This window comes from Ranitomeya imitator, chromosome 2 (genome assembly GCF_032444005.1).
Source record: "Ranitomeya imitator isolate aRanImi1 chromosome 2, aRanImi1.pri, whole genome shotgun sequence".
NCBI classification, from domain to species: domain Eukaryota; kingdom Metazoa; phylum Chordata; class Amphibia; order Anura; family Dendrobatidae; genus Ranitomeya; species Ranitomeya imitator.
The window spans coordinates 514,702,904-514,991,261 of record NC_091283.1 but is presented as its reverse complement, the minus strand read 5'-3'; the positions used below and the strand labels follow the sequence as shown (position 1 = coordinate 514,991,261).

General features: G+C 44.8%; 5 protein-coding genes across 12 annotated transcripts; 2 read left to right on the top strand and 3 right to left on the bottom strand.

Moving 5' to 3' along the window:
* Positions 1 to 41,544: 41,544 nt before the first annotated feature.
* CDK5RAP3 (CDK5 regulatory subunit associated protein 3) lies at positions 41,545 to 71,939 on the bottom strand. Of its 2 annotated transcripts, none has more exons than XM_069751735.1 (14): positions 71,757 to 71,939; positions 67,520 to 67,565; positions 66,086 to 66,217; positions 64,892 to 64,992; positions 61,309 to 61,357; positions 59,765 to 59,943; positions 56,847 to 56,983; positions 52,284 to 52,437; positions 52,118 to 52,207; positions 50,316 to 50,394; positions 49,280 to 49,368; positions 47,191 to 47,396; positions 46,874 to 47,045; positions 41,545 to 41,669 (listed from the first exon to the last, which is right to left on the bottom strand). In XM_069751735.1, exons 1-14 carry the CDS (start codon positions 71,760 to 71,762, stop codon positions 41,604 to 41,606), a joined length of 1,506 nt encoding a protein of 501 aa, XP_069607836.1. In that variant the 5' UTR covers positions 71,763 to 71,939; the 3' UTR covers positions 41,545 to 41,603. The 2 variants fall into 2 exon arrangements, with proteins under 2 accessions (XP_069607836.1, XP_069607837.1); XM_069751736.1 differs by lacking the exon at positions 71,757 to 71,939 and adding an exon at positions 71,714 to 71,732.
* Positions 71,940 to 89,910: 17,971 nt separating this feature from the next.
* On the top strand, positions 89,911 to 92,640 carry PRR15L (proline rich 15 like). Its single transcript, XM_069751734.1, has 2 exons — positions 89,911 to 90,049; positions 92,187 to 92,640. The coding sequence occupies exon 2, from the start codon at positions 92,199 to 92,201 to the stop codon at positions 92,487 to 92,489; it is 291 nt and encodes a 96-aa protein (XP_069607835.1). The 5' UTR covers positions 89,911 to 90,049; positions 92,187 to 92,198; the 3' UTR covers positions 92,490 to 92,640.
* Positions 92,641 to 98,372: 5,732 nt separating this feature from the next.
* PNPO (pyridoxamine 5'-phosphate oxidase) lies at positions 98,373 to 162,677 on the bottom strand. 2 transcript variants are annotated; one of them, XM_069751732.1, is made up of 7 exons: positions 162,489 to 162,677; positions 119,917 to 120,041; positions 116,160 to 116,259; positions 115,294 to 115,347; positions 100,722 to 100,850; positions 98,880 to 98,950; positions 98,373 to 98,788 (listed from the first exon to the last, which is right to left on the bottom strand). In XM_069751732.1, the coding sequence occupies exons 1-7, from the start codon at positions 162,660 to 162,662 to the stop codon at positions 98,629 to 98,631; spliced, it is 813 nt and encodes a 270-aa protein (XP_069607833.1). In that variant the 5' UTR covers positions 162,663 to 162,677; the 3' UTR covers positions 98,373 to 98,628. The 2 variants fall into 2 exon arrangements, with proteins under 2 accessions (XP_069607833.1, XP_069607834.1); XM_069751733.1 differs by lacking the exon at positions 162,489 to 162,677 and adding an exon at positions 157,575 to 157,708.
* Positions 162,616 to 212,011, top strand: LOC138664763 (uncharacterized). Of its 2 annotated transcripts, none has more exons than XM_069751731.1 (8): positions 162,616 to 162,742; positions 178,749 to 178,896; positions 178,977 to 179,443; positions 198,875 to 198,945; positions 199,509 to 199,817; positions 199,940 to 200,186; positions 209,791 to 210,065; positions 211,689 to 212,011. In XM_069751731.1, the coding sequence occupies exons 2-7, from the start codon at positions 178,793 to 178,795 to the stop codon at positions 210,042 to 210,044; spliced, it is 1,452 nt and encodes a 483-aa protein (XP_069607832.1). In that variant the 5' UTR covers positions 162,616 to 162,742; positions 178,749 to 178,792; the 3' UTR covers positions 210,045 to 210,065; positions 211,689 to 212,011. The 2 variants fall into 2 exon arrangements, with proteins under 2 accessions (XP_069607832.1, XP_069607830.1); XM_069751729.1 differs by having other exon boundaries at positions 178,977 to 179,455.
* Positions 212,012 to 213,186: 1,175 nt separating this feature from the next.
* SP2 (Sp2 transcription factor) lies at positions 213,187 to 242,290 on the bottom strand. Of its 5 annotated transcripts, none has more exons than XM_069751725.1 (8): positions 242,182 to 242,290; positions 237,167 to 237,329; positions 236,216 to 236,284; positions 231,568 to 232,431; positions 215,045 to 215,327; positions 214,724 to 214,898; positions 214,413 to 214,609; positions 213,187 to 214,318 (listed from the first exon to the last, which is right to left on the bottom strand). In XM_069751725.1, the coding sequence occupies exons 3-8, from the start codon at positions 236,276 to 236,278 to the stop codon at positions 214,218 to 214,220; spliced, it is 1,683 nt and encodes a 560-aa protein (XP_069607826.1). In that variant the 5' UTR covers positions 236,279 to 236,284; positions 237,167 to 237,329; positions 242,182 to 242,290; the 3' UTR covers positions 213,187 to 214,217. The 5 variants fall into 5 exon arrangements, with proteins under 5 accessions (XP_069607826.1, XP_069607828.1, XP_069607825.1 ...); XM_069751727.1 differs by having other exon boundaries at positions 214,413 to 214,606; XM_069751724.1 differs by lacking the exon at positions 242,182 to 242,290 and adding an exon at positions 241,878 to 242,004.
* Positions 242,291 to 288,358: the final 46,068 nt, after the last annotated feature.

Sequence of the window (288,358 nt, the reverse complement as noted above, 5' to 3'; positions counted from 1 at the left end):
CCTTTAGTACCTGGACCACCAGGGAAATGGCAAAAACCCCTCAACCACCCTAGAACCCTAAGGACCATTACACAATGAAATGTCTAAGTGTAATGACAAAACATAAAAAAAGCAATTGATGAATTGGAAAATATGTCTCAAAGCATCTAGATGTGATAGAAATGTGAATTTTATTTCTATTGCTTGTAGTCACATTTTCAATCTGAACAACACGTATTATTTTACAAATCATTTTTTGGCCAAGAGAAAAAAATGGCCACCAGGGGGCGCAGCGTTACCATTCCATACTAAGCATGGAGCCCAAGAAAGACAAAAAGAGAAAACCTTTTTGTACTACTCATAAAGGAGATTGCAATGTAAGTACTTACATGTTATTATTCAAGAGTGAAGCCTTCTTTTCATGATTAACATTTCTCAGCCAAAAAAAGGGAGAAGTTACAAAGTAAGACTCCGGCTCCGAGGACCTACCCTGCCCTGCATTACACAGACACACATACTACACAATTAAAGGGCACTTTGTATTGTTTACAGGGGTATTCCCAAAATCTAACGTTTTCCACCATCCATATCATACTGATTGCTTGTGGTCCCAATGATTCTGAGTACTGCGTCATGTAAAGCCCAGTCTTGAATATAGCAGAAGTTGCAGTCTCCAACTCTTCTCCATTCATTGTCTATAGGACTGCCAGAGAAAGGGGAGATCAGTGTCCTGTTATTTACAGCAGTCCCATAGACTATGAGTGGAGAAAGTGGAACATGTTCACCTCGGCTACATTCAAGACGGGGCTTTGCAGAAACTGGTCCTGAATATCCAGACACCCATTTCTTGGAATTGCTGGGGGCTCCAGTAGATTTTCTGCCAGAAACGAGCGCCGTGGTTTGCCATTGTTCCCCTAATAGGTCCGTGTTAGGCCACATTCACGCGGTCAGTTTTTACCTCAGTATTTGTAAGCCCAAACCAGGAGTGGGTGATAAATACAGAAGTGGTGACGTGTTTCTATTATACTTTTCCTATGATTGTTCCACTCCAGCTACTGATGTAAAATACTGACCAAATACTGAACATGTGAACGTGGCCTTAAACTCACTCAGGATTAAGACTATATATTGCATTGTAATTGTAACAAAAAATAAACAAAATAGTAGAAAAAAAGAAAAAACAATCTCCTGTGCAATGAGGATATTGCCGGCTTATTACATGATATTACGGTAGTACAGGGACATGTTCCTTGGTTAGTGTCTGCCTTGGCTCTGCTGTTCTCTTCTCTGGGCAGTGACATCTCCTCACTGTGATCTGCACCAGATTCTCCCCTTCCACATAACCAGGATAACTGCTGCATCCTGATTGGTAGTTCACACAGTGGCCTCAGCTAATTGGTCAGTGATGTCATAAAGCTGATATGTGATTGGCTGCAGCTTGTGTACAGGTCAGAGACTGGGCTGGTCTGACAAATTGCACAGCACATGAGGATAAACCAAGCTCCTAGGCTGGTGATGTAATGATGGGGGTGAGACTGATCACCCAGCGCCCCATCCATGTCACTCGCCAGGATATATCTCCTGGGTGTATACTAATTCTCAGGGCTGAGCTGGTTCTCACTTCCGCCATGTTTATCAGACAGCTCAGGTATTTTTTAAAACAGAAGACACATTTTTTTTTAAGAAAAGAGCACAATATGTATGTAATGTATTAACCCTTTCATATTTTTTTTTCTTTTCTACTTTTACTTTTTGCTTGTTTCAGTTTTAACCAGCTTGTCTACCACCTACTGAGAAATAGATGTTCCAGACCCTAGATTACCGTGATAATGGTGAGGACCAAACCATCCAAATACAAAAAGCAATTAGATCAGAAAATGAGAAAAAATAGTGTTTTTTTAAGCTTTTGAAATAGAAGTATTACTAGATTATTATTGGTAAATAAAATGGAAAGTGAATGAACCAAAGAGAAATCTAAATCAAGTCAATGTTTGGTATAATCATCCTTTGCCTTCAAAGCAGCAACAAAACATCAGTTCCTCCCTCTACATAGACATTGAAGCAATTCAGCAGGGAGATTATGCCAAACATCTTGGATGAGTAACCACAGATCTTCTGTGTCTGTAGTCCTTCTTGTAATCCCAGAGATACTTATACTGATGTTGAGATCAGGGCTAGGTATTATTATTATTTATTGTTATAGCGCCATTTATTCCATGGCGCTTTACATGTGAGGAGGGGTATACATAATAAAAACAGGTACAATAATCTTAAACAATACAAGTCATAACTGGTACAGGAGGAGAGAGGACCCTGCCCATGAGGGTCACACTTTAAGGCTATGTGCACACGTTCAGGATTTCTCGCAGAAAATTCCTGAGAAAAACCGGACATTTTCTGCAAGAAATCCGCATGCATTTTTGCCGCGATTTTGCCGCGGTTTTCACGCGTTTTTGCCACGGTTTTGACGCGTTTTTGCCGTGTTTTTTTCCGGACACTTCCCAATGCATTTTGTAGTGGGAAACCCGCAAAAAACCCCAAAATTAATGAACATGCTGCGGTTTTTACCGCGATGCGTTTTTTTCCCGCGAAAAAACATGTGCACAAAACATGCGGAATTCATTCTAAATGATGGGATGCTTATTGTATGCGTTTTTTTTGCGGTTTTATAGCATTTTTATCGGGAAAAACCGCGAAAAAACCGCAACGTGTGCACACAACCTAAAAGGGATGGGTGAGGATACAGTAGGTCAGGATAGAGCTGGTCATGCAGCAGTCCGGGATGGGGTAACACACTGGCACTGACTGGAGGGGAGTAGGGAGGGGGCACTGACTTGAGGAGAGTAGGGAGGGGCCAATTTACTGCCGGACTAAGCCTGTCACTGATTGGTCAGGCCAGGTGGGCGTGGTGACATCGCTGTTTCTTCCCCAGCTTTCCGTTGGTGGCGTAGTGGTGTGCGCATGTCCAAGTGCTGAATCCACTGCGCAAAACAATGTCCCAGACGTGCTCGATTGGATTCAGGTCTGGGGAACGGGCCCATCAGTTCATAGCATCAATGCCTTCATCATGCAGGAACTGTTGATACACTTCAGCCACATGAGGCCTAGCATTGTCATACATTAGAAGGAACCCTGGGCCTAGTGCCCCTGCATATGGTCTCACAATAGGCTTGATAATCTCATCCCAGCTGTGTGGCCCTCCAAAGAAATGCCTCCTTACACCATTATTGACCCACTGCCAAAGCGGTCATGCTGGAGGATGTTGAAGGCAGCAGAACGTTCTCCACGGCATCTCCAGACTCTGTCACGTCTGTCAAATGTGCTCAGTGTGAACCTGCTCTTATCCGTGAAGAGCACAGGGCGCCAATGTTGAATCTTTCAATCTTGGTGCTCTCTGGCAAATGCCAATTGCCCTGCATGGTGTTGGTCTGTAAGCACAACACCCAATTGTGGATGTTGGGGCCTCATACAAACCTCATAGAGTCTGTTTCTGACAGTTTGAGCAGACACATAGTTGTTAGTGGCCTGCAGGAGGTCAGTTTGCAGAGCTCTGGCACTGCTCCTCATACACAAAGGAGGTAGTGGTACTGGCCTGTCTCCTGGTATCTTCATGCTCTGGATACTGTGCTGACACAGCTATCCTTCTTGCCACAGCTCACATTGATGTGCCATCCTGGATGAGTTGCACTAACTGAGCAACTTCTGTGGGTTGTAGACATAGCCTCATGCTAATGTACAGTACCTCTAAGGGATGAGAGCAATTACAAAATGCAAAAGTAACCAAAACAACAGCCAAAAAGGATAAGAACAGAGAAATGGTATGTGGTCACCACCTGCATAACCATTCCTTTATAGGCGTTGTCTTGCTAATTTCCTATATTTTTTACCTGTTGTCTGTTCTATTTGCACAACAGCAGGAGAAATTGATAGACAATCAGTGTTGCTTCATAACTGGACAGGTTGTTTTCACAAAAGTGTGATTGACTTGGAGTTACATTGTGTTGTTTAACCCCTTAGCGACCGCCGATACGCCTTTTAACGGCGGCCGCTAAGGGTACTTAAACCACAGCGCCGTTAATTAACGGCGCTGTGGAAAAAGTCCATAATCAATAATTAATTATAATTATAAATAATTATAAATAATTATTTCCACTGGTCTAATGTCTATTCCTTGTGTTCTTTAGCCCAAACAAGTCTCTTCTGCTTGTTGCCTGTCCTTAGCAGTGGTTTCCTAGCAGCTATTTTACCATGAAGGCCTACTGCACAAAGTCTTCTTTTAACAGTTGTTGCAGAGATATGTCTGCTGCTACAGCTTTGTGTGGCATTGACCTGGTCTCTAATCTGAGCTTCTGTTAACCTGCAATTTCTGAGGCTGGTGACTCGGATAAACTTATCCTCAGAAGCAGAGGTGACTCTTGGTTTTCCTTTCCTGGGGCGGTCCTCAGTTTCTTTGTAGCGCTTGATGGTTTTTGCCACTGCACTTGGGGACACTTTCAAAGTTTTCCAAATTTTTTGGACTGACTGACCTTCATTTCTTAACCCCTTAGCGACCGCCGATACGCCTTTTAACGGCGGCTGCTAAGGGTACTTAAACCAAAAGTAAATAGCGCCACCCAGATGCCGATTTTCTCCGGGGTCTCGGCTGCCGAGGGTAGCCGAGACCCCAGAGAACATGATTCGGGGTTTTTTTAACCCACCCCGCATTTGCGATCGCCGGTAATTAACCGTTTACCGGCGATCGCAAAAAAAAAAAAAAATAAAAAAATAAAGCGATCTCTTTTTAATTTCTCTGTCCTCCGATGTGATCGCACATCGGAGGACAGAGAAAAGGGGTCCCAGGTGGCCCCCCAATACTCACCTAGCTCCCCCGATGCTCCTCGTGTCTCCCGGTGGGCGCCGCCATCTTCAAAATGGCGGGCGCATGCGCAGTGCGCCCGCCGGCCGGCACCGGGAGAATCTTTGGGGTCTCGGCTGCCGGGGGTAGCCGAGACCCCAAAGAGCATGATCGGGGTCGGTATTACCGACCCCTGTTTTGCGATCGCCGGTAATTAACTGTTTACCGGCGACCGCAAAAAAAAAAAAAAAAAGTAAAGTAAAGTGTAATTCTCTGTCCTCTGATGTGATCGCACATCAGAGGACAGAGAAATAGGGGGATTCGGGGACCCTACAATACTCACCTAGGTCCCTGGATCCTCTTGCTGCTCCTCCTGGCCGCCGGCAGAAGAACATGGCGGACGCATGCCCAGTGCGCCCGCCATCTGTCTCCATCTGCCGGCCGGCAGGAGAACAGCAGTTGGGGCTAAAATTAGGTTTAGGGTTAGGGTTAGGGGTAGGGTTAGGGTTAGGGTTAGGGGTAGGGTTAGGGGTAGGGTTAGGGTTAGGGGTAGGGTTAGGGTTAGGGGTAGGGTTAGGGTTAGGGTTAGGGGTAGGGTTAGGGGTAGGGTTAGGGGTAGGGTTAGGGTTAGGGGTAGGGTTAGGGGTAGGGTTAGGGCTAGGGTTGGGGCTAAATTTAGGGTTAGGGTTGGGGCTAAATTTAGGGTTAGGGTTGGGGCTAAACTTATGGTTAGGCTTCTTTCACACTTACGTCGGTACAGGGCCGTCGCAATGCGTCGGCCCGACATACCGACGCACGTTGTGAAAATTGTGCACAACGTGGGCAGCAGCTGTAGTTTTTCAACGCATCCGCTGCCCAATCTATGTCCTGGGGAGGAGGGGGCGGAGTTACGGCCACGCATGCGCGGTCAGAAATGGCGGATGCGACGTACAAAAAAACATTTCATTGAACGTTTTTTTTGTGCCGACGCTCCGCCAAAACACAACTGATCCAGTGCACGACGGACGCGACGTGTGGCCATCCGTCACGATCCGTCGGCAATACAAGTCTATGGGCAAAAAACGCATCCTGCGGGCACATTTGCAGGATCCGTTTCTTGTCCAAAACGACGGATTGCGACGGAATGCCAAACGACGCAAGTGTGAAAGTAGCCTTAGGGCTAGGGTTAGGGTTGGGGCTAAAGTTAGGGCTAGGGTTGGGGCTAAAGTTAGGGTTAGAGCTGGGATTAGGGTTAGGGTTTGGATTAGGGTTGGTATTAGGGTTAGGGTTGGCATTAGGGTTACGCTTGGGATTAGGGTTAGGTTTGGGATTAGGGTTAAGGTTAGGGTTGTGATTAGGGGTGTATTGGGATTAGGGTTAGGTTTGAGGTTAGGGTTGAGATTAGGATTAGGGGTGTGTTGGATTTAGGGTTTTGATTAGGGTTATGGTTAGGGTTGACATTAGGGTTGTTTTGGGGTAAGGGTTGTGATTATGGTTAGGGTTAGTGATTAGGATTATGGATCAGGTTGGGATTAGGGTTAGGGGTGTGTTGGGGTTAGGGTTGGAGCTAGAATTGGGGGGTTTCCACTGTTTAGGTACATCAGGGGGTCTCCAAACACGACAGCCAATTTTGCGCTCAAAAGGTCAAATGGTGCTCCCTCCCTTCTGAGCTCTGCCGTGCGCCCAAACAGTGGGTTACCCCCACATATGGGGCATCAGTGTACTCGGGATAAATTGGACAACAACCTCTGGGGTCCAACTTCTCTTGTTACCCTTGTGAAAATAAAAACTTGGGGGCTACAAAATCTTTTTTGTGAAAAAAAAAATATTTTTTATTTTCACGACTCTGCATTCTAAACTTCTGTGAAGCACTTGGGCATTCAAAGTTCTCACCACACATCTAGATAAGTTCCTTGGGGGGTCTAGTTTCCAAAATGGGGTCACTTGTGGGGGGTTACTACAGTTTAGGTACATCAGGGGCTCTGCAATCGCAACATAATGCCCACAGGCCATTCTATCAAAGTCTGCATTCCAAAAAGGCGCTCCTTCCCTTCCGAGCTCTGCCGTGCGCCCAAACAGTGGTTTACCCCCACATACAGGTCCTTCTCAAAAAATTAGCATATAGTGTTAAATTTCATTATTTACCATAATGTAATGATTACAATTAAACTTTCATATATTATAGATTCATTATCCACCAACTGAAATTTGTCAGGTCTTTTATTGTTTTAATACTGATGATTTTGGAATACAACTCCTGATAACCCAAAAAACCTGTCTCAATAAATTAGCATATTTCACCCATCCAATCAAATAAAAGTGTTTTTTAATAACAAACAAAAAAACCATCAAATAATAATGTTCAGTTATGCACTCAATACTTGGTCGGGAATCCTTTGAAGAAATGACTGCTTCAATGCGGCGTGGCATGGAGGCAATCAGCCTGTGACACTGCTGAGATGTTATGGAGGCCCAGGATGCTTCAATAGCGGCCTTAAGCTCATCCAGAGTGTTGGGTCTTGCGTCTCTCAACTTTCTCTTCACAATATCCCACAGATTCTCTATGGGGTTCAGGTCAGGAGAGTTGGCAGGCCAATTGAGCACAGTAATACCATGGTCAGTAAACCATTTACCAGTGGTTTTGGCACTGTGAGCAGGTGCCAGGTCGTGCTGAAAAATGAAATCTTCATCTCCATAAAGCATTTCAGCCGATGGAAGCATGAAGTGCTCCAAAATCTCCTGATAGCTAGCTGCATTGACCCTGCCCTTGATGAAACACAGTGGACCAACACCAGCAGCTGACATGGCACCCCACACCATCACTGACTGTGGGTACTTGACACTGGACTTCAGGCATTTTGGCATTTCCTTCTCCCCAGTCTTCCTCCAGACTCTGGCACCTTGATTTCCGAATGACATGCAAAATTTGCTTTCATCAGAAAAAAGTACTTGGGACCACTTAGCAACAGTCCAGTGCTGCTTCTCTGTAGCTCAAAAGTGGCTTTACCTGGGGAATGCGGCACCTGTAGCCCATTTCCTGCACACGCCTGTGCACGGTGGCTCTGGATGTTTCCACACCAGACTCAGTCCACTGCTTCCTCAGGTTCCCCAAGGTCTGGAATCGGTCCTTCTCCACAATCTTCCTCAGGGTCCGGTCTCCTCTTCTCGTTGTACAGCGTTTTCTGCCACATTGTTTCCTTCCAACACTTACCATTGAGGTGCCTTGATACAGCACTCTGGGAACAGCCTATTTGTTGAGAAATTTCTTTCTGGGTCTTACCCTCTTGCTTGAGGGTGTCAATGATGGCCTTCTTGACATCTGTCAGGTCGCTAGTCTTACCCATGATGGGGGTTTTGAGTAATGAACCAGGCAGGGAGTTTATAAAAGCCTCAGGTATCTTTTGCATGTGTTTAGAGTTAATTAGTTGATTCAGAAGATTAGGGTAATAGGTCGTTTAGAGAACCTTTTCTTGATATGCTAATTTATTGAGACAGGTTTTTTGGGTTATCAGGAGTTGTATGCCAAAATCATCAGTATTAAAACAATAAAAGACCTGACAAATTTCAGTTGGTGGATAATGAATCTATAATATATGAAAGTTTAATTGTAATCATTACATTATGGTAAATAATGAAATTTAACACTATATGCTAATTTTTTGAGAAGGACCTGTATGGCACATCAGCGTACTCGGGATAAATTGGACAACAACTATTGCAGTCCAATTTTTCCTGTTACCCTTGTGAAAATAAAAACTTGGGGGCTACAATATCTTTTTTGTGGAAAAAAAAAATATTTTTTATTTTCACGACTCTGCATTCTAAACTTCTGTTAAGCACTTGGGCATTCAAAGTTCTCACCACACATCTAGATAAGTTCCTTGGGGGGTCTAGTTTCCAAAATGGGGTCACTTGTGGGGGGTTACTACAGTTTAGGTACATCAGGGGCTCTGCAATCGCAACATAATGCCCACAGACCATTCTATCAAAGTCTGCATTCCAAAAAGGCGCTCCTTCCCTTCCGAGCTCTGCCGTGCGCCCAAACAGTGGTTTACCCCCACATATGGCGCATTAGCGTACTCGGGATAAATTGGACAACAACTATTGCAGTCCAATTTCTCCTGTTACCCTTGTGAAAATAAAAACTTGGGGGCTACAATATCTTTTTTGTGGAAAAAAAAAAAAAAAATTTATTTTCACGACTCTGCATTCTAAACTTCTGTTAAGCACTTGGGCATTCAAAGTTCTCACCACACATCTAGATAAGTTCCTTGGGGGGTCTAGTTTCCAAAATGGGGTCACTTGTGGAGGGTTTCTACTGGTTAGGTACATCAGGGGCTCTGCAAACGCAACATAATACCCGCAGACCATTCTATCAAAGTCTGCATTCCAAAACGGCGCTCCTTCCTTCCGAGCTCTGCCGTGCGCCCAAACAGTGGTTTACCCCCACATATAGGGTACAAGCATACTCAGGACAAATTGGACAACAACTTTTGGGGTCCAATTTCTCTTGTTACCCTTGTGAAAATAAAAACTTGGGGGCTAAAAAATCTTTTTTTGTGGAAAAAAAAAATATTTTTTATTTTCACGGCTCTGCATTATAAACTTCTGTGAAGCACTTGGGCATTCAAGGTTCTCACCACACATCTAGATAAGTTCCATGGGGGGACTAGTTTCCAAAATGGGGTCACTTGTGGGGGATTTCTACTGTTTAGGCACATCAGGGGCTCTCCAAACGCGACATGGCATCCGATCTCAATTCCAGCCAATTCTACATTGAAAAAGTAAAACGGCACTCTTTCTCTTCCAAGCTCTGCGGTGCGCCCAAACAGTGGTTTACCCCCACATATTGGGTATCGACGTACTCAGGAGAAATTGCACAACAACTTTAGTGGTCTAATTTCTCCTGTTACCCTTGTGAAAATAAAAATTTGTGGGCAAAAAGATCATTTTTGTAGAAAAAATGCAATTTTTTTTTTCACGGCTCTACGTTATAAACTTCTGTGAAGCACATGGGGGTTCAAAGTGCTCGCTACACATCTAGATAAGTTCCTTAAGGGGTCTAGTTTCCAAAATGGTGTCACTTGTGGGGGGTTTCCACTGTTTAGGCACATCAGGGGCTCTCCAAACGCGACATGGCGTCCAATCTCAATTCCAGCCAATTCTACATTGAAAAAGTAAAACGGCACTCCTTCTCTTCCAAGCTCTGCGGTGCGCCCTAACAGTTGTTTACCCCCACATATTGGGTATCAGCGTACTCAGAAGAAATTGCACAACAACTTTTGTGGTCTAATTTCTCCTGTTACCCTTGTGAAAATAAAAATTTGTGGGCAAAAAGATCATTTTTGTAGAAAAAATGCGATTTTTTTTTTTCACGGCTCTACGTTATAAACTTCTGTGAAGCACATGGGGGTTCAAAGTGCTCGCCACACATCTAGATAAGTTCCTTAAGGGGTCTAGTTTCCAAAATGGTGTCACTTGTGGGGGGTTTCCACTGTTTAGGCACATCAGGGGCTCTCCAAACGCGACATGGCGTCCAATCTCAATTCCAGCCAATTCAACATTGAAAAAGTAAAACGGCGCTCCTTCACTTCCAAGCTTTGCGGTGCGCCCAAACAGTGGTTTACCCTCACATATGGGGTATCGACGTATTCAGGAGAAATCGCACAACAACTTTTGTGGTCTAATTTCTCCTGTTACCCTTGTGAAAATAAGAATTTGTGGGCGAAAAGATCATTTTTGTGTAAACAAAAACGATTTTTTATTTTCACGGCTCTACGTTATAAACTTCTGTGAAGCACTTGGGGGTTCAAAGTGCTCACCACACATCTAGATAAGTTCCTTAAGGGGTCTAGTTTCCAAAATGGTGTCACTTGTGGGGAGTTTCCACTGTTTAGGCACATCAGGGGCTCTCTAAACGTGACATGGCGTCCGATCTCAATTCCAGCCAATTCTGCATTGAAAAAGTCAAACGGCGCTCCTTCACTTCTAAGTTCTGCAGTGCGCCCTAACAGTGGTTTACCCCCACATATGGGGTATCAGCGTATTCAGGAGAAATTGCATAACAAAATTTATGGTTACATTTCTGTTTTTACACTTGTGAAAATAAAAAAAATGGTTCTGAATTAAGATGTTTGCAAAAAAAAGTTAAATGTTCATTTTTTCCTTCCACATTGTTTCAGTTCCTGTGAAGCACGTAAAGGGTTAATAAACTTCTTGAATGTGGTTTTGAGAACCTTGAGGGGTGTAGTTTTTAGAATGGTGTCACACTTCATTATTTTCTATCATATAGACCCCTCAAAATGACTTCAAATGTGATGTGGTCCCTAAAAAAAATGGTGTTGTAAAAATGAGAAATTGCTGGTCAACTTTTAACCCTTATAACTCCCTAACAAAAAAAAATTTTGTTTCCAAAATTGTGCTGATGTAAAGTAGACATGTGGGAAATGTTATTTATTAACTATTTTTCGTGACATATCTCTCTGATTTAAGGGCATAAAAATACAAAGTTTGAAAATTGCAAAATTTTAAAAATTTTCGCCATATTTCCGTTTTTTTTCATAAATGATCGCAAGTAATATCGAAGAAATGTTACCACTAACATGAAGTACAATATGTCACGAAAAAACAATCTCAGAATTAGCGGGATCCGTTGAAGCGTTCCAGAGTTATAACCTCATAAAGTGACAGTGGTCAGAATTGCAAAAATTGGCCTGGTCATTATGTACCAAATTGGCTCTGTCACTAAGGGGTTAAGCGATCCCTTTATTTTTGAGCAGTGTATTTAAATACTGCAGAGTATTTGCTCATTTTCAAGTCATTTCAAAGAAAATATACCTTACTGCAATTGGACAGTCAGAATCTGCTGCATGCTGTTGATTGTTTGGGCAGCGAGAATCGGATGACAGATTCCATTAAATAAAGGCAAGATTACTGTGTAAGGCCTCATTCACATGTCTATGTTTAAACACGTATGTGAGAAAATGATATGAAAGGTTGGTTATGATGGATATGTGATGTATTTGAGAGAATACGTATGTGTAACATGAACATGTGAATCAGGCCTAAGTTCCACGATATGTGTTCTCCGTCTTTAAAAGTTGGAAGATATGACCATCTGTGACTGCACCAGTGGGCCATAAATCTGACTATATATCTAATATATAAAGCTGAATGTGTGTGTGTGTGTGTGTGTGTGTGTGTGTGTGTGTGTGTATGTATGTGTGTATATGTGTATGTGTGTATGTGCGGAATTGGCATCTGCACCGTCGCAGTTACAGCCACAAAATTTTGCACAGTCACACGACTGGACCCAGAGAGCGTCACAGGCTATGTTGTGAGGCGAAATTTTAACCTCGTGCGTTCCAATTCGCCAAACAATTTTGCCCCTATCTACATAATGGGGAAAAAGTGAAAGGAAAAGTGTTGGAGGCAAATTGACAGATGTGAACAAGGAGGACTGAAAGAGTGAGAGCGATGGCGCTAAAGAGTATATACCGTACAGTTGCTAAGGTGGGGCCCCGACATGGGATACTCACCACACACGGGGATATGAACACACACACAAAATGCGTCACACACTACCACGTGCTTGAACTCATATACCACCCTCAGCACACATTTCACCACACATACACCAACCTCGCCACATAAAAGGTGAAACATAAAAGTCGCCGCTCAAAACTCGCCACATGCAAAACTAGGCTCACGCAAAACTCGCCACACGTGCAAAACTCACCTCATGGAAAACTCACCACACGCAAAACTTGCACACACGGAAATTTGCCACATGCACAAGAGTTGCAACACATGCAAAAGTTGCCTCACACAAAACTTGCACATACTCAAAACGCACCACACATAAAACTCGCCATGTGCAAAAGTTGCTGCACACAACTTGCTACACTAACCTGTCACATGCAACTCGACACATAAAAAGTTGCTACACGCATGTCACCACACAAAACTCATCTCACAAAAGTCGCTACATGCATGTCGCCACATGCAACTCAACACACACAACTTGACAAATGAAACTCGCCCTAAAACACACACAAGTCTGGTATTATCCTTCAAAAATAAAAAATCTAATTAATAAGCAGACAAACTACAAGAGCAACAAATGTACCATATAGGAAATACGGCAGCTGTCAGTCACATGACCTGTCTATTATGTGTATGTGTGAGCTAATATATACTGCCAGGGGGGAGGGCTTCCTGTTGGCTGGGGATTTATCAGGCTGCCAATTTAGCCTACAAATACTGAGGTAAAAATACTGACCAGATAACGTGTGAACGCGGTCTAATACAGGAGGAGATGACATACAGATATACAGTGGGGCAAAAAAGTATTTAGTCAGTCAGCAATAGTGCAAGTTCCACCACTTAAAAAGATGAGAGGCGTCTGTAATTTACATCATAGGTAGACCTCAACTATGGGAGACAAACTGAGAAAAAATAATCCAGAAAATCACATTGTCTGTTTTTTTAACATTTTATTTGCATATTATGGTGGAAAATAAGTATTTGGTCAGAAACAAACAATCAAGATTTCAGGCTCTCACAGACCTGTAACTTCTTCTTTAAGAGTCTCCTCTTTCCTCCACTAATTACCTGTAGTAATGGCACCTGTTTAAACTTGTTATCAGTATAAAAAGACACCTGTGCACACCCTCAAACAGTCTGACTCCAAACTCCACTATGGTGAAGACCAAAGAGCTGTCAAAGGACACCAGAAACAAAATTGTAGCCCTGCACCAGGCTGGGAAGACTGGATCTGCAATAGCCAACCAGCTTGGAGTGAAAAAATCAACAGTGGGAGCAATAATTAGAAAATGGAAGACATACAAGACCACTGATAATCTCCCTCGATCTGGGGCTCCACGCCAAATACCACCCCGTGGGGTCAGAATGATCACAAGAACGGTGAGCAAAAATCCCAGAACCACGCGGGGGGACCTAGTGAATGAACTGCAGAGAGCTGGGACCAATGTAACAAGGCCTACCATAAGTAACACACTACGCCACCATGGACTCAGATCCTGCAGTGCTAGACGTGTCCCACTGCTTAAGCCAGTACATGTCCGGGCCCGTCTGAAGTTTGCTAGAGAGCATTTGGATGATCCAGAGGAGTTTTGGGAGAATGTCCTATGGTCTGATGAAACCAAACTGGAACTGTTTGGTAGAAACACAACTTGTCGTGTTTGGAGGAAAAAGAATACTGAGTTGCATCCATCAAACACCATACCTACTGTAAAGCATGGTGGTGGAAACATCATGCTTTGGGGCTGTTTCTCTGCAAAGGGGCCAGGACGACTGATCCGGGTACATTAAAGAATGAATGGGGCCATGTATCGTGAGATTTTGAGTGCAAACCTCCTTCCATCAGCAAGGGCATTGAAGATGAAACGTGGCTGGGTCTTTCAACATGACAATGATCCAAAGCACACCGCCAGGGCAACGAAGGAGTGGCTTCGTAAGAAGCATTTCAAGGTCCTGGAGTGGCCTAGCCAGTCTCCAGATCTCAACCCTATAGAAAACCTTTGGAGGGAGTTGAAAGTCCGTGTTGCCAAGCGAAAAGCCAAAAACATCACTGGTACGATGGACTCCTCGCCAGAGATGGACTACACCTCAACAAACCTGGGAAACACACATTCGCCAGAAGACTCGCTACACTCATCAGGAGGGCGTTAAACTAGAAGAAGAGGGGACGGGAAGAAAAACATTAGACTTGAACAAAGAAGACCCAGGAAAACATACTCAGATGGGAGGTAAGAACATTTCTAAAACAATCCACAGCGAGAAGATTGGAACAAAACAAAATCCTCTAAACTGCATGCTCGCAAACGCCAGAAGCCTGACAAACAAGATGGAAGAATTAGAAGCAGAAATATCTACAGGTAACTTTGACATAGTGGGAATAACCGAGACATGGTTAGATGAAAGCTATGACTGGGCAGTTAACTTACAGGGTTACAGTCTGTTTAGAAAGGATCGTAAAAATCGGAGAGGAGGAGGGGTTTGTCTCTGTAAAGTCTTGTCTAAAGTCCACTTTAAGGGAGGATATTAGCGAAGGAAATGAGGATGTCGAGTCCATATGGGTCGAAATTCATGGAGGGAAAAATGGTAACAAAATTCTCATTGGGGTCTGTTACAAACCCCCAAATATAACAGAAACCATGGAAAGTCTACTTCTAAAGCAGATAGATGAAGCTGCAACCCATAATGAGGTCCTGGTTATGGGGGACTTTAACTACCCGGATATTAACTGGGAAAGTGAAACCTGTGAAACCCATAAAGGCAACAGGTTTCTGCTAATAACCAAGAAAATTATCTTTCACAATTGGTGCAGAATCCAACCAGAGGAGCAGCACTTTTAGACCTAATACTATCTAATAGACCTGACAGAATAACAAATCTGCAGGTGGTCGGGCATCTAGGAAATAGCGACCACAATATTGTACAGTTTCACCTGTCTTTCACTAGGGGGACTTGTCAGGGAGTCACAAAAACACTGAACTTTAGGAAGGCAAAGTTTGACCAGCTTAGAGATGCCCTTAATCTGGTAGACTGGGACAATATCCTCAGAAATAAGAATACAGATAATAAATGGGAAATGTTTAAGAACATCCTAAATAGGCAGTGTAAGAGGTTTATACCTTGTGGGAATAAAAGGACTAGAAATAGGAAAAACCCAATGTGGCTAAACAAAGTAAGACAGGCAATTAACAGTAAAAAGAAAGCATTTGCACTACTAAAGCAGGATGGCACCATTGAAGCTCTAAAAAACTATAGGGAGAAAAATACTTTATCTAAAAAACTAATTAAAGCTGCCAAAAAGGAAACAGAGAAGCACATTGCTAAGGAGAGTAAAACTAATCCCAAACTGTTCTTCAACTATATCAATAGTAAAAGAATAAAAAACTGAAAATGTAGGCCCCTTAAAAAATAGTGAGGAAAGAATGGTTGTAGATGACGAGGAAAAAGCTAACATATTAAACACCTTCTTCTCCACGGTATTCACGGTGGAAAATGAAATGCTAGTTGAAATCCCAAGAAACAATGAAAACCCTATATTAAGGGTCACCAATCTAACCCAAGAAGAGGTGCGAAATCGGCTAAATAAGATTAAAATAGATAAATCTCCGGGTCCGGATGGCATACACCCACGAGTACTAAGGGAACTAAGTAATGTAATAGATAAACCATTATTTCTTATTTTTAGGGACTCTATAGCGACAGGATCTGTTCCGCAGGACTGGCGCATAGCAAATGTGGTGCCAATATTCAAAAAGGGCTCTAAAAGTGAACCTGGAAATTATAGGCCAGTAAGTCTAACCTCTATTGTTGGTAAAATATTTGAAGGGTTTCTGAAGGATGTTATTCTGGATTATCTCAATGAGAATAACTGTTTAACTCCATATCAGCATGGGTTTATGAGAAATCGCTCCTGTCAAACCAATCTAATCAGTTTTTATGAAGAGGTAAGCTATAGGCTGGACCACGGTGAGTAATTGGACGTGGTATATCTCGATTTTTCCAAAGCGTTTGATACCGTGCCGCACAAGAGGTTGGTACACAAAATGAGAATGCTTGGTCTGGGGGAAAATGTGTGTAAATGGGTTAGTAACTGGCTTAGTGATAGAAAGCAGAGGGTGGTTATAAATGGTATAGTCTCTAACTGGGTCGCTGTGACCAGTGGGGTACCGCAGGGGTCAGTATTGGGACCTGTTCTCTTCAACATATTCATTAATGATCTGGTAGAAGGTTTACACAGTAAAATATCGATATTTGCAGATGATACAAAACTATGTAAAGCAGTTAATACAAGAGAAGATAGCATTCTGCTACAGATGGATCTGGATAAGTTGGAAACTTGGGCTGAAAGGTGGCAGATGAGGTTTAACAATGATAAATGTAAGGTTATGCACATGGGAAGAAGGAATCAATATCACCATTACACACTGAATGGGAAACCACTGGGTAAATCTGACAGGGAGAAGGACTTGGGGATCCTAGTTAATGATAAACTTACCTGGAGCAGCCAGTGCCAGGCAGCAGCTGCCAAGGCAAACAGGATCATGGGGTGCATTAAAAGAGGTCTGGATACACATGATGAGAGCATTATACTGCCTGTGTACAAATCCCTAGTTAGACCGCACATGGAGTACTGTGTCCAGTTTTGGGCACCGGTGCTCATGAAGGATATAATGGAACTAGAGAGAGTACAAAGGAGGGCAACAAAATTAATAAAGGGGATGGGAGAACTACAATACCCAGATAGATTAGCGAAATTAGGATTATTTAGTCTAGAAAAAAGATGACTGAGGGGCGATCTAATAACCATGTATAAGTATATAAGGGGACAATACAAATATCTCGCTGAGGATCTGTTTATACCAAGGAAGGTGACGGGCACAAGGGGGCATTCTTTGCGTCTGGAGGAGAGAAGGTTTTTCCACCAACATAGAAGAGGATTCTTTACTGTTAGGGCAGTGAGAATCTGGAATTGCTTGCCTGAGGAGGTGGTGATGGCGAACTCAGTCGAGGGGTTCAAGAGAGGCCTGGATGTCTTCCTGGAGCAGAACAATATTGTATCATACAATTATTAGGTTCTGTAGAAGGACGTAGATCTGGCGATTTTTTATGATGGAATATAGGCTGAACTGGATGGACAAATGTCTTTTTTCGGCCTTACTAACTATGTTACTATGTTACTATGTTACTGCTCTAGAGGAGATCTGCATGGAGAAATGGGCCAACATACCAACAACAGTGTGTGGCAACCTTGTGAAGACTTACAGAAAACGTTTGACCTCTGTCATTGCCAACAAAGGTTATATTACAAAGTATTGAGATGAAATTTTGTTTCTGACCAAATACTTATTTTCCACCATAATATGCAAATAAAATGATAAAAAAACAGACAATGTGATTTTCTGGATTTTTTTTCTCAGTTTGTCTCCCATAGTTGAGGTCTACCTATGATGTAAATTACAGACGCCTCTCATCTTTTTAAGTGGTGGAACTTGCACTATTGCTGACTGACTAAATACTTTTTTGCCCCACTGTATATACTATATACAGGAGGAGATGACATACAGGTATATACTATATACAGGAGGAGATGACACACAGGTATATACTATATACAGGAGGAGATGACATACAGGTATATACTATATACAGGAGGAGATGACATACAGGTATATACTATATATAGGAGGAGATGACATACAGGTATGTAGTATATACAGAAGAGATGACATACAGGTATATACTATACACAGGAGGAGATGACACATAGGTATATACAATATACAGGAGGAGATGACATACAGCAGGTATATACTATTTACAGGGGAGATGACATACAGGTATATACTATATACAGGAGATGACATACAGGTGTATACTATATATAAGGAGATGACAAACGTATATACTGAGGGGAAAATTAGAGGTGTGAGGTGAAAATGAAAAGGTGTGAGTGCAAAATGAGAGGAGTGAGGGAAAATAGTGGAGTGATCAGAAAATGACACATGTGAGGTCGAAATGACAAGTGTTAGGGGGGAATGAGAGGAGTGAGGGGGAAAATAAGAGGAGTGAGGGGGAAAGTGAGAGGTGTAAGGGAGAAAATGAGAGATGTGAGGGGGAAAATGAGAGGCGTGATGGGAAAATAAGAGAAGTGAGGTGCTATAACTAACCACAGACATTTACTATGCCCAGGCAATGCCGGGCTCTTCAGCTAGTTTATATATATATATATATATATATATATATATATATATATATATATATATATATATATATATATATATATCATTTTTTTTTTATTTTGTGGGTGAGGAGACATACATTAGCAATTTTTCTATGGGACCCCATGATTTCTATGTACACGCCTTGTCATGGACCCCCAAGGCTCACTGATGCACATTGAGAATAAAAGCTATCTTGTCTGAACCAATCCAAAATAAGTGATTAGCACAAACAGGAGATAAAGTAACTCTGTCTCTTATAGAAAAGTGTCAGAACACACAATGCACTGCAGCTGACGGTGTATGGAGTTGTGACCCGTACACGATGCCTTGTCTACAATGAGCATGTGAGAACAGGACATTGTAATAGCAGGAGGTCTGGTCTGACGACTCACATTTTCCTTTACATCATTTAGGTGGCCAGGTGTGTGTGTGCATCACTTACCTGGGGCTGATGGCATTATCAGGATGTCCTACAAGAAAAGACTTGCTGGTGGAAGCGGTGTTAAGTTTTCGACAAAGTTTTGGGTAACCTGACATTCGTGTGATTATCACTTTGACATGTACGACTTATCTTACCACTCCATGACCAAGCACACCCGTCATAATACATAGTTGTCAGTAATCCCGATTATTACTGGAAAAATCGCAGGAATCTGAACCTGCCATAGAACGGGTGTTCCTGGTGGTATCGGGTATTCGCAGGGGCAGGGCTTACATTCCTGATTTTGCCCATTTTGGTATTGGTAAGAACATAATAGCAGAAGGATAATGTGTTTTGCTATGCTGCAAAAACTGTTCAGAAGTAGTTTGAGGAAGATGACAAAGAGTTATGGGATTACGGCCTGGGGTTGCTGTGACTGGACAGCCACTTGGTGTGTGCCGATAAATCATCATTGGAGGTCACAGATTAGTGGAGAAATGAATTTGACAGGTTCAAGTTTTCCTGTCCAATCTCATTGACTCCCACAGGTTTCTGGCAGCCACTTACCTCCCCCCTCCATGCCATAGATTTAATAGCTCTGAACTCCTCTCTCAGTGAAACAACCCTGTTTTAACCCCCTGGTGATCAGCAGATTGCTTCAAATCCAGCTCCTGAACCTCCCAGCAGTAACAGGGACACTGTTTTGAAATGTGGCATTTTATGGCAATCATTGAAATGTGTAACTCTCCATGCTAATAGAGGGACCGCTCCTCTCTAAAACACTCTTATACCTTAATAGGGAGTAGTGCTAGAAATTAATTAAGGATGTTTTTTATATAATCATTGCAAAAGACAATTGATTGTATTGATGCTGGCATTATCCCTGTATCTCCATGCACCATGTATATATTTTTAGACTTTGCTTGCTCCTTCAGTGTCTATTATGTAATCTATCTGCTTGGTAAGCTACCATGTCCCCGCTATATCTCTGTAGAATGTACTAATATCACATACATGAACATAAGATAGACAGATGAGCAGACTGAGTCAATAGAGGGGGGTGGAGGGGACAGAGAGGTTTCGCATTCTGTCTGCAGCTCGGTTTTGTTCTTTGTCACTTTCATTGTTCTCTACACATCGCAGTGATTGACTTGCCAACAATCCCCCAATAGGAGAGGTGCCAGCTGTCAGCCCGGGTCAGGAGGCACTGGTGACAGCCATGTCACAGATTCAGATGCTGCTTTGGTTTCATAGAGACTGCAAATGATCAACGTGAGAACTGAACACAAGTGCATACAACAGTAGAGCGGTCATACAGCAGAGGACTAAGAAACCATCCATAAAATCACCTATTGCAATAATATTCAGAAAAATGTGCTAGCACTAAAACATGAGGGTTGCTAAGGCTATGTTCACATGTGTTATAGTTTGTGTTTTTCAAAAAGAAAGCCAATGGCGCCCCATGGACCCTAGTGACTTACAATGGTTCTGTCATATTGATGGGAAGAATAAATCAGCATGCCGCATTATTCTTGCCATCAAATACCAGGACCATGGACAGAGACTCCATAAGGGGCCTGTGATGGCAATGAGACGTCTGAGAATTACAGAAAGCATGATATCTATGTCTACTTGGTCTGTAGGTGTGATACATTGGGGTTTCTCTTCTGGACATTCCATGCTTAGCACTTTGGTATTTTCATATGGGGGGTCATCAATATATGTAGCAATACTTATGGCACTCCATCTTCTTGTATTAGTAATTTTAATATATTTGTTTTCAAGGTTTCTATTTTTCTTGTATTAGTAATTTTAATATATTTGTTTTCAAGGTTTCTATTTTACACATGTACTACATTGGCAATAAAGCTCAGTTTCCAAACTTACAGGACATCCATAGTGCCTCCGAAAACGTCTCCATCTCCAGTCTAATCAGTGAGCTTTGATGCACGATTGGGAAACTTGAATGGTTTTAAGTTCTATTTCTTCTCCAAAAATAAACATTTGGGCATTCTTGTTCATGGGCCGAGCGGCAATATCAGATACAACACATGTGAACAAGGGTGGTACTGAATGAAGTAGAAAAATGTGAAAAAAAAAAAAAAAAAAGTTTTGTTCTTTATTTTTAAATCTTACAACCCAAACTGTCTGCTGCCCTTTCCCCCCTCATATAAACACCCCACTACATGACCACTCTGTATCTGTACTGTCCACAGGTGTCCATTAGTGGCCCAAGATGATTGTGATTAATAAAAAATGTAATGCCCATGCCCGATAGATGCAGATTACTTGTTTGCAGGCAAAAGGTTGGAGATGCTCAAGTGACAAGTCCCTCTGCCCACCCCCTAATCCAACCAAATTAATTAATATCTAAAAGGACAGGCTACATCATCCAATCTTCTGTCCTCAGGACTGGTAGAAATGCCAATTCATTAATGGTAGCTCCCATTCTTTGCATTATAATAAAGATCTGGTTTAGAGTCACTTTTATGACTGTATTTTGCAGCAGCATAATTAATATGATATTAAAAAAAAATTCAGCAATGAAATCTGCAGCAAAGTCCACAACAAAACAGCTCAGATTTTGGAATGGAAAGGCTGCAGATTTGTTACAGCAATGCACAGGTGAAATCTGTAGAGGAAATCCACAGTATAATGTTTTTTTTCAACACAGAGTAAATACACCGTAAAATTCCAATCCAACAGAGTTTTGCTCCAGGATGCGCCTCATAAATCTGAGGCAGAACCTCGAGTTTCAGGTAGGATTTCCCACACTTGGGTTAAGTTCCCACAATGAGTATTTCTTGCATTTTTTACGCTTTGTCTTTTCACTGCCAAAAAGCAGAATCTTACAGCTCAGGCAAAGTGAATCGAAATCTCATGCCCACTGTGCTTTTTCATGCCATGTAAGCTGATCTGAGGCACGTGTTTGAAATTCACATTTTAATTTCTCTTGCGAGTATGCGGAGTTTTCGGATTTTCCTCTTATAATTCCAGTAGGTGCAGAAACACACTAAAAACTCATATAATCTGCACGTGACTGCATCAATAAAGTTTTGTCAAAGCCAAATACCAGGAAATGTTGAAAACAAAGCAGCTTTATTTAAAACATGACATATCAAAATGAGACAAAAAAACACCAATAAAAATGCATGTAAAAAAAACCCAAGTAATTGCAATATCAAAAATTCACCAAATTCTCATTTTTGGAACATCGCTTTAATGGGGTTAATTTGCATTCAGCTACTCATTACATTTTTCAGTGGAATCTGTCAGGAAAGAGTTTTGTTAAAGTGATTTTGGAAAAGCAGATGTATGAACGACAACACAGTTTTTCACAAGTAAAACAATGGAATATATTTTTTAGTCAATATTCCTGCATGCTCTGGCACAGAGTGATGATGGAAAACAACTTGTGTTACAATAAACTGAGGGTATACTGCAAACAGACATGCTGCAGATAGAAAGTCTGCTCTACATGTCCATTTTTCATTGCAGATTTTTTAGGCAGCATGTGGATGAGATTTATGCCACGTTCCCACCTTCAGTATTTGGTCAGTATTTTACCTCAGTATTTGTAAGCCAAAACCAGGAGTGGAACAATCAGAGGAAAAAGTATAATAGAAACACGTCACCACTTTTGTATTTTTGATCCACTCTGGGTTTTGGCTTACAAATACTGAGGTAAAATACTAACCAAATACTGAAGGTGGGAACGTGGCCAGGTGCAGTCAGACGTTCGTATAACACGGCCGACACTCGCATCACAAAGCTCGGACTGGCCAGCGGCTCTCTTCACCTGAGCGTGGCAGCATGTATTTCTATGTAGCTGTCATGCTTGGGTAAGCAGAGCCTCCGGCCAGTTTGAGCACTGCAATGCGAGTAATTTCAGATAAAATAGAAATATTCCTAGTACAATAATAAAAAATGTATGAGCTTTCCCTACGCATTTCAGACTAAAAGTTAAAGTCCTTACAGAATACCAGAGTACTAGGAATGTCCTGTTTTATGTGAAAATACAATACATTTTTTGTACTTTTTATCCAAAAACTTCTAGATTCTCTTTATATTTGTTTTTTTTATTATCATCAATGTTTGATCAGTGACCTTCTCGTATGCAAATAAAAAAAGAGAAATAGAAACTTTCCATCTCATTACAATGTTAAAAATCGGCAGCACAAGAATGGCATTTATGTGCCATCTGTGATAGACTTGTGTGGGTGATTTGAATCTGTAACTTGAATACAAAACGGACATGCCTCTGATTTCTTTTTTACAGACATGCGATCTACAAAAAGCACAGAAATGTTAACTGCTCCAGAAGATTATCATGGGTACGAGTTCTGGCTGTGAAAACCGCATGTCTAAATGAGGCCGTAACCTGGGTTCACATGGGTGTATGGAAGATCATCTGTTTTACATGTGGTAAAAAGTCGTAGTTACTCACCGATAACGGTGTTTCTCGGAGCCCATGACAGCACTACGGAGAGAGGGGATCCGCCCTTCAGGGACAGGAAACCTACAGATAAAAGGGCGGTACCTCTCCCTCGCATCAGTTGGTTTACAGAGCATCGGAGGACCTCCAGGTTAGTTTACAACAGAGAAAAAATCATATTACAACATTTCTTAAAAGAGGAACCCCGTGCCTATACTCAAACTATATACAGTATATAAATTATATGTAATTAAAGGTGCTCACCGCACACGTGATGGGAGGGAATAAGCGAGTGCTGTCATGGGCTCCGAGAAACACCGTTATCGGTGAGTAACTACGACTTTCTCGGTCTCCCATGACAGCACTACGGAGAGAATTGCAGAGACTAAGCTTAGGGAGGGACCACCGCCTCGAGAACCCTTCGTCCGAAGGTTAAGTCAGACACAGAGGCTAGATTTAATCTATAGTGTCTAAAAAAGGTCGATGGTGATGACCAGGTGGCCGCTTTACAGATTTGCTCTATTGATACCTCTGACCTCTCAGCCCATGAGGTAGCTACTGCTCTTGTGGAATGTGCTCTTATACCATCTGGGATCTCATTCCCCGAGGATGAATATGCCAGGACTATCGCCTCCTTTATCCACCTCGCCAAAGTACCCTTGGATGCCCGGAATCCTTTTCTGGGACCCTGAAAACAGACAAACAGAGAGCCTTCCTTCCTATACTCTCTGGTGGAATCTAAATATTGGATTAGGCACCTTCTGACGTCTAGATTATGGAAGTTCTGCTCTTTCTCATTTTTTGGGTTTGGACAAAAGGATGGCAGGGAGACTTCTTGTGACCTATGGAATTTTGATGCCACTTTTGGCAAATAGGCCGGGTCGGGTCTAAGAGTGACTCTATCATCTAATATTTTGGTGAAGGGTGGATTAGAGGATAAGGCTTGAATGTCACTTATTCTGCGTGCGGATGTTAACGCTACCAAGAGAATGGTTTTAAGTGATAGAGTTTTAATGGAAATCGTCTCTATGGGTTCGAATGGAGGACCCGTTAACGCCGAGAGGACTAAATTTAAGTCCCATGAGGGCACTTTCTGAGCGACTAATGGCTTTGATCTTGTCACCGCCTTAACAAATCTAATTATCCATGGGTTGGCCGCAATATTATGGTTATAGAGTGCTCCTAGAGCTGCTATTTGTACTTTAAGAGTACTAACCGACAACCCCTGTTCCAGACCTTTTTGTAGGAACTCCAGTATTTTAGGAATTGAGGGCCCATCTTGGACTTTTACTTTGGAGACGGACAGAAATTTTTTCCAAGTTTTCCCATATATTTTAGTAGTGATGGGTTTTCTACTTTTTAACAACGTGGTAACTAAATTATCCGAGAAACCTCTTTCTTTTAATAGTCTCCGTTCAAAAACCAGGCTGTCAAATGTAAGTTCGATTCCTGTGGGTGGAAGATCGGCCCTTGATGTAGAAGGTCTGGTATATTCGGCAGGACCCATGGGTCCGAGACCGAAAGCATCCTCAGCCAGGAGAACCATGTCCTTTTTGGCCAGAACGGGGCTATGAGGATCATTTTCGTTTTGTCCTCTCTGACTTTCCGAATGACTGCCGGGATCAGAATAGTTGGAGGAAAGGCATACGTTAATTTTTGGGTCCACGGAATCATAAAGGCATCTAGAGCCTGTGGATTCCCTACCGGGTTCAGTGAGCAGAATTTGTTCACTTTTTTGTTTTTGTGATTGGCGAATAGATCTATTGTCGGTGCTCCCCACATTTTTGTGATCTGATCGTAGATGGATTGGTTTAGAGACCATTCGCCTTGTTTTAACTGAGACCGACTCAGGTAATCTGCTCTCTCGTTGTTTGAACCCTGAATGTGTAGCGCAGAGAGGGATAGTAGATTTTCTTCCGCTAGGTTGAAAATTTTGGCTGAAGAACTCATGAGTGCCCGAGACCTTGTTCCTCCCTGGTGGTTTATATACGCTACAGTCACTTTGTTGTCCGAAAAGATTCGGACATGATGTCCCCGAATATAGGTCAGAAAAGAAAGAAGAGCTTGAAGTACTGCCCAAAGTTCTTTTTGGTTTGAGGATGCTGATAGTTCCTGGACTGACCAGGTTCCCTGAGCAACTCTGTCCCCCATGTGAGCCCCCCACCCTGTGGGACTCGCATCGGTTGTTATCACCCGGGATATTTGTGTCAGCCAAGGAACTCCCTTTGATAAGTTTTGGGTTTCCCCCCACCAACGAAGGGAATGAATAACTGAGGAATTCAGGGTGATTTGACCTTCCAAGTTGTCCTTTAGTATTGACTGCCATTTGAGTACGTGCCACTGAAGTTCTCTTGTGTGGAACTGTGCGAAGGGTATCGCTGGTAGGCATGAGGACAGAGAGCCTAGTAGCGACATTGCTCTCCTTAGAGTCATGGAAGGATGGTGAAAAGTTCGCGTTATCATAGCTAATATGCTGTCTTTTTTGGGGTTTGGAAGACGACATTCTTGGACTCGGGAGTCTAATGTCAGACCTAGGAACTCCTGTACTTGACAGGGTTCCAACTTTGATTTTTTTAAGTTTATGAGCCACCCCAAGTCCGTCAAGATAGTCATTACCCGGTCCCTCTGTTCTTTGCAACTTTGGGCCGAGTTGCTTACGATGAGAAAGTCGTCTAGGTAAGGGACTATTAATATATTTTGTTCCCTTATGTGGGCCATCATTTCCGCTATTACCTTCGTGAATATTCGAGGGGCTATAGAGATTCCGAACGGAAGAGCTCTGTACTGAAAAAATCTTAATTGTCCTTTTATGGAAACTGCCAATCTCAGGAATTTTTGAGACTGATTGTAGATGGGCACATGATAATATGCATCGGTTAGGTCTATCACGACCATGTAGCAATTCGGAAACAGGATTTTTATGGTGGACTTTATTGTTTCCATTTTGAATTTGTAATTTTTTACATATTTGTTCAGGTTTTTTAGATTTATAATGGTCCGAAAGGACCCGTCGGGTTTTGGTACTAAAAAAAGAGGGGAGAAAAACCCTTCTCCTACTTCCTGAGGAGGGATTTCTTGAATTACAGATTTTTGCAGTAGGGAAATGATTTCTTTCTCTAAAGCTGCTTGTTCTGCCACTGAAGATCTTATTTTCGTTTCTATGTACTTCCGGGGAGGAAAAGAAATAAAATCTATTTTTAGACCGTACTGTATGATGTTTAGAATCCAGGAATCCAGGTGTTGTTGGATATTTTCTCCCAAGCGGGAAGGAAAGATGTGAGTCTTCCCCCTACCGTAGGCACAATGTCATTTGGCGGGTTTTTTGTCACGAGAGGTGTTGCCAAAGAGGTAACCTCTATCCCTTCTCCTGCCTTCTTCCCATTTATTCTGCTCCCTGGGGGGTCTGCGGCGGAAAAATCTCCGATTCCGAAAGGACTGCCTGAATGGGGCTGGGCCCAAATTTGGAAACCCTTTCTTTTTGTCTCCTGCTTTTTGGAGAATGTCATCCAGGGTCTCTCCAAACAGAAAATTTCCTTCACACGGAATAGAACATAGCTTAAGCTTTGTCTGGAGATCCCCAGGCCAGCTTTTGAGCCATAAGGTTCTTCTGGCTGCATTGGAGAGAGCAGCGGCCTTAGATGTTAACCGTACGGAGTCTGCCGAGGAGTCCGCCAGGAATGCTGCTGCTGCTCTGATTGCAGGGATAGAATCCAGTAATTTATTCCTGGGTAGCCCGTCTCTAATTTGACTCTCTAATTGATCGATCCATACCATCAGAGATCTGGAGGTGCAGGTAGCCGCAACAGTAGGCCTCAAGCTACCACCAGCCGACTCCCATGCCCCTTTAAGAAATGTGTCTGCTTTTTTATCTAAAGGGTCTCTGAGGGTACCCATGTCCTCGAACGGGAGCGCAAATTTTTTCGAGGCTTTTGCCACCGCTACATCCAACTTTGGTGCCTTATCCCAGGAAGTGGATGCGTCATCTTCGAAGGGATACTTTCTTTTAAGCGAGGGTACTGAAGAGTTTCTCCTATCAGGTTTTTCCCATTCTTTTTTAATTAGGGATTGGACATTGGGATTTAAAGGAAAGGTTTTCTGTTTTTTTTGTCCCAAGCCACCAAACATAACATCTTGGGCTGTTTTGTCAGGTTTAGGCTCCTCCACCCCCATAGTAGCCCTAACAGCTCTTACTAAGGCATCCACTTCCTCGAGAGGAAAACAATGTCGGCCTGAATCTTCCTCGGAGGAGGATAGGGAGGAGTCAGAGTCGTCCGAATCTGCGTCATCAGATGAGGATCGGACAGAGTGGGATTGTACTGTTTCCTTTACTTTATCTTTTCCTTTTTTGGAGGAAGATACAGCATTCTGAACCTCAGATCTAATAATATTTTTTAGCTCTGATGCAAAGTCGGGAGTCTCCTCACATAGCACACGCTGGATACAGGATTTACATAGCTTTTTGTCCCAGGCTACTGGTAAAGCTTTGTCACAGATGGGGCAGGATTTGTTTTTCCTTTTCTCCAGCTTCTTCTTTCCCTATTAAGGGAGAAGAGGGAGCCCTATTATAATATATACATTCACGAAGATCACTCACCATTCGGACGTGCAGGCAGGTACCGGTTCTGGAGGGGGCCCTGGGTCTGGAATGGAAGGTTCCCGAGGAGGTGAACTAGTCTTCGCAGCAGACCTGCTGCGCTGTGTAGAACGGCTGCTAGACCCACTCCTAGCGCTCTTAGGGTCTGTCTTCTTGTGGTGCTGCTGCCTAGGCTGCAGCTCCTGTGGATCGCTGTCCTCCATGATTTACAGGGAGATGGTGCGACAACTGTGTGTGCACCATCTCCCTATTTGTATTTGGCGCCACCTCCGGCGTTCCCCCGCACTTCCGGTCCTGCGTCACGTCCAGGGAGAAGAGAAGCTACCGCGCATGCGCGCGGCGATGACCCGGAAGTCCTGCCGCATTTCCGGAGCGGCGGCCATCTTAGTACACCCGGAGCGTGCGCTTGTCGGCACAGAAGCTCCGGGTGATCCAGCGCCCCTTCCTCTCTCAGAGTCGGCGGCGTTCTCCCTCCGCTCACCCTGAAGAACCCCTCGGTTCCAGCGGTGGCGGCTTCGGGAGCCGGACAAGCCGCGGCAGGAGCCTCCTCGCTGCCGGTACTCGACCGCCCGGTCCCGGTCCATCGGTCTTCATACAGGTACCACCGGAAAGAGGTTCCCTGTTCAGGGACAGGAAACCAACTGATGCGAGGGAGAGGTACCGCCCTTTTATCTGTAGGTTTCCTGTCCCTGAAGGGCGGATCCCCTCTCTCCGTAGTGCTGTCATGGGAGACCGAGAAACATGTGATTTTTTCATCTGTATTGTCATCCATAATTTAATAAATAAAGGCCACATACACTTCTTTTTGTTAGTAATAGCAATGGATCCATGAAAAATTCATTAAATTCTAATGGTAAGTCATATGTGATTTTTTTTTACACACCCCTTGACTTATAACGGGTGAGTCTGATCCGAAAAACACATAAAAGTAATTATGCTGTTTTTTTTTTTTTTTAAATGTGGGGACCACTGGTCATTTCGTAAAAATGTCCATGTGAACTACCGCATTGGTCCTTGTGCTGTGGGCTTGCTACACGTTTCACATGTGGACAGTACTTGGACCTTCAATACACTTGTCTGAAAGAGACCTTAATGTATTATGCTGCAAGTTCTGCAGCATATCTGGCCCATGTGGATGTACTTTTAAAGCACTGCAGGACCACAAGCATATACCCAAAAGAACATATGACAAGTAACCTGAGGTACGCATATCTGAGCTTGAGAACCTAATGACATATTACACCCTTCTATGTACAGTGGTAGTCTGGTCTCGATCATGGCTATATAGGCTAATTAACCATGCATTACACCTAAGGGTCAGCTGTAGTGAGAGAATGTCATAGCTTTCTTGCACGGCGGCTCAGTGGTTAGCACTGTTGCTTTGCAGCACCGGACTCCGGGATTCAAATCCCACCAAGGACAACATCTGCATGGAGTTTGTAAGTTCTCCCTGTGTTTGAGTGGGTTTCCTCCGGGTTCTCCGGTTTCCTCCCACATTCCAAAGACATACTGATAGGGAATTTAGATTGTGAGTAGAGTTGAGCGAATTTTTCAAAATTCGGTTCCGATTACGATCGGCAGCGAATATTGTTTTTGCAATATTCGCCAAACACAGCCGAACGTCATTGGAGTCAATGGGAGTAGAAATTATCGAATATGTTCGGAACTGATCAACAAACATAAATTCGGCACGAACAGGTTACCAATATGGCAAATTCAGATTCGGCGACTGAATCTGAACATATTTGCTCAATTTTAATTGTGAGCCCCAATGGGGACAGTGCCGATAAGGTCGGTAAAGTGCTGTGGAATTAATGAGGCTATATAAGTGAGTAATATAAATAATAATAATAATGATAATATTATTAACATCTTCTTAAACTTGGGAATGCCATTGCTCTATTTTATTCTACAGGATTCAGAGAAAATGTTTTTATCCAAAGAATGGCAACAAAACATGGAATTACCTACATACTCAGGATCCACTAGCCACTGAGAGGCTAAATAATATGGAAAAAATATTAATAATCTACTGCTTTTGTTTTTTTTTGTTTTTAAATCCTCACACCTGTAAATTCGATTTCATTGAGATTGGATTGAATGATATAGATGTAAGATATAATGTCATAACTTCAGTTTATATGCCATCCTGATAATCCTTCATTAGCACACGGAATTCAGATTACAGTGGAGACGTGTCAACCCCATAATATCACCCCTAATGTTTGTGCTAGTTTGAAAATGCATAAACATTAATACTGTATCCTCACCCATCCCTTGTATAGTGAGCCCTCGCGGGCAGGGTCCTCTCTCCTACTGTAACCGGCGTGACTTGTATTGCTTAAGATTATTGTACTTGTTTTTTAATGTATACCCCTCCTCACATGTAAAGCGCCATGGAATAAATGCCACTATAATAAATGAATATACAAAATGGGATATAGATATTTTATATCTTACCTACGCTATATTGACAATAGGGACACCTACACATTACATCCACAGGATGAAGAGTAGAATCTAGATTTTCCTGCACCTGGGGCAAATATTCAGTTTGGTGCCCCCTACTACACACAGCTTACGTGCTTCGAGTAGTCGCCATGTGATCACTCATATGCGATTTGCACAATTACAATCACGTGCCGACTAGCTTCTCCCCCAAATATTCTCAATATTTAGTGCAAAACTACAGCCCCTGATTCATTGAGTAACATAGGAATAGAAGCTCGTCACCACGTGACCCATATGAAAATCACATTTTCACAATCACAATGGTAACCAGGGTAAATATCGGGTTACTAAGCGCGGCCCTGCACTTAGTAACCCGATGTTTACCCTGGTTCCCCGGGTGCTGCAGGGGGACTTCGGCATCGTTGAAGAGTTTCAACGATGCCGAAGTCGTTCCCCTGATCGTTGGTCGCTGGAGAGAGCTGTCTGTGTGACAGCTCCCCAGCCACCACACAACGACTTACCAACGATCACGGCCAGGTCGTATTGCTGGTCGTGATCGTTGGTAAGTCGTTTAGTGTAAAGGTACCTTTAGTAGGGAGGTGATATCTGGTCCAGAGATGTAGATCTGTGTGTCATCAGCATAGAGGTGATATTGAAAGTCATAAGATTCTATGAGCTGTCCCAGGCCAAAGGTGTAAATGGAGAAGAGCAGGGGCCCTAGGACTGAACCTTGTGGGACTCCAACAGATAGTGGGCGAGGTGAGGAGGTGGTGTGTGGGTGGGAGACGCTGAATGTCCGGTCTGTTAGGTATGATGAGATCCAGGATAGGGCCAAGTCTGTGATGCCAAGGGATGAGAGGGTCTGTAATAATAGGGAATGGTCCACTGTGTCAAAGGCAGCCGACAGATGCCACCCTGGTGGCTGCACCCAGGTCACATGCCCTCCCTGCACCCCATTCAGATGCGTTGCTTTTTAATGAACTCCTGCTCTATATCTAGACATAAATATGGAGTTGTATTGCACTTGCAACTACAACAGCTTCCCTTCTTCAGTTAAGACTTACTTCAAGATTTTGGAGGTCTGTGGGAGCTTTTGCACATTCATCCAGAAAAGCATTTGTGGGGTCAAACAACAATGTTGGCGCTCTGTGCAGCCATCATGTTCTTCCATGGCAAACTCACCCACCCAAGCTGTTGGGGACCTCGCTTTTTGCACGGTCATGTTTTCCCAAAAGGGGATTTCCACAAACTGCGCAATATTGGAAGCTACAAGCGTCCAAAATGCCTTGGTATGCTGAAGCATTAAGATTTTGCTTCACTGGAGCCAAGGGGCAGATCCTTGAAAACAATCTCATAGCATTATCCCTCCTCCACCAAACTTTACAGTTGCTAGGTAATGTTCTGTCATTTGCCAAACCCAGACTGACCCATCAGACTGTCAAAATAGATAAGCGAATTTCTTTGCTCCACAGGTGCTTTAGACCACTCCATCTGAAACCTGATGTTATGCTTGGTGATGTCTGGGATGCTGCTGCTCAGACATTGAAATCCATGCCATGATGCCCCCGATACACAGCATTGGTGTTGACGTTAGTGCCAGAGGAGTTTTGGACTCTGCAGTTATGGAGTGAGCATAAATATGGAGTTGTTCTGCATTTGCAACTACAACAGCTTCCCGGTTAAGACTTACTACAAGATTTTGGAGAAAGTCTGTGGGAGCTTTTGCACATTCATCCAGAAAAGCATTTGTGGGGTCAGACAACAATGTTGGGGCTCTGTGCAGCCATCATGTTCTTCAAACTCACCCACCCAAGTTGGGCCTCCAGACCCATCCTTGTGGGCATGTCTCAGCCTCAGTTATGGGGACACTTATGTAGCGCCTATCGGATGGCTTTAGGTGCTGATCCCATGTGGTTTGGGTATTTGGAGGGTTACTACACTCCGTTATCCTGCAACTTTTTAGGCACAGACAGGCTCATCTCATGTGGACATATATATTTACATTTTTTTCATTGGTGCTTGATTTGATAACAGTTGTGTCATTTTTGACCATATAGTGCATGGTTTATATATTTGTATAGCCTCATGCTTTTTGATTGTCCATACATACTTATTGGTGTGATGTGCTGTTTGTATCTTGTATCTTTGACCTATTTAGGTCTTTACTATCAGTTTCACTGTGTTATGGGTATTACCCTATTATGGGCAATAACTGTGTTTAGTCACGTGTGACGTTTTTAATTGTGTTGATCTTACGTTTTTGCACTCAATAAAATTTTGATTATCTGTTTGCTGTGTGGTGATCACCCGTTTAGTGGCCTCAGATTCTTCTCTTGTGCACGTGGAGTGAGCAGAACATTGGTGGCCTTCAAGCACAATGCTCCTCAGCACTTGGAGGCCCCTCTTTGTGACTTTACATGATCAGCGCTTCGTGGCTGAGCTGTGGTGCTTTCTAAAAGGGTCTACATTTCAATACTATCACTCACCAGTGAAGGTAGAATATTTAGGAGGGATGACATTTCATGAACTGATATTACAATGACATGGATCACACGGTATTCGTGAGCTCTTCACAACCACCCATTCTTTCAAAAACGTTGGCATACTGCGGGGTTGGATATTATAGATCTGTGACGATGGGAACGAATAATAAACCTGGACTCAGTGATTAAGAGGTTTGTGCCAATACGCTCATCCATATAGGGCATGTAGAGTAGAAAAAAAAAAAGGGGGCAAGAATATACAGTATTAGCAATGTGAGGACATGACGCATATCAGCACAAAGACGCTCTACGCAGTCCATAAAGACATACACACAGGCTGGGGGTCTCTTGCGTGTGTGCTGCTGTTCCGCTAATTGATTGAGCAGCACAGCAGACGTTTAATTAAAGGGAAGGGAAACCCAGTGTCACACAGGAGCAGATGGACTGAGCCCTAATTGGTAATTATCTTGTGTGTGCCAGCTGAGGAGGCACCGCAGCGGGTGCAGAGGGGACACAGACTGTCACCACTGACAGGTGACAAAGTCCAGGAACCAGGAGGCTGGGTACATGGCAGCCACAGGGAAGAGACTGCAGCCTGTCTGTGGGGGATGGGATACAATGCAAAGCAGGGAACACACCCAGAGTGGGATCACAAACAGTAAAGACAACAATTACCCTGGGAAACTAATGTGCAAAAAAGGAAAAAGGCTGGTGATTTACAGTGCACCCGTGAGCGTGCATACTAAAGCCTGAAATCCTGTATTTAGGACAGCGTACATAATGATGGCGAATAGTAGTCACCGTGCACACCAGCCGAGAGCCCATGACGTCATCTATGGCAGCAGAAAGCCTCAGATATGAAACAATGAAGAGAGCGTCTAACATCCGCCTGCATAACGCTAATTACACTGCACCTCTTGGCCAAGTATTGGGAATAATGTATGGAGATGGCGGCATTTAATCACCTAGACCCCAACTATCTGATTCTTTACAAGACAGGTAACAAATAAAAGAAAAGCAGCGTATGCACAAAATACGGCCATATTTTTATTTCTGATATGCTCCGTTAATATTCCTAGAACGCAGATCTTGGAGGTCACTATTTAATTGGGCTTCTCTATATGGACCACTTACAGAACGTGAGATCCTAAGACTTATTAAGATGAGGATACGTCTCCTGTGCGCAGTCTGCCATTAGATATGTGCATGAATGTAGTCATATTCTGCCAGTATGACAAGCCCACAAGGGACCCTATTACTACATTGGTGGATCCTACATAGGTTAGAGGTCATTTACAAAGCAAGCTGGAAACCTTGGGAACACCATTATCAGGAATGTTGGGAATATTTCCTGGCATTACAAATAGGACGATGGGGATTACAAATTATACAATATATTCAGTTACCACAGATGTATGCCTTCAGACTGTACTTTACTCTGATATCAACACTAGTGACTGGGATACGGTGTTATCTGAGCATGCTCAGGTGCTAACCGAGTGTCTTCGGGGTGCTCAAATAATATGTTCGAGTCCCTGCGGCTGTTCGAGACTCAACACATGCAGGGATTTCTTGTTTGTTAGGCAATCTCTGCATGTGTTGGGCTGTCAAACAGCCGCAGGGACTCAAACATATTTTTCCAGCACCCCAAAGACACTCAGTTAGCACCCGAGCATGCTCAGATAACACCTTATCCCAGCACGTTCGCTCATCACTAGTCACCACTAAATCTACTCTATAGCATATTTTTGGGAAATTTGGAAATGGGAATACAAATCTTATTTTGACTTTTCATGGTCACCAATTCTATAAAGTGACTAACATGATGGATTCTTACTGCTGAAACCCCATGATCAGACACAAGTCCTTATATAAACCCTGTATTAATAAATATAAACGCTATATAACTCTATATGCAGTTAGCTAAAGAAATATATTACGCAAAATACAATACGCGTGTTTCCAGCCAGTGTACTGTGGATGTTCACCTAGAGAAGTGTAATAAAATAATTCAGGTCAATCTCCAGTAATATAAAGATCAGCTTAGATTTCTTTCTTTCATGGCATCGACTTTAGACCAGTCAACCTTTACACCCTCAGGACTTGTTAGGAGGAGCGTATTATACAGAAGTGGGCTGACGAGTAAAAATGGGACAGCACACCGACCAATGTCATTCAATTGGGATGTTTAAATGGCAGGGTTTTTGTTGTTTTTTCCACATGGACTGAGTGTGAATGCAAAAAAATAAATAAAAACTAAAAAAAAAATACCGGATTATGTACCGGTAATGCTCTTTTATAGAGCCCACGACAGCACCCACTAGAGAGAGGGGATCCGCCCCTAGGAACAGGAAACCTACAGAGAGATAAAAGGGGCGGCCCCCCCTCGCTCCTCAGTTGTTTTACAGAGAATAGGAGGAACCGCCGCCAAGTTTTAGTTAACAGGTTCAGGTATATACATATATACACATATTTACAACCTCATATTATATCTTTCTAATATTTACACCTCACCAAACAAGCACCATGTGCAACTATATACAGAAAAGGGAGGGATGTGAACGGGTGCTGTCGTGGGCTCTATAAAAGAGCATTACCGGTACGTAATCCGGTATTTTCTATTCGCCACGACAGCACCCACTAGAGAGAATTGCAGAGACTATAGACTGGGTGGGTTTACTGAGTCAAGGACCGATACACCAAAAGTTAGATCAGAAGCAGAGGATAGATCTAATCTATAATGCTTATAGAAGGTATTTGGTGAAGACCAAGTTGCAGCCTTACATATAAGGTCTATTGGCACATTCGCCCTTTCTGCCCAGGAAGTCGACAAGGCTCTTGTAGAGTGCGCTCCCACATGCATTGGAGGATCTTTCCCTCCAGCTTTATACGCCAAGATTATGGCCTCTCTGATCCAGCGAGATAATGTGTTCTTTGTGACTCCGGCACCCTTGGTTTTACCCTGGAAAGACACAAAGAGAGCCCTACTCTTCCTCCAGTCCCTAGTTCTCCCTAAATAGGCCAGGACAGACCTTTTTACATCTAGGGTGTGAAGTCTTTCTTCTTCTGGAGTTGAGTGGTTCTCATAAAAGGTGGGTAACAAGATCTCCTGGGATCTATGAAAGGTAGAAGCCACCTTAGGGAGATAACAAGGATCTGTTTTTAAAAGTATCCTATCTGATGTTACCGTTAAAAAGGGAGGATCTATAGATAATGCATGGAGATCGCTCACTCTTCTGGCAGAGACTAATGCCACTAGCAAAACAGTCTTCAAAGAAATGTTCTTTAGTGAGGCTGTATGGAGAGGCTCAAAAGGTGGTTGTGTTAATGCATTCAAAACTATCGAAAGATCCCACTGAGGAACCCGAGGAATGTTAATTGGTTTTGATCTTTCACAAGCGGATATAAACCGGGATATCCATTTATTTCCTGCAATGTCATGATTAAAAAGAGCTCCTAATGCTGAAACCTGCACCTTCAGAGTGCTCACGGAGAGCCCTAATTCCAGCCCTTTTTGTAGAAATTCTAATATTTGAAATATAGGAATCTCAGAGTAAAATTGTGTAGTATGAAATTGAAGGAATTTCCTCCAAATTCTAACATAAATCCTGGTAGTTGAAGGTTTTCTGCTCTTCATAAGAGTATCGATTAACCCATTAGAAAACCCCCTGAGATTTAGTAACCGCCTCTCAAACTCCAGGCAGTTAAGTTCATGCCCTTTGCCTGAGGATGGAGGAATGGACCCTGAGAGAGCAGGTCCTTGGACTGAGGCAGAATCCATGGATCTGACACTGACATCGCCCTCAGCCATGAGAACCATGGCCTCTTGGGCCAAAATGGGGCTATCAACAGAACTTTTGCGCCCTCCTCCCTTATTTTTCTTATTACTATAGGTAATAGATTCCATGGAGGGAAAGCATAGGCCAGATCGAATGTCCATGGCGTCTGGAGGGCATCGAGTATGTCTGGCTTGTCCTCCCTGTTCAGAGAGGCAAACATCTTGACTTGACGGTTGGCTCTTGTGGCAAACAAGTCTATTTGAGGAACACCCCATCGAGCTGTTATTGCCTTGAAAATCTTCCTGCTCAGCATCCATTCCCCTTGATGAAGAGTATGACGGCTCAGGAAATCGGCACGAAAGTTGTCTGTGCCTCTGATGTGTACTGCCGATAGTGATAGTAGATGACCTTCGGCTAATTCCATGATGTCTGATGCCACCTCCCTGAGTTTGTCCGACCTTGTACCTCCCTGATGGTTCAGATACGCCACCGCAGTGGTGTTGTCGGAGAATACTCTTGTATGAGAGCCGCTGAGCTGGGGAAGAAAGTGGAGAAGGGAGTAATATACCGCCCTCAACTCCTTGACATTCGAGGAATTATTAAGATCTGAGCTGGACCAAAGATCCTGAACCCATTGATCCTGAAAATGTGCCCCCCAGCCTTCAGGACTAGCATCTGTGGTCACAACACTAGAAGGAGTGATTACCCATAGAACCCCCTTTGAAAGATTATTCTGATCCAACCACCACCTAAGGGAGTGTAATACTTCCGATGTTAGAAAAACTGTTCTATCCAGACATCCTCTATTCTTAATGTCCTCCTCCAATACAAATTTTTGTAGCTGCCTAGTATGGAACTGTGCCCACTGTACCACAGGAATGCACGATGTTAGAGAGCCTAGCAATGACATGACCTGTCTTAGTGACATACTACGTCTTTTTATTGCTGAGGACACCTTATCAACTATGGAGAATTTCTTATCCTCAGGCAGTTTACAAATCTGGTCAACGGAATCCAGAAGGAGCCCAAGGAATCTTTGACACGTTACAGGCTGAAGTCTAGATTTTTCCCAATTAACTAGCCAACCCAGGGATTGTAAGGATATGACTACTTCCCGTAATCTCTGCTCACACTGTAGGGGGCTCTTTCCTACAATCAACAGGTCATCTAGATATGGAATGACCAAAGTATCCTTTACCCGTAAAAAGGACATTACTTCTGATAGTAACTTAGTAAAAATCCTTGGGGCCATAGATAACCCGAAGGGCATTGCTCTATATTGTAAATGACGAATTTGCCCCTCTATACAAACTGCTACCCGAAGAAATTGTTGGTGTGAATTATGAATGGGAATATGGTAGTAAGCATCTTTTAGATCCAATACTACCATGTAACAATTTGGAAATAGATTTTTTATAGCTGAACGAATGGATTCCATTTTGAATGTTTTAGGTTTTATAAAGGAATTCAGCTTCCTCAAATTGATTATAGTTCTGAAAGAGCCATCCGGCTTACTAATCAGGAACAAGGGAGAGTAAAAACCTCTCCCTATCTGAGAAGATGGAACCTCTACTAGGACATGTTTGCGTAGGAGGGTTTTAACCTCGGTTTCAAGTGCCTCTTGCTGAGGCTTGGATCTTAAGGTGGTAAGAAGGAAAGAATCCGGAGGAGTTTTAATAAAGTCTAGTGTGAGGCCTGAGGATGTTAATTTAATAGCCCATTGATTAGTTGTTATTTCTTTCCATTGATGACTGAATTGTTTTAGTCTTCCCCCCACCGGAGAAATATCACTGATGGAATTTATCGGTTGGCTTGAAGGGGCGTTTATTAAACAGATTTCCTTTTTGTTTGAAATCCTTATTATTCCACCTGTCTCTGAAGCCTCCCTTTCTTCCGAATGGTGGCTTCCTGAACGCCCTTCTGTAAGACGGAATAAAGGGATTAGGGAATCCTTTCTTCCTCTCGCCCGCCTTAGTGAGAATATCATCAAGGACTGTGCCAAACAGGTACTCACCCTGACAGGGTATGGAACATAATTTGGATCTTGACTGGGCATCCCCCTTCCAGTTTTTTAACCATAAAGCCCGCCGAGCCGTATTAGCGAGATTAGCTGTCCTGGCCGCCAGGCGGAGGGAATCAATTGAGGCATCTGAAATAAAAGCCGCAGCACCTTTAATCAAAGGGATAGATGCCCTTAATTTTTCTCTAGATACGCCACTTTTAATCTTCTGATCCAGCTGATCCAGCCAGACTAGCATTGATCTGCCAGTACATGTGGCTGAAATAGCCGGCTTGAATGCCGTGACACAGGCCTCCCACGATTTTTTAAGGAGTGCGTCTGATTTCCGGTCCATAGGATCTGATAAGGAACCTGCATCCTCTACTGGTAAGGAGAAACGGCGAGATGTAGACGCAACTGCCGCATCGACTTTTGGTATCTTGGCCCAGGTATTCAAATCCTCATCATCAAAGGGGTAGCGCCTCTTACAGGATATTGGGACCAACCCCTTTTGACCTCTACTCCATTCTTTTTTAACGAGATCTTTTATGGCCTGATTTATTGGAAATACGTGGCCTTTCTTCTGAGAAAGACCAGCGAACATAACTTCTTGTGGCGTCTGGGGTTCTTTTGATTCAGACACCCCCATCGTATTTCTCACTGATTTTACTAGGTTGTTTATGCCCTCAGTTGGAAAACAGACGAAGTCCTCTTCCTCTGAGGAATTAGATTGCTGAGAAATATCAGAGTCGACCTCCCCACTCTCCGCTGATGTGTCAGCTCTAGGAGAGGATGTTTTCCTCCTTCGTTTCTCCATATTTACTGAAGAAGTAGAACCACCTCCCAACGACTGGAGTTCTTCCCGAATTATGAGACGTATCTCATTCATTTTAACCGATTCCTCCTGCCGTAAGGTGTTGTCTATACATGCCTGACACAGACTTTTAAGATAGGAGTCAGGCAGGGGTTCGGTACATATGGCACATTGTTTGTGCTTACTCTTCCCCGTCCTCTTTGCCTAGAAATAATATAAGCAAAGGAATCAATATAAGCTTCAGTGAAGCTATATACGCACTCACCCAGCGTAATATTTATACCGGCTGCGGAGATGCCTTAGCTTGGGGTGTGGAACGGGAGGATTTTCTTCCTGATTTATCAGTGGAGTCACTTATTTTAGAGTGTCCACTATTCCTTTTCCTGGCTTCACCACTAGGGACTAATGGCTCTTCCATAGGGTGCACCCTGACCTCCTCTTGGGACGACATAATGGCACACTGACTGCCTTAACTGACTACACTTTATAGTGTAGTAATGTACACACCCCTTGCTTTGTCTCCACTTTTTTTTTTTTTTTTTTTACTTACAGATCCGGCGCTTAGAGTAATGGCACCACAAGGGGGAATCCAATATGGCGGTTCCCCCGGAAATGACCTCCAACACCGTGCCCCGGAAGTTCCTCTCCATTTCCGGGACGCCGACGCTACTGCGCATGCGCCCGCGTCCTGTATGCCGGGAGACGCCGCTGCCTGCTGCATCCCACCATGTCACCTCTTACCTTGGAGGGACAGGAGGGCCTCGTATCGTGGAACCGTCTCACCGCTGCCCAGACGCACACCGGAGGACGTCGCACCAGGTACCCGCACTGTCGGCGTCTCCACAACGGTGTCCCAGCAGGGAGACCGTTGGATAACTTCAGGCTGCCTGTCAGCCGCACCAGATGAGGGGGGAGCCCGCAGGATCATTCCCCCGACTCTGTCTACCTGCTTCTGGAACCCCTGCCGCTCAGCAGAGTCGTACAGGCGGTAGTCCAGGCAGGTCTTCCTCTTCCTATCCATAGAGTCTTCTCTGTGGGTCTCCATCTAGGAACAGGAAACCAACTGAGGAGCGAGGGGGGGCCGCCCCTTTTATCTCTCTGTAGGTTTCCTGTTCCTAGGGGCGGATCCCCTCTCTCTAGTGGGTGCTGTCGTGGCGAATAGAAAAAATATATATATATATATATATATATATATATTCCTTGCAACATACACAGTTCTCTTCTGTATATGTTGGAAGAGACTCACCCATTAATCAAGTCTATGGGTGGCCCCCCAAAAAAAGACAAAAAAAATGAATCCCATACAGACCGTCCGTTTTGCACCCGATTTTTATATATACATTATTATCATAGGAGACTGTATTTTACAATGTTGCAGTATGAATATGGATATCACACAGGCACAATCCATCTAACAAATTATTTTTGGAAACAAGGGCATCCGATTTTTACAAACCTCAGATATATGGGATTTTTTTTGTACACAAATTTCTGCAAGAAACCTGCCGTGTGTAAACATATTGTTAAAATGGCATAACCTACAAAGCAACCCGCTCATGGACCACATTCAATCCAGAGATCCAAGTGCAGGCTCCCATATCTCCTTCACAGCCAAATCCCGCAGCGTCATTTGTAAGAACCCGACAATCCATGGCTCGAGCCCACTGGCAGAGGTGCATGATGTGCTTACAGGTATGGCTCCGTGAGCCTGCTGATTAATAGATGCCATCACTCAGTGTCCAGCTGGAGGGTGCAGCTCCCCCCCCAGGAACCGAGATAACGAGCAGCCAGAATAATGAGCAGTGACAGGTCACTCGTCATTCTGATGGGATGTAATTAGGGAGCCAGAAAGAGGAGAAAGGCTCGCAGGAAGCAGTGTGGTACTGAGAGAGAAGCAAGGAGGGAGATGGAATGTGTCATCCGCAGAATGGTCAGGAAGCAGACAGGTTAGAGATAAGGTGAAGTGTGTCATTGTCATTGCCAAATATTACGTGAAAGGACAGGACGCCGTTAGAACACTTTATAAAGATGATGTTTTAATGTATAAACTGGAGTCGGAGGTCAAGTGATGACTTTCAAAGTCCAGTGCCGATAAGTTTCACCGGGCGGTTATTATATCGCCGAGATATATCTGTTTCGATCTGCAAGAAAAATGAAGAGATAAGTTGTTGGCCCATTATGAACAGGTCCAAAAGTCTGGTTTATTAGAAAGGCTTATGCAATTGAACTGTATTCCATATTAACTTTCAGCCTGAATGCAAGTCTCATGACTTAAAGAAGACTTCTCACAAAATTTTTCATGTTGAACAGGACACACAATGTACTAGGCGCTGCAGAGCAGAATAAAACTTTTTTTTGCCCCTCCATTGCAGAGATATTAGCAATCAACGTATTGGGGAACTGAAGAGTTAATAGATATGTTTTTTTAAAGTCTAAGTGACACCACCAGAGAGATTTCACTGGGGGCGTGTACTTCTGTTTTCTGATGCTGACCAATCATAAGCAGGCAGCAACACACTGGAGAAAGAACACCCATCACAGTAGCTTAGAGCAGGCTAAGCTAGAGACATAATGCCAGTGTCACTTTAGTGATGTAATGTGCTGGAGCACAGCAGACCCGATTGTGATTAAGAAGTGTTGCAGAAGTTTAGTCTCATTACAAACACTTCTAGTAGCTCTAGGGGCCCCAAGAAGTCTGTAAAACTAGTGGAACACATATTGGGACTACTCTGTCCTGACAAATATACAGGGACTTATATAGCTTAGGGTGGTTTCACACTTGCGTTTTTGTCCGCAGCGTTTTTTGCACAAAAAACGCATGCGTTTTTTCCCCCTATATTTAACATCGAAAACGCATGCGTTTTTTGTTGTACGCGTTTGGCCGCGTTTTGAAACGCATGCGTTTTTTTGCTGCATGCGTTCTTTTTCAGAAATGCAACTTGTAGTATTTTTGAGAGGCGTTTTTTTGACACACAAAAACGCATGCGTTTTCATGCGTTTTTTTTGTGTCAAAAAATACATTGGAGTCAATGGAAACGCATGCGTTTTTAAGCACATGCGTTTGTTTGCTTTAAAAACGCATGCGTTTTTATTAAAAAAAACAAACAGAAAACACACTGATATGCCACCCCCCACCATAAAGGTGATAAAGGGATCCTAACCCTAAAGGGATCCTAACCCTAACCCTAAAGGGATCCTAACCCTATCCCTACCCCTAAAGGGATCCTAACCCTAACCCTAAAGGGATCCTAACCCTACCCCTAATCCCTTTAGGGTTAGGATCCCTTTAGGCTTAGGGTTAGGATCCCTTTAGGGTTAAGGTTAGGGTTATTATCCCTACCCCTAACTATTTTTGTTTATAGTGGGTTTTTTACTTTATTTTGATGATTGGCAGCTGTCACACATTTCTCAGCATGCGTTTAAAAAACGCAAACGCATGAAAAAACGCATGTAAACACGTCAAAACGCCGCGTTTTTTTTACCACATGCAAAAACGCATGGTTCAAAAAAACGCAGCGTTTGCACGCGTTTACATGCGTTTTTTCACCATGCGTTTTTTTTTAAACGCATGCGTTTTGAAACGCAAGTGTTAAACCAGCCTTACTTATAACAGCAAATCATAAGCACAGTCCACAAAGCAACCCTTCTTTCTTATACTGCCAAATGCAATTGTTACTGCACACTGGATAGGTGATAACTTGTTGGAAAAACGACACCAAGACCCACACCAACTGGTAAAACAGGGGACCTTTATATCTCGGTTGGAATGACAGTGGCAGTGCGCATTCCCGACAACTGCTCCATTCATTCCCCATGGGGCTTTCGTAAGCTGCGCTCAACTTTTTCCAGCAGCCCCAGAAAAGTCGGCAGCTGTGGTCAACCTTTTCCAGGAGCCCTAAGTATCCCAACGTCGCTCCATCTTGTCACACAGATAAAAGTTCCCCGTTCTGCAGATCTGTCCGCGTCCGAGCAGAGAGACACCCACCAATCAGAAAGTTATCATTACCCTGTGGATTGGTGAATATTTATCTAATATATAAAGCTGAATGTGTGTGTGTATGTGTATATGTCCGGGATTGGCATCTGCACCGTCGCAGCTACAGCCACAAAATTTTGCACAGTCACACGTCTGGACCCCGAGAGCGTCATAGGGTATGTTGTGAGGCAAAATTTTAACCCCGCGCATTCCAATTCACCAAACAATTTTGCCCCTATCTACATAATGGTGAAAAAGTGAAAGGAAAATTGTTGGAGGCAAATTGACAGCTGCCAGATGTGAACAAGGGGGACTTATAGAGTGGGAGAGATGGCGCCAAAGAGTATATACCGTATAGTTGCTAAGGTGGGGCCCCAACATGGGATACTCACCACACACAGGAATATGAACAAACACACAAAATGCGCCACACATTACCACGTGCTTGAACACATATACCACCCTCAGCACAGATTTCACCACACATACACCAACCTCGCCACATAAAAGTCGAAACACAAAAGTCGCCACGCGCAAAACTCGCCACATGCAAAACTAGGCTCACGCAAAACTCGCCACACGTGCAAAACTCACCTCATGGAAAACTCGCCACATGCAAACCTTGCACACGCGGAAAAATTGCCACATGCACAAAAGTTGCAACACATGCAAAAGTTGTCTCACACAAAACTTGCACATACTCAAAACGCACCACACATAAAACTCACCACACGCAAAACTCGCCATGCGCAAAACTTGCTGCACACAACTTGCTACACTAACCTGCCACATGCAACTCGACACCCAAAAAGTTGCTACACGCATGTCGCCACACAAAACTCATTTCACAAAAGTCGCTACATGCATGTTGCCACATGCAACTCAACACACACAACTTGACACATGAAACTCGCCCTAAAACACACACAAGTCTGGTATTATCCTTCAAAAATAAAAATCTGATTAATAAGCAGACAAACTACAAGAGCAACAAATGTACCATATTGGAAATACAGCAGCTGTCAGTCACATGACCTGTCTATTATGTGTATGTGTGAGCTAATATATACTGCCGAGGGGGAGGGCTTCCTGTTGGCTGGGGATTTATCAGGCTGCCAATTTAGCTTACAAATACTGAGGTAAAAATACTGACCGAATAATGTGTGAACGCGGTCTAATACAGGAGGAGATGACGTACAGATATATACTATATACAGGGGAGATGACACACAGGTTTATACTATATACAGGAGGAGATGACACACAGGTATATACTATATACAGGGGAGATGAGACACAGGTATATACTATATACAGGAGGAGATGACTCACAGGTATATACTATATACAGGAGGAGATGACACAGGTATATACTATATACAGGAGATGACACAGGTATATACACTATATACAGGAGATGACACAGGTATGTACTATATACAGGAGGAGATGACACAGGTATATACTATATACAGGAGGAGATGACACAGGTATATACTATATACAGGAGGAGATGACATACAGGTACATATTATATACAGGGGAGATGACACACAGGTATATACTATATACAGGGGAGATGACACAGGTATATACTATATACAGGGGAGATGAGACACAGGTATATACTATATACAGGAGGAGATGACTCACAGGTATATACTATATACAGGAGGAGATGACACAGGTATATACTATATACAGGAGATGACACAGGTATATACACTATATACAGGAGATGACACAGGTATGTACTATATACAGGAGGAGATGACACAGGTATATACTATATACAGGAGGAGATGACAGGTATATACTATATACAGGAGGAGATGACATACAGGTACATACTATATACAGGAGGAGATGACATACAGGTACATACTATATACAGGAGGAGATGACACAGGTATATACTATATACAGGAGCAGATGACACAGGTATATACTATATACAGGAGGAGATGACATACAGGTACATACTATATACAGGAGGAGATGACACAGGTATATACTATATACAGGAGCAGATGACACAGGTATATACTATATACAGGAGGAGATGACTTACAGGTATATTCTATATACAGGAGGAGATGACTTACAGGTATATACTATATACAGGAGATGACACACTGGTATATACAATATACAGGGGAGATGACATACAGGTACATACTATATACAGGGGAGATGACACAGGTATATACTATATACAGGAGAAGATTACACACTGGTATATACTATATACAGGAGGAGATGACACACACATATATACTACATATAGGGGAGATGACACAGGTATATACACTATATACAGGAGGAGATGACACACAGCTATGTACTATATACAGGAGAAGATGACACAGGTATATACTATATACAGGAGGAGATGACACACAGGTATATACTATATACAGGAGGAGATGACATACAGGTACATACTATATACAGGAGGAGATGGCACAGGTATATACTATATACAGGAGCAGATGACACAGGTATATACTATATATAGGAGGAGATGACATACAGATATATACTATATAAAAGAGGAGATGACACATAGGTATATAGAGGAGGAGATGACATACAGCAGGTATATACTATATACAGGGGAGATGACATACAGCTATACACTATATACAGGAGATGACATACAGGTGTATACTATATATAAGGGAAATGACAAACATGTATATACTGAGGGGTGTGAGGTGAAAATGAGGGGTGTGAGGTGAAAATGAAAAGGTGTGAGTGCAAAATGAGAAGAGTGAGGTGCCTGTCGGAGGGTGTATACTGCCGGGGAGGAGTTACTTCTTTATTTGCATAGTGTCAGCCTCCTAGTGACAGCAGCATACACCCATGGTTACCTGTGTCCCCCAATGAGGCGAGAAAGAAATGAAAAGGTGTGAGTGCAAAATGAGAAGAGTGAGGGAAAATAGTGGAGTGATCGGAAAATGATAGATGTGAGGTCGAAATGACAAGTGTTAGGGGGGAATGAGAGGAGTGAGGGGGAAAATAAGAGGAGTGAGGGGGAAAATGAGAGATGTGAGGGGGAAAAATGAGAGGAATGATGGGAAAATAAGAGAAGTGACGTGCTATAACTAACCACAGACAGTTACTATGCCCAGGCAACGCCGGGCTCTTCAGCCAGTTTTCAATAAACTTTAAACTGTTGGAATTATAGTCATGTCTGGTGCTGTTTTGAATCAGATCACAAATCCCACAGTCGGACTGGGAACTGCTGCCATATTACAAAAAGTGAAATCATCCATTGGCAGCAGTTTCTTGTTCCAGAAGCAAGCGGCCATTTGTACATATACCCATCCAGATGCACCTACCGATCCACTAGCTCCCAGCGCTCACCTGTTTCTGCAGTTCACGACTCCTCTCTTGTAAAAGCACAAGCTTAGGCTCCAGGCTCTCCCTCTCCTCCTGCACAGATTTTCCTCTCTCCAGCCATGCCTCTCTTTTCCTCTCTAAGAGCTCTGCTTGCTTCAGCCGCTGTCGTAGTAGGTCCGTTACGCGATCAACATACCTGTAACAAACATGATGATATCACCTGACCCCAAAAAGAGGACCCCCTAAATTAGTAGATCAGGGGATCTCCGAAACACAAAGTGTCAAATCTGTCAATGTATCTAGAAAGCAGGAACAATAGAAGAAAATCAGATCACACTAACCGTGGAGAGGCTAGGATGAGGAAAAGATGGCGCATTTTGACATCTGTTAAGCGTCCAATTAAATCTTTAACATGGGACAACATGGCTTCAACTTTATTCCTGGTCTGTCCCTGCAGAATGGGTGGGGCCGTCTGGAACTGTGTGACGGTGACAACGTCAGTGTCGCCATCAATACCCTGAAGCCACTGAGAGAGGAAGAGCTCCAACTGGCAGGGAGAAATAAAAAGGTTAGCAGAAAGGAAAAGAATGTGTGAAGGGTATGGAGGCACTTTTAAATGGGCCGATAGGTGTGAGAAAACATGGAAGCTTGAAGATTGAATGGCTGCGATAAGCCAGTGAATGTGCAAAAGCATGTTCATGTAGATAGATGTGCTGCTGATAATATGCTAAATGTATGTGGGCAGAACTGTTATATTAAGGATCCTTCATGCCCAAACAGTTAGCTTCAGCCCGCGTAAAATGGCCTTAAAGGGAATCTGCCTCCTGGTTTATGCCACCTCATCTGAGTGCAGCATGATGTAGGCAATGAGACCCTAAATCCAATGATGTATCACTTAGTTCTCTGGGTGCAGCAGTTCAGACCAATCACAGTTTTTAGATTTAGCAATGCAGCAGAGCTGAGAAAGCTAGCACCGCCCACACCATTCTCTATATGTAGATGGTCTATCGACCCTGAACTGCTTATCACAGGAAAGGACGGAGTCAGAGTAGCAGTCGCGTGAGCGTCAGACCTGGCAATGATAAGCTAGTGATAAAACATTAATTATAAGTAAGCAACAACACACAGCTTGATAAGTAACACATCGCTGAAATCTGTGTTTCAGCTCCTATCTTCTGCCGTCTTCAGATTACATAGCAAAAACATGCTGACAGATTCCCTTTAACTGAGCGTCAATTGTCTCGTTACTGATGATTGCGGCCAGAAATCTGCCAGTGTAAGTCAAAAATCAAGAGTTGGAGACAGAAAAAGAACAAATGAGTCATCAGTTCATAAACTGGAATCAAGTTAAAGGAGAAGACAAGAAAAAGGATGATGGTGTAGGGGAAGCATGGGGAAAAAAAATGCGGAGGCAAGAGCGTGACACAAAATGATATGCAGAAAGAAAGCATGAGCGAACATGAAAGAGGATGTAAGAAAAAAAGATTAATGTCTAAAGGTACCTTCACACATAACGATATTGTTAACGATATCGTTGCTATTTGTGACGTAGCAACGATATCGTTAATGAAATCGTTATGTGTGACAGCGACCAACGATCAGGCCCCTGCTGGGAGATCGTTGGTCGCTGAAGAAAGTCCAGAACTTTATTTCGTCGCTGGATCTCCCGTGGACATCGCTGGATCGGCGTGTGTGACACCGATCCAGCGATGTCTTCACTGGTAACCAGGGTAAACATCGGGTAACTAAGCGCAGGGCCGCGCTTAGTAACCCGATGTTTACCCTGGTTACCATCCTAAAAGTAAAAAAAAACAAACACTAGATACTTACCTACCGCTGTCTGTCCTCCAGCGCTGTGCTCTGCTCTCCTCCTGTACTGGCTGTGAGCCGGAAAGCAGAGCGGTGACGTCACCGCTCTGCTTTCCGGCTCCCAGACAGTACAGGAGGAGAGCAGAGAAGCAGAGCGCAGCGCTGGAGGACGGACAGCGGTAGGTAAGTATCTAGTGTTTGTTTTTTTTTACTTTTAGCATGGTAACCAGGGTAAACATCGGGTTACTAAGCGCGGCCCTGCGCTTAGTTACCCGATGTTTACCCTGGTTACCGGCATCGTTGGTCGCTGGAGAGCGGTCTGTGTGACAGCTCTCCAGCGACCAAACAGCGACGCTGCAGCGATCCGAATCGTTGTCGGTATCGCTGCAGCGTCGCTTAATGTGAAGGGGCCTTAAGACAGAGGTCAAAACTAGAAAAGAAGAAAAATGAAAGAACAATGGAGGAACACAGAAAAGAACAATAAGGAAGGTAATAAGAGAGAGAAACACAGGGACAAAGCCGAGAACAAAGAAAACAGAGGGAGTAAGAAGAGAGGAAGAGACAAAATAAGAGGAAGATATACAGAAGAAGGCTAGGAACATTAATAGATCAGACATTCACCTCCATTAATTCATCAACAAACTGGTTGCGAGTCTCTGTGTTCTCGAGCACGGTGAGGGCATCGGATCCTCGCGCTACACCTGGAGGCACTAGGAGAAATAGACAAGTCACAACAAGTATCACAATTACTTTAGTTTTAGGTATCGGCTGTATGCATATGTCAGGTGGAATACGTTTGTATATATTATAAAGACACCCAAAGAAACAGGTTTCTTCCTTAGGATTTATCAGTAAGGTGACGACTGTGTATGTTGTTCTACCCCCTTTCTCCTCCTATATCGTTTTTTTCTTATTCAATAATGTATTATATGCTTTTAAAAACTGCGTTGGAAAATTTCAATTGAAAAAAACAAACGTTATAAAAAAAAATAATAATAATTGTTTTAGTTACTCATTGAAGACTGCCATACACATACGCACTTCTTCATCTGGCAGCTGTTTCTCCCAATCCCAGTGTGAATGTGCATGCTTATGTCAATGGGCGAGAGAACAAAGTCACTGCCGGACCAATCTGACAGTGTCTGATCTACTGTGGTAACAAGTGGTTGGGCATGTAAAAGCCAACATGCCTAATCGTTTTTGCCTTATCACAAAGTGAAGAACTGAGAGGAAGGAGTCAATCCAATTATCCTGAATTATCAATTTCAATTCATTTTTAAATGTACCAATGTGTCAAAACCACTGCAGCCATGTCAACAAAGACTAGGGGCAATAGTATAGAGGCATCGCTGCAGTAGCAGGGGATAAGCTGAATTTGTCATTTAACAGAACATGCTTGTCGAGTAAAAAAAAATAAATATGACCTTCAATGCACAACAAGACAGAACCAATGCAAGTTCTTAATAGGAGATGGAAGCATGAACTAGTACAATGAATCATCTAGAAAGGCAGCAAAATATGAAACATTCAAGGAAATATTCCTATAAAACTCAAAGTATATGGCACTTTCACCCGCACATCATGAGCCTCCTGATGCAGGATGCTGCAGCTAATACTGATCGATACAGCAATGATGCATGTTGGTTTTAGGCCTCACCATTGTGTCCATCTTCCAGCACAGTGATGATCTCCCCAGGCACAGATTCTTCAGTGTCCCAGACTATAGCATCTGCAACCTGCAAAAAAAAAAAAAAAAAAATCACAATGTACAATAAATGATTAAAAAAAAAAAAAAAAAAAAAAAAAGATTGTTTCATTAAGATTTTTTTGATGACTAAATTAATTTCCAGAGAAGCAAATCTAAACCGGGGGGGGGGGGAGGGGGAAAGACTTCCCATGATATATGCCAAATGCTGCTGCAATTTTCACCACAAAACCGTAGCTTTTTTATCATGTGCTTTAGATATTTTCTAAGGTTCATCATCTGGCCAAGGGGCGAGAATTTGAGTCTGGCCTAGATGGGATTCTGTGCTCCAAAAAATGCACCAAAATTTTGGGGCAAATGAGCACCACAAACTAAGCTAATTAGTCTGACTATACACCACCTGACAGTCTAAAATTGCACCAAATTTGTCATCTGATGAATTTTTGACTGTCTAGTCTAAGTTTGTACTGCCTAAAAGTCAGACAACATTCATTAATATGCCCCCAAAATATGTAAGCAGATATTTAAGGAAGCAATGCCATCAAAGTTTTTATTCTCTTAATATATTACAATCATCATATTATATAGCACTGTGTACTTACAATTGCTCATTTTACCTTTCCACCCAGCTAATTCTTCTCTTTTCTCTGTGCTATGTAGAAACGGGAAGTTTCCTGTACCTGTATGACTCATCCCCTCTAACTCCTGACTCAGCTGCTCCGCTCCTCCCCACTGCCATAAACTTTTGCAGCGACTCTTGATTGTGCAGAGAAAATTGACCTCCTGTTTCTACATAGAGCTTAAGGTACCGTCACACTAGACGATATCGCTAGCGATCCGTGACGTTGCAGCGTCTTCGCTAGCGATATCGTCCAGTGTGACAGGCAGCAGCGATCAGGCCCCTGCTGTGCTGTCGCTGGTCGGGGAAGAAAGTCCAGAACTTTATTTGGTCGCTGGACTCCCCGCAGACATCGCTGAATCGGCGTGTGTGACACCGATTCAGCAATGTCTTCACTGGTAACCAGGGTAAACATCGGGTAACTAAGCGCAGGGCCGCGCTTAGTAACCCGATGTTTACCCTGGTTACCATCCTAAAAGTAAAAAAACCAAACACTACATACTTACCTACAGCCGTCTGTCCTCCAGCGCTGTGCTCTGCACTCCTCCTGTACTGGCTGTGAGCGTCGGTCAGCCGGAAAGCAGAGCGGTGACGTCACCGCTCTGCTTTCCGGCCGCTGTGCTCACACAGACAGTACAGGAGGAGTGCAGAGCACAGCGCTGGAGGACAGACGGCTGTAGGTAAGTATGTACTGTTTGTTTTTTTTACTTTTAGGATGGTAACCAGGGTAAACATCGGGTTACTAAGCGCGGCCCTGCGCTTAGTTACCCGATGTTTACCCTGGTTACCGGCATCGTTGGTCGCTGGAGAGCGGTCTGTGTGACAGCTCTCCAGCGACCAAACAGCGACGCTGCAGCGATCCGGATCGTTGTCGGTATCGCTGCAGCGTCGCTAAGTGTGACGTACCTTTAGAAGAATTCGGCTAGTCAGTTTTTAATCACAATAGACCTAAGAATAGAGAAAAATTAGGGACCCTCTGTAATTGGCTCACGATTGTGCAATCCTGCTGTTCTTAGGTACAGCCCATGCTAAACAACCCCCAAGTGACTGCATGGATAAGAGAAACACAGAAGTGGTCACCTAAGGACATAAAGGACTCCCCTCTGCAACGTTACCTCTATATTAGGCGTCTTACCTCTGTTCCTGAGACAATGCCCCAGTCTATTTCCTCTGATGTCTGCAGCGCTGGAGTCTCCGTAGTTAATCCCAAATTTCCCCAGTCGATCTGACAAAAATATAATATATAAAAGAATTGCAGTTACAGTGACCATAGACTTCTATGGAATATAGGCTACTCTTACCTCTCCTTCTTCTGTACAGACGGAAACCTCCTCAACCACTTTGACTTCTGTCCGTTCTATAGTTACAGGGACTTCTCCAGTTCGCCACTCGTATACCAAGGTGTCTCCATATTTCTGCACATAGCAGATTAGAGGAAGAGCATGTTCAGAGGAGCTAACGGAGAGAAAAGAATTACGATAATTCTTCAATATTTAGTCACTTGATTTCTGTGCAGCTTTGTTAACCCCTTTACCCCCAAGGGTGGTTTGCACGTTAATGACCGGGCCAATTTTTACATTTCTGACCACTGTCCCTTTATGAGGTTATAACTCTGGAACGCTTCAACGGATCCCAGTGATTCTGACATTGTTTTCTCGAGACATATTGTACTTCATGATAGTGGTAAAATTTCTTTGATATTACCTGCGTTTATTTGTGAAAAAAATGGAAATTTTGTGAAAAATTTTGAAAATTTAGCAATTTTCCAACTTTGAATTTTTATGCCCTTAAATCACAGAGATGTGTCACACAAAATACTTAATACGTAATACTTCCCACATGTCTACTTTACATCAGCACAATTTTGGAAGCAAATTTTTTTTTTTTGTTAGGGAGTTATAAGGGTTAAAAATTGACCTTGCAATTTCTCATTTTTACAACACCATTTTTTTTTTTAGGGACCACGTCACATTTGAAGGGTCTATATGATAGAAAATACCCAAGTGTGTCACCATTCTAAAACTGCACCCTCCAAGGTGCTCAAAACCACATTCAAGAAGTTTATTAGCCCTTCAGGTGTTTCACAGGAATTTTTGGAATGTTTAAAAAAAATGAACATTTAATTTTTTTTCACAAAATATTTACTTCAGCTCCAATTTGTTTTATTTTACCAAGGGTAACAGGAGAAAATGGACCCCAAAAGTTGTATAATTTGTCCTGAGTACCCGGATACCCTATATGTGGGGGTAAACCACTGTTTGGGCGCATGGCAGAGCTCCGAAGGGAAGGAGCGCCGTTTGACTTTTCAATGCAAAATTGGCTGGAATTGAGATGGGACGCCATGATGCGTTTGGAAAGCCACTAATGTGCCTAAACATTGAAACCCCCCACAAGTGACACCATTTTGGAAAGTAGACCCCCTAAGGAACTTATCTAGATGTGTGGAGAGCACTTTGACCCACCAAGTGCTTCACAGAAGTTTATAATGTAGAGCCGTAAAAATAATAATATTTTTTCACAAAAATGAACTTTTCGCCCCAATTTTTTATTTTCCCAAGGTTACCAGAAGAAATTGTACCCCAAACATTGTTGTGCAATTTGTCTTGAGTACGCTGATACCCCATATGTGGGGGTAAACCACTGTTTGGGTGCATGGCAGAGCTCAGAAAGGAAGGAGCGCCGTTTGACTTTTCAATGCAAAATTGGCTGGAATTGAAAAGGGTACGCCATGTTGCGTTGGGGATCCCCTGATGTGCCTAAACATTGAAACCCCCCACATGTGGGGGGTAACCACCGTTTGGGCGCATGGCAGAGCTCGGAAGGGAAGGAGCGCCATTTGGAATGCAGACTTAGATGGAATGGTCTGCAGGCATCACATTGCGTTTGCAGAGCCCCTAATGTACCTAAACAGTAGAAACCCCCCACAAGTGACCCCATATTGGAAACTAGACCCCCCAAGGAACTTATCTAGATGTGTTGTGAGAACTTTGAACCCCCAAATAATTTCACTACAGTTTATAACGCAGAGCCGTGAAAATAAAAAATCATTTTTGTCCCACAAAAATGTTTTTTAGCCCCAAATTTTTATTTTCCCAAGGGTAACAAGAGAAATTGGACCCCAGAGGTTGTTATCCAATTTGTCCTGAGTATGCCGATACCCCATATGTTGGGGTAAACCCCTGTTTGGGCGCACGGGAGAGCTCGGAATGGAAGGAGCAGTGTTTTACTGTTTCAATGCAGAATTGGCTGGAATTGAGATCGGACGCCATGTCGCGTTTGGAGAGCCCAGATGTGCCTAAACAGTGGAAACCCCCAATTCTAACTGAAACCCTAATCCAAACACACCCCTAACCTTAATCCCAACAGTAACCCTAACCACACCCCTAACCCAAACACACCCCTAACTCGAACATATCCCTAACCCTAATCCCAACCATAACCCTAACCACACCCCTAACGCTGACACACCCCCTAACCTTAATCCCAACCGTAAATGTAATCCAAACCCTAACCCTAGCCCCAACCCTAACCCTAGCCCCAACCCTAGCCCTAATGGGAAAATTTAAATAAATACATTTTTTTAATTTTTTCCTAAGGGGGTGATGAAGGGGGGTTTGATTTACTTTTAGAGCGGGTTTTTTAGTGGATTTTTATGATTGGCAGCTATCACACACTAAAAGATGCTTTTTATTGCAAAAAATATTTTTTGTGTTACCACATTTTGAGAGCTATAATTTTTCCATATTTTGGTCCACAGAGTCATGTGAGGTCTTGTTGCTTGCGGGACGAGTTGACGTTTTTATTGGTAACATTTTCGAGCACGTGACATTTTTGATCGCTTTTTATTCCAATTTTTGTGAGGCAGTATGACCAAAACCCGGCTATTCATGAATTTCTTTTAAGGAGGGGGGGGGGAGGGGGTGTTTATACCATTCCACGTTTGGTAAAATGGATAAAGCAGTTTTATTCTTCGGGTCAGTATGATTACAGAGATACCTCATTTAGATTATTTTTTTCTGTTTTGGCGCTTTTATATGATAACTATTTTATAGAGCAAAAAATTATTATTGCATCGCTTTATTCTGAGGACTATAACTTTTTTATCTTTTCACTGATGATGCTGTATGGCTGCTCGTTTTTTGCGGGACAAGATGACGTTTTCAGCGGTACCATGGTTATTTACATCTGTCTTTTTGATCGCGTGCTATTCCACTTTTTGTTCGGCGGTATGATAATAAAGGGTTGTTTTTTGCCTCTTTTTTTTTTATTTTTTTTTACGGTGTTCACTGAAGAGGTTAACTAGTGGGACAGTTTTATAGGTCGGATCGCTACGGACGCGGCGATACTAAATATGTGTACTTTTATTGTTTTTCGCTTTATTTAGATAAAGGAATGTATTTATGGGAACAATATATATATATTTTTTTTCTTTATTTAGGAATTTTTTATTTTTTTTTTACACATCTGAATATTTTTTTTTTTTACTTTATAACATTGCCCCCGGGAGGGGGGGGGGGGGGCATCATGTTATAAGGTCAGAGCACAGTGTCAGATCAGCCACCTCCCTGCAGGACCCGGATGCAGCCCCGCGGCCATTTTGGAACCGGGGCCTGAAGGGAGGAGACGCTCGGTACAAGGTGAGCACATCGCCTTGTACCGAGGGTCTCAGGGAAGTCCACAGGGAGCCCCCTCCCAGCGCGATGCTTCCCTATGCCCCCGGAACGCTGCGATCATGTTTGATCGCAGTGTGTCGGGGTTAATGTGCCAGATCTCAGCTGCGATAGTCAGCTGACACCCGGCCTCGATCGGCCGCGCTCCCCCCTCGTCGGTGGGCATACGGGCCCACCCCACTTCAACGGGATAGTACGTCTAATGTCAGAAAGGGGTTAAAGGGAATCTTTCACCAGGTTTTTGCCACCTAATCTGAGAGCAGCATAATGTAGAAATAGAGACCCTGATTCCAACAATGTCTCTTCCTGGGCTGCTTAGTGTTGTTTTGATAAAATCAGTCTTTTATCAAAAGGAGATTAGTAAACGCCCAGTAAACCTGCTGCCAGGTAGTCGTCTATGAGCTCTGTATAACCCCGACAACATCACTGATTGGCAACTTTCTGTGTACACTGTTCATAAGCAGAAAGCTACCAATCAGTGGTGAGGCAGGGTTATATAGAGATCAATATTCAGAGAACTGCTAGATAAAACAGTGATTTTATCAAAACTGCAGCAAGCAGCTCAGTAAGTGATACATTGATGGAATCAGGGTCTCTGTCCCTACATCATGCTACTCTTAGATGAGGCAGCAAAAACCTGGTGACAGATTAACTTTAAATGGAATCTAGTCGTCTAATTTTTTGCATATAAGCTGCAGCCACTGCCATTAGGGGCTCATCTACAGCATTCTATAATGCTGTAGATAAGCCCCCCCCCCCCCCCCCCGTGTAATCTGAAAGATAGGAAAAACAAGTTAGATTATACTCACCCAGGGGCAGTGCGCAGGCGCCGGGCCTCTCTGACCCTTCCCGGCGCCTGCGCCCTGCAGTACTTTGCGCTGCCCTCAAGGGTAGAGAATTACGCCTGCGCAGGAGCCGTGACAGAAGCAAGAAGGATGATGACATTGCATGAAGATGGGAGGCGCCGGACCCGGACCCGCAACGTCCATCGGACCTGAACTGAACCGGGACCGCCCCTTGGTGAGTATAATCTAACTTGATTTTCTTACCTTTCAGGATACATCGGGGGCTTATCTACAGCATTACAGAATGCTGTAGATAAGCCCTAGATGCTGGTGGCCTAAGCTTATATGCGAAAAATGAGGTGACAGATTCCCTTTAAAAACAGGTAAAAGAAAATGAGAAACCACTTACCTATCACAGACAAAAGACACACAGGCCTGGTACAATTCGATTGCAGGTAGAAGTCCAGAAGCATCTGATCCGACCTGTCTCAGGGCTGCTGGGACATCCTGGACCAACATCTGAAGTTCCTTACGAACATCGTCTCCCTACAAGGGCAAAAATGGAAAAGTACAGGTACAATGTAGGTCAAGGCATTACTCCACTCTCCATGTCGGTGGAGCAGGTATGTGTATGATTCTGCCATTAGATGCAATTTCCCTCCCTGCAGGAAACTCAAGCCGACCACAATCTACAGGTACCATCACACATAACGATATTGTTAACGATATCGTTGCTTTTTGTGACGTAGCAATGATATCGTTAACGAAATCGCTATGTGTGACAGCGACCAACGATCAGGCCCCTGCTGGGAGATCGTTGGTCGCTGGGGAAAGTCCAGCACTTTATTTTGTCGCTGGATCTCCCGCTGACATCGCTGGATCGGCGTGTGTGACGCCGATTCAGCGATGTCGTCACTGGTAACCAGGGTAAACATCGGGTTACTAAGCGCAGGGCCGCTGACTGACTGAGCGCCGGCCAGCCGTAAAGTACAGCACAGCGGTGACGTCACCGCTGTACTTTACGGCCGGCGCTCAGTCAGTGCGGGAATCTGAAGGCGAGGGACATGACCAGACACTGGGAATGTAAGTATGTAGTTTTTTTTTTTTACATTTACAACGGTAACCAGGGTAAACATCGGGTTACTAAGAGCGGCCCTGCGCTTAGTAACCCGATGTTTACCCTGGTTACCCGGGGACTTCGGGATTGTTGGTTGCTGGAGAGCTGTCTGTGTGACAGCTCTCCAGCGACCAAACAGTGACGCTGCAGCGATCGACATCGTTGTCGGTATCGCTGCAGCGTCGCTTAGTGTGACGGTACCTTAAGGTGACATCATGCCAGACATAGAGATAAGAGGGCTGTTATTCTGCCACATATCTCTCTGAATGCAAATGTGGATTGTCCAAATAATCAGAGAATGTCTGTACAAAATGTAATTGTGCCACACAATCTAATGACTACTGATATTACACTCACCTGTGACCACATCATTAGGCTTAAACACAAATTACCATTGGTTGGCAGCACGGCCTCACTTATAATAAAAATGCTGATAATAATGGAAAGTGTTTTGTACAAACGAATAAAGAAAAAAAAAATATTTGTCCACAACCCTCCTAGTAAGGGTGCAGTCAAATGGCCATATAAATCAGTGCACGGACTGGCCGGCGGCTCTCCCGACCCAAACGTGACAGCTGAATAGAAATATAAGAAGCCGTCACGCTCAGGTCGGGAGAGACGCCGGTCAGTTCATGCATCTATACGGCTGTCTGACTGCGCCCTATTCGTAACAAATAAAAGTAATTAAAAAAGGCAAGTAATTAAAAAAGCACCTATTCTATTAATCAGTGCTCGGAACTGGAAGCTTATTAAAGTACATTTAAAAAAAAAAAACCTTCGGCAAACGTCACACTTCTGACTTTTACAGTCCGAGTATAGGCCGCGATGTCCAGACTGGCCCGAATCAGAGTACATGCCGCGATGTCCAGACTGGCCCAAATCCAACACCCTCAAGTAACAAGTCGCATTGCAACTTTTCTATGATTTGACTTTTTTTGGGATGGGGGAGGAATTTACAGCAAAAAAATTACAACTCTAAAATATCATCCAGACAGAAAACCGCGGACGAGTTGCATAAATGTGTTTAGTTGTGCGACTTGTCTGAAAACTGCTGTCGTATGACATGTCACTGTGTAGCCCAGTTTTAAGCCCCTGAAAGGCAACATTTCGGGATAGGCAACATTTTGGACATGACTGCCTATCGTTTTCTTATGGAAATTCAACAGCGAGGACATTTTGAAATCTGCAGCATGTCAGTATCTATGGCTGACTTTCACCACAGTTATCGGGGCTTTTAGGCTATGTGCACACGTTGAGGAATTTCCACGGTAATTCTGCAACTCCCTGTCACGGGAAATATACATGTGGAATTGGCATGCGTATTCCCGCTAAACACTAGCGTTTTACAAGTGTAATTAGCTTGCAGAATACTAGCGTTTTCCAAGTGATCTGTAGCATCGCTTGGAAAACTGATTGACAGGTTGGTCACACTTGTCAAACATAGTGTTTGACAAGTGTGACCAACTTTTTACTATTGATGCTGCCTATGCAGCATCAATAGTAAAAATATATAATGTTAAAAAAAATAAAAAATCATGATATTCTCACCTTCCGGCGTCCCCTGCAGCCTTCCCGCTCCTCGCAATGCTCCCGTTCCCAGTAATGCCTTGCGACAATGACTCCAGATGACGTAGCATCACGAGAAACCGCTGCATCATCACAGGTCATTGTCGCAAGTCATCACTAGGAATGGGGGCTGCTGGAAGCATTGCTAAGGCCAGGCCTGGATCCGGGGTCCGCCGGAAGGTGAGTATATAACTATTTTTTATTTTAATTCTTTTTTAAGGGCCTGGAGGAGAGTCTCCTCTCCTCCACTCTGGGTACCATCCGCACATGATCCGCTTATTTTGCGCATGGTGGGCATAGCCCCATGCGGGAAATAAGCGGATCAATGCATTCCTATGTGTGCGGAATCGCTGCGATTCTGCACAAAGAATGAACATGCTGCGTATTTTTCAGCGATGCGATTCCGCCGCGGAAAAATACGCAGCATTAGCACAGCATTGCGGAATCCCATTGAATTCAATGGGTTGTTTTGTGTATGCGTTTTTGTGGTGAAAAAAAATGAGGCAAAACACATACAATCCGCAATGTGTGCACATTAATGTAAAAGGATGAAATCCTCAGTAAATCTTCTAGTTATAAATGCGGATTTAAGTGCGGATTCAGCATGTGCATCAACCCTAGAAGTAATGTTTTTGTGCACTTACAGTGATTCCATAGCGCTTGCAGCTGCTGTAATACTGTTCTCGCTGCTCCGCGGCCCCCTGCACACACTCCTCGGCCCGGCGCTCACACTCCACAACAAGCTGCTGACACCGGGCTATCTGTTTCTTTAACCCAGGGATCTCATAGCTCACATTGCGCATCAGCAGGCTGCCACTCTCCGCTAGAAAGGACAGGAAACACGATAATCACAAACTTCACAGTCATATACACCAGAGGGTTAAATCCCATCCTCCCTCCATATGAAAATTTATAATGATAAGTAATGATTAATGATTCCCAATGTTATAACTCGAGCATGTATGTTTGACCACTTCACTGCTGGTTTCTTGTACATTCTAACACCCCCCATACACCCTGGACCAATGTTGGACGAACCCGCCGATATTGACGGATTCGGCCGACACACCAATGTGATTGGGAGACCAAATTATTGTCAGGGAAGAGATCAATCCGCCTTGTCAAATGTTGGATTGCCGATTGCTTTGTTCCCCTGAGGATAAGCTGCCGTCAGACATATCTGGTGGTGGTTTTCTCATAGAGAACACAGGAGCGCTCTATGAGCATGTGATTGGGAGGGCTGGTCAATATGGCTGACAGCCAAATGATCGGCCAAAGCACTGTTTTGTCCAAAAGTCATTTCAAGTGTATGGCAAACTCTACACCGTTTATGTATGGAAGCTGCACACTGATTAGGCGGACGCACATTGATTAGGCAGACGCACAATGCCGGCTTTCATCGTGTAATTTAATACAGACATAGTGTCACATTTTCCAATTTACAACTTTGTTCAGTTCATGTTACCGTGTGGTACTGAAGCTTATTCAGGAGTCAGACAGTGATCAATCAGTTTTTATCTGGTGCGGCCCTGACCCCAAAGGGCCCTGCAGATCAGCAGAATAAAAGGGCTCCAATAATGTTAACATAGGTACAGCGACTTTTCTGTACGGCTGCTACTGCAGATCAGTCCCACTGATGGGAATTTAAGGTTCATATATAGATACATAAATGTAGGCAATAGTTGAATATGAAGAATACACCACAGTGCCCCATAACAAAGATGGAAGCAGAGCAGTTCATCTTTACAGCTCCTTATTACGCCAGCTGCACCCTATGACTATGCCCTTGCCTAGGAGCACCCCATCAAGCACAGGAAGACCACAGCGGGTCAAAATTTGGGCATCACTATAAACCTTAATTATTATTATGTATTTAAACCAGTTATTTTAACAAAAATAAAATACAGGAACAGTGAAAATGTCAAATTTCAAGGCTGATCCTTCTGTCCGGTGGAGGCTCTCTCATACAGAACAAAATAAGGTTTGGACAAATATTCCTGTGCATGAAGGACTTCGGACACATAGCCGTCAGCTGAATGATCATTTGACAGTCATCTAATGTGTACAGGGGCCTTCAAAAAATAGCCAGTTCCTATACTTAGTATCACCCACAATGTGCAGTCTTCAGCGAGAGTTTTATGATAATAGTCATGGTTTTCAATATGTGTCCTATATTTGTAACACTCACCCAGATAGGAATTATCAGCCTGGTATAGAGAGATCACTTCTTGCCAATCCTGAAAATAAAAAGATATATAGGAATGTCGTAGATGTGTTGCAGATATCTTATTAATGAAATGCTGTTCATTTAACACATTAAGGCTTATTTCTGAGATCTCATTTATACTGGTCACTCCTGAGGAAGCTCGTGCGAAACGCACATTGGAGCCTGGGGCAGCGGCAGCATCTCCACCATGAACTTGGGTCAGTAACTTTTTTCATCACTTATTCTTAATGCCTCAAACTTGTGTTTGTGATATTTCTCTATCACAGTTTTTTTAAGTTACCATTCCTATCTGTACATACCCCTTCGTAATATATTTGTATATTAGATGAAGTGCACTAACTTGTATAATACTGATGATAAATATGGTTCACGGTGTTCATGTTCTTCTGCCTCTAGATTTTAATATAGTCCTTTACAATGTTTGTCTTGTACCTGCTTTTTAGCTTGACAATTGGTGTTCCAACAATAAAAGTAAAGAATTTGCAATTTGGGGGTATTTATTGATTATTCAAGGCAGTCCTCTAGGTTTTATAGTAGTTTGCCTGCCTGAATTAGAGCTTAATTGTACCTTTATATGCTTTGTATTTTTGATTAGGGTGATATTCCTTCTCTTACAGGTTTCATGTCATAAATGTGTAAGATGGGAAAATCTTATTAATGAAATGATACTCATTTAACACATTAGTTTATTTCGGAGACCCCATTTATACTGCAGCACCCCCTGTAAAGTGTTCTCCATGTAATGTAACTGAGATTCCTGTTCACCTACGTGTAACATTTGTCCAGTGTAATAAAGCACTGGGATATTAGCAAAGCATTGTACAATGCCTAACATGTATAGAATTACTGCCCTGGATGTGTAAGGTGAGCGATATAGCCCCAGAAGCCGAGAAACAAGTGGCAGACAGTGATTTGGCTACATGGAAACCACATGCAAATACAGCACAGTATGGCCGACGCAGATTAGCTGCAGACTAGAAATAACACCAGACGGTGACTACATACACAAGGCGGGCCGTTCTAGCCTTGCCGTGATGGAAATCAGCTATCAGACGTTCTGGTGGACTTGTGGTGGGCTTACAAAACACATTCATTCTGGAGACACTGTAGTGGGGAGGGAGACAGGAGCTGCCATAACCATTCAGACTACCACAGACCCCCATTATCTATGCTGTGGTAAATCACTGCTCTCTGCCAATAGATTCGAAACAGTTTTTGGTACCGACTAATATATAATACATAACATAAGCAGTTTCTATCAGGACTCTGAGTTGGAGCTGCAGGGCGCTCAGCGTGGGACGTCAAATGATGCGAAAGTTTACGTAGTATTATATTAATCAGTTAATAGCAAGTCATTATCCACACCACACATCAGAAGCTCTTTTCTTATTCCATCGGATAAGCAGAGCAGATTACCCCAGCCCAAACCTGCAAGTTGCTTTTAATATGGAGATTCAGTAATCTTCTAGGCGACCATATAACGTAAGGAGGCCTACGTCTTGCAACACACATTACAACCTACTGATGGCAGCCAACCATCTAAGGGTGTTTTCACATTGCGTTTAGGCACTCGTTCAGTGGCTACATCAAAGCTTACATCCACAAAACGGGACCTCGACATATGTGCCGTTGGGTCGATAGAGCGATGAACGGTGTCTATAGACTAGAACGGTGTCGATAGAGTGAATGTGCACTCTGCCGTGCATCACTTTCAGGCGCCTGAGGTGGACACTCATACATAGTAGACTGTGTCTGGGTGTCGGTCTCCAGTAGGTGTATGCAGAGCAGAGTGCACATTCGCTGTACTGACACCATTATAGTCTATGGCCCTGTCGGCGTAAACATCCGAATCCCGTTTGCAGGTGGTTCGGATATAAACCACGATGGGGCCACCTAACGAGTGCCTAGACGCAATGTGAAAGCACTTTAGGCCAGTCTCACACGTCCAGATAATTCTGGTACCGGAAAAATCGGTACCGGAATTATTCGTGTCCGTGTGTCCATGTGCTTACCGTGAACATCAGTGTGGCACACGTGCGGCAGCCGTGTGCCGCCCGTGTGCCAACTGGGTACCACACGGACCGTGCAGGAGACAGCGCTACAAGTAAGCGCTGTCCCCTGCATCTGGTGCTGAAGCCGCCATTCATATCTTTTCTCCAGCAGCGTTCGCTAGAGAGAAGATATGAAAAATCCTTTTTTTTTTTTTCGTGTTTAAAATAAAGATCCCTGTCATCACCCCCCTCCCACCCCCTGTGCGCCCGGCCGCTGTTACTAAAATACTCACCCGGCTCCCTCGAAGCGTCCTCTCATTGATTTCAATGTGTCTACGTGAGTCAGTGTCTCCGGTACAGGAGGAAACTGTCACCTCACGTACCGGAGCCACTGATGTGTGAAACCGGCCTTAATGTGTATAAGGGCCTCCTGAAGGCAGATAAGAGAATAATCAGGCAATTAGATTACTATATGTTCAGTCCTGTTGGTTTCAGAGGAGATAGACCTTGACCTGAGGCGGAGAGCTATTTAGGTAGGAAGATTATTGTGAATAAATGTTGCTAGGAGCATTCATTTTACAATAATCATGCAGTGTTAACAGGCTGCTGATCACCCGACGAACGAGGAAACAGCTTGTTCATCTTGCGAAATGATATTTTTTGCTGCACAATTCTCGGCAATGCATCTGTGTAAACAGGACTCACGCTGCCAGAACAATAGCAGCCTATACGAACAGAGTGATCTATTACACATTGTTCAATGCGCTTCTGAAAAGAGGTCTGTCTATCTATACAGGCTATAAAACGACCACTGATTGGTGAATATTTATTGGGATGGAAGCTCTGTTGCAAAAAAATAAATCACATAATATAGCAATATGTATGCCCTTAATAATATACTGCTGTGACTAGGCCAGCGCTGTGTTCAGTGACAGCCTCTCACTCGGCAAGCCTTCACTGACCTCCGCACGTACTCTTAAAACAAGTGTTGAGAATCTTGCACAAGGGCAGTAGAAAAGTGCTCTTCGCTGAAGATGTGCACATTGGCGCATCTGGACACAAGCCCCTCCATCTTCTGCCACCTTACAGGAAAGAGTGCCATGAAGACGGTGGCTTGTTGAGTTGGGGGGGGGGGGAGGCATTACTTAAAAGCATCGCAGACCGAGGACATACGCACTAGTGTATTACATCTATAATCTTAGGCCTACGTGGACAACCCTTTTAAATGACAAAGACCAAGTTCTGTTTTGTTCATTTGAAGAACCAAGATGACAATGGCTTTATGGCATAAAGGGGTAGTCTGTCTCTGCATCAAGTGAGCAGGGTCAATGACATTATGACCCCACACACCCGCAAAGACATGTGCACGATTTGCAGCAATCATGCATACGACCTATTTAAACGGGACAAGTTCATGATACCTGTTGATGATGAACAAGTCTCAGGAGGTGCTTGGCGGTAACGAAAAGAATGGCACCAAATGAACCCCTTTATTTCTACAAAGGAACGTTTCCCCCTATATGTCTTATTCGTACGCATCTATAGTTTCCTACCTTCATTCTCTGAGATGAATATCTTCCAAACAGGTTTCTGGTCGCAGCTTCTGTTCCCTTTAATATCTCAACAATCTTTAAGCAGTGGAAGTAGTTAATATCTGGAACGATTGAAAAATATAATACCATCTATAAATCCACATTCTGCATTCTCTTAGAGAAGCCCTGGCATCACGACAAGCCTTCTTCATCATCACTATATCTCCCAGCCAGTAAATAGCACTGGGCACAACTGCGACTGATCACACCATGCACACGTGCAGACTTACTATCGCATTTGCGTCTTTTTGTCAGTTTTTAATAGCACCGTAATCTTCTTTTAGTTTGTAAAGTCTATTTTCTCCCTACTTGTTCACCTGTTTTCTATATTCCTCTTGGTGGGTTGTGTTTGGCGTTTTCAGCTGATTCAACAATTGCAACTTTTTATCAAATTTTTGCGCAAATGTACTGCAGTCGGTCTCTAAAGTGATTTTATATACGCCTGATTTTTTATTTTTTTTATTTATGGAAATTGTTGTGACATTTTGGTGGACCATGCAGCTTTTTAGGCTAAAAAGTAGAAATAAAATGATAAAAAGTGTGGCATTTTAAAAACTTTGGCGAAAAAAATGTTAGCGAATATGACAAGGCAAAAAAAAATAGAAAGATTGGCTTTAAATATAAAGCAAACAATTATTTTTTTTAAAATGAAATTTGTATGACATTTTAGGCGTCAGCAAGCGGCTGACATTGTTTAATAATTAAGCTAAGTTTAACTGCCACTAATTTGAGATTTTTTTTATTTTTAATCACCCTCAGGGTGATACCACGTTGCGTCTGGCTGCATGTGTCTGAAACGTCGCAATCTGTGATGCTGACACGCCACATGAATTTGGCCATTGGGCATCATCATGGGTGGCGATTCGGCGGCATGCAGTATCACCCTTAGGTCAGTTTCACATATCCGATATTCACGGACTGAGTACAGACTGCCATGTTGGAACCGCCAATGGCTCCCCTGACCCAAAGTCAACAGCCTAAGACGGATGTATGAGGCTAGAGACAAGAGACCCACAGCCGGCCCGGACATTGCAATCTGTACTCAGGCCGGTCGTGTGAAACCAGTGGAAAACCCGTTTCATGATCAGCTCCGTGTTGGTCAGGTGTATAAATGATTCATTATCTCGGCATATGGCAGTATTCCCAGCATCTCACATGTTCCTGAAAGGAGATTCCGGATATCCTCATGTTCTGGCATGTCCTGAAGTGCTTGATTCACCTTCTCCCTAATCTGCAGTACCTTACTCTGCCATTTCAGGACGCAGTGTCTGCGATCGACCAACCAATCTGTGAGGGGACACAATGACAAGCAGCGATCACTGAAGGTCATTTATACTTTATAATGCTTTTCATATGTCAGCAACTTTTTTTTTATTTCACATCTGCAAAAAATGTTGATAGGCCTTGGTCTTTCTTCAACCTAAGTAACTATTTTCCAGTTTCATCTGTTTTTGGTTCCCAAGCAGCTCCCAGCAAACAGTCAGTGACAATGTGAACAAGGCTTTAGGGTGAGGCCACACATTGAGGGTCTTTTTCAGGTCTTTGGTTGTAGATAAAAAGTTTGGATTTAGAAAAGAGGAGAAATAGGATCCATCCTTCATACTTTATCTCATATTATGCTTCATACATACCTGGTTTTGGTCTCAAAATTGCTTCAGAAAACCTGAGTGTGCAGCCTCACCTGAAACCCCAAATCAGATTGGCGTACATATTCTAACTGTGAATTTCATGGACTGGACACATACCCATTATAAGCTAAGTAGTGGCTTATTCCCCCCACAACTACCCAGAATTCTGACAAAATTCCACAGTTTTACCACCATTTTGCAAAAATGTAACGTTTTGCCCAAGATGTTGCAGCCTTCGCTCCCCCGCACACATACGAAATCTGGTGGCGAGCAGGACCCTGGTCCGGCAGCCATGTCAGGAGTCCGTGGCCACGCTGTATGTCACCTCCTACCTATCAGACTCCCCATTCTGATTAGTAGGCCCAGCGAGACATCATACATGCGTCACACAGCATCGGTATAATCTACAAATACCCAAAGGCAACGGGTGGCTCTTGTCTGGTGGCCACTGACTATAAACTTGGCTGCTGGACTTGGGTCCTGCGAACAGATTTGCTCATCTGTAAAATCTGGCCATCAGTATGGAGCATTATGTATAAAGATATATAAGCCCCTTATTTTAGATTTTACTAAGAATTGGTGCAAATCGATTTGTTGATCCGGATCAGCATCAATGTCAGTAATCAGTGGCCGCTGCAAGGTTAGCCCTGAGAATCACCTCTTACCTCCCACAATCAGAGACTCTTCAATTGATTAGTTGACCTGGCGTGGTTACATGTGCATCTAGCCACAACGATGACAGGCTAACTAATCAAAAGAGGAGCCACAGATGCCGGAAGGTAGGAGGAGGATCACAGGACTCCTGTCCAGCAGCCGCAGATTACTGATGAGACTAATGGACCAGGTCCTGCAGATGGTTTCGCACCAGCACTAGTCCTACTCGTTGAGGCATACATTATTTCTAGACCTATTCCATCTTTGACTTGATTTCTGGAAAATACCCTGACAAACAAGTACTCACCCAGCAATTTGCTGGTCTGGATGTCAATGGGCACATTTTGTAGGTCCTATAAGGCAATAAAAAAGAATAACATAAAATAAAGTAGCTTCTTAATATGTGGGCCATATAAAGTTACCATATAAAGTCATTCAGTAGAAGACCCTGACACCCACTTGCTGCCCGCACACTTTCCATATCTGGGGCCAAGACACTCATGTGTTTTCATGAACAACTTCAAGAATTAATTTTACATTAGATGGTGGGCCCGTCCCGCTTAGCCAATGTAATTCTAATGCATATTGTCACTTTTACCCAGGTAAGATCTCAAACATTAGACAATATTATCCAGGATATAAAAAAATATTATAATAGCAGGACATATGCAAAAATAAAAAAATGACATACTCACCTGCTAAATACCCAGTCGCAGGAGTGGTCCTTGCTGGTCTTTCACCTGTCCTGCAGGGATGAGGAGCCTCCGCGGTGATTCCAGTATGTACACCATGTGTCATGTATAGTTGAAACCAGAAGTTTACATACCTACATTATATAAAAAGGCAAACATGCATGTTTTTCTCAATATCTGACATGTGTCCTTTTATATAGTGTATGTAAACTGGTTTCAACTGCATGTACATAGCAGTGTTAGTGGTCAGTGGCAGGGAAATTACCAGGTGACAAAGTAATTTTTTCATTTTAGTACATTTTTATATTCTGGAAAACCCTGTAAGTCCCAGTGAATCCCCATATCACAGTCCATACACGCAATGACCAGAACTTACATGCCCACATAGATATACGTTCGGATCAGGAGAACTGCAGTCACTCCTGGCATTGTAGTCTGTATACAGACCATGAAATATGGTGTCTGAACCTGACCCAACTGCAACAACTGGATGGGAAAATGCCTGTACTAGCTATATTAAAATCAGACAAAATTGCAGTAAATTAGGATTTTTAGAACCACAAATAGCCCAGATTCGATAGAAATAATTACCGTAACTGTGGCGAGGAACCATGGAGTCTCTTTGATACACACAGCCTTTATAATTATTACTGTACAACAGTCTTACTTCCAGGGTGCAGAATATACATAAATAGTTTGCTGAATATACAATCATTTATTAATGTGTAGCAAGCTAATACACAGTCAAGTATAACTAACCACAGCAAAATGTGACAGACAGGAGCAAGGACTAACCACGGCCAAGTGCCAGACAGGCACGAGGACTAACCACGGCCCAGTGCCAGACAAACACGAGGACTAACCACGGCCCAGTGCCAGACAGGAGCGAGGACCAACCACGGCCCAGTGCCAGACAGGAGCGAGGACCAACCACGGCCCAGTGCCAGACAGGAGCGAGGACTAACCACGGCCCAGTGCCAGACAGGAGCGAGGACTAACCACGGCCCAGTGCCAGACAGGAGCGAGGACTAACCACGGCCCAGTGCCAGACAGGAGCGAGGACTAACCACGGCCCAGTGCCAGACAGGAGCGAGGACTAACCACGGCCCAGTGCCAGACAGGAGCGAGGACTAACCACGGCCCAGTGCCAGACAGGAGCGAGGACTAACCACGGCCCAGTGCCAGACAGGAGCGAGGACTAACCACGGCCCAGTGCCAGACAGGAGCGAGGACTAACCACGGCCCAGTGCCAGACAGGAGCGAGGACTAACCACAGCCAACTGCCAGACAGGAGCGAGGACTAACCACGGCCCAGTGCCAGACAGGAGCGAGGACTAACCACGGCCCAGTGCCAGACAGGAGCGAGGACTAACGACAGCCCAGTGCCAGACAGGAGCGAGGACTAACCACGGCCCAGTGCCAGACAGGAGCGAGGACTAACCACGGCCCAGTGCCAGACAGGAGCGAGGACTAACCACGGCCCAGTGCCAGACAGGAGCGAGGACTAACCACGGCCCAGTGCCAGACAGGAGCGAGGACTAACCACGGCCCAGTGCCAGACAGGAGCGAGGACTAACGACAGCCCAGTGCCAGACAGGAGCGAGGACTAACCACGGCCCAGTGCCAGACAGGAGCGAGGACTAACCACGGCCCAGTGCCAGACAGGAGCGAGGACTAACCACGGCCCAGTGCCAGACAGGAGCGAGGACTAACCACGGCCCAGTGCCAGACAGGAGCGAGGACTAACCACAGCCAACTGCCAGACAGAAGCGAGGACTAACCACGGCCCAGTGCCAGACAGGAGCGAGGACTAACCACAGCAAAATGTGCCAGACAGGAGCAAGGACTAACCACAGCAAAATGTGCCAGACAGGAGCAAGGACTAACCACAGCAAAATGTGCCAGATAGGAGCAAGGACTAACGACAGCCAAGTGCCAGACAGGAACGAGGACTAACGACAGCCAAGTGCCAGACAGGAGCGAGGACTAACGGCAGCCAAGTGCCAGACAGGAGCGAGGACTAACCACAGCAAAATGTGCCAGACAAGAGCAAGGACTAACCACAGCAAAATGTGCCAGACAGGAGCAAGGACTAACCACAGCAAAATGTGCCAGACAGGAGCGAGGACTAACGACAGCCAAGTGCCAGACAGGAGCGAGGACTAACGACAGCCAAGTGCCAGACAGGAGTGAGGACTAACCACAGCCCGGTACCAGATAGGAGCGAGGACTAACCACGGCACAATGCCAGACAGGAGCGAGGACTAACCAGGGCCCAGTGCCAGACAGAAGCAAGGACTAACCACGGCCAAGTGCCAGACGTGAGTGAGGAACCTGTCTGTGATAGCTGACAATCTACTTCTAGGACTATTACATAATTGAAGTGGCTGCCAATACAATCTTCCTCCTCCTTGTATCATTGGATAAGACCTATATAATATATGGGGTCACCTGTATATTTGTTCTAGGTTTTCTTCATCTGGAAACAGTTTTTAAACCCGGAGGGAAACTAATGGCAGAACTCACCATATACTTTTCGGATCAATAATGGAACCAGATGAAATATTGCATGCAGCTTTTTATTAATACAGATATGGACCCTGGACCAGAGTACAACTAGTCATGAACATAAAATATCTGGCCAGGCACAGGTGATACTTGTGAGCCTAGTCTAATTAGGTAGAGAAGCCATTCAGGGGTTAGGGACAGCTGCGTAATAGAACACAGCTGCATCCATCAGTCCATAGACACTGATTTTCTGCAATGACTATTCTCTGCAGTATGCTGGTAATGATCAACGGAGGACTTGGGCAGAGGTGGTGTAAATCCACTTGCAGGACCCAGTCCATCAGTCAGGTGAGTAATGTATGGCTACTGGACGGGAGTCCGGAGAAACGCCGCTCTTACATCCCGGCTCTTCTGTTGATTAGCCAGCCTGTGTTACATCGCAACGGTGAATACAGAGGTTGTCCACTACTTTAGCATTGACGGCCTATCCTCAGGCTAGGTCATCAATGTCTCATCGATTGGGGTCTGACACCCCCACCCATCAGCTGTTATCGGTGATGGCGCCTGCCAGCCAAGAGTTCTCACTTGCGTAGCTGGCCATCTTCCGATAGTGGCCGAGGCTTGGTCAATTGGAGGATGTGCAGTAGCAAGCCTCGGCCACTATCGGAAGACAGAGAAGCTCCGCATGTATTTCCGGCCTGTCGCCGACATCGATAACTGCCGATTGGCGGGGGTGCCAGGTCCCAATCGACCAGTAATTGATGATGACCTGTCCTGAGGATAGGTAATTAATGCTAAAGTAGTGGACAACGTCTTTAATTAAAAGAGGAGCTATGGATGGGATCAGGTAAGAGGCGGCGGTCCTCCAGGCTTCCGTATAGCGGCCACAGGCTACTGACCTCGATGGACCAGGTCCTGCAAATCGACTTGCACCATCTCTTTGTCCCCCCATAGCAAGGAGTGCCAGCAGAGGGGCCTTGTGACCACTGGAACCTTGATAATGGCCACGGACTTGTCGTCGTTTGGATACCTCTATGATTCCCTGGGTGTATGGCAATAACAGGGGCCACACATTCAGCAATCCCCCAGTGTATCCTGACAGCAGCATGTTTAGGTCATGTCCCATGCATCATCCTCACATCTATATCCGTCCTAACAGAAGTCTAGGACCGCAGCTGTACTGGATCTACAGGTGACAGCCACCAGTGCATGCTGGGACTTGTAGTTCTAGAACAGATGCAGCGCCAGGGGTTTGCCTACACCCTGATTCACAAGACGCTGCACGGTTAATGACTCTGCACCATAAACCGACGATCTGCGAACACACAGCGCTCCCGGACAGACCTGCATCCCGGCTCCGGTGACTCTTAGGACACGTGTACCCGACACACTGCTCTCCACCAATCACTGTTAGCTTGCCGCGAATAGTCTCCGCCCATACATGGATTACACCAATGACAGAAGGGCTGATAACGCGCGAGAACGGGAAAACGTTGTCATGGCCAAGCTGTAGGTGCAGGAAGTAGCACTAGGGGGCAGCAGAAACATCCTGGATGCGCCACTTCCTATATTATATAGCCCATGAGATGTCGCTACGTATCGCAGTGAGTTGGTTGCTGCGACAGACAGGGCGAGCAGATAACCAGCACAGCTTCCGTACACTTTTGGGGTATTTTTTTTTTTTTTTTTGGGTGGGAAAGAAAGAGGGTTCGGGGCTATTGTCACTATGTTCTGGGGGCTGTTTCTTGTATCCTGACATTTTTGACTACTTTTTCTTTGTTTCGTTTGTATTGACGCAGGTGAATACACAGAATTCCGTCATATACCAGACTCCGCTGCAACAGATGTGCAGTTCACACTGATCCGGATCCGCACGCAGATTAGCCCCATTCGTTTTGTGTCCATGCTGCGTGTTTCAGAACCATGTCATGCCCTGGCCACGAGGGTCAGCAGTGATTTACATCATGTGGGAAAACCTGCACATTAACCATGCCCTACTCTGTCCGCTGCAAATCACGCCTTAAGGCTTATTGCCTATCTGGTGCAGGCCCGGACTGGCCCACAGGAGAACAGGAGAATCCTCCGGTGGGCCCCCACTCTCTTATATCAGCAGTACTTTGCACTATATACATGAATCACTATGTACAGACACAGGCAGCATCTTATTCATTGACAATCTACCCAGTTCATGGTTATATAAATTTGTGATTGACAATAATGTCACATTTCATGTAACTGAAAAGTGGGGCCCTGGAGTTTGTTAGTTTAGCAAGCAAAAATCTGAATGTACCGTTCTAGACAAAACTGACCAATATAAACCAACAACTTAGCAAAGCCAGCCACTAAATTCTAAAACTTAACATTTAATATGTATATCTCTAAAAAAAATATTTTAAAATCACACTTTGGTGCTCATGTTTAACAGTGCACTAGACAAAAGATTTGGTTTGATCTCACCCAATCACTGCGTCTCTCCTTGCTGTAAACTTCTGTGCTTGTTGAAGGCACAATATGGGGGGGAGAGTTAAGTTTTAGAATTTAGTGGCTGGCTTTGCTAAGTTGTTTGTTCCCTGGAGTTTGTTACTAGTGAGCCCTTGGCACCCCAGTCCGTCACTGTGCTCTGCTACTGCTAACCTTTGTACAAAAAGTGCCATCACTGACATCAGTGCCTGTCACAATGGATCTCAGAATCTAAATTCCCCATCTAAAACGACACAGGACCAATAGAGGAAACCCATTAATTATGGGCAGCAAGATGGCTCAGTGGTTAGCACACAACGTGCTAGTCTAGTCCAACGCATACACTGTGCACTGCTGTACAGCCTGGACTAATGCATGTAAATACTAGGCAGCGTATGCCGCCGTCCACAATATGGTGAGCACATGGAGCTGTTCAGTCACGTCCACAAATGCGTCTAAACTTTGCGAGTCATTTCCAAAATGTGAAGTAATCCCCTATCCATAGGATAAGAAATGACTTACTGATCCCTTGTTCTTCTACCCCTGGGAGCTCCCGCGATTGGAGCCTGGGAACCGGGCTCAACAGACCCCATACTTCAATAGAGCTGAGGTGCCAGTCGGTACAGATAGGGAATACCGTTATTTTAGGACTAACCCTTTTAGATTTTAGTATGGAAGAAAACTGGAATGTACGGAGAAAACAAGGGGAGTACATACAAGATCCATGCAGATGTTGCCCTTGGTCAGATTCTAACAAAAAGACACAGAACAATGCCAACCATACTGCCACCCTGCAATTTAGTTTATATGCGCTGAAGAATCTAACAGTGCCCTAGACTGCTGAAATTGTCAAACCCAAGCAAATACACATAGTGAGAGTGAGGGAGAAAAAAATGCTTTTAAGGGTGCTGTAAAGGGAACCTGTCCTCAGATTCATGCTGCCCAAACAATGGCCTATGAATCCGAACCTGGCTGCATAATCACTTTGAATGTATACTTTACACTGTAGATCTCCCCCTATGTATTCACATAGTGAGAGATCTGTCAATGAATTGGAGTGGGGCGGGAGAGGAGCCGGGTGGATGTCGGACTAGTCAGCTATCCCCACATAGACCCGGTCAGCTCTTTAAACTATGGAAAACATATCTCGCTGCAATCTCCAAGCCAGTGTCTGATTTCTGCTAAATCTGATGACAGGTTCCTTTTAAATCTGTTTCTGGGTAGGACGGATGACAATAAATGAAAAATCCCCTATTGTTATAGAAGTAGCCAGATTTGCTGTACACGAACCTGGGATATTTTAATGACCACCCTAGTGATGTAATGGAAGCCATATTGTTGGTTGTATTGGCGTAATTTATTACGTATGCAGGCTTGGATAGGTGAATCCCCTGATGGGCCCCATTCGGAGGAGTGAGCCTCTTGCCCCTGGATGAGCGGTAGTTGGCACAAAACACTTGATTCACTGGGTACAAGCAATGTTAGCATCTCATCAATCATATTATTATTATGGATAGAAGCCTAGATAAATGTGTGAATGATGGTAATGTAGTATTTACATGTAGCTGAACAGTGGGCCCTCAACGTCAAGGTTACTGGCGGACTCTTAGTAGCCCAGTTCAAGACTATACACATGTGCCCAAAATTAACACTAACACATGTCAATTTCTCTCTGACCTAACTCATTTTCTGATTATGAGGTGCTAAATATTAAGTGCACGCACTGCAAGAGTTCCACAACACTATGTAAAATGGCTCCTACTGTTGCATATATTGTTTGTATGTAATCCATGGTCATTGACTACATGTCATACAGGTCAGCCCTCATACTTACGCCTGCATAGCACGAGAATGCCTTAAGAGGATCACCGATTTCCAGCTGTCCTCCACTACCCAGGAGTAACATAGTCCCCCATTGACATCATGGAGACTTTTAGGTAACTTCACCTGGTTATCACAACCGATCATTGTGGAGTTGTACTTTAAAACCTTACAGGAATGTCTATACAGAAATGCTGCAGGATTTCCATGCAGAATTTGGCACAAAATAACCACAGCTGATGAAGTACCAGCCGCTTGGATAAGATTTCAACAAATCTTATCCACATGCTGCTGGATTTTTCCATCCAGACATTGACCTTGTTGCAGATTTTCCCGCTTCCTGGCAGTTTTGATTTGGTCAGCACAGTAGTACTTTATTAACTTATGCATTATTTCCCCTTTGTGTGTACCATTATTGACTATGCAAAGTATGTATCCATTATGCTGGTAGGAGAGGTGTTTTGTACTTGACCCTATTAGTAGGGTCTTCATCTAATTGAGGATATATTGGTGGTGAGACAGGGCATAGCCCTATTATGGGCTTCCAGAATTTTGTTTGTTTTTCATGATTTTAGCTTTGTAGTGTTGTATATGTTAATAAAGATATGTTGTAATTTATTCTCTGTGATCCCTGTGTCATACATGCTTCTTTCCTCTTCCACTTTTTAATAGATTTTCCCCATTGACTGCAATAAGGAAGTCAAAAGTAATAAGTCCCCAACTGAGTTGCATCTGCTTCAAAATCTGTAACTCTAGATTTCAAATCCATAAATCTGTAACTCTAGATTTCAAATCCATTGACCATTTTTGTTCTTTTTTTCCTGAATTTGCCAAATTTCCCTGTAGATGACTGCAGATTTAATACAAATATTTACACAGCCAATTTCTCCCTCATGGGTGTGCTCTAAATGTGGTCCATCTAAGGCCGGTTTCACACGTCAGTGTCTCTGGTATGTGAGGTGACAGTTTCCTCACGTACCGGAGCCACTGACACACGTAGACACATTAAAATCAATGCATCTGTACAGATGTCATTGATTTTTTGCGGACCGTGTCTCCGTGTGCCAAACACGGAGACATGTCAGTGTTCATGGGAGCGCACGGATTACACGGACCCATTAAAGTCAATGGGTCCGTGTAAAACACGTACCGCACACGGACGTTGTCCGTGTGCAGTGCAGGAGGCAGCGCTACATTAAGCGCTGTCCCCCCCCACTGGTGCTGAAGCCCTCGATTCATATCTACTATGCAGCAGCGTTTGCTGTAGAGGAGATATGAATAATCGTGTTTAAAATAAAGATCTATGTGCCCACCCCCCTCCCACCCCCTGTGCGCCCGCCCGCAGTTATTAAAATACTCACCCGGCTCCCTCGCTGGCCGGCGCTGCTTCCTGTCCTGGCCGCATCTTCTACTGTATGAGCGGTCACGTGGTGCCGCCGATTACAGTCATGAATATGCGGCTCCACCTCCCATAGGGGTGGAGCCGCATATTCATCACTGTAAATGAGCGGCCCTACGTGACCGCTCATACAGTAGACGGTGCGGCCAGGACAGGAAGCAGCGCCAGCGAGGGAGCGAGCCGGGTGAGTATTTTAAGAACAGCGGGGGGGATGGGGGGCGCACAGGGGGTGGGAGGGCGGTGGGGACATAGATCTTTATTTTAAACATGATTGTTCATATCTTCTCTACAGCAAATGCTGCTGCAGGGAAGATATGAATGGGGCTTCAGGACCAGATGCTGGTGTGTGTGGTACCCAGCACGGTGCGTGTGGTACCCAGTGGGCACGTGTGCCACACTGATGTGCCACAGAAACGCACGGGCACACGGACACGGATAATTCCGGTACCGATTTTTCCGGTACCGGACTTATCTGGACGTGTGAGACTGCCCTTACAAAGGTTGGCTCTGACATACATAATAGTAATTGTTTAAGCGGACTTGTCTTTGCGTGCACCTTCAAGTGCAGCTTTTATGAGCACATTAGAAATATAGTAGAAATGTCCCAGAAGTGACCAGAAGGTAAGAGCTACAACTGTTTATCAACTGTGCTTAAGTCTTTAACTTCCCACTTTTACACATTCACCATCACGCGTAATTCCAGGAGAAGGCGGTCAGGGAGCTTCAACGGGATCTATGTGCAAAGCCACATCAGTAGAGCCGAATCAAAAAGCAGGTGGGTGCTCGCAGAGCTGGTGAGCACAGCCAAACAGGAAAAACAAGGAGGTAGCTGCACCACTGATGAAAAAATTGAAAAACTTTATTCAGGCATTACAAGCCATCTTAAAAACATGAAAAACCTGACAGATTTCAGGTGCATATGTGTTTTTAATATGGCTTGTCATGCCTGAATAAAGTTTTTCAATTTTTTCATCAGTGGTGTGCCGCTACCTCCTTGTTTTGCATCATGCTTAATTATGCCCTTACAATTTTTGCTCCAAAAATCCTTGCTCTACTTTGCTATCCCCAAACCTCAGTAATCTCCAAACAAATGTGTATCTCACCTTCCCTCACCTGCCTTCTACACTTTCTCTCTGCTGACATTCCCCATTGACATCCACCAGCCTGTAGACTCCAAACTCATGTCCTTTGCTTCATTCTGTCAACTTACGTCTCCGTTGTCGTGCGCAGCTCCCCACACAGACGGACATACATTAGACCTTATCTTCACCTGCCTCAGCTCCCTATCCATCCTCAAAACCACCCCTCTACCCCTATCTGACCACCATCTACTCACTTTCTCATCCCTGTCCTCCTCACCTGCCCCCCATGTTCAGAAAATAGCACACCCCCTGCAGAGACCTTAGACACACTCCGGGGATGGGCACACGTTCAGGTTTTTTCACGTTTTTTCGCGATAAAAACGCATTAGAAACTGCAGACATGCATCCTATCATTTAGAATGCATTCTGCAATTTTTGTGCACACGATGCATTTTTTCCGCGAAAAAAAACGCATTGCGGTAAAAAAAGCAGCATGTCACACAAAAGTTTAAAAGTTTAAAGGGTGGGCTAAGGGTGGGTTCACAGGGAAAGAAATATGGTTGTATTTAATATTACTGTTTTGATTGTCTTATACTATGTTGAAAAACTCAATAAACAGATTTATAAAAAAAAAAAAAAAAGCAGCATGTTCATTAATTTTGTGGGGTTTTTTCCGCGTTTTTCCTGCTATTCTATGCATTTGGGAAAAAAACGCATCAAAAACATGTTAAAAACGCACAAAAAAAGCGAAAAAAACACATGCAGATTTCTGGCAGAAATTTCAGGTTTTTTGTCAGGAAAATTTCTGCCAGAAATCCTGACGTGTGCACATAGCCTTAGACATTCACAGGCTCTCCGACTCTAATCTGCTGTCCTCCATATCTTCACGACACAGTGCGACCTTTTTTTTGAGAACATCACACTGCCATCAGCTAATGACTCGGTCGCCCCACACATGCATGGCAGAGCGTGACAAATCAATAGACAGCCCTGGACAATAACCTCACTAAAAAGCTTCCGCATGTGTTCAGGGTTGAAGAGCGGCACTGGAGGAAAATGCACCCGCAAGAAGACTTCACAGCATTCAAAACAGCAACTTTCATATTTAAATCAGCCCTCAGCTCTGCTAAACAGGTTTATTTCACAACCTGTGTATCTTCTGTATCGCACAACCACAAACAGTTTTAACTCCCTCCTCTGCACTCCACTGTTCTTTCCGACTTTCCTCATCTCTGCAGCAGACTTTGCCACACATTTAAAAAAGATCAATCAAACAAAGCAAATCCTTACTGTTCATCCCTTATGTATAAAAGACCACTTCACCTCCCCATAACCTTCCTCCCCACCATCACTGAAGGGGAGCTCACTTATCTCCAAATCATGTCACCACTTGTGCACTGGACCCAATCCCATGTCCTCCCTACACTTACCATCACCCTTATCCCAGCCCTTACTCATCTTTTCAACCTATCGCTAACCTCTGGTACCTCTCCTTCTGCTTCCAAACATGTCACAATCACACCTATCCTGATGAAGCCATCCTCCATGTCTCCATGTCACTGCTCTTGTTTGCCTTCAAACTCCTCAAGCAGCATGTCAATGCTGAACTTTCCTCCTATCTTTCATCTAACTCTGTTTGACAACCTATAATCTGGCTCTCGGCCCCACCACTCCATGGAAACTGCTTTGACCAAAATTACCAACGACTTACAGCCAAAGCTAACTAGACAATTCTCTATACTCCTCATTCTGGACCTGTCACCTGTCTTCTGCCTTCGACATAGTGGACCACTCCCTCCTACTACAAATCCTCTCTTCTCTTGGTGTCAAAGACCTTCCCTTCTCATACCTCTCCAACTGCACTTTTAGCGTCTCCAGCTCCCACACTCTGTTGGTGTCCCTCAAGGCTCTGTCTGAGACTCTTAGGCTATGTGCACACGTTCAGGAATTCATGCAGAAAATTCCTGGGGAAATCCGGACATTTCTGCCAGATTTCTGCATGAAATCCGCATGCGGTTTTTGCGTGGTTTTGACGCGGTTTTTGCGCGGTTTTCCCCAGACATTTCCCAATGCATTAGACAGTGGGAAAACCGCAAAATTAATGAGCAGGTTCATTATTTTTCCGCAATGCGTTTTTCATGCGGAAAAACGCACATCATGTGCACAGAAATTGCGGATTTCATTAAAAATGATAGGATGCTTAATGTATGCAGATTATTTGCAATTCTATAGCGTTTTTATAGCGCAAAAACGCTAAAAACCACAAATAATCTGCAATGTGTGCACATAGCCTTAGGGTATGTGCACACGTCAGGATTTCTTGCAGAAATTTTCCTGACAAAAACCTGACATTTCTGCCAGAAATCCACATGCGTTTTTACCGCGATTTTGACGCGTTTTTGACGCGTTTTTGGTGGTTTTTGTGCGTTTTTTCCCAAATGCATAGAATTGCGGGAAAAACGCAGAAAATCCACAAAAATAATGAACATGCTCATTTTTTTACCGCAATGCGTTTTTTTCGCGGAAAAAAACGCATCCATGTGCACAAAACATGCATTCTAAATGATAGAATGCATAATGTATGAGTTTTTAATGAGTTTTTATAGCGTTTTTAGCACGAAAAAACACGGAAAAACCTGTACGTGTGCACATAGCCTTACTCTTTTCAAGCTATACCTTTAGCCTGGGACAATGCAAAGTCCCATAGCTTCCAGAATCAGCTATACACTGATTATATTCAGATCTACCTTTCAGACCCAGGCATCACCTCTCTGCTGTCCAATATCGCAGAGTGTCTATCAGCCATATCCTCCTTCTCATCTCGCTTCCTAAGGCCGGTTTCCCACGTCAGTGGCTCCGGTACGTGAGGTGACAGTTTCCTCACGTACCGGAGACACTGACTCACGTGGACACATTAAAATCAATGTGTCTCTGCACATGTCAGCGTGTTTTCACGGACCGTGTGTCTGTTTGAAAAACACGGAGACATGTCAGTGTTTGTGGGAGCGCACGTATCACACGGACCCATTAAAGTCAATGGGTCCGTGTAAAACACGTACCACACACAGATGCTGTCCGTGTGCAGTCCGTGTGCCGTGCAGGAGACAGCGCTACAGTAAGTGCTGTCCTCCAGCTTGTGGTGCTGAAGCCCCATTCATTTCTTCTCTCCAGCAGCGTTCGCTGGAGCGAAGGAATGAAAAATCTTTTTTTTTGGTGTTAAAATAAATTTCCCGGTAATCTCCCCCTCCCTCCCGCTGTGCGCCCGCCCGCTGGTATTAAAATACTTACCCAGCTCCCTCGAAGCTTCCTCTCCGCGTCGCAGCTCTTCCTGTATGAGCGGTCACGTGGTGCCGCACATTACAGTGATGAATATGCGGCTCCACCTCCCATAGGGGTGGAGCCGCATATTCATCACTGTATTAAGCGGCACCACGTGACCGCTCATACAGGAAGAGCTGCGACGCTGAGAGGAAGCATCGAGGGAGCTGGGTAAGTATTTTAATGCCAGCGGGCGGACGCACAGGGGGAGGGAGGGGGAGATTACCGGGAACTTTATTTTAACACCAAAAAAAAATGATTTTTCATTCCTTCTCTCCAGCGAACGCTGCTGGGAAGGAATGAATTCTGGATTCAGCACCCAAAGCAGGGGACAGCACTTAACTCTTGCGCTGTCTCCTGCACGGTGCGTGTGGTACCCAGTCGGCACACGGCTGCCGCACGTGTGCCACACTGATGTGCCACGTGAGCACACGGACACGGATAGCTCCGGTACCGATTTTTCCGGTACCGGAATTATCTGGAGTGTGGGACAGGCCTAAAGCTCAAATGTGGACAAAACAGAACTCATCAAAAATATTTTCAGAATCTGTCCCTTGCTCAACCATGAATCTGCTAAAATGTTAGTGCATGCCCTCATCACCTCCCGCCTCGACTATTGCAATATCCTCCTCTGTGGCCTTCATGCTAACACTCTTAATTAACTCGTTAATTAACGGCGCTGTGGAAAAAGTAAATAGCGCCCCCCAGAGTCGGATTTTCTCCGAGGTCTCGGCTGCCGAGGGTAGCCGAGACCCCAGAGAACATGATTCGGGGGTTTTTTAACCCACCCCGCATTTGCGATCGCCGGTAATTAACCGTTTACCGGCGATCGCAAAAAAAAAACAAAAACGCGATCTCTTTTTAATTTCTCTGTCCTCCGATGTGATCGCACATCGGAGGACAGAGAAAAGGGGTCCCGGGTGGCCCCCCAATACTCACCTATCTCTCCCGATGCTCCTCGTGTCTCCCGGTGGGCGCCGCCATCTTCAAAATGGCGGGCGCATGCGCAGTGCGCCAGCCGGCCGGCCCCGCGAGGATCTTTGGGGTCTCGGCTGCCGGGCGTAGCCGAGACCCCAAAGAGCATGATCGGGGTCGGTTTTAGCGACCCCTGTTTTGCGATCGCCGGTAATTAACTGTTTACCGGCGACCGCAAAAAAAAAAAAAAAGTCAAAGTGTAATTCTCTGTCCTCTGATGTGATCGCACATCAGAGGACAGAGAAATAGGGGGATTCGGGGACCCTACAATACTCACCTGTGTCCCTGGATCCTCTTGCTGCTCCTCCTGGCCGCCGGCTTCTTCCTCCGGTAAGAAAATGGCGGGCGCATGCGCAGTGCGCCCGCCATCTGTCTCCATCTGCCGGCCGGCAGGAGAAGAGCAGTTGGGGCTAAAATTAGGGTTAGGGGTAGGGTTAGGGGTAGGGTTAGGGCTAGGGGTAGGGGTAGGGTTAGGGGTAGGGTTAGGGCTAGGGTTAGGGGTAGGGGTAGGGTTAGGGGTAGGGTTAGGGTTAGGGCTAGGGGTAGGGTTAGGGCTAAATTTAGGGTTAGGGTTGGGGCTAAATTTAGAGTTAGGGTTGGCGCTAAATTTAGGGTTAGGCTTCTTTCACACTTACGTCGGTACTGGGCCGTCGCAATGCATCGGCCCGACATACCGACGCACGTTGTGAAAATTGTGCACAACGTGGGCAGCGGATGAAGTTTTTCAACGCATCCGCTGCCCAATCTATGTCCTGGGGAGGAGGGGGCGGAGTTACGGCCACGCATGCGCGGTCAGAAATGGCGGATGCGACGTACAAAAAAACGTTACATTGAACTTTTTTTGTGCTGACGGTCCGCCAAAACACTGATCCAGTGCACGACGGACGCGACGTGTGGCCATCCGTCACGATCCGTCGGCAATACAAGTCTATGGGCAAAAAACGCATCCTGCGGGCACATTTGCAGGATCCGTTTCTTGTCCAAAACGACGGATTGCGACGGATGCCAAACAACGCAAGTGTGAAAGTAGCCTTAGGGTTAGGGTTGCGGCTAAAGTTAGGGCTAGGGTTGGGGCTAAAGTTAGGGTTAGAGTTGGGATTAGGGTTAGGGTTTGGATTAGGGTTGGTATTAGGGTTAGGGTTGGCATTAGGGTTACACTTGGGATTAGGGTTAGGTTTGGGATTAGGGTTAAGGTTAGGGTTGTGATTAGGGGTGTATTGGGATTAGGGTTAGGTTTGAGGTTAGGGTTGAGATTAGCATTAGGGGTGTGTTGGATTTAGGATTTTGATTAGGGTTATGGTTAGGGTTGACATTAGGGTTGTTTTGGGGTAAGGGTTGTGATTATGGTTAGGGTTAGTGATTAGGATTATGGATCGGGTTGGGATTAGGGCTAGGGGTGTGTTGGAGTTGGGTTGGAGCTAGAATTGGGGGGTTTCCACTGTTTAGGTACATCAGGTGGTCTCAAAACACGACAGCCAATTTTGCGCTCAAAAAGTCAAATGGTGCTCCCTCCCTTCTGAGCTCTGCCGTGCGCCCAAACAGTGGGTTACCCCCACATATGGGGCATCAGCATACTCGGGATAAATTGGACAACAACTTCTGGGGTCCAATTTCCCTTGTTACCCTTGTGAAAATAAAAACTTGGGGGCTACAATATCTTTTTTGTGAAAAAAAAATATTTTTTATTTTCACGACTCTGCATTCTAAACTTCTGTGAAGCACTTGGGCATTCAAAGTTCTCACCACACATCTAGATAAGTTCCTTGGAGGGTCTAGTTTCCAAAATGGGGTCACTTGTGGGGGGTTACTACAGTTTAGGTACATCAGGGGCTCTGCAATCGCAACATAATGCCCACAGACCATTCTATCAAAGTCTGCATTCCAAAAAGGCGCTCCTTCCCTTCCGAGCTCTGCCGTGCGCCCAATCAGTGGTTTACCCCCACATATGGCGCATCAGCGTACTCGGGATAAATTGGACAACAACTATTGCAGTCCAATTTCTCCTGTTACCCTTGTGAAAATAAAAACTTGGGGGCTACAATATCTTTTTTGTGGAAAAAAAAATATTTTTTATTTTCACGACTCTGCATTCTAAACTTCTGTGAAGCACTTGGGCATTCAAAGTTCTCACCACACATCTAGATAAGTTCCTTGGGGGGTCTAGTTTCCAAAATGGGGTCACTTGTGGAGGGTTTCTACTGGTTAGGTACACCAGGGGCTCTGCAAACGCAACATAATACCCGCAGACCATTCTATCAAAGTCTGCATTCCAAAACGGCGCTCCTTCCTTCCGAGCTCTGCCGTGCGCCCAAACAGTGGTTTACCCCCACATATGGGGTACCAGCATACTCAGGACAAATTGGACAACAACTTTTGGGGTCCAATTTCTCTTGCTACCCTTGTGAAAATAAAAACTTGGGGGCTAAAAAATCTTTTTTGTGGAAAAAAAAAATATTTTTTATTTTCACGACTCTGCATTATAAACTTCTGTGAAGCTCTTGGGCATTCAAAGTTCTCACCACACATCTAGATAAGTTCCATGGGGGGTCTAGTTTCCAAAATGGGGTCACTTGTGGGGGATTTCTACTGTTTAGGCACATCAGGGGCTCTCCAAACGCGACATGGCGTCCGATCTCAATTCCAGCCAATTCTACATTGAAAAAGTAAAACGGCACTCTTTCTCTTCCAAGCTCTGCGGTGCGCCCAAACAGTGGTTTACCCCCACATATTGGGTATCGACGTACTCAGGAGAAATTGCACAACAACTTTAGTGGTCTAATTTCTCCTGTTACCCTTGTGAAAATAAGAATTTGTGGGCGAAAAGATCATTTTTGTGTAAACAAAAGCAATTTTTTTATTTTCACGGCTCTACGTTATAAACTTCTGTGAAGCACTTGGGGGTTCAAAGTGCTCACCAAACATCTAGATAAGTTCCTTAAGGGGTCTAGTTTCCAAAATGGTGTCACTTGTGGGGAGTTTCCACTGTTTAGGCACATCAGGGGCTCTCTAAACGTGACATGGCGTCCAATCTCAATTCCATCCAATTCTGCATTGAAAAAGTCAAACGGCGCTCCTTCACTTCTAAGTTCTGCGGTGCGTCCAAAAAGTGGTTTACCCCCACATATGGTGTATTTGCGTATTCAGGAGAAATTGCATAACAAAATTTATGGTTACATTTCTGTTTTTACACTTGTGAAAATAAAAAAAATGGTTCTGAATTAAGATGTTTGCAGAAAAAAAGTTAAATGTTCATTTTTTCCTTCCACATTGTTTCAGTTCCTGTGAAGCACGTAAAGGGTTAATAAACTTCTTGAATGTGGTTTTGAGAACTTTGAGGGGTGTAGTTTTTAGAATGGTGTCACACTTCGTTATTTTCTATCATATAGACCCCTCAAAATGACTTCAAATGTGATGTGGTCCCTAAAAAAAATGGTGTTGTAAAAATGAGAAATTGCTGGTCAACTTTTAACCCTTATAACTCCCTAACAAAAAAAAATTTTGTTTCCAAAATTGTGCTGATGTAAAGTAGACATGTGGGAAATGTTATTTATTAACTATTTTTCATGACATATCTCTCTGATTTAAGGGCATAAAAATACAAAGTTTGAAAATTGCAAAATTTTAAAAATTTTCGCCATATTTCCGTTTTTTTCATAAATAATCGCAAGTAATATCGAAGAAATGTTACCACTAACATGAAGTACAATATGTCTCGAAAAAACAATCTCAGAATCAGCGGGATCCGTTGAAGCGTTCCAGAGTTATAACCTCATAAAGTGACAGTGGTCAGAATTGTAAAAATTGGCTCGGTCATTAAGTACCAAATTGGCTACTAAGGGGTTAATAACATTTTCAACCAAAACAAGACATAGAGAGAGCAAGGTTAACATAAATGCAATGACATGAAACATTCATGAAGCATAAAAGTAAAATAGAATAAAATAAAACAGCAAAACAATAAATACAGTAAATTCTTATGGAAATATTTCAAGCCAGCGAGACCATTTTTTCAAAAAAGGAAGGAAAGCAGCCATTCAGTAACGCCAATTTTTGTTCATAGGATTTATGCAAAGCCAGTTTGTCAATAATTTCTTGTGAAGAGGGTACTTTAGAAGATTTCCAAAAAAAGCAATAGCATTCTTAGAAACTAAAAGCAAATGTATAACAAGTTTCCTAAAAGGTGGAGTCGATTGACCTGCATTTATCGAGATCAGGGCCAACTGAGGAGACAGAGAAAAATCCGAACGTTTTAATATACTAGAAATAAGAGAAGAGAGCTTCTCTCCTTTGTAAATCCCTTCATTGGCTTCAAATTCACCGGTGTATCCAGTTCAAACTATTACCATTGACCTACAAAGCCGTTCATAATCCGTCTCCTCCGCATATTTCCGAACTAATCTCCCGTTACATTCTAACACGTCATCTCAGGTCCTCTCAAGACCTCCTTCTCTCCTCCACACTTATATGTTCCTCAGCCAATCACCCCAAAGACTTTTCCCGAGTAGCCCCCATTCTCTGGAATTCTCTGCCCCAACACATCCGATTATTATCCACCACATTCGGATCCTTCAGACGGAACCTGAAAACCCATCTCTTCAAGAATGCTTACAGCCTGCACTGACCTCGCTTCCTTCTCCCCACTACCAAAGATGCTGCAACCCCCCAACCTACTGTCTCCTTTCCCATTATCTGGTAGAATGTAAGCCCGCAACGGCCGGGTCCTTTTCCTTCTCTACCAGTCTCCCATTATTAGTTTGTTCACTGCAATTTATATTTGTATTTTGTATGTACCCCCTTCTCATGTACAGCACCATGGAATCAATGGTGCTAAATAAATAATAATCTGTCACCAGATTCAAAACACAAACCGCATGCATTATTAAATAGAACTCTTAGACCTGATGAGAATGGTGTATTTACTATGAAAATCCATGTCAGATTTGCTGTATAATCCTGATATTAAGATGAGCAATTTATGGATCCAGCTATAGAATTAAAATTTGAGTCCTCAGTGGTTGATACCTTTTCGTGGCTAACTGAAAAGATGGTAACAAATAGCAAGCTTTTCAGACTACTCAGGTTTCTTCATCAGGTTCAGATTAACAAACAAATCACAAGATTATTCTCGAAAGTTTGCTATTTGTTACCATCATTTCAGTTAGCCATTAAAAGGTATCAGCTACTTAGGATACTGAAATGTTAATATTTTTCTGTCTAATGGCTTACACTGTACACAGATATATCTTTCCTGCAGCTCTAGAATAAAATATCTCATGAGTTCAAGTGTATTCAGTCTCAGCCAACCTAGCCTGAGTGACCGCTGCAGCGTGTACAGAGCAGAGTGAGATCTCAGCAGCAGGGAGGAGGGACACTGAGGAGCTGTCAATCAGGCAAGGTGGGTGAAGATTGAGTTAAACATTATACAGCTTATATACAGCCATTCTCACAGGGGTTTTCATAGTGAACATAGCAGCCTCATCAAGTCTTAAGAGATCTGTTTAATAATCTACATATATAATTGTCTAAGGTCCACTTAAGTCTGTTTGTCATGGAAATCCCGCATCGCTGATTGGTCGCGGCTGGCTGGATGCGACCAGTCAGCGACAGGCACACTCCGGCCGTGAATTGGTCCCTCCCTACTCCCCTCCAGTCAGTGCCCCCTCCATACTCCCCTCCAGTCAGTGCCCACATAGCGTTTTAGCAGTCCGTTAAACGGACTGCGTTACACCGTGGCATAACACGGTCTAACGCAGTCCGTTAACGCTGCCATTAACCCTGTAAGTGTGACCAACTTTTTACTATGCCTAAGCAGCATCTATAGTAAAAACATATAATGTTAAAAATAATAATAAAAAAAATCATTATATTCTCACCTTCCGGCGTCTGTGGCAGCCTTTCCCACTCCTCGCGACGCTCCGGTCCCAAGAATGCATTGCGGCAATGACCCCAGATGTCGTAGCTACATCACGGGTTATTGCCGCAAGGCATTACTGGGAACGGAGCGTCGCGAGGAGCATTGCTAAAGGCCTGGGCTGGATCCGGGGGCCGCCGTAAGGTGAGTATATAACAATTTTTTATTATAATTCTTTTTTTAACAGGGATATGGTGCTCACTTTGCTATATACTACGCGGGTTGTGTTATATACTGCGTGGGCTGTGCTATATACTGTGTGGCTGTGCTATATACTACGTGGCTGTTATATACTACGTGGACTGTGCTATATACTACGCGGCTGCAATATACTACGTGGCTTTGCTATATACTACGTGGGCTGTTATATACTGCGTGGGCTGTGCTATATACTACGTGGCTTTGCTATATACTACGTGGGCTGTGTTATATACTGCGTGGGCTGTGCTATATACTGCGTGGGCTGTGCTATATACTACGTGGCTGTGCAATATACTACGTGGCTGTGCTATATACTTCGTGGCTGTGTTATATACTACGTGGCTGTGCTATATACTACGTGGGCTATGTTATATGCTACATGGGCTGTGAGACTCTTTTGCCTGGGGCCCTCAAAAACCTGGAGCTCGCCCTGTCTTCACTGATTGTTCGTGGCCGGCTGGGCGTGACCAATCAGCGTCAGACGCAGTCCTGCCGCGAATTGGCCCGGGATTTGAACCACGCTTCGCTAATTGGTCGCGCCCAGCCGGCCGAATCCTGTGTATTCATTGCATTATTCTGAGATCTTCACAAATAAACTACATACATATTCTAGAATACCCGATGCATTAGAATTGGGCCACCATCTAGTACTTTATATCCAGTTTGTATTGTGAAAAGTGACATATTTGCCTTAAGGCAGGGGTCCCCAACTCCAGTCCTCAAGGCCCACCAACATGTCATGTTTTCAGGATTTCCTTAGTCTTGCCCAGGTAATAATTGCATCACCTGTGTAATGCAAAGGAAATCCTGAAAACATGACCTGTTGGTGGGCCTTGAGGACTGGAGTTGGGGACCCCTGCCTTAAGGAACATCTTTTATGGTTGTATTGTAACCTTTGGGCCAAGTTCAAACATTGTGAATTGTGCATCTCATATCCACAATCAAGTAGAGTCTAATACAAATGAATACCGTTATCAAAACCCCATTCAGATGTTGTGGATTCGGTCAAACGTTGCAGATTTTCAATCTGCATGCCGCATGCTCATTATTTTGCAGTCAAATTGCGAATTTTTCACAAATTCTTGCCTTGAATATCAATGTATTTGTTAATCTGCAATTTAAATGTGAAAATGTGGATTTGAATTGCGGATCAAATTCTCGACGTGTGAACTAGGCCTTATTGTTATATGTCTGACCATCTACACGTACAATGTCTGTGTCTACATAGACTGCAGCATTTCCAGACAAGAAACTTAGGCTACGTTCCCATGATGAGCTTTTGATGTTGCAGAATTTCTGCACTTATTGCTTAAGTTAGGTTACTTGCATTTTATCATTGCGTTTTTGACGCTGCATTTTTTTTTGCCTCTTGTTGGGGTGTCATGCTTGAAATAGAGCTGCTTTGTATTTGATATTTCTTGATATTTGGCTTTTACAAGATTTTAATACAGTCATGTGCGGATTACCTGCGTTTTTGATAAGTTTCTGTTGTGGAAACGCACTATAAATGTGCGTTTTTTACCTGGAAATTTTCCCTGTCTAATGCAAGTCTATGGGGGAAGAGCCACAGAGAAACCTCAACGTACCAACAAGAGAAATTGACTTACTGCAGATTTGAAACTCGCACCGTGCGCAGGTCAGTTTACGCTGAGTAAAAAAGCAGTGGGCAGGAGATTTGATGTATTTTTTACACTACAAAAATCTGCAGAGTCAAAAATCCACCAAAATCTCATCTTGGCCTAAAAGTAATTTTCTTCAAGGAAGTAAAAGTAGAGTCGGGTCTGAGGATCTGACAGAAGTGGACCAGCAATGCGGCCTGGTACTAGGACACTGCTCGACATCCACACCACAGAGCTGTGAAAAGCTTTCCTACATGATTGATGGCTGCCACACTGTTTCCCCATTCATATATCCCACTCAGCGTAAACTTTACTTTCACCTCCAGTGTATGTAGGGCGGGCGGAGGTACACAGCCCTGATTTCTATTGTTGCACACTTCTGTCACACTCACCTGCTGAACTCTGGTACAATGTGACAGGTGTGTCCTACCTATAAATATTCATGTCTCAGTTCCTGTTCTCTCCTGTTTGTTGAGCTGGGAGGGTCAGGTTTAACCTTCAGAGAGAGAGCGAGAGAGAAACCGAGACACCTGTACCAGGCTGAGCGACACTCCAGTGCCAGAGACCAACCGAGACCTCTGTCCCAGTGAAGAAGTCTCCAAGAGCTGTGCCAGTGCCATATCTCCATATCTTTATAGCCTAGCCGGGGAGGACACAAGAGCTTGGCTTCAGAAAAGAGGCACCTGTTTATCTCCAAGGAGGTTACCACAGACTTATAGATAGTTCCATACTGAAGAAGAAACGTCACAATCCACTGGAGACGATAGACCTGAGACAGCGCTGTACGTGGGAGAAACTGATACACCTGTAACCAAGAAGAGTGCTGTGACAACAAGACATTGTAGACACAGGTAATGTCCACGTAGGTCTCACTTGAAGCAACCGGCCATCTATAAATTCGGTCTAACATATGCTGTGTAGATGGTAAAGCTGCTTTTTCGAATTGTTTCCTACTGTCAGGATTTTAATTGCCCCATGTCCGGCGTACTGTAACAGGTGCATGGTGGCTTTGATCCAAGAACGTCTTGGTGGGTTAAGACTGGTGACAACAAGGCAGTGAATCACCGAAGAGAATTACAGCAATGAAGACTTGGTTAGGAGAAGTTTTTGTGGTGATGCCACAATTGGATCATACATAGAGATTAGAAATGAGCAAAATGATTCGGAAGACCCTGGTCCATCGGCCACATTGGTAATCTGTGGCTACCGGCCCAGAGCCCAGGGAACTTCCCCTACCAGGGTTGTCAACCTTCCAGAAATTCAAGGACATTCGGTAAAAACAGGGCACTTTTTTGCCCTAGCCATAAAAAAATTAAGGCATCTGTGATTTATTTTTTGAAGCTGAAGAAACATATACAGATTATTTTGATTGTAATGTCATTATTTTACAGTGACTACAGCGGACGTCTTCATAACAGAATTATGGGCTGTAGACATGGGTCAGTCAGTGATTTTTTTGATAAGCTGTCCAGAAAAAAGTCAAGTTGGCAACCCTGCCTCCAACATTTCTGATTAGTAGGTCCGGAACAATTTCATCGTTGCAGCATGACACATGCATGAAGTCATACTGGGCCTTCTAATCAGAAGAGGTGCAGGGTAGCAGGAGATTCACACAGCTCTGGACTACTGATGTGGCCACTGGACCTCTGGTGTGGCCACTGGACCAGGGTCCAACCGATCGTTTTGCTCAACTTTAGTAGGTATGCATCAAGCAATTCTGATGACCCGAATTACCAAAAGGGACTTTCAAATCTGTCAACAAATATCTTTACTATTAAAGGGGACCTGCCAACAGATTTTACAACACCAGCTCTCTTTGATCTGATGAGGCTGTTGTAGTTACTTTGAAAATTCATATCAGAATGGTTGTATAATCCTTCTTAAAATATTTATCGCCTTTTCCGCTCTACATAAATTCAAAAAAAGATGATCATCGAAATATCATGATTATGCAGCTATTCTGACATGTATTTACCTAGTAAGTACACATGTACCATCAGGTCTGAGATCTATTTAATAATACATGAAGGTGGTATTGTGAAATCTGGTTAGAGATCCTGCTTTGCTAGCAGTAAACATGAAAGATTCTGGAGGATAGCCTGCCAGCCCTCAATGTCAGTGAGACATTTATCCTGTATGACTTGTGGCATATTTATATTTTGACATGATTTTTAAAATTTAATTGAAAACCAAGTGCAGCATTATATTGTTGCGATTATGTGTGATTCCAGTCATTTTCCTATGTCTCCAGCCAATCTTTCATTTTATTTGCAGCTCATTGCCATAGAAAATAGTAGTTGAACTAGCATTATAGCAGTGGGAGCGTGCAACCGGCCTCCATTATTATTACCAGCATGGGATGGGAAGAGGACATTCATGTACACTACTTCTTTCACAGATCCATAGAAGTGAACGGAACAGTATCAGTACTGCTCCATTTATGCAGGGAACTTCTGGACCCTAGTTATAGTGATCAGCAGGGATCCCAGTGGTTGGACCCTCAGTGATCACACACAGTGAATCTGTCACTAGGTTTTTGTTACCGCATATGAGAGCATCATAAGCTATGGGCATTGGCCCTGATTCTTGTGATGTATCACTTACTGGGCTGATTTTGATAAAATTGTCTGTTTTTCTAGCAGTTCTCGGAATGCTGAGCTCTGTATAACCCCTCCCCCACCAATGCCTGGCAGCTTTCCGTGTACACTATAAATGGTCACAAAGCTGCAGTTAAACAAATAATAAAAATAAGTGCAAGATTTAGATTTCTATGTATGGCCTCTCTCATCATTTTTTGGGAAATCTAATTTTCTGTCTCTTTCCTCTGGGTTTCAGTTCTAGAGAAGATAGTAATATTTCCTGACATTATCTTACATTTTCTATATTTTTTCAGTACTTTATATTTATCAAGAGTTAATGATAGAACAGGTATATTTCGGAATTTCATGTTAGTAATTCCAAACAAACTTCAATCTTCTTTTCTTCCAGCTCCTCAGCTCCATGGCGGAGCCATCATATAGTTGGTGGAAGCTCACATTTCTCAGAAAAAAGAAATCTACTCCAAAAGTTGTGTATGAATCGGTTGTGGAGCATGCGGGCACAGAGAAGGCACCGGAGGAGAGCCCGGGCGATGCCAATTACACAGCACGGCTAGAGAAAATTGTGGACAAAAATACAAAAGGCAAACACGTAAAGGTGTCCAACTCTGGCCGATTTAAGGAACGGAAGAAGGTCCGGCCATCACTAAATGAGACCCCTGGACTATGCCCCGAATCTTCAAATGGACAATGAAGCAAATGAATTCTTCATTCATTCATCGGACAGCAATAGCTTAGAACCATTCTCAATGAAGGCACCTCCATGTAAGGGATGAGATGGGTCCAGACCAAAGATGCCATTGATTTATTTTGATGACTGGCTCTTCCCAGTGTTTACAGACACATTCGTACTTATGTATGAGTGTTAGTCATTCCTGACCATGTAGGTACACCTACCATTTCACAAAAATGCACATTCACCTCCTTTATCAACCAAGCACTATGGACGTGAAGGCAACCACTGGCCTCTCAGGTAGACATATTCCGACCCAACGGTTTACAGTGTGTTTGCCACATACATGTGCTGGGTCCTACACACAGAATATAGCATGTGTACTGTGCCCAGCTACAGCCATTATCCAATATGTGCATCCAAATGGTACAAACACCGCGAGCCCACCAAGCCAAATCAGCGTGACCGTGTACATAAGTTGTACTTATTCCAGACCAATTCACCAAGTGCTACTATCATAGGCATGTGTGCGGCAGTAACATATGCCGCACTCACCTATAATCGGTAATTTCCTAGAACACGATGTATAGATCATAATGAATGTAATGTATATTTGTCCTTTTTGAGTGTTTTTTTTTTAAATCTGAGCTGGATCATTTGCCAGGCACATTTTTCTATGTGCTAATAAAAGGCACAACATGTGCCATCAATGTCAAATTATGACGCCTGAAAGTGAATGTGTTCTGGATATAGACTAATCAATGTTTTTTTTTTTTAGAATTTTTTGCTACCCTTTCCTCATCGTATTTTATTAATGGTATTTTAATAGGTCCATTTAGTTGACTAAAGTTGTTCAGTAGCTAAAATTGCAAAGTGCATGTAAAAATAATCAACTTTGCACCTCTTTATTAAAAATCCTCTCCGTTCTCAAGAACTAAGGGTTTTTAATTTTATAGCTAACAGCTGGTTGTAAGATGGTTACCTCTGCAGTCCCGGCATGGTCCTCATGTATGGAGGGCTCTACGCTTTAGAGAACTGCTGTGATGCTGGCTCACCAGATCTGTCCAGCATCAGTCCCCGTACGCTTCTCCCATGGTTAGGACCAGCAGAGCGACCATGCCGCTGGTCTGACCTGTCGATATTCAGGAGTGCACCGCCCCCAGCAACAAGGAAGCCAGGAGACAGAAGGGTAGTGCACTCCTAAAATTTAAAGGTGAGAACACTAAAGGTGGAATCAATATGAAAATTAGTGCGGCCTATTAGAGGTAGCTACCCTGTAAATTTATGTCCGACCTTTTGAAGAGCCAGCTCCACTAAACACTTCATCAAGGGTGAAATCAACAAAAGATAAAGCCATAGCTGAAATCAATGAATGGTAGGAATGTACAAAACCTTAGGATTTAGAGTTACAGATCGGTGTTCCATTCATGCAGTTGGGAAGAGGCTATTCTTCAATACTGGTAGGATTTGGTACCAACCTGGTCATGGACATGTTGGATATTTTATCTTAATTATGTAAGTTTACAATAATAGTTTTGGACTGCCTCTACAGAGAGGTGGTCCTATCCAGCTCTGATGCTGTGATGTAATAGTGTGCCCAAAAAGCCAAAGGTCCAGCAAAAGCTGGTGCCGATGACCATGTCTTTTCTGCCCCTGACAACCAATCAGAACTGGATTTTGAATGCGTTGTCAATGTCACATTATCGAATCTATAGGAATTTATTACTGACTTATATTGGAGTGTGACTCAAGGGTGAAAAAGTGGTGTGACTAGACCTGCTTGTCTGGCATGGTATGGTTGATATCAACATGTAACCTGGGCATTAGTGGGTGTTATTGGTATTTGCCTGCTTGGTAACACAGAGAATAGGACTGATGTATAAGAGCAGGTCCTATGTATAATTTTGGTTTATGGTCCAAAATAAACTGTTTGACCTCATTATAATTTCTCTATGTGGTAATGGCCATATAAACATTAGAGAAGTTGTCATGAAGTCACGGTAATTGCTTTAATTACGCCGTCTAGCTACTATTTTCAGTGTAACTTAAGTATACCAACCACTGTAGTAACGTGGCTGGGCATCTTAGCTGTATATAGGATGGATTCATTACTTATTTATGGCCCTCCTATCAGATTTCCGTGGTGCACAATTCCTAGGAAGTGTTGGTATTGTATCCATTCAGAGTAGGACCCTTCCATAGAAATCATGGTGTCTACTTTCATATAAAACTTTCACATATGTTATATGGGATTCTTCCATTTCCTCTAAGTGACACATTGGTTTGTCTCATCTTGACAATCCCTTTCCATGTGGTTCATTGGACAGACGAACGTCATAAAGTCTGGTCTTCTACTGAGGTCCTCCTCCCGCTGTGAGCCACTAACAAGCAGCAGCTCTTGCTCTGGCCGGACCCTCTGTTGGCCAATAATGTGATTGTCTACATGTAATTATATATATTTACCGACTGGAAATTCTCCAGGGAAATTCTGCTGTATTGTCTTGGTAGCCATATTTGGAGCGGATAACCATCATGACTTTCATATTAAAAGACTTGCGCGAGATGAGACAACGCCTTTAATGAAAAAATCACCTAGAAATATAAACCTACGAGTTGTGCTCCAGTGCTAAGCAAATAATGGTTGTCATGCATGTGAGGCTACGTATGTTCACATGTCTGTTTTGGATCCATTTGAAGATCAAAATTGAAATGAACAAAAATGGAAACCAAAGTTTGAATTTTTAAACTACGGTAATCTATCTGCTGAATCCATTTAAAAACAGAAACTTTGCTATCTGCCTCCACATTTACTATGGCCATCTCTGAACACCTCTAGTATATTAGGCATGCCCAGACCTTGAAATAGATCCAATAAATGGAAACTGTAATGGACGACTATTCATTATCATTCATTTTCCATAGTTTTTAATGTAAAAAGAAAACAAAAAAAAGCGTCCATTCCTTTTTTGGGGATCAGAAAAAAGTTGTGTAGTTTAGTTCAGGATTTTATGGTTTTTTTTATACGCCCAAAAAACATTTACTATCAGGAACAGGGCAAAAGTGAAAACATTTTATAAAAAAATATGTATGCACGTAATTTTATATATTTATACAGGTGTTTCTTACAAAATTAGAATATCATCAAAAAGTTAATTTATTTCAGTTCTTCAATACAAAAAGTGAAACTCATATATTATATAGAGTCATTACAAACAGAGTGATCTATTTCAAGTGTTTATTTCTGTTAATGTTGATGATTATGGCTTACAGCCAATGAAAACCCAAAAGTCATTATCTCAGTAAATTAGAATAATTAACAAAAAACACCTGCAAAGCCTTTCCAAGCGCTTAAAAGGTCCCTTAGTCTGTTTCAGTAGCTCCACAATCATGGGGAAGACTGCTGACTTGACAGATGTCCAGAAGGCAGTCATTGACACACTCCACAAGGAAAGTCAATTTGGCATTTCATGTGGAAATCAATGTTCCAGAGTCTGTAGGAAGAGTGGAGAGGCACACAATCCAAGCTGCTTGAGTACTAGTCTGAAGTTTCCACAATGGTGGGGAGCCATGTCATCTGCTGGTGTAGGTTCACTGTGTTTTATCAAGACCAAAGTCAGCGCAGCCGTCTACCAGGAAATTTTAGAGCACTTCATGCTTCCCAAGCTTTTTGGAGATGGAAATTTAATTCTCATGCAGGACTTGGCACCTGTCCACAATGCCAAAAGTACCAATACCTGGTTTAGAAACAACAGTATCACTGTGCTTGATTGGCCAGCAAACTCGCCTGACCTTAACCCTATAGAGAATCTATGGAGTATTGTCAAGAGGAAGATGAGAGACACCAGACCCAACAATGCAGACGAGCTGAAGGCTCATATCAAAGTAACCTGGGCTTCCATAACACCTCAGCAGTGCCACAGGCTGATCGCCTCCATGCCATGCCACATTGATGCAGTAATTGATGTAAAAGGAGCCCCGACCAAGTAGTGAGTGTATTTATAGAACATACATTTCAGTAGGCCAACATTTGGGATTTTAAAATCATTTTTCAAGCTGGGGTTCTAAAGTATTCTAATTTACTGAGATAATGACTTTTGGGTTTTCATTGGCTGTAAGCCATAATCATCATTAACAGAAATAAAAACTTGAAATAGATCACTTTATTTGTAATAACTCTATATAATATATGAGTTTCACTTTTTGTATTGAAGAACTGAAATAAATTAACTTTTAGATGATATTCTAATTTTGTGAGAAGCACCTGTGTGTGTGTATATATACAGTATATACTGTATATCATATATATAATGCGTGTGTATGTATATATAGGGATGAGCGGACCCGTGGAAGTTCGGGTTCTGGTACCAGACCCAAACTTTAGTCTAGAACTGTACCCGAACTTGGACCACACTGCGAACAATGGCGACCCGAATTTTGGATCTGGAAAAAAAAAATCTCTCTCCCTCTTTCTCTGTAACTCTGAACTTTGCAAGAGTTCGGGGAGAAGTCCGTGTTCGGCATTTAGCACTGTCCGGTATGACACCTGAACTTTTAAGAAATTTCGCTCATCTCTATGTATATATTTATATATGTATATACAGCTCTGGCAAAAATGAAGAGACCACCGCATCAAAACCCTGTCATGGGCAGCCCAATCTCCAGACCTGAACCCCATTGAAAACCTCTGGAATGTAATCAAGAGGATGATGGATAGTCACAAGCCATCAAAGAAGAACTGCTTACATTTTTGCGCCAGAAGCAGTGTGAAAGACTGGTGGAAAGCATGCCAAGATGCATGAAAGCTGTGATTAAAAATCATGGTTATTCCACACAATATTGATTTCTGAACTCTTCCTGAGTTACAATATTAGTATTGTTGTTTCTAAATGATTATGAACTTGCTTTCTTTGCATTATTTGAGGTCTGAAAGCACTGTTTTTTTTTTTTTTTGTTTTTTTTTGACCATTTCTCCTTTTAAGAAAAAAAAAACACAAAATGTATTGCTTGGAACTTCGGAGACATGTTGTGAGAAGTTTATAGACTAAAAGAACAATTTACATTTTACTCAAAAATATACCTATAAAGAGAAAAATCAGACAAACTGAACATTTTGCCGTGGTCTCTTAATTTTTGCCAGAGCAGTATGTATGTATGTATAATGTCTATACAGTATATGTGTGTATATATCCATTCAAATGAATGTGTCTTGTATCTAAACGTTTTGTTTCTGCTCCTCAAATGGACTAGAAAGATTGAAATACAAAGCGGAATGTGAACGAACCTTACTGGGAAAGCATATTTATAACCACGGGGACTATAATTTCAGTGCCCGGTGGGCTTACCGCTCAGCTTTCAGAGATTGAGCAGTATATCAGCTGTACATATGTAAAAGATGCGCGGAGCGGGATGACGCATGGTATCATTGCCTAATCGCGTAGATTTGCTGCTCTGCTGCTGACAATCACTGTGTGAGCTGCTATGGTAGACATACTGATTGTCACCCAGCTTTCTCAGACAGCATTGTCTATTATAATAATCATTTTTTTACCATTGCTACATATGGCAGCTTGGCAGACTGCAGTAGCCCGTGATATTGGATGAACTTTTGCTTGTGGCCTACACCATCCTACATTTGCCTGTAGGTCAATGGTGCCTCCACTCCTTCAGCTTTATTGTTGTCATATTCTGCCTCCTCCATATTTGCCCAAGGTGTTCCTCGTGACTCAGCTCCGTACACGTGAGTGATATGTTCTCGCTATTACGTTGGTTCAGACCTCAGCACTGCACCTTGCGGCACATCAGAATTCTCCCGCCATCTGGCCAAGTCATATACTTCTGTTACACAGTGAAGAAAATATTCGAGGTTCTGCTTCTCTACGTCCTTGCTCCACGTGATCCACAAACTACCTGTTGCCACCGTTTATTAATGTGATGACGCCTTTGACAATTGTTATGTTTTCTGCAGGACATGTTTATCTGGATACCATTACTTACGGCTCATGCACTTACTATTCTACAACATGAACACAATATCCCAGTAGATGGGAGAAGCACAGTGTTTGGCACAAATACTCGACTCTGGAGGTAGGTTCTTCTTCATGGTTCAAGGCGGACATCATTGTGCTTTGATCCAACATGGAAGACATGATATCTTTAGAAGTTATGGAGCAAGCCGCTCATACACCCACCCACCCTCTCCACGATGGGTGTTAGGACTGGTTTCTTCTCCTCTAGGTCGCCGGAAAACAATGCGGTCATGAAGACGGTTAGTCTGTCCTTGCCAGAACTCAATCACAGAAGGACGTACGATGTAACCTCCCCTGCAAAAAACAAAACAAAATAGAGGCCAATCTTGGCGTAGAAACCCGCTTACCGATCCTGGCATCACCAGGGCTACCTTCTGGCACTCACCATTCGGGTGGTCTGGGCACCTCTTTGTCTTTGTACTCTTCTTCCAGTTCAGCGTTCTTCTTACGCAAATACTGTTAATAAGATATAACCATCAGAAGGCTATTCTAATAATTGTGTTTAACTGTTCCCAAATGGATTTTTGGTATTTCCATCTTAATCTGCTGTTGGGAAATTTAGATGTCTATTTGTCATCCATTTTTATCCCTTTCCCCCAATATTGTCTGCAATACACTTCCTACCCTACAGAAAAGGGTAGAATGCTAGCCATTTCCCTTGATTCCAGTACAATTCAATAGGGTCTGATAAGGACTATTAAAAGGAATCTGTTACCAGGTTTTCGATAGCCCATAGGAAAGCAGCATGATGTAGGGGCAGAGACTCTGATTCCAGCGATGTATCGCTTACCGGGCTGCTTGCTGCAGATTTCATGAAATTACTCCTGCCGATCTAGCAGTTCTCTGAATGCTGAGCTCTGTATAACACCGCACACCACTGATTGACAGCTTTCTGTGTACACTGTGCATAGGCAGAAAGCTGCCAATCAGTGGTGAGGACACAGTTATACAGACCTCAGGAATATGGAAGACTAGGTGACAGCAAGATTACTAATGATAATCTTTTGCTGATAAAACAGTAATTTTACCAAAACTACACTAAGCAGCCCAGTACTTGATACATCACTGGAATCAGGGTCTCTGTCTCTACATTATGCTGCTTTCAGATTAGAGGGAAAAAACTTGGTGTCAGAGTCTCTATAAATCACAACAGGAACATCAATGCAGAATGTTTCACTTTTTTCATTTGCAATCTTAATTTTGAGATGAATCAGACCTTGAACATTCCTTTGAAACACACCGGATGCACTTGACATAGCTTTCCCTGTGCCGTTTTTTTTTTTTTTTTTAATTTTCCTAAATAGGTTATTTTTATGAGAACCTGCAGGGCTACATAAAAAAATGTATAAAAAAATCTGTCCAGCACAAAAGTCAATGGAAGATGTGGCTGTATAACCATTATCGACTTTTGACCCGATACCATGTGACTGTGACCACAGAGCTCACATACAATTATGTCACTGGCGGAATCTTTATATAAGGTGTACTGTGGGCTCTAGTTTTCTCATTCTCTGTAGGTTGCCATCCTTAGTTTAAAACTTTTTGACAGTGAGGATGATCAATGAGTGGAGCAGGCTGCTATGAGAAGTGGGGAGTTCTCCTTCAATGGAAGTCTTCAGACATCTGTCTGAGATGGTTTAGTGAATTCTGCATTGAGCAGGGGGTTGGACATGATGGAGGTCCCTTCCAACTCTAACAGTCTATGATCAAATATGTCCAGGGCTGCTTCAAATACAGAATCAGAGCTGAACAACCCTTTGAGACTCACTACCGGTCTATTGGAAAATAATGGGAATGTGTGACCCCCCGCAGCCCTACCGAGTCCGTGATCACAGTCAGTTGAGGATACTTCAGCCAGTCTGACATCTACGTATGTGACAGCCATGACACATGTAAACTTTAAAGTGTGTAGGTTGGAGGATCTTAGTGATAGACAAGAAGGTGGCTGCAGATCTTTCCTGGGAGCCAGTATAAGACATTGCAGGTACAAGAGGATAATTATAGAAGTGTGTTGGCAGATATGACAAATCCTGAAGGAATGCGTCAGTGTCTGCCAGAAATAAGAACAATAGCATGGGAAGAATTATTCGCTTGATAGACCGGTAGGAAAATACTCCCATGTCACAAGGGAAGGCGTGCCCATGCCAAGCTGCAGCTAGCTGTGGTGTGCCAGGTAAACAGGTGGCGCTGCCAGCAGCACATGCAATCTCTCTCAGGCCACACTCACCTCTCGGTCCGGAATAACTTGGCTCTGTTTGCTCACCGCAGCACCAATCTGACTGCTTTTTGGACGGGAGTGGAAATAAGTCTCAGATTCTTGGTCGGAAAGTCTCTCCACTGGACCCTCTACCCGCACCTGCGTGAGACACAAGCCCCCATTACTAAGCTTAGGCAGCAGCAAAAGAAATGTAAGCAGTAATGAACACAAATATATAAACCATTTAATAAGTGTACCAACAGTTTCACAAAACGTTTGTTATGTCTTAGTGACGTGGCAGAAGTTCGGATTGGTGAAGGTCTGGGTGCCGGGATTCCCATCAATCCTTAAAGGTGTTGTCCACCACTGGGCAGAATCTCATTAGTTACCCATAAATCAAAAAGAAATGTGTGTATATATATATATATATATATATATATATATATATATATATATATATATATATGGTATATCTCTCAGACTGGCATCATTATGTCCTCCTGCGCCATTTCATATGACCGATGTGACATTTATTAATATTTATTGGGCTTACTTATGGTATATAGCGCTATCATATAACACAGACATTACCATTGCTGCCCCCATTGGGGCTCATAATCTACATTCCCTATCAGTATGTCTTTGGAGTGTTGGAGGGAGTCAGAGAACCTGGATGAAACCCACCCAAATACGAGGAGAACATACAAACTCCTTGCAGATGTCGTCCTTGGTGGGATTTAAAGCCAAGACCCCAGCGCTGCAAGGCTGCTGTGCTAACCACTGAGCCACCGTGCTGCCCACTATTTAGGTCTTAAGACTGGTGGGGCACACCGTGGAGATGGGATAACCTAAAAAGTAAAACGTGGCAGACACATGGATGGCAGACAAGTAACTTTCCATCTTCTTTCATGAATATTTATTACTTGTCTCATGGAGAGGAAGCATGGAGCCGAACAGGTTAACAGCACCGCTGCCATGGAAATCTTGTTAACCCCATGATGACAATCAGCAGAGAGCTGCATGAATCATGGGGAGAGGTTCGCTGTGATAAGAGCAGCCTTTCCAGTTTCTGTGTTGTTCTCTGTGCCATTGTTTTCTCGCTGAGACACTTAAATAACAGGGAGCAGAAGCCACAAGGAGACTGGGCAAGTTCCTGAGCAATGAATCTCCTACACGTGGTAGCGTTTTGGCCGAGTGTTGTTACTGTTATCCCAGGTTTAATACTTTAGCAAAACAAAACTCCCTCTGTGATCAATCAGCAAGGTCATACATTGTTTTATTGGATTAGATAGATCCACAAATGAAAGAGCTGTAGCTGCTTGAATAAACTATGTCCAGAAGGAACTTGAGCCAGCCCACCAGGACTTCCCTAAAATTGCAACATATCTAAATATGTGCTTTATAAGGGTATGTGCACAAGTAGATGGAACCTCTGCGGATTTTTCCGCACCTGTTATGAGAAATCCGCAGGTAAAAAGCACTGCGTTTTACCAGCGGATTTACCACGGATTTTATGCGTTTTTTGTGTGGATTACACCTGCAGTTTTACACCTGCGGATTCCTATTATGGAGCAGATGTAAACCGCTGCGGAATCTGCACAAAGAATTGACATGCTGCGGAATAAACAACGCAGCGTTTCCGAGCGTTTTTTTCCGCACCATGTGCACTGCGGATTTTGTTTTCCATAGGTTTACATGGTACTGTAAATGCATGGAAAACAGCTGCGAATCCGCAGCGTCAAAACCGTTGCGGATTTGCAGCAAAATCCGCACCGTGTGCACATAGCCTAAGAGATCCCGTGCCAGTGCTGGATCCCGGGAGCCACCTCTAGCACCACATGTGAATGCACCGCACTTACTATTCAGGAGCAGTCTCAAATAGCTTGGTACATAGAGAGTCCGAGCCTTCCTCCGGAGGTATATGCCCCAACAAAAACCTCCCATAAAGTAGGACACAGTACAAACATACAGAACAACATGCCATCCACTGGGTCCAGTCATAATAAAATAAGCAGCCCGCCGTGTATTTTTTTGTTGTGGCCCACTATATATGAAGACATAGTCAGCTGCCCATTCCTGAACAGCTGGAAAAGCAAATTGCTGACACATACCAGCCTGACATAGCCCAAATAGAACACTTTCTTTTGGCCTCCAACTACAAGGGCTTTTTGATGTGTATGCAGTAAGTGTAGGGTGCAAACACAGAGTGCAATGACCGTAAGCCTATATCTATTACACGGCTAAATAAACTATTTAAAGGGAACCTGTCACCCCCCCTCCTCCCCTGGCGTTTTAAACTAAAAGAGCCACCTTGTGCAGCACTAATGCTGCATTCTGTCAAGGTGGCTCTTTTTTGGGGGTCCCTTCCAACGCTGCAATATTACTTTTTATAATTTGCCAGCCATACCTTTAGTCTGTCCGGGGGGCATGTCTTTTCCCCCCCAGACACAAACGGCTCCCAGCCATCACTCAGCCCCTCCGTGTGCCACCTCCTCTGCCTTCATTAACGTCTCCGACACCTGCGCTGTAAGTTCCCATCATGTGATGTGAGTTGAAGGGCAGCGCAAACTGCGCATGACCGAAAAAGGAACTTACAGCGCAGGCGCCGAGGACGCTAATGAAGGCACAGGAGGCGGCGCCCGGAGGGGCTGAGGGATGGCTGGGAGGCTTTTGTGTCCAGGAGGAAAAGACATGCCCCAGACAGACTAAAGGTATGGCGGGCAAATTATAAAAAGTAATATTGCAGCGTTGGAAGGGACCCCCAAAAAGAGCCACCTTCACAGAATGCAGCATTAATGCTGCACAAGGTGGCTCTTTTAGTTAAAAACACTGGGGGGGTGACAGGTTCCCATTAAAGAGGTTATTCACATCTTCTTATATAGGAGCGATTGCAACGTGCTTGTAAAAACTAGCAACTTTGCAATTAAAACTCCATTTCATTTTCAAGAACCGAGACAATTTTTCGTCGTTACCTAAAGGCCTGACTGCCGGTGTTGTCTAGCAGTGGTGGCCGAACATGCGCTTTGCTTACAAGCTCTATACAATAGAGCTTGTAAGCGCTGCTCTGAAGCAGGCTGGAACACTGGAGGATGCCATTAGTTACGATGATGGCTAGCGGATAGGGCTACTTTGCTACTCCGATGCAGCACATGCAAAACTGCCCCATATATGATCATCATAAGTAGACCATTCAACATTGGTTCAAACTGTCAATGAAACATGAGATCCTGGGTGGGAGGTTGGGGATAAGTGTTCTCCTGAAAAGACGTCGTGGGACAAATGCTTCATATAAAACCAATATTTATTAAGGAGTGTAAAAGACTTAGTAATTATTGCACTAAAGGTTTTTATCATCGCTTCACTTTAAAGGGAACCTGACAGCTGATACATGCTGCTTGTGGATTGGGCAGAATGCATCAGCTACCGGCTGCATAATTTTTGAAAAATATACTTTCAAAGCCCCTGGGGGACTAGATGGACAGGAGGGTCTCCCGCCACCTGCTGCCAGCGACCAACAGGACTTTACCTATTCACACATGAAGGAAGAGGCCTGTTACCCTAGGACCCCGTGTGGGGAGAAACCACTGGGGATCAGCCTCTCCGACTAGTCTTCCGTGGGGCTCAGTCCCCGGCTGGCATTTAAAGTGTGTTCTTCTCTGAGACACAGCAGCCCGCAGAGTCAAACATACCTGGCTGGCATCATACAGCATATGTCTGACACATACAGCCAATGTCTGACACATGCAGCCAGTGTCTGATACCTACAGCCAGTGTCTGATACATACAGGTGCTTCTCACAAAATTAACATATCATCAAAAAGTTAATTTATTTCAGTTCTTCAATACAAAAAGTGAAACTCATATATTATACAGAGTCATTACAAACAGAGTGATCTATTTCAAGTGTTTATTTCTGTTAATGTTGATGATTATGGCTTACAGCCAATGAAAACCCAAAAGTAATTATCTCAGTAAATTAGAATACTGTATCTACTCGAGTATAAGCTGAGATTTTCAGCCCATTTTTTTAGGCTAAAAGTGCCCCTCTTGGCTCATACTCGAGTCATTGACCCAGTGGGTCGGCGGGGGAGCGGCAGGAGTGGCGGCTGTCACATCATACTAATCTGCTCCCGGCGCAGTCTCTGCTTCTCCGATGGTCTCCGGCGCCCACAGCTCTTTCTGTGTTCAGCAGTCACATGCTACCGCTCATTAAAGTAATGAATATGGACGAGTCTCCACTCCCATAGGTGTGGAGGGCATATTGATTACTTTAATGAGCGGTACCATGTGACTGCTGAACACAGGAACAAGCTGAGACGATCGGAGAAGCAGAAACTGCGGCAAGAGGGGGCGAGTATGACGGGGGAGGGTGAGCCATGCGATATTCGCCTGTCCCCGTTCCACTGCCGGGCTCTGTCTTCCGCATCCTCTGGCTGTGACGTTCAGGTCAGAGGGCGCGATGACGTGTTTAGTACACACCCTCTGCCTGAACAGTCACTGCAGAGAGCTGGAAGACACAGCGGCGCACGGCAGTGGAACGGGGATAGGTGAATATTGCAAGTGCCGGGGGCCTGAGCCAGCGGCGACACCTGCACCTGGCCCCCATAGCGCGCCGGTGTCCCCTCCTGCTCAGGACACCGGCACCTCTTCCCCAGAGATGATAGGTGAGTATGTCATTTTTTTTTTAATCGCAGCAGCATATAGGGCACATTATTCTATGGAGCATCTTATGGGGCCATCAACCTTTGTGCAGCATTATATGGGGCATATTATTCTATGGAGCAACTTATGGGGCCATCATTAACCTTTTATGCAGCATTATATGGCGCGTATTTTAATATGGAGCATCTTATGGGGCCCATCATGAACTGTATGGAGCATTATATGGGGCTCCTGATTCAATATGGATATTCAAAAACACTTAACCTACTGATGTCTCAATCAATTTTACTTTTATTGGTATCAATTTTTATTTTTGAAATTTAGCAGTAGCTGCTGCATTTCCCACCCTAGCCTTATACTCGAGTCAACATGTTTTCCCAGATTTTTATGGCAAAATTAGGGGTCTCAGCTTATACTCAAGTATATACGGTACTTTAGAACACCAGCTTGAAAAATGATTTTAAAATCCAAAATGTTGGCCTACTGAAACGTATGTTCAGTAAATGCACTCAATACTTGGTCGGGGCTCCTTTTGCATCAATTACTGCATCAATGCGGCATAGCATGGAGGAGATCAGCCTATGGCACTGCTGAGGTGTTATGGAAGCCCAGGTTGCTTTGATAGCAGCCTTCAACTCATCTGCATTGTTGGATCTGGAGTCTCTTATCTTCCTCTTGACAATACCCCATAGATTCTCTATGGGATTAAGGTCAGGCGAGTTTACTGGCCAAATAAGTACAGTGATACTGTTGTTTTTAAACCAGGTATTGGTACTTTTGGCAGTGTGGACAGGTGCCAGGTCCTGCTGGAGAATGACATTTCTATCTCCAAAAAGCTTGTCGGAAGAGGGAAGCAAGAAGTGCTCTAAAATTTCCGAGTAGACTACTGCGCTGATTTTGGTCTTGATAAAACACAGTCAACCTACATCAGCAGACGACATGGCTCCCCAAACCATCACTGATTGTGGAAACTTCACACTAGACCTCAAGCTGCTTGGATTGTGTGCCTCTCCACTCTTCCTCCAGACTCTGGGACCTTGATTTCTAAATAAAATGCAAAATTTACTTTAATCTGAAAACAACACCTTGGACCACTGAGCAACAGTCCAGTTCTGTTTCTCCTTGGCCCAGGTAAGACGCTTCTGGCATTGTCTATTGTCATGAGTGGCTTGATACAAGGAATGTGACACTTGCAGCCCATGTCCTGGATACGTCTGTGTGTGTTGGCTCTTGAAGCAATGACTCCAGCAGCAGTCCACTCCTTGAGAATCTTCCCCAAATTTTTAAACAGCCTTTTCTTAACAATCCTTTCAAGGCTGCGGTTATCCCGGTTGCTTGTGCTCCTTTTTCTATCACACTTTTCCCTACCATTCAACTTTCCATTAATATACTTGGATACAGCCAGCTTCCTGAGCAATGACTTTTTGTGGCTTACTCTCCTTGTGGAGTGTGTCAACGACTGCCTTCTGGACATCTGTCAAGTCAGCAGTCTTCCCCATGATTGTGGAACCTACTAAAACAGACTAGGGGACCTTTTTAAACACTTAAGAAGCCTTTGCAGGTGTTTTTTGTTATTCTAATTTACTGAGATAATGAATTATGGGTTTTCATTGGCTGTAAGCCATAATCATCAACATAAACAGAAATAAACACTGGAAATAGATCACTGTTTGTAGTGACTGTATACGAGTTTCACTTTTTGTATTGAAGAACTGAAGTAAATTAACTTTTTGATGATATTCTAATTTTGTGATAAGCACCTGTATAGCCAGCGTCTGATAAACGCAGCCAGCGTCTGATACAGTGAAGGAAATAAGTATGTGAACAGTCTATAATTGTAAGGGTAGGTTAATTTTAACATTGAGACATAGAATATCAAAAACAAAATCCAGAAAATCACATTGTATGAATTACATAAATGTATTTGTATTTTGCAGTAAGAAATAAGTATTTGCTCTCTTACCAACCATTAAGAGTTTTGGCTCCTACAGACCAGTTACACGCTCCTAATCAACTCGTTACCTGCATTAAAGAAAGCTGTCTTAAAGACTCCTGGTATATTTGGATCCTTCAAACGGAACCTGAAAACCCATCTCTTCAAAAAAAGCTTACAACCTGTAATGACTACACAGCCACCTCAACACCATCGGAGCTACTGCAACCCCCGACCTACTGTCTCTTTCCCCATAATCCTGCAGAATATAAGCCCGCAAGGGCAGGGTCCTCTCCCCTCTGTATCAGTCTGTCATTGTTAGTTTTGTTTACTGTAAGTGATATTTCTATTTTGATGTAACCCCATCTAATGTACAGCACCATGGAATTAATGGTGATATATAAACAAATAATGATAATAATACCACATTACGCCATAAAGGCTTAAAATCCTACAGTGTCCGCAAGGTCCCCCTGCTCAAGAAGGCACATGTGCAGGCCTGTCTGAAGTTTGCCAATGAACATCTGGATGATTCTGTGAGTGATTGGGAGAAGGTGCTGTGGTCAGATGAGACAAAAATTGATCTTTCTGGCATTAAGTCAACTCACCGTGATTGGAGGAAGAGAAATACTGTCTATGACCCAAAGAATACCATCCCCACTGTCAAGCATGGAGGTGGAAACATTATGTTTTGGGGGTGTTTCTCTGCTACGGGCACAGGAATACTTCACCGCATCAATGGGAGAATGGATGGAGCCATGTACCATAAAATCATGAGTGACGACCTCCTTCCCTCCGCCAGGACATTAAGAATGGGTTGTGGCTGGATCTTCCAGCAAGACAATGACCCAAAACATACAGCCAAGGCAACAAAGGAGTGGCTCAAAAAGAAGTACATTAAGGTCATGGCGTTTCCTAGGCAGCCTCCAGACCTTAATCCCACAGAAAACTTATGGAGGGAGTTGAAGCTCTGAGTTGCCAAGCGACAGCCTCAAAATCTTAATGATATAGAGATGATCTGCAAAGAGGAGTGGATCAAAATTCCTCCAGACATGTGCGTAAACCTCATCATCAACTTCAAAAAACGTCTGACTTCTGTGCTTGCCAACAAGGGTTTTGCCATGAAGTATTAAGCCCTTTTTGCTAGAGGGATCAAATACTTATTTCTCACTGCAAAATAAATAAATAAATGAATTTAATTTATACAATGGGATTTTCTGGATTTTATTTTTGATATTCTATCTCTCAATGTTAAAAATAATCTACCCTTAAAATTATCGCCTGTTCATGTCAGTCAGCAAACTTACAAAATCAGCAAGAGATCAAATAATGATTTCCTTCACTGTACATACAGCCAGTGGATTGGGCAGCATTTATCAGCTGTCAGTTTCCCTTTAAAGTGAAACACTGTTAAAAATTGTTAAAAGTGCCATTATTACATTATTCCAGGAAAAGTCCTAAAAAAGTTACGGTAGTTTCATTTATATTTATTTGTGAGCTCCCACAACTGAGTGCTCTGTATCTGTCCATAAGAGAAGGCCATAAATCACTGCTCATCCTGAGCTTGCTGGTTTATGACTAGACTGTCAGAACTGCTGTGACACACTGGCAGAGCAGTATGAGAGGTCCTACCAAGCCGTATGTAATGTACTGGTTGATTACAACTGATAGACACAAGAGCAAAGAGACACAGGGATCTTATATTTCCAAGCTTTTTTCATTTTACATAAATCATATTTTTCCACCTTCCTGAGAAAGCCCCATCTTTCCAATCTGACATTTGTCACTTTGTGTGGTAATACCTCTGGAATGCTTTTACCGATCCCAGTGATTTTTTTTCATTACACTTTGTACTTTATGGTAGTGGAAAATTGAGGTACTCAAAATTTGCATTTACTTGTGAAAATATTTGAACTTTCCAACATTTTTAAAGCATTTGGAGAACCCCACACAAAGTACTTCTATTTGGTATGCTACACCCTCAAAAAAATAAGATGTTGCTTTATCCCCACATTTTTCAAGTATTTTGTACGTATACAGGCATGGCTTCCCTCTTTGGAGTGTGCATCTTGTCTATATAGCTTTCCATGGGCAGGTGCAAAATGGTCGGGTCTGGGTCCTGCTCTGTCCCCGTCTACTGAGGCCTGCTGGCACATAGAGCGGTGAAATACTACAAATAGGACCATCCTGATTGGATACACCTTGTCGTGGTTGGTGGGCTTTTATGCTTTTTATGATCAAAACTGTGTCAACTAAATGCTCTATATAATTTACATGTATTACTTATTATTTAGTGACTTACTGCTTGGTATTTGCTTATGGTTCCAAAACAGCAAAAATCTAAAAGTGTCCCTACATTGAAAACTATACCCATCAAGGAATTAATCTAGAGAAAGGACTCAATTTTATAAATTACATTCCTCAACAAATTAATATAGGGGCCCCAGGAAGAAGCTGGTTGCGAAACGCGCGTTGGGGTGAGGTGGGACGCTGTGTCACAGGTAGCTATCGCCTTTATCTACTGTCTATATTTGTACTTTATGTATGCTGCAGCAACGGAGGATATACAGGATGGATTTAAGGGATACGTATTAGCTACTCTGCATTACGGACTACTTAGCTTGATGTAAATTATTCAGCCTCCCATCTTGTTAGGGTGCTTGGGCATTCATGCATGTTATATAAGTTTTTCATAATAAAGCTTTAATTTAATTAATTTTTCAACTCTGGATCGCTTTTAGAAGTGCCAGTTATGATATTTGGACATTTGGTGACTAGATAGCTCATTTACATGTAGGACAAATGAGGATTTCTCTGTAACAAGACATCGAATTTCAGATATCAAGGTATCATTTTATTAAACTTTCTATGACCTACATGTCCACACAGATGGCTTAGGAGGGTTGATCCTACTGACAGATTTCCGATAAAGAGTAATTATCATTTTAAGTTTAATTTTATACAGAAATAATACACATGAAAATAAGCCACTATGTAATATATCATATTAGAGAAATGTGCTTCTTTCCCCTCCTGGACTGATTTTTCTCTCTCAATTCTTGGGTAACATCTGTTCTCCATAGAATTAAATGGTTCTCCATAGAACTTTATGAGCACCAATTGTCATCTCTTATCTCAGTATTGGGAAAATCTGTATTCATTGAAGACATATTTTATCCCTGAACTAATGAACTATCATTTGAGGAGTAAAAAGATGCAGATTTCTCTGATAAGATATATTATAAAGTTTCTTATTTTCATGTGTATTATGGAGTTTTGACATTTTTTAAATTATGCTTATGCTTAAAAGAGGCACTCCCAAGAAATTTTGTATTTGCTAAGCCTGTCTAAATACATGCGTTGTACAATTTAAATGAAATAATATTGTTCCCGAATGCCATCTTCCCCAGCTTCCAGCGCCGCTCTGGCGCTCTACTCACTCATGGGACTTAAAGGGGTTTTCCCATGAAAAAAAGGACTTTTTAATTACCGTATATACTCAAGTATTAGCAGACCTGAGTATAAGCCGAGACACCTAATTTTACCACAAAAAAACTGGGAAAACTTATTGACTTGAGTATAAGCCTGGTATGCATGGCCCCCTCATCCCTATCCTGGTATGCAGTGTTCCTCATCCCTATCATGGCATGTAAGGCCCCCTCATCCCTATCCTGGTATGCATAGCCCCCTCGTCCCCATCCTGGCATGCATGGCTCCTCATTCCTATTATGGTATGCATGGATGAGGAACCATGGGGTCCCCATCCTAGTATGCATGGCTCCTTCATCCCTATCCTGATATGCATGGCCCCCTCATTTCTATCCTGGTATGCATGGCCCATTCATCCCTATCCTGGTATGCATGGCTCCATCCCTATCCTGGTATGCATGGCTCCATCCCTATCCTGGTATGCATGGCTTCCTCATCCCCCTACTGTGATATGCATGGTTCTTCATCCCCATCCAAGTACGCATGGCTCCTCATCTCTATCCTGCTATGCACAGCCCCCTCGTCCCTATCCTGGTATGCATGACCTCCTCATCTGTATCCTTGTATACATGGCTCCTCATCCCCATCCTAGTATGCATGTCTTCTCATCCCTACCCTGGTATGCATGGTTCTTCATCCCCATCCTGGTATGCATGGCCCCCTCATCCCTACCCTGTTATGCATGGCTTCCTCATCCCTACCCTGGTATGCATGGTTCTTCATCCCCATCCTGGTATGCATGGGCTCTTCGTCTTTATCCTGGTATGCATGGCCCCCTCATCCCTATCCTGGTATGCATGGCTTCCTCATCCCCTCTACCCTGGTATGCATGGTTCTTCATCCCCATCCTGGTATGCATGGGCTCTTCGTCTTTATCCTGGTATGCATGGCCCCCTCATCCCTATCCTGGTAAGCATGGCTTCCTCATCCCCTCTACCCTGGTATGCATGGTTCTTCATCCCCATACTGGTATGCATGGGCTCTTCGTCTTTATCCTGGTATGCATGGCCCCCTCATCCCTACCCTGTTATGCATGGCTTCCTCATCCCTACCCTGGTATGCATGGTTCTTCATCCCCATTCTGGTATGCATGGGCTCTTCGTCTTTATCCTGGTATGCATGGCCCCCTCATCCCTATCCTGGTATGCATGGCTTCCTCATCCCCTCTACCCTGTTATGCATGGTTCTTCATCCCCATCCTGGTATGCATGGGCTCTTCGTCTTTATCCTGGTATGCATGGCCCCCTCATCCCTATCCTGGTATGCATGGCTTCCTCATCCCCTCTACCCTGGTATGCATGGTTCTTCATCCCCATACTGGTATGCATGGCCCCCTCATCCCTATCCTTGTATGCATGGTTCCTCATCCCTATCCTGGTATGCATGGCTCCTTCATCACCATCCTGGTATGCATGGGCTCCTCATCCCTATCCTGGTATGCATGGCCCCCTCATCCCTATCCTGGTATGCATGGCTTCCTCATCCCCCCTACCCTGGTATGCATGGTTCTTCATCCCCATCCTGGTACGCATGGCTCCTCATCCCCATCCTAGTATGCATGGCTCCTTCATCACCATCCTGGTATGCATGGGCTCCTCATCCCTATCCTGGTATGCATGGCCCCCTCATCCCTATCCTGGTATGCATGACTTCCTCATCCCCCCTACCCTGGTATGCATGGTTCTTCATCCCCATCCTGGTACGCATGGCTCCTCATCCCTATCCTGGAATGCATGGCCCCCTCATCCCTATCCTGGTATGCATGACCTCCTCATCCCTATCCTGGTATGCATGACCTCCTCATCCCTATCCTGGTATGCATGTCTTCTCATCCCTATCCTGGTATGCATGGCTCCTCATCCTCATCCTGGTATACATGGCTCCTCATCCCCATCCTGGTATACATGGCTCCTCATCCCTATCCTGGTATGCATGTGTCCTCATCCCCATCCTGATCTGCATTGTTCCTCATCTTTATCCTGGTAGGCATGGCTTCTCATCCCTATCCTGGTATGCACAGAAGCTTTTTTGTAAACATATCCAATTATGGAATTTAGTTTTAATCAAAGATCTGTTGATTAAAATTAAATTTGTTGGTGGGGAAACCCTTTTAACCCCATCATAACTGGAGCTTTTTTTCAGTTTTGTGTTTTCGTTTTTTGTTCCCCTTCTTTCCAGAGCCATAACTTTTTTATTTTTTCGTCAATATGGCCATGTGAGGGCTTAATTTTTGTGGGACGAGCTGTGCTTTTGATCGACATCATTAGTTTTAGCATGTCGTGTACTCGAAAACGGGAAAAAAAATTCCAAGTGTGGTGAAATTGCAAAAAAAAGTGAAATCCTACACTTGTTTTTTGTTTGGCTTTTTTTTGCCATGTCTAGGTTCTTTTTTATCTAAGTGGTGAAAAAAAAATCCAAAGTTTGCTTTAAAAAAAAAAAAAGCGCAATTTCCAATACCCGTAGCTTCTCCGTTATTTGTGATCTCGAGTTGGATGAGGGCTTATTTGTTGAGCGCCGAGCGGACATTTTTAATTATACCATTTTTGTGCAGATACAATCTTTTGATCGCCCATTATTGCATGTTAACATGCAATGTTGTGGCAACCAAAAAAACGTAATTCTGGCGTTTCTATTTTTTTTCTTGCTACGCCGTTTAGCCATCAGGTTAATCCTTTTTTTATTGATAGATCGGGCGATTCTGAACGCGGCGATACCAAATATGTCTATGTTTGATTTTATTTTTATTGTTTTATTTTGAATGGGGCGAAAGGGGGGTGATTTGAGCTTTTATGTTTTTTTTAATATAATATACATATATAAAAAATATATATATATATATATATATATATATATATATATATATATATATATATATATATATATATATTTATTTATTTTTTTTTAAACACATTTTCATTTTTTACTTTTGGCATGCTTCAATAGCCTTCATGGAAGGCTAGAAGCTGCCATAACTCGATCACCTCTGCTACATAGAGATGATGCTCAGATGGCCCCTATGTAGCAGAATTACTGCATTGCTATGAGCGCCGACCACAGGATTGTACTCATAGCAATCAGACATCAACAACCATAGAGGTCTCAAGGAGACCTCTGGTTGTCATGCCGACCTACCACTGACCCCCGATCACGTGACGGGGATCAGCGATGCGCGTATTTCCAGCCCAATGCCACTGTCAGAGATTGACAGCGGCATTTAACTAGTTAATAGGTGCGGGCAGATCGCGATTCCGCCAGCGCCTATTGCGGGCACATGTCAGCTGTTGAAAACAGCTGACATGTCGCGGTTCTGAGGTGGGCTCACCGCCGGAGCTCACCTCGAAGCGGGGCTTCTGACATCGGATGTACTATCCCGTCCGACGTCAGAAAGGGGTTAAACTCCAATTCGCCAGATCATATTGGTGTTAATGTGTGAACCAGAAATTGCTTTTACAATGTAAGTTCATGAAGCCTCGTTCTGATGTTACAGTTTACCCTGAAAACTGGGGAAGAAGGTGATCGGGAAGTATTTTATTGCACTTGCATTACTCAAAAACATATTTAGATAGGTTTAGCAAATAAAACATTTCTTAGGACTGCTTTTATAATGCAAAGGCCAGTTTTCCCAGGACAGGTTCACAATGGTAAATTGTGACCTTTTGCACTCAACTTTTTGGAATACGCAATTTAATATAAATTTTACATAATAAAAATAAATGAACAAAAATAGAAAAGTAGAAGATAAAAATATAAAAAGGAAAAAAAATTGAAAGAAGAATGTATTACAGAATTTTTAGAACCGGGAAAAGTAAAAAAAAAATACTGTATATAAATTTATATAGATATCCGCATACCTAATGTCCTACCCTATGGAGCTAAAAAATTACTAACTAGTCTAACTGTTTTTGTACAAAAAAATGAATGTCAATCACACTGTGATATCTGCAGCCCTACCTACAGAGCTACTAACTGCACTCCTATGTGTGCAAATTATTTTATAGTTTCTTTTTTACGGACAAACCTACACTAAAAACTGAGCACACAGAGGTGGCGCAAATGTAAATGCAATGTCTGCACCAAATATTGATCTCGGACGCTGATCAGTAATTTGTGCAGTCACACGATGGACATATGGAGGATGGTGGTGCAAATGGAAAGATGAAAAACAAATAGAAAAAAGTCCCTTGGCAAAATGTTAAGATAGACTCTTATCAGCAAAGTGCAGTACTGATGACAGCACAGCGGTTGTTGTACACAAACACAGAAAAAGTGCAAAAAAATGGATGCTCAGCAGAGAAAGCAATTGAATGAGAGTGGAGATGGAAAAGGAGGACTGGAACAGGGAATAGGGGAGATGGTCTTCTGTCAGATGAGCAGTCATCATTACTCAGACGCTGTGCGACTAATTCTTGCAGCGCCATAGATGTACTGCATTTTGCGGGATGCCGTGCCCATTGCGCTATACACATACGACGGGGTTCCGGAAGGAGTTACAGCTTGCATCCCATGAATGGCTCTCACCTGGCGATTCAGGGGCTCCCAGAAAAACAGCAGAGACGCTATCGGGTTAGTCTCCTGCAAAGATAAAGCAGGACAGAATAAAGAGAGAATAATATGCATAAAGGAGCATCTACAGCTGTCATCTAAATAACCAGATTCCTTGTTATACACGTAAGCAGTATGCAAGAAGGCCATGGTAACACCCATTTGTCAATTTATGCATATTATACCAGGAGGAGTGTAAGAGGAATGGCACTACCATTTTAAGAATTGTTGTTTTATTCACAATACAAACATTTACAAACAGACATGTCAGGAAAGCTGAGAGGCCCTCTTTAAAGAGAACCTGTCATGTCAAAAAACACTATTAATTTGCAGATATGGGGTTAATCTACAGTTTAATAGTGTTTTAAAGGAGGTCGGACACCGCACTGAAAACCCAGTGTGAAATTAACTTTTTTTTCTTCTGGCAGCCTCCAGCTTTCAGTCATAGAGGCGCAGCTTCAGTCACTGCTCAGTACACAGTGAGTGGTGGCTGTAACTTCACCCTAACATTGACCAACAGCCAGCTCAGCACTGATGTACTCTAGAGCCGACTGTCAGTCAGTGCCCGGGCGGTTACTGTCACTGCTCACTCTATACTGAATGGTGACTGAAGCCGTGCCTCTATGACTGAAAGATGGAGGCTGCAGAGAGAAGCAAAGTTAATTTCCTACCAGTAGCTGGGCTTTCAGCGCAGGGGCAGCACAGCTTTACGACACTATTAAGCTGCAGATGAACCCCATTATATGCAGGTTAATAGTGTTTTTTACATGACAAGTTCCCTTTAAATGACAGGTTAATCGATATATATAATACATATGCTATATTCTCTTAATGTCCCTCACCAGCTCTTTCCCTTTTCTGCTTTCCCGGTTAGTGTAGAATCGGAACCCATCCGAACCAAACCCTTTGAGAAGAACCATACGTGCAGAGGGTTTCCCGTCCCTACGCAGAAGGGAAAAGGGTATGTTGAGTTAAGGTGTGTATGGCTGTGTTCCTACTGGAGTTGGAGGCTCAGTAACAGATTCCATCATTTTACAAGATGTCATAATGGAAACCCAACTAAACAAAACAATGGAATCGAGAAATGCAGATGTGAACAGAGCCTAAGAAAAATATTGAGCAGACAGGTCATAGGAAGGAATGTGTCAGTAGGATCAACCCCCCTAAGCTGTCTATATGGGCATGTATGAAGGTGTACCCCCAAAAAAACAAGATTTAAATTAAGATAACATTTTGAAAATATTAAGAAGTCGCAATGGGCTAGGGTGGGCGAGTAAGAGGAGTGAGAAACTGTTGTTGTGTCGTTTTTCGCCATAAACTGGTTGATTTTCAACGCTGTGTGGCAAGGTGCGTTGTCATGATGAAGCAGCCAGTCACCAGATTGACACAATTCAGGTTGTCTTTCTCTCAATGCCCCACACAAACGCTTCCGCACTTGCAGATAGTAATGTTGGTTCACTGTGGTGCCCTGAGGAACAAATTCAAGGTGAACAACTCCTTTGATGTTGAAAAAACAAACCATCGTGGACTTCAAATTTGGTTTCACTTGCCATGCTTTTTTTCGTCTGGGCAATGAAGCTGTCTTACACTGGCTGGACTGCTGTTTTGTTTCTGGATCATAGGCACAACACTAAGATTCATCCCCTGTGATGAATTTTGACAAAAAAAATCAGGGTCACCCCTTACTCGCATGACCTAGCCCCATACGACTTCTTCTTATTCCCAAGAATGAAGAAAAATCTAAAGGGAAATTACTTTTCAGGATGTAGAAGAGGCCAAGAAATAGCTGGAGGCACTTAACAGCATTAGTTCAGAAGAATAGAAAAAATGTTTCAAACAATGGAAAAACCGTTGGGACAAGTGCATGAAATCTATTGGACAGTATTTGGAAGGGGATTAATGTTTTCAAGATGTCATCTTGAGTAAAAAAAATGTAAGTAGGTAATTCTCATTTTCTAGGGGTACCCCCTCGTAGGCCATATGAAGCTGAATAAAATGATACCTTCATAGCTGCAATCTGATGTCTTATTCCAGAAAAATACACATTTTTCTTATACAGTACATACCAAAAGTTTGGACACACCATCTCACTTAAAGATTTTTCTGTATTTTCATGACTATGAAAATTGTACATTCACACTGAAGGCATCAAAACTATGAATTAACACATGTGGAATTATATACTTAAGTGAAGGCACCCCTCCCCTTCCTGCAACCACCAGTGTTTTTTTCTGGACACAGTAGCATGTATAGTTACCACTTAAGTGCAGGAATCATCCAATAAGAATATCAGATAGGGAGGAAAATTAGTGCTGTCGTGGAAGGTTCCTAGAAACCGAATTACCGGTAAGTCTAATTCTATTTTCTCCAGTCACCTTCCACGACAGCAGTGTCGGAGTGGTACCAACAGCTAATTTCTTTAGGGAGGGACAACAGCCTGCAGAACACGTCTGCCAAACGATAGGTCCCTATTGAAATTTAGCCTGTAATGCCTGGTGAATGTATGGACTGACGGACCAGGTGGCAGCTCTGCATATCTGCTCAGACGATGCGTTCCCTCTCTCTGCCCAGGAAGTCGAGACTGAACGGGTGGAGTGAGCTTTCAGCGATGCCGAAGGTGCAAGCTTCCGGGATGAATATGCAAGACAAATGGCCTGTTTGATCCAGTTAGGGGTCTGCTGGGGTTGGGGGACAAGGATGTTCCTGGCTTTACCCCCTTTGGGGTAGCTCCACCGACCCATTTTACCTTCACCCCTGTAATCTCTCTGGGGTACTTGCTCATGGGAGGGACAAAAAAGCGTTTCCTAGAGCTTCTCTGCTCCGGAAGATGTTTCTTTTTATCTGTAGCCTTGTATAGGATGTCATCGAGGGCTGGCCCGAACATATAATGTCCCTGAAAGGGAATACCACATAGTTTGGACTTAGAAGTTATGTCACCTCCCCAGGATTTAAGCCATAGAGCTCTCCTAGCGGAATTGGAGAGAACTGCAGACCTAGCGGCTACCCGTAAAGATTCAGTGGAAGCATCCGCAAGGAACCCTGTTGCCTTCTGAAGAAGTGGTAGGGAATTTAGAATCTCCTCCCTTGATGTTCCCTGATAAGGGTGATTTTCTAAGGTACGTAACCAGAGAAATAGGGATCTGGCAACACATGTAGAGGCCACATTTGTTTTCAGTAGATTAGTAGATGTGTCCCCGGATTTCCTTAGTAAGCTCTCGATTTTTCGATCCATAGGATCTTTGAGCTGAGAGGAATCCTCAAAGGTAGAGCCGTTTTTTTAGTTACCCTGGACACCTGTACATCTACTTTAGGCATTTCCCATAAAGAACAGTCCCCATCAAGAGGGAACGATTCTTTAATTCTGATGGGACACTCAAACCTTTCTCAGGTAGGCCCCACTCATGAAGGACAAGATTTTCAATATTTTCATGTATAGGGAACCCCTTCGGGGTCCTAGGCTTTAACCCTCCAAACATATCATCCTGAACGGAGTGGCTCGCTACCTCCTCCTCCACCCCCATGGTGCCCCTCACCATGGAAATTAGCTCTTCCATATCTTGGGAAGAGAAGAGATATTTTTATTATCAGATATGGGGGTGGAAGTAGAACCCTCATTCTCCCAAATGTCCTCTGAACCTGAGGTATGGATTTCGCCCGAGTCAGAGTCAGAAACAATAGGAGCCATCTTCCTTTTCTTAGGAGGAGGGGGCTGTGGTGTCGGGGCCTGAGACAGGGCCGCCATAGAGGACTGAACCTCCTGTCTGATGAGGGTTCTGATGCTGTCCAGAAGAGAGGGCTGTTCACTACGCAGCACTTCATCCGTGCATGGTTGGCAGAGATTTTTCTTATAAGCGGAGGGAAGCTTGGACGCACATGCACCACACTTGCGACTAGGCATCTTATCCTTTCTAGGGGCAGGGACCTTGTCTCCCTAAAAAGAGAGAGAAAGGTGGACTAAGTCACTTCATAAATAACTGGACAGCAGGGGACCTCATCCACTACTTACAGTAGCATGGTGAATGCTTGGCTCTTACGGTGCGCGTGCGCGGCCTCCGGCAGCAGTGAGGGGGGAGTAGAGAGCCGGGGAGCTACAGGAGGACCCCGGTGCACTTCACCGCCCTGTTTTGCCCCACGAGAAGGCGCAGGAAGGGCGGGATAGGGGTCCCAAGTCAAACGGCGGACGCGGAGAAGAGAGCAGTCACAGGAGGAGGAGAGCGGAGCCCCCGACCTCGACTGCCTGGCAAATGAAGGTAACAGTGCTCCGATCGCCAGCCACGGCAGCACTATCAGAGAACCACTTCATGCCCCGTTGGGGACAGGAAAAACACTGGTGGTTGCAGGAAGGGTAGGGGTATTTAACCTCTTTGTTTCCTGTCCCTTATTAGGGCGGGGAGACAACCTCCGATACTGCGGTCGTGGAAGGTGACTGGAGAAATCTCTGGAAAAAAACATCAGATCGCAGATATGAAGGTATCATTCTCTTCAGCTTCCTATGACCTACATGCCCATATAGATGGCTTAGGAGGTTTGACTCTAATGACAGATTCCCTTTGAACGGATATGATGTTAATAAACGGCATACTGAAAGAAGGTGATTACCTGGTGGCGGTGGCCAGACACATGGCATTAGGCTCTGCAATGGAAGGGCATTGCAATATTTCCTGGAACCATACATTGAACTGAGTAATGGGATCAAGGGATGCTAGATGACTTTCTTCAAATGCCTAAGAAAAAAAAAGAAATAATTAAAGTATTAGTTTTTATGGTCACGACCTAAGGCAGGCAACATCTACAAATTTACAAATTCTCAATGTCCGTAATAAAAAAAGTCTGTGTTTCTTAATTGTCTTTATTTTCCTTTTGATAAGGTGAGCTTCTGAATTCATAATTAGCACAATGGTAAAAAAAATAAATATATATATATATATATATATATATATATATATATATATTCAAACAAAAAACAGGCAGCACTCCATAATCTTGAATATCTTGTGCAGAGTTTATTCAGACCCACATGTCTTTATCACGTTTCGGCTCGAACTGAGCCTTTCTCAAACAGTGAGTGAACCATTTGTGTGCATATAAATGCATTCTAAGCCATAACCGGCCTTAATTACCATAACCGGGAGGACTTAATGCTGATTTTAAAATGCATACAATCAACTAATAATGTTCATGAACTCTGTTTTATGACACTTTGGGTCCCAATGAGTCAGTAATGTGACTTCTTGTTTTTAATTTTAGATAATACTGTGAAATTCACGTAAATGTATTTCTCTAATTTTATCTAGATTTCGTCTGATGCCCTTATGGGAGCAGAAGACTGCCGGAGAAGTGTTTACGGACATGGAGGACATACAGATAAATATTTGAATTTGAAGATTGTTATATATATCTTCTTTTTTTGTTCCATACTGTGTCGGACCGCGGATTGATAAATAAAAGCAGTTAAAATATTATACAGCAGTGGTCTATTAACTTTAACTTTGATATAGTTTATATGCCGGGATGTAGACGCTATCGCTGTTACAGTCTAAGCCTGGGGCGAGCTGACCTGAGAGGGTTGACTCGCTGCTAGGCATTTGACTGTATGACCTACGGGCATTGGCTATTATATGGTTGAGCCCGTAGTGCCAGGGCGATTATATGCGTTGAAAGGTCCATAGGGCACGAACTAATAGAGGCAATGGTAAGCCCGGTGAAATGAAGATATATTGTGAGAACTATAGCTTTAAGTTTATTATGGTCCCACAGAAGTTGGAATTAGTGCTGGCAAGTGAAGGGTGGCGTTAAGTGCCGTGTAGCGCTGTATGCGCAGGCGCTGTCTCTTGAGTAGAGAATTGACCTCCTTGTATGAGATGCCACTACCAATATGGTGATATGTAGCGCTAATGCGCAGGCACCGACGGTGCTGATTGGTCCGCGGTCTAGCACAGTGTTGTGACGTAGCGGACATGCGCAGTTGCGCTTAGAGAACGCCGAGGTGTATGAAGATGTCCTCCATTGCCTGTAAGCAGCTCCGTAAGTAAGAAATGTATATTGAGGATAACGATACACAGTAGCACTAGCACAGAAGGCATGCACTGTAGCACTTTATGATACTAATTAGTATTTTTATAAGAAAACTAAAAACACATATACTGTTCATTAATGGCTAATTAAGGCCGGTTATGGCTTAGAATGTATTTATATGCACACAAATGGTTCACTCACTGCTTGAGAAAGGCTCAGTTCGAGCCGAAACGTCGTGATAAAGACATGTGGGTCTGAATAAACTCTGCACAAGATATTCAAGATTATGGAGTGCTGCCTGTTTTTTGTTTGAATCTATGGACTGAGGTTAGCCGGTGGACGGGCTTCCTGAAGGCTTTGCACCCGCAGATAAGTTAAAACGTTGTGCTGTTCCTTTTTTTATCTCTCTCTCTCTCTCTCTATATATATATATATATATATAGATAATAGGGCAGGTAATTAAATAACATGCGGCTAAGGCTTTTTTCACACTTCCGTCGGCAGTGTCCCATCGTAAAGCGTCGAGGAGACGTACCAACGGACGTTTAGTAAATAGTGTTAAAACAGACGCAATGTGTGCAGTGTTTTGACGGATGCGTTATCGGAATCTTTCCAGGGGAATAAAGGAGAGGGAGAGAGAGGGAGAGGGGAGAGAGAGAGAATGCTTCCGGGCATGCCCAAATGTAAAAACAGGATCTATCACTGGATTCCTGAGTTTCACAGTGTGTGCAGGATCCTGCGTCCATAGGCTCCCATTCTGTGGAACGACGTATGACGCAGGAGGCGTCCTGACACGTTTTTCCACTGCAGACAAAAAAACGTTCCTTTGAACGTTTTTTCAAAAAGACGGCCCGTCAAATTCCACAGGATCCAGTGCACGACGGACGAAACGTGTGGCCATCCGTCGCAATACGTCGCTAATACAAATCTATGAGAAAATGCAGGATCCTGCAAATTTTTTGTTTTCTCAAAAAACAACGTATCTCGACGGGACTACAAAGACGGAAGTGTGAAAGAGGCCTAATCCTTCCACTGTAGGCCACAAGATTCCAAGGAATACTCTACAACAGGGCTCTGTGTCCCTACATCATGCTGCTCTCAGATTACATAGCAAATACTTGATGACAGATTCCCTTTAACAGCCACTATAAAAAGTCATATTGTTAATCATTAAAAGTTTACGAAAAGGAAAAGTGTTTATTGGGAGAATGTCTTCCCGCTTGTTGATGTAAGCAGAACAAAAACTACATTTGTAGATTGTCTGTCCAGTGGATGCAAGGAATAATACCGGGGTTGTAATCAAGGTCGATAGCTTTATAATGTATTATGTAGGTTGGGTGATCTAGTTATGTGGGAAATGCTTGTTTCCAGTTACTTCAGGGCGATAGTAATACATTGTTACTATGTATTTATGTATGTGTTTTGTACCACTTATAATTAACAAAAAAGTTGCACTCTGTACGTGCTGCTGGTTCTGAAAGATAGCAGTCTTGTTTTTCTACCCTTAAAAGACAACCTATCAGCAGTTCAAAAGTGAACAATTTTCGCTTTTATTTTATTCTTCCATTTTTTTAAATACTGTTCCAGAGCTATGGGCCTTTTTATTTAGTGCTAACCTTTATTGTAGCTGTTCTGTCTCCGCCATCTAATATTGTTACCCTGATTATTTGCTTGCATAATTGCAGTTTCCTCAGTATACAGTATTGATATATTCATGCCTTTATTCATCTGTGATGCTTTGGCTCCCTCTAGCGGTCAGAGTTATGTTGGCAGTTCAATCGTGTTTTTGTATTATCCGTGTCTGATTCTCCTCCTCCTTTGCAATGCATTATGGTAGCTCAGCCTCCATTTCCCTCCATTTTTCCTTTCACTTTCTTCAGTTTGCCTTCAAGGAAAGACGCTTCACTTCATCCCCCTTGCGATTGCATTGCCGGTATGTCTTTATGCTTCATATAGATATTCCTGCTCTATATTAGCTTAGTTTAACCAGTTGTACTCCCAGTTTAGTCACTAGCTTTCTAAATGTTATGCATAATGTATATCATGTGTATTATGTATCTGTTCTATGCCATGCACTGATTCTATGTATATCATTGTTCACAGTTTCACCGCATCAATATACCACTACGTTTAATAAAGCACAGACTCAACCACAGTCTCCTTATTGGACCCCGGTATAGCGGTTTAGCTGACTGTATAGCTACGTATGAGCCTGCCTCAGCTAGTGAGGACAGAACAGTGAAACGGCAGCCATCCAACTAGTGGGATTCAAGTCACCGGCTACTCAGAGACTAAATACAGCTACAGCAATCTCTGCACAGCCAAGCACTTTCCCAAGACACCATGTCTCACAAATCGCATAGGACAAGATCTGTTACTTCCGTCTCCTCAAAGACAACATCCATCAGCAGCGCTGTCGCCATTGCCCGTGCAAATGCTGAAGCTGCTAAAATACGAGCGAGCTTTGCTGACCAAGAGATGCAACTTAAATTAGAAAAAGCACGCATAGATGAAGAGAGAGCCGATCAAGAGAGATCGCGCTTAGAGAGAGCCGATCAAAAGAGAAGGTCGCAGTTAGAGAAGGCACGTGTGGATGCCGCCTTAGAAAGCCTAGCAGCAAAAAGGGAAGCTGCCGCAGCCCTCGCCGAAGCAGAATCACTAGAAGCCGCGCAAAATCCCAAGCTGCATAGCCAAAGCAGTACGTCGAGTCTGGAGTTTCCACTGCAAGACTCACCACAACGCACATCTCAGTATAATAATGACCTTCCTGATCCAAACTATAACCCTGAACCAGTACCAAAACCAGAATACGACACCTCCAGCGAAGTGAGCGATAGTCGTCACGAGGCTCAGGACAGAAACAAACTCGAAAATGTGAGGCAAAACAACTCTGCTAATGACTACCTTGCCCCTCATCAGGTAACCAACGTGGATCACCCTGCTGACGCACCGTACATCAGGCCGAAGCAATACGACACCGGCTGGCGCCACCATGAGGACACTAACAGGTACGAACGCACCTCACATCACTATCAGGGCGACCCATCACCAGTATACTCTGCTGACAACCGGTTCACGACAGAATTTGCCAAGTTCTTCACACGACGTGAACTGGTTGCCAAGGGACTCATGAAATTCACTGACCGAGCTGAAGGTTACAGAGCTTGGAAAGCTTCCTTCCAAAATGTCATTAGAGACTTGGGGCTACAACACAGGGAAGAAATAGACCTGTTAGTCAAATACCTGGGAGAAGAGTCAGTCAAACACGCAGTAAGGATCAGAGACATTAATATAAACCGCCCTGAGACTGGCCTCAAAGAGATCTGGAAAAGGCTGGATGAGTGTTACGGCTCAGCAGAGGTAATAGAAAGAGCCTTGTTCAAAAGAATCGATGACTTTCCTAAAATATCTAACAAAGGTCTCCAGAAACTTAGAGAGCTAAGCGACTTGCTAAAGGAAGTCCAAGTTGCCAAATACGAGGACGACCTACAGGGACTTGCATTTCTCGACACAGCCAGAGGTGTTAACCCTATAGTCCAGAAGTTGCCCTACAATCTACAGGAGAGGTGGCTCACACATGGTTCCACGTACAAATACAAACACAGCGTTCCATTCCCTCCCTTCTCCGTTTTTGTTGACTTCATACACCAACAAGCAAGAATTAGAAACGATCCCAGCTTTGACTTTGCAATACCATATGCCACACCGTCACCACCTGCAAATCCACGCAGAACATCTGTGGAAGTACACAAGACTTATGTTTCTTCTCCAGGTTCTAATTACAGGTCTGCTGGCTGCTCCCAATCAGAGACAAAGGTGCAGGACCCTGACAAGCAGTGCCCACTTCATCAGAAGCCTCATCCTCTCCTGAAATGCAGAGCCTTCAGAGGAAAATCTATGCCAGATCGCAGAAGCTTCCTGAAAGAAAATGGTATCTGCTACAAGTGCTGCTCGTCCACGGCTCATCTCGCCAAGGATTGCAAGGTCAGTGTAAAATGCACAGAATGTGGCACCACAGATCATAACACCGCTCTACACCCTGGCCCAGCTCCATGGAGTACACAAAACACGCCAGCTGACAGTGAGCATGCCGGGGAGGAAAGGAACACTGATACAGCTACGCCAGAGATCACTTCACAATGCACCGAGGTCTGCAAAGGGACAATAGACAGTAGGTCCTGTTCAAAAATATGCCTCGTCAAAGTATACCCGAAGGGCCATAGAGACCAAGCTGTAAGACTGTATGCTATCTTAGATGACCAAAGTAATCGATCCTTGGCTAGATCAACGTTCTTTGACCTATTCAACATCAAAGGGCCAAGCACTCCCTACTCCTTAAAGACGTGTGCAGGTACTGTGACAACAGCAGGCAGGAAAGCTACTGACTACCAGATCGAGTCTTTAGACGGACAATTCTGCCTACCACTACCTACGATCATCGAATGTAACCAGATCCCAGACAACAGATCTGAAATCCCTACGCCAGATGTAGCAATCCATCACGCTCACTTAAAACAAATAGCACACCTCATACCGGAACTCGACCATCAGGCCCAGATAATTCTGCTGTTGGGGAGAGATATCCTACAGGTTCATAAAGTGAGACGTCATATCAACGGACTCCACAATGCTCCCTATGCCCAAAGGCTAGACCTAGGATGGGTCATAATTGGCAACGTATGCTTGGGACGCATGCACGCCCCATCTTCTGTGACAAGCATGCTGACAAATACATTGGAGAAAGGACGTCCATCTCTGTTTCAACCTTGTAACAATGAGTTCCATGTCAGGGAACTGCCACACAGCATCCAACTACCTGATCATTTAATAGACTTTACTCACGACAGCAGTATAGTGTCGGGAAGCTATGAGGATCAGTTAGGGGGCACAGTCTTCCAGAGAACTAAGCAGGACAACCAAGTGGCAATGTCGGTAGAGGACAAGTTGTTCTTAGAGGTAATGGACAAGGGACTCGTTAAAGATGAGACCAACAGCTGGGTCGCACCTCTTCCCTTCAAAACCCACAGACCACGTCTACCGAACAACAGAAATCCGGCATTACAACGTTTCTCCTCTCTCATTCGTAATCTGCAAAAGAAACCAGAGATGAAAGATAACTTTTTCTCCTTCATGTCAAAGATTTTTGAAAACCGTCACGCAGAACTAGCTCCCACTCTCAAAGACTCTGAAGAATGCTGGTTCCTACCCATGTTCGGAGTATACCACCCTAAGAAACCAGGCCAGATCAGAGTCGTGTTTGATTCCAGTGCTAAATTTAATGATGTCTCCCTGAATGACGTTCTGCTGACAGGACCAGACCTCAATAACAAACTACTGGGTGTACTTATGCGCTTCCGTAAGGATTCCATTGCCTTCATCGCTGACATCCAGCAAATGTTCCATTGTTTCCTTGTGAGAGAGAGAGACAGGAACTTCCTAAGATTCTTCTGGTACAGAGACAATGATCCTACTAAAGAAGTCACAGAGTATCGCATGAGAGTGCACATCTTTGGCAACAGTCCTTCACCTGCAGTCGCCATTTACGGACTCAAAAGGTCGGCTCAGGAAGGAGAACCAGAATACGGAGCAGATGTCAGACAATTCATAGAAAAGGACTTTTATGTCGACGACTGTCTAAAAGCCATGCCTTCAAATGAGACTGCCATCAGTCTTCTCAGGAGAGCTCAGGACATGCTTGCCTGCTCGAACCTTAGGCTTCATAAAATAGCCTCAAACAGCCAAGAACTCATGGAAGCGTTCCCTTCTCAAGACCTATGTAATGGTCTCAGAGACCTGGACCTGGGGTTAGACCCCACACCAATGCAACGCAGCCTCGGGCTTCTCTGGAATCTACAATCAGACACTTTCACCTTTCAGGTCAGCCAGGAAGAAAGGCCTTTCACACGTAGAGGCGTCCTGTCTACCATCAACAGTCTGTACGACCCCTTGGGTTTCGCAGCTCCTGTTACTATACAAGGCAAGGCCCTACTAAGAGACTTAACTAGGGAAACATCTGACTGGGATGCACCTCTGCCACCTGATAAGAGGATCCACTGGGAAGAGTGGAAGAACTCGTCAGCGGCACTCTCCAACTTGCATATGCCAAGACCATACACCCCTGTGCCATCTACTGAGATACAGAGCCAAAGACTGTACGTATTTGCAGATGCTTCTGTCAAAGCAATTGCCACTGTTGCCTACCTCAAAACTGTAGACTCCAAATGTCAGTGCCACATTGGTTTCGTCATGGGAAACGCCAAACTCGCACCACAACCAGAGCACACTATACCCAGGTTAGAGCTTTGTGCCGCAGTCTTAGCCGTTGAGTTAGCGGAGTTCATCGCATCCGAAATGGATATCGACCTGACACAAGCCAAGTTCTACTCAGACAGCAAAGTAGTCCTGGGATATATCCACAACGAAACCAGGCGATTCTACGTTTATGTCAATAACAGAGTGCTACGAATCAGGAGATCAGTTCACCCACAGCAGTGGCATTACATACCCACAGACCAGAATCCCGCAGATCATGCAACTAGAGCAGTTGACGCAAGTCGACTAGGAAGCACAACGTGGCTCTCTGGACCAAAACTATTGTACATTGAGGAATGTTTTCCAGACACCTTTGAACTAGTAGGAGAGGACTCAGATGCTGAAATCCGCCCTCAGGTGTCTACACTACATACAATGACCTCTGTTATCCAGCTTGGATCTTGCAGGTTCGACAGATTCTCAAGTTGGAAGTCACTTACTCGAGCCATTACCTGCCTGACTCATATAGCTCGCTCATTCGGGACCACCAGAACTCGTGACATGGAAAAATCTAAAGGAGCAGCGAGGCTTACCCACGAAAGCCTAATCACCTTCATGGCTGAAGCTGCAGCTATAATCAATGCAAGACCCCTGGTTCCAGTTCCTAACGACCCTGAGGAGCCTTTGTTATTGACTCCAGCTACTTTACTTACCCAGAAAACAGGACTGTCCAGTGCCCCTCCAGGAGGATTCGACATGAAGGACCTCTACAAGCGCCAATGGAGGCAGGTACAAAGTCTTGCAAATACTTTCTGGGACAGGTGGCGCAAACAATATTTGTCTACCCTGCAGCCACGGACGAAGTGGCAATCTACTAAACCTAATCTGAACATAGGTGACCTTGTTCTTGTGAAAGACTGTCAGATTCACCGGAACCAGTGGCCACTTGGTCTAGTTACCGCAACGTTCCCGAGCAAGGACGGCAACGTCCGCAAAGTTGAGCTAAGGATGACCAAAGGTTATGAACCTAAGACATTTTCCAGACCGGTATCTGAACTGGTCCTATTGTTGCCTTCGGAAGAAAGGAGTAGTGACATCCGTTGATGCCAGACGGGGAGTGTTCTGTCTCCGCCATCTAATATTGTTACCCTGATTATTTGCTTGCATAATTGCAGTTTCCTCAGTATACAGTATTGATATATTCATGCCTTTATTCATCCGTGATGCTTTGGCTCCCTCTAGCGGTCAGAGTTATGTTGGCAGTTCAATCGTGTTTTTGTATTATCCATGTCTGATTCTCCTCCTCCTTTGCAATGCATTATGGTAGCTCAGCCTCCATTTCCCTCCATTTTTCCTTTCACTTTCTTCAGTTTGCCTTCAAGGAAAGACGCTTCACTTCATCCCCCTTGCGATTGCATTGCCGGTATGTCTTTATGCTTCATATAGATATTCCTGCTCTATATTAGCTTAGTTTAACCAGTTGTACTCCCAGTTTAGTCACTAGCTTTCTAAATGTTATGCATAATGTATATCATGTGTATTATGTATCTGTTCTATGCCATGCACTGATTCTATGTATATCATTGTTCACAGTTTCACCGCATCAATATACCACTACGTTTAATAAAGCACAGACTCAACCACAGTCTCCTTATTGGACCCCGGTATAGCGGTTTAGCTGACTGTATAGCAACGTATGAGCCTGCCTCAGCTAGTGAGGACAGAACAGTAGCTTTAGGAGTCTTCGAAGGCGAGTCTCTAGGCTCCTCTGCATAATAAACCTACAAGCGATGCCCCCTTGGTAAAGATTACAAAAACCAGCAATACATAAAAAAGGCCAATATTTCTAGATCTGTATGGTGGTTTGAAAAAAAAAAAAACAACAACCCAATATTGTGGGGTGTAGTGGATATAAAAAAGCTCAAACTGGCCACTTTTGACCCTGTAAGAGGTCCTCTTTAAATACCGTACGATATACAAATATTCAGACCCCAAAAGAACTGTAGTAATACAAAGAGCGGCAAAGCTATTTTTACGGTCTTCTCCTAAAGCCCTTGATCCGAAATTCGTTGGAACACTCTGTTGCCTCTAATACTTTTCATCAATAGGCCCCATTGCACATACGTATTCGGCTGTGGAGTCGGTAAGCCAAACCTCAGACTCCTCAATTTCCCTGTCTCCGACCCCACAGAACTGGTCACTACTGATCATGTACATAACGTGCAGCACAGATTCATCTTTCCGAAAAGCCCAGATCCTTAGATCAGGAACAGAACAGACATTTCAGAACTTTCCCAAATTCTTATGGAAACATTTACAGCACATCCTGCATTGTACTACTGTACCCAATGTATTATATATTTTAGGAGTCAGTCGGTCCATAATATACCGACTCCTATTCCACCAAAATGGACACTGAATCAATGACTCCAACTGCACAGCCCTGATTGCAACACATAATATGAGATGTAAAATGTACAGGTCCTTCTCAAAAAATTAGCATATAGTGTTAAATTTCATTATTTACCATAATGTAATGATTACAATTAAACTTTCATATATTATAGATTTATTATCCACCAACTGAAATTTGTCAGGTCTTTTATTGTTTTAATACTGATGATTTTGGCATACAACTCCTGATAACCCAAAAAACCTGTCTCAATAAATTAGCATATCAAGAAAAGGTTCTCTAAACGACCTATTACCCTAATCTTCTGAATCAACTAATTAACTCTAAACACATGCAAAAGATACCTGAGGCTTTTATAAACTCCCTGCCTGGTTCATTACTCAAAACCCCCCTCTCTGTAAGACTAGCGACCTGACAGATGTCAAGAAGGCCATCATTGACACCCTCAAGCAAGAGGGTAAGACCCAGAAAGAAATTTCTCAACAAATAGGCTGTTCCCAGAGTGCTGTATCAAGGCACCTCAATGGTAAGTCTGTTGGAAGGAAACAATGTGGCAGAAAACGCTGTACAACGAGAAGAGGAGACCGGACCCTGAGGAAGATTGTGGAGAAGGACCGATTCCAGACCTTGGGGAACCTGAGGAAGCAGTGGACTGAGTCTGGTGTGGAAACATCCAGAGCCACCGTGCACAGGCGTGTGCAGGAAATGGGCTACAGGTGCCGCATTCCCCAGGTAAAGCCACTTTTGAACCATAAACAGCGGCAGAGGCGCCTGACCTGGGCTACAGAGAAGCAGCACTGGACTGTTGCTAAGTGGTCCCAAGTACTTTTTTCTGATGAAAGCAAATTTTGCATGTCATTCGGAAATCAAGGTGCCAGAGTCTGGAGGAAGACTGGGGAGAAGGAAATGCCAAAATGCCTAAGTCCAGTGTCAAGTACCCACAGTCAGTGATGGTGTGCCATGTCAGCTGCTGGTGTTGGTCCACTGTGTTTCATCAAGGGCAGGGTCAATGCAGCTTCCATCGGCTGAAATGCTTTATGGAGATGAAGATTTCATTTTTCAGCACGACCTGGCACCTGCTCACAGTGCCAAAACCACTGGTAAATGGTTTACTGACCATGGTATTACTGTGCTCAATTGGCCTGCCAACTCTCCTGACCTGAACCCCATAGAGAATCTGTGGGATATTGTGAAGAGAAAGTTGAGAGACGCAAGACCCAACACTCTGGATGAGCTTAAGGCCGCTATTGAAGCATCCTGGGCCTCCATAACATCTCAGCAGTGTCACAGGCTGATTGCCTCCATGCCACGCCGCATTGAAGCAGTCATTTCTGCCAAAGGATTCCCGACCAAGTATTGAGTGCACAACTGAACATTATTATTTGTTGTTTTTTTTGTTTGTTATTAAAAAAACACTTTTATTTGATTGGATGGGTGAAATATGCTAATTTATTGAGACAGGTTTTTTGGGTTATCAGGAGTTGTATGCCAAAATCATCAGTATTAAAACAATAAAAGACCTGACAAATTTCAGTTGGTGGATAATGAATCTATAATATATGAAAGTTTAATTGTAATCATTACATTATGGTAAATAATGAAATTTAACACTATATGCTAATTTTTTGAGAAGGACCTGTATTAAGCGGTGAATGAGGCCAGGGGAGTAGTAATACATTTAGCACAGCATGTCAGCAATCTATGGATGTAAGGGTATGTGCACACGTCAGGATTTCTTGCAGAAATTTTCCTGACAAAAAACGGACATTTCTGCCAGAAATCCGCATGCGTTTTTACCGCGATTTTACCGCGGTTTTGACGCGTTTTTGGTGTGTTTTTTGTGCGTTTTTCCCAAATGCATAGAATTGCGGGAAAAATGCAGAAAATCCGCAAAAATAATGAACATGCTCATTTTTTTACCGCGATGCGTTTTTTCCGCGGAAAAAAACGCATCCATGTGCACAAAACATGCAGAATGCATTCTAAATGATAGAATGCATAATGTATGCGTTTTTAATGAGTTTTTATAGCGTTTTTAGCGTGAAAAAACGCGAAAAAAAACGCGAAAAAACCTGTACGTGTGCACATAGCCTTACAGGTAGTGGAAACCAATTAATTACAGTCCTGTCAATCACAGTCAATTAGTATGGGACTGACACCTTTTTATTATGTACCAACCAGAAGGAGCTATCAGGACCAAGATTGCAGACTGATTATGTTCATTATACTACCTCTTGACAATGGCACCAGCCCAGGGGTGGACATACTAAGTAGTGAGTTGAACAGTAAAGGTACCGTCACACTAAAGGTACCGTCACACTAAGCGACGCTGCAGCGATACCGACAACGATGTCGATCGCTGCAGCGTCGCTATTTGGTCGCTGGAGAGCTGTCACACAGACAGCTCTCCAGCGACCAACGATCCCGAGGTCCCCGGTAACCAGGGTAAACATCGGGTTACTAAGCGCAGGGCCGCGCTTAGTAACCCGATGTTTACCCTGGTTACCAGCGCAAACGTTAAAAAAACAAACACTACATACTTACCTACCGCTGTCTGTCCCCGGCGCTCTGCTTTCCTTTGCGCTGTCAGCGCCGGTCAGCCGGAAAGCAGAACGCTGACGTCACCACTGTGCTTTCCGGCTGGCTGGCGCTGACACAGGATGCAGGAGGAGTGCAGAGAAGCACAGCGCCGAGGACAGACAGCTGAAGGTAAGTATGTAGTGTTTGTTTTTTTAACGTTTACGCTGGTAACCAGGGTAAACATCGGGTTACTAAGTGCGGCCCTGCGCTTAGTAACCCGATGTTTACCCTGGTTACCAGTGAAGACATCGCTGGATCGGTGTCACACACGCCGATTCAGCGATGTCAGCGGGAGATCCAGCGACGAAACAAAGTTCTGGACTTTTCTCAGCGACCAACGATCTCCCAGCAGGGGCCTGATCGTTGGTCGCTGTCACACATAACGATTTCCTTAACGATATCGTTGTTATGTCACAAAAAACAAAGATATCGTTAACGATATCGTTATGTGTGACGGTACTTTTAGTTCTTAAAGGTGATGTATTGGAAGACAGAAAATGGGCAAATGAAATGAAAAATATGCAACTTTTACAATGGCCAAATTGTGATTGATACACAGAATATCTCCAAAAGAGCATTGTGGGGTGTTCTCAGTATATGGTGGTGAAAGCCAACAAAAAGTCGTCCATCCTGACACTTTCTACCTCTGAAAACACCTACAATGGAGCATCAGACCTAGACAATGGACCAATACAAGAAGGTAGCCTGGCCTAATAAATCCTGTCTTCTTTATAAAATATTACCGTATATTGATAGCGGAGTACAAGTAGGTCGATTACAAGGAAAAAAGATGGCACCAGGATGCTCTGGGAAAACCAAGGGTCCGGGCATCCAAGTAGATGTTACTCAGGAATGGTCGAAGAAAAACTAAAAAGACTTCAAGGAATTGACTTGGCCTCCAAACATCCCATATCTCAATCCATTCAAGCATATGTGGGATGTGCTGAAAATAAGTCTGCTATTGTCTTGGTACCAGGGACCAGAGGACATCTTCAGAGGTCTTGTGAAGTCCATGCTTTTAAGGATCAGAGGTGTTTTGGAGACTACACAATATTAGGCTGGTGACAATAAAGTTATTAACCCTTTAATGCAAAATGATGTACAAGTACTGTACATCATTGCTGTGTTGCCGAAGTGTGGAGGAGGCTCAGGAGCAGGGTTCCTTCCACATGCGCTAGATGTTGTCTGTATTAGGCCTCTTTCACACTTCCATCTTTCACACTTCCATCTTTCAGGTTCCGTCACAATCCGTCGATTTTTGAGAATGCAGGATCCTGCATTTTCCCATAGACTTGTATTAGCGACGGATTGTGACGAATGGCCATCCGTTTCATCCGTCTTTCACTGGGTCCTGTATAAAAAAAAACGGTCCGTCGGGCAGAGAAAACGTTCAGAGGAATGTTTTTTCTGCACGTCGGAAAATCGGTCAGCGACGCATGCTGCGCTGCCCGTCACTGGCTACAATGGAAGCCTATGGGCGCAGGATGCGTCGCTGCCTGTGAAAAACAGGAATCCAGTCTTTTCAAAGAGAGCATGCTGGAAGAATTTCCCGTCTGGGAAATTCTCTCTCGCTCTCTTTCTCTTTTTACTATTGATGCTGCCTATGCAGCATCAATAGTAACAAAATATAATGTTAAAAATAATTTTAAAAAATTAAAATCGCAGTATTCTCACCTACCGGTGTTCCCGCGCAGCAATGCTCCCGGCAGCTAGCGTTCCTAGTACTACATTGCGGGAGCATTGTTGTGCGGGAACGCCGTAGGTGAGAATACTGCGATTTTTTATTTTTTTTAACCTGGTTTGTGTTGTGTATGCGTTTTCGCAGCGGAAAACCGCTGCGAAGATGCATACACAACAGGTGCACATCGACGGGTCCGTCAGAAAGACGGGCCCAGTGCACACGTTTTCCACAATCTGCACAGGATCCGTCATTTCAACGTCTTGACACGTGATGGTATCTCCGCGGTGTTGGATGTTTTGGTCTCCCCGAGGCCAATCATCTGTGCCTTTATAGCCTTTTTACTAGGCACTGCTCCTAATAGCCAGATTCCTACTCCACACTGATGAGGGGCAAAAACCCCGAAACAGCTGTCTGTGGATGGATACCATGCTTGGCATAGGTGGCTTTCCTTCATAGGATGCTGCCCTTCCCGTGGTTGTTCCTTCCCGGGGAAAAGCCTGGCTATTCACTGCTTGCGTCGAGAAACACGTGATGGTGTCTCCGCAGCTTCTTTTCATGCATCTGCATATTTCCCATAAGGGATGGGGGCAGTGTTCTGGAATCACTGCGTTGAGAAACACGTGATGGTGACTCCGCGGTGTTGGATGTTTTGGTCTCCCCGAGGCCAATCATCTGTGCCTTTACAAACAAGAATCATGTTATTGTTTTTGTTTTATTTTTACAAAATTCTATTGTTTTCAACTAATGGAAAAACAAAACAGACCCATACAATTTGTTATTCCATTAATCATGCTTAAATTGAGAATCATGCTGCTAGTTTATTTTTTACCACACAATGAATGCTGACAAAACAAATCCCAAAAAAACAATGATAGAATTACATTTTTTCATCACTTTATACACTTGAAAATGGATGGTGTCACTCAAATCTACAACTTAGCCTCCATAAAAAGGCCCAATATAGCTATGCCAATGGAAAAAAAAAGAAAAAAAAAATATTGATGGAGAAAGAGGAGGGAAAAATGCAGATGTAAAAACAAAAATTGGCGGCAGGGAGAAGAGGTTAATATCATGGCTAAAAAAAAACCTCTTTTACACATTAGCATATTCTGACAATAAACTAGAAAGGGAGCATGGAGCTGAGACTTAGGACCCCAATTGACGTCAGGGTAGGTGGGCTGCTGTACTTATTTTAATGGACCAATGGCCAAGCAAAGGGTCATTCTCACAATCACGCCTACAGGATTCTTCAGACATGTTTTTAATGTGATGGTATACCTCCCTTTACACCCCCTTAACAGTAATTACTTGTCTCAGATCAGTTTCCTTGGTTCTGTGGGGTGCACCAAAATGCTGGGGGCTTCAGAATCAGGTAGTCATAGCAGACAACCGCCTCCAGGGAAATTTTTTTTATTATACATCTTTACTTTAATGCATCCAACTTCCTTGGGGACATTGACCTGAATCATGTGCTTTATGATATTAAGCCTTCATTCCATATAAAGACTGTTAAACATTGCCAGGACGCCTTACATTGTGTACTTGTTGTGTAAGGCGCGGGACTTAAATTACCGTACATTTTCTTCTTTATCAATTTTTATGACCCTTTTTTAGGCTACATATATTTCACAGCCAGGAGCTATAGAAAACACACCATTCTAATTTCTTACAGACATGAAGTGGAACCAAATCAGCCATTTGTGCCAGTTAGGTCAAAGGTAATGACGAAATACCGGATTACTTACCGGTAATGCTCTTTTATAGAGCCCACGACAGCACCCACTAGAGAGAGGGGATCTGCCCCTAGGAACAGGAAACCTACCGAGAGATAAAAGGGGCGCCCCCCCCTCGCTCCTCAGTTGTATTACGGAGAATAGGAGGAACCGCCGCCAGGATTCAGTTAATAGGCTCAGTAAAATGTACATATTTACAAACTTATACTATATCTTTTAACTTACTAACAACTCACCACCAAGGCACCTCGTGCTACTATAAAAAGGGAGGGATGTGAGTGGGTGCTGTCGTGGGCTCTATAAAAGAGCATTACCGGTAAGTAATCCGGTATTTTCTATTCGCCACGACAGCACCCACTAGAGAGATTTACAGAGACTATATTTTGGGTGGGTTCACCGTGTCAAGGACCGATATTCCAAAGGTTAGATCAGAGGAAGAAGACAGATCTAATATATAGTGCTTATAAAAAGTACTAGGTGAAGACCAGGTTGCGGCCTTACATATAAGGTCTATTGGCACATCTGCCTTCTCCGCCCAGGAAGTCGACAAAGCCCTTGTAGAGTGTGCTCCCACATGTAGTGGAGGATCTCTTCCTTTAGCTTTATATGCCAGAACTATGGCCTCTCTGATCCAGCGTGATAACGTATTCTTTGTGACTTTGGAGCCTTTGTTCTTACCCTGGAAAGACACAAAGAGAGCCCTATTCTTCCTCCAGTCTCTAGTCTTCTCTAAGTAGGCTAGAATAGTCCTCTTAACATCTAGGGTATGAAGTTACTCCTCCTCTGGAGTTGAGTGATCTTCATAAAAAGTAGGCAGGAAGATCTCTTGGGATCTATGAAACTTAGTAGCAACTTTAGGAAGATAGGACGGGTCCGTCTTTAAAATTATTCTGTCAGATGCTACTGATAAAAACGGAGGGTCTATTGACAAGGCTTAGAGATCGCTCACCCTCCTAGCAGATACCAATGCTACTATCAATACTGTCTTTAATGAGATATTTTTTAATGAGGCTGTATGAAGGGGTTTAAAAGGGCTCTCTGTTAATGCATCCAGGACCAAACTTAGATCCCACTGTGGGACCTGAGGTATACGGATCAGTTTTGACCATTCACATGCAGATATAATACGGGATATTCACCTATCGCCTGCAATATCATAATTGAAGAGAGCTCCTAGAGCTGAAATTTGAACTTTTAGGGTATGTGCACACGTCAGGATTTCTGGTTGAAATTTTCCTGACAAAAACCGGACATTTCTGCCAGAAATCCGCTTTTTTTCCCCGCTTTTTTTATGCTTTTTTTGCGTTTTTTTCCAAATGCATAGAATAGCAGGAAAAACGCGAAAAAACGCAAAACTGATGAACATGCTGCTTTTTTTTACCACGATGCGTTTTTTTTTCGGGAAAAAACGCATCATGTGCACAAAAATTGCAGAATGCATTCTAAATGATAGGATGCATACGTCTGCGGTTTCTAATGCAGTTTTATCACGTTTTTATCGCGAAAAAATGCAAAAAAAAAAAAAACGCAAAAAAACCTGAACGTGTGCACATACCCTTAAGGTACCTTCACACATAACGATATCGTTAACGATATCGTTGCTTTTTGTGACGTAGCAACGATATCGTTAAGGAAATCGTTATGCGTGACAGCGACCAACGATCAGGCCCCTGCTGGGAGATCGTTGGTCGCTGAACAAAGTCCAGAACTTTATTTCGTCGCTGGATCTCCCGTGGACATCGCTGGATCGGCGTGTGTGACACCGATCCAGCGATGTCTTCACTGGTAACCAGGGTAAACATCGGGTAACTAAGCGCAGGGCCGCGCTTAGTAACCCGATATTTACCCTGGTTACCAGCGTAAAAGTAAAAAAAAACCAAACACTACATACTTACCTACCGCTGTCTGTCCCCGACGCTGTGCTCTGCACTCCTCCTGTACTGGCTGTGAGCGTCGGTCAGCCGGAAAGCAGAGCGGTGACGTCACCGCTCTGCTTTCCGGCCGCTGTGCTCACAGCCAGTACAGGAGGAGTGCAGAGCACAGCGCCGGGGACAGACAGCAGTAGGTAAGTATGTAGTGTTTATTTTTTTTTACTTTTACGCTGATAACCAGGGTAAACATCGGATTACTAAGCGCGGCCCTGCGCTTAGTAACCCGATGTTTACCCTGGTTACCCGGGGACTTCGGAATCGTTGGTCGCTGGAGAGCTGTCTGTGTGACAACTCTCCAGCGACCAAACAGCGACGCTGCAGCGATCCGGATCGTTGTCGGTATCGCTGCAGCGTCGCTTAATGTGAAGGGGCCTTTAGAGTACTTACAGAGAGACCTAACTCAAGACCCTTCTGCAGAAACTCTAATATTGGAAATATGGGTATTTCAGAAGAAAACTGTGCTGTGTGGAACTCGAGAAATTTTCTCCAGACTCTGACATAAATTTTTGTAGTAGATGGTATTCTACTTTTCATGAGGGTATCTATCAACCCTTTAGAGAATCCTCTAAGATTTAATAACTGCCTCTCAAATTCCAGACTGTTAAGTTCATACCCTTTACCTGAGGGTGGAAAAATGGCCCTTGAGATAGCAGGTCCTTGCTCTGAGGCAGAATCCAAGGATCTGTAATCGACATTGCCCTGAGCCCTGAAAACCATGGCCTCTTGGGCCAAAATGGAGCTATCAACAGCACTCTCGCCCCTTCTTCCCTTATTTTTCTGATAACTATGGGTAGAAGATTCCATGGGGGAAAGGCATAAGCTAGACTGAATGTCCATGGAACCTGAAGGGCATCGAATATATCCGGATTGTCCTCTCTGCACAATGAGGCGAATGTTCTGACCTGTCGGTTGGATCTTGTTGAAAATAAGTCTATCTGAGGCACCCCCCATCGGGCAGTTATCAGTCTGAAGATTCTTTTGTTGAGCATCCATTCTCCTTGATGAAGGGTGTGGCGGCTGAGAAAATCGGCAGGGAAATTGTCTATAACTCTGATGTGTACTGCCGATAGGGACAAAAGATGATTTTCGACTAAATTCATGATGTCTGATGTAACGTTCATGAGAGTGTCCGACCGCGTACCTCCTTGATGGTTTAGGTAGGCAACCGCGGTGGTGTTGTCGGAAAGGACCTTTGTATGGGAACCTTGCAGATGAGGAAGAAAGTGGAGTATGGAATAATATATTGCTCTTAATTCTTTTACATTAGAAGAATTGCAAGATTCTGTTCTGGACCAAAGACCCTGAACAATCTGCTCCTGAAAATGTGCACCCCAGCCCTCTGGACTAGCGTCTGTGGTTACTATGTTTGAAGGAGTTATTACCCAAAGAACTCCCCTCAAGAGATTTTCCCAGTCCAACCACCATGTAAGGGAGCAAACCACATCTAAAGTTAGAAATACTGTCTGATCTAAATGACCCCGTTTTTTAATGTCCTCTTCCAATACAAAACTCTGCGGTTGTCTAGTATGAAACTGAGCCCATTGAACAGCAGGAATACATGAAGTTAATGAACCTAGCAAGGACATGGCATTTCTCAATGACATACTACGTTTCTCAATCGCTAGGTTCACCTTATTAATTATGGATGCCTTCTTATCCTCAGGAAGCATATATTCCTGGCCTACTGAGTCTAGAAGGAGTCCAAGAAACTTTTGACACGTTACCGGATGGAGTCTGGATTTCTCCCAATTGATAATCCAGCCAAGTCTTTGCAGAGAATCAACAACTTCCTCCAACCTCTGTTCACACTGAAGGGGGGGATTCCCCTACAATGATTAGGTCGTCTAGGTACGGAATGACCAGTGTATCTTTTACCCGTAGAAAAAACATCACCTCTAATAACAATTTGGTAAAAAACCTCGGAGTCATAGACAACCCAAAGGGCATAGCTCTAAACTGCAGATGACAAATCTGGCCGTCCATTACTACCGCCACCCTGAGGAATTGCTGGTGTGACTGGTGTACAGGTCCTTCTCAAAAAATTAGCATATAGTGTTAAATTTCATTATTTACCATAATGTAATGATTACAATTAAACTTTCATATATTATAGATTCATTATCCACCAACTGAAATTTGTCAGGTCTTTTATTGTTTTAATACTGATGATTTTGGCATACAACTCCTGATAACCCAAAAAACCTGTCTCAATAAATTAGCATATTTCACCCATCCAATCAAATAAAAGTGTTTTTTAATAACAAACAAAAAAACCATCAAATAATAATGTTCAGTTATGCACTCAGTACTTGGTCGGGAATCCTTTGGTAGAAATGACTGCTTCAATGCGGCGTGGCATGGAGACAATCAGCCTGTGACACTGCTGAGATGTTATGGAGGCCCAGGATGCTTCAATAGCGGCCTTAGGCTCATCCAGAGTGTTGGGTCTTGCGTCTCTCAACTTTCTCTTCACAATATCCCACAGATTCTCTATGGGGTTCAGGTCAGGAGAGTTGGCAGGCCAATTGAGCACAGTAATACCATGGTCAGTAAACCATTTACCAGTGGTTTTGGCACTGTGAGCAGGTGCCAGGTCGTGCTGAAAAATGAAATCTTCATCTCCATAAAGCATTTCAGCCGATGGAAGCATGAAGTGCTCCAAAATCTCCTGATAGCTAGCTGCATTGACCCTGCCCTTGATGAAACACAGTGGACCAACACCAGCAGCTGACATGGCACCCCACACCATCACTGACTGTGGGTATTTGACACTGGACTTCAGGCATTTTGGCATTTCCTTCTCCCCAGTCTTCCTCCAGACTCTGGCACCTTGATTTCCGAATGACATGCAAAATTTGCTTTCATCAGAAAAAAGTACTTGGGACCACTTAGCAACAGTCCAGTGCTGCTTCTCTGTAGCCCAGGTCAGGCGCCTCTGCCGCTGTTTATGGTTCAAAAGTGGCTTTACCTGGGGAATGCGGCACCTGAAGCCCATTTCCTGCACACGCCTGTGCACAGTGGCTCTGGATGTTTCCACTTCTCCACAATCTTCCTCAGGGTCCGGTCTCCTCTTCTCGTTGTACAGCGTTTTCTGCCACATTGTTTCCTTCCAACAGACTTACCATTGAGGTGCCTTGATACAGCACTCTGGGAACAGCCTATTTGTTGAGAAATTTCTTTCTGGGTCTTACCCTCTTGCTTGAGGGTGTCAATGATGGCCTTCTTGACATCTGTCAGGTCGCTAGTCTTACCCATGATGGGGGTTTTGAGTAATGAACCAGGCAGGGAGTTTATAAAAGCCTCAGGTATCTTTTGCATGTGTTTAGAGTTAATTAGTTGATTCAGAAGATTAGGGTAATAGGTCGTTTAGAGAACCTTTTCTTGATATGCTAATTTATTGAGACAGGTTTTTTGGGTTATCAGGAGTTGTATGCCAAAATCATCAGTATTAAAACAATAAAAGACCTGACAAATTTCAGTTGGTGGATAATAAATCTATAATATATGAAAGTTTAATTGTAATCATTACATTATGGTAAATAATGAAATTTAACACTATATGCTAATTTTTTGAGAAGGACCTGTACATTTTACATCTCATATTATGTGTTGCAATCAGGGCTGTGCAGTTGGAGTCATTGATTCAGTGTCCATTTTGGTGGAATAGGAGTCGGTATATTATGGACCGACTGACTCCTAAAATATATAATACATTGGGTACAGTAGTACAATGCAGGATGTGCTGTAAATGTTTCCATAAGAATTTGGGAAAGTTCTGAAATGTCTGTTCTGTTCCTGATCTAAGGATCTGGGCTTTTCGGAAAGATGAATCTGTGCTGCACGTTATGTACATGATCAGTAGTGACCAGTTCTGTGGGGTCGGAGACAGGGAAATTGAGGAGTCTGAGGTTTGGCTTACCGACTCCACAGCCGAATACGTATGTGCAATGGGGCCTATTGATGAAAAGTATTAGAGGCAACAGAGTGTTCCAACGAATTTCGGATCAAGGGCTTTAGGAGAAGACCGTAAAAATAGCTTTGCCGCTCTTTGTATTACTACAGTTCTTTTGGGGTCTGAATATTTGTATATCGTACGGTATTTAAAGAGGACCTCTTACAGGGTCAAAAGTGGCCAGTTTGAGCTTTTTTATATCCACTACACCCCACAATATTGGGTTGTTGTTTTTTTTTTTTTCAAACCACCATACAGATCTAGAAATATTGGCCTTTTTTATGTATTGCTGGTTTTTGTAATCTTTACCAAGGGGGCATCGCTTATAGGTTTATTATGCATGTGTTTAGAGTTAATTAGTTGATTCAGAAGATTAGGGTAATAGGTCGTTTAGAGAACCTTTTCTTGATATGCTAATTTATTGAGACAGGTTTTTTGGGTTATCAGGAGTTGTATGCCAAAATCATCAGTATTAAAACAATAAAAGACCTGACAAATTTCAGTTGGTGGATAATGAATCTATAATATATGAAAGTTTAATTGTAATCATTACATTATGGTAAATAATGAAATTTAACACTATATGCTAATTTTTTGAGAAGGACCTGTATAGGAAGATGATAATAAGCATCTTTAAGATCCAAGACCACCATATAGCAACCAGGAAACAGATTTTTTATAGCTGAACATATGGACTCCATCTTAAAATGTCTTGGATCTTAAAAGGGTGTTTAATTTCTTTAAATTTATTATAGTTCTGAAGGATCCATCAGGTTTGGTGTTCAGGAATAAGGGGGAGTAAAATCCCTTCTCTATTTGAGATGACAGAACTTCTATTAACACCCGTTTGGCTAAAAGAGACCTAATTTAAAATTCTAACGCATCCTGCTGTGGTTTAGATTTTAGGGAAGTCAAAAGGAAAGAATGGCCGTGAGCACAGTGGCCGGAAAGCAGAGCGGTGACGTCACCGCTCTGCTTTCCGGCTGACCGACGCTCACAGCCAGTACAGGAGGAGTGCAGAGCACAGCGCTGTGGACAGACGGCTGTAGGTAAGTATGTAGTGTTTGTTTTTTTTTACTTTTAGGATGGTAACCAGGGTAAACATCAGGTTACTGAGCGCGGCCCTGCGCTTAGTTACCCGATGTTTACCCTGGTTACCAGTGAAGACATCGCTGGATCGGTGTCACACACGCCGATCCAGCGATGTCAGCAGGAGTCCAGCGACGAAATAAAGTTCTGGACTTTATTCAGCAACCAACGATCTCCCAGCAGGGGCCTGATCGTTGGTCGCTGTCACACATAACGATTTCATTAACGATATCGTTGCTACGTCACAAAAAGCAACGATATCGTTAACAATATCGTTATGTGTGAAGGTACCTTAAGGTCAGGCCTGAAGATACTAGATCTATGGCCCAGGGATTAGATGTTATTCCCTTCCATTGATTAGTGAAATGAAGTAATCTACCTCCTACTGACAGAATAGGATTAACAGGATCTATCAGCCGATTTGAAGGGATGCTTATTGAATAGGTTCCCCTTCTGTCTGAACTCTTTGTTACTCCAGCGATCTTTAAAGTCTTTCCTTTTGCCAAACGGTGGCTTTCTGAACGCCCTTCTTTAAGAAGGAATAAAAGGGTTAGGAAACCCTTTCTTCCTCTCAACCGCTTTGGTCAAGATGTCATCCAAAACAGTCCCGAAAAGGTACTCACCCTGACAGAGTATGGCACACAGCTTAGATCTAGACTGAGCATCCCCCTTCCAATCATTTAACCACAATGCCCAACGAGCTGTATTGGTTAGATTAGCTGTTCTGGCTGCTAAGCGGAGAGAGTCTATTGAGGCATCTGACAAAAAAGCCGCAGCCCCCTTAATCAAGGGAATAGAGGTACGCAATTTTTCTCTAGACATACCCTTCTTAATGTTTTGATCTAGCTGGTCTAGCCAAACCAGCATAGACCTGCTAGTGCATGTGGCTGAAATCGCTGGCTTAAACACAGTGATACAAGCTTCCAAAGACCTCTTTAGAAGCGCATCTGATTTCCTGTCCATTGGATCAGATAAAGATCCTGCGTCCTCTACAGGCAAAGAGGAGCGACGAGAAGTGGATGCCACCGCCGCATCCACCTTAGGCACCTTAGCCCAGGTAGTCAAGTCTTCATCGTCAAAGGGGTAACGTCTTTTACAAGATACAGGTACAAATCCCTTCTGTCCCTGTTTAATCCACTCCCTTTTAACAAGGTCCTTAATGGTCTGAATTACAGGAAATACATGACCCTTTCGCTGGGAGAGACCTGCAAACATAACCTCCTATGGTGTTTGAGGTTCCTTGGATTCTGATAAACCCATTGTGTTTCTTACGGATTTTACCAAATTATTTATACCGTCAGTAGGAAAACACACATAGTCCTCTTCCTCTGAGGAAACTGAAGCCTGAGAGACGTCGGAATCAATTTCCCCACTTTCTGCAGACGTGTCTGCTCTAGGTGAGGGTATTCTCTTGCTTCTCTTCTCAATATTCATAGAAGGGCCACCACTTAAAGATTGAAGCTCCTCACGGATCATAAGACGAATATCATCCATCTTGACCGATCCCTCCTGTTGCAAGGTATTACTTATACAAATCTGACATAACATTTTCGTATAGGAGTCAGGCAGGGGTTCAGCACATAACGCACATTGCCTATGTTTTGTTTTGCCAGTCTTTTTTGCCTATGAAAAATAAAAGCAGAAGAGACTACCATAAGCCCCAGTGAAGTTATCTTTAGACTCACCCGGAATTATGATCATATACCAGCTGTAGGGTTGTTTGGCTGGCCTGGGGTGCAGAACGGGTTGATCCTCTGTTCTTCCCTGATTTCTTAGTGGAATCACTCACTTTCGACTACCTTTCCTCCTGGCATCACCACCAAGTAAAATTAACTCCTCCAGTGGGCGCTCAGCAAAATCCTCCTGAGACGACATGTTTGCGCACACTCTACTGCCCTAAGCAGCTTTATATAGCGTAGGCCACCGATACAAGCACCCCCCACCTTTTTTTTTTTTTTCTTTACCTATCCAGGAGACCGCCTTGCCGTCCGAATACAACAAACCCACCGCACAGGAAAAAACATGGCGTCCACACCAGAAACGCCATTTTGACCCCGCGACCCCGGAAGTTCAACAACTTCCGGGATGCCAATGCTACTGCGCATGCTCGCGCATCCATGCTTCTCAGCGCTGAAGCCACCGCTACAGAGGGAGGTAAGAGCCGCGCTGCAGTCACACCGCGCCGCACCTCCTTGGGTCAGAAGGAGGCATAGACAGTCTTGCAGCACTCAGCTGAGGTATCGGTACTGCGCCTGCAGCTACCCTCGCCGCACATATCTCCACTCCTGCACAGCTGGAAGGGGTAAGCACCAGCACCGCGCACAAACTTACCGGCTCTGTGCGGTGGATCATACAACAGTCTCCCAGGAGGGAGACTGTTGGAAAACACCGGGAATCCCCGTGGTGAGAACAGAGGAGAGGGGAGCCAGTAGGATCATTCCCCTGACTCTGTTACCTGCTCTGGAGCCCCTGCCGCTCAGCAGAGTCGTCCAGGCGGGTTTTTCCTCTTCATTGCTTGATCTCCAGAGATTCTTCTCTGTGGGTTCCCATCTAGGAACAGGAAACCAAACTTAGGAGCGAGGGGCGGCCGCCCCTTCTATCTCTCTGTAGGTTTCCTGTTCCTACGGGCGGATCCCTCTCTCTAGTGGGTGCTGTCGTGGCGAATAGAAAAATATATTTTGAGAGAAATGTACAGTATTAATACACCTGTCTGTCCATCAGGACAGAGTGGGCCTTGCTTTATTTGCTTTTCTTTTCGGCCTGACCCAAGAATGCCATGATTTTCGGCTTAGCAACGAACATCTATAAACGTAGCCAGGATAAAACCTCTGAGCAATTATTGATTGTACTATGGAGCTGGAATGAATACTACTACCTTGAACATCAGTTATGACTTTTTACAACCTTGTTGATCTTGTCACATGGGCCTAAACTTCCTTAATTTTATATCGATGGCCTTTAGCACCAGTCATAAAAAGGCACCAACATGATGACATTTATATCTGGCATACAGAATTACCTATAACTAGTTTGTATAGATTATTTCAAGGTACCTTTCACATGAATGTAAATGCACGGGTTAAAGTGCGGGTTTGCCCTTGTGAATCACTGCAGAGACTGGCACTGAAACAGAAGCTACACTCAAGTGGTTACTGATAGCTTGTGTGTACATAGGTAAAGAAAAACGGATCGAGGAGGAAATACAAAGTACATAAAACGTCTACACCCCCCCTTTTAAAATGCCAGTTTTCGGTCATATTACAAAAATCATACCAAGAAGAAAAATTTCAGAACTTTTTCCACCTTTAATGTCACCTATAATCTGTACGAATCAATTGAGAAACAAATTAAAATTTATTTTGAGGGGGAAAACAAAAATAACGAAAAACTAAAGTAATGTGGTTGCATAAGAGTGAACACCCTCTGCAGGAATTCCTGGCAATACTGGTGTTACGTCCGCTGCACATACTTACCCAGCTTCTCCCATCCCTCGGCGCACTCGCGATCCTGTCCCTCGCCGCTCTGCTTCCTCCTTCGCCGGCTCACGGCGTCCGGTCTCTCTGCGCATGCGCGGTCGCGTCTCCTCCGTCGCAGAGCCTTCTGGGAGGTCGCGACCCGGTGGCTCCGCCCCAACATGGCGGCGCCCATCGGGTATTTCTTCCCGGCGTCTTTCCAGGCAAGACGCCTTTGCTTTGTAGGTGCACTGTCTGCCGTCAGTGTCCCTATGCCCTAGGCTCCCCTGTATCTGTATCTTTTCCCTGCTTAGTGTTCGCTTTGTCTCAGTGTTGTGTCCTGCCTAGTCCCGTGTTCCTGCTGTGTCCTGCCAAGTTCCGTGTTCCTGCTGTGTCCTGCCAAGTTCCGTGTTCCTGCTGTGTCCTGCCAAGTTCCGTGTTCCTGCTGTGTCCAGCCAAGTTCCGTGTTCCTGCTGTGTCCTGCCAAGTTCCGTGTTCCTGCTGTGTCCTGCCAAGTTCCGTGTTCCTGCTGTGTCCTGCCAAGTTCCGTGTTCCTGCTGTGTCCTACCAAGTTCCGTGTACCTGCCGTCTCCTGCCAAGTCCTGTGTTCCTGCCATGTCCTACATCGTCTCGTGTTCCTGTCATTATCAGTTAAAGGGACACTGTCACCTGAATTTGGAGGGAACAATCTTCAGCCATGGAGGCGGGGTTTTGGGGTTTTTGATTCACCCTTTCCTTACCCGCTGGCTGCATGCTGGCTGCAATATTGGATTGAAGTTCATTCTCTGTCCTCCGTAGTATATGCCTGCACAAGGCAATCTTACCTTGTGCAGGCATGTACTATGGAGGACAGAGAATGAACTTCAATCCAATATTGCAGCCAGCATGCAGCCAGCGGGTAAGGAAAGGGTGAATAAAAAACCCCAAAACCCCGCCTCCATGGCTGAAGATTGTTCCCTCCAAATTCAGGTGACAGTGTCCCTTTAAGTCCTGTTTTCCTATTATTCCCCGCCATTCCAATAACTCTGTGGTCTCCTTTATCTTGGGTCGTCCCTTTGGCTCTAGCTGTTGTGTCTCCATTCCCCCGAGGTCCTGCTCCTAACACTCCCTGTATAGGGGGTGATTCCATCTGGTCCGCTCGACCCCGGGGGCTCTAGAGTCACGACCCAGAGGGTCCACTCTCGGATTTCGGTCCGAATCCCTACAGTAAGCAAAGGCCATGGACCCCGCTGGGGCCTCTGCTGCGCAAAAAGAGCTACTCTTTTTGCGGGAGAATCAGTCCCGCATTATGTCCTTTATGAAGGCTATGGATTCTCGCCTGTCTACGCTCCTGCCCTCTGATCCTGGCAACGCCGCTCTACTCGTTGGCTTACAGCAAGAGTTAGCTCAGCAGCGTGACACCCAGGCTCATATCCTCCGTTATATGTCTTCGATAGACGATCGGCTGCTTTCTATCCAGACAGCCGCTTCTACCTCTGCTTCCCACCCTCCACCCCGCTTGGCTAAACCACCTCGGTACAATGGGGATCCTAAATTCTGCCGGGGATTTTTAAACCAATGCCGTCTTCACTTTGAGCTTCTGCCCGAGCATTACCCAACGGATCGGTCCAAGGTTGCTTTTTTGATTTCCCATCTGGAGGGTGACGCCTTGGCATGGGTAAATCCACTCTGGGAGCGAGACGATCCCCTAGTCTCCCGGTTGTCTGAATTTGTGGAGACCTTCCGTCTTGTTTTTGACGAACCTGGTCGTCTGGCCTCCACTACGGAGGCTCTATTGTCTCTCCATCAGGGATCTTTATCCGTGGGCCAGTATGCTATTCAGTTCCGCACCCTCTCATCTGACTTAGGCTGCAACAATGAGGCGTTAGTGGGTGCTTTCTGGCGGGGTCTCTCTGGGCGCATAAAAGATGAGTTAGCTGGTCGGGACACCCCTACGGTTTTGGAGGATTTAATTTCTTTAGCTACCCGTATTGACCTTCGCTTCCAAGAACGCGCCCGGGAGCGGAGATCTCTTCGACCTTCTCCTGCCACCCGTAAGCCGCTCAGCCCACAGCCTAGAACTTCCTCTCTGGCGTCCGCACCTGAGCCTATGCAAGTGGACCGTCTAAAGATGTCCGAACAGCGACGTAAAGAGAGGCGTACTCAGGGTTTATGTTTTTACTGTGGGAGTGCTGCTCATTTATTGCGGTCTTGCCCAGAACGTCCGGAAAACTTCTCCGCCTAGGTCAGGTAAGAGAGGCCTCCCTAGGTGTGTGTGATCCCTCTCAACCCCTCACTTTGTCCGTCCTTTTGCATATTGCTGGCAAGGGCATTTCTTTGGATGCTTATGTGGATTCTGGCGCAGCAGGGAATTTTATCAGGTTGGAAGAGGTTTTGAAATTCTCCGTTCCAGTCAAAACCTTAGAGGCTCCTGTGATTCTTGCATCTGTGGATGGTAGACCGTTACAGGAGACCATTACTCAAGTAACACTTGAGGTGGAACTTCAAGTTGGGGCTCTGCATAAGGAGAAAATTGCATTTTATGTTTTAGCGGGTCTGTCTCATCCTATGCTTTTAGGTCTTCCTTGGTTACGGAATCACGAGCCCACTTTAGATTGGCTAAATGGCAATATTTTGCGCTGGGGAGAGCTTTGTCGGGAACGTTGTCTGCTGCCAGTGCATCCTGTGGGTTCTTCCTCTTCTTCTTCTCCTTCCTCTTCTTTTCCCGCCTTACCCTGTGTCTACAGCGCTTTCTCTGATGTCTTCAACAAAAAGGAGGCTGAGGGTCTTCCGCCTCACCGTCTCTATGATTGTCCCATAGATCTCGTGCCTGGAACTAGCCCGCCCAGGGGAAGAATCTACCCTCTTTCTCCTGCTGAGACACAAGCTATGTCTGAGTATATACAAGAAAATCTAGCTAAAGGATTCATTCGCAAGTCTTCTTCTCCCGCCGGAGCAGGTTTTTTTTTCGTGAAGAAGAAGGATGGTTCTCTTCGTCCCTGCATTGATTATCGAGGCCTAAACAACATCACGGTGAAGAACAAATATCCTCTGCCACTCATTCCGGAACTCTTTGATCGTCTTCGAGGAGCGCAAATTTTTACCAAATTGGATTTACGTGGCGCGTACAATCTGGTTCGAATTCGTGCAGGCGATGAGTGGAAGACCGCCTTCAATACTCGTGACGGTCACTATGAATACTTGGTTATGCCGTTTGGTCTCTGCAACGCCCCTGCGGTTTTCCAGGAATTTGTGAACGATGTATTTCGGGATCTTCTCTACTCCTCTGTCGTAGTTTACCTTGACGACATTCTCGTCTTTTCTCCGGATCTCTCCACTCATAGACGAGATGTCCGCCGTGTTCTGCAACGGCTAAGGGAGAATCATCTGTTCGCTAAGATTGAGAAGTGCGTCTTTGAGCAATCCTCGCTTCCCTTCCTTGGATATATTGTCTCAAGATCTGGCTTAGAGATGGATCCAGAGAAGGTTTCTGCTGTCCTGAATTGGCCTCGTCCTCTTGGAACAAAAGCAATCCAACGTTTTCTTGGTTTTGCCAACTACTATAGACAATTTATTCCTCATTTTTCTTCCATTACCAAGCCTATCTCTGCCCTAGTTCACAAGGGAGTCAACTCCAGTCTTTGAACCCCTGAGGCTGAAGAGGCCTTTCAGTCTCTTAAACAAAGTTTCGCTACGGCCCCTGTGCTTCATCGTCCTGATGCTAATAGACCGTTTGTCCTTGAAGTCGACGCATCCTCTGTTGGAGCCGGAGCAGTACTTTTGCAAAGATCTTTGTCCGGACATTTGGTGACCTGTGGTTTTTTTTTCTAAAGCCTTTTCTGCTCCTGAGCGTAACTACTCCATTGGGGATAAAGAACTATTGGCTATCAAGCTAGCCTTAGAAGAGTGGCGCTATCTCCTTGAGGGGTCTCTTCATCCATTCACCATTTACACAGACCACAAGAATCTGGCCTATGTTCAGTCTGCCCAAAGACTAAATCCACGACAAGCCAGATGGTCTTTATTCTTCGGACGATTTGAATTTGAACTCCATTTCCGACCCGGAAATAAGAATGTCAAAGCGGATGCTCTTTCAAGATCCTTTCAGCCTCAGGACATTGAGGACTCTCCGGCTCACATCATTGATCCTGCGAAGATCGTCACTCTTGCTCCTCTAAGAGTGATTTCAACTCCTCCTGGCAAGACTCGTGTCTAATCAAGACAAGGAGAGAGTTTTACGTTGGGGTCATTCCTCCAAGATTGCTGGACATGTAGGAGTCAAGAAGACACTTTCCCTTATCTCTCGACACTACTGGTGGCCATCTCTCCGACAAGACGTCACCGAATTTATTGCTTCTTGTTCTTCTTGTGCCAAGAATAAGGTCCCTAGGCAGCTTCCTTCCGGTCTCCTGCATCCTCTGCCTGTGCCTTCCGTCCCTTGGAGTCATATCTCTATGGACTTCATCACTGATCTACCTTGTTCCTCGAGTTGCTCTGTCATCCTAGTTGTTGTGGATCGCTTCTCTAAGATGGCTCACTTCATCGCGTTGCCTAGTCTGCCTTCTGCTCCTGAGTTGGCAAAAATCTTTTTACACCAAGTCTTCCGTCTTCATGGTTTTCCACATCATATTGTCTCAGACCGCGGAGTACAATTTACCTCACGTTTTTGGAGAGCTCTCTTCAGTCTATTGAAAATTAACCTGGACTTCTCTTCCGCTTATCACCCTCAGTCCAATGGTCAAGTGGAGCGAGTTAATCAAGTCCTGACTACATACTTGCGACATTTTTCCAATGCACATCAAGATGACTGGGTCTCCCTTCTCCCCTGGGCTGAGTTCTCATATAACAATCTTCCCAGTGAGTCTTCCTCCAAATCTCCCTTTTTTGTAGTCTATGGTCAACATCCGAGCATTCCTCTTCCTGTTTCGCTCTCCTCGGGGGTACTAGCAGTGGATTTCTTGTCCCGGGAATTCTCTAAGATTTGGAGTGAGACTAAAGAGGCTCTAGAGAGAGCTAGCCTTAATATGAAAAAATTTGCTGATAAGAGGCGTTTGGATGCTCCACCATATTCTCCGGGTGATAAAGTTTGGCTCTCCTCTCGCTATATCAAGCTCAAAATCCCCTCTTACAAACTAGGCCCTCGCTATATTGGTCCTTTTCCTATCTTGGGTCGCATTAATGATGTTTCCTACAAATTGAAACTACCTGCCTCTTTACGCATTCCCAATGCCTTCCATGTATCTCTTCTCAAGCCCGCAGTTTTTAATCGTTTTCACTCCGCTACCTCTCCCTCTCCTCAGCTCTGTATTTCTGATGGAATCTTTAATGTTAAAGATATTCTTGCCAAAAAGGTAGTTAGGGGTAAAACCTATTTTTTGATTGATTGGGAGGGATTTGGCCCTGAGGAGAGGTCCTGGGAGCCTCGAGAGAACATCAATGCTCCTCTTATCATGAAAAGATTCCTTTCTAGCCTTAAAAAGAGGGGGACTAAGGAGGGGGGTACTGTTACGTCCGCTGCACATACTTACCCAGCTTCTCCCATCCCTCGGCGCACTCGCGATCCTGTCCCTCGCAGCTCTGCTTCCTCCTTCGCCGGCTCACGGCGTCCGGTCTCTCTGCGCATGCGCGGTCGCGTCTCCTCCGTCGCAGAACCTTCTGGGAGGTCGCGACCCGGTGGCTCCGCCCCAACATGGCGGCGCCCATCGGGTATTTCTTCCCGGCGTCTTTCCAGGCAAGACGCCTTTGCTTTGTAGGTGCACTGTCTGCCGTCAGTGTCCCTATGCCCTAGGCTCCCCTGTATCTGTATCTTTTCCCTGCTTAGTGTTCGCTTTGTCTCAGTGTTGTGTCATGCCTAGTCCCGTGTTCCTGCTGTGTCCTGCCAAGTTCCGTGTTCCTGCTGTGTCCTGCCAAGTTCCGTGTTCCTGCTGTGTCCTGCCAAGTTCCGTGTTCCTGCTGTGTCCTGCCAAGTTCCGTGTTCCTGCTGTGTCCTGCCAAGTTCCGTGTTCCTGCTGTGTCCTGCCAAGTTCCGTGTTCCTGCTGTGTCCTACCAAGTTCCGTGTACCTGCCGTCTCCTGTCAAGTCCTGTGTTCCTGCCGTGTCCTACATCGTCTCGTGTTCCTGTCATTATCAGTTAAGTCCTGTTTTCCTATTATTCCCTGCCATTCCAATAACTCTGTGGTCTCCTTCTTTATCTTGGGTCGTCCCTTTGGTTCTAGCTGTTGTGTCTCCATTCCCCCGAGGTCCTGCTCCTAACACTCCCTGTATAGGGGGTGATTCCATCTGGTCCGCTCGACCCCGGGGGCTCTAGAGTCACGACCCAGAGGGTCCACTCTCGGATTTCTGTCCGAATCCCTACAACTGGTTGTGTACTGCATGTGAAAACAATCTTCTGTATTCTTTATACACTGCTCAAAAAAATAAAGGGAACACTAAAATCCTACATCCTAGATATCACTAAATGAAATATTCCAGTTGTAAATCTTTATTCATTACATTGTGGAATGTGTTGAGAACAATAAAACCTAAAAATGATGAACGTAAATCACAACTAATATCCCACAGAGGTCTGGAGTTGGAATGATGCTCAAAATTAAAGTGGAAAATTAAGTTACAGCCTGATCCAACTTCAGTGGAAATGCCTCAAGGCAAGGAAATGATGCTCAGCAGTGTATGTGGCCTCCACGTGCCTGTATGACCTCCCTACAATGCCTGGGCATGCTCTTGATGAGGCGGAGGATGGTCTCCTGAGGGATCTCCTCCCAGACCTGGACTAAAGCATCCGCCAACTCCTGGACAGTCTGTTGTGCAACGTGACGTTGGTGGATGGTGCGAGACATGATGTCCCAGATGTGTTCAATCAGATTCAGGTCTTGGGAAACGGGCGGGCCAGTCCATAGCTTCAATGCCTTCATCTTGCAGTAACTGCTGACACACTCCAGCCACATGAGGTCTGGCATTGTCCTGCATTAGGAGAAACCCAGGGCCAACCGCACCAGCATGGTCTCACAAGGGGTCTTTGGATCTCATCTCGGTACCTAATGGCAGTCACGCTACCTCTTGCAAGCACATAGAGGGCTGTGCGGCCCGCCAAAGAAATTCCACCCCACACCATTAGTGACCCACTGCCAAACCGGTCATGCTGATGGATTTTGCAGGCAGCAGATCGCTCTCAACGGCGTCTCCAGACTCTGTCACGTCTGTCACATGTGCTTAGTGTGAACCTGCTTTCATCTATGAAGAGCACAGGGCACGAGTGGTGAATTTGCCAATCCTGGTGTTATGTGGCAAATGCCAAGCGTCCTGCACGGTGTTGGGCTGTGAGCACAACCCCCATCTGTGGACGTCGGGCACTCAGACCATCCTCATGGAGTCAGTTTCTAACCGTTTGTGCAGACACATGCACATTTGTGGCCTGCTGGAGGTCATTTTGCAGGGCTCTGGCAGTGCTCCTCCTGTTCCTCTTTGCCCAAAAGCTGAGGTAGCGGTCCTGCTGCTGCGTTGTTGCCCTCCTACGGCCCCCTCCACGTTTACTGGTGTACTGGCCTGTCTCCTGGTAGCGCCTCCAGCCTCTGGACACTTCGCTGACAGACACAGCAAACCTTCTTGCCACAGCTCGCATTGATGTGCCATCCTGGATGTGAGTTCAAAAGTGACCAAAACATCAGCCAAAACAATGATTTGTTAACCCCTTCCCGACCCATGACGCCACATAGGCGTCATGAAGGTCGGTGCCAATCCGACCCATGACGCCTATGTGGCGTCATGGAAAGATCACCCCCCCCCCCGTGGCTACAATTGCTCTGATTGGCTGTTGAAAGTGAAACTGCCAATCAGAGCGATCTGTAATATTTCACCTAAAAAACTGGTGAAATATTACAATCCAGCCATGGCCGATGCTGCAATATCATCGGCCATGGCTGGAAACACTGATGTCCCCCCCCCCCCACCTATCGACCCCCCCAGTCCACCGATTGCCCCCCCCAGTCCACCGATCTGTGGTCCGCTCCCCTCCATCCTGTGCTCCGCTCCCCTGTCCTCCTGCCCGCACCCCCGTGCTCCTATGCCACCCCCAGTGCTCCGACGCCCCCCCCCGTGCCCCGATCTCCCCCCCTAATATTACCGAGCCTCCCGGTGTCCATCCGTCTTCTCCATGGGCGCCGCCATCTTCCAAAATGACGGGCGCATGCACAGTGCGCCCGCCCAATCTGCCGGCCGGCAGATTCGTTCCATGTACATTTTGATCACTGTGATAAAACCTATCACAGTGATCAAAATAAAAAAAAAAAAGTAAATGACCCCCCCCCCTTTATAACCCCCATAGGTAGGAACAATAATAAAATAAAGAATTTTTTTTTTCCACTACAGTTAGAACTAGGGTTAGGGCTAGGGAATGTGCACATGTATTCTGGTCCTCTGCGGATTTTTCCGCAGCGGTTTTTATACAGTTCCATGTAAACCTATGGAAAACCAAATCCACTGTGCCCATGGTGCGGAAAATACCGCGCGGGAACGCTGTGTTGTATTTTCCGCCGTATGTCAATTGTTTGTGCGGATTCCACAGCGTTTTACACCTGTTCCTCAATAGGAATCCGCAGGTGAAATCTGCACAAAAAACACTGGAAATCCACAGTAAATCCGCAGGTAAAACGCAGTGCCTTTCACCTGCGGATTTTTAAAAAATGTTGTGGAAAAATCTCACACGAATCCGTAACGTGGGCACATAGCCTTAGGGTTAGGGTTGGAATTAGGGCTAGGTTTGGAAATAGGGTTAAGATTAGGATTGTGGTTAGGGTTATGGTTAGGGTGTGTTGGGGTTAGGGTTGTGGTTAGGGGTGTGTTGGGGTTAGGGTTTGGATTAGGGTTAGGATTATGTTTAGGGTTGGGATTAGGGTTAGGGGTGTGTTGGGGTTAGGGCTGTGGTTAGGGGTGTGTTGGGGTTAGGGTTGTGATTAGGGTTATGGCTAGAGTTGAGATTAGGGTTAGGGGTGTGTTGGGGTTAGTGTTGGAGTTAGAATTGAGGAGTTTCCACTGTTTAGGCACATCAGGGGTCTCCAAACGCAACATGGCGCCACCAGTGATTCCAGCCAATCTTGCGTTCAAAAAGTCAAATGGTCCCTCCCTTCCGAGCCCCGACGTATGCCCAAACAGTGGTTTACCCCCACATATGGGGTACCAGCATACTCAGTGCAAACTGGGCAACAACTATTGGGGTCCAATTTCTCCTGTTACCCTTGTGAAAATAAAAAATTGCTTGCTAAAACATCATTTTGAGGAAAGAAAAATTATTTTTTTATTTTCACGGCTCTGCGTTGTAAACTTCTGTGAAGCACTTGGGGGTTCAAAGTGCTCACCACATATCTAGATAAGTTCCTTGGGGGGGTCTAGTTTTCAAAATGGGGTCACTTGTGGTGGGGTGTTTTTACTGTTTAGGCACATCAGTGGCTCTGCAAACGTAACATGATGCCCGCAGACCATTCCATCAAAGTCTGCATTCCAAAACTTCACTACTTCCCTTCTGAGCCCCGACGTGTGCCCAAACAGTGGTTCCCCCCCACATATGGGGTATCAGCGTACTCAGGACAAACTGGACAACAACTTTTTGGGTCCAATTTCTTTTGTTACTCTTGTGAAAATAAAAAATTGTGGGCTAAAAAATAATTTTTGAGGAAAGAAAAATGTTTTTTTTATTTTCATGGCTCTGCGTTATAAACTTCTGTGAAGCACTTGGGGGTTTAAAGTGGTCACCGCACATCTAGGTTAGTTCCATGGGAGGTCTAGTTTCCAAAATGGGGTCACATATGGGGGAGCTCCAATGTTTAGGCACACAGGGGCTCTCCAAACGCGACATGGTGTCCGCTAACGATTGGAGCTAATTTTTCATTCAAAAAGTCAAATGGCGCTCCTTCCCTTCCAAGCCCGGCCGTGTGCCCAAACAGTGGTTTACCCCCACATGTGAGGTATCACTGTACTCAGGAGAAATTGCCTAACACATTTCAGGATCCATTTTATCCTGTTGCCCATGTGGAAATGAACAAATTGAGGCCAAAATAAATTTTTTGTGAAAAAAAAGTACTTTTTCATTTTTACAGATCAATTTGTGAAGCACCTGGGGGTTCAAAGTGCTCACTATGCATCTAGATAAAGTTCCTTGGGGGGTCTAGTTTCCAAAATGGGGTCACTTGTGGGGGAGCTCCAATGTTTAGGCACACAGGGGCTCTCCAAACGCGACATGGTGTCCGCTAAAGATTGGAGCCAATTTTTCATTGAAAAAGTCAAATGGCGCTCCTTCCCTTCCGAGCCCTGTCGTGCGCCCAAACAGTAGTTCCCCCCCACATATGGGGTATCGGCGTACTCAGGACAAATTGTACAATAACTTTTGGTGTCCAGTTTCTCTTTTTACCCTTGGGAAAATAAAAAAAATTGTTGCTAAAAGATCATTTTTGTGACTAAAAAGTTAAATGTTCATTTTTTCCTTCCATGTTGCTTCTGCTGCTGTGAAGCACCTGAAGGGTTAATAAACTTATTGAATGTGGTTTTGAGCACCTTGAGGGGTGCAGTTTTTAGAATGGTGTCACTTTTGGGTATTTTCAGCCACATAGACCCCTCAAACTGACTTCAAATGTGAGGTGATCCCTAAAAAAAATGGTTTTGTAAATTTTGCTGTAAAAATGAGAAATCGCTGGTCAACTTTTAACCCTTATAACTTCCTAGCAAAAAAAAAATTTTGTTTCCAAAATTGCGCTGATGTAGACATGTGGGTAATGTTATTTATTAACTATTTTGTGTCACATAACTCTCTCATTTAACAGAATAAAAATTCAAAATTTGAAAATTGTGAAATTTTCAAAATTTTAGTCAAATTTCCATTTTTTTCACAAATAAACACAAAAATTATCGACCTAAATTTACCAGTAACATGAAGCCCAATATGTCACGAAAAAACAATCTCAGAACCGCTAGGATTCGTTGAAGCGTTCTTGAGTTATTACCTCATAAAGGGATACTGGTCAGAATTGCAAGAAACGGCAAGGTCATTAAGGTCAAAATAGGCTGGGTCATGAAGGGGTTATGTACAAAACTAAGCAGCATGCAGTATGTAAACAGTTATTCCCATGCTAGACATTTATGGCATTTTATGGTATTTCACAGATCAGGCCATAAATGATAGATATGGATCTCACCTTTGGGGCCTTCATCTGTCTGAAGAAAGAGGCAGTGTCAATAAAGCAGTGGCGGTGCATAACTTCTGTGAGAGTGTGGAAAGCAGCCGCGTGTGCATGTGGCTACGCCAGAAATGGCTGAGAATGGTATACCCCTTTAAGGAACCACAATCATAAACTACAATAATCTATTCCTTACTTATAATGATCTGGAACTGACTACATATAAAACGCATTAGGCTACAAGGCACAGGGCGGACACCGAATGGCAGATGTTTACTTGTATCAAAGTACAAGGGTCATAAACCCTTCACACAAGTTATGCATTTACTTGGGAATCAAGCGGCTATGAATAAGCAATGTAACCCCAGGACTGCACGTAATAATAGTTTATCATGGGCTTTATAGCTTATATATAGTAGTGAGCCCTCACTATACTGCTGATGCCTCGTGGTTGGGGGTAGAACCTCAGTGAAAAGGATAAGGGCTCTTTCACATTGCAAGTTTCGTGGTCCTGTTGGTGCTTAAGTACGAACGACCGGCAAAATGGGATTTGTGCGTATGCTCCGATGGGGCCATTGACTACAATGGAGCCGACAGTCAACATGTGCTCTGACGTGCATCGTTTTCGGGGGTGTACGCCTACTGGAAGTGGACACTCAGCCACAGTAGTCTACATTTGAGTGTCCACTCCCAGTAAGTGTATACACCCGAAAATGATACACGACAGAGCACACATTGACTCTGTTGGCACCATTATAGTCACTGGACCCATCGGAGAATACGTCTGAATCCCGTTTTGAGGTGGGGGCAGCAGTAAGCCCCGACAGGCAAATGCGGTGTGAAACCCAGGGCTGTTGAGTCAGTAAGCCAAACCTCTGACTCTGGTGAAAGCACCCTTAAAACACTTTCAAAATAGGCTACCGGGATGGAAGAAAGTCTCTAGCTGCGAGATAGTTTAATGAGAGTTCTCCTATTCAGACAGCGGTTTTCTGCGACTTGAAAATGCCGGTACGGCAATGAAACGCGTTGTCCAAGTAAGAGAAACCTTATCTAACCATTCTGCCGCATGAGACTTTCTTCCATCCGCGCAGCCTATGTTTAAAGTGCTTTTATCCTTTTCACTGGCATACACCGGAATATAAAAACATCGCCACACTTGTTCAGAGGTTGTGTCTGGTATTGCAGCTCGGCGCTATTGAAGTGAATGAATACCATTGATAACCTGTAAAAAAGCAGCCATAGGAGCCCTGGTCATAAACCTCTCCCCAAGTCTTCTCCTGACATAATCTGTTCCAGGTCTAGAATTCAGATCAGAAAACCTAGAAGCTAGTGACAATGGAAGAGTGCGGGGTCACTTCTACGGTGTGGATACTATAACAATGTGCCCATACAGCCACCCCAGCAGCTAGGGGTACACTCACACTTCTGCTCAGAGAGTCTGCCTGATCTGATGAACGGAATTAATGTCCAAAACTGATCCATTCTATAACTGGTGCAAATGGAAGCAGAGGGGCTGCACTGGTTATTATGGGGCTGGTCTGAGTTCTGTTATCTGTCAGTTCTTAGGACAGAAGAAAAAGTTCTGCATGATGCACTTTTTCTTCTCGTCAAAAAACAGACACATATCAGAACTCAGACCGACCCCATAATAATTATTGGGACTACTTTTATTTTGCTTGCACCAGTTTTTGGACATATCTGCTGCTCAAACGGAACACAAACAATAATGTCTGAACTGTAGTGTGAACATAGTGTGAACATAGCCCAAGATTTAAAGTTTGATTTCAAAATGCTGCGCCCCCTGCTGGTGGTGAGAAACCTAACTATAGCAGGCTAATATGAGCCTTACATTCCCATATTGCGCCCCCTGCTGGCAGCCAGGAATCTATATGCAGAATCTTTTCACATGTGTTCAGGACAGAACATGTGCACAGTAATGTCATTTTGATGTCGCTGGGCATTATGTTCATTTTATGGGGTGCTTTTTCAAAAAGACATCATCTGTACATAGCCTTAAGGCTCCTCCACACAGTCTTTTATTTCTGTTGCTCTAATTGTGTGTGAATGCTATTTTAACCCCTTAAACACAAGGAGATTTTTGGTTTTTTGCTCTTTAGTTTTTTCCTCCCCTTCTCCAAGAGCCATAACCTTCTTATTTTTCTGTTAACACTGTCGTATCAGGGCTTGTTTTTGGCAGGAAGGGTTGTAGTACCAAATGACGCCATTCATCTTAACATTCAGTGTACTAGAAAATGGAACACACATTTCCAAGTGTGGTAAAATTTTGGAAAAAAAATGCAATTCCACCAAGGTATTTTGGGTTTTGTTTTTATGGCATTCATTCTGTGGTAAAATTATTCTGAATCATAATTCTCCAGGTCAATATGATTATGGCGATACCAAACTTGCATCGATTTCTTTTCTCATTTAAGTGGAGAAATAGAAAATTATGTAAAAAAAAAAAAGAAACTTGGCTTGTGTCACCATTTTCTGATAACCCGAAACATTTTTATTTTTCACATCAGTGACTGCTCTCAAAGACAGCCAGCTATACTCTGACAGGAGGTGATCGCTCCCGCAGTGTATCACTGAGCTGCTGAGAGAGAGTTCTCACGCAGCGGTGCCGTAAGTGAGAGCATCGGAGCTGATCAGCTGATGAACTCTGGTGAATTCTCTCACGGCAGCTCAGTGATACACTGCGGGAGGGATTACCTCCTGTCAGTGTATAACTGAGCTGCCGAGAGAGAGTTCTCACGCAGCGGTGCCATAAGTGAGAGCACCGGAGCTGATCAGCTGATGAACTCTGGTGAATTCTCTCACGGCAGCTCAGTGATACACTGCGGGAGGGATTACCTCCTGTCAGTGTATCACTGAGCTGCCGAGAGAGAGTTCTCACGCAGCGGTGCTGTAAGTGAGAGCACCGGAGCTGATCAGCTGATGAACTCTGGTGAATTCTCTCACGGCAGCTCAGTGATACACTGCGGGAGCAATTACCTCCTGTCAGTGTATCACTGAGCTGCCGAGAGAGAGTTCTCACGCAGCGGTGCCGTAAGTGAGAGCACCGAAGCTAATCAGCTGATGAATTCTCTCACGGTGGCTCAGTGACACACTGTGGGAGCGATTACCTCCTGTCAGTGTATCACTGAGCTGCCGAGAGAGAGTTCTCACGCAGCGGTGCTGTAAGTGAGAGCACCGGAGCTGATCAGCTGATGAACTCTGGTGAATTCTCTCACGGCAGCTCAGTGATACACTGCGGGAGCAATTACCTCCTGTCAGTGTATCACTGAGCTGCCGAGAGAGAGTTCTCACGCAGCGGTGCCGTAAGTGAGAGCACCGAAGCTAATCAGCTGATGAATTCTCTCACGGTGGCTCAGTGACACACTGTGGGAGCGATTACCTCCTGTCAGTGTATCGCTGAGCTGCTGTGAGAGCGTTCTCACACAGCGGTGCCGTAAGTACGAGTATATGGTGGTTTATTATTTTGAAGTTTTTCTAGGAGACGAGGGCATCGGGGATTTGGTGTTAGGTGAGTATAATTTTTTTTATTTGAATATGTAATTATTTAACTTTTGTTTTTTTTTTTTTAACTGTGAGCACAGGCGCCGACAGATGAGACTACGCCTCCCATCAGCGGTAGCAGCTGTCACTTTTATCAGAAACAGCAGATGTAGCCCGATGGGAGCAGTAGTCTCATCAGCCCATGTCTGCAAACCTGCAGTAAGATTTTTACCACAGGTCACTGTAGTGGGTCTCAGTCACAGCTGTGGTGTCACGCTGACATATGACAGCATGACCCCGCAGCGCTCTGACCGACGGTCTTAGTGACAGTAGCGTTACCGCCGATAAGAACCTCTGCGCCGGTGTTTCCTACGCTGTCACACATATGATAGAGTGAGAAACACTATAGGAAGCCGGTAAAAACGCAAACAAAAGCTCAGCAAATCTGCAGCAAATCCGCAAAACCTTTTTATAACTTCCTTTTTTGCTGCAGATTTGACTGACTCAATAAATGTCAATGGGTGAAAAACGCTGCAGAAATGGACAAAGAACTGACATGCTGCAAAGAAAAAAAAAAAACACACTGCAAATACTCAAGGAAAATTACTGATCATGTGCACAGGTCTTCAGAATTCTCATTGAATTAGCTGGCATAAGGATTTTATAGCGTTTTTGGCCCATTTCAGTGTGAAAAAGCATCCAAAACGCACAGTGTGCACACAGCCTTAGAGTTAGAGCAGTGGCAACTATAGATGTTTTCTTTATTTTTAATAGGAGATAAAGAGGGTGATTTGAATATTTACATTTTGTAAAACTTTTTTAGTTGTCTTATAGGACTTCAACCTGCGATTGCACAGTATGGCGGCATACAGTGTAAATCTTGGTTTCATATGGAGCTCAGTCCGTGGCAGAGATTTACCCAAGTACCAAGATGGCAGCGTCAGGAACCTTCACCGGGTCCCCGACTGCCATGCTAACTCATTGATACCCCATGATCGTGTTACAGAGGACTGATGGGAGAATTGGCATGTGTTCCATTTACAATGGTGATTAATGTGCAGTCCATAGTGTGGAGAGACGTCCGGGCACCGCTGGTGACGCCCATGAGCAGCTACAGGAGCCGCAGCTCCGCCCACGAGGAACATACAAACCACGCGCTATTAACCAGCTGCCCAGTGCAACCAATCAGCTTTCTGTCCATCCTGCCCTAAGATAACACAACTTTATTTCTATTGTGTCCTGGACAAAATGACAATAACTTGCACGCATTATCTCCTGGTTCCTCCCTGGTTGTGGCCATTACAGCTCGCCCAGGTTACCGGCGTACTAGCTCTGCTGGGACCCGTAGTCCCACAACAGCCGGAGATCCACAGGTTGCCCCGGACACCTCCTAATGTTATGCTGATGCCACCAGCCCAGGTCACGACCTTTTACCTCCTTGTCGCCTCGGTAACTCTTCCGCATAGCCCCGAGATCCATGATGTCACGTCCAGCTCTGCCGCTGACTGCCCGGATAGTGAGTGACACACAGGTAGATGCCAGGAGCCCACGACACACTAACATGCTAGGCTCCCGCAGGAGAAAGGACCTTCGTGATGTCACGGTCATGTGATCAGTCACGTGAGGACTGAGACTGCACTGGAGAAGGACAGGAATGGCCGCGCTACTAAACTTCCCAGTGCTGCCAGGTAAATGAGCCGTGCACACAGGACAGGCCGGGGGGAGAAGAGGAGGCCCGTGGGAGAAGTGGCCAGAGAAGAGGAGGCCGGGAGGAGAAGAGGAGGCCAGGAGGAGAAGTGGCCAGGGAAGAGGAGGCCGGGGGAGAAGTGGCCAGGGGAGAGGAGGCCGGGGGGAGAAGAGGAGGCCAGGAGAAGAAGTGGCCGGGGAAGAGGGTGCCGGGGGAGAAGTGGCCAGGGAAGAGGAGGCCGGGGGAGAAGTGGCCAGGGAAGAGGAGGCCGGGGGAGAAGTGGCTGGGGGAGAGGAGGCCGGGGGGAGAAGAGGAGGCCAGGGGGAGAAGTGGCCAGGGAAGAGGAGGCCGGGGGAGAAGTGGCTGGGGGAGAGGAGGCCGGGGGGAGAAGAGGAGGCCAGGAGGAGAAGTGGCCGGGGAAGAGGAGGCCGGGGGGAGAAGTGGCCAGGGAAGAGGAGGCCGGGGGAGAAGTGGCCAGGGAAGAGGAGGCCGGGGGAGAAGTGGCCAGGGAAGAGGAGGCCGGGGGGAGAAGTGGCTGGGGGAGAGGAGGCCAGGGGGAGAAGTGGCCGGGGAAGAGGAGGCCGGGGGAGAAGTGGCCAGGGAAGAGGAAGCTGGGGGAGAAGTGGCCAGGGAAGAGGAGGCCGGGGGGAGAAGTGACCGGGGAAGAGGAGGCCAGGGAAGAGGAGGCTGTGGGAGAAGTGGCCGGGGAAGAGGAGGCTGGGGGAGAAGTGGCCGGGGAAGAGGAGGCCAGGGAAGAAGAGGCTGTGGGAGAAGTGGCCGGGGAAGAGGAGGCTGGGGGAGAAGTGGCCAGGGAAGAGGAGGCCGGGGGGAGAAGTGGCTGTGGGAGAAGTGGCCGGGGAAGAGGAGGCTGGGGGAGAAGTGGCCGGGGAAGAGGAGGCCAGGGAAGAAGAGGCTGTGGGAGAAGTGGCCGGGGAAGAGGAGGCTGTGGGAGAAGTGGCCGGGGAAGAGGAGGCCGGGAGGAGAAGAGGAGGCCAGGAGGAGAAGTGGCCAGGGAAGAGGAGGCCGGGGGAGAAGTGGCCAGGGGAGAGGAGGCCGGGGGGAGAAGAGGAGGCCAGGAGGAGAAGTGGCCGGGGAAGAGGGTGCCGGGGGAGAAGTGGCCAGGGAAGAGGAGGCCGGGGGAGAAGTGACCAGGGAAGAGGAGGCCGGGGGAGAAGTGGCCAGGGAAGAGGAGGCCGGGGGAGAAGTGGCTGGGGGAGAGGAGGCCGGGGGGAGAAGAGGAGGCCAGGGGGAGAAGTGGCCAGGGAAGAGGAGGCCGGGGGAGAAGTGGCTGGGGGAGAGGAGGCCGGGGGGAGAAGAGGAGGCCAGGAGGAGAAGTGGCCGGGGAAGAGGAGGCCGGGGGGAGAAGTGGCCAGGGAAGAGGAGGCCGGGGGAGAAGTGGCCAGGGAAGAGGAGGCCGGGGGGAGAAGTGGCTGGGGGAGAGGAGGCCAGGGGGAGAAGTGGCCGGGGAAGAGGAGGCCGGGGGAGAAGTGGCCAGGGAAGAGGAAGCTGGGGGAGAAGTGGCCAGGGAAGAGGAGGCCGGGGGGAAGAAGTGGCCAGGGAAGAGGAAGCTGGGGGAGAAGTGGCCAGGGAAGAGGAGGCCGGGGGGAGAAGTGACCGGGGAAGAGGAGGCCAGGGAAGAGGAGGCTGTGGGAGAAGTGGCCGGGGAAGAGGAGGCTGGGGGAGAAGTGGCCGGGGAAGAGGAGGCCAGGGAAGAAGAGGCTGTGGGAGAAGTGGCCGGGGAAGAGGAGGCTGGGGGAGAAGTGGCCAGGGAAGAGGAGGCCGGGGGGAGAAGTGGCTGGGGGAGAAGTGACCGGGGAAGAGGAGGCCAGGGAAGAGGAGGCTGTGGGAGAAGTGGCCGGGGAAGAGGAGGCTGGGGGAGAAGTGGCCGGGGAAGAGGAGGCCAGGGAAGAGGAGGCTGTGGGAGAAGTGGCCGGGGAAGAGGAGGCTGGGGGAGTAGTGGCCGGGGGAGAGGAGGCTGTGGGAGAAGTGGCCGGGGAAGAGGAGGCTGGGGGAGAAGTGGCCGGGGGAGAGGAGGCCAGGGAAGAGGAGGCTGTGGGAGAAGTGGCCGGGGAAGAGGAGGCTGGGGGAGAAGTGGCCAGGGAAGAGGAGGCTGTGGGAGAAGTGGCCGGGGAAGAGGAGGCTGGGGGAGAAGTGGCTGGGGGACAGGAGGCTGGGGGAGAAGTGGCCAGGGAAGAGGAGGCCGGGGGGAAGAAGTGGCCAGGGAAGAGGAAGCTGGGGGAGAAGTGACCGGGGAAGAGGAGGCCAGGGAAGAGGAGGCTGTGGGAGAAGTGGCCGGGGAAGAGGAGGCTGGGGGAGAAGTGGCCGGGGAAGAGGAGGCCAGGGAAGAGGAGGCTGTGGGAGAAGTGGCCGGGGAAGAGGAGGCTGGGGGAGTAGTGGCCGGGGGAGAGGAGGCTGTGGGAGAAGTGGCCGGGGAAGAGGAGGCTGGGGGAGAAGTGGCCGGGGGAGAGGAGGCCAGGGAAGAGGAGGCTGTGGGAGAAGTGGCCGGGGAAGAGGAGGCTGGGGGAGAAGTGGCTGGGGGAGAGGAGGCTGGGGGAGAAGTGGCCAGGGAAGAGGAGGCCGGGGGGAAGAAGTGGCCAGGGAAGAGGAAGCTGGGGGAGAAGTGGCCAGGGAAGAGGAGGCCGGGGGGAAGAAGTGGCCAGGGAAGAGGAAGCTGGGGGAGAAGTGGCCAGGGAAGAGGAGGCCGGGGGGGAGAAGTGGCTGGGGGAGAAGTGACCGGGGAAGAGGAGGCCAGGGAAGAGGAGGCTGTGGGAGAAGTGGCCGGGGAAGAGGAGGCTGGGGGAGAAGTGGCCGGGGAAGAGGAGGCCAGGGAAGAGGAGGCTGTGGGAGAAGTGGCTGGGGGAGAAGTGGCCGGGGGAGAGGAGGCTGTGGGAGAAGTGGCCGGGGAAGAGGAGGCTGGGGGAGAAGTGGCCGGGGGAGTGGAGGCCAGGGAAGAGGAGGCTGTGGGAGAAGTGGCCGGGGAAGAGGAGGCTGGGGGAGAAGTGGCCGGGGGAGAGGAGGCCAGGGAAGAGGAGGCCGGGGGAGAAGTGGCCGGGGAAGAGGAGGCTGGGGGAGAAGTGGCCGGGGAAGAGGAGGCTGTGGGAGAAGTGGCCGGGGAAGAGGAGGCTGGGGGAGAAGTGGCCGGGGGAGAGGAGGCTGGGGGAGAAGTGGCCAGGGAAGAGGAGGCCGGGGGGAAGAAGTGGCCAGGGAAGAGGAAGCTGGGGGAGAAGTGGCCAGGGAAGAGGAGGCCGGGGGGAGAAGTGGCTGGGGGAGAAGTGACCGGGGAAGAGGAGGCCAGGGAAGAGGAGGCTGTGGGAGAAGTGGCCGGGGAAGAGGAGGCTGGGGGAGAAGTGGCCGGGGAAGAGGAGGCCAGGGAAGAGGAGGCTGTGGGAGAAGTGGCCGGGGAAGAGGAGGCTGGGGAAGAAGTGGCCGGGGAAGAGGAGGCTGGGGGAGAAGTGGCCGGGGAAGAGGAGGCTGGGGGAGAGGAGGCCAGGGAAGAGGAGGCTGTGGGAGAAGTGGCCGGGGAAGAGGAGGCTGGGGGAGAAGTGGCCGGGGGAGAGGAGACCAGGAAAGAGGAGGCTGTGGGAGAAGTAGCCAGGGAAGAGGAGGCTGGGGGAGAAGTGGCCATGGAAGAGGAGGCTGGGGGAGAAGTGGCCGGGGAAGAGGAGGCCAGGAAAGAGGAGGCTGTGGGAGAAGTAGCCAGGGAAGAGGAGGCTGTGGGAGAAGTGGCCGGGGAAGAGGAGGCTGTGGGAGAAGTGGCCGGGGAAGAGGAGGCTGGGGGAGAAGTAGCCAGGGAAGAGGAGGCTGGGGGAGAAGTAGCCAGGGAAGAGGAGGCTGTGGGAGAAGTGGCCGGGGAAGAGGAGGCTGTGGGAGAAGTAGCCAGGGAAGAGGAAGCTGGGGGAGAAGTAGCCAGGGAAGAGGAGGCTGTGGGAGAAGTGGCCGGGGAAGAGGAGGCTGGGGGAGAAGTAGCCAGGGAAGAGGAGGCTGGGGGAGAAGTAGCCAGGGAAGAGGAGGCTGTGGGAGAAGTGGCCGGGGAAGAGGAGGCTGTGGGAGAAGTAGCCAGGGAAGAGGAGGCTGTGGGAGAAGTGGCCGGGGAAGAGGAGGCTGGGGGAGAAGTAGCCAGGGAAGAGGAGGCTGTGGGAGAAGTGGCCGGGGAAGAGGAGGCTGGGGGAGAAGTAGCCAGGAAAGAGGAGGCCGTGGGAGAAGTAGTCGGGGGTCTGCACATCCGCCGCGATATTTAGTGAGGGCTTTTCTGTCACCAGTGGGCTCACATCAGCCTGTACCCCCGTGGTGACACGAGCCCACATATGTCTGATGATTTAGCCTTTACTATGATGGCTGCAGCTGGAACACGCTGGGACTTCTAGTCCTCTCATCTAACTATGCTGACTGCTGATAATATCTGCAGCTCAGAAATGCTGAGACCTGTAGTTGTCTTGGGAGATACTATACTTGCTGCTGCTACACCATAATACTGGGTATTATCTGTAGCGCAGACCTGCTGGGACTTATAGTTCTCTCCGAAGATACTATCCTAACTGTGCTGACAGCTGATATCCCATAATAACGGATCATATCTGTAGCTCAGACCTGCTGGGACTTGTAGTTCGCATTCTAAGCTGACTGTACTGATTGCAGATATGTCAGAATGGATAATATCTGGGGCCTGGGCATGCTGTGACTTTTAGTTCTCTCCTCTGATGGCATCGTGAATGCTGATATCTTAAAAATAGCTGATCTTTGGAGCCTGAACATGCTTAGACTTGTAGTTCTCTCCTCTGATGCTATCGTGCCTGCTGTTATCCTTTACTAGCGGATAATGTCTGCAGCCTGGGTGTCGGGGGCAATGTGACATAAGTGGAAGTAACGCGGTTTATGTAGAACGATCCCTGTGGACTGGTTGCTCACATTGGACCTGGGAATTTGCATCACAACCCGGTGCTGGTGAGGACGGCATCAGGCAGGAGGTGACATCACAGCTGGAGATGACCACTAAAAAACCTGGTCTTCAAATGCGTGCAAGGGGCACGGACAACCGGCGGCATTAAAGGGTCACTGATCTGTAAGCTTTTCCTATCAGTGGTCGTTTAGTAGCCTGTTTACACGGGCAGACGACAGTAAGCGCTGTGCACTGAGCAATCTGTAAGGGTATGTTCTCACAGTCAGTAAACACTGCGGGTTTGACGCTGCGTACATCTGTCCGCAACGTCCAGATGTTACAGCATAGTGGATGAGATTTTATGAAAACCCATATCCACTATGCGTACAAAAACGCAGGTGGCAGACCTGCGTATATGCACATGTGGCGCGTCTTTCCAGACTGCAGCATGTTTATTTATCTTGCGGAGATGCTCAGTCTCCGCAAGATAACTATCACAGTCCAATGTATAGGATGCGGTGATTCCGCAAGGTTCAATGAACACATGCAGAATCACCTGCGTAGAAAAGCCGGCAGCGCTCTGGGCAGAGCGGACACATGCTGCATCCAAAGTGCTGCAGCTTCCTGACCGTGGAAACATACCCTAATAGATAAACACAGTGTAATACATCAGTCAGTGTGCATAGGCTGCCATAGTCCTAGGCCGTGCGAGCCATCACAGGACTGTGCGCTGCTGAGAATGATAATTTCGCAGTGTAAATTGGACCCTAAGACTATGTTCACAGGTTGCATTGTTGCTGCGTTTTACAGTACAAGCAAAAGCTATGAGATTTCAGAAATCTCATGCACAGACATTTTTTTTTTTGTCCTAACCGAATTGGAAAACTGCTGTGTTTTTGAGAACAGCAGCATGTCACTTTAAGGGTTTTTGCAGCTTTTTTCACCCATAAAAAGCAGTGAATAAGTGCAAAAAACGCAGGTATCAGGTTTTGCTGCATTTTTAGTGAAATGAGCAGGTACAGCAGGATGTAAAACCCATTTGTTTTGATTTTTTTCCTCCTAAGTTTAAGCCATAATGTCTTAGGTTTCCTGGCAGCTGAGAATGGCAGCTGTGATTAGTACAGTTTAGTTAAATTAGTGATGTGTGCCCAGTAAACATTGGCCGACCAAGGTGTGAAATTGAACAATGCCCAACCAAGTCAAGGGCTGACCAAAGTGTGAAAGTAAACCATGTCCTACAAACTCAATGCTCTGTCCATGTCTTAGGTAAACTAATCCAGACCAAGTCACCTCCCTCCGCTGTTACATTTGTAATTGTGTATTTTTTTCATGAACTTATATGAACTTTTTTGTTCAGAATATTTACTATTTTCTCCTACGCCTCATTGGGGGACACAGGACCATGGGTGTATGCTGCTGCCACTAGGAGGACACTAAGTAATACAGAAAGAATAGCTCCTCCCCTGCAGTATACACCCTCCTGCTGGCTCCAAGTGAACCAGTTCTTGCTTAGTGTCTGTAGGAGGCACTTGGGTCTGTTTCAGACCCCAATGTTTTTATTTTAATTTTTTACTTTCTATTCTATTTTTTCCCTTAACAGAGCGAATGGGGGCGACGGTTCCTTTCTAGGTTCCGATCTCCCCCGAACCATCAACAGGCAAGTACGTGGAGCGTTCCTCCCGTATCCTTTCCTGCAACGTTGGATGCCAGCCCTGAGCTCACCTTACGGGCGACGGTTCCTTCGCGTTCCGATCTCCCCCCTCCATAGCAGGCGATCACATGGAGTAGCCCTCCATCTATCTCTCCGGGAGCCAGGTGCATAGCCGGACATGAATATGTATGGCGTCCGTACAGCCCCCTCTGCATCACCACGGATATAGCGGATGACGCAAGGCAGCAGAAGCTCTCCACCCCCTCCCTGTCTATGGCGACGGTGGATTTAGCACCGGCCCACCGCATCTACAGTGAGTACACTGCGGGGGCTGACGCGCTGGGGGGTCCTGGTCCCTGGGATATGGGAGATCCGCACCTTAAAGCCCAGGTCCGTGGGTGGTCCGCAGTGCGGCAATTCAATGAAGGCGTGTGGCTTAAGAATGGCGCGAATAGCGGCCGCAACAGCAGGTTTAAAATTTAGCCCCCGGCTTTTCCCCTTCATACAGGCCAGAGTTTTGGCCATGCCCACCGGCAGTTACCGCCGGCCACTCTTTCTGGTGCTTCTCGTTCCCTGAGAAGCGCTCTTACTTCCTGATCTTGGCGGCCATCTTGGTACACCCACAGGGCTGATGCTGCAGGGCTGATGCTGCAGCACTGCTCCAGCCTTTTGAATCTCAGCCTTCAGGACTAGTGTTCTCTGTGCATACACCGCGGATCTCCCCTGGGGACTCAAGACACAGGACCTGGGTAAGGCTACTTTCACAGTAGTCAGTCGGTACGGGCCGTCGCAAACCGTCGGCCCAACGTACCGACGGACAGTGTGTTAATGTAGCACAACGTGGGCAGCCAATGCAGTTTTACAACGCATCCGCTGCCCATTGTGAGTTCCGGGGAGGAGGGGGCGGAGTTTCGGCCGCGCATGTGCGGTCGGAAATGGCGGACTCAACACAAAAAAATGTTACATGGAACTTTTTTTGTGCCGAGTGTCTGCCAAAACACGACACATCCGTCGCACGACGGATGTGACGTGTGGCCATACGTCGCAATGCGTTGGCTAATGCAAGTCTATGGAGAAAAAACGCATCCTGCGGGCACATTTGCAGGATGCGTTTTTCTCCAAAACGACGCATTGCGACGTACAGCAAACAATGCTAGTGTGAAAGTAGCCTAAGCTGCAGAAACATGGCTTAACCCTTTCCCTGTTAGTAAGCACTCTCAAGGCTATGCTATGCCTCAGTCAAAGCCTCACAAAAAGTCTGGGAAAACCCACACTATGTTCTTTGCGCATGTACCGCTCGTAAAGTGTCATTAACTCGGGATCACAATACTGCATTATGCACAGCTTGTGAACCGGTGACTGATCAGGAACCACCTGTTACTGATACCGAACCCAGTGGCCTAGTCCATCTGAGTGGGCTACCTCCCTTACCCGGTCTACGGCATCCCTGGCAAAAGCATTAGAATCGTTCCGAGACCCTTCCTCTAACCAAGGCACTATTTCGGACGACACTTCCGATGATCAGAACCCCTTGTACTCCAGGGGTCGTACCTTGCCAAGAGCTCTCACTCTTCCAGGAACAGGACTCATGCCATATCCCCAGACCATCGTGGGATTTGGGTTCTGAGAGCTCCATTTCTCGCTCCCCTTCCATTGGGGCTAGTAGAGAACCTGTTTCAGAGGACGAGTCTGATACGTCCCTAGATCAGGATTTCCATCACGATCAGGAGACTCTCGACTCTCTGAGTCAGTGAATAAGGTTTTGAAGCTTGAGGAGGAACCTTTATCTAAAACGGATCATGCCGTGTCCTTTAAGAGGACCAAGCGAGCTCACAGGGTGTTCGCCACTCATCCCGAATTTAAGGAAATCGTTGAATCTCACAAGATCCGTCCAGATAAACGATTCACAGGGCAGAAGCCCATGGAGTCAAAATATTCCTTTGCCCAGTATCCAAGAATAGATTGGTCGCAGTCTTCCCCGTTTGCGCCTGGCTACTAAATCTGCTTTATCCTCCTCGGAGGGCGCCTCTATTAAAAACCCAACCGATCGTCAGATCGACAATGGCGCGTTCAGCCTTTGAAGCCTTAGCTTCACTCTTCCCATGTTTTGCCGCTACGTGTGTGGCTAAGGCTATGACCCACTGGGCTCAGGTCTTGGCTTCAGCGGTGCTGGATACCAATCTCCCTGCCGAGATAGCAGACCTCGCTACTCAGATAGCCAGAGTTGGAGATTTTGTAGTGATTGCGTCCCTGGATGCCGGTAACTGCGCTTCTCAAGAAGCAGCAAACGCCATCACCATTCAGAGGTCCTTATGGCTCAGGGACTGGCGTGCGGATTCTGCTTCCAAAAAGTCACTGACTTCTCTACCATATCAGAGCGGTCGTCTTTTTGGCGAAAAGTTCGGCCAACTGATTTCCGACTACTGGAGGGAGGAGTAAATTTCTTCCTGAACCACCGGCTCGGTCCTGATGTTGTCGTTACAACTCAAACTTTTCCTCTACTTCCACATCTCCTGGTTCTGGCCGGGCACAACATGGAGACAGAGGTTCCCAAGCCTCTTATTAACCTTCCCCTTGATGGAGAGGCAGGCCTAGGCAGTCGGGATCCAGAGGCTCGAACAACAGGCAGATCTTCCACACAATGACTCCCTGTGGAATCCGGGGGACACCCTCAGAGTAGGCAGACGCTTGCTTTCCCTCAGTGCCACGTGGCTCTTGGTCGTTCTCGACGAGTGGGTCTGCGACTTGGTGTTCTCCGGATACAAGATAGACTTCTTATCTTGTCCTCCCAGGGCAAAGGCATCAGAGTTCTTCCAAGCTATAAGCTCTCTGAGAAAAGACGGAGTTATTATTCTGGTCCCTCAAAGCTTTTATTCAAACCTCTTCATGGTTCCAAAGAAGGACGGTACAGTACGGTCCATACTGGACCTAAAACTGCTGAACACGTTCGTCAGGGTGCAACGTTCTGTCATCGCCTCCATGGGAAAAGGCGAGTTCCTGGCGTCTATAGACATCCAGGACGCGTACCTCCACATTCCTATTTTTACCTTCTCACTAAAGGTTTTTTCGCTTCGCAGTGCAGGTACAACACTTCCAATTCGTTGCTCTGCCCTTCGGCCTCACCATCGCCACCAGGGTATTCACAAAGGTCATGGCGGCTGCCGTGGCCATACTCCACACCCGAGGAGTGGTGGTGCTAACTGTATCTAGACGATATCCTCATCAAAGGCCCCTCTTTCCATGCCTGCAAGGAGGCTGTGAACATCACAATAGATTCTTTTTCTCGCCTGGGTTGGAAGATAAACTTCAAAAAATCTTCCCCAGTCCCAGCTCAGCGAATTTCCTTTCTAGGAATGATACTGGACTCGTCCCAGGGGTTGGTGCTTCTTCCCCCGGAAAAGATCTCAGCCTTACAGCGCGAAGCTCGGAAGCTCTCTCAGCCTTGCACTCACTCTCTGCGCTTCAGTATCAGAGTCCTCGGCAGGATGGTAGCAGCCTTGGAGGCGGTTCCATTTGCCCAGTTACACCTCCGTCCCTTACAGCATGCCCTCCTGGCTGTTTGAGACAGGAACCCGTTCAGACAGTCTCTCAGGTGGTGGACATTATAGTCCTCCCTGAATCAAGGGAAGTCTTTTCTTCCAGTATATTGGCTAGTTGTGACAATAGATGCCAGTCTTCTAGGCTGGGGAGCAGTGTTCTTACATCACACTGCTCAGGGCCATTGGTCTCTTCAGGAATCACGCCTTCCGATCAACATCTTAGAAATTCGGGCAATCAGGTTAGCTCTTCTCCAATTACATCCCTTCCTGGCGGGTCGCGCAATCAGGATTCAGTCCGACAACGCCACTGCAGTGGCATACATCAACCGACAAGGGGGAACCCGCAGCATGGCAGCCATGAACGAGGTAGGCTACATTCTCCGTTGGGCCGAGGAAAACCGCTCAATTATCTCTGCTGTTCACATCTGGAAGTGGAAAATTGGGAGGCAGATTTCCTCAGTCATCAAGGCCTTAACTCCGGGGAGTGATCTCTCCATCCGGAGATCTTCCACCAGATCCGCTGTCGTTGGGGCTCCCCGGACGTGGATATGATGGCCTCAAGGCTGAATTCCAAGGTTCCTGACTTCATAGATCGGTCCCACGATCCAGCAGCAATCAGGGCAGATGCACTCGTACTCCCGTGGCATCATTTTCGGCTTCCGTACATATTTCCCCCGCTCCCCTTTCTGCCGAGAGTCATCAAGAAGATCAGAGCAGAGGGAGTACCGGTAATCCTTATTGCACCAGATTGGCCACGCCGGGCGTGGTACGTGGAACTAGTTCAACTAATCGCCGATGTTCCCTGGCGATTACCGAATCGTGCAGACCTCTTTTCACAGGGCCCCATTTACCACCAGAACTCCGAGGACCTATGTTTGACGGCATGGCCGTTGAGTCCTGGGTTCTCACCCAGGCAGGTTTCTCCGGAAGTCATCTCTACCATGATCAGCGCTAGAAAGCCTACGTCTATGCGCATTTATCATCGCACTTGGAAAACCTTCTTTTCCTGGTGCAATGACCGGGGACGTTCTCTTGAATTCTCCATTTCTTCCATCCTCAAATTTTTACAAACGGGTTTGGACTTAGGTCTTGCCTTTAGTTCTCTCAAGGGGCAGATTTCAGCCCTGTCCATTCTGTTCCAACGCAGGATTGCTAACAGATTACAAATGAAGACGTTCATTCAGGGGGTCTCCCATAGGGTGCCGCCCTATAAGATGCCGTTGGAACCATGGGACCTTAATCTAGTCCTCGGAGTCTTGCAAGAAGCTCCTTTCAAACCTCTACAGGAGGTTTCCCTGTCTTTTCTTTCAAAGAAGGTTGCCTTCCTGTTTGCGGTCACGTCCATTAGATGAGTCTCGGAGCTGGCGGCTCTGTCTTGTCAAGTTCCATTCCTGAATTTTCATCAGGATAGGGTGGTTTTGAGAACACCCCCGTCCTTTTTGCCAAAAGTTGTCTCATCCTTTCATCACAATCAGGAGATTGTCTTACCGTCTCTCTGTCCGGCACCAGTACATCACATAGAGAAGGCCCTCCACACACTGGATTTAGTGACAGCTCTCAAGAGATACGTCTCGCGGACGGCGTCCTTCCGCAGGTCGGATGCCCTGTTTGTGCTCCCAGAAGGGCCAAGGAAGGGGTTTCCCTCTTCCAAGGCGACAATAGCAATATGGATTCGTTCAGCTATTCAGGAGTCCTACCGAGTCAGAGGTGATTCTGTCCCAGCAGGGATTAAGGCTCATTCAACTCGGTCAGTGGGTGCATCTTGGGCCATCCAGCACCGAGCTTCGGCAGCACAAGTTTGCAGAGTTGCGACCTGGTCCAGTCTGCATACGTTTACAAAACATTGCCATATTCATTCTCAGGCCTCGGCAGATGTGACCGTCGGCAGACGAATTTTGCAGGCGGCTGTGCCGAATCTGTAACCTGTCAGTACAAGGAGCAATTACAGTTGATTCTTCCCCACCCAGAGACTGCTTTAGGACATCACATGGTCCTGTGTCCCCCAATGAGGCGTAGGAGAAATAAGGATTTTTGTGTACTCACCGTAAAATCCTTTTCTCCGAGCCAATCATTGGGGGACACAGCACCCACCCTGTTAGCCTATTGGCTTTGGTTTTTCTGTGTTGACTTGGTTTTGACATAGTTCATCCTGGTTAAATGTTAAGCTCCTACTGCTTTGTTAACGAACTGGTTCACTTGGAGCCAGCAGGAGGGTGTATACTGCAGGGGAGGAGCTATTCTTTTTGTATTACTTAGTGTCCTCCTAGTGGCAGCAGCATGGTCCTGTGTCCCCCAATGATTGGCTTGGAGAAAAGGATTTTACGGTGAGTACACAAAAATCCCTATTTTTCAGACATCTAAATCTTTTTCCACTAAATAATTTTATCAAATTGCCCTTTTTCCAGAAATGGTTTAATGGTTCACATATTTCGTGCCTTGGTGAGCTGTGTTCATGCTTCTGTGGTGGAAGCGAAGCTGAACTTTTGGATCCTGAAAAACGCAGCTAAACTTGCTTTTTGTAAGCAGCTTCTTTATTGCCAAGAGAGCAGGTGTTACCTGCAGAAAAAAGACAAACGCAACATGTGAACATAGTCCGAGTCTATTTACATGGACCAACTGGCAGGATTAGATTCTTAGTGCACATAGTGCCATTGTCCTCCTCAACATAAGTCCTGTTTACACAAAATAATACTGTCAAGAACAATTATTTTTTTTGTAGAAGAGCATCTGTGTCTGTTGTCAATCAAATGGTGGCACCAGTGGCGAGAAAAGGTGCCAAGAACTACAAGTGCACAGACTCGTCTGCCATTGCATTTGAAAACTAATGTTCACATGAATTAAAGCTGAATTTTGGTGTGACGCAGCACTGGAGGGCGATGAGATGGCTCACTCCATCCTGTGCTAACTCTGGTGAAAGTCTTGCTGAAAGATTGACCTTGAATAAAAAAAGGCAAGTGATCTGTCCTTTTTAAAGACTTGTGTAAAAAAAATTCCATTAGCCCCACGAATGTAAGCGACTTGCAGATAATGTTTTCTTCATATATTAGTGCACATAGGTAATTCTGATTTTGCAATTGTTGCCATCTGACTTATGCAACATAAGATTCAGAATAGAAAGTATCAGCTGCCAAGAGCGGCAATATGGATCTACACTATTACAGAAAAATCTGAAAATGACATGAAAATCAACCACTGAAAACAATATAATGTAGGTATAGCCCATATTCACCAGTAGGATCGGTAGAACTGTTTATGCAGTCTCATGGTATCAGATTGTCCTCATACACATATATAACGTCTTGACGATTTGTTACATTTTTAGGTGCAAAAAGATAAATGTATTGTCCTCCATTATATAAAATGGATGCAGCAGTCATAATGACTATACTGTAGTCACGTTTGACTTTTTCAATCAGATGGAGACACTCGAAAGTAATTAAAAATGGATGTAACACAGAATATACAGTATGTTCACTACTGTGGATCCCACATCACCTAAGTAAGTAAGAAGTAAGACTGTATCGTGTCAGCTGCCAGAGGGGGAAGGAGACTGATTGAGCTTAGAGCCTACCCACAACAAAGATAAAGAATTGTCGTCAAAAATTGTATTTTGTAATCCTAATTATGTGTATAATGGTGTAAGTGTACTAAAATACACTGTCTTCTCTGGTTTCAAGCGCTGCTTTGGCCCTACATGACTGCTTTGTAGCTTTGCACAGCTCAGACAGCATCTATTCTATGTCTGGGGCTCAGAACGAGACTTCATAGCCATACATTGTGAAAGCAACTTGCGGTATACACACAAACCCCTGTGTGATCCAGCCAGTCTGTTTTCAGGTCATGTGAGCCAGAACAGGAACGGAGAGGCGCTGGAAGCCAGTGATTGGTAAGGATTTTCATACATTTACACACCATTACATAATTAGGATGGATCGTGGAATACAAATTTTGATGCAACTTCTCGCGATAATAACAATGGTTTCTCCTTTCACAGATGATTGCCACCTCTGACAGGCACAGGCTCTGGATGCTACAACCCCTGGCAAAAATTATGGAATCACCGGCCTTGGAGGATGTTCATTCAGTTTAATTTTGTAGAAAAAAAAGCAGATCACAGACTTGGCACAAAACTAAAGTCATTTCAAACGGAAACTTTCTGGCTTTAAGAAACACTAAAAGAAATCAAGAACAAAAAATGTGGTTGTCAGTAATGGTTACTTTTTTAACCAAGCATAGGGAAAAAAATTATGGAATCACTCAATTCTGAGGAAAAAGTTATGGAATCACCCTGTAAATTTTCATACCCCAAAATAACACCTGCATCAAATTAGATCTGCTCGCTATTCTGCATCTAAAAAGGAGTGATCACACCTTGGAGAGCTGTTGCACCAAATGGACTAACATGAATCATGGCTCCAACACGGGAGATGTCAATTGAAGCAAAGGAGAGGATTATCAAACTCTTAAAAGAGGGTAAATCATCAAGCAATGTTGCAAAAGATGTTGGTTGTTCACAGTCAGCTGTGTCAAAAACCTGGACCAAATACAAACAACATGGGAAGGTTGTTAAAGACAAACATGCTGGTAGACCAAGGAAACATCAAAGCGTCAAGACCGGAAACTTAAAGCAGTATGTCTCCAAAACAGGAAATGCACAACAAAACAAATGAGGAACGAATGGGTGAAAACTGGAGTCAACATCTGTGACTGAACTGTAAGAAACCGCTTAAAGAAAATGGGATTTACATACAGAAAAGCTAAACGAAAGCCATCATTAACACCTAAACAAAAAAAAACAATGTTACAATGGGTTAAGGAAAAGCTGTGACTGACGACTGGATGAAAGTCATATTCAGTGATGCATCGCGAATCTGCATTGGACAAGGTGATGATGCGGGAACTTTTGTTTGGCGCCGTTCCAATGAGATTTATAAAGATGACTGCCTGAAGAGAACATGCAAATTTCCACAGTCATTGATGATATGGGGCTGCATGTCAGGTAAAGGCACTGGGGAGATAGCTGTCATTATATCTTCAATAAATGCACACGTTTATGTTGATATTTTGGACACTTTTCTCATCCCATCAATTGAAGGATGTTTGGGGATGATGAAATCAGTTTTCAAGATGATAATGCATCCTGCCATAGAGCAACAACTGTGAAAACATTCCTTGAAAAAAGACACATAAGGTCAATGTCATGGCCTGCAAATAGTCCGGATCTCAATCCAATTGAAAATCTATGCTGGAAGTTGAAGAAAATGGTCCATGACAAGGCTCCAACCTGCAAAGCTGATCTGGCAACAACAACCAGAGAAAGTTGGAGCCAGATTGATGAAGAGCACTGTTTGACCCTCATTAAGTCCATGCCTCAGACTGCAAGCTGTTATAAAAGCCAGAGGTGGTGCAACAAAATACTAGTGATGTTTTTGAGTGCTTTTTTGTTTCTTTGTTTTTCATGATTCCATAATTTTTTCCTCAGAATTGAGTGATTCCATAGTTTATACCCTATGCTTGGTTAAAAAAGTAACCATTACTGACAACCACATTTTTTGTTCTTGATTTCTTTTAGTGTTTCTGAAAGCCAGAAAGTTGCCATTTGAAATGACTTTAGTTCTTTGTGCCATGTCTGTGATCAAATTTTTCTTCAAAATTAAACAACTGATCATATCCTCCAAGGCCGGTGATTCCATAATTTTTGCCAGGGGTTGTAATTATCACCTCTAACATGCTCTGCTTTTACTTATATAGGGAATCCAGCCCTGACGGGTTCCCTTTAACAGCATGTGGTATGAAAATAATTCATGAAACAACCTTTTTTAAAGATGTGATTTTTATTTTTTCCTCTTTGAACCATATATTGGTCAGTAGCAAACATCACTTTACCAAGGTTGTCGTCTTCGTATAATCACAGCTTTCAGTTCCCATCTGTCCGTTTCAGGTCACTAAAGTATGTCTTTGTGAAGACCACTCAAGATAAAACAGATGAACCGTTGTGAAGAACCTGAACCCAGGCAAGCAGAGTCAGACAGCACGCTCAATAATGTGCCTACACACGGTCTGCAAGACGGAGCTGCACACACAGGCAGGTAAATGAAAAAGATAAAATGTAGTAGATCTTAAAGATATTGTCATTGACCTTAATAATTCTTCTATTTGGATGTTCTAGATGTTTGTCTTCATCAATATTGCACAAATCCGAAGAGGACTTTTCCACCAGGAAACGTCAGAGAACCTTGAATGGACCTCTGTTATCGCCCACAATTCCGTGGCACCACACTGCCACTTTACAGGACATTCAAAGAACTAATGAGCATGATAGAAGTCTTTCAAGTAGGGACTCAGGATGTCTCCAAGGTCCTGTAGGACACCACTGGAGCGCGCGGTCAGGAAGCCGTGTTACTGCGCTTTATTCAGAGTTAGTGCGGGAACTTGAGGCACAGATTGCAGAACTGCATCAAATCTTGACTTCTCGTGATGAAGCTGCTGAAGTGCAAGAATGGAGAATCCAAGAACTGGAGAAAGAGAATCAAGACCTAAAAAGGCACGTGCAGACATTGGAGGAGCAGAATGATGCTTTGTCTCGTAGAGGAATCTGTGCAATAAAAGAAGGTGATCGTATCATGGGACCAGATGGTCAGTCTGTGGGTGAGCGGTCTTTAAAATCAGCAAAAATCTGCATGATTTCTAACTCCTTAAAGTGTAACCGCCCTTTCAGACTAAGTTGTGCTGTGTTTGTATCACTGTAATCAGTATAACCGTTCCGATCTGACACTGTGTGTAGGTTACTGTGCACAATCCTGCTGACCGGTTCCCTTTAAGGCGCTATGAGCTACAGCAGCTTCTCTTTGTGTGCTCTGCCCTTTCTCCTCTCCATAGTCTTCTTCTTCTTTAGGCAGCAGCTGTAATTTCATCCAACCATATTGTAGGGTAATCTGTGAATTTGACTTTCCTTAAAAATGTTGCCGTCTTGTGTTCTTTAGCCAATGGAGAGGAGGGTATGTGTGAAAATCTCATTCATGCGTATTGAACTGAACGTTGTTGCTATCCACAGACTCTGCATCAACTGCACCATGTCTTAAAGGGGTGGTCTGGTGGCGAGGGAGTAACCGCAAGTATGCAATTTGCATACATGCGGTAACAAACCAACTAGATGTGCGCAGCCTCGCTCAATGCAAGTGTATTGAGCAAGGCTGGACACAGCTAGTCGGAATGTGGCTGAAAGTATGCAAATTGCTTGCTCAAGGTGTTTGCAGAATCCTCTCAACACGTACTGCGCATGATGTGAGGATTCACAAATCTGCAGTCACTTAGTGACTACAGACTTGTAGCCTACGGCTCCGGTCACACTATCAGTATTTCACATCAGTATCTGTAAGCCAAAACCAGGAGTGGGTGATAAATACAGAAGTGGTGACGGGTTTCTATTATACTTTTCCTCTGATTTTTGACTTACAAATACTGAGGTAAAATACTGACCAAATACTGATAATGTGACCATAGCCAAAGGCCGGACAATTCCTTTATTGTGGTATAAGGAGAATTTACATTTCTAGTTCTTGAGTTACATGGGTGTTTCCCTTGTGCTTCAATGCAGGTAACAGGAGAGTACAGTGCTGGCAAAAAAAATCTTTACAAGTTCAATGAAACCACAAAATCTTAATATTCAAGTGGATTCAAGTGTTTTATTGTGGATATTTTATTACAATTAGTATTTTGTCATGTCACCCTTACATTTTATCACCATCTGCAGTCGTTTAGGCATGGATTCAGCACCCCACACCATCACACTGTCAGGGTGCTTAACAGTCTTAACTGTATATTTTGGGTCATACCGTGACACGGTACTCGGACGACGCACGACCTTTGAGCCTCCCCTGACCAGCCTGAAAGTGCTCTCATCACTAAACATCACTTTCTTCCACTCTTCAGATGTCCAATCTTGATATTTCTTACAAAAGGCAAGACTTTTCTTCTTCATTGCTGCTGTGAGCAGGGGCTTCTTTGCGGCACGGCAACTTGGTAGACCCAGGTCGTTCTGCTGGCGGTGACGAATTGTCCTAGTTGCGATGTTCTGGAGGAGCATAGGGTACTTGTTTTTTTAGTTCAACGGCAGTTATAGAAGGATGTGACATCACTTCACGCTTCAGAAGCTTATCAGTCCTTGGTGAAGTCTTCTTAGGTGCGCCAGAGCCTGACTTCCTCTGCGGTACCATCCCAGGAGGCAATGATGCCGCCGACCGCTTCGGTTGATAAATGGGTCATTCCACATCAAGTGGACCAGTTTTAAAAATCGTCCCCACTCGACCTTCCGATTTTGCTGAAAATTTATAAGGATGTACATGTATGTTTGAAAAGAGGTTCTGTAAATTTTTAGGGCCATATCTCAAATACATTGGGCACTGTTGACCTTTCACTGGAGGTTCCACCAAGCCTGCGGCTTCAGATTTTGCAAACTTTGGCACATAGCCATTAGAGTTCTATACTGGCTATGATGCTGAAATTTGGCATACTAGCTCAACTTTTGCTGCTAAACACGATAAAATTATTACCGGCTATGACAAAACAATATTTCGGCCGCAATTTTGTGTCAAAGTAGCTTGAAAACCGCGTTGCATAAAATTTATGCCAAACTTTGCCCATATATAACTCAAGACCAAAAACCAATAGTAACTGGTGCTTTGCCCTGTACACCAAACATCTACATGACTTTGCATTACTGCAATATCACGGTCAAAGCATATGTATTTGTGGAAATATTCACACCCACATACAGTGGGGCAAAAAAGTATTTAGTCAGTCAGCAATAGTGCAAGTTCCACCACTTAAAAAGATGAGAGGCGTCTGTAATTTACATCATAGGTAGACCTCAACTATGGGAGACAAACTGAGAAAAAAAAATCCAGAAAATCACATTGTCTGTTTTTTTTAACATTTTATTTGCATATTATGGTGGAAAATAAGTATTTGGTCAGAAACAAAATTTAATCTCAATGCTTTGTAATATATCCTTTGTTGGCAATGACAGAGGTCAAACGTTTTCTGTAAGTCTTCACAAGGTTGCCACACACTGTTGTTGGTATGTTGGCCCATTCCTCCATGCAGATCTCCTCTAGAGCAGTGATGTTTTTGGCTTTTCGCTTGGCAACACGGACTTTCAACTCCCTCCAAAGGTTTTCTATAGGGTTGAGATCTGGAGACTGGCTAGGCCACTCCAGGACCTTGAAATTGTGACGCCCGAGAGACCGGGGTACCCAGCACCGGACCAATGGGGTCTGTCTCTTGAGGGGAATGTCACAGGTGGCTTGACCCGGTGCTGTGGCCTCAGGCAATGCACAGTGTAAGGGGTATCGTGAGGGGACAGGCACTTACTTGATCAGCAGCAGGTTCTCCCAGCGGTGATGATCCCAATCCTGGATAGATGGCTATTGTCCAAATGAAAGACTGAGGCACTGAAATGTTTAACCAGTTTACTTTAACATAAAAGGATTTACAACCAGTCCTGTCACCGGCGTCTGTATGGGAACTCTGAGTTACTTTGACCCTGCCGGGGTCTTCGCCTCTTATTGTGCGCAATTTCTGTATGGCCCTGCTGCTGTATGTGAACTGGCTGCCGGCCCAATCTGTCCCCTCCGGGTCCTGGTTCGACGGGCAACCCGAGTCCTTTTATCGGCTTACCCCCTCCGGGAGTACCGCTGAACTCTGTGTCTGTTGCTGCGTCCGACCCTAGTGAAGCTGATATCACCTCACGTTTTTCCGGTTGCTGTATTATATATAATGAATACAGCCACGGATCCGGTATCCGTCTTTGCGCCTGTTCTGGGTAGTGATTAATGCTACCCGGTTCTCACAATGTCCCTTTTCTCTGTCCCTCTTCTCCTCAGGCCGGTGATTTGGGCCTGGAAACCGTCATAGGGCTGTTAGAAATTCAGCTGTATGACCTCTCACTATCAGCTCCTTAGCCCAACTGCCATTTCTTCTCTCAGACCAGAATGGATTAAGGGGAGTCTCTGGAGCTCCCCCTTCTGGCCGGAGGTGGTAGTGCAGTTTTGCTATCTTAATATTTGTGTTTAGTGTCAGTAACTATTTTTGTGGCAAATACCCCTAGGGGTGCCACATTCCCCATTAGTTAAGAACAGTACTCCGGGACTGTGGGACGATAACATTTTGAAATAACAATTAATATGTACAGAGTCTTAAAAATGAAAAGTTACAAAAACCACTCAAGGAAACAAAAATAGAGTTCTGTAAAAAGTCACTTCAAATAGCGTCCATTAATACAGTTCTACCCTTGAAGGTACTAGGAAAGGCACTGCACTTTGTGTCCAGGAATTTAGTTCCATTTTTCCAACGGAGTTACCAATAGAAAGTCTAAAGAAAGTTCAAAAAGAGCAAAAAGGAAAGTTCAAAAAGCAGTCTTTCCGGAGCTTTGATTTAGTGCCTCCGGGCTGATAACAAGTTCAAGAATATGCAAGAAGTTCATACAGACAAGTCTCTGTAGGTACTGGGCTTAAACGTTGCAGACTGATAACAATGACTATACTACATTTTCTGTTTAACTATATATGGCATATATACAATTCACATTATGAGCTTTATAGTTGGTAATCTGCATACCTGGCCGGTAATTGGCCCTGGGTACTACGCTGTGATCTACGTAATAGCGGTATCTCTTCATGTGGTGTACTACTGTCTACTGCGGATGTAGTATCTGCCCGCTCTGCTAAAGATAATTCCATGACTATGGAGTTGGCAAGTCCACCGTGAATGAGATTACTCTGATCAGGAATCTGTTCTTCCTGGCCTGGAACCTCCTGTAGTACGGGGTCAGCCTCTTCCTGTCTTGGGACTTCTGGTATTGGGTTCGGTGTTGGGTAAAAGGCCACCATGGGAACCACTACTGCACCATGGTATGTTAGTAGGGTTTTGGGAAAGTCTCCTATACAGGTGTGATACATTTTCTCTTCTTTTTCCTTTACTGGTTGGACCAGTATGGGTTGAATAACTTCTGGTTCTGGCTGGACAACTTCTGGCTCTTTCAATGCTTCCGGACACAATTTAAGATTGTCTCTTGACACTAGTACAGATGTTAAGCCTCCGTTTTTGCTAATGAGACACATTTTAGGATTATCCATTCTTGTTGGTAAAACTGTGTAGGGTACGGCTTCCCACTGATTGTCTAGTTTATTGGTTCGACGATTTCTCTTGAGCACTTGGTCACCCGGTCTTAATGGGGTCGCTAGAGCATTCTGGTTGAAAGTTCGCTCTTGTCTTTCTCTAGTTTGCTGAAGGCTTCTTTCCACACTCTTGCACTTGGCGATACTGCTTTTGCCGTATGATATCCCAATTGGAGTCTTGAACTTCTGCGTCTGGTTTCAGAATTCCCATTTCTAGATCGATTGGTAATTGGCCGGGTCTTGCACGCATAAGGTAAGCTGGGGTGCAGTTGGTGGAGCTTACCGGGACATGATTATATAGATCTATCAAGTCAGGCAATTTCTCTGGCCATTGATTCCTTTCTGTCTCAGGTAAAGTCTTTAGTAGGTCTATTATAATATGGTTCATCTTCTCGCATAAGCCGTTTGTTTGTGGATGATAGGCCGTCGTCCGGATCTTTTTGCAACCATACATATTACAGAATTCTCTGAAGATCTCTGATTCAAAGGCTGTACCTTGGTCGGTGAGAACCTGTTCCGGATATCCATGGGGTCTACAAAAGTACGTTTGGAACGCTTTGGCTGCTGTTTTTGCTGTCAGATCTTTTACGGGTACTACTACCAAGAAGCGTGAATAATGGTCCACGATGGTCAAGGCATAGACATAGCCGGACCGGCTTGGTGTCAACTTCACGTGGTCCATGGCTACAAGTTCAAGTGGTTGTTTGGTGATTATGGGCTGCAGTGGTGCTCTTTGGTTCTTTTGATCGTTTCTTCTGAGGTTGCACGGGCCACAATTTCTGCACCACTGTTCGATTGATTTTCTCATCCCGACCCAATAAAATCTTTCTCTTAGAAGTACTTCTAACTTTTTCCAACCGAAGTGACCAGCACCATTATGGTAAGCTTCGAGGACCATCTTGACATCTTGTTTAGGCACGATAATCTGCCAAACCAATTCATGTGTTTTCGGATTGGTGTACCTTCTACAGAGCTTCCCTTGATACAGGAACATTTTGCCTCTCTCTTTCCAGAGTTGATGCGTCTCTTCTGGGGCATCCTCATCGGGATATGCACTTTGCTCAGTCAGCAGTTCCTTCACCAACTTCACAGCCGGATTGCTGTCTTGAGTGTCAGCCCATCTATGGTGTGCTAACGGATTAAAATTCACCTCTTGTTGTTTCTGATAGGTACTTGACTGATGATGTTTTGCCTTGGGATGATGGAAGGCTGGTAGTTCAATTTCTTCAAGCTCCCCCGTTTCTTCTTCTACATCTCTCAAGTGTGGCATCCGGGATAGGGCATCGGCATTTCCATTCTTGCGACCTGCTCGATACTTGATCTTGAAGTTGTAATTGGATAACCGGGCTATCTATCGCTGTTCTAACGCACCTAATTTGGCTGTGTCCAGGTGGGTCAACGGATTGTTGTCAGTATAGACAATAAATTCTGCAGCAGCCAGATAGTGTTTGAAACGTTCAGTCACAGCCCAAACTACTGCCAGTAGTTCCAATTTGAAGGAGCTATAATTTTCTGGATTTCTTTCAGTAGGCCGGAGCTTTCTACTTGCAAAGGCGATGACTTTCTCCCGACCTTCTTGCTTTTGTGACAGCACCGCTCCTAGTCCCACATTACTGGCATCGGTGTAGAGGATGAAAGGTTGATGGTAATCTGGGTATGCCAGAACCTCTTCTCCGGTTAGTGCCTTCTTTAGTTGTTCAAAGGAGTCTTCCCTTTCATCGTTCCACTGAAAAGGAGGGTTTCGGTTTGAAGGTTTCTTCGTCTGCCCTACCAAGGCGTCTTGCAAGGGTGCTGCCAATTTGGTAAATCCTTTTATAAATCTGCGATAGTAACCCACCAATCCCAGGAATTGCCTCACTTCTTTTGCGTTGGTAGGTCTTGGCCAATCCCTTATGGCGCTTATTTTCTCGGGATCCGGTGCTACTCCCTCCGAACTCACGATGTGTCCCAGGTACTGTACCTTTGGCTTGAGAAGGTGACATTTGGATGGCTTGATTTTCATGCCATACCTGGATAAGGCTTCGAACACTTCTGCCAGATCTTTTAAGTGTTGTTCGTAAGTCTTTGAGTAGACGATCACATCATCTAGGTACAGGAGGACAGTCTCGAAGTTCTTGTGTCCGAGGCAGCATTCCATCAGCCGCTGGAAGGTACCGGATGCGTTGCAGAGTCCGAATGGCATGCGATTAAATTCACTTAGACCCATTGGTGTGGTGAATGCTGTCTTTTCCTTATCTCTCTCAGCCACAGGGACTTGCCAATACCCGCTTGTTAAGTCTAAGGTGGAAAAATAATTAGCAGATTTCAAAGCAGTCAAGGACTCTTCTATCCTAGGCAAGGGGTAGGCGTCTTTATGGGTGATGTTATTAATCCGCCGGTAGTCTACGCACATTCTCATGGTTCCGTCCTTTTTTTTGACAAGCACTAGAGGGGCCGCCCAGGGGCTACAGCTGTCTATTATTACCCCGGCCTGTTTCATTTCCCTCAGCATATCTTTTGCACATTGATAGTGAGCGGGCGGTATGGGTCTATATCTTTCTTTTATTGGGGGATGGTCACCTGTGGGGATTGTGTGTTCTACCCCTTCTATCCGTCCGAAGTCCAATGGGTGTTTACTGAAGACTTGTTCATATTCCGTCACTAGCCTATACACCCCTTGTTTTTGATGGGTAGGTGTTGAATTTATGCCCACGTGTAGCTGTTGGCACCAATCCTCCATTTCTCCATCTGAGCCATTGCCTTCCACCTGACAGGTTGGTTCTAAGGGCTCAATGGTTGTGATGGCATTGTTGTCAACAGTATATAGCTTTGCCATTGTAGCATACCTTGGCAAAGTGACCTCTTCCTCTCCACAGTTCAAAAGTCGTACCGGCACTCGTCCCTGGTGTACCTCGACTATCCCTCGTGCTGTGAGTATAGTGGGCCTGCTGTCGGTGTACACTGGTTCTATTAAGGCTTGATAATCTCGTCCCTTAGTACCAATGGCTGCTCTACACCATACCAGCATTTCTGTTTTTGGTGGGATTACAATAGACGTTGGATCACTTACCCTCACACTGCCGATTTCTCCACCTGCAACTTCTACCTGTTGCCTTAACATCAATACTTTTATTTCCCTTTGGAGAACTCTCTGCTGGCAGGATTGGGCAGTTTCAACAATTTGCTGTAAGACAGAAATGACTTCGGAAAAGCAGTTCTCTAACACATTCATTCCTATCAATACAGTTGGTTCACAGTTCCGCCGGTCAACATCAACAACAATTATACCCTGTTTCTTCAATTCTACTTTACCAATCTTTATGGTCATCTCCCTGAATCCTAGTTTCGGTACCAACTTACCATTACTGGCCCATATATCTAGTTCAACATCAGAGGGCCCTTTATCAATATCTGCATCAGCCCAGTACCTCTTATAAAGGATATACGGTATAGATGAAATCTGGGAACCTGTGTCCAGCAAAGCGTAGAGGGGCATTCCGTCCAGCACGATAGGGATAATGGGTCGTCCTCCGATGTACCTGTCGTGCCAGGGTGTTGGGCCTTGAAAGTTCATTCCTGGGAAGCGGCCCGCATTCCCAGGGGATTCCCGTTTAAATCACAATCTCGTGCAAAGTGGCCTGGCTGCTGGCAACGGCGGCAAATGGGCTGTCCATCCGGTTGGTAGCGGTCGCGGGGTCGTCCTCTCCATGTCGGGTATTTCCGGGGTCTCATCCACGGAACATCCTCTCTACGGTTTGCCAACTCCATCTTGGGTCCTCTCATCTCCTGCATGGTTTTAGCCATTGAAGCAACAACATCAGTTAAAGAGTCAAGCTTTTGTTGAAAAGCCTCATTAGTACTGGGCCCCAGGGGCTTAGCAATGGCCCCGGACATAGCTGATGTCACTGATACTCCATGTTGTTGAGGAGCCTCTGCCATGAGTTGCGCAGGCTCCTGATCCCGAGGTGCCTCTGCCAGCTGGAGACGTATAACGCTCTCCTTTAATTGAGCAAATGTCAATTCAGGGTTCTTAAAAACAAGCATGCTCACATGCCCCCGGTGAGAAGGGGTGTAGAGTCCCTCAATAAATTGATCTCTTAGCAGTTTATCCGCTCCGGTATTAAAAATGGGTTCAGCCAGTGTAAGTGATTTAAGGGCTTCCTGCAGGTTTAAGGCAAAGTCTCTCACGCCCTCATTAACTTTTTGTTTGCAATTAAAGAATCGTACTTTAGCTTTGCTGCTGGCAGTGGTTTCAAATGTAGCTTTTAATCCAGCAAATATGCGTTCAACAGTGCCTTTTAGATCAGCTGCCCATGCTGTGACTTCTCGCTTAGCATGGCCACTTAACTGCATCATCAGGAGACTAACACGCTGAACTTCACCCACGGGGAACATGTCAAAATGAGCCAGCATCTTTTCTCTGAAATCGTCAAGGGTATTAGGCTCACCTTCATACATTGGAAGCCATGGGCGACCCGGGGTATATGGCATCAGCACCGGTATGATGGGCGCCACTCCTTGCACCGCTGCGCTACCGGACTCTCTATCGACACTCTGTCTTTCAGCTGCATTAGCGTCGCCGGATGCTGCGGCGTCTCCGTGCTGCGACATACTGTGCCCCCTTAGTTAATCCGGACCCTTCCGGTCCTCCGCTTCCGTCGGGAAGTGTAGTGTAGTGTAGATTCGTTCCGCTGTGCAGCAGGATCGATTTTCCCCTTGCTCTGATGTCAGAGCGCTCAGCTTGGTGCCGCCCACAATGACACGCCCCCTGCTGCTCCTGACGGCCGCGCGCTCTGTAATGGCGGATTCTGAAGTTTTTCAGTTAGACTGGGGCTCAGGTGATGGCGTAGCTCAATTAACAGTCTCGTGCCTAACGGTTATGAGGTGATTACCTCAGGGGATGGCGGCCATCTTTACTCCATTATAACCAATGGGGAAAAGTCACTTTCAATAGTTTTCAATGGGGAATGGATTTTTCTTTAATAAAGTCAATTTTCAAGATTTTTCATCCAAGTTTTCACAGTTTTGGGCTCCAATCACGGCACACAATACCCGGTATATGGGCTGGCTCTATCCTGTTCGTGACGCCAATTGTGACGCCCGAGAGACCGGGGTACCCAGCACCGGACCAATGGGGTCTGTCTCTTGAGGGGAATGTCACAGGTGGCTTGACCCGGTGCTGTGGCCTCAGGCAATGCACAGTGTAAGGGGTATCGTGAGGGGACAGGCACTTACTTGATCAGCAGCAGGTTCTCCCAGCGGTGATGATCCCAATCCTGGATAGATGGCTATTGTCCAAATGAAAGACTGAGGCACTGAAATGTTTAACCAGTTTACTTTAACATAAAAGGATTTACAACCAGTCCTGTCACCGGCGTCTGTATGGGAACTCTGAGTTACTTTGACCCTGCCGGGGTCTTCGCCTCTTATTGTGCGCAATTTCTGTATGGCCCTGCTGCTGTATGTGAACTGGCTGCCGGCCCAATCTGTCCCCTCCGGGTCCTGGTTCGACGGGCAACCCGAGTCCTTTTATCGGCTTACCCCCTCCGGGAGTACCGCTGAACTCTGTGTCTGTTGCTGCGTCCGACCCTAGTGAAGCTGATATCACCTCACGTTTTTCCGGTTGCTGTATTATACAGTGGGGCAAAAAAGTATTTAGTCAGTCAGCAATAGTGCAAGTTCCACCACTTAAAAAGATGAGAGGCGTCTGTAATTTACATCATAGGTAGACCTCAACTATGGGAGACAAACTGAGAAAAAAAAATCCAGAAATTCACATTGTCTGTTTTTTTATCATTTTTTTTGCATATTATGGTGGAAAATAAGTATTTGGTTAGAAACAAACAATCAAGATTTCTGGCTCTCACGGACCTGTAACTTCTTCTTTAAGAGTCTCCTCTTTCCTCCACTCATTACCTATAGTAATGGCACCTGTTTAAACTTGTTATCAGTATAAAAAGACACCTGTGCACACCCTCAAACAGTCTGACTCCAAACTCCACTATGGTGAAGACCAAAGAGCTGTCAAAGGACGCCAGAAACAAAATTGTAGCCCTGCACCAGGCTGGGAAGACTGAATCTGCAATAGCCAACCAGCTTGGAGTGAAGAAATCAACAGTGGGAGCAATAATTAGAAAATGGAAGACATACAAGACCACTGATAATCTCCCTCGGTCTGGGGCTCCATGCAAAATCCCACCCCGTGGGGTCAGAATGATCACAAGAACGGTGAGCAAAAATCCCAGAACCACGCGGGGGGACCTAGTGAATGAACTGCAGAGAGCTGGGACAAATGTAACAAGGCCTACCATAAGTAACACACTATGCCACCATGGACTCAGATCCTGCAGTGCCAGACGTGTCCCACTGCTTAAGCCAGTACATGTCCGGGCCCGTCTGAAGTTTGCTAGAGAGCATTTGGATGATCCAGAGGAGTTTTGGGAGAATGTCCTATGGTCTGATGAAACCAAACTGGAACTGTTTGGTAGAAACACAACTTGTCGTGTTTGGAGGAAAAAGAATACTGAGTTGCATCCATCAAACACCATACCTACTGTAAAGCATGGTGGTGGAAACATCATGCTTTGGGGCTGTTTCTCTGCAAAGGGGCCAGGACGACTGATCCGGGTACATGAAAGATTGAATGGGGCCATGTATCGTGAGATTTTGAGTGCAAACCTCCTTCCATCAGCAAGGGCATTGAAGATGAAACGTGGCTGGGTCTTTCAACATGACAATGATCCAAAGCACACCGCCAGGGCAACGAAGGAGTGGCTTCGTAAGAAGCATTTCAAGGTCCTGGAGTGGCCTAGCCAGTCTCCAGATCTCAACCCTATAGAAAACCTTTGGAGGGAGTTGAAAGTCCGTGTTGCCAAGCGAAAAGCCAAAAACATCACTGCTCTAGAGGAGATCTGCATGGAGGAATGGGCCAACATACCAACAACAGTGTGTGGCAACCTTGTGAAGACTTACAGAAAACGTTTGCCAACAAAGGATATATTACAAAGTATTGAGATGAAATTTTGTTTCTGACCAAATACTTATTTTCCACCATAATATGCAAAAAAGTGATAAAAAAACAGACAATGTGATTTTCTGGATTTTTTTTTCTCAGTTTGTCTCAAATAGTTGAGGTCTACCTATGATGTAAATTACAGACGCCTCTCATCTTTTTAAGTGGTGGAACTTGCACTATTGCTGACTGACTAAATACTTTTTTGCCCCACTGTATATAATGAATACAGCCACGGATCCGGTATCCGTCTTTGCGCCTGTTCTGGGTAGTGATTAATGCTACCCGGTTCTCACAATGTCCCTTTTCTCTGTCCCTCTTCTCCTCAGGCCTGGAAACCGTCATAGGGCTGTTAGAAATTCAGCTGTATGACCTCTCACTATCAGCTCCTTAGCCCAACTGCCATTTCTTCTCTCAGACCAGAATGGATTAAGGGGAGTCTCTGGAGCTCCCCCTTCTGGCCGGAGGTGGTAGTGCAGTTTTGCTATCTTAATATTTGTGTTTAGTGTCAGTAACTATTTTTGTGGCAAATACCCCTAGGGGTGCCACAAAATGCTTCTTACGAAGCCACTCCTTCGTTGCCCTGGCGGTGTGCTTTGGATCATTGTCATGTTGAAAGACCCAGCCACGTTTCATCTTCAATGCCCTTGCTGATGGAAGGAGGTTTGCAATCAAAATCTCACGATACATGGCCCCATTGATGCTTTCATGTACCCGGATCAGTTGTCCTGGCCCCTTTGCAGAGAAACAGCCCCAAAGCATGATGTTTCCACCACCATGCTTTACAGTAGGTATGGTGTTTGATGGATGCAACTCAGTATTCTTTTTCCTCCAAACACGACAAGTTGTGTTTCTACCAAACAGTTCCAGTTTGGTTTCATCAGACCATAGGACATTCTCCCAAAACTCCTCTGGATCATCCAAATGCTCTCTAGCAAACTTCAGACGGGCCCAGACATGTACTGGCTTAAGCAGTGGGACACGTCTGGCACTGCAGGATCTGAGTCCATGGTGGCGTAGTGTGTTACTTATGGTAGGCCTTGTTACATTGGTCCCAGCTCTCTGCAGTTCATTCACTAGGTCCCCCCGCGTGGTTCTGGGATTTTTGCTCACCGTTCTTGTGATCAGTCTGACCCCACGGGGTGGGATTTTGCGTGGAGCCCCAGATCGAGGGAGATTATCAGTGGTCTTGTATGTCTTCCATTTTCTAATTATTGCTCCCACTGTTGATTTCTTCACTCCAAGCTGGTTGGCTATTGCAGATTCAGTCTTCCCAGCCTGGTGCAGGGCTACAATTTTGTTTCTGGTGTCCTTTGACAGCTCTTTGGTCTTCACCATAGTGGAGTTTGGAGTCAGACTGTTTGAGGGTGTGCACAGGTGTCCATTTATACTGATAACAAGTTTAAACAGGTGCCATTACTACAGGTAATTAGTGGAGGAAAGAGGAGACTCTTAAAGAAGAAGTTACAGGTCTGTGAGAGCCAGAAATCTTGATTGTTTGTTTCTGACCAAATACTTATTTTCCACCATAATATGCAAATAAAATGTTAAAAAACAGACAATGTGATTTTCTGGATTTTTTTTTCTCAGTTTGTCTCCCATAGTTGAGGTCTACCTATGATGTAAATTACAGACGCCTCTCATCTTTTTAAGTGGTGGAACTTGCACTATTGCTGACTGACTAAATACTTTTTTGCCCCACTGTATGATGAAAGACTTAAAAAAAACAAATTTTACCTATTTTTAGGTCAAATTTCTCAAAAAGGGTACCCCTAATATACATTAATTCTGATATCATTAGAAAGAGCACATTTTTCTCTACAAGGATCATTGTTTGTTTTTTTGGAGTCTCTCAGTTTAAGAAATGAAAAATACCACTGAACATGGTGTTATTTATTAATACGCAATGAATGGTAACTGCACTATTCAAACCCTTGCGTTGGTCCATGGTGGTTATACCACAACCAATTCCCTAAGAATTGGTATTATAATCCTATTAAGAATTGTAATAATGCTGTCTTTCGAGAATTGGCAGCCCCATCACCTAGGAGCCATGGCCGATAGCCGTGCAAAGCGAGCCTCAGGCGGTCTCTTTATCGCAGATTCCGAAGCCTGAGGGTGGGTGTCTTTGCCTAGGATCCCAAGCCTAATATTGGGTATCTTTTGTTGGTTCCCAAGCCATAATGTTCAGTCTAAATGGTCTGGAATTGTTGCTGAATTTGCAACATAATCGGTTCAGAGAAGCTGTATTGTCAGCCCATTGCTGTTGCAGCTGCTGCTGGAATTATTGCAATTATTGACTGCTCGGGAATCCAGCATGTATCATTTCTCACAGGCCAGTGAAAGAAGCTAGCTGGGTCATGAGGATGCATAAAATTTATTAATGCATAATGCTCGTCGACTGAAATTTCAGAATTATTTCCAATCCACCAGTTCCTATCGTAAATGCAGGCAATGTATTGCCCTGGCTGGAGGTTTGCAATTGGCACAAAAGGCATTTCTGATCTGACAGATCTATCTACATGGGCAATGAAAGATGATGGGTCATTTGACACCCTTGAAATGCGAATCTTTTTGTCATCAATTGGCACAAACTGGTGATTTTCTCTTGTTCCAGCAATTGTATGTCCATCTTTGAACCTTTCCTCTTGAACTACCCGTATTTCATCAAATTTTTCTTTTGGAACAAAAAAAAAAAAAAACTTGATTCCATGCAGTTGCTCGTTGCAAAAGTTGAATAAATCCACCGGGGTCAGTATTTGGTTTTCAGTTGGGCGTTGAAGACTGGCACGAGCTGCCAACCTCTTTGCTGTCCCTCCAATCCCATCACAGGGCGACTTTCCATGACTGGTACCAAAAAAATTCCATTCAGCGCTGATATTGAAATCTGCATTGTGGTGGCACAAGTTGAGAAAATTTTTGAAATTTTTGTACTGGGCTGCAGATCCATCGCTGAAGTAGTGGATATGACGAATCCCATAGATGAGAGTCTTGAGATACTCCACAATTACTGTTAAGAAAGTGTGGACTGCAACTGTGTCATGTCGTGAGCAATCACTGATTATGCACAAGCTGATGTTCTGCGCAGCTTCACCATTTAACTCCTTGAAGTAAATTACAAATGGGTGTACTGTAGCGTGACTATTTTCAATATGAGGGAAATGTTTGTTGCCTATTGGGATCGGAATGGCCCTGAAATTGGATTTTCCAAGTTTTGTGAGCTTCGGCCAAAGTGGTGCGTAACCGTTGGATCTGCTGGAACACATTCCGTTTGTGTGTGTACCATTCACCAAAATGTCAAACTAATGCTTGCAGCATGCCCAATCAATGATGACTACAAAGAGCTCATATGCAAAATGGTCTGTGGAATTGAATCCAAGGACTGTATGCTTGGCCGTTGTGATAAATATATCTAAAATATGGTGGCGCAAAGTATCAAGCTCAATAACCCTGCAGCGACACCAACAAACATCCACCTACTGTTTGTAAAAAGAAAAATGTATATCAACTTGGTATATATCAAAATATGTACCGGTACGCGCTGGGTAATAGCAAAGAGTCCACTGATAGGATGTGAGAAAATTAAATAGGACACGGAACTAAATATACAATAGAATATCCTAAAGTAGCTGAAAAACACCAAAAATATATATAATTCACTAGGGGTTTAAACGTGGGCATAGAACTGTTTGGCTTTCAATAAACCAAGGCATGGAGTACTATAAGCTATATAAGGATCATGTACATGGGGCAGGGATCATCCCTGAGGAAGGAGACAGGCGTCTCCGAAACACGTTGGACTTTTGATCCTTACTGCACCCCGTACCTATTCACGGCCACCGTCAGCGGTCACGTGATCTTCGCGTCACGAAGGTCCTGCGCACCATCCGGATTCACCGCCTACATCTCACACGGCACCGGCTTCGCAGGACCCCGCGCTCTACATCGGAGGTCAGTTTTAGGTGGCTGCTACCGGCCGGGGCAGCCACCTGTTTTTGGTAACGTTCCATTGCCCGGATATATTCAGCACATTTACGGCACTATTACCGCCTCTTAAGCCGGGACTACTCCTATTCAAGGTAGGAACACTGTTCCACTTTCAAAGACTTTTTTTGCATCTACCGCAGGGAATTATATATATTTTGGGTGTTTTTCAGCTACTTTAGGATATTCTATTGTATATTTAGTTCCGTGTCCTATTTAATTTTCTCATATCCTATCAGTGGACTCTTTGCTATTACCCAGCGCGTACCGGTACATATTTTGATATATACCAAGTTGATATACCGTTGTGATAAATGCCCGGGTCCTGAAGTTTTAAAAGAATTTCTAGTCAATGTGTTTGTCAACAGTGACCCTGAAGATATTATTGAGTTCAAACAATGGATTCAGACTGATCGAGACACGCTTGATACCAAACAACTGACTATAGAAGATTTCATTGAAGAATTGGTTTTGAAAATTTCTAAACTTTGTAGCCATCACTACATCGCCAAGCATCAAAGTTGCTATCTGAAATCGTTGAAGGAAAATCTGAGACCTGGAGAGCTTGTGATCCTTATGGACATTGCTGAAAATTACTCATTTATTGTTCAAGATGCCATTCAAGGTTTCCACTGGGAAAATAGTCAAGCTACAGTACACCCATTTGTAATTTACTTCAAGGAGTTAAATGGTGAAGCTGCGCAGAACATCAGCTTGTGCATAATCAGTAATTGCTCACGACATGACACAGTTGCAGTCCACATTTTCTTAACATTAATTATGGAGTATCTCAAGACTCATCTATGGGATTCGTCATATCCACTACTTCAGCGATGGATCTGCAGCCCAGTACAAAAATTTCAAAAATTCTCTCAACTTGTGCCACCACAACGCTGATTTCAATATCAGCACTGAATGGAATTTTTTTGGTACCAGTCATGGAAAGTCGCCCTGTGATGGGATTGGAGGGACAGCAAAGAGGTTGGCAGCTCGTGCCAGTCTTCAACTCCCAACTGAAAACCAAATACTGACCCCGGTGGATTTAGTCAACTTTTGCAACGAGCAAATGTAAGTAATCAAGTTTTTTTTTTTTGTTCCAAAAGAAAAAATTGACTAAATACGGGTAGTTCAAGAGGAAAGGTTCAAAGATGGACATACAATTGCTGGAACAAGAGAAAATCACCAGTTTGTGCCAATTGATGACATAAAGATTCGCATTTCAAGGGTGTCAAACGACCCATCATCTTTCATTGCCCATGTAGATAGATCTGTCAGATCAGAAATGCCTTTTGTGCCAATTGCAAACCTCCAGCCAGGGCAATACATTGCCTGCATTTACGATAGGAACTGGTGGATTGGAAATATTTCTGAAATTTCAGTCGACGAGCATGATGAATTAATAAATTTTATGCATCCTCATGGACCAGCTAGCTTCTTTCACTGGCCTGTGAGAAATGATACATGCTGGATTCCCGAGCAGTCAATCAATGCAATAATTCCAGCACCAGCTGCAACAGCAATGGGCCGAAAATACAGCTTCTCTGAACCGATTATGTTGCAAATTCAGCAACAATTCCAGACCACTTAGACTGAACATTATGGCTTGGGAACCAACAAAAGATACCCAATATTAGGCTTGAAATCCTAGGCAAAGACACCCACCCTCAGGCTTCGGAACCTGCGATAAAGAGACCGCCCGAGGCTCGCCTTGCACGGCTATCGGCCGTGGCTCCTAGGCGATGGGGCTGCCAATTCTCAAAAGACAGCATTATTACAATTCTTAATAGGATTATAATACCAATTCTTAGGGAATTGGTTGTGGTATAACCACCATGGACCAACGCAAGGGTTTGAATAGTGCAGTTACCATTCATTGCATATTAATAAATAACACCATGTTCAGTGGCATTTTTCATTTCTTAAACTGAGAGACTCCAAAAAAACAAACAATGATCCTTGTAGAGAAAAATGTGCTCTTTCTAATGATATCAAAATTAATATATTTTAGGGGTACCCTTTTTGAGAAATTTGACCTAAAAATAGGTAAAATTCGTTTTTTTTAAAGTTTTTCATCATATGTGGGTGTGAATATTTCCACAAATACATATGCTTTGACCGTGATATTGCAGCAATGCAAAATCATGTAGATGTTTGGTGTACAGGGCAAAGCACCAGTTACTATTGGTTTTTGGTCTTGAGTTATATATGGGCAAAGTTTGGCATAAATTTTATGCAACGCGGTTTTCAAGCTACTTTGACACAAAATTGCGGCCGAAATATTGTTTTGGCATTGCCGGTAATAATTTTATCGTGTTTAGCAGCAAAAGTTGAGCTAGTATGCCAAATTTCAGCATCATAGTCAGTATAGAACTCTAATGACTATGTGCCAAAGTTTGCAAAATCTGAAGCCGCAGGCTTGGTGGAACCTCCAGTGAAAGGTCAACAGTGCCCAATGTATTTGAGATCTGGCCCTAAAAATTTACAGAACCTCTTTTCAAACATACATGTACATCCTTATAAATTTTCAGCAAAGTCGGAGAAGGTCGAGTGGGGACCACTGGTCCACTTGACATGGAATGACACAAATTGCTTCTCTTGACACTTCCAGATCTCTAGCTACAGCAATCACCGAATCCCCCTTCTCGAGCAGAGTCAAGGCACGGGATTTCTCTTCCGTTTTAAGCTTCTTTTGACCCATTGTGGGAGATAATAAAAAAACTGAGGGAGATAATAAAAGACTGCCTAATAGCAAAACTGGCTGAGCTGCACATAACAACCAATCAGAGTGCAGCTTTCGCTTTACCAGAGAAGTGAAAACTGAGCATTGATAGGTTGATATTTGCACCAAAGCCAGCTTTAATATTAGACAGTTTTTTATTATCTCCCCCATTGTGTACACTTTTAAAAAGTGAAATTATGATGTGGATTTTATATGTATATTTTTTTTGCCGGCACTGTACTATTGCATGAGTAACACAGACAACTCTTACTCAGTTGCAGGGAGCCAACCAGAAAACTGTAAAAAATGATTATGGTGTCCGTATTTAGGATGCATTTTACCATCTATTTGATGGCCAGAATGCTGGGACTTCGGTGTAACTTAGCCTCAGAACTTGAAGCACTATAGAATTCTATCATGATCCCAGTTCAACTCCTTGTAACAACGTGAGGTCCAGCTCTATGAAATGTAATGCAGTTGCTAAAAAGTGCTGGTTACAGCTGTTAAGTTTGTACTCCCGTAGTGAACGGCGGCACTGGGGTACAAACTGCTAAAAAAAGAAAATCTAGGTTTTTCCTTCATAGCAATCCTTTATTTGATGCACACCTAAAGTCCGGCAAATTTTATTAATGTACAATCCATAAAAACTCAAAAATGTAAGTACAAAACCCTGAAACACATCTAATAGGGTGCAATAAAAGGGCTAATTTCTCATGGTGAGAATTGTCTAAACTGCGTAATGTTGTAGTATCATGATCTGATATAATCACATGTAGCAGCTATGTATAAAATATACCCACAAAAGCACACACCATGCCCTGATTGCAAACAGTACAGTATATTACCCTGGCAGTAATAGATATCATGGTTATTACGTGCAAAACCAATACACCATCCCCCACAAAGGCTATAGCACCCAGTATGTAATCTATTACTAGGTACTTACATTTTATAGTTTTTCCTGGATTGTACATTAATAAAATTTGTCGGATTTCAGGTGTGCGCACAATATTGTATTTCTTTTTTTCTTCTTTTGTGTGTTGTTTACTATTGATACATGATGGCGCGCACCCTGTGGTTATCTATAGGCTGTGTGCACATTTTCTAAGTGTTATGCAGAAATCCTTTATTTGGCTTGGAAAACAATTCAGCGATTGAAAAATCTGTTTTTTCTTTCTTTTTTTCTTACTTTTCAGCGGTCAGTGATTGCAATGTCTCCTTCTTGAAAAATTTGGCAGGATTTCTAGAGACAAATTCAGAATCACAGGTATTTAAAATGATCAAATCTAAATTGCTATTCCACTTAAAGTGGATATGTTACTAGATTTCAATATACAGCCTGTAGAAATTACTAAATACCGTATATCTTTTGACTTGATGAGGCTGGTGTACTTTTTCTTAAAAAAAAAAAAAAAAAAACATATTTCCAAACGCTGTATAATGTATGTAAACGTAATCTTTCTCTGCCCTCCTCATTTTATGACGAAACGAGAAAGCTTTCAAGACGTATTGTATGGCTATTTTAGCATGGCTATTCAAAATGCTTACACCAGCCTCATCAGGTCTAGGGTAAGTACTTTGAAGATCAACATTACAATGGCTGTCCAATGATTTTTGAAAGTTTGTCTGATCATAAAATAAGGAGTTGTCAATCAGGCTAAGTGGGATGTGAATGAGTTTACATAAAAAAGATTATACAGCCATTCAGGCATGGGTTTTCAAAGTAAGTACACCACCCTCATCATGTCCAATAGCACTATTTAATAACCTATACAGTTTGTATTGTGAAATCTGTTATATGGTACACGTTAAATATGATCTCTGTTCTAGCCTTCCCCTCCTCAAGCTTCATCTACTCCAGTTCAGTCGAGTGAAAGCAAGTTTCCCTCAGCAGAAAGCGTGGCATCCCCTATTCCACCACAAACGCCAGAGCCGGACCATTCAAGTGCACCAAATGAAGTGACCAGCACCCCTGCAGATGGCATGCTGCGGGTCACCGGGGTGACAAGTGGCTTCCAGTACTGGATGAAGATGGATGATAGTGCAGAGAACACAATACCTGAATCTTGTGTGTTATGGGAGGAACCTCTACAAGAAACCTTGCCAGATGGGACTCCAGCGTGGGCTTCACCAGTAGAGGTATATCTCATTTGAAAGCACAAGGTGCCACACTCTGGAGATCCTTGATCTGCAAACGTACCAAATTGTGTATTCATATAAGCAAAATGAGGGAGTTTAATTTGTGCCTTCTCTATGTTTAGAGTAACGGACGTCCTAAACTGGAGCTGGTGCCAGCATCTGGCGTGTATATCACCTACCAGCAGCTGGAGGACCTCTCTCTCATTCCACCAGATAAGCCCAAGTTAATGACCCGGCGTCTACTGGATTACTTCTTCTCTCGGGAGACCCTGGCACGATCTTCTGCCACAGGACAGCGGATTGCACATAATAATACCACCATGGAAAAACCCCTACGACTGCCCGATACAGTGGTGACTGCTATAAAAGGTGAGGGGTCTCCTGCATGTTAAAAAGGTTCTCTGCAACTTTCTAGTAATTTTAGCATTTAAGGTGGTGAAACTTTGCACTTTTGTTTGCCATTTACTGAGCTTTCTTGAACTGTGTATGGTCAGTTAAATACTTACATATACACAGTTGATGAATAGTACCGTATACCAGTACTTTCACAAAAAAAACCTACAGACGAGCCTGGTATTCCTACCTTCATCTCCCTCAAAACCTTCTCATCATGCACACTCCATTCTAACATGTAAAGGAACTGTCCACAGTTTCATGCTTTTAAACTTACCATCTCTATTTGATTAGTTGATCCTCTTCAGCATTCTGCCAGCACTACAGGTGTAGTAACTTCCTTTTAATCATTTCTTAGTAGGCATGCTTCTGTATTTGCGTGCTTTCACCTGAAAGCCCACCTCTCTGTTATGACTATATGTAGTGAGACAGGAGAGCAGGAGCAGAGCTGAAGATTAGAGATGAGCGAATTTGCTCGGGTCCCTGCTTATTCGGCAAGCTATAGCACTTACAGAATAAGCTGCAGCGGGAACCCGGCTTCATGGATCGCTCAGGCTGATCATTTGCATGTGTCGCGGTTGTGTGACAGGCATGACACATTCATGGAGATCCTGTGTGTTGGGCTCTCCATGCATGTGCTGTGGCTGTCACAGCCGTGACACATGCAGCTGCGGAGCCGAACAGCTGATCAGCTGGAGCAATCCAAGAAGCTGGGTTCCCTCTGCAGATTATGCCGTAAGCGCTATTGCTTGCCGAATAAGCAGGGACCCGAGCAAATTCGCTCACCTCTACCGAAGATCTGGCCCCATTTCCTACAATTTGACTCAACTGCTAGAGAGGGATTAAACTTGACAAAAGACAGCAAGATAGACAGATGCCTAATGGCCAGCACTGGTGATTTTTTTTCAGGGGGTAAGGGTACCGTCACACTGAAACGACGTTGCAGCGATACGTCAACGATGTCGATCGCTGCATCGTCGCTGTGTGGTCACTGGAGAGCTGTCACACAGACAGCTCTCCAGCGACCAACGATCCCGAAGTCCCCTGGTAACCAAGGTAAACATCGGGTTACTAAGCGCAGGGCTGCGCTTAGTAACCCAATGTTTACCCTGGTTACCAGCGTAAACGTAAAAAAAACAAACACTACATACTTACATTCCGTGTTTGTCCTCCAGCGCTCTGCTTTCCTCTGCACTGTCAGCGCCGGTCAGCCGGAAAGCAGAGCGGTGACGTCACCGCTGTGCTTTCCGGCTGGCCGGCGCTGACACAGGATGCAGGAGGAGTGCAGAGAAGCAGAGCGCCGGGGACAGACAGCTGAAGGTAAGTATGTAGTGTTTGTTTTTTTTACGTTTACGCTGGTAACCAGGGTAAACATCGGGTTACTAAGCGCGGCCCTGCGCTTAGTAACCCGATGTTTACCCTGGTTACCAGTGAAGACATCGCTGAATCGGCGTCACACACGCCGATTCAGCGATGTCAGCAGGAGATCCAGCGACGAAATAAAGTGTCAGACGATCTGCTATGACGTACGATTCTCAGCGGGGTCCCTGATCGCAGTAGCGTGTCAGACACAGCGAGATCGTAACGATATCGCTGGAACGTCACGGATCGTGCCGTCCTAGCGATCAAAGTGCCAGTGTGTGACGGTACCCTTAGACAACATAATTTATAAATTGTAATTGGTGATTATGTTGTCTGAAAGTACAGTGACAATTTGCCTTTTGTTGGATTGGCACAGTTTCGCCCCACGTTGGGTATGGAGTGGGCTGAGAAATTGACCTTGTTTTATAAAGGGCAAATGCCAAGGCTAGCTCTGATTGCTGCTGTTTAATTAAATGCCGCTGTCAATCACTGACTAAATATAGTGTCTGCCAATGTGTGCATGCATCAGCTACAAATATATTTTGAACAACAAGTCTGCATGACGTAGTCTGCTCCTGCATCATACAAGTGTAATGTACTGAATGAGACCAGAAGGGAACTGAAGGTCAATGGATACTTAGTCACAATAAACAATGTTTCTGATTGGTCTTCACTCTTACCCTCATAGTCCCTACACCTAGTAATAAACTGGTCATCTCTCCATCCTCCCCATTCATCTCACCTCCTCCTCTGAATTGTTCCTCAACATACAATCCTCTGTCTCCAAACACAGACATCTACCTCATACTCTCTCCAGTTCCCACCTACACTTTTTCTGTTCCTCCTCACTGCTGGTGATATCTCTCCAAATCCTGGCCCTCCTCACCACACCCCACAGCCACTTTTCTACCTCCCATCCACGATTTATCATAATTTTCCACAACTTTTCTCACCTCATGCCCAGCCCCCACTCCTCCAGTCCCTCTAACAGGAAGCCTATGGAACGCTCACTCTGTCGGCAACTAACTTTCATACATCTATGACATTGTCATTACTAACAAACTTTCCTTCCTCTGCATCACTGAAACCTGTCTCACCATCTGACACAGCCTCTCCTGCTGCATTTTCTTATGGGGGACTCAATCTCTCAGTCAGACCCCCCCCCCCCAGCAACAATCTTGGGGGTGGAGTTGGTTTTCTCCTGTCAGATAATATCTCCTTTATCCCAATTCCACTAGTACCCTCTGTTACTCTCCCTTCTCTTAAGGTGCACTCTGTTCACATCTACTCCCCCTCCAACTAGCTGTCCTCTACCGCCCCCCCCCCCCCCCCAGGGTCATCCCCCAACTTTTTTGACCACTTCAACACTTAGCTACTTCATTTCCTTTCCACTGACAACCCCATTGACACCTCCCGTTCTGCTGTGTCTAAGCTCCTCTCTATCACTTCCTCCTTTGGCCTATCTCAATGGTCTTCTGCAGCCACTCACAAAGACTGCCACACACTGGACCTAATCTTTACCCTCCTCTGTTCCCCATCTAACCTCTCTAACTCACCTCTCCCTCTGTTTGACCACAACCTTCTCACATTCTCTTCCCTCCTGGTGCACAATCCCCACTCCACAAACTTGCACATCCTCGTAGAAATCTGAAACACCTTGATTTACACTCACTTTCTGATCCACTTCTACCTCTTGCAGACATAGGTTCCTTACACGATGCTGACATCACTTTATATAACACAACAGCTGCAGCTGTTGAATCTGTCGCCTCCATCACACAATCAAAGACAACCCTGGTACACTAGCCAGACTGAAGAACGGAGGTGGGTGTCCAGGGTTGCTGAGTGGAGATGGAAAAGATTTCACATCAGCGAGCACTTGGTTAGGCCATGTGCACACGTTCAGTATTTTTCGCTATAAAAACGTGATAAAAACACGAAAAAAACGCTTACATATGCCTCCTATTAATTACTGTGTATTCCGCATTTCTAGTGCAAATGTTGCTTTTTTTTCCTGTGAAAAAAAATCGCATTGCGGAAAAAAAAGCAACATGTTCATTAAAAATGAGGAATTGCGGGGATTCCGCACACCTAGGAGTGCATTGATCTGCTTACTTTCCGCATGGGGCTGTGCACACCATGCGGGAAGTAAGCAGATTATGTGCGGTTGGTACCCAGGGTGGAGGAGAGGAGACTCTCCTACACGGACTGGGCACCATATAATTAGTAAAAAAAAAAAAGAATTAAAATAAAAAATAGTCATATACTTACCCTCTGATGGCCCCGGTGTCTTCCCGCCTCTCAGCGGTGCATGTTGCCGCTTCTGTTCCTATAGATGGTCTGTGTGAAGGACCTGCGATGACGTCGCGGTCCTGTGATTGGTCTTGCGACCGCTCACGTGACTGCGACGTCATCGAAGGTCCTGCACACACACACCATCTATAGGAATGGACGCCGCTGAGGAGATCGGCTGTCTGCAGGGTGAGTATAACCATTTTTTTTAATATTATTTTTAAACATTCTATCTTTTACTATAGATGCGGCATAGGCTGCATCTATAGTAAAAAGTTGGTCACACTTGTCAAACACTATGTTTGACAAGTGTGACCAACCTGTCAGTCAGTTTTCCAATTGATGCTACAGATCGCTTGGAAAACTTTAGCATTTTGCAAGCTAATTACGCTTGCAAAATGCTAAAAAAACGCGAAAAAATGCGGATTTCTTGCAGAAAATTTCCGGTTTTCTTCAGAAAATTTCTGCAAGAAATCCGGACGTGTGGACATACCCTTACAGTTAAACAGTCCCTCCCCACTTTCAAGTCCACATTCACTGTAGTAAAACAAACCTACGTAACTCTTATATCATCCTTGTCTCACAACTCTAAACTATTTAACACTTTCAATTCTCTCCTCTGTCCCTCAGCGCCTCCTTCCTCTCAGCTGGAGACTTTGCCTCATTCTTCAAGCAGAAGATTGATAACATTAGATATAGCTTTGGCATACACCCCCCACAGCCCATCCTCATAACTACTCAGCCCTCCTTCTCCAAAACCAGCTTCTCCACCAAGATCACATCTCACCACCTGTGCACTTAGCCCATCTCATCCCGAACTGTAACTTATCACTAACAACTGGTGTTTTCCCCTCATGCTTTAAACATGCCTCGATCACACCCATCTATCCAAAACTCGGCTGGTCTAATTCACCTGTCAACCCGCTATTCACGGCCTCTCTTCTGTCAATCTCTTCACTGGCTCCCCATTGCTCAGAGACTCCAGTTCAAAACCCTAACCATGGCATACAAAGCCATCCACAACCTGTCTCCTCCATACATCTGTGACCTCGTCTCCCGGTACTTACCTACACGCAACCTCCGATCCTCACAAGATCTCCTTCTCTACTCCCCTCTTCCCACAATCGCATACATGATTTCTCCCATGCATATCCCTACTCTGGACCTCTCTACCCCAACATATCAAACTCTTGGAAACCTTGAAATTGAACCTGAAGAACCATCTCTTCCGACAACCCTACAACCTGCAGTAACCTTCGTTCCACCATACAGCTGCACAACCAGCTCCACCCTCACCTATCCCTTTCAGACTGTGAGCCCTTTCGCGCAGGATTCTCTCTCCTTCTGTACCAGTTGGTTACTTATATTGTTTAAGATTATTGTACTTTATTATGTATGTCACTTTTCACATGTAAAGAAACATGGAATTAATGGCGCTATAATAATCAGCCCACGATGGCAGGTAACTGAAGGGTCACCATTGCAGACAGGGACCTACTGAAGTCCACATCATTGCCATCTTTGTCTTCATTTAAAGTCCAGCCCATCGTAGAACAGTAATTTCACTATATACTGTAACACTGGTTTACCTTTCATAAAGAGAATCTATATATATAATTGTCGAAGGGGTACTTCAGTCTCTCTGTCAGTCTGCAACTTCCGTAACGGAAATCCCGCGTCACTGATTGGTCTCGCCAGCTGCCGGTCATGGCTGCCGCAACCAGTCAGCGACAGGCAGTCCGATTAGTCCCTCCCTACTCCCCTGCAGTCAGTGCCGCATACTCCCCTCCAGTCACCGCTCACACAGGGTTAATGCCAGCGGTGACGGACCGCGTTATGCTGCGGGTAACGCACTCCGCTACCGCTATTAACCCTGTGTGTCCCCAACTTTTTACTATTGCTGCTGCCTATGCAGCATCAAGAGCAAAAACATGTAATGTTAAAAATAAAAAAACCTGCTATACTCACCCTCCGTAGTCCGCCGAGCCGCCATCTTCCGTTCCCGGCGATGCATTGCGAAATTACCCAGAAGACTTAGTGGTCTCACGAGACCGCCAAGTCATCTGGGTAATTTTGCAATGCATCCTGGGAACGGAAGATGGTGGCAGCCGTGCACGCATCGCCAGCGCTTCGCTGGATTGGATCCCGGCGGGTGAGTATATAACTATTTTTTATTTTAATTTTTTTTTTTTAATAGGGATATGGTGCCCACAATACTATATACTACGTGGGCTGTGTAATATACCGCGTGGCTGCTATATACTACCTGGCCAGTGTTAGCTATGTGGGCTGTGTTATGTACTGCGTGGGCTGTGTTATATATTGTGGCCAGTGTCATATACTGCGTGGGCTGTGTAATATACCGCATGGCTGCTATATACGACCTGGCCAGTGTTATATACTGCGTGGGCTGTGATATATTACGTGGGCAGTGTTATATACTGCGTGGCCTGTGTTATATAGTACGTGGGCTGTTATATACTGTTTGGGCTATGTTATATACTGCGTGGCCACTGTTATATATTGAATGGCCTGTATTAACGCATCGGGTATTCTACAATATGTATGTGTTTGTACAGGTCCTTCTCAAAAAATTAGCATATAGTGTTAAATTTCATTATTTACCATAATGTAATGATTACAATTAAACTTTCATATATTATAGATTCATTATCCACCAACTGAAATTTGTCAGGTCTTTTATTGTTTTAATACTGATGATTTTGGCATACAACTCCTGATAACCCAAAAAACCTGTCTCAATAAATTAGCATATTTCACCCATCCAATCAAATAAAAGTGTTTTTTAATAACAAACAAAAAAACCAACAAATAATAATGTTCAGTTATGCACTCAATACTTGGTCGGGAATCCTTTGGCAGAAATGACTGCTTCAATGCGGCGTGGCATGGAGGCAATCAGCCTGTGACACTGCTGAGATGTTATGGAGGCCCAGGATGCTTCAATAGCGGCCTTAAGCTCATCCAGAGTGTTGGGTCTTGCGTCTCTCAACTTTCTCTTCACAATATCCCACAGATTCTCTATGGGGTTCAGGTCAGGAGAGTTGGCAGGCCAATTGAGCACAGTAATACCATGGTCAGTAAACCATTTACCAGTGGTTTTGGCACTGTGAGCAGGTGCCAGGTAGTGCTGAAAAATGAAATCTTCATCTCCATAAAGCATTTCAGCCGATGGAAGCATGAAGTGCTCCAAAATCTCCTGATAGCTAGCTGCATTGACCCTGCCCTTGATGAAACACAGTGGACCAACACCAGCAGCTGACATGGCACCCCACACCATCACTGACTGTGGGTACTTGACACTGGACTTCAGGCATTTTGGCATTTCCTTCTCCCCAGTCTTCCTCCAGACTCTGGCACCTTGATTTCCGAATGACATGCAAAATTTGCTTTCATCAGAAAAAAGTACTTGGGACCACTTAGCAACAGTCCAGTGCTGCTTCTCTGTAGCCCATTTCCTGCACACGCCTGTGCACGGTGGCTCTGGATGTTTCCACACCAGACTCAGTCCACTGCTTCCTCAGGTTCCCCAAGGTCTGGAATCGGTCCTTCTCCACAATCTTCCTCAGGGTCCGGTCTCCTCTTCTCGTTGTACAGCGTTTTCTGCCACATTGTTTCCTTCCAACAGACTTACCATTGAGGTGCCTTGATACAGCACTCTGGGAACAGCCTATTTGTTGAGAAATTTCTTTCTGGGTCTTACCCTCTTGCTTGAGGGTGTCAATGATGGCCTTCTTGACATCTGTCAGGTCGCTAGTCTTACCCATGATGGGGGTTTTGAGTAATGAACCAGGCAGGGAGTTTATAAAAGCCTCAGGTATCTTTTGCATGTGTTTAGAGTTAATTAGTTGATTCAGAAGATTAGGGTAATAGGTCGTTTAGAGAACCTTTTCTTGATATGCTAATTTATTGAGACAGGTTTTTTGGGTTATCAGGAGTTGTATGCCAAAATCATCAGTATTAAAACAATAAAAGACCTGACAAATTTCAGTTGGTGGATAATGAATCTATAATATATGAAAGTTTAATTGTAATCATTACATTATGGTAAATAATGAAATTTAACACTATATGCTAATTTTTTGAGAAGGACCTGTATATAGCACAGGTCACGTAGTATTTGTCTGCTATATACTACATGGCTCCTATATACTATGTGGCCTGTGCTATATACACTATGTGGCTGCTATATACACATACATACATATTCTATAATACCCGATGCGTTACAATTGGGCCACCATCTAGTAAAAGATAAATGAGTAATTTCTAATCTTTTTTATTCTTAAACAAAAAATATAAATGTTTAAATAATCCCCTTTTCTTAGTTAAAGAAATAAAAAAAAATTGGTATTTAAGTCCATAAAAATACTGATCTATCAAAATAACATTTTTTAACCCCTTAACGACCGCCAATACGCCTTTCCACGGCAGCAGTTAAGGGTACTTAAACCACAGCGCCGCTTTTTAACGGCGCTGAGGTTCAATTTGGTTCCAAAATTGTGCTGATGTAAAGTAGATGTGTGGGAAATGTTACTTAAGTATTTTGTGTGACATATCTCTGTGATTTAAGGGCATAAAAATTCAAAGTTGGAAAATTGTGAAATTTTCTATATTTTCGCCAAATGTCCGTGTTTTTCACAAATAAACGCAAGTGTTATCGAAGAAATTTTACCACTATCATGAAGTACAATATGTCACGAGAAAACAATGTCAGAATTGCCAGGATCCGTTGAGGCGTTCCAGAGTTATAACCTCATAAAGGGACAGTGGTCAGAATTGTAAAAATTGGCCCGGTCACAAACGTGCAAACCACCCTTGGGGCTTAAGGGGTTAATTTCTCTCTCCTCTGATGTGATCGCACACCAGAGGAGAGAGAAATAGGGCCCCCCAATCACTCCCCCTGTACCTCTGGAGTCCAGGAATCCCCCCGTGATGTTCCCCGGAGTCTTCTTCTGGGAGAAAATGAGATCTTCCGGTTGGCACCCGGCAACAATAGGAAAACATTTTCTATTGGTTCATAGGTAGTGTCTATCACAGTGATCAAAATAAAAAAAAAAATATAAAATAAAACCCCCATTTATCACCCCCTTAGAAAAAGAAAAATAATAAAATAGGGATTAGGGGTGTGTAAGGGTTAGGCTTGTGGTTAGGGTTGGAGTTAGAATTGGAGGGGTTTCCACTGTTTAGGCACATCAGGGGGTCTCCAAATGCGACATGGCGCCATCATTAATTCCAGCCAATTTTGCATTCAAAAAGTCAAACGGTGCTCCCTCCCTTCTGAGCCCTGCCTCCAAACAGTGGCTTTCCCCCACATACGGGGTATCGGCGTACTCAGAGAAATTGCACAACAAATGTTGTGGTCCATTATCTCCTGATACCCTTGTGAAAATAAAAAAGTTAGTTCCAAAGTAAATTTTTTGTCAAAAAAGTAAAATGCTCATATTTTTTCCTTCCACATTGGCTTAGTTCTCGTGAAGCACCTGAAGGGTTAATAAACTAAGGGCATAAAAACTAAAAGTTTGAAAATTGCAAAATTTTCTAAATTTGCCACATTTCCGTTTTTTCATAGTTAAACGCAAGTCATATCGAATAAATTCTACCACTAACATGAAGTACAATATGTCACAAAAAAAACACTGATCAGAATCAGTAGGATCTGTTGAAGCGTTTCAGAGTTACTGCATAACCACATAAAGTGACAGTGGTCAGAATTGTAAAAATTGGCCTGGTCAGTAAGCAGCAAATTGGCTCTGTCACTAAGGGGTTAAACTAAATCAAAAAGGCTAAACTTCTTTAAAAAAAAAAAAAAAAAACTGGCTCCAATCCGGTAAGATAAAATACAAGTGCATAAAATCTGTAAGATCATTGCTAATGTACTTTTATATAACCCCTTCTTTTCCAGCCTATGTAACAAGAGCTTGTGGCCGTGGCTGTAACTTCAATGCAGTTATAAACAGTAAATGTGGCACATCCCGAAGGGCCGTGAAAAAGATGTCCATACGTATCGACTGGACCGAGGGAGGCGCTAAACACTGCCCCAAACCTATATCCAAACCAGCAGCTCAGAGGCTACAGTCGGCCAACGAGAAGGCTACAGTCCCTGGAACAAAGGCAACAGAGACACTAATCACACAGGACGTGCCACAGGACAGTTGAGCAGTGTCCACTAAGTTACAGGTATTCAGACAACCAATTGTAAAATGCGGCTTTAAACTACCGGATAAAGAACATTCTAAAGTTATCCAAAGCAACCTTTGCTGCAATGACCAGAGGGGAGACAAACTGACTGGAGGCATTAATATGCATGTTCCTTTGATGTCTGTAAATCTAACACAAATAAAATTGGTCCATTTGTAAGTTTTGACTATAATGGCTGCATAGTTGCTTCTAGCAAAAGAAAAGACACTTCATGTGGATCAGACACTAGATTTTACCATACAAACGGCAAACATTATTACATATAAACCCTGATAAGATTGACGTACTTACTTTGAAAGTCAGTGTCAGAATGGCTGTATAATACTTTAAATGTAAACCCTATATCCCTCATCTTGCCTGATTGACAGCTCAGATCCGCGTTCCTCCTGCTGAGGGCTCTCAATCTTCAGTTGGTCTCATAAAACACTCATAATATTAGAATTATACAGCCTCTCGTTCTGTCTGGTATTTACAAAGTATATACACCAGCCTCATCAGGTCTAAGATCTATTTTATAATGTTTGGAGTTTTTACATTGCATTTGTACATGTAGTTTCAGCATGAATATCTAAAGCAACCCTCCAATATATCTCATGCATACTCGCCCTACCTGCTGCCTTCCATTGGGGTCTTGCTTCCTCTTCTGCTCAGATTTGTGGGGTATATTTCCTCCTGGTTCCCAGATGGCATGGGGCTTTCAATCATAAGTCCAAACCACTCCTCGCTCTCTTTCCTTTTGCACAGCACAGAAGCAGCAGAGGAGATGTGATTTGGACTTGCCACTATAGTGGCATGGATAGTGTATTGGCATTTGGGAATAGGAGGAAAGGGATGCAGATTAAAGCAGAAGAGGCGAGTAAGGCTATGTTCCCACAATGAGTTTTTGGTGAGCATTTTATGCTGCATATTTTAGAAAAAAAAAATGTAAGTAACCTATTTTACTTAATAGGAGCAGAAAATCTCCAACATCAAAACCTCACCAATAGCTCATTGTGGGAACGTAGCCTTAGGCCATGTTCAGTATTTGGTCAGTATTTTGTCAGTATTTTACATCAGTATTTGTAAGCCAAAATCAGGAGTGGGTGATAAATGCAGAAGTGGTGCATATGTTTCTATTATACTTCTGTCCCACTCCTGGTTTTGGCTTACACATATTGATGTAAAATACTGAACATGTGACCATGGCCTTAGGGTGACTATCAGTGATGAGCGAATATACTCATTGCTGGAGATTTCCCGACCACGCTAGGGGGTCCTCCAAGTATTTGTAAGTACTCGGAGATTTAGTTTTCGGCGCCGCAAATGAATGATTTACATCTGTTAGCCAGCTTGATTACATGTGGGGATTCCCTAGCAACCAGGCAATAGATGTAAATCAAGAAAAACTAAATCTCAGAGCACTAAAAAAATACTCGGGAAATCTCGAGTAACGAGTACTGTATATTCGCTCATCACTAGTGACTATACATGAGAAATGTAGTCACAGTCTTGGAGTGGAGGGTCAGTTTAACTTGAGAAAAAGAAAAAAAAAAAAAAAGTCCTGAATCACTCCAAAATCATCTTTGTTGGAATTTGATCACTACTCTTTGGATGCATTTTTAGTGCCACATGTACACATCATGCGAAGATAGCAATCACTGGAGAAGGACATCATGGTCAGAAGAAACAAGATGAAGAACACCAGCAATCCGGTGGCTTGATGCAATCAAAATAATGGCAGAGAAGACCCTGGTGGACCTATCTAGACTTGCATAAGATCGATCTTCATACAGAGAGTTCATCCATCAAGTTGCCATGGCTCGAAATCGAGCTGAAGGATGTTAAATATAATATACATTTTTTTTTCTTTTTTATATAAGATTTTGTCTACTTTGTGACCACTACATAAAATAAATTGCACGGCTATTGCCATTATATCTACAAAAGACTAGCCTCCTACATTAACCCTATGCCATTCTTTTAGTGTTATGCACAGCTATGATCCCTAGACTGGGGAAGAACATATCTCCGTAAAAAAGTGAAGTGTTCTGTTTAAAAGGAGAACCCTTTCACGACATGCGCCGTACTATTACTGCGCATGCCGTGTCACCCCCTTTGATGTGGGCTCCGGTGGTGAGCCCACATCAGTCGCGACATGTCAGCTGTTTTGTACAGCTGACATGTGCGCGCAATAGCGGCGGGTGAAATCGCTATTCACCCGCCGCTATTAACCTGTTAAATGCCGCTGTCAAACGCAGACAGCGGCATTTAACCGGCGCTTGCAGCCGGAAATGTCATCGCCAACCCCCGTCACATGATCGGGGGTCGGCGATGCATCAGGAAGGTAACCATAGAGGTCCTTGAGACCTCTATGGTTACTGATGCCGGCCTGCTGTGAGCGCCCCCCTGTGTGTGGTTGGTGCTCACAGCACACCTGCATTTCTGCTGCATAGCAGCGATCTGATGAGCATATAGTGAACCTAGCAAAAAAGCCAAACAAAAAACAAGTGTGGGATTGCACTTTTTTTGCAATTTCACCGCACTTGGAATTTTTTTCCCGTTTTCTAGTAAAAGGCATGGTAAAACCAATGGTGTCGTTCAAAAGTACAACTCGTCCCGCAAAAAATAAGCCCTCACATGGCCATATTGACGGAAAAATAAAAAAGTTATGGCTCTGGGAAGGAGGGAAGTGAAAAATGAAAACACGAAAAAGGGCCGCGACTTGAAGGGGTTAAACTTTCTTCTGTTCATAGATCACATTGGTGAATTCTGAACCCAGGCTGCTGCTCATTTCCCGATATACATCATTTTGGCAGTATTTGTTTGGATTTCTGGAGTCCTATGTAAGAATGAGACTGGCTTAAAAATTTCTGTTACGAGTGAATATAACAAAGGGATTATCTCCCAAATAAATATGATTGTTCTGCTTAGTTCAGGACTGAGGGGGTAAGGAGTATGACATAGGGTTCCAAAGATAAAAAGTACACCCCTCATTTATGCCCCGCACCAGGTAGAACAGGTTCATTTTGCCTGGAGTGTTCCTGATGATACTTGGATTTCTGGGTTACTGCCCAGCATTCATGTCCCTGTCTAATAGAGATAAGGGACACTCCGCCTCAGCTTGCATTGAAAGCATTTATTTAGCCTAAACAAGAGTTAAGCATCAGAATTACGGCAGCAGCTAAGGAGGAGAAACATTGAAATCCAACGTCTACAGGAGGAAAATGGTGTCCGGACTCTCAAATATAATAGTTTTGTAACAATTAGCCAAAAATAAACTCCATGATAGGTTCACTTTAAGAAACAAAATAGTACTCAACAATTGCTAAGGAGTAAAACTGCACATTTCGATTAGAAAGGAACATTCATGTGTCAGTGAGTTATATATATCTTCTGTTCATGACAAGGACTGTAGGGGAAAAAAAATGTTCTCGAAGCTTGCAGCCGTTATATAATGTGATCATGTCAAATCCCCTCTTTTATTTAAATTATTTATCGGGTTGATCGCTAAAATTGCAAATACGTACAACATACGTCCTAGAGACTGACGAGAAAGGAACAATGATTTTGTGGTATAAATAGAAGAAAGTACACTGGGGCTCTACGCTATGGAAAGCTGTGGAGTGGAAATTCCAGTCCTGGCAACAGGTATGAATGCAAGAATAGCGCAGCTATAATTGAAGCTCTTACACTTAAGAATATTGGAAGAGGGGAGATATTAAGGCACCTTCCTATAGGGAGAGAGCAGTGCAAACATGGGAATGTTCGGCCAAGCCAAATAGCATGGGGCCAGGTAATGTACACACGCTCTCCCCCCAGCAAAATCCTTCATGTTGAACAGTGATAGTAAATCCTATGCTGAGAAGTGCTGAGATACACAGAGCGGATGTGTAGTCCAGATGTGGACACCTTGTTCGCAGTACAGAACTTTAGGTGGTCTTGAAAACGCTACCATCTGCTCGCTGGGGACACACCAGCAATATGATGACTTCTACAGAGTGGTGATGATTACTACTAGCATTATTGGGCTTGGAGTCCCACACACAGGACAATGATTCAGGGTAGCCCAAACATATCTGGAGAAGTTCCAACTTAGAACACAATGGCATCATTTTTTAGGGTCCCACAGAGTTAAGTTGGTTTCCACTTGCATTACAGCTTCTTTGGCACGAGGTGTGTCTTGAAGTGCTTGCTGACATGGTCGCTGCGTGTGAACCTCTTCTGACAGTGAGGGCATTCAAAGCGCTTGTCACCTGTGCAGGGACAGCAGAGTAAAATCAGTATACATGTCATACATGTGGGACAGAGTGCCTTACACGTGCATGCGTGCATACATGCGCCACACACCTGTGTGAGTGCGTGCGTGCCTTTGCAGCTCATCGCTGCGTGTGAACCTTTTTGTACAGAATCCCCAATTGCACACGAATGGCCTCTCCCCGGTGTGCAGCCGAACGTGGGCTCTCAAGAGTGAAGTCTTGCGAAACGTTCTCCCGCATTCAGGGATGTGACACACGTGCCTCTTCCTGCCAGGGGGACCCCACCTGCTGAGAGGTAGAGAGTGTCTCTCCTCCGCACAATAATCCCTCCGTCAATCCCTTCCCACCCTGCCCTTTAACTAGCCTCACACAACTTCATCTCCACTTAGTGAACACTCTCACCCCTTCTCCCCGTCCTTGCAGTTTGGACAAGTACAGGCCACCCTCCTCCTCTTCTCTCCTGGCTGTAGATCCCCAGACAAGGCCTGTTCCATCTGTAGCTGTATCTGGGAAGGGCTGAGGCCACTGATGGCAACGTTATTACTGGACACGTTCTGCACACTGATTTGCTGCTGCCCTGATTGGATACACAAACACAAGGGTGTGTTGATTCATTTAATAGAGGGATAATCAAGCAAATCATATTAATGTGTTAAATGTTCAGGAGGTAAGGGCAGTAGCTTAGCTTTTTGTTTGGCTACATATTCACATTGGGATATACACCTGCAGCATTGGTGATGGTAACGGGTACTCCTTGCACTGGGACGCCATTGATACTGATAGTCTGTATGCCCTGGGCAGTGGCTGAAAGCTGTGCTGTATTCAGGTTAATGACGCTCCCTGCTGGGGCAATTTTGGCTAAGGACCGCTCTTTGCGAGTGAAACTCTTCTTAGTGGGAGTAGATAGTGTTGATAATGAACCTGTGCCTCCCAAGGTGCATGGCTGAGGTGTAGACTCCTGCAACATCACTGCTTGGACATCTCCTGCTGAAGTACGGAAGTAGATCTGTAAAACACAGAAGTTCACACAAAGAAAAATTACAAAAACCAGTAGAAATCATACAAAGCAAAAAAAAATAAAGATTTGATCTTCACGTAAAGAGAACCTGTCAGTAGGTCAAAAGTGTCCAGTGTTTGCTCTTATTGTATTCCCACTGTCTGCCTGAATACACTTGTTTTTGTTTTCTTACAATCCACCCTACGGTTCCAGAGATGTAGGCCTTTTTATTTAGTGCTAAATGTTATGTTCTATACAAAGGGGAGTGGCTTACGGGATTCTCTGTAGGCGTGTCTATGCTACTCTGCAGTATTTCCTGTGAGCACCACCCCCTTGTAAAGAACATAAAAATTAGCAAGTAAAAAGGGCCATATCTCGAACCTTATGTTTTGGGTTTTTTTTAAATAGAGAAACAGAATACTCGAAGCAGCGAGAATAATATGAGACCAAAAACGACTACAACTGACCTGATCACAGGTCCCCTAAACCAAAATACTTACTAATCTTACTAATGTACAAATAAAATTAGCACAGATTTCAGGCTCCTCCTACCATCCCTCAGAGAGCTCCCTGTGGGTCAGTCATGTAAGGGGGCTGGCTATCAGGCTCAGTTCATTAGCAAGGCCAGCCCTCTTCTCTGTTGCAATCTGGGTTGCCAATCACCAGTAAATTTACGGACAGTCCGTAAAAACCTGGTGCTTTTCTCTGCCGTCTGTAGCGTCCGGACGAAAAAAAGCACTGTCCAAGTTTTTTTTTTTTAATTTTGCAAAAGTTTGTACTGCACATATGCAGTACAAACAAAAGAGTATTGCTGAAATATCTCAATGTCTGAAGCTAGGTTCACATATCCAGTAATCATCCTTTAGAACTGATCCAACAGCAATCCATTTACAAAAAAAGTTTTGCAGACAACTTTTTTTGTCCGCCTGATAAAAAAAAATAAAAAAAACACCCACAACTTGATTTCAACTGGATCCGTTTTTTTCAACATTGAAGTCTATAGACGATGGATGTTAAATAGCTGTCCATTGTTTTCCCATTTGAAAAGGATCTGGTTCCACGCTGCCAGAAGAAAATTAAATTTATTCCCTCTGGCAGCGTTTGGCTCCCAGTCATGGGGGCGGTGCTGGTGCGGGTTTAGTCACCGCTCTGAGTATACTGAGCGGTAGCTGTAACCACGCACCTGACACTGACTGCCAGCCAGCCCCAATACAGAGCTAGTGTCACTCAGTGCAAATAACGATGTGGATTCTCTTCTTTGAACTTTGACATTATATTTTTATAGCTTCCCATGCCTGGGTATCCAATAGTCCGGGCCTCGGTCCTTATTCACATACAGTACAGACCAAACGTTTGTACACACCTTCTCATTTAAAGATTTTTCTGTATTTTCATGACTATGAAAATTGTACATTCACACTGAAGGCATCAAAACTATGAATTAACACATGTGGAATTATATTCTTAACAAAAAAGTGTGAAGAAACTGAAAAGGAGATTTTTGTGTACTCACCGTAAAATCTTTTTCTCCGAGCCAATCATTGGGGAACACAGGAACATAGTTGTTATGCTGCTTGCCACTAGGAGGACACTAAGTAAACACAAAGAATTAACTCCTCTGCCGAAGACTGGGTATGAAGGTGATAGTGCTTCGTAAAAGTATGCAGGCTGAACCAAGTCGCAGCTTTGCAAAGCTGTTGTGCTGACGCCTGGTGCCGAATGGCCCAAGAAGCACCGACCGACCGAGTCGAATGCGCCTTAATCCCTGCTGGGACAGGAGTGTTCATGACGCGGTAGGATTCCTGGATAGTTGAGCGAATCCACTTGGCTAGAGTGGCCTTTGAGGCGGCTAGACCTTTCCTATGTCCCTCCAGAAGCAAGAAGAGGACGTCCGACTTACGGAAGGGAGCCGTCCGAAATATGTACCGCCGAAGAGCCCTAACTACATCAAGAGTATGGAGAGCTTTCTCGACACGAAGGGTTGGTGCCGGACAGAATGACGGCAAGACAATGTCCTCATTTAGGTGAAAAGAGGAGACGACTTTAGGCAGGGAAGAGGGAGAAGTCCTCAAAACTGCCTTGTTTGGGTGAAAAATCAGAAAAGGGGGTCGGCAGGAGAGAGCCGCCAACTCAGAGACTTGCCTGATTGACGTAATCGCCACTAGAAAGACCACCTTCCATGAAAGGAGGATCAGAGAGATGTCCTGCAATGGTTCGAAAGGGGCCTCCTGAAGAACTCAGAGAACCAAGTTTAGATCCCATGAATCCAATGGCATTCTATAGGGAGGGGCCACCCGGGAGACTCCTTGGATGAATGTCTTAACCTGCAGTCTGGAAGCGATCTTTCGTTGGAATAGAACTGACAATGCGGACACTTGTCCCTTGAGCGAGCCTAGGGCAAGGCCTGACTCTAAACCTGATTGGAGGACCTCCAGAATAGACGGAATGGAAAACACCAGAGGGGAACGTCCATGCGCATTGCACCATGAGAAGAAAGTGCATCATGTGCGATGATAAATGCGCATGGATGTGGGTTTCCTAGCACTAATCATGGTAGAAGACACCCCTGGAGAGAATCCCGCTTGGGCTAAAATCCAGGATTCAATGGCCACGCCGTCAAAGACAGAGCCCCGGAGTTCTGGTGGCAAATCGGGCCCTGTGAGAGAAGATCCATGCGATCTGGAAGCCGCCAGGGAATGTCGGCGACCATTTGGACGAGTTCCGCGTACCATGCTCGGCGCGACAAGGATCACAGGTCTCCCCTCTGCCCTGATCTTCTTGATGACCCTTTGGAGCAGGGGAAAAGGAGGAAAGATGTAAGGCAGCTGGAACCGATGCCACGACAGAACCAGAGCATCTGCTCCGATGGCGCAAGGATCGCAGGATCGAGCAATGAACTGGGGAGCCTGGTTGTTTAGCCTTGAGGCCATGAGATGCACATCCGGCGTCCCCCAGCGAAGACAAATCTGCTGGAAAACTTCTGGATGGAGAGACCACTCGCCTGAGGCAAGACCTTGGCGACTGAGGAAGTCACCGCCCAATTCTCCACACCCGGTATGTGGATTGCCGAGATGAGCGAATGATTGGTCTCGGCCCAGCGTAGAATGTGAGTGACTTCAAACATGGCCGCCCTGCTACGGTTTCCCCCTTGCCGGTTGATATACGCCACCGCTGTGGCATTGTCGGTTTGGATCCTGATGGGATGGCCTGCGAGAAGGTGGTGAAAATTGCGTAAGGCAAGTGTGATCGCTCGAATTTCCAAGACATTGATTGGGAGACGCGACTCTCGTGTGGATCAACGACCCTGTGCCGTGTGATTGAAAACTGCACCCCAGCCCAAAAGGCTGGCATCGGTGGTCACCACTAACCAGCGCACCGGGAGGAAGGATTTCCCGTGGTTCAGAGAAGCTTTCATCGTCCACCACCTGAGGGTCTGCCTGACCTGTGGGGACAGGCGAAAACAATGGTCGAGGGAGAACGGACTCCTGGTCCCAGGCTAACAGCAGCGCCTGTTGCAGGGGACTGAGATGGAACTGCACAAACGGAACAGCTTCCATCGCCGCAAACATTTTCCCGAGGATGAGCATAGTAAAGCGGTTGGAGTGAGGGACTGGGCGGGAGAGCCTGCGCGCTCCCTGTTGTAAGGACAAGACCTTCTCTGGAAGGAGAATGACTAACCCGCGGGAAAAGTCCAGGATTATGCCCAGGAAAAAGATTTGCTGAGCCGGCACTGGAGATGATTTCTCGAAGTTGATTTTCCAGCCCAGGCGAGAAAGAGAATCCACGGTGATACTTACAGACTCCTCGCAGGCAGAATGGGACGGACCCTTGATTAATAGGTCGTCCAGATAAGGAAGAACTACCACTCCCCGAGCGTGAAGAATGGACATGACAGCTGCCATGACCTTCGTGAAAACCCTGGGGCGGTGGCGAGGCCGAAGGGCAAAGCCACAAACTGGAAGTGTTCGTCCTGGACTGCGAAGTGCAGGAACTGCTGATGAGAGGGAAAGATCGGGATGTGGAGATAAGCATCCTTGATGTCTATGGATGCTAGGAACTCTCCTTTTTCCAGGGATGCGAAAACGGAACGGAGCGAGTCCATCCTGAAGTGTCGAACCCGTACGAACTTGTTTAACAGCTTGAGATCCAGTATGGGCTGTAGAGTCCCGTCCTTCTTTGGGACCACGAATAGGTTCGAGTAAAACCCCCTGAACCTTTGGTCTCGAGGGACTAGAACGATGACACCGTCCCTTCGAAGCACCTGTATGGCCTGAAGAAGTTTTGATGCTCTTGATTTGGGGGGGAAAAGGACTGGAAAAAGTGTGAGGGGAGAATGGAAGAAAACTCGATCTTGTATCCGGAGACACGAGCTCTCTGACCCACTCGTCGTGAATGACCGAGAGCCAAGCTTGACGGAACGAAAAAAGACATCCGCCTACTTTGTTGGTGTCCGCCAGACACGTCAACGAGTCATTGTGTAGAAGGTTTAAGGGATGCGGATGCCTTAGGGCCAGAAGGTCTCGGTCTGGATTTCCAGGAACAGTTAGAAATTCCCAGGTCTCATACAGACCTGTCTCCCCACCTTCCCGAACTGGGAGCAAAGGAAGTGGATGACCAACTGGAGTTGTTACGAAAGGACCAGAACCGAAACGGTTGTTGATTCCGAAAGGGCCGGGTAGGTTTTTGCTGAGGAAGAAATTTACTCTTCCCTCCGGTAGCATCAGAAAGGATTTGGTCTAGTTTCTCTCCAAATAAACGACCAGCTTGGTAAGGTAAATAATAATAATAATAATAATAATAATTTTTATTTATATAGCGCCAACATATTCCGCAGCGCTTTACAAATTATAGAGGGGACTTGTACATACAATAGACATTACAGCATAACAGAAATACAGTTCAAAACAGATACCAGGAGGAATGAGGACCCTGCTCGTAAGCTTACAAACTATGAGGAAAAGGGGAGACACGAGAGGTGGATGGTAACAATTGCTATAGTTATTCGGACCAGCCATAGTGTAAGGCTTGGGTGTTCATGTAAAGCTGCATGAACCAGTTAATTAATTTTTTTTTTTTTTTTAATATAGGCCACACAGGGATCGTTAGGTTAATGCATTGAGGCGGTAGGCCAGTCTGAACAAATGAGTTTTTAGGGCACGCTTAAAACTGTGGGGATTGGGGATTAATCGTATTATCCTAGGTAGTGCATTCCAAAGAATCGGCGCAGCACGTGTAAAGTCTTGGAGACGGGAGTGGGAGGTTCTGATTATTGAGGATGCTAACCTGAGGTCATCAGCGGAGCGGAGGGCACGGGTAGGGTGGTAGACTGAGACCAGAGAGGAGATGTAGGGTGGTGCTGAGCCATGGAGTGCTTTGTGGATGAGGGTAGTAGTTTTGTACTGGATTCTTGAGTGGATGGGTAACCAGTGTAATGACTGGCACAAGGTAGAGGCATCGGTGTAACGGTTGGTGAGGAATATGATCCTGGCAGCAGCATTCAGGACAGATTGGAGCGGGGAGAGTTTGGTAAGAGGGAGGCCGATTAGTAGAGAGTTACAATAGTCCAGACGAGAATGAATAAGTGAAACAGTAAGAGTTTTTGCAGAGTCGAAAGTAAGAAAAGGGCGAATTCTAGAAATGTTTTTGAGATGCAGGTAAGAAGAGCGAGCCAGTGATCGGATGTGGGGGGTGAATGAAAGGTCAGAATCAAGGATGACCCCAAGGCAGCGGGCATGTTGCTTTGGAGTAATGGTGGAACCGCAAACGGAGATGGCAATGTCAGGCAAAGGTAGGTTAGTAGAGGGAGAAAACACGAGGAGTTCAGTTTTTGACAGGTTTAGTTTCAGATAGAGGGAGGACATGATGCTAGAGACAGCGGTAAGACAATCACTGGTGTTTTCTAATAAGGCAGGCGTGAGATCAGGAGAAGAAGTGTATAGTTGGGTGTCGTCAGCATAGAGATGGTACTGGAAGCCAAATCTACTGATTGTTTGTCCAATAGGGGCAGTATACAACGAGAAGAGGAGGGGGCCTAGGACTGATCCTTGAGGAACCCCAACAGTAAGGGGAAGGTGAGAGGAGGAGGAACCAGCGAAACATACAGTGAAGGATCGGTCAGAGAGATAGGAGGAGAACCAGGAGAGAACGGTGTCCTTGAGGCCGATGGAGCGGAGCATAGTGAGGAGGAGCTGATGATCCACAGTATCAAATGCTGCAGAGAGATCCAAGAGAATAAGCATGGAGTAGTGACCATTAGATTTAGCTGTTAGTAGGTCATTAGAGACTTTAGTGAGGGCAGTTTCAGTAGAGTGTAAAGAGCGGAAACCAGATTGAAGAGGGTCGAGAAGAGAGTTATCTGAGAGATAGCGGGTAAGACGGGAGTGGACCAGGCGTTCGAGGAGTTTAGAGATGAAGGGAAGATTAGAGACAGGTCTATAATTAGCGGCACAGTTTTGGTCGAGGGATGGTTTTTTAAGTAATGGATGTATGATGGCATGCTTAAATGAGGAGGGAAAAATACCGGAAGTGAGGGAAAGGTTGAATATTTTTGTTAGGTGAGAGGTGACAGCCGGGGAAAGGGACTGGAGGAAATGTGACGGAATGGGGTCACTGGTGCAAGTGGTCGGGCGAGAAGATGCAAGGAGCCTGCTTACTTCTTCTTCTGTAACTGGTTCAAAGTCAGAGAGTGAACTAGATGCAGTGGGGGAGGGAGGACAGTGCATGGTATGAAGAGATTGGGAGATGATTTCCTGTCGAATATGGTCAATTTTTTCTTTGAAGTAATTGGCCAGATTGTCAGCACGGAGATCCGTGGTTGGGGCCTGCGCTCTTGGGTTGAGTAGGGACTGGAACGTGTCAAAGAGACGTTTAGGGTTATTGGACAGGGAGGTGATGAGGGTGTTGAAGTAGGTTTGTTTGGAGAGGTGAAGGGCAGAATTGTATGTCTTTAGCATGAACTTATAATGGATGAAATCTTCGGGTAGATTAGATTTTCTCCACAGACGTTCTGCGCACCTGGAGCACCGCTGCAGGAAACGTGTTTGCAGCGTGTGCCACGGTTGTTGCCGTCTGTGCCGAGTTGTTTTATGTATAGGTAAAGAAGTCAGCGACTTTTTAGAAGCAGAATCTGCTCGCCAATCCAGGAGCCACAAGGCCCCTCTGATAGAGACTGCGTTTGCAGCCGCTTACGCTGCGTAATTAGCCGCATCTATGGAAGCGTTAACTATGAAGTCTCCGGCCTGAGCTATCTGGTTAGAGTCTGGCCGCTTCTGGGTGAAGATTACTGTCATGGACGGTAGAGTTTAACACCTCTGCCCAGGCGACCATTGCCTTAGCCACCCAGGTAGCAGCGAAAGATGGACGGAGTATTTTATTTAACTAAAATGTATGTGAATTATCAAATTCTCTTTTTCTTGGACTGAGGCCTCAAAGACTGAGCGAGCCAGGTAGTCAATTTGACGGTCAGTAGGGTTTTTGACTGATGAACCGTCGGACAGAGATAGGACTGTTTTGGATGCGAGTCGCGATACGGCAGGATCCACAGAAGGACAGTGCAGTAACTCCTTCATTAGGTCCTTGGCGAAAGGATATTTGGCTTCCGGGGCCTTTTGAGCCGTAAATCGCTTATCCGGGTGTTCCTGGCGTTTTTGGACAATGTCCTTAAACTCGGGGTAATTAGCAAATATCTTTTGGACGCGTTTAGTCTTTTTAAAAGACACGACGTGTTCCTGAGTGGATACAGATTCCTCGTCCACCATTAGCGTTTTGTTGACTGCCTCAATAAGGAAGTCAAGTGTCTCCTGACCGATCGAGGAGTCTTGGGTTAAAGATTCCTCCGACTCGTATTCCGAGTCATGTGCGCTGCGACCCTCGGGGGAAGGGTAGCGAGAAGTTGAGCTCGCAGATGCCAAAGCTCGAGCGTGTACGGGAGGCAAGGCATGGGTTCTTTTCCTGGAACCCCGAGATTCCCATAACGGAGTACGCCCCCTGTGGTTGGACGGCTCCGTACAGGCGCCTGACTCCGCCGCGGTCGACGGGGGGGATTGGAAAGAGTCCAATGCCTTCGCCGAAGCATCCATACATTGCGACAAGGAAGCGGCCCACTCGGAGGAGAGTTAGGCTCGGCGGGGACATTGGAGGTGGAGTTGAAGGCAGCTGCGCACAGGCCAGGTCAAAGTTCGGGCACAAAGGAGTATTGTGGGCATGTGGCAAAGCAGAATTGCAAGTGGCACATGAAGTACAAAAAAAAGTGTGCTTTTTATTGCTCCTTTTTGCCTCCTTAGATTGAGACATAGTGTATGTCTATTCCCTCCAATAAACTGCGATAGCAGGCCTATGGGTGCAGAGAAGCGGTTAAACTTTTTCCTATAGTGTGAAGCAGCTTACCCACGGTCCTGTGCTTGTGTCCGCAGGGAGGAAGAGAGAAGATTGCGCCTTCCGAGAAGTTAGGCTAGCGTTTTCGGCTGATTTCCCCGCAGAAGTAGAGTCCCAAGATGGCGCCCGAGATTTGCAGGGCGCTTCTCGTTCAGAGCGAGAAGCGCCTGAGTAGTGGGCGGGGCTCCGGCGGTGGGCGGGCATTTCAACTGTGGCCTAGTCTGGCTGAAAAAGCCGGGGACTAAATTTATGGAGCCTGCCGGCGGGCCGCGACATAGCGCTGAATGATCGCCGCTGGCGTCCAGCCAGCAGCACCTCTCCCCAGGGACTAGGACCGCACCTTCTCACGCAGGCAGCGTGCCTGTCGCAGGGGACTTACGGCTACTGTGGGGACTACATGACGCCGTCAGGTGAGGGCTTGATTATTGCGGTGGAGCCCGGGAGATGCACATAAGAGCCAATACTCTATGTGCTCACCATCTTACGGGGGGATAGATCGGGACCATGTGGAACCGTCGCCCTAGCGTAGATTAGGCGTGCCCCTGTCGTCGCAGGAGAGGTACGGGGAGGTATACTCCGCGAGCTCGCCTGTTGATGGTTCGGGGGAGAGTGGACCCTAGAAAGGAATCAGTCACCCCCTTCACTCCGTTAATTAAAAATCTACAGAAAATAAAAATAAAAAAGTTGGGGTCTGAAAACAGAACCAAGTGCCTCCTACAAACACTAAGCAAGACCTGGGTCATTACTGGCCAGACAGGGAGTGTATACTGCAGAGGAGTTAATTATTTGTGTTTACTTAGTGTCCTCCTAGTGGCAAGCAGCATAACACCCATGGTCCTGTGTCCCCCAATGAGGCGTAGGAGAAAATATGTCTTATATTCTAGGTTCTTCAAAGTAACCACCTTTTGCTTTGATGACTACTTTGCACACTCTTGGCATTCTCTTGATGAGCTTCAAGAGGTAGCCACCCGAAATGGTCTTCCAACAATCTTGAAGGAGTTCCCAGAGATGCTTAGCACTTGTTGGCCCTTTTGCCTTCACTCTGTGGTCCAGCTCACCCCAAACCATCTCGATTGGGTTCAGGTCATCTGGCGTAGCACCCCATCACTCTCCTTCTTGGTCAAATAGCCCTTACACAGCTTGGAGGTGTGTTTGGAGTCATTGTCCTGTTGAAAAATAAATGATGGTCCAACTAAACGCAAACCAGATGGAATAGCATGCCGCTGCAAGATGCTGTGGTAGCCATGCTGGTTCAGTATGCCTTCAATTTTGAATAAATCCCCAACAGTGTCACCAGCAAAGCACCCCCACACCATCACACCTCCTCCTCCATGCTTCGCGGTGGGAACCAGGTTGGTAGAGTCCATCCGTTCACCTTTTCTGCGTGGCACAAAGACACGGTGGTTGGAACCAAAGATCTCAAATTTGGACTCATTAGACCAAAGCACAGATTTTCACTGATCTAATGTCCATTCCTTGTTTTCTTTAGCCCAAACAAGTCTCTTCTCCTTGTTGCCTGTCCTTAGCAGTGGTTTCCTAGCAGCTATTTTACCATGAAGGCCTGCTGCACAAAGTCTCTTCTTAACAGTTGTTGTAGAGATGTGTCCGCTGCTAGAACTCTGTGTGGCATTGACCTGGTCTCTAATCTGAGCTGCTGTTAACCTGCGATTTCTGAGGCTGGTGACTCGGATAAACTTATCCTCAGAAGCAGAGGTGACTCTTGGTCTTCCTTTCCTGGGGAGGTCCTCATGTGAGCCAGTTTCTTTGTAGCGCTTGATGGTTTTTGCAACTGCACTTGGGGACACTTTCAAAGTTTTCCCAATTTTTCGGACTGATGGCCACTCATTTTTCTTTACTTAGAATTTGTATTATGGCAAGAAAAAAAAGCAGCTAACAGTCTATTTAGTAGGACTATGAGCTGTGCATCCACCAGACTTCTGCTCAACACAACTGATGGTCCCAACCCCATTTATAAGGCAAGAAATCCCACTTATTAAGCCTGACAGGGCACACCTGTGAAGTGAAAACCATTTCCGGTGACTACCTCTTGAAGCTCATCAAGAGAATGCCAAGAGTGTGCAAAGCAGTCATCAAAGCAAAAGGTGGCTACTTTGAATAAACTAGAATATAAGACATATTTTCAGTTTTTTCACACTTTTTAGTTAAGTATATAATTCCATATGTGTTAATTCATAGTTTTGATGCCTTCAGTGTGAATTTACAATTTTCAGTCATGAAAATACAGAAAAATCCTTAAATGAGGTGTGTCCAAACTTTTGCTCTGTACTGTATACATCATTTGACATATGGTAAGGTTTTAATACTAGAGGTTAGGACTGTCCCAAATAGGGTCACCTTTACGTGGTGGTATGACTTTTACGTTATGCTCACACACTATTGCTATTTATTTACCTACTGCAGGGTATTTGATCATTGTTTTTATCTGCAGTCTTGTCTGTTTAGTGGCCAGTGTTAACATGCTCCTACACGTTGCATGTATACCAACTTCTATTCCAGTTAATTTCTTTCAGTTTTCCTTTAAATTCTCCCCCTGGCAGCGTTCCAGTCATAGGGACCGGGCATTGCAGAGCCAGTATCAGTCAGAGCCAGGAACGTGGTTAGAGCCGCCACGCTCTATTCTCAGAGTGGTGACTGAACCAGCGTTCGGCTAAGTGCTGCAGACTAACCATATATCTGAAGGTTAATAGCATTTTTTCTATTGACAGGTTCCCTTTAACCCCTTCATGACCCAGCCTATTTTGACCTTAAAGACCTTGCCGTTTTTTGCAATTCTGACCGGTGTCCCTTTTTGAGGTAATAACTCAGGAACGCTTCAACGGATCCTAGCGGTTCTGAGATTGTTTTTTCGTGACATATTGGGCTTCATGTTAGTGGTAAATATAGGTCAATAAATTCTGCGTTTATTTGTGATAAAAACTGAAATTTGGCGAAAATTTTGAAAATTTCGCAATTTTCACATTTTGAATTTTTATTCTGTTAAACCAGAGAGTTATGTGACACAAAATAGTTAATAAATAACATTTCCCACATGTATACTTTACATCAGCACAATTTTGGAAACAAAATTTTTTTTTGCTAGGAAGTCATAAGGGTTAAAATTTGACCAGCGATTTCTCATTTTTACAACGAAATTTACAAAACCATTTTTTTTAGGGACCACCTCACATTTGAAGTCAGTTTGAGGGGTCTATATGGCTGAAAATACCCAAAAGTGACACCATTCTAAAAACTGCACCCCTCAAGGTACTCAAAACCACATTCAAGAAGTTTATTAACCCTTCAGGTACTTCACAGCAGCAGAAGCAACATGGAAGGAAAAAATGAACATTTAACTTTTTAGTCACAAAAATTATCTTTTAGCAACAAATTTTTTATTTTCCCAATGGTAAAAGGAGAAACTGAACCACGAAAGTTGTTGTCCAATTTGTCCTGAGTACGCTGATACCTCATATGTGGGGGTAAACCACTGTTTGGGCACACGGCAGGGCTCGGAAGGGAAGGCGCGCCATTTGACTTTTTGAATGGAAAATTAGCTCCAATTGTTAGCGGACACCATGTCGCGTTTGGAGAGCCCCTGTGTGCCTAAACATTGGAGCTCCCCCACAAGTGACCCCATTTTGGAAACTAGACCCCCCAAGGAACTTATCTAGATGCATATTGAGCACTTTAAACCCCCAGGTGCTTCACAGAAGTTTATAACGCAGAGCCATGAAAATAAAAAATAATTTTTCTTTCCTCAAAAATGATTTTTTAGCCTGGAATTTCCTATTTTGCCAAGGGTAATAGGAGAAATTGGACCCCAAATGTTGTTGTCCAGTTTGTCCTGAGTAAGCCGATACCCCATATGTGGGGGTAAACCACTGTTTGGGCGCACGGCAGGGCTCGGAAGGGAAGGCACGCCATTTGGCTTTTTAAATGGAAAATTAGCTCCAATCATTAGCGGACACCATGTCACGTTTGGAGAGCCCCTGTGTGCCTAAACATTGGAGATCCCCCACAAGTCACCCCATTTTGGAAACTAGACCCCCAAAGGAACTAATCTAGATGTGTGGTGAGGACTTTGAACCCCCAAGTGCTTCATAGAAGTTTATAATGCAGAGCCGTGAAAATAATAAATACGTTTTCTTTCCTCAAAAATAATTATTTAGCCCAGAATTTTTTATTTTCCCAAGGGTTACAGGAGAAATTGGACCCCAAAAGTTGTTGTCCAGTTTCTCCTGAGTACGCTGATACCCCATGTGTGGGGGTAAACCACTGTTTGGGCACACGTCGGGGCTCAGAAGGGAAGTAGTGACTTTTGAAATGCAGACTTTGATGGAATGGTCTGCGGGCGTCACGTTGCGTTTGCAGAGCCCCTGGTGTGCCTAAACAGTAGAAACCCCCCACAAGTGACCCCATTTTAGAAACTAGACCCCCCAAGGAACATATGTGGTGAGCACTTTGAACCTCCAAGTGCTTCACAGACGTTTACAACGCAGAGCCGTGAAAATAAAAAATCATTTTTCTTTCCTCAAAAATGATGTTTTAGCAAGCATTTTTTATTTTCACAAGGGTAACAGGAGAAATTGGACCCCAGTAATTGTTGCGCAGTTTATCCTGAGTACACTGATACCCCATATGTGGGGGTAAACCACTGTTTGGGCACACTTCAGGGCTCGGAATTGAGGGAGCACCATTTGACTTTTTGAATACAAGATTGGCTGGAATCAATGGTGGCGCCATGTTGCGTTTGGAGACCCCCTGATGTGCCTAAACAGTGGAAACCCCTCAATTCTAACTCCAACACTAACCCCCCGACACCCCTAACCCTAATCCCAACTGTAGCCACAACCCTAATTCCAACCCTAACCCTAAGGCTATGTGCCCACGTTGCGGATTCATGTGAGATTTTTCAGCATCATTTTTGAAAAATCCGCGGGTAAAAGGCACTGCGTTTTACCTGCGGATTTTCCGCGGATTTCCAGTGTTTTTTGTGCGGACTTCACCTGCGGATTCCTATTGAGGAACAGGTGTAAAACGCTGCGGAATCCGCACAAAGAATTGACATGCTGCAGAAAATACAACGCAGCGTATTTTCCGCACCATGGGCACAGCGGATTTGGTTTTCCATATGTTTACATGGAACTGTAAACCTGATGGAACACTGCTGCGAATCCGCAGCGGCCAATCCGCTGCGGATCCGCAGCCAAATCCGCACCGTGTGCACATAGCCTAATTCTAAAGGTATGTGCACACGCTGCAGAAAATGCTGCGGATCCGCAGCAGTTTCCCATGAGTTTACAGTTCAATGTAAACCTATGGGAAACAAAAATCGCTGTACACATGCTGCAGAAAAACTGCACGGAAACGCAGCGGTTTTCATTCCGCAGCATGTCGCTTCTTTCTGCGAATTCCGCAGCGGTTTTACAACTGCTCCAATAGAAAATCGCAGTTGTAAAACCGCAGTGAAATGCGCAGAGAAAACGCGGTAAATCCGCCATAAATCCACAGCGGTTTATCAAGTCCGCAGCGGAAAAATCCGCAGAGGACCAGAATACATGTGCACATACCGAAACCCTAACCCTAGCCCTAACCTTAACCCTAACCCTAGCCCTAACCCTATTCTAACATTAGTGGAAAAAAAAAAAAAATTCTTTATTTTTTTATTGTCCCTACCTATGGGGGTGACAAAGGGGGGGGGGTCATTTATTATTTTTTTTATTTTGATCACTGTGATATAATCTATCTCAGTGATCAAAATGCACTTTGGAACGAATCTGCCAGCCGGCAGATTCGGCGGGCGCACTGCGCATGCGCCTGCCATTTTGGAAGATGGTGGCGCCCAGGGAGAAGACGGACGGACCCCGGCAGGATCGGTAAGTATGATGGGGTGGGGGGGGATCACTGGGGGTGGGGGGTGGATCGGAGCGCGGGGGGGGGGGTGGAACGGAGCATGGGGTGGGTGGAACGGAGCACGGGGGGGAGGGGAGGTGTTGAACGGAGCACGGGGGGGTGGAACGGAGCACGGGGGGGGTGGAACGGAGCATGGGGGGGTGGATCGGAGTGCAGGGGGGTGATTGGAGCACGGGGGGGGGGGGGTGATTGGAGCACGGGGGAGCGGACAAGAGCACGGGGGGAGCGGAGCACAGGATGGAGGGGAGCCGGAGCAGTGTACCGGACAGATCGGGGGGCTGGGGGGGCGATCGGTGGGGTGGGGGCACATTAGTGTTTCCAGCCATGGCCGATGATATTGCAGCATCGGCCATGGCTGGATTGTAATATTTCACCAGTTTTAATAGGTGAAATATTACAAATCGCTCTGATTGGCAGTTTCACTTTCAACAGCCAATCAGAGCGATCGTAGCCACGGGGGGGGGGGGGGTGAAGCCACCCCCCCTGGGCTAAACTACCACTCCCCCTGTCCCTGCAGATCGGGTGAAATGGGAGTTAACCCTTTCACCCGATCTGCAGGGACACGATCTTTCCATGACGCCACATAGGCGTCATGGGTCGGATTGGCACCGACTTTCATGACGCCTATGTGACGTCAAAGGTCGGGAAGAGGTTAAATGGCACAGAATGCTGAAAATAAAAAAAATAATATTTACTCAACTAACCAATCCCATTGTTACTTTTCCAGCACGGTTGCCTTGTCAGTCCCAGTACATACTGTTCTGACAATAACAACACATGACTACTACAAACATTCACTGGCATGGTCAATGTTGTGGCAAGCTTTTGGCTATACTGGTCTTATGCCCATTTAGTCAGAAAAGGAAGCACAAAGACAGGTGTAAGCTTGCGAGCAGGGCCCTTACCTTTCTTGGTATCTGTTGTTTACGTGATTATTGGTATGCTGTAACGCCTTTTATTTTCTGTACAAGTACTCTATAAAATGTAAAGTGCTGTGGAATATGTTGGCACTACAGAAATAAAATAATTATTATAATTATTATTAGATGGGGTTCAGAGGAGTTCTGCAACAGAAACAACGAGGGATGGGTAATTTGAAGCTATATCTTTTTTTTCTATCCATGCCCTGACCTGTTGAAGCGCAATGTAAGCGCGAAACGATCGTCGTCTGTATTTGCTCCATCTTTTTATCCGCCTGCTGTTGGTATTATGATGCCACAATAAAGGATTTTCTTGCACGGGACGGTATGTGCCTATCCACTTTCTTTTCTATGGATAAACAGATTCTTTTTCTTTGGAAGTCGCACCCGTAATCCCTTGTGTGTGTGCAGCTTCATTAACCCGAGGTCATACAGCTGTGCCTCTGTCCTGCTTCTCTCCCATGGTATAGCTTTTTTTTTTTTTTCTAATTTTCAGTATTCTAGGCCATTTTTTTTTTTAAATTAAAGAGGCTGTCCACTACTTTAGCATTGATGACCGATACTTAGGAAAGGTTATCAATGTCTGATCGGTCGGGGTCCAGCAACTGGCATCCCCACCAATCAGCTGTTATCTCACTTGCGGAGCTGATCATCTTCTGATAGTGGTCACCGCAGGATACTACACGTCTGCCTATTAACATCAATAGGAGGCGGATGTTCGGTATCCTGCGGCGGCCACTATCAGGAGATGGAGCTGCTCCGCAAGCAAGTACTTCCGGCCAGGGGCCGCCGCTGGCAACAGCTGATCGGCGGGGGAGTCAGACCCCAACTGATCAGACAGTGATGACCTATACTATGGATTAAGATAGGTCATCAATGGTAAAGTAGTGAACGACCTCTATAAAGTCAGGGATGGACAATGCTTTTAAATAGCACCTAAACTAATCTTGAAACCTGGCAATGTCCCCTTAATTCCACAAACCTGTTGGTACAAAGTCACAGAAAATCATACAAGAATTAAAAGTGAGAAAATACTTCCATACCTGTGTGGGAAAAGCATCTGTGCTCTGGACAGTTTGTACTGGCTTTTGTGGCACTGTTGGCAGTGTAGCTGAGGCTGCTTGTACCACGCGCAGTGCCTGTTGTGGTATCTGCACCAGCTGCGTCTCCGCTTTGGGCTGTACAAGCTGGAGTACAGCATGCTGACCTGCATTGGGGCTCTGGACAATCAGTAGGTTGTTTCCGGCTTGGAGGATATTGTCTGCAGTTGTTTCAATTAATACAGTCTCCACCTGCTCCTGGGTGGGAGAGCCAGGTGTTGGCCCTGGTGGCGGGGGCTTCTTGCGAGGCTTTTTACTCTGCCTGCTAGGAACAAGCTGACTGCAAATGTCAGAGGAGCTGTCAGACAGATTATTGAGAGGCAGTGACAAAGTGAGGTTGTTGCCAGCAGTTCCAGTCAGCTTCATCACATTGCTGTTTTTCTGTGGAGGGGCAGGCTTTATGGGCACATGTTTTGTAGAACTGGAGTGTGGAGTGAGCTGAAGGGTCGTGCCACCATCATTAGGATTAATAATCTGAAACTGAGTGCCAAGAGTCTGTGAAACTGCCTGAGGAGAAGTCTGCAAAGCTTGATAGCGTCCGGCCTTAGCGCCTGGGTTCTGTACGGTGAAGAAGAGCTGCCCATTTCCTGTCCCCAGTTGTGGAATCTGGATCACATTCCCTTTGGCATTTAGAAGTCCTATACTTGTTTTTCCGGGACTCACTGGTAATGGCGCAGGTTTTATAGGTATCAACCTTTTGCGACTAGGTCGTTGTGGTACAGGGGTAGTTACAGCTGTTTCAACTGCAGGAGGACCGATCTTACTGCAAGTGGCTGCCAGGAGAGCCAGAGGAGAGGGCTGCGTGTCCTAGATGGATGAATAAAGCACAGATGCCTTGTTACATGGTAAACAGACTGGACACAAAACTAACAGGCTCATGTATGCCAACTTAGTACACTCCGCACCCGGAGGTATATAGGGCACAACTCGACTGCGTATGCCACAGATTTTATTCAGGAACTTTATGTCAGGTTCTTACACATTCTAAAAAAAAGTCATATGTTCTAGAGATATTTTCCCCTAAACGAACGGTCTCTAGCTAAGAATATATGACTAATGTGGTATATAGAATGCATATCGCTCTGGAATACAGTCACAGAAAGTTATTGCTGCCCCCCCCCCCCCAGTCCTCCCCCATCCACCCCCATCCACATACATCATTGTTAGAGACTGGTATTGTACCAAGCAAACGTTAAAAGGCCTATGTGGTGCCCATTTTCAAAAACGGCTTTTCCGGGTAAAAGTAGTTTGAGGAGCCTGTAACAAACAATGTGCAGGACTATAAGTATGAGAGAAATAGATCAAAACAGGTGGTAATGTATAAAGCAATATTTATTGTGCTAAATACACAACACTTTGTTAGGTGCTTGGCGCAGAAGGTTTTGCTTGATAACTTGTCACCCATTTTACCTAGTGGAATTCCTTGTTCCTTTGAATCTGTGTGATGGAAAAGTGCTGTGGCCCGCTCTATCTATATATGCAGTGGTATGTGATAGAGAACAACAACAATATACACTGCTCAAAAAAATAAAGGGAACACGTAAACAACAGAATATAACTCCAAGTAAATCAAACATTTGTGAAATCAAATTGTCCACTTAGGAAGCAACACGGTTCGACAATCAATTTCACATGCTGTTGTGCAAATGGAATAGACAACAGATGGAACTTATTGGCAATTATCAAAACACCCTCAATAAAGGAGTGGTTCTGCAGGTGGGGACCACAGGCCACATGTCAGAACCAATGCTTTCTGGCTGATGTTTTGGTTACTTTTGAATGTTGGTTGTGCTTTCAAACTTGTGGTAGCATGAGACAGACTCTACAACCCACACAAGTGGCTCAGGTAGTACAGCTCATCCAGGATGGCACATCAATGCGAGCTGTGGCAAGAAGGTTTGCTGTGTCTGTCAGCGTAGTGTCCAGAGGCTGGAGGCGCTACCAGGAGACAGGCCAGTATACCAGGAGATGTGGAGGGGGCCGCAGGAGGGCAACAACCCAGCAGCATGACCGCTACCTCTGCCTTTGTGCAAGGAGAAACAGGAGGAGCACTGCCAGAGCCCTGCAAAATGACCTCCAGCAGGCCACAAATGTGCATGTGTCTGCACAAATGATTAGAAACCGACTCCATGAGGATGGTCGGAGTGCCCGACGTCCAAAGATAGGGGTTGTGCTCACAGCCCAACACCGTGCAGGACGCTTGGCATTTGCCACAGAACACCAGGATTGGCAAATTCGCCACTGGTGCTTTGTGCTCTTCACAGATGAAAGCAGGTTCACTCTGAGCACGTGTGACAGACGTGACAGAGTCTGGAGATGCCATGGAGAGCAATCTGCGGCCTGCAACATCCTTCAGCATGACCGGTTTGGCAGTGGGTCAGTAATGGCGTGGGGTGGCATTTCTTTGGAGATCTGCACAGCCCTCCATGTGCTCCCCAGAGGTAGCCTGACTGCCATTAGGTATTGAGATGAGATCCTCAGACCCCTTGTGAGACCATATGCTGGTGCGCTTGGCCCTGGGTCCCTCCTAATGCAGGACAATGCCAGACCTCTTATGGCGGAAGTGTGTCAGCAGTTCCTGCAAGATGAATTTGAAGCTATGGACTGGCCCGCCTGTTCCCCAGACCTGAATCCGATTGAACACATCTGGGACATCATGTCTCGCATCATCTACCAACGTCACGTTGCACCACAGACTGTCCAGGAGGTGGCTGACGCTTTAGTCCAGGTCTGGGAGGAGATCCCTCAGGAGACCATCCGCTGCCTCATCAGGAGCATGCCCAGGCGTTGTACGGAGATCATACAGGCACACGGAGACCACACATACTGCTGAGCATCATTTCCTTGTCTTGAGGCATTCCACTGAAGTTGGATCAGCCTGTAACTTCATTTTCCACTTTGATTTTGAGCATCATTCCAACTTCAGACCTCCGTGAGATGTGATTTACGTTGATCATTTTTAGGTTTTATTGTTCTCAACACATTCCACTATGTAATGAATAAAGATTTACAAATGGAATATTTCATTCAGTGATATCTAGGATGTGGGATTTTAGTGTTCCCTTTATTTTTTTGAGCAGTGTATATAGTGATAGCTAGTCCTATTAGTTTTTATAAAGAGGCGAGTAGAAACCTGGACAGAGATGCCGACGCACTTCTGTCTGCCCTACCGAGGGCAAAGTACTCTAGCGCGCATGAGCCAAAAAGGCCAAAAAGCGCCAATGACCCTGAAGTAAAGCCAGCGCATGCAAACTATAGTACTATGCTTTGCCCTCAGAAGGGTAGCAGAAGTGCGATACTGGGAACTGTGTGGATGATGTAGACCAGAGACGCCCATCAGACCGGACTGCACAGTCTGCTAGTATAATAAAAGCTATATTTGGGGATCTGCAGACTGGATTCGGGACTTTTTTTTCCATAGTATTCCAGTATGCCGTTAACAAGGCCCCAATGGTGGTGGCCTTTTTTTTGTATGGGAAAAACTTGGAGACAGGTTCCCTTTAAAGTTATGGACATGAGCACTAATACCAGCCAACCACCATATGTTCGAGGGTAGTAAAACTAGAAGAGTAACTTGTATAGAAGGTCCTTGTAGATTACAGACTAAACAGCATGCAAAGTTAATCAGTGGCTTCTAAGGCCAGCAGGGTACTGTCATGTATTAAAAGAAGTATAAACTTGAGAGACAGGGATGTACCACTACCACTTTACAAAGCATTAGTTCAACCTCATCTAGAATATGATGTTCCATTCTGGGCACCAGATCATAGACAGGATAGCCTAGAGTTAGAAAAGGTACAAAGAGCCACAAACTGATAAGGGCATGAAGGATCTTGGTTATGAGAAAAGATTAAAAGAGTTACATTTATTTAGTCTTGAGAAGATACTTCTAAGGGGAAATATGAACAACTAGAACTAGTACGAAAAATGACCCATATAAGAAAAAAAAAAAAAAAATCTACGTAAATCTGTATCATGTTAAAGAGAAAAAGGAACACTCCTTCCATCTGGAGAAAGGTCCAACAGTCTAAGGAGACAAGGCTCCCTTACCATAAGAATACTCCACCTAAGGAGCTTGCCAAAGTGGGAATCATCGATTGTTTCAAAAGGAGTTTAGATGCGTTTTTAGAAGAAAATAAATAATTACGTAAATGCATAAAATTCTCTGAATGTTTGATGCCGTCGATTGATAATTGGGATCAGGAGGGAAAGATTAGCTTTGATGGGGAAAGCTGGATCATGTATTGTGGGTGTAAATATACCCCATTCCTTTTATCATCTTCTATCCCTTGTCGAACTTGATGGACGTGTCTTTTTATAACCATAATAATATGTTTTCTAGAGTTAGTAAACACATGTTCTTGATATATACATATATAGATATATACACACACATACTCAAAATGTTATTCTCGAGTGTGTATATACCGGCGTGTACATGTATATACACATACATATCGGTATATACACTCTTGAGAATAACATGAGAATCTGATTTAAGACTTTTGTACAGCTTGTCTACAGCCCATTGACATAAACAACAATGGGTTCTGTCATTTTTCTACAATCACATCTATAAAAACAGACATACCTGAGCAGTGGAAACGGCAGGTTGCAGGTACTCACTGGGACTCACGGCAGCGGTTGCAGTCATAATGAACTATACAGAATGGCAGAAATAGTTTATTAATTATAGAAAGAGCAAAAAGACATTATTAAGTTGCTAGTTTCTACATATACAAACTGTAGCAGAGAAATATCTAATATAAACCTCATCTTCAACCTTACATAGGGGTAATCTGTAGATAAATCACATTTAAATGCTGTGTAGCCAACTTACTGTAAGCATGGTTACAGGGAGAAAATAACGTTTTATTCTCCCTGCAGTCGCTGGCTTTCAGTAATCTGGGAGCTGTAACTGTCACTGCTCTATACACAGGAAGAGCTCTGTAATCACTCCCCGGCAGATTTGACAGCCTACTATGCAGTGTACGTGTGTGCAATATGTGTATGCGGAAACCGCTGTCAATCAAAAGACAGGGGTTCACCGCCCTGATCACTGGAAACAAGTGGCTGAAGGGAGAATAACACCCAATTTCACCACTGATCCAATAACCAGTCAAACGCAAAACTAAATAGAAAAACTATTAACCTGCAGAGTACACCTATATCTATCTTCAGATACATAGTCTCTGAACACGACTGGTTCCCTTTAATTGCACCTTTAAACACAATCTTACAATTTATATACAGAAATAATTTCCATGAAAAAAAACTGACAAAACTTCATAAATATATTGTGATACTTGTCCAATATCAGTCCACAATTTCTTATATTCTGTCCTAAAGCGGCACTGACAAATCTGCAGGCTGCAGAGAGTAAAGAGTACGGCACAAAACCGTACAACAGTGTACCTGCCGGGTACAACAAGGACCGTGCCAACACAACCTGCGATAAGAAGTACAGCAAAACAAAGTTTACTGGAGCATGAAGTCCGGGACGAAGTATGAAGAGATACGAAGATATGGCTGTGATACTGACCTTCACTCCTCACTAACAAGAGACTAGTAGGTGCAATGGAGCTGGTTCATCTCAGAGACTGGATTTTCTTCCCAAGGTCTTCTCATATAATAAATCTATCCGTGAGCTAAAGACTGACATTCCTGAATTTCTCCACTTACTGCAGGACAAGCAACTCAGAACCCTAAAATATAAAAACATTTATCATTTATTAAATCCCAAAAACAAGTGAGGAAGCCTGCACAATGGGAACCCCTGCAGCCGCTTATAGGGTGTTTATATGTGATATTACCATACATCCCACTCCATAGGGAGAGCTCCAGGAGCACTTTGCTATAAAGGTACCTTCACACATAACGATATCGTTAACGATATCGTTGCTTTTTGTGACGTAGCAACGATATCGTTAATGAAATCGTTATGTGTGACAGCAACCAACGATCAGGCCCCTGCTGGGAGATCGTTGGTCGCTGAACAAAGTCCAGAACTTTATTTCGGCGCTGGATCGGCGTGTGTGACACCGATCCAGCGATGTCTTCACTGGTAACCAGGGTAAACATCGGGTTACTAAGCGCAGAGCCGCGCTTAGTAACCCTATGTTTACCCTGGTTACCAGCGTAAAAGTAAAAAAAAACAAACACTACATACTTACCTACCGCTGTCTGTCCCCGGCGCTCTGCTTCTCTGCACTCCTCCTGTACTGGCTGTGAGCACAGCGGCCGGAAAGCAGAGTGGTGACGTCACCGCTCTGCTTTCCGGCTGACCGACGCAGGGTACGTGCGTGGCCCTGCTCAATACAAGTAAATTGATCGAGACTACAAACATCTAGTCGGAATGTGGTTGGAAGTATGGATATCACTCGGAGAATCCTGACAGTGCGCACTGTGTGTTGGGAGGATTCACAAGTCTGTAGTCCCTTTAGTGACTGCAGACTGAATACTTATGCTGTCAAAAAAAGTCATCTCAAAGATGACCCATACTCTGCTAGAGCACAATGACAATTAAAGGGATGGTCGCCCACTGAGGATATCCCATGATTAAACATTGAAAGCCATGGTCATCCTGTGATACGAAGAACTGGTCCATCAGTAGAAAAAAAAATAGCTGCAGATCTGTGACAAATTGAAACAGCTGAAATCCAAAGTATTAATCCACAACAGAAATTAACATACCATGGATATAGAAATCTACACTATAGGTCATATCCATGCAAAAAACAACCTACATGTGGATAACATTTATTCAGAGCTCTTCTACCGGCCTGGGTGGACATACACTAAAATTCCAGTGAAACAGCCACTGTAATGTATGGTCACAAAGTGTAACCTCCAGCAATACCAGCCGAGATGGACTGGCAATAATCAGGTGCTTGACAGGGCAGATCCAAAGACAAACTCTGGTCTCATTCTCACAAATCTAAAAAAAAAAAAAATCTAAACAGATGCAGAAATTCCACACAAAGATTACAAATAAGTAAAGTTGCATTTGTTTTTGCAATCTGGAAAGAGTTCTCTTTTTATTTTTGCTTCTATTTTTAAAATTCACAAAAAATAGCTTCAGTAACACTGGAATAAAAAAAGATAATAAAAAAACAGCTCCCCTGTACATGGTGTGAGGCAGTGAGGGGGATCATATGCGAGGGTCAAGATATATCCCCTCACCCCGGCTGAGAAAAATTATAGCGTAGTGGAGGAGGAGTGCCTCGCCATTAGGTGGGCATTGGAGTCCATATGCTATTATTTACTCGGTCGACCGTTTCGCTTGGTGACAGATCATTCACCCTTGGTATGGATGAGAAACGCCAAGGAGAGGAATACTCGGGTCACCAGATGGTTTCTGTCCCTGCAGAATTTTAATTTCGCCATTGAACATCGGGCGGGGAAATTGCCAGTGATAGCTTAACCCCTTAACAACCAAGGGTATTTCAGTTTTTGAATTTCTGTTTTTGGTCCCCTTCTTCCCAGAGCCATAACTTTTTATTTTTTTGGTCAATATGGCCATGTGAGGGCTTGTTTTTTACGGGACAAGTTGTACTTTAGAACTACACCATTGGTGTGGAGCCCGCACCTTTCTGGTCACATGACAGGGGTAGTCTGACGTGGGCCTACTACTATGCCCAACATCGGAAAGGGGTTAAAGGGATTGTCCAGTACTGAACAACCTTTTATTAATGGCCCAGAGAGGTAAAAAAAGGGATATTCAATGTGTTTCTTGCTATTGGACAAAATGTGAACACTGCAGCCAATCAGCTCCGTATGGCCCTCTGGGTGACCCCAGCACAACACTGAGTATGGAGGAGTAGAGAGATGAACATCAATTTATTTTTCACATCATGGTGCTCATCAGTAAGGGGTTTCCCAATAGTGGACAACCCCTTTAAGAAATGTATAACTGGACAACTTGGTCAATGTCTGTAGTGAGTAGCAAAATTCCCTTCCCCACTGTATTCCTCATCAGGTGATGTCAGACTGGTAGCTGAACTCTAGGGCAGTTCTATGAAATCTTACTAACAACCGATTGCACTTATGTCCTAGTATACCTATGTGGTGGAGTTGATGGGAACTGATTCACGGGATCCAGTCCATTGATCACTTCTCACTGTGGCTGCTGGATGGGAGCCCTGAGAACAGCTTCCTATCTCCCAGGATACATGGCTCTTTTGGTGCAATGTCACATGCGAGACACGCCGCAGCGACGTCGTCATACCAGGCCAGCTAATCAAATCAAGGGCTCTTCATGCTTTTTAATAGGAGGTGATTCTCAGGGCTTCTATTAGGTAGGTCTAGAGTCTAGGAAGCTGTATAACAATGCATGGATGACAAGGTGGCCATGTTCATTACCACTCAGTTGTCCTGGGAAGACATGACGTAGAGGGCTAGTGAACAATATGCTCGTCGGGTGATCGGATTGTTTATGTTGGCACACAGAGTTGGACTCGGCTGGCAAAGGCCTCCCAGTAACATTGGTTCTGGGACCCACTGCTCAGTTATATGAGGCTTCTTTCACACTAGCGTCGGAATCTCCCCGTCGCAATGTGTCGGGCAGAGATTCCGACGCTAGCGTTTAGCGCATTGCACAATGGAGGCAGCGGATGCATTTCTCCGGCGCATCCGCTGCCCCATTGTAAGGTGCGGGGAGGTGAGGGCGGAGTTCCGGCCGCGCATGCGCGGTCGTAAAAAGCGGTCCGTCAGGAGCAAAAAACGTTACATGTAGCGTTTTTTGGCTCCCGACGGTCCGCAGAAGCACGACGCATCCGTCGCACGACGGATGCGACGTGTGGCAATCCGTCGCAATGCGTCGTCAATACAAGTCTATGGGGAAAAAACGCATCCTGCAAGCACTTTTGCAGGATGCGTTTTTTCTGCAAAACGACGCATTGTGACGGATTGCAGAAAACGCTAGTGTGAAAGTATCCTAAGATTACCTTACCCTGAATCACAGATTTACCTCTGCTTCTATATACTGATGCACTGGAAAGTCTGTTCAATGATGAGATCAGTGCATAGTTAAACAAGTGCCAACTACTTGCTAGTATAGTGGATGAGGAGCTCATGCCTGCAGAAGGGGCCACCGGGAGATTCACCTGCCCCCCATGGGCCAGTCCGAGCCTGCGGCCATACAATGGTCAACAGGCGCTCGTAAAAGGGAGAAATTCAGATTTACAAGACAAGAACCAGTGACTATTAATGTCGCTCAACAGGTTATCATTATTATAGCGCCATTTATTCCACGGCGCTTTACAAGTGAGGAGGGGTATACATAATAAAAACAAGCACAATAATCTTGAACAAAGCGAGTCACCGACCAATGCAGGAGGAGAGCGGACCCTGCCCGAGGGAACGCCGTGTACAAACTCCACCATAGTTCCTACTGTCCTGGTGGCGGTAACAGCGGCACGTACACACTTTACTCTCCTCATTAACAGAGAAGCCTCTTTGGGGGGCGCAGAATGGACGCTCTGTGGGAAGGTTTGGCAGCTGCACAGCAGAGAGGCCCCCATGGCCTGGTGCTGTTACATGGGGCTGCACAGCAGAGGCCCCCATGGCCTGCTGCTGTTACATGGGGTTGCACAGCAGAGGCCCCCATGGCCTAGTGCTGTTACATGGGGCTGCACAGCAGAGAGGCCCCCATGGCCTGGTGCTGTTACATGGGGCTGCACAGCAGAGAGGCCCCCATGGCCTGGAGCTGTTACATGGGGCTGCACAGTAGAGATGCCCCATGGCTAGCGCTGTTACATGGGGCTGCACAGCAGAGAGGTCCCCATGGCCAGGTGCTGTTACATGGGGCTGCACAGCACAGAGGCCCCCATGGCCTGGTGCTGTTACATGGGGCTGCACAGTACAGAGGCCCCATGGCCTGGTGCTGTTACATGGGGCTGCACAGTAGAGAGGCCCCATGGCTGGTGCTGTTACATGGGGCTGCACAGCAGAGAGGCCCCATGGCCTGGTGCTGTTACATGGGACTGCACAGAGCAGCCCTGGGTGTAAGTGGACGGTTATTACCCGGGTCCCGGCTGCTCCACAGAACTGGGATAGTCAGCTCTTGGACCCACACTTCTCCCCCTGTAGTGCAGTGCCCCAATATAAAACATCCTGTTTACACCAGTCCCGCCCCTCCCCGGAAGCGCCCACCCTGTATCAGCCCCACCCTAGCTTCGGTAACAGAAAGAAAAAAGAAACAATCCCCGTCTTCCGCGTCGTCCCCACGTACATACCGGAAGCGTCAAACTCACCCGTTATCTCCCAGCACATCTCCTGTTACCGAGCCCGCACCGAAACTCACAATGTTCCGCCTTCCCCAACCTGCGGACACGCAGCCAACCATCCGCTTCCCCCAACGGAGTGACGCAGTTAGCCACCAATCGCCGATAGGTTGGTGAAAGATGGACAAGCGATTGGACCAATCAACAATGAGACTGCTGATTAGTACACTGATGGGCATTACCAGTAACCAATCAGAAATAGTCTTTTTACCATCACATGCTTTGGGCGTGTACTGGCTCCCTAAACTATGTTACTACTTGCCCTTGCACTTACATGTCACGTAAAGTTGTGCAGAGTCTCGGAGATGTGCAGCTTTGGTGCAGTTCACTAACCACGTTCTATGAGCAGCCAATGGGAGCGGTCCGGCAACACTACGCGATTGGCTGTAGCGCTTAGAGGGGTTACCTCATGATAGTCACTAGAGCGCGCTCTCTCTGTTTTCTCACTGATTCCAAGTAGAGGGCCGCGCCGCCATGTTTTCGGAGACTGAGCCTAGCAAGCACTACACTTTTAGGGCCAGTGAGTTGAGTTCACTGCTGGAGACGTGCTACCTACATATAAGAAGACGCTCCAGTATACAGGTCCTTCTCAAAAAATTAGCATATAGTGTTAAATTTCATTATTTACCATAATGTAATGATTACAATTAAACTTTCATATATTATAGATTCATTATCCACCTACTGAAATTTGTCAGGTCTTTTATTGTTTTAATACTGATGATTTTGGCATACAACTCCTGATAACCCAAAAAACCTGTCTCAATAAATTAGCATATTTCACCCATCCAATCAAATAAAAGTGTTTTTTAATAACAAACAAAAAAACCAACAAATAATAATGTTCAGTTATGCACTCGATACTTGGTCGGGAATCCTTTTGCAGAAATGACTGCTTCAATGCGGCGTGGCATGGAGGCAATCAGCCTGTGACACTGCTGAGATGTTATGGAGGCCCAGGATGCTTCAATAGCGGCCTTAAGCTCATCCAGAGTGTTGGGTCTTAGTAACATAGTAACATAGTAACATAGTTAGTAAGGCCGAAAAAAGACATTTGTCCATCCAGTTCAGCCTATATTCCATCATAATAAATACCCAGATCTACGTCCTTCTACAGAACCTAATAATTGTATGATACAATATTGTTCTGCTCCAGGAAGACATCCAGGCCTCTCTTGAACCCCTCGACTGAGTTCGCCATCACCACCTCCTCAGGCAAGCAATTCCAGATTCTCACTGCCCTAACAGTAAAGAATCCTCTTCTATGTTGGTGGAAAAACCTTCTCTCCTCCAGACGCAAAGAATGCCCCCTTGTGCCCGTCACCTTCCTTGGTATAAACAGATCCTCAGCGAGATATTTGTATTGTCCCCTTATATACTTATACATGGTTATTAGATCGCCCCTCAGTCGTCTTTTTTCTAGACTAAATAATCCTAATTTTGCTAATCTATCTGGGTATTGTAGTTCTCCCATCCCCTTTATTAATTTTGTTGCCCTCCTTTGTACTCTCTCTAGTTCCATTATATCCTTCCTGAGCACCGGTGCCCAAAACTGGACACAGTACTCCATGTGCGGTCTAACTAGGGATTTGTACAGAGGCAGTATAATGCTCTCATCATGTGTATCCAGACCTCTTTTAATGCACCCCATGATCCTGTTTGCCTTGGCAGCTGCTGCCTGGCACTGGCTGCTCCAGGTAAGTTTATCATTAACTAGGATCCCCAAGTCCTTCTCCCTGTCAGATTTACCCAGTGGTTTCCCGTTCAGTGTGTAATGGTGATATTGATTCCTTCTTCCCATGTGTATAACCTTACATTTATCATTGTTAAACCTCATCTGCCACCTTTCAGCCCAAGTTTCCAACTTATCCAGATCCATCTGTAGCAGAATACTATCTTCTCTTGTATTAACTGCTTTACATAGTTTTGTATCATCTGCAAATATCGATATTTTACTGTGTAAACCTTCTACCAGATCATTAATGAATATGTTGAAGAGAACAGGTCCCAATACTGACCCCTGCGGTACCCCACTGGTCACAGCGACCCAGTTAGAGACTATACCATTTATAACCACCCTCTGCTTTCTATCACTAAGCCAGTTACTAACCCATTTACACACATTTTCCCCCAGGCCAAGCATTCTCATTTTGTGTACCAACCTCTTGTGCGGCACGGTATCAAACGCTTTGGAAAAATCGAGATATACCACGTCCAATGACTCACCGTGGTCCAGCCTATAGCTTACCTCTTCATAAAAACTGATTAGATTGGTTTGACAGGAGCGATTTCTCATAAACCCATGCTGATATGGAGTTAAACAGTTATTCTCATTGAGATAATCCAGAATAACATCCCTCAGAAACCCTTCAAATATTTTACCAACAATAGAGGTTAGACTTACTGGCCTATAATTTCCAGGTTCACTTTTAGAGCCCTTTTTGAATATTGGCACCACATTTGCTATGCGCCAGTCCTGCGGAACAGACCCTGTCGCTATAGAGTCACTAAAAATAAGAAATAATGGTTTATCTATTACATTACTTAGTTCTCTTAGTACTCGTGGGTGTATGCCATCCGGACCCGGAGATTTATCTATTTTAATCTTATTTAGCCGGTTTCGCACCTCTTCTTGGGTTAGATTGGTGACCCTTAATATAGGGTTTTCATTGTTTCTTGGGATTTCACCTAGCATTTCATTTTCCACCGTGAAAACTTTTTGGAAGTGCATTTGAACAGCAAGGTTGATTGCTGTTGAGGGGAACTAGAAAAAAAAAAAATCTATAAATCTTCAGCAGAGCGAGTGTGAGCGAGCTGAGTGTGTCCTGAGCGTAAGTGTGGACGGCGGTAAGTGTGACTTGTGATTCAGTGAAGAGGTATTTGGAAAGCCTTTAACAAATACCTGTGTGAATTGGTGTGAGTTGCTGAATTGGGGGTAGGTATATTCATAAGGGTTAACTTAGGGTGGGGGCTCATAGTTAAGGGTTTATAAGGGGCAGCTGTTTGGGGCTCAAGTCCTTTTTGGAAGTGCATTTGAACAGCAAGGTTGATTGCTGTTGAGGGGAACTAGAAAAAAAAAAAAATCTATAAATCTTCAGCAGAGCGAGTGTGAGCGAGCTGAGTGTGAGCTGAGTGTAAGTGTGGACGGCGGTAAGTGTGACTTGTGATTCAGTGACTTTGGATTCAGGGAGTTTCCAGGGGAGGAATTGCTGTCTGATTTTTATTAATACTTTGTATTTATTTATTTATTTATTTTTTAATTGAACTGTTCTGTCTGGTGCAATCCCCATTAGGAAATGTGCTCCACGATTGTTAATGCCATCCAGTGCACATCTTGCCACATGTATGCAGTCCTTGAGCAGCCGATTGAGGGTGCATACTGCTGTGCGAGATGTGAGCACGTTGTGCATTTGGAAACCCAGATTCTGACTCTAAATGTGCAGCTGGCAACACTGAGATCCATAGACAATATGGAGAGGAGTCTTCTGCTCACGGAGCAGACGCTCAATGGGACAGATGAGGGGGGGATGGTGGGATGGAGCTGCAGGACAATGAAGTAGCTAGCTGGGTGACAGTTAGGAAGCGGGGTAGAGGGAAGAGTGCCAGGGAGGCTAGTCCTGATCTGGAACACCCCAATAAGTTTGCTAAGTTGGCAGATGAGGGGGGTGCCAGTACAGGGGTAGCACTGCTGCAGCCAGGCATGTCCTCTGAAAGCCGGAGGAGTGACTGCTCCAGTAAGGAGGGAAATAGGAGAGCAGGGCAGGCCAGACAGGTGCTGGTAGTGGGGGACTCAATTATTAGGGGAACAGATAGGGCAATCTGTCACAAAGACAGGGATCGTCGAACGGTGTGCTGCCTACCTGGCGCTCGAGTCCGACACATCGCTGATCGGGTGGACAGATTATTGGGAGGGGCTGGTGAGGACCCAGCGGTCATGGTGCACATTGGCACTAATGATAAAGTTAGAGGTAGGTGGAAGGTCCTTAAAGATGATTTCAGGGAATTAGGCTGCAAGCTGAAAGCAAGGACCTCCAACGTGGTATTTTCCGAAATACTGCCGGTACCACGTGCCACGCCAGAGAGGCAACGGGAGATTAGGGAGGTTAATAAGTGGCTCAAGAATTGGTGTAGGAAAGAGGGGTTTGGGTTCCTGCAGAACTGGGCCGACTTCTCAGTTGGCTACAGGCTCTACGCTAGGGACGGGCTGCACCTCAATGGGGAGGGTGCAGCTGTGCTGGGGGAGAAAATGGCTAGAAGGTTGGAGGAGTGTTTAAACTAGGAATTGGGGGGGAGGGTATTCATTTTATAGGAGGGGAAGATAGTGCAGACAGAGTCCTGGGCACAAATAAGGAAGTTGGGGGTGGCAGTGGCATGGGGGGTGGGGTCAGAACAGTTAATAATTTAAGAAATAGAAGTACAGAGAGGAACATAAAGTGCATGTATACTAATGCCAGAAGCCTCGCCAACAAAATGGACGAATTAGAACTAATGTTGTTGGAGCATAATTATGACATGGTGGGGATATCTGAGACATGGCTGGATGAGAGCCATGACTGGGCTGTTAACTTGCAGGGCTACAGCCTGTTCAGAAATGACCGTACAGATAAGCGAGGGGGAGGGGTGTGTCTATATGTAAAATCATCCTTAAAACCCATCCTGCGCGATAATATAGGTGAATTTAATGAAAATGTAGAATCCCTGTGGGTGGAGATAAGGGGAGGGGGAAAAAATAATAAATTACTGATAGGGGTTTGTTATAAATCTCCAAAAATAATGGAAGCAATGGAGAATATCCTCGTAAAGCAAATAGATGAAGCTGCGACTCAAGGAGAAGTCATTATTATGGGGGACTTCAACTACCCTGAAATAGATTGGGGAATAGAAACCTGCAGTTCCAGCAAAGGTAATCAGTTTTTGACAATTATGAGAGACAATTACCTTTCACAACTGGTTCAGGACCCAACAAGAAGGGGGGCACTGCTAGACCTAATATTAACCAACAGGCCAGACCGCATATCAAATATAAGGGTTGGGGGTCACTTGGGAAATAGCGATCACAAAATAATAAGTTTTCAAGTATCCTTTAAAAAGATGTGTAGTAGAGGGGTTACAAGGACAGTAAACTTCAGGAGGGCAAATTTCCAACGGATGAGAGAGGATCTTGGTGCAATTAACTGGGACGATATCCTGAGACACAAAAATACACAAAGAAAATGGGAGACGTTTATTAGCATCCTGGATAGGACCTGTGCACAGTATATACCGTATGGGAATAAACATACTAGAAATAGGAGGAAACCAATATGGCTAAATAGAGCTGTAAGGGGCGCAATAAGTGACAAAAAGAAAGCATTTAGAGAATTAAAGGAAGTAGGTAGTGAGGAGGCATTAAATAAATACAGAAAATTAAATAAATTCTGTAAAAAGCAAATCAAGGCAGCAAAGATTGAGACAGAGAGACTCATTGCCAGAGAGAGTAAAAATAATCCTAAAATATTCTTTAACTACATAAATAGTAAGAAACTAAAAAATGATAGTGTTGGCCCCCTTAAAAATAGTCTGGGTGAGATGGTGGATGAGGATGAGGAAAAAGCCAATATGCTAAATGACTTTTTTTCATCAGTATTTACACAAGAAAATCCCATGGCAGACAAAATGTCTAGTGATAAAAATTCCCAATTAAATGTCACCTGCTTAACCCAGCAGGAAGTGCGGCGGCGTCTAAAAATCACTAAAATTGACAAATCTCCGGGCCCGGATGGGATACACCCTCGTGTACTGCAGGAATTAAGTACAGTCATTGATAGACCATTATTTTTAATCTTTAAAGACTCCATAATAATAGGGTCTGTGCCACAGGACTGGCGTGTAGCAAATGTGGTGCCAATATTCAAAAAGGGGACAAAAACTGAACTCGGAAATTATAGGCCAGTAAGCTTAACCTCTACTGTGGGTAAAATACTGGAGGGCATTCTAAGGGATGCTATACTGGAGTATCTGAAGAGGAATAACCTCATGACCCAGTATCAGCACGGGTTTACTAGGGACCGTTCATGTCAGACTAATTTGATCAGTTTCTATGAAGAGGTAAGTTCCGGACTGGACCAAGGGAACCCAGTGGATGTAGTGTATATGGACTTTTCAAAAGCTTTTGATACGGTGCCACACAAAAGGTTGATACATAAAATGAGAATAATGGGGATAGGGGAAAATATGTGCAAGTGGGTTGAGAGCTGGCTCAGGGATAGGAAACAAAGGGTGGTTATTAATGGAGCACACTCGGACTGGGTAGCGGTTAGCAGTGGGGTACCACAGGGGTCAGTATTGGGCCCTCTTCTTTTTAACATATTTATTAATGACCTTGTAGGGGGCATTCAGAGTAGAATTTCAATATTTGCAGATGACACTAAACTCTGCAGGGTAATCAATACAGAGGAGGACAATTTTATATTACAGGATGATTTATGTAAACTAGAAGCTTGGGCTGATAAATGGCAAATGAGCTTTAATGGGGATAAATGTAAGGTCATGCACTTGGGTAGAAGTAATAAGATGTATAATTATGTGCTTAATTCTAAAACTCTGGGCAAAACCGTCAATGAAAAAGACCTGGGTGTATGGGTGGATGACAAACTTAAATTCAGTGGCCAGTGTCAGGCAGCTGCTACAAAGGCAAATAAAATAATGGGATGCATTAAAAGAGGCATAGATGCTCATGAGGAGAACATAATTTTACCTCTATACAAGTCACTAGTTCGACCACACTTAGAATACTGTGCACAGTTCTGGTCTCCGGTGTTTAAGAAAGACATTGCTGAACTGGAGCGGGTGCAGAGAAGAGCGACCAAGGTTATTAGAGGACTGGGGGGTCTGCAATACCAAGATAGGTTATTACACTTGGGGCTATTTAGTTTGGAAAAACGAAGACTAAGGGGTGATCTTATTTTAATGTATAAATATATGAGGGGACAGTACAAAGACCTTTCTGATGATCTTTTTAATCATAGACCTGAAACAGGGACAAGGGGGCATCCTCTGCGGTTGGAGGAAAAAAGGTTTAAGCATAATAACAGACGCGGATTCTTTACTGTAAGAGCAGTGAGACTATGGAACTCTCTGCCGTATGATGTTGTAATGAGTGATTCATTACTTAAATTTAAGAGGGGACTGGATACCTTTCTGGAAAAGTATAATGTTACAGGGTATATACACTAGATTCCTTGATAGTGCGTTGATCCAGGGAACTAGTCTGATTGCCGTATGTGGAGTCGGGAAGGAATTTTTTTCCCCAATGTGGAGCTTACTCTTTGCACACGGGGTTTTTTTGCCTTCCTCTGGATCAACATGTTAGGTTAGGCTATGGGTTGAACTAGATGGACATATAGTCTTCCTTCAACCTTAATAACTAATACCGTGGAGAAGAAGGTGTTTAATATGTTAGCTTTTTCCTCGTCATCTACAACCATTCTTTCCTCACTATTTTTTAAGGGGCCTACATTTTCAGTTTTTATTCTTTTACTATTGATATAGTTGAAGAACAGTTTGGGATTAGTTTTACTCTCCTTAGCAATGTGCTTCTCTGTTTCCTTTTTGGCAGCTTTAATTAGTTTTTTAGATAAAGTATTTTTCTCCCTATAGTTTTTTAGAGCTTCAATGGTGCCATCCTGCTTTAGTAGTGCAAATGCTTTCTTTTTACTGTTAATTTCCTGTCTTACTTCTTTGTTTAGCCACATTGGGTTTTTCCTATTTCTAGTCCTTTTATTCCCACAAGGTATAAACCGCTTACACTGCCTATTTAGGATGTTCTTAAACATTTCCCATTTATTATCTGTATTCTCATTTCTGAGGATATTGTCCCAGTCTACCAGATTAAGGGCATCTCTAAGCTGTTCAAACTTTGCCTTCCTAAAGTTCAATGTTTTTGTGACTCCCTGACAAGTCCCCCTAGTGAAAGACAGGTGAAACTGCACAATATTGTGGTCGCTATTTCCTAAATGCCCAACCACCTGCAGATTTGTTATTCTGTCAGGTCTATTAGATAGTATTAGGTCTAAAAGTGCTGCTCCTCTGGTTGGATTCTGCACCAATTGTGAAAGATAATTTTTCTTGGTTATTAGCAGAAACCTGTTGCCTTTATGGGTTTCACAGGTTTCTGTTTCCCAGTTAATATCCGGGTAGTTAAAGTCCCCCATAACCAGGACCTCATTATGGGTTGCAGCTTCATCTATCTGCTTTAGAAGTAGACTTTCCATGCTTTCTGTTATATTTGGGGGTTTGTAACAGACCCCAATGAGAATTTTGTTACCATTTTTCCCTCCATGAATTTCAACCCATATGGACTCGACATCCTCATTCCCTTCGCTAATATCCTCCCTTAAAGTGGATTTTAGACAAGACTTTACATAGAGACAAACCCCTCCTCCTCTCCGATTTTTACGATCCTTTCTAAACAGACTGTAACCCTGTAAGTTAACTGCCCAGTCATAGCTTTCATCTAACCATGTCTCGGTTATTCCCACTATGTCAAAGTTACCTGTAGATATTTCTGCTTCTAGTTCTTCCATCTTGTTTGTCAGGCTTCTGGCGTTTGCGAGCATGCAGTTTAGAGGATTTTGTTTTGTTCCAATCTCCTCACTGTGGATTGTTTTAGAAATGTTCTTACCTCCCTTCTGAGTATGTTTTCCTGGGTCGTCTTTGTTCGAGTCTAATGTTTTTCTTCCCGTCCCCTCTTCTTCTAGTTTAACGCCCTCCTGATGAGTGTAGCGAGTCTTCTGGCGAATGTGTGTTTCCCAGGTTTGTTGAGGTGTAGTCCGTCTCTGGCGAGGAGTCCATCATACCAGTAATTCACACCGTGGTCCAGGAATCCAAATCCTTGTTGTCTGCACCATCGTCTTAGCCAGTTGTTTGCATCAAGGATCCTGTTCCATCTCCTGGTGCCATGCCCGTCTACTGGAAGGATAGAAGAAAAAACTACCTGTGCATCCAGTTCCTTTACTTGCGTCTTGCGTCTCTCAACTTTCTCTTCACAATATCCCACAGATTCTCTATGGGGTTCAGGTCAGGAGAGTTGGCAGGCCAATTGAGCACAGTAATACCATGGTCAGTAAACCATTTACCAGTGGTTTTGGCACTGTGAGCAGGTGCCAGGTCGTGCTGAAAAATGAAATCTTCATCTCCATAAAGCATTTCAGCCGATGGAAGCATGAAGTGCTCCAAAATCTCCTGATAGCTAGCTGCATTGACCCTGCCCTTGATGAAACACAGTGGACCAACACCAGCAGCTGACATGGCACCCCACACCATCACTGACTGTGGGTACTTGACACTGGACTTCAGGCATTTTGGCATTTCCTTCTCCCCAGTCTTCCTCCAGACTCTGGCACCTTGATTTCCGAATGACATGCAAAATTTGCTTTAATCAGAAAAAAGTACTTGGGACCACTTAGCAACAGTCCAGTGCTGCTTCTCTGTAGCTCAAAAGTGGCTTTACCTGGGGAATGCGGCACCTGTAGCCCATTTCCTGCACACGCCTGTGCACGGTGGCTCTGGATGTTTCCACACCAGACTCAGTCCACTGCTTCCTCAGGTTCCCCAAGGTCTGGAATCGGTCCTTCTCCACAATCTTCCTCAGGGTCCGGTCTCCTCTTCTCGTTGTACAGCGTTTTCTGCCACATTGTTTCCTTCCAACAGACTTACCATTGAGGTGCCTTGATACAGCACTCTGGGAACAGCCTATTTGTTGAGAAATTTCTTTCTGGGTCTTACCCTCTTGCTTGAGGGTGTCAATGATGGCCTTCTTGACATCTGTCAGGTCGCTAGTCTTACCCATGATGGGGGTTTTGAGTAATGAACCAGGCAGGGAGTTTATAAAAGCCTCAGGTATCTTTTGCATGTGTTTAGAGTTAATTAGTTGATTCAGAAGATTAGGGTAATAGGTCGTTTAGAGAACCTTTTCTTGATATGCTAATTTATTGAGACAGGTTTTTTGGGTTATCAGGAGTTGTATGCCAAAATCATCAGTATTAAAACAATAAAAGACCTGACAAATTTCAGTTGGTGGATAATGAATCTATAATATATGAAAGTTTAATTGTAATCATTACATTATGGTAAATAATGAAATTTAACACTATATGCTAATTTTTTTAGAAGGACCTGTATAAGCCCTGAACACCGGCTGTCAGTGGCTGTGACCTCCATTACTTTAGATGTAGTGGTTGTCACCCAGCTCCCAGGCTCCTGAATGGCAGACCTGCCAGGTTGTGGATTAATACTGGAGCAGGGATATTCCCATGAATAATGTGCACTACATGGCTGACCATTAGGACTAGGAGGCAAGATTTGTGGGTCTGGTAGCTGCCCTGTCGTGTAGCCCCATTCGGCCATGTTCCGCCACTCACCCCAAGTTGTGGGCGCCTATTGATTGGCACAGGATGGCGGTTCTTGTGCTGGCAGGTGACCAGACATTGGCCCGTAGATGTTATTTCATTGGCAAAGCCATCACCCCCTTTGGAACGTGCAGTTAGGAATACTATCCCGTGTCTAGAACAAGAGCAAGGCGGCATGGGCATAGGATGGGGCATCTAGCGGAGGAATGGGGCAGATTTTGTTGCCGACAGTTATGCAGCTGGCCTATTCAGACAAATGTAAAAAAAATGTCAGCAGCAAAATCTGCAGGGTGTGAATTCACTGCTATTTCTAGATGCAAAACAACTAGGTGGGAAGGTGCACTGCTCAGCCACGCCCAGGGGGCACAGAGCGCATCATTAGCATATTTGAATGAAAGACCTTTTCTGGAAAACTGAGCAACAGATCTAGACACTTATGTGTGCACGTTACATAAACTTTCAGCAACTCTTGGCAGGAAAAACACATTTTTGGTGCGTTTTTGACTGATTTCAATGAAGTCAATGGTGAAAAAAAGCAGTATAGGAATGCACAAAGAAGTGACATGCAGAAGATTATTTTCTGCACAAAATCTGCAAGTCAAAAATACTCAATGTGTGCATGACACGTCCAGAGGCGTAGCTAGAGCTTTTGCCGCCCGGGGCTGTTCCCGAGTTTGGCGCCTCCTCCCCAATACACACAAAGGTTACCAAAAATGGTTTTCCTGTTTTGTAGAACTTAAACTGGGCCTAATGGTGTCACCCCCACATGCCAAACCTGTGACTTAATACCACCACACCATGACCAGGCCACATAGTGACCGAATAATACTACATACAAGGGACAAATACCACAACACCATATCCAGACCACATATTACCACCACATAGTGACTGAATACTACAATACTGATCAGTAATAAAAAAAAAAAACAATACTATCACCATAAGTGCCAGTATTCACAGGATATCTGTACTTAGTATGCAGTGTCTGTGTAGAGGTAATACAGAGATCACTGGTGGTATTATACACAGGACCTCTATATAGTATACAGTGTATAGTGTCAGTGTATAGGTAACACTGACTCACCAGTGACGTCTCTAGGTGAAGTCCTTCATCTTTCATCCAGCACAGACCGCCATCATTCCTTCCAGCCAGGACTCGTTTCTGCAGGAAATAACACGGTTATCTCGAGCTCCACTTGCAGAACACATTACTTAATTTTTCACAACTTCTACATTACATCACATGAAGAAAAAAAGGTGATATAGTGTCACTCTGCACAGTAACATGACCGCCCCCCCCATTTAAAACAGTATACTCAAAAAATAAAATAAATACATCACTGCAGTAATAATATCCCTTAATTAGCCCCTATGGTAACACTATTCCCCACCCTGGCCCCGTTTATCTCATTCCTGGCTCCAGCCATATGTTCTCGCATCCTGCCCTCATGAGTATCCATTCTACCCCATATGATCTCCCCATCCTGCCCCACCAGCCTCCATCGTATCCGTCCTGCCCCATGATCCAATCCTGCCCCGTGTCTCCAATCATGCCCCTTATCTACATTCTGCCCATGCCTCAAGTCCTGCCCCCAGTGTGTCCAGCAATCTGCCCCAGTGTGTCCAGCATATTACCCCCATGTTGTCCAGCAATCTGCCCCAGTGTGTCCAGCATATTACCCCCAGTGTGTCCAGCAATCTGCCCCAGTATGCCCAGCACTGCCCCCAGTGTGTCCAGCAATCTGCCCCAGTGTCCAGCATTGCCCCAGTGTGTCCAGCAGTCTGCCCCAGTGTGTCCAGCATATTACCCCCAGTGTGTCCAGCATATTACCCCCAGTGTCCAGCATTGCCCCAGTGTGTCCAGCAATCTGCCCCAGTGTCCAGCATTGCCCCAGTGTGTCCAGAAGTCTGCCCCAGGGTCTCCAGCATTGCCTCAATGTGTCCAGAAATCTGCCCCAGGGTCTCCAGTATTGCCCCAGTGTGTCCAGCAATCTGCCCCATGGTCTCCTGTATTGCCCCAGTGTGTCCAGCATTCTGCCCCATGGTCTCCAGTATTGCCCCAGTGTGTCCAGCATTCTGCCCCATGGTCTCCAGTATTGCCCCAGTGTGTCCAGCATTCTGCCCCATGGTCTCCAGTATTGCCCCAGTGTGTCCAGCAATCTGCCCCATAGTCTCCTGTATTGCCCCAGTGTGTCCAGCATTCTGCCCCATGGTCTCCAGTATTGCCCCAGTGTGTCCAGCAATCTGCCCCATGGTCTCCAGTATTGCCCCAGTGTGTCCAGCAATCTGCCCCATGGTCTCCAGTATTGCCCCAGTATGTCCAGAAGTCTGCCCCAGGGTCTCCAGCATTGCCTCAATGTGTCCTGAAATCTGCCCCATGGTCTCCAGTATTCAGTGTGTCCAGCAATCTGCCCCATAGTCTCCTTTATTGCCCCAGTGTGTCCAGCATTCTGCCCCATGGTCTCCAGTATTGCCCCAGTGTGTCCAGCATTCTGCCCCATGGTCTCCAGTATTGCCCCAGTGTGTCCAGCAATCTGCCCCATAGTCTCCTGTATTGCCCCAGTGTGTCCAGCATTCTGCCCCATGGTCTCCAGTATTGCCCCAGTGTGTCCAGCAATCTGTCCCATAGTCTCCTGTATTGCCCCAGTGTGTCCAGCATTCTGCCCCATGGTCTCCAGTATTGCCCCAGTGTGTCCAGCAATCTGCCCCATGGTCTCCAGTATTGCCCCAGTGTGTCCAGCAATCTGCCCCATGGTCTCCAGTATTGCCCCAGTATGTCCAGAAGTCTGCCCCAGGGTCTCCAGCATTGCCTCAATGTGTCCTGAAATCTGCCCCATGGTCTCCAGTATTCAGTGTGTCCAGCAATCTGCCCCATAGTCTCCTTTATTGCCCCAGTGTGTCCAGCATTCTGCCCCATGGTCTCCAGTATTGCCCCAGTGTGTCCAGCATTCTGCCCCATGGTCTCCAGTATTGCCCCAGTGTGTCCAGCATTCTGCCCCATGGTCTCCAGTATTGCCCCAGTGTGTCCAGCAATCTGCCCCATAGTCTCCTGTATTGCCCCAGTGTGTCCAGCATTCTGCCCCATGGTCTCCAGTATTGCCCCAGTGTGTCCAGCAATCTGCCCCATAGTCTCCTGTATTGCCCCAGTGTGTCCAGCATTCTGCCCCATGGTCTCCAGTATTGCCCCAGTGTGTCCAGCAATCTGCCCCATGGTCTCCAGTATTGCCCCAGTGTGTCCAGCAATCTGCCCCATGTTCTCCAGTATTGCCCCAGTGTGTCCAGCATTCTGCCCCATGGTCTCCAGTATTGCCCCAGTGTGTCCAGCAATCTGCCCCATGGTCTCCAGTATTGCCCCAGTGTGTCCAGCAATCTGCCCCATGTTCTCCAGTATTGCCCCAGTGTGTCCAGCAATCTGCCCCATGGTCTCCAGTATTGCCCCAGTGTGTCCAGCATTGCCCCCAGACAGTCAGACATAAAGAAAAAAAAAAAGTAAAATCCTCACCTCTCCCGTTCCTAGCGCAGGTCCGGTGCAGTCAGCGTCTCTCCGGCTCTGCGACGCTCAGGACAGAGAGGCTGAGCGGCGCGCACAGTAGTGACGTCATCGCGCCCTCTGCTGTGAGACGTCGCAGAGTCAGAGGACGCTGCAGCTGCCGGCGCCGCAGGAACCAGGAGAGGTGAGTATAAGGCCGGCTTCACACTTGCGAGTTTTACGGACGTAAGAGCGCAGAAACTACGTCCGTAAAACTCGCAAAAAATACGGCACAATTATTCTCTATGCCCCTGCTCCTATCTGCCGTATTTTACTGATCAGTATTATACGGCTTTCTACGGCCGTACAAAATCGCAGCATGCTGCGTTTGTCACCGTACTGCGCAAGAAATACGCCAATGAAAGTCTATGGAAGCGTGAAAAATACGGATTTCACACGGACAAGCAGTGTGACTTGCGAGAAATACGCAGCGGTGTTAGAGAGAAAAGCCGGTAATTCAGTGCGGTGTACAGTAAAATCACACTGACAGCTTACAGTCCAATAGGTAGAATAAATGTGTACACATAGAATAGGTATATATATATATATATATATATGTCAGTGAGACACATATATGTATATATATTACTATTTATTCCAGCGCTATACAGCTTGAAAGCCGGTAATTCAATTACCGGCTTTTTCTTTCTCCTTCCTAAAACCCGACATGATTTGAGACATGGTTTACATACAGTAAACCATGTCTTCTCTCCATTTTTTTTGCAGATTCCACACTACTAATGTCAGTAGTGTGTATCTGCAAAATTTGGCCGTTCTAGCTCTTAAAATAAAGGTTTAAATGGCGTAAAAAATTGGCGTGGGCTCCCGCGCAATTTTCTCCGCCAGAGTAGTAAAGCCAGTGACTGAGGGCAGACTGAGGGCAGATATTAATAGCCTGGAGAGGGTCCACGGTTATTGGCCCCCCCTGGCTAAAAATATCTGCCCCCAGCCACCCCAGAACAGGCACATCTGGAAGATGCGCCTATTCTGGCACTTGGCCACTCTCTTCCCATTCCCGTGTAGCGGTGGGATATGGGGTAATGAAGGGTTAATGCCACCTTGCTATTGTAAGGTGACATTAAGCCTAATTAATAATGGAGAGGCGTCAATTATGACACCTATCCATTATTAATCCAATTGAATGAAAGGGTTAAATAAAACACAAACACATTATTTAAAATTATTTTAATGAAATAAAAACAATGGTTGTTGGAGTATTTTATTCTACGCCCAATCCAATCACTGAAGACCCTCGTTCTGTGAAAGAAAAAACATAATAAACCAACAATATACTTACCCTCCGCAGATCTGTAACGTCCAACGATGTAAATCCTTCTGAAGGGGTTAAAACATTTTGCAGCAAGGAGCTTTGCTAATGCAGGCTGCTCCTCGCTGCAAAACCCCGGGGAATGAGTCTAAATATAGATCAATGAGCTATATTTAGCTTCATTTGCGGTGAGGCGCCCTCTGCTGGATGTTCATAGATCGTGGGAAATTTCCTAGAAAGCTCCCAGGCTTTCTAGGCAAGTTCCCACGATCTATAAACAGCCAGCAGAGGGCGCCTCACCGCAAATGAAGCTAAATATAGCTCATTGATCTATATTTAGACTCATTCCCCGGGGTTTTGCAGCGAGGAGCAGCCTGCATTAGCAAAGCTCCTTGCTGCAAAATGTTTTAACCCCTTCAGAAGGATTTACATCGTTGGACGTTACAGATCTGCGGAGGGTAAGTATATTGTTGGTTTATTATGTTTTTTCTTTCACAGAACGAGGGTCTTCAGTGATTGGATTGGGCGTAGAATAAAATACTCCAACAACCATTGTTTTTATTTCATTAAAATAATTTTAAATAATGTGTTTGTGTTTTATTTAACCCTTTCATTCAATTGGATTAATAATGGATAGGTGTCATAATTGACGCCTCTCCATTATTAATTAGGCTTAATGTCACCTTACAATAGCAAGGTGGCATTAACCCTTCATTACCCCATATCCCACCGCTACACGGGAATGGGAAGAGAGTGGCCAAGTGCCAGAATAGGCGCATCTTCCAGATGTGCCTGTTCTGGGGTGGCTGGGGGCAGATATTTTTAGCCAGGGGGGGGGCAATAACCGTGGACCCTCTCCAGGCTATTAATATCTGCCCTCAGTCACTGGCTTTACTACTCTGGCGGAGAAAATTGCGCGGGAGCCCACGCCAATTTTTTACGCCATTTAAACCTTTATTTTAAGAGCTAGAACGGCCAAATTTTGCAGATACACACTACTGACATTAGTAGTGTGGAATCTGCAAAAAAAATGGAGAGAAGACATGGTTTACTGTATGTAAACCATGTCTCAAATCATGTCGGGTTTTAAGAAGGAGAAAGAAAAAGCCGGTAATTGAATTACCGGCTTTCAAGCTGTATAGCACTGGAATAAATATTAATATATATACATATATGTGTCTAATGACATATATATATATATATATATATATATATATATATATATATATAGACAGTATATATATATATTTTTTTCTTTTTGGGACACATGGATCATTTCTATAGCGGTATGTTGGTTTTGCAAGCCTGCGAGAAAACCACGCAGTACGGATGCCATACGGATTACATACGGAGGATGCCATGCGCAAAAAACGCTGACACACCCTGCCTACGGAGGAGCTACGGACCACTATTTTCGGGACATTTCAGCGTATTACGGCCGTAATATACGGACCGTATTTTCATACGCTGAGTGTGAAGCCGGCCTAAGGCTATGTGCACACTTTGCAGATTCCACTGCGGATTTTTCCGCAGCGGAATTGCAAAATCCGCAGTGAAAACCCATCGCGGTTTTTACTGCGGATTTATCGCGGTTTTTACTGCGTTTTCTTCTGCGGATTTTCAACTGCAGTTTTCTATTGGAGCAGCTGAAAATCCGCAGAAAAGAAGTGACATGCTGCGGAATGGTTTCCGCGCGGATTTTTCTGCAGCATGTGCACAGCGTTTTTTGTTTCCCATAGGTTTACATTGAAATGTAAACTCATGGGAAACTGCTGCGGATCCGCAGCGGTCAAATCCGCTGCGGATCCGCAGCAAAATCCGCAAAGTGTGAATATAGCCTTAGAGCGGGGGCCTGGGGGTGGGAGAAGCCTGGTCGTGGCGGCGGACGGCGCCGCCCGAAGATTTAAAGGGGCGTCTTTTTTTTTTCTCTCTCTCTTTCTCCTACTGCAGCGCCGGCCGCCCCCCGCATTGTGCCGCCTGGGGCGGACCGCCCCCCCCGCACCCCCCTTCCTACGCCACTGGACACGTCAGGTTTCTCCCTCACGTTGCTGGCATCAGGATTGCTTCAGGTTTATCTAGAAAATCTGCAAGGAAAAAATGCACCAAATCTACAACATGTGCACACAGCCTTAAAGGGAACCTGTCAGCAGGATTGTGCACAGTAACACAGTACCGGTCGGCGCTGTAATGCTGATTAACCCCTTAACGTCCGCCGCTGTGACAATTAAAGATACTTATTCCTCAGCGCTGCTTTTTAACGAGACCCCAAAGAACACGATTCGTGTTGGTTTTTACCAACCCCAGTGTTGCGATCGCCGTTAACGGAATAACGGCAATCGCAAAAAAAAAAGGCAGATTACCCATTTAATTTCTCCTCTGATGTGAACACACCCCAGAGGAGAGAGAAATCGGGTCCCCTGATCCTCCCCCAGTACATCCGGTGTCTCTGCATCCCCCCGTGAAGTCCCCATGCCGGCGGCATCTTCCAGGAAGAAAATAGTGGGCGCATGCACAGTGCACCCACCGAAATCTGCCGGCCGGGAGCAATAGGAAATTTTTCCTATTGGTTCATTTTGATCACTGTGATAGACCCTATCACAGGGATCAAAATAAAAACAATAGTAAATCAAACCCCCCTTTATCACCTCCTTAGTTAGGTAAAAATAGTAAAAAAAAAAATATTTCCATTTTTCTATTAGGTTTATAGTTGGGCTGAAGTTAGGGATTGGTTAAAGATAGGGTTGGGCTAAAGTTAGTGTTGGGATAGGGTTATGGGTGTGGTTATGGTTAAGATTAGGGTTAGGGGTGTGTTGGGGTTAGGGTTGGAGTTAGAATTGGGGGGTTCCACTGCTTAGGTACATCAGTGGGTCTCCAAACACGACATGGCGCCACCATTGATTCCAGCCAATTTTGCATTCTAAAAAACGGTGCGCCCTGCCATGCACCCAAACAGTGGCTTTCCCCCGCATATGGGGTATTGGCGTACTCAGGAGAAATTGCACAACAAATTTTGTGATCCATTTTCTCCTGATACACTAGTGAAAATGTAAAAAAAAAATTGGTTCCAAAGTAAATTTTTTGTAGAAAAAGTAAAACGTTCATTTTTTCCTTCCACATTGCTTTAGTTCTTGTGAAGCACCTGAAGGGTTAATACACTTTTTGAATGTGGTTTTGAGTACCTTGAGGGGTGCAGTTTTTAGAATGTTGTCACTTTTGAGTATTTTCTGTTATATTGACCCCCCAAAGTCACTTCAAATGTGAGGTGGTCCCTAAAAAATGGTTTTGTAAATTTTTTTGGAAAAATGAGAAATCGCTGGTCAATTTAAGGCTATGTGCACACGTTGCGGATTGGTGTGCGGATTTTTCCCTACTGTTTTTGCAAAATCCGTAGGTAAACCGCACTGCAGATTACCGGCGGATTTACAGCGGTTTTTGTGCCGAATCCACCTGCGATTTTACCCCTGCGGATTCCTATTATGGAGCAGGTGTAAACCGCTGCAGAATCTGCACAAAGAATTGACCTGCTGTGGAAAAAACACCGCTGCGTTTCCGCGCATTTTTTTCTGCAGTATGTGCACTGCCGATTTTGTTTTGCATACCTTTACATGGTACTGTACAACGCATGGAAAACTGCTGCAGATCCACAGCAGCGGATCCGCAGCAAAATCTGCAACGTGTGCACATCAACGTGTGCACATAGCCTAATTACGTCCTAACAAAAAAAAAATTATGCTTCCAAAATTGTGCTGATATAAAGTAGACATGTGGGAAATGTTATTTATTAACTAATTTGTGCAATATGACTCTCTGATTTAAGGGCATAAAAAATTAAAATGTAAAATTGCTAAATTTTTACCAAATTTCCGTGTTTTTTTTCATAAATAAGCACACGTCATAACGAAGAAATTTTACCATTAACATGAAGTACAATATGTCACGAAAAAACATTCTCAGAATCAGTGGGATCTGTTTAAGCGTTCTAGAGCTATAATCACATAAAGTGACAGTGGTCAGAATTGTAGCATCTATCAGAATGAGATAGATGCTAATGCGCAGCAGATGGCGCCATTTTGATAGTGATTTTTTTTCTTTTCAACACAGCAATATGTTGGCGCTGCCATTTTGATGAGGTGACGTGTTTTTTTCAAATACACACATTATTATAGATTTATTATGCAAACTAGGGAGCGGATCAGTGACCTGTCAACAGTCTGCATTACGAAAAAATATAATCAGAGCACCACATGAAGCCCACACCCACAGGCTGCCCCGAGGCACTAGCATATCATTAACTTAAGGCCGGGATCACACATGCGAGAAATACGTCCGAGTCTCGCATGGGAATCCCCAGCCCTGCACCCGACACTCAGGAGCGGAGCGTGCGGCTCCATGTATTGCTATGCGGCCACACGCTGCGCTCCGGAGTGCAGGCGGCAGGGCCGGGGATTACCATGCGAGACTCGATGTATTTCTCGCATGTGTGATCCCGGCCTAAAACTGAAAATAAGGATTAAAGTGAACCTGTGACCGGGTTTGACCGATGAGAGATACGGCCATCACTTTTCAGGGCTGATATACACTATTCTATAATGCTGTATCTCTGCCCCCAACCCGACCTGGAAGAACTGAAAAATAACTTTTATTATACTCACCTGCGGGGCGGTCCAGTCCGAGGGGCGTCGCTCTTCTTGGTCCGGTGTCTCCCTTCTTCTTATGGTCGCTACCCTACTGCTTGCTTCTTGTGGATGACTTGTCCCTTCATCATCCACACTGTCTCCTCAGCACCACGCTCCTGCCCAGGTGTACTTAAAGGGACTCTGTCACCTGAATTTGGCGGGACTGGTTTTGGGTCATATGGGCGGAGTTTTGGGGTGTTTGATTCACCCTTTCCTTACCCGCTGGCTGCATGCTGGCTGCAATATTGGATTGAAGTTCATTCTCTGTCCTCCATAGTACATGCCTGCGCAAAGCAATCTTGCCTTGTGCAGGCGTGTACTATGGAGGACAGAGAATGAACTTCAATCCAATATTGCAGCCAGCATGCAGCCAGCGGGTAAGGAAAGGGTGAATCAAACACCCGAAAACTCCACCCATATGACCCAAAACCAGTCCCGCCAAATTCAGGTGACAGGTTCCCTTTAACTGCCCTGTTATGTACTGCAGTGTGCAGGCGCTGGGCCTCTCTGACCTTTCCCGAGAGCCTGCACACTGCAGTACTTTGCTCTTCCCTCAACAGGGCAGAGAATTACGCCTGCGCAGTAGCACAAAACGGATTTTATCAACCAAGCTATCATTATAATCAGCATAACGGCGCCGACCTGACACTGTGTGTAGGTTACTCCGCACAATCCTGCTGACAGGTTCTCTTAAGGCTGTGTGCACACGTTGCTGATTTTTTGCGTTTATTTCACGTTTTTTCCCGAAAAAAATGCTATAAAACCGCAAAAAAAGCATACAATATGCATCCCATCATTTTGAATGAATTCTGCATGTTTTGTGCACATGATGCGTTTTTTTCCGTGAAAAAAATGCATCGCGGTAAAAAACGCAGCATGTTCATTAATTTTGCGGGTTTTTTGCGGATTTCCCACTATAAAATGCATTGGGAAATGTACGGAAAAAAACGCATCAAAAACGCGGCAAAAACGCATGCAGATGTCTTGCAGAAAATGTCAGGTTTTTCTCAGGAATTTTCTGCAAGAAATCCTGAACGTGTGCATATAGCCTTAGGGTGCAGTTTTTCTGAGGGCAAACTCAACTCCTGAGCCCACTCCATATTGTGATGGCGCACAACCACCATACATATAGAGCAACTGTCACAGAGGAGTTAAACATTTAATCTAACATTTCCTTACTTTTTTGTCCCACAACGTATAAGACTGCACAATATTTCTCTATTGCAGGTAATTATGCCTGTCCCCATACTGGTAAGGCCGGCGTCACACTCAGCGTAATTTACGGCCGTAATACGCAGAAAAGTCCCCAAAATAGTGGTCCGTATCTCATCCGTAGGCAGGGTGTGTCAGCGTATTTTGCGCATGGCATCCTCCGTATGTAATCCGTATGGCATCCGTACTGCAAGATTTTCTCGCAGGCTTGCAAAACCGACATACGGACATACAATGGATCCATGTGCTCCCAAAAACATATGTACATATGCACATATATATATATATATTAATATTTCATCCAGTGTGAGATAGCTTTCAAGCCGGTAATTCAATTGCCGGCTTTTGCTTTCTCCTTCCTAAACCCGGCATGATATGAAACATGGTTTACATACAGTAAACCATCTCATATCCCCATTTTTTTTGCATATTCCACACTACTAATGTTAGTAGTGTGTATGTGCAAAATTTGGGGCGCTCTAGCTATTAACTTAAAGGGTTAAATGGCGGAAAAAAATTGGCGTGGGCTCCCGCGCAATTTTCTCCGCCAGAGTAGTAAAGCCAGTGACTGAGGGCAGATATTAATAGCCTGGAGAGGGTCCATGGTTATTGCCCCCCCCTCCCATGGCTAAAAACATCTGCCCCCAGCCACCCCAGAAAAAGGCACATCTGGAAGATGCGCCTATTCTGGCACTTGGCCACTCTCTTCCCATTCCCGTGTAGCGGTGGGATATGGGGTAATGAAGGGTTAATGTCACCTTGCTATTGTAAGGTGACATTAAGCCAAATTAATAATGGAGAGGCGTCAATTATGACACCTATCCATTATTAATCCAATAGTAGTAAAGGGTTAAAAAATACACAAACACATTATTAAAAAGTATTTTAATGAAATAAACACACAGGTTGTTTTAATATTTTATTGCTCTCTCAATCCAGCTGAAGACCCTCGCTCTGTAACAAAGGAAAAATAATAAACCAACAATATACATACATTCCGTTGATCTGTAACGTCCCACAATGTAAATCCATCTGAAGGGGTTAAAATATTTTACAGGCAGGAGCTCTGCTATAATGCGGCTGTGCTCGTGCCTGTAAAACCCCGGGGAATGAAGGTAAAGTAGGTCAATGACCTGTAGTTACCTTCATTCGCGGTGATGCGCCCTCTGCTGGTTGTCCTCATACTGTATGTAAACCAGGTCTCATATCATGTCGGGTTTAGGAAGGAGAAAGCAAAAGCCGGCAATTGAATTACCGGCTTGAAAGCTATCTAGCGCTGGATGAAATATTAATATATATACATATATGTGTCTCAATGACATATATATATATACCTATTCTATGTGTACACATTTATTCTACCTATTCTATTGTAAGCTGTCAGTGTGATTTTACTGTACACTGCACTGAATTGCCGGCTTTTCTCTCTAACACCGTTGCGTATTTCTCGCAAGTCACACTGCTGGTCCGTGTGTAATCCGTATTTTTCTCGCCCCCACAGACTTTCATTGGCGGATTTTTTGCGCAGTACGGTGACAAACGCAGCATGCTGCAATTTTCTACGGCCGTTGAAGACCGTATAATACGGATCAGTAAAATACGGCAGATAGGAGCAGGGGCATAGAGAAGCATTGTACCGTATGCAATCCGTATTTTCAGCACCTCTCTTACGTCTGTAAAACACGCTAGTGTGAGGCCGGCCTAACCAGCATCCTGTTAGCCCATGCCTAATAGGTGTATTAACATGGCTGCCACTGTTCGGTCCCTGACTGCCATAGCAATTCATTGGTTGACCAGTGGGGTTACAGAGGGAGCCCTCTCCTTTCCTCAAACCACTTAGATGCCCATTTTCCAGCTGCATCTAAGGTTTAAAATGACTGGGACTAGAGTCATAGTAACAAAGACGACTGCCATGCAATCACCTGATATTGCCAGGGTTGCCCCACTATACATGTAGTGTTACATGCTGGCCATTCAACTAAATGACTGAAACTACTACATTCAAGGGGCTGGATCCACCAGAGCAGTTATATCCCCTCCATGAATCTATATATGTTAATGAGACAACCTCTGGAACTTAGTGTAGGATCCGGCCAGCCTCATTCCTCATGCTCTTCTCCAATACTGCTAACAGAGGCTATGCTGTTGACCCAAACTGTCAATCTTTAGGAGCCCAAAGGTCCCCAGGAAGCTGGGAGGCAGAGGAGCGGTGTGCTTCTGAAGAACATGAGATTGTCCACTGATTGGGTGCAAGGTTCAGTAACATAACGGAGCCAAGCATGAGAAATGAGAAGGGGATGTCCTAGCAGTAGGGAACCCCTTCAACCTCGTCTCAACATGGCAACTTTTTATTTTTCTTCCGAGAGCTATAACTTTTATAACTCCAACGTTATAGCCATATGAGGGCTTGTTTTTTTGCGGGACGAGTCGTACTTTTGAATGACACAATTCATTTTAATATGTGATTCACTGGAAAGCAGTACAATTATTCCAAGTAAAAATGCAAAAGCACAAATCCATAATTGTGTTGTTTTTTTTATTTACCATGTTCATTATATGATAAAACTGACCTGACAATATGATTCTCCAGATGAGTACAATTACGGAGATACCAAACATATTGTTTTTTTATTATGAGTGGCAGAAATTTTTTTAAAATTTGTAAGAAAAAAAACCTGTTTGCTATGTCGACATTTTCCGAGACCTGTAACGTTTCCAGTTTTTAGTTGATGGGTGGTTTTTGTACATATGATGTTTTAGTTGCCTCTTACTGCTTTTTTGCAATGTTGGGGCGGATGACAAAATGTAATTCTGGCATTTAGGTTATTTCTCATGATGCCGTTTTTCTATCCAGTAAATTAATTTTATATTTTAATAGACTGGAATATGGACATAAAACTTTTTAATATAATTTTTTTCTTGTATGAGAAAAGGAGGGTGATTTGAACTTTTATATATTTTTTGCGTTCTGCTAATCAATGAAGGTCACAGCAGTCGGATCCCGTCTGGTCAGTAACTAATCGACTATCTTGCGGATAGATAATGACGTGTTTTTAATGGACATACGGCCAAAAATGATGTCCGACAACAGAGCACACCGTGTCTCCCTCTATCATTATAGTCAGTGGCTCATTGACGCATACGGCAGAATCCTATTTTGCTGGTCTTCAAAGGTAAGCCCCGACGAAGCCACTGAACGTATGCTAAAATGCATTGCGAACTTAGGCTGATTGGCTGATCACAGTTTACCTTGGTGGTAAAATTTAGAAAATTACCAGAATATTGCTCATGTGTTCCTAAAACTATAATATATAGAACATGTAGGGGTTTGTTTTTTGGAGTTTACTTTCATTTGCATCTGGATTACCTGACATTATAAAATATCCACTAGGAGGCGCAGACACCTCATGAAACACTGCAGTCTGGGTCAAATTAATTTTTTACACATGGAAATGACTTTACTAAGGCACTGTACAGCACTGCAATTTACAGAGAAGTGAAATTGTACCCATAGATGTCTACCAGACCCCATTGTTTCTTTATACGATTGTTTTAATGTTTTAAAAAATCATGCTGTTTACCATTGGATGCCACAATATGGAGGTATCCCTAAAGGGAGTTTCACATGAATAAATTACATAGATCTTGGACTAAAAATAATTTCCACAATTGGTTGTGTTAAACAAAAATGTTCCTGTGCTGAGATAATGTTATATATGTGCCCCTGCTGTGTACTGTGTAATGGCCGTGTCTGACTGGGCAGGGACATGGTCCTGGGCAACGGAGGACACAAAGGAGAATATACAGACATTACAGCCGGGGAGCACAGCTGATTCTTTTTGTGAGGTAAAACATTTTGCTTCCTGTTTTAAAGGGAACCTGTCAGCCCGAAAATCCCGGGTGAGGTAATCCCACCGGCATCAGGGGCTTATCTGCAGCATTCTGTAATGCTGTAGATAAGCCCCCGATGTTCCTGAAAAGGGAGAAAAAGACGTTATATTATACTTACCCAGGGGCGGTCCCGCTGCTGGTCAGGTCGGATGGGCGTCTCTGGTCCGCTGCGGCGCCTCCTATCTTCTTTCCATGACGTCCTCTTCTGATCTTCAGCCACGGCTCCGCTACAGGCGTACTTTGCTCTGCCCTCTTGAGGGCAGAGGATAGTACTGCAGTGCGCAGGCGCCGGAAAGGTCAGAGGCCCGGCGCCTGCGCACTGCAGTACTTTGTCTGCCCTCAACAGGGCAGAGCAAAGTACGCCTGCGCCGGAGCCGTGGCTGAAGATCAGAAGAGGACGTCATGGAAAGAAGATGGGAGGCGCCGCAGCGGACCGGAGACGCCCATCCGACCTGACCAGCAGCGGGACCGCCCCTGGGTGAGTATAATATAACGTCTTTTTCTCCCTTTTCAGGTAACATCGGGGGCTTATCTACAGCATTACAGAATGCTGCAGATAAGCCCCTGATGCCGGTGGGATTACCTCACCCGGGATTTTCGGGCTGACAGGTTCCCTTTAAAGCAATATTTTACTGCAGAGCTGTGATCCCCTTCTGTAATGTCTGTATCCTCTTTTGCTCCCTCCCCTGCCCCGGAGCTGTGGTATGATCAGACCATGTTCCTGTATGGTCAGACACAGCCATTACACAGTACACAGCAGGGGCACATTTATAAGATTATCTCAGCACAGGAACATTTTTTTATTAAACACATCCAATTGTTGAACTTATTATTCTTAGATCTATTGATTAAAATGTTGATTAACCCCCTCATGAACTTGCAGTTTTCCGCTTTTGCGCTTTAGTTTTTTCCTCCCCTTCTTCCAAGTGCTATAGCTTTTTTATTTTATCATCAATATATCTGTATGACAGCTTTTGTATGGGACAAGTTGTACTTTTGAAATACACAATTTATTTTACTATATAGTGTAATGGAAAGCGAGAAAAAAATTCTAAGTGCTGTAAAAGTGCAAGAAGAGTGCAATTCCACAATAGTTTTTTGTTTTATTTACCATGTTTACTATATTGTAAAACTGATCTGGAAATATGATTTTCCAGGTCAGTATGAGTACGTAGATACCAAACATTTCAATTTTTTTTTTAAGTAGTGAAAAAAATTTCCGAAATATGTAAAAAAAAAAAAAAAAAGAAAAATTTGCTTGTATCGCAATTTTCCGAGACCTGTGTGCTGGGGGAGGGCTGGCATTTTTATTGATAGTATTTTGTGGTATATACATTGTTTTAATCGCCTCTTATTGCAATGTTGCAGCAGCCAAAAATGCATAATTCCGGAGTTTTGATTTTTTTTCTCATTATGCCGTTTACCAATTGGATTAATTTATTTTATATTTTGATAGATCGGACATTTTTGAACTCAACAATATCAAATATGTGTCTTTTTTACTTGCTTTATTTTCAATGAGGCAAAAGGGGGTTGATTTGAACTTTTGTGGGGCGTTTTTTTTTCATATTTTTAAAAACTTTTTTTTTTTTTACTGACTTTAATAATCCTCTTAGGAGACTTGAAGATGCGATCGTCCGATCACCTGTGCTATACATAGCAAGGCTTCAGCACTGCTATTTATAGCAAAAATCACAATCTCCCATGAACGCCGGCCAGAAGATTCAGGGTATGTGCACACGTATCTGTGAGTGCTGCGGATTTTTCCACAGCGGATTTGATAAATCCGCAGTGCAAAACCGCTGCGATTTTTCCTGCGGATTTATCGCGGTTTCTATTTTGCGCATTCCGCTGCGGGTTTACACCTGCCGTTTTCAATTGGAGCAGGTGTAAACCCGCAGCGGAATCCGCACAAAGAATTGACATGCTGCGGAATGTAAACCGCAGCGTTTCCGCGCGTTTTTTTCCGCAGTATTTGCACTGCGGATTTCGTTTCCCATAGGTTTACATTATACTGTAAACACATGGGAAACCGCTGCGGACCCGCAGCAAAATCCGCAGCGTGTGCACATACCCTTAAAGTTACAGGCATGGGGGTCTTCTTCACACCCCCAGCTGTCATTACAACCCAGTGGTGCCCCTTGATCTTATGACAGGGGCACCGATGGGCAGGATTTGTGACAAGCTTAAAATGTGTTAAATTTCACTGTCAGTGATTGACAGTGGGATTTAGCTGGTTCACAGTTTACGGTTCTTCACCCGCGGTTGTTAAAGGCACTCAATGGCTGATTAAATGAGCCATCAAGTGTGGGGAAAGATGCGGGTTGTTCCAGACATTGTACCGAAGGAAAAAGAACTTTGATCAATAAGTTGACCGGAGAGTGTACCCTTTATGATGGCACGGGGGTACATATTATGGACCTGTAGGGATTTGTTGTGCAGCTGTATGGTGCCGATATATGGGATGGGATGGGATATACTTGAAGAGTTGGTATGTATATACACTTTTTTTAGTGCTTTGGCTTGAATTGTGGTCACCCTTTTAAATCTAATTTTTTTTTCTAGAATTGTTTTCCAAGAACTGTGAATGGGAGCCATGTAACTCAGATCCTTGCCTGGAAGCGCAAAAAAAATAAAAAATAAAATCAATTTTTTTGTCCAGTGGCAATCCTGTGACTGAAAACATGACAATGGAGTCCATGCATTTTTTTCCGCAGGGTTTTCAGATCTGACACATTTTTTAGCAGTTTTTTTTTTTTTTTAATAGATTTCCATGTTTTTTTTTGTAATGTCAAGTTTGCCAAGTATTCTGTCAAGATATGAGGATTGAAATGTCACTTTTTTCCGTTGTGAGTCTTCAAAAACTGCTTGGAAAAAATTAGAATAGAATATTTTGAATAGCAGCTTTTAATGATGATTATGGCGCTGATCAGCTTCCAAACCCTCATAAAAAAAGACAAAGATTTGTTAATTTTTTTTTTTTAAACTGCATATGGGCTGGGGAACAGCACTCTCTAACGCAATTGTGCATACATTCGTATTTGCACTGCATGTGGGGTACATGGACAATTTTTATGAGTTTTTTTTGCAGTGGTAGCAGAAATTATGTTGTTTCTTTTACACTAATAGAACAGCATTTTCTTGTTCCTCCCTCTGTCCATAGTTGACAAGACCAACGCATTTTCGTTAACACCAAGATGCTGGTAAAATAAACTAAAGAGAAGGTTCAAGATCTAGATCCATTTTGATAAAAAAGCCGATTTGCAGTTTTCCAGTCAAAATTGAGAAAATTGAACTCAATGGTGTCAACCAATGTGAAGAAAGACAAAATTTGAATGTTTTTTTTTTTGCTAGCTTTTTGTTATCTCAATGCAGGCAATAAATTTGAGTGGATTTTGTCATCTGACATTAAGCAGAAAGATATATATCTGTGTTCAATGCAGAGTGCACGCCTATCGATTTACTGAAACATAGGGTCTACTTGTCTAAAAGTTACACGGCAACATTCCTTAGTAATGAATGCTTATTAGAGAGAAAAAGAGCGTATACTTATAAATCTCAGATCACTAAATGTCTATCTGAAAGCAAGTCTACAATAAAAATAAATTGAAAGTGATGACTAGTTTATGATGTGGGGGTTGGACCATGCGGAACCTCACAAAGACCCTCCAGCGCATTCACTTGAAAAATGCCATTCTGCATTTCCATTTAGATAGTGGTCTCTGTGAAGAGGGAATGCACTAGATTTGTACCCTCTAAATTCCGAGAACTGGGGAGACGCAGGGCTGGACTCTCAATATTGTAAGAGTATAAATCAAATTCCATTTTTCATGGGTTGTTAAAAAAAAATCAAGTGTCTTTTATAAACTATTTAGTGGAGGTTTTATCATGTAAATTATTTTTCATGGCTTTATTCAAAAACTATTGAGAAGCCTATGCGTAAAACACTCAAAGAGTGAGGCACTACCTTTTTCAGTCCAAAGGCCACATTGTCAAATTGAACCAATCCTAAAGAATACAGTAAAACTTAAATGGTATAGCCATGCCTGACACGTTTCGCATGTCAAAGGCATATGCCATAAAAAGCTCATATTAAATTGACTTAAAAAATGGTGTAAATGGAAAAAAAGTGGAAACACTAAAAACACTACTAAAAACAGGTGCACATGCAATAATGAATGACAGCGCTTTCACTAGATCTCGAGCAGGAGAGGCAGGTCACTGAAAGAAGAGTTACCTGTCAATCGCTGGACTTACGTAGTGTCTCCTTCCTTGATGAAGACTGTAACAGCCATATCCAGGGTGAGCTGATCTTTACTCTATATTTGCGATGATTTTCAATGATATTTTTGAACGCATAAAAATCATCGTTATTGAAATCTCTCTGTGTAAACACAACATGACACTGTACAGACAGAGCCAAGATGAACGTATTAGCTATTGTTGTCTCCGCATCACTGATTTGTCAGCCTCTATAAGCTGCCAGTCATCTAACTGGGTCACTATGTCCAGTGGGGTACCGCAAGGGTCGATGTTGGGACCTATTCTCTTCAACATATTTATTAACGATCTGGTAGAAGGTTTACACAGTAAAATATCGATATTTGCAGATGATACAAAACTATGTAAAGCAGTCAATACAAGAGAAGATAGTATTCTGCTACAGGTGGATCTGGATAAGTTGGAAACTTGGGCCGAGAGGTGGCAGATGCGGTTTAACAATGATAAATGTAAGGTTATATACATGGGAAGAAGGAATCAATATCACCATTACACACTGAACGGGAAACCACTGGGTAAATCTGACAGGGAGAAGGACTTGGGGATCCTAGTTAGTGATAAACTTACCTGGAACAGCCAGTGCCAGGCAGTAGCTGCAAGGCAAATAGGATCATGGGGTGCATTAAAAGAGGTCTGGATACACATGATGAGAGCATTATACTGCCTCTGTACAAATCCCTGGTTAGACCACACATGGAGTACTGTGTACAGTTTTGGGCATTTGTGTTCAGGAAGGATATAATGGAACTAGAGCCAGTACAAAGGAGGGCAACAAAATTAATAAAGGGAATGGGGGAACTACAATACCCAGAGCGATTAGCAAAATTAGGATTATTTAGTCTAGAAGAAAGACGACTGAGGGGCGATCTAGTAACCATGTATAAGTATATAAGGTATACATATATAAGGTAGAGATATGCAAATATCTCTCCAAGGATCTATTTATACCAAGGAAGGTGACTGTCACAAGGGAGCATTCTCTGCATCTGGAGGAGAGAAGGTTTTTCCACCAACATAGAAGAGGATTCTTTACTGTTAGGGCAGTGAGAATCTGGAATTCCTTGCCTGAGGAGGTGGTGATGGCGAACTCAGTCGACTGGTTCAAGAGAGGCCTGGGTGTCTTCCTGGAGCGTAATAATATTGTATCTTAAAGTTTATTAGGTTCTTTAGAAGGACATAGATCTGGGGATTTAGTCTGATGGAATATAGGCTGAATTGGATGGACAAATGTCTTTTTTCGGCCTTACTATGTTACCTTCTATATAGATGTTCATACAAGACGTTAAATGATCATTGATCATGTCTTAAGAGACCATAAGGCCATGTTCAGATATGTATATATGATTTAGAGGTACACTACTGATTTACATCCAACAGATAGTTAAATCACCAGAAAAAAAACAAAGATTATGGCTTGAAACAAACACACCGAATATCTGTATGACATTGGCTGGCATTAATTCAATCCCAATCCATCAAATACCAAACAATGGAATAATTTGAGGTTGATGCCTTTGCTGTTGATTTATCTATTATCAGGACAGAAGACAGCAAGAAATGTCATTCTCTGATCTTTCACAATTAATGTTCCAGATGTACATGTCATATATTATACCGGTGAGGAAGGTGCGTGCACACCAAGACTGGAGTTATAGGGTCCTAGAAGGGCTTCAGCTGCTGCCTGGGGCTTTGATGTTGGAGGACAGGTGCCTGGGAACATCTTCAGTACAGGCCTAAGCCTGTTGCCTCTCTGTTCCTGGTGTATTATGACGTGAGATTAGAAGGGGTGATCGCCATATATTGTTGTGACATTAAGGAACAATTTTGAGTTCTAACATTCGGGAAAAATAGCTCAAAATTCTCAGATATTGCCGCAACTTGTAGTTTCTAAGTTAGCATACTGCCACCATAAGCCACTTTGATGAACATGCAGCACTGTGGCTAGCACAGAGGTCCGCTATGTTGCTGGGGTCCTGGGTACAAATCCCACCAAGAGCAACATCTTCATGGAGTTTATAAACAAGGAGAAATAAGAGTTTCTAGGTCCAATGAATAAAAAGATCATAATTTATTGAAAATTAACAAAAATCATTAAATACACAAATCATGAGTAAGAATGCACATAAAGTGAAACATATGCAGGGAGGGAACAGAGATACCGGGGAGCCACTAATTGCACTTGCCCGAATGTGCCTAGGAATCGATCCTACTCTAAAGTGCTTGTGCGGTAAATATGGCACCGGCTGGCTTGTCTATCACAAAAATAATGTATATAGCATCAAAAATGGAACACCATGCGGGGCAAAAAGCAGTCTATTGGAGACGCGAAACGCGCGTCGGGGCTTTCTTACACCCGGCCCAGGGCCCTCTAATCTCTACCCGTGGTAAGTGCTTGTCTGCCCCGCATGGTGTTCCATTTTTTACGCTATATACATTATTTTTGTGATAGACAAGCCAGCCGGTGCCATATTTACCGCACAAGCACTTTAGAGAAGGATCGATTCCTAGGCACATTCGGGCAAGTGCAATTAGTGGCTCCCTGGTATTTCTGTTCCCTCCCTGCATATGTTTCACTTTATGTGTATTCTTTCTCATGATTTGTGTATTTAATGATTTTTGTTAATTTTCAATAAATTATGATCTTTTTATTCATTGGACCAAGAAACTCTTATTTCTCCTTGTTTATATACTTTCTAGAGTGGGTTAATTTTTTCGTGTTCTTGGATGGGCTAATTGTAGTCCTGTTTGTGAACAATAATGTCAATGAGGTTTTTGCGGCTATCTTCATGGAGTTTGTATGTTTTGCCTATGTTAGTGTGGATTTCCTCCAGAAGAAATTATAGAACTTTGTGGAATACATAGGTAAGCATATTAAATAGATAAATGCAATCAGGCCATGGTTTAATAGTTTGTATTATTGTCTAAATACATACTGATAGTAGAGTTATTAAACTCCACCTAATCAAGAAGCGTTTAAATTTATGACAAATAACTTTATTAACACATAAAACACATACAATTAAAAAATGCCTCACAATCAAGATTGGTGAAAATAGAGACAGAGATCAGCTCACAAATCGGCAAAACACATAAATCTTATAATATTGTGCATATGACATATGTTTCCCCAAAATTGGTATGGCCAAAAAATTCAATTGGATTACACTAGCAGTACAGACTGCTATGTAGGGGACCACCTGAAAGCGCCAAAGCACACTGTATATTCCTATCCCCTTACCACAAAAGGCCAGAACAAATCGTCAAGGAGAGGTAAAATTACTCCCCCATTTCAAAAGCAATTGCCCAATATTAAATATAGTGTGGGTAGACCTTATATCCACACAAAAAGAGCTGGCCCAATCACCGGGGATAACCCATACCAAATGCATGTATCGTCCGGTACATCCCCAGCCCCAGTGTATGGGAAATCCAGACCTGGCAAGAAAATCCACAGCCAATCCCCTATTGCACCTCCCGTACGGCCAACATATATCACTAATACAAAATGAAGAGATCAATGTATGGTCTCATACATATTACCTCTTTGTGTTCGCCGTAATCCTGGCCTCGTGGCACGCTGAACCTCCGTAACCTCAGGGAAACATATGTCATATGCACAATATTATAAGATTTATGTGTTTTGCCGATTTGTGAGCTGATCTCTGTCTCTATTTTCACCAATCTTGATTGTGAGGCATTTTTTAATTGTATGTGTTTTATGTGTTAATAAAGTTATTTGTCATAAATTTAAACGCTTCTTGATTAGGTGAAGTTTAATAACTCTACTATCAGTATGTATTTAGTATTTTCGGAGTGTTGCCCATCCTGGATGTAGGGGAAATGGGCTGGTGCGTTGTGCTTACTGTATTATTGTCTAGTATAGGTATGGATTACAGTGGCTTGTGAAACTATTCAACTCCTTGGCTTTTTACGTATTTTGTTACATTACAACCTGCGTATAAATATCTTTGTAATCTGATTTGTGTGATGCATCAGCACTAAATAGTGTAAGTTGGTAAAGTGAGAAAATATAGGCATAAATTAAATTTGTTAAAAAAATAACAAAAAATTAGCATGTGCATATGTATTCACCCCTTTTTTTGGATGAAGCCCCTAAAATATCTGGTGCAATCAATTACCTTCATGAGTCACATACTTAGTGAAAAGAAATCCACCTGTGTGCAATCTAAGTATCACATGATCTGTCAGTATATGCACACCTTTTCTGAAAGGCCACAGAGGCTGCAACACCAGTAAGCAAAATTCACCACTAACAAAACACCATGAAGAGCAAGGTGATATCTTAACATGTCAGGGACATAGTTATTGAGAACTCAGGGTTGAGTTATAAAAAAAAATATCTCAATCTCTGATGATCCCCCAGGACAATATCAAATCCATTATCATCAAATGGAAAGAAAATGGTACCACAACAAATCTGCCAATAGAGGGCCGCTCATCAATACTCTAAGCCCGGGCAAGCTGCGGAATCCCAAGCAGAGACTGGAGTATCTGTCCATACGACCACAAAAAGCCATATACTCCATAGAAATGACCTTTATGGAAGAGTGGGCAGAAAAAAAGCCTTAACTGTGCATCAAGAAAACTTTACAGATGTGGGGAAGGATCCAGTGAACACAAAGATGTCACCGAGCACAGACTGCAAGATGGCGGTGAGTGGTCGGAAACAGCAAGATGAACCAGCCCATCGTGGGCATAACAGAAGTGAAAGAGCGCGAAAATCCGTCCAGCCTGGGAAGCGACTTGCCTGGACAGGCCAGCATGTAGTGAGCGGTGCCCACCCCCAGTGGGCATAGGGGAAGAAAAAGAAGCCCATTGCAGAAAGTCAGTGGAGAATGGGTGAGTACTGGCAGAAAACAGGCAGGTGAGCCAACGGAGGGAGAGCGAAAGAGGAGTACACCCTCGTGATATTGGGCCAGTGCTGTTGTGAATTCTGTGGCAGAGCTCCCTCCTGTGGTCACAAGTGGTACTTCGGCTGATTCTCTCTGTGAGCTTCCGTTGGTGGAGGAAAGTGGTACTGCGGCTTCTGAGTTTCCTTCCTCAGGTGATGTGGTGAAGTCGTTAGGTGCTGCTCTATTTGACTCCACCTAGTGCTTTGATCCTGGCCTCTAGTCAATGTTCTAGTATTGGACCTGTTTCCTCCTGGATCGTTCCTGTGGCCTGCTGCTCTGCATAGCTAAGTTCCGCTTTGCTATTTTGTTTGCTGTTTTTTTCTGTCCAGCTTGTCTATTTGTTTTTTCCTGCTTGCTGGAAGCTCTGGGACGCAGAGGGTGTACCTCCGTGCCGTTAGTTCGGTACGGAGGGTCTTTTTGCCCCCCTTTGCGTGGTTTTTGTAGGGTTTTGTGTTGACCGCAAAGTTACCTTTCCTATCCTCGCTCTGTTCAGAAAGTCGGGCCTCACTTTGCTAAATCTATTTCATCTCTACGTTTGTCTTTTCATCTTAACTCACAGTCATTATATGTGGGGGCTGCCTTTTCCTTTGGGGTATTTCTCTGAGGCAAGGTATGCTTATTTTCTATCTTCAGGCTAGCTAGTTTCTCAGGCTGTGCCGAGTTGCATAGGGAGCGTTAGGCGCAATCCACGGCTGCCTCTAGTGTGTGTTGGAGAGGATTAGGGATTGCGGTCAGCAGAGTTCCCACGTCTCAGAGCTCGTTCTATGTTTTTGGGTTATTGTCAGGTCACTGTATGTGCTCTGACCTCTATGTCCATTGTGGTACTGAATTACCTTTTCATAACAGTACTAGAGGCCCAAAGTACTAATGATTCTCAATAGAGGGAAAAAAGAAGTTCTGAGACCATTTATTTTCTCTGCACTGTGTTTTGCCTTTTTTTTCCCCCTAGACATTTGGGTGGTTCAGGACACAGGTGTAGCGATGGACATTAAAGGTCTGTCTTCATGTGTGGATCAGCTCACGGCAAGAGTACAAAATATTCAAGACTTTGTGGTTCAGAATTCTATGTTAGAACCGAGAATTCCTATTCCTGATTTGTTTTTTGGAGATAGAACTAAATTTCTGAGTTTCAAAAATAATTGTAAACTATTTCTGGCTTTGAAACCTCGCTCCTCTGGTGACCCAGTTCAACAAGTTAGGATCATTATTTCTTTTTTACGCGGCGACCCTCAGGACTGGGCATTTTCTCTTGCGTCAGGAGATCCTGCATTAAGTAATATCGATGCGTTTTTCCTGGCGCTCGGATTGCTGTACGATGAACCTAATTCAGTGGATCAGGCAGAGAAAAACTTGCTGGCTCTGTGTCAGGGTCAGGATGAGATAGAGGTATATTGTCAGAAATTTAGAAAGTGGTCCGTACTCACTCAATGGAATGAAGGTGCGCTCGCAGCTATTTTCAGAAAAGGTCTCTCTGAAGCCCTTAAGGATGTCATGGTGGGATTTCCTATGCCTGCTGGTCTGAATGAGTCTATGTCTTTGGCCATTCAGATCGGTCGACGCTTGCGTGAGCGTAAATCTGTGCACCATTTGGCGGTATTACCTGAGCTTAAACCTGAGCCTATGCGGTGCAATAGGACTTTGACCAGAGTTGAACGTCAAGAACACAGACGTCTGAATGGGCTGTGTTTCTACTGTGGTGATTCCACTCATGCTATCTCTGATTGTCCTAAGCGCACTAAGCGGTTCGCTAGGTCTGCCACCATTGGTACGGTACAGTCAAAATTTCTTCTGTCCGTTACCTTGATCTGCTCTTTGTCATCGTATTCTGTCATGGCATTTGTGGATTCAGGCGCTGCCCTGAATTTGATGGACTTGGAGTATGCTAGGCGTTGTGGGTTTTTCTTGGAGCCCTTGCAGTGTCCTATTCCATTGAGAGGAATTGATGCTACGCCTTTGGCCAAGAATAAGCCTCAGTACTGGACCCAGCTGACCATGTGCATGGCTCCTGCACATCAGGAGGTTATTCGCTTTCTGGTGTTGCATAATCTGCATGATGTGGTCGTGTTGGGGTTGCCATGGCTACAAGTCCATAATCCAGTATTAGATTGGAAATCCATGTCTGTGTCCAGCTGGGGTTGTCAGGGGGTACATGGTGATGTCCCATTTCTGACTATTTCGTCATCCACCCCTTCTGAGGTTCCAGAGTTCTTGTCTGATTACCGGGATGTATTTGATGAGCCCAAGTCCGATACCCTACCTCCACATAGGGATTGTGATTGTGCTATCGATTTGATTCCTGGTAGTAAATTCCCAAAAGGTCAACTGTTTAATTTATCTGTGCCTGAGCACGCCGCTATGCGGAGTTATGTGAAGGAGTCCTTGGAGAAGGGGCATATTCGCCCGTCATCGTCGCCATTAGGAGCAGGGTTCTTTTTTGTAGCCAAGAAGGATGGTTCACTGAGACCTTGTATAGATTACCGCCTTCTAAATAAGATCACGGTTAAATTTCAGTACCCCTTGCCGTTGTTATCTGATTTGTTTGCTCGGATTAAGGGGGCTAGTTGGTTCACCAAGATAGATCTTCGTGGTGCGTATAATCTTGTGCGTATTAAGCGAGGCGATGAATGGAAAACTGCATTTAATACGCCCGAGGGCCATTTTGAGTATCTAGTAATGCCATTCGGACTTGCCAATGCTCCATCAGTGTTTCAGTCCTTTATGCATGACATCTTCCGAGAGTACCTGGATAAATTCCTGATTGTGTACTTGGATGACATTTTGATCTTCTCGGATGATTGGGAGTCTCATGTGAAGCAGGTCAGAACGGTGTTTCAGGTCATGCGTGCTAATTCTTTGTTTGTGAAGGGATCAAAGTGTCTCTTTGGTGTTCAGAAGGTTTCATTTTTGGGGTTCATCTTTTCCCTTTCTACTATCGAGATGGATCCTGTTAAGGTCCAAGCCATCCATGATTGGACTCAGCCGACATCTCTGAAAAGTCTGCAAAAGTTCCTGGGCTTTGCTAATTTTTATCGTCGCTTCATCTGCAATTTTTCTAGTATTGCTAAACCATTGACCGATTTGACCAAGAAGGGTGCTGATGTGGTCAATTGGTCTTCTGCTGCTGTGGAAGCTTTTCAAGAGTTGAAGCGTCGTTTTTCTTCTGCCCCTGTGTTGTCAACCAGATGTTTCACTTCCGTTCCAGGTCGAGGTTGATGCTTCTGAGATTGGAGCAGGGGCTGTTTTGTCGCAGAGAAGTTCTGATTGCTCGGTGATGAAACCATGCTCCTTCTTTTCCAGGAAGTTTTCGCCTGCTGAGCGAAATTATGATGTGGGCAATCGAGAGTTGCTGGCCATGAAGTGGGCATTCGAGGAGTGGCGTCATTGGCTTGAAGGAGCTAAGCATCGCGTGGTGGTCTTGACTGATCATAAGAACTTGACTTATCTCGAGTCTGCCAAGCGGTTGAGTCCTAGACAGGCTCGTTGGTCGCTGTTTTTTGCCCGTTTTGACTTTGTGATTTCGTACCTTCCGGGCTCTAAGAATGTGAAGGCGGATGCTCTGTCTAGGAGTTTTGTGCCCGACTCTCCGGGTTTATCTGAGCTGGCGGGTATCCTCAAAGAGGGAGTAATTGTGTCTGCCATCTCCCCTGATTTGCGGCGGGTGCTGCAAAAATTTCAGGCTAATAAACCTGATCGTTGCCCAGCGGAGAAACTGTTTGTCCCTGATAGGTAGACGAATAAAGTTATCTCTGAGGTTCATTGTTCGGTGTTGGCCGGTCATCCTGGAATCTTTGGTACCAGAGAGTTAGTGGCTAGATCCTTTTGGTGGCCATCTCTGTCGCGGGATGTGCGTTCTTTTGTACAGTCCTGTGGGATTTGTGCTCGGGCTAAGCCCTGCTGTTCTCGTGCCAGTGGGTTGCTTTTGCCCTTGCCGGTCCCGAAGAGGCCTTGGACACATATCTCTATGGATTTTATTTCAGATCTTCCCGTCTCTCAAAAGATGTCAGTCATTTGGGTGGTCTGTGATCGCTTCTCTAAGATGGTCCATTTTGGTACCCTTGTCTAAATTGCCTTCCTCCTCTGATTTGGTGCCATTGTTCTTCCAGCATGTGGTTCGTTTACATGGCATTCCAGAGAATATCGTTTCTGACAGAGGTTCCCAGTTTGTTTCGAGGTTTTGGCGAGCCTTTTGTGGTAGGATGGGCATTGACTTGTCTTTTTCCTCGGCTTTCCATCCTCAGACTAATGGCCAGACCGAACGAACCAATCAGACCTTGGAAACATATCTGAGATGCTTTGTTTCTGCTGATCAGGATGACTGGGTGTCCTTTTTGCCTTTGGCTGAGTTCGCCCTTAATAATCGGGCCAGCTCGGCTACCTTGGTTTCGCCATTTTTCTGCAACTCTGGATTCCATCCTCGTTTCTCTTCAGGGCAGGTTGAGTCTTCGGACTGTCCTGGTGTGGATAATGTGGTGGATAGGTTGCAGCAGATTTGGACTCATGTAGTGGACAATTTGACCTTGTCCCAGGAGAAGGCTCAACGTTTCGCTAATCGCAGACGCTGTGTGGGTCCTCGACTTCGTGTTGGGGATTTGGTTTGGTTATCTTCTCGTCATATTCCTATGAAGGTTTCCTCTCCTAAGTTTAAACCTCGTTTCATTGGTCCGTATAGGATTTCTGAGGTTCTTAATCCTGTGTCTTTTCGTCTGACCCTTCCAGATTCTTTTTCCATACATAACGTATTCCATAGGTCATTGTTGCGGAGATACGTGGCACCTATGGTTCCATCTGTTGATCCTCCTGCCCCGGTTTTGGTGGAGGGGGAGTTGGAGTATATTGTGGAGAAGATTTTGGATTCTCGTGTTTCAAGACGGAAACTCCAGTATCTGGTTAAGTGGAAGGGTTATGCTCAGGAAGATAATTCCTGGGTCTTTGCCTCTGATGTCCATGCTCCCGATCTTGTTCGTGCCTTTCATTTGGCTCATCCTGGTCGTCCTGGGGGCTCTGGTGAGGGTTTGGTGACCCCTCCTCAAGGGGGGGGTACTGTTGTGAATTCTGTGGCAGAGCTCCCTCCTGTGGTCACAAGTGGTACTTCGGCTGATTCTCTCTGTGAGCTTCCGTTGGTGGAGGAAAGTGGTACTGCGGCTTCTGAGTTTCCTTCCTCAGGTGATGTGGTGAAGTCGTTAGGTGCTGCTCTATTTGACTCCACCTAGTGCTTTGATCCTGGCCTCTAGTCAATGTTCTAGTATTGGACCTGTTTCCTCCTGGATCGTTCCTGTGGCCTGCTGCTCTGCATAGCTAAGTTCCGCTTTGCTATTTTGTTTGCTGTTTTTTTCTGTCCAGCTTGTCTATTTGTTTTTTCCTGCTTGCTAGAAGCTCTGGGACGCAGAGGGTGTACCTCCGTGCCGTTAGTTCGGTACGGAGGGTCTTTTTGCCCCCCTTTGCGTGGTTTTTGTAGGGTTTTGTGTTGACCGCAAAGTTACCTTTCCTATCCTCGCTCTGTTCAGAAAGTCGGGCCTCACTTTGCTAAATCTATTTCATCTCTACGTTTGTCTTTTCATCTTAACTCACAGTCATTATATGTGGGGGCTGCCTTTTCCTTTGGGGTATTTCTCTGAGGCAAGGTAGGCTTATTTTCTATCTTCAGGCTAGCTAGTTTCTCAGGCTGTGCCGAGTTGCATAGGGAGCGTTAGGCGCAATCCACGGCTGCCTCTAGTGTGTGTTGGAGAGGATTAGGGATTGCGGTCAGCAGAGTTCCCACGTCTCAGAGCTCGTTCTATGTTTTTGGGTTATTGTCAGGTCACTGTATGTGCTCTGACCTCTATGTCCATTGTGGTACTGAATTACCTTTTCATAACACAGTGCCATTGTTGGTGAGTCAGGAGAAGGGAAAGCAAGTTGCAGTGGAAGAGTACAGGTACCCTGTTGAGCGTGACGTCCGGTGGTATGGTATCGGGCCTGGTCAAGTGGAGTGGAAGTGATGGATGGCCCAGTTGGAGGAGGAGAAAGGGCCAGGAGGATTACAGGTGAAGATGCTCCCTGGGGAAGCTCTGGAGGAGGCTGCAGTGAAGGCTCCGAATCCAAAACTCAGTCCAGAATGGAAGGCGGCTGAGTCTGCATGGCCAAGGCCCTGCGGCAGGGTGGTATGTTTGAAGGCGCTCGTGGCAGCTGTGGTGGTAAAGCAACCTCAGACCCTTATGGAGAACTGACTCCACACCTTTACCATGAATTAATGTGGAAGAGACCCCAGACACTGAGAAGGCCCAATGGGTAGCCTGATTGATCCAAGGGAAGAAAGAGCAGAAAAAGTGAGTGCCTCCCCAACTGAATTTTCCCACGGGCGGAAAGGGCAGCGACTGGATGACTAGGTATTTTTATGGGGAGAAGGGGTACTATTTTGCGCAGGAGGACAGGACTGGCCACTGTGTGTATGTGAATAACAGTTCCTTGCAGTACAGGCCCACCCACTGTTCCTTTGTGAAGGAAGACCGGCCACGTGGATGGTACGTAGTGGCAGTTATTCAATCGGAGGAGGCGAATCCTCAGGTGGCCGCCGAATCCCAACAGAGGGAACTAGCAGTCAGGGCCCCCATCCCTCCGAGCCCTCGATCTCATGCCCCATCGAATATACCTGGAAAAATAGCGGGGAAGCCACGCCACCACCAGCTTTGCGTCTTCCATGGGCAACACCCAAGCATCAGGTCTATCGGAGGTGGTAGGTGCTGCGGCTGCAGTGTATGTCTGCAGTGGCGTAGGAAGGGGGTGCGGGGGGGGCGGTCCGCCCCGGGCGGCACAATGCGGGGGGCGGCCGGCGCTGCAGGAGAAAGGAAAAAAAAAAAAAAGACGACCCTTTAAATCTTCGGGCGGCGCCGTCCGCTGCCACGACCAGGCTCCCCCCGCCCCTGGGCCCCCGCCCCCCGCTCTATACTCACCTCTCCTGGTTCCTGCGGCGCCGGCAGCTACAGCGTCCTCTGACTCTGCGACGTCTCAGAGCAGAGGGCGCGATGACGTCACTACTGTGCGCGCCGCTCTGCCTCTCTGTCCTGAGCGTCGCAGAGCCGGAGAGACGCTGACTGCACCGGACCTGCGCTAGGAACGGGAGAGGTGAGGATTTTACTTTTTTTTTTTTTCTTTATGTCTGACTCTGGGGGCAATGCTGGAGACCATTGGGCAGATTGCTGGACACACCGGGGCAATACTGGAGACCATGGGGCAGATTGCTGGACACACTGGGGCAATACTGGAGACCATGGGGCAGATTGCTGGACACACTGGGGCAATACTGGAGACCATGGGGCAGATTGCTGGACACACTGGGGCAATACTGGAGACCATGGGGCAGATTGCTGGACACACTGGGGCAATACTGGAGACCATGGGGCAGATTGCTGGACACACTGGGGCAATACTGGAGACCATGGGGCAGAATGCTGGACACACTGGGGCAATACTGGAGACCATGGGGCAGATTGCTGGACACACTGGGGCAATACTGGAGACCATGGGGCAGATTGCTGGACACACTGGGGCAATACTGAAGACCATGGGGCAGATTGCTGGACACACTGGGGCAATACTGGAGACCATGGGGCAGATTGCTGGACACACTGGGGCAATACTGGAGACCATGGGGCAGATTGCTGGACACACTGGGACAATACTGGAGACCATGGGGCAGATTGCTGCACACTGGGGCAATACTGAAGACCATGGGGCAGAATGCTGGACACACTGGGGCAATACTGGAGACCATGGGGCAGAATGCTGGACACACTGGGGCAATACAGGAGACCATGGGGCAGATTGCTGGACACACTGGGGGTAATATGCTGGACACACTGGGGGTAATATGCTGGACACACTGGGGGTAATATGCTGGACACAATGGGGGTAATATGCTGGACACACTGGGGCAGATTGCTGGACAACATGGGGGTAATATGCTGGACACACTGGGGCAGATTGCTGGACACACTGGGGGCAGGACTTGGGGCATGATTGGAGACATGGGGCATGATTGGAGACACGGGGCAGGATTGGATCATGGGGCAGGACGGATACGATGGAGGCTGGTGGGGCAGGATGGGGAGATCATATGGGGCAGGATGGGGAGATCATATGGTGTAGAATGGATAGTCATGAGGGCAGGATACGAGAACATATGGCTGGAGCCAGGAATGAGATAAACGGGGCCAGGGTGGGGAATAGTGTTACCATAGGGGCTAATTAAGGGATATTATTACTGCAGTGATGTATTTTATTTTTTGAGTATACTGTTTTAAATGGGGGGGCGGTACTGTTATTGTGCAGAGTGACACTATATCGCCTTTTTGTCTTCATGTGGTGTAATGTAGAAGTTGTGAAAAATTAAGTAATGTGTTCTGCAAGCGGAGCTCGAGATAACTGTGTTATTTCCTGCAGAAACGAGTCCTGGCTGGAAGGAATGATGGCTGTCTGTGCTGGATGAAAGATGAAGGACTTCACCTAGAGACGTCACTGGTGAGTGAGTGTTACCTATACACTGACACTATACACTGTATACTATATACAGAGGTCCTGTGTACAATGTCACCAGTGATCTCTGTATTACCTCTACACAGACACTGCATACTAAGTACAGATCTCCTGTGAATACTGGCACTTATGGTGATAGTATTGTGTTGTTTGTTTTTTTATTACTGATCAGTATTGTAGTATTCAGTCACTATGTGGTGGTAATATGTGGTCTGGATATGGTGTTGTGGTATTTGTCCCTTGTATGTAGTATTATTCGGTCACTATGTGGCCTGGTCATGGTGTGGTGGTATTAAGTCACAGGTTTGGCATGTGGGGGTGACACCATTAGGCCCAGTTTAAGTTCTACAAAACAGGAAAACCATTTTTGGTAACCTTTGTGTGTATTGAGCCGGGGGAGGGGGGGGGGGGGGCGCCAAACTCGGGAACAGCCCCGGGCGGCAAAAGCTCTAGCTACGCCTCTGTATGTCTGTCAAGGGTCCCAATCAACAACACACGTGGGAAAATCAGGTGCCAAAGAGACATGGGTCTGAGGACAACCATGAAATTTAAGTTACAGCTAAGGAGAACAGGTCAGCTGTGATCAATTTCAGCTGTGCTTGTTGCACAGAAAGGAACTGAGGGCAGAAGGCGCAAGAAGTACTGTAAACCCCTGGTGATGGCCAGGACGGCTTACGAGTTTTGTGTTCCCCCTACCAGTTTTTTTATGCATGTTTGCGCATCCCCCTGCTCGATTTAGGGACTGTGAATTGTTTAAGGGTCTAAAACAATGTCTCTATGGACTTTGCACATTACCCCCATGGACTTGGTCATCTCCCCATATACTCTGCCTCATGTTTTTCCATGAACTTTGCCCCAAGGGACTCTGAGCCTGATACTAAAGGTACTGTCACACTAGACGATATCGCTAGCGATCCGTGACGTTGCAGCGTCCTCGCTAGCGATATCGTCCAGTGTGACAGGCAGCAGCGATCAGGCCCCTGCTGGGAGATCGCTGGTCGGGGAAGAAAGTCCAGAACTTTATTTCGTCGCTGGACTCCCCGTAGACATCGCTAAATCGGCGTGTGTGACACCGATTCAGCGATGTCTTTGCTGGTAACCAGGGTAAACATCGGGTAACTAAGCGCAGGGCCGCGCTTAGTAACCCGATGTTTACCCTGGTTATCATCCTAAAAGTAAAAAAACAAACGCTACATACTTACCTACCGCTGTCTGTCCTCCAGCGCTGTGCTCTGCACTCCTCCTGCTCTGGCTGTGAGCGTCGGTCAGCCGGAAAGCAGAGCGGTGACGTCACCGCTCTGCTTTCTGGCTGCCCGGCGCTCACAGCCAGACCAGAGAAGCAGAGCGCCGAGGACAGACGGCTGTAGGTAAATATGTAGCGTTTGTTTTTTTACTTTTTAGGATGGTAAACAGGGTAAACATCGGGTTACTAAGCGCGGCCCTGCGCTTAGTTACCCGATGTTTACCCTGGTTACCGGGGACCTCGGGATCGTTGGTCGCTGGAGAGCTGTCTGTGTGACAGCTCTCCAGCGACCAAACAGCGACGCTGCAGCGATCCGGATCGTTGTCGGTATCGCTGCAGCGTCGCTATGTGTGACGGTACCTTTAGGCAGCATTGTGCAATTTGAAGAGACTTTTGTTCACAAAAGGGGAGGGGAGGAAACAGACGTTCCAATGTTCGAACCGGGTCAGGACTGTGTTAATTGTTCCTTTGTCTTAAAGGACTGATGACGGACTTCCAGAGACTGTGCTTATGGACTGAAGAGCCATTGTTGTGTGGGCCTAAGGGCCATTGTTTTACAGGAAACATGGACTTGGATGAACATTAGTCTGTCCTCTCGGTTAGAATTGCAGAACTAAAGTATTGTGCAGGTATTTGGACTTGGTATGCATCAAAGGACTGCTCAGTGGTTGTTATGTTGGCCTACGGGTCCAAGAACTTGAGCTATTTTATTCCGGGGTCAGTGCAATGGACGCTATATACAGTGGCATGTAGAAATTTGGGCTGGGCATCCCTGGTCAAAATTACTGTTATTGTGAACAGTTAAGCAAGTTGAAAATGAAATGATCTCTAAAAGGGCTAAAGTTAAAGATGACACATTCCCTTTGTATTTTAGGCAATATATATATATATACAGTTAGGGCCAGAAATATTTGGACAGTGACACAAGTTTTGTTATTTTAGCTGTTTACAAAAACATGTTCAGAAATACAATTATATATATAATATGGGCTGAAAGTGCACACTCCCAGCTGCAATATGATAGTTTCCACATCCAAATCGGAGAAAGGGTTTAGGAATCATAGCTCTGTAATGCATAGCGTCCTCTTTTTCAAGGGACCAAAAGTAATTGGACAATGGACTCTAAGGGCTGCAATTAACTCTGAAGGCATCTCCCTCGTTAACCTGTAATCAATGAAGTAGTTAAAAGGTCAGGGGTGGATTCCAGGTGTGTGGTTTTGCATTTGGAAGCTGTTGCTGTGAGCAGACAACATGCGGTCAAAGGAACTCTCAATTGAGGTGAAGCAGAACATCCTGAGGCTGAAAAAAAAGAAAAAATCCATCAGAGAGATAGCAGACATGCTTGGAGTAGCAAAATCAACAGTTGGGTACATTCTGAGAAAAAAGGAATTGACTGGTGAGCTTGGGAACTCAAAAAGGCCTGGGCGTCCACGGATGACAACAGTGGTGGATGATCGCCGCATACTTAATTTGGTGAAGAAGAACCCGTTCACAACATCAACTGAAGTCCAGAACACTCTCAGTGAAGTAGGTGTATCTGTCTCTAAGTCAACAGTAAAGAGAAGACTCCATGACAGTAAATACAAAGGGTTCACATCTAGATGCAAACCATTCATCAATACCAAAAATAGACAGGCCAGAGTTAAATTTGCAGAAAAACACCTCAAGAAGCCAGCTCAGTTCTGGAAAAGTTTTCTATGGACAGATGAGACAAAGATCAACCTGTACCAGAATGATGGGAAGAAAAAAGTTTGGAGAAGAAAGGGAACGGCACATGATCCAAGGCACACCACATCCTCTGTAAAACATGGTGGAGGCAACGTGATGGCATGGGCATGCATGGCTTTCAATGGCACTGGGTCACTTGTGTTTATTGATGACATAAGAGCAGACAAGAGTAGCCGGATGAATTCTGAAGTGTACCGGGATATACTTTCAGCCCAGATTCAGCCAAATGCTGCAAAGTTGATTGGACGGCGCTTCATAGTACAGATGGACAATGACCCCAAGCATACAGCCAAAGCTACCCAGGAGTTCATGAGTGCCAAAAAGTGGAACATTCTGCAATGGCCAAGTCAATCTCCAGATCTAAACCCAATTGAGCATGCATTTCACTTGCTCAAATCCAGACTTAAGACGGAAAGACCCACAAACAAGCAAGACCTGAAGGCTGCAGCTGTAAAGGCCTGGCAAAGCATTAAGAAGGAGGAAACCCAGCGTTTGGTGATGTCCATGGGTTCCAGACTTAAGGCAGTGATTGCCTCCAAAGGATTTGCAACAAAATATTGAAAATAAAAATATTTTGTTTGGGTTATGTTTATTTGTCCAATTACTTTTGACCTCCTAAAATGTGGAGTGTTTGTAAAGAAATGTGTACAATTCCTACATTTTCTATCAGATATTTTTGTTCAACCCTTCAAATTAAACGTTACAATCTGCACTTGAATTCTGTTGTAGAGGTTTCATTTCAAATCCAATGTGGTGGCATGCAGAGCCCAACTCGCGAAAATTGTCACTGTCCAAATATTTCTGGCCCT

Excerpts from the sequence above, each read along its gene's own strand:
- SP2 (XM_069751725.1), bottom strand. The coding sequence starts at position 236,278 with ATGACTGCAACCGCTGCCGTGAGTCCCAGTGAGTACCTGCAACCTGCC. Across the intron at positions 215,328-231,567 it reads CAGATGCTTTTCCCACACAG|ATCTACTTCCGTACTTCAGC; the intron begins GTATGGAAGTAT and ends TGTGTTTTACAG. Across the intron at positions 214,610-214,723 it reads TGCAAGGACGGGGAGAAGGG|CAGGTGGGGTCCCCCTGGCA; the intron begins GTGAGAGTGTTC and ends TCTACCTCTCAG.
- CDK5RAP3 (XM_069751735.1), bottom strand. Across the intron at positions 47,046-47,190 it reads CTCATCCTAGCCTCTCCACG|GTATGTTGATCGCGTAACGG; the intron begins GTTAGTGTGATC and ends TGTTTGTTACAG. Across the intron at positions 41,670-46,873 it reads GTCGTGAACTGCAGAAACAG|ATCGAAACAGATATATCTCG; the intron begins GTGAGCGCTGGG and ends TTTTTCTTGCAG.
- PNPO (XM_069751732.1), bottom strand. The coding sequence starts at position 162,662 with ATGACCGTGACATCACGAAGGTCCTTTCTCCTGCGGGAGCCTAGCATG. Across the intron at positions 116,260-119,916 it reads TGTCTGGCCACCGCCACCAG|GGACGGGAAACCCTCTGCAC; the intron begins GTAATCACCTTC and ends CCTTCTGCGTAG. Across the intron at positions 98,789-98,879 it reads GTGCCCAGACCACCCGAATG|GGGAGGTTACATCGTACGTC; the intron begins GTGAGTGCCAGA and ends TGTTTTTTGCAG.
- PRR15L (XM_069751734.1), top strand. The coding sequence starts at position 92,199 with ATGGCGGAGCCATCATATAGTTGGTGGAAGCTCACATTTCTCAGAAAA.
- LOC138664763 (XM_069751729.1), top strand. The coding sequence starts at position 178,793 with ATGAACCGTTGTGAAGAACCTGAACCCAGGCAAGCAGAGTCAGACAGC. Across the intron at positions 178,897-178,976 it reads GGAGCTGCACACACAGGCAG|ATGTTTGTCTTCATCAATAT; the intron begins GTAAATGAAAAA and ends TGGATGTTCTAG. Across the intron at positions 199,818-199,939 it reads CGTGGGCTTCACCAGTAGAG|AGTAACGGACGTCCTAAACT; the intron begins GTATATCTCATT and ends CTCTATGTTTAG.